Below are 288,358 nucleotides of genomic sequence, written 5' to 3' on the forward strand. Positions count from 1 at the left end.
CGGACAACATGTCTGTGGTGTCCTACATAAATCGCCAGGGCGGCATCAGATCCGAGAAACTGTACAGGCTGGCAGAACGCCTCCTAGTATGGGCTCAGTGCAACCTGCGCTCGCTCAGAGCAGCGCACGTGCCAGGGATCATGAATATAGGACCAGACAGACTGTCCAGGAACAATGTTCCGGCAGGCGAATGGTCCCTACACCCACAGACAGTCCAACTGCTGTGGAAGAAATTCGGCAGAGCGAAAGTGGACCTGTTTGCGTCTCAAGAAAACGCTCACTGTCAAGAATTTTTCTCCAAGAGCAGGAGCGCGCTGTCCTATGTGTGGCCCCGCCGCCCGCTCTATGCTTTTCCCCCCGTCTCTCTCCTGCCTCAGGTGATAGAACGGATCAGGGAAGAAGGATGCTCAGTACTGCTGGTAGCACCGTTCTGGAAAAACCAACCTTGGTTCCCAGCCGTGATGCAGTTAGCAAGTACTGCCCCGTGGCCAGTACCAGTGAGGAGAGATCTCCTCTCACAGGCCCGCGGCTCGATCTGGCATCCTCACCCGGAACTATGGTCCCTTCATGTCTGGGCCATCAACGGGTACATGTTGGACTCCCTAAAGGAGTATTAAACACGATCACGCAGGCTAGAGCTCCGTCTACAAGACGACTCTATTCTTCGAAATGGTCAGTGTTTTTGGGCTGGTGCACAGCCCGTGGTGTGTCACCCACAAACTGTGATGTGACGGAGGTGCTTTCCTTCCTACAAGAGCTGTTGGATGGGGGCAGGGCCCCCTCCACGCTCAAAGTTTATGTGGCGGCTATAGCAGCGTTCTCAGAAACAACGCTTGGTCAGTCAATAGGAAGGAACGATTTAGTCATCCGCTTCCTTAGAGGAGCTAAGAGACTGAATCCTCCCAGACCTCCCTCAGTCCCCGTATGGGACCTTTCTACGGTTCTGGAAGCCATGAAAGGTGCGCCATTTGAGCCTTTGCAGTCAATCGATTTAAAACACCTGTCTTTCAAAACAGTGTTTTTGCTGGCTCTCGCTTCAGTGAAGCGCATAGGGGATCTGCACGCGCTCTCTGTGAGCGCGGCGTGCATGGAGTTTGGGCCCAATGACTCAAAAGTTATACTCAAACCTATGCACGGTTATGTTCCAAAATCCCTCAACACACCGTTTAGGGCGCAGATTATCTCTCTGTCAGCCCTACCGGTCCCTGATGAGGAAAGAGACGCGAGCCTCCTTTGCCCAGTCAGGGCATTACGAGCTTATGTGTCTCGCTCGTCTGTTTTCAGACAGACGGAACAGCTCTTTGTTTCGTTTAGCGGACGTTCTAAGGGACTAGCCGCGTCGAAACAGAGCCTATCCAGATGGATAGTTGATGCTATAGCGCTGGCATACGCCTCCAAGGGCATGCAGTGCCCTTTGGGTGTCAGAGCGCATTCCACGAGAGGCATGGCCTCTTCGTGGGCCTGGTCAAGTGGGATTGCCTTGCAAGATATTTGTATGGCGGCAGGCTGGGCCTCCCCGTCTACATTTATAAGGTTTTATAACCTAGAGGTTCCCGCCCTGCAGGCCAGGCTGCTGTCGGTCTAAACTACCAGTATTATCTGACCTGATGCGTTCAGCTCAGAATGCTGCGTTTGCTGAGCACAGCTCGATGTTCGACAGTTTAAAGCTGGGCAAACTGTGTAAGACCCACATTTTTTCCCATCAGTTCAGGCCGTACCCCGCCCTGTCTGTATGATGAAATTCGCGTCCCTTCGACGCTACTTTATGTGGAAAAGTGAGGCTGCACCCCTCCTTCTTCCCGGACTCTCTGTGAGTTCACTGAGTGATTGTGCACTATATGTACCCCGGGCTTTCGCCCTTGGGTCTTTGGTGTCAGATCTCAGCATGCACGGCGTTTTACATTGGGTCCCCTAGCGTAAGATATCTTACGCAGTACGAGAGACCTCTCGTAAGAGAACGTACTCGGTTACTAACGTAACCTCGGTTCTCTCTAGAAGAGGGAACGAGTACTGCGTATCTTGCCGTGCATGCACACGCTCTGGTTGCTTCGATGATGAAAAACCAGATAATAGCTGCCTGCGAGCGATATTTATAGGCCTAGACCACGCCCATTTCGGCGGGACGTGACGCAGCGGGCGCGAAGTGCCCTGATTGGGTCTGGCGTCACGCCAGGCCTCGCTCGATAGGCTGCTGCAGTTGCCGCAGAGCAGCCAATAGGCGCGCGAGCTGTCTCGCCTATGTCTGCATTGCTGCTGCAACGCGTTTTGCATTATTACAAAATTAAGGATAATTTTTGGCTTCAATATCTCGCGGAAAAGGATTTTCCCCTAGCGTAAGATATCTTACGCAGTACTCGTTCCCTCTTCTAGAGAGAACCGAGGTTACGTTAGTAACCGAGTACGTTCTCGGCGGGGTACATGCACAGAGCGTCCGATTGCCTGGTTCTCACAACTCTGAAAACGTCAGATCAAATTTTCAAATAGGCACTATCTTTATAAATAAACCAAAGATTTGAGCTTTAAACAACTACATTCTCGCCCGAAATACTCTTAAAACTACATTTCGTGACACAATTACAGCAGTATTTTTAAATTACGCGGGGTTTCTCCTCTGCTATTGACGCTTGCTGGTTGGTGTGAGATGCATTCTGGGATACCTGGCTGTCTCAAGTCCGCACAAGTCACCTCTAGATGCATCCTCGATAAAACGGGCGGATCAAGAACACATCCGGGGATTTGAACTGGACTTGGCTAGATGAGAACTTTGAATTGGAACAGTACTTGGGCAGCGACTGATGACGTTTCACAAGTCCACAAGAACACAAGTACAGACAAAAACGCATTTTGAGAAACGGCTAATGAAAACTTCCAGGCAGGTGTGTTGGAGCTAAACTCTTCAGGAAGAGGAACAAACACCTCTGAGCTATAGCCATTAATTATATCTCAGTTCATTTTCTGTGAAACTACATAGCCTTCAAGTTACAAGCTTATCTTGTAGAATAAAAGAGCTTAGGTTTTTTCAATGAAAAAATATCTTTAAAGGGATAGTTCAGCCGAAATGAAAATTCTGTCAACATTTACACACCCTCAAGCTGTTCCAAACCTGTATGAGTTTCTTTCTTCTGTTGAACACAAAATAAGATATTTTAAAGAATGTTGGTAACCAGAAAGTTGACGGTGGCCATTGATTTCCATTGTAGGAAATAAATACCATGGAAGTCAATGGCTACCATCAACTGTCTGGTTACCAACATTCTTCACTCTATCTACTTTTGTGTGTAGCAGAAGAAAGAAAATCTTCATCTGCCTTCACTCCTATAAAAGGAGCAATGTGCTCTGCATGCAAGCACTGATGGATGCAAGACATGGGCTATGTTTGCAATGTAACATTCTTGCTCATGTTCATGTCTCCTGCACTTCAAGAAATCTGTTAAATGACGTTAGAACTTTATTCAGGAAATTCCTAATAAACTTTACTAAAGCAAGGTGCATTTTTTAAGAATGTTGAAAAATAGATGTTTTATTCAAACACTTTAATAACTTTTTTAATCTATCTAATTACAGTGAGTAACAACACAAATTAAACCCAAATAAGCACGCAAAAAAAAAGGAACAGAGAAATAAGGTAGATTCACCATTGTTTGAAACTGTGCTAGAGAAGTCATGTAAGTATGTCAGGTGCTTCAACAAATAAGACTTTGGTATAGGATGCACCTATGTTTTCTCTGTAATGAGAAACCATTAGACTACTGAGAAGTGCACATGCAAAACCAAAATCGGCGTTTACCAATCAGTGGCCAATTTCACTTCAATAAATGTTTTTCAACCGTTTTTCAACAGACTTGCTAAAATCATGAAGGCCCACCCCTAAACCAAGCCCCCAGTGGATTAGAGCAAATCGGGTAAAGTGGTTGAAAATGCCCATTGTGGTTTGAAAACGCCCCACTGATTGAGAAACACCCACTAGTGTTCTGCTGATCCAACACACTTTAAACATTGAAATTTCTATCTCAACCAAAATCAATTTTGGAAGGTCGACAAAATCAAGATCAAAACTCAACATTGTATCAATGTTACCATGCTGTCTGGGTAACCCCACCCCCAGCCCCCGACGTAAGCATGACGTGGTAAAAGAACGGTTCTAGTCCAGCAAAGAGTTGGTGCCGCTTTGGAACCAATTTTCCTGGCCGAGAACCGGTTCTTTGGCTGTCGAAACACAAACAACTGGTTCGCAAGTAGGCACCATGCCTTGGTGGAAAAGGGGTAGATGTCCTGCCCTGCGGCTCTGCAATAAAGATTCTGTGACTCGATCTCGGATCTTGCTTGTGCCGAGGCAGCATGTAGATTACGGGTCTGCATCTCTGCAATAAGAATCTAGTGGTTCAGATCTTGCGTTTTCCGAGGCAACATGTAGATCATGGGTCCGAAATACCAGCCCGTTCTCATCCTAGGGCGTCATATATTGACGCTTTTGACATTTCGTCTACATCGAACGCACATGGCACCCTTTAGCGTCAATATGAGACGCAGATAGAAATGGGCCAGAAGGCGCCTCCTAGCGGTCTAACCCTACACTACACCTAAACCTACCCATAACCGAACAAAGCTCTGTGCGTGTCATATTGACGCTAAAGGGTGCCATGTACGTTCGATGTAGACGAAATGTCAAAAGCGTCAGTATTATGACGCCCAAGGATGAGAATGCGTTGGAAATACACAAGGAACTGAGCAGATGGGAATTTCCCTTTCTATCTTTCTCTTATGATTGTGTGCAAACTAATGATGTGTTTGAAGACTATTATTTATGGTTCTTTTTGTGTTTGAGATTATAATATGAATTTAATTTTGAGAAATTAAATGAAATATTTGTCTGGCTTTGAAAGTAGTATGTATGAAAATAATATATTCAACCTTTCACCCAGACCAAGTTCTCTATCTGAGTTCTCTATCTAATTGATTTCTGGCTGCATTTAATTGTGAAGAAATTAAATGTTAAATACTCATCTGAGTTGATGTCTGTATTAACACACTGTATTCAGCCTTTCACCTAGACTGTTTTGTCTGGCTGATATTTGGCTGCATTTAATTTTTGAGAAAATTAAATACGTACTTATCTGATCTCTGAGGAGTTAGATGTCGGTATTAATATACTAATCAGCTTTTCATCCAGACCGTGTTTACTTGTCTGGTTGATCTTTGGCTGCGTTTAATTCTGAAGAAATAAATGGTGAAATTCCTGGGGGGAAAAGAATAACACCTCATTATACGGTGCCCATCTCCCTTCGGTGCCCTCAGGGGCCGTTCTGCCAACCCCATCATCTTGTATGCTACGGGGTGCAATGGTCTCACCCCTGGGTCTGGGATGTTCACCCCTCTGATGAGGGTCTCGGAGCAGTCAGTTCGGTTGGCCGCTCGAGGAACACCTAGACCAGTCTTGAGAGACTGGTTCTCTTAGTAGATTTTTTTGGCAGCGTGGGAACTCCTGCCAAATATATCTCAACAGTAGCAGAGCGTCTGCTCCCGAGCCCCCACTAAAGGACTGGGGTTTGGGCTGGCGCTCTCAACCGCAGCCTTTAAGGGGTAAGACGGATCTGAGGACCGTCATTATTTCCAAAAAGGCTGTGGGGAAAATGTCCTGACGCCCGAGGGGTCAGGCCAACGAGGGCAGTCTCCCGAAGTGAAGCAGTTAACACTTCATTATTCTGTGCCCTCAGGGGACCGTTATGCTAACCCCGCCACCTCGTGTGTTCTGGAGGGTCCCAGAGCGGTCAGTTCAGTCGTTCCCTGTCGGTTCGCCATTACAGGGCGTCGTGCTGATTGCGCAACAAAAAAACAGAAGCCAGTCTCGAGAGGCTGGTACCTCTAGTAGAATTTTTGGCAGCATGGAAGCTACTGCCAAATGTTTCTCGTTGGGTCCTGCAGACCATAGAAAAGGATTATCAAATATAGTTCGGGTCTCGCCTGCCCAGGTTTATGGGGGTCCTATTCACCATGATGGGCCCAGAGCAGGTTCTGCTAATGGAACAAGAAGTGAAAACCCTGCTGGAGAAAGAGGCCATAGAACATGTAACCCCCTCCAACAGGAAAACCGGGTTCTACAGTCGGTATTTCATAGTTCCAGACAAGGATGGGGGGTTGCGTCCCATTTTGGATCTGCGAGTGATGAACAAGTTCTAAATGTTAACCTTGAGACAAATCATGCCAAAGATCAGATACGAGGACTAGTTTGTCACTTCCATATATCCATCCATCCATATGACAGGAAGTTCCTGAGGTTTACTTTCAGGGGCAAGTGAGACCAATATCGAGTTATTCCATTCGGCCTAGCACTATCACCCCGCACTTTCATGAAATGTGTAGATGCAGCTCTGGTGCCTCTGCTTCTGCAGGGTATTCGCACCATGAACTACATCGACGATTGGCTACATCTGGCTCAGTCGCATCAGTTGGTGGTTCGGCATCGAGATGTCGTTCACGCCCACATGAAAGAGTTGGGGTTACGGCTAAACGCCAAAAAGAGTGTGCTTTCTCCACTACAGAGGACCACTTTTCTAGGCGTGGTTTGGGACTCAGTGTCGATGCAGGCATACCTCTCATCTGCACGCATAGAGTACATCCTGTCGGCTGTGAAAAGAATAAAGCTAGGCCAGTCACTCACTGTGAAACCGTTTCATGAGACATGAGTACATGAGACCCTTGCAGTGGTGGCTCAGGACCAAAGGGTTTTCCCCAAGGGGCAACCCCTTTCGCATGATCAGGGTCACGCGGCGATGCTTAACTGCCCTAGTAATGTGGAAGAAGCCTTGGTTCTTATCCCAGGGTCCTGTGCTGGGAGCTCATTGTCGTCACTTAACGCTTACGACGGATGCTTCCCTCACATGCTGGGAAGAAGTCATGGATTGTCGCTCGGTGCCTGTGGACGGGTCACCATCTCACCTGGCACTTACCTGGTTCCTCTTCATAGTCGTAACCGAGGCATTTTGTTGAGCATAAAAGACTTCTGAAAAACTGTATTCTAATATAATAATTTTATACAAATTATAACACAAAAAGCACATTATATTATAATAGGTGAATTTTATTCAGAGATTATATATCATTAATATGTCAATAATTGTATTACTAATAACATTTTTATAATATAATATGTAAACAAGACATAGGCCACACTATAAATATAAGGTGGGCCAGGTGGCAACACAGGGTGAAAAAACATTATTGATAAAAAGACTTAATGTCTAACTTAATACTTGTTCAAAACAATCACTTTAGCAAAGTTGTACTATTTTCAGTTTATTTTTGATAAATAAAATAATTAATTTACCATCTGAATCTAACCATGTCATGTCAAATAATGTCAATTATTGTGCCTTTCGACCCAACATGGCCTTTTACCCCAAAGACCATACTTTTACATATTCTCACGTTATAGAAAAACTGTTGCTTTAATTACCTTGAACAAACCTGAAAATCATTAACAAGGCATTTGTCTCAAAATACAGACATTCATTTTATTGATTTTATCGACACATTTTACAGAACAATATTAATCAAATTAGCACAGAATCAACTTTGCGTTGCTGTCATGTCAAGGATCAGCCAAATTTCCAAATTTTCATCAACTAACCATTCAGAAATGTCCTGTTGCATTCTACATGTTGTCACTTCTTCTTGGGTCTCTCCATCTTTACCCGACTCTGGTTTGAACATAAAGGGCTCAACGTTTTTTACATTTTCAGTGCGTGTCTGTGTGAGGTAATCAAAGATGCTAACACATGAGCTTTTGAAACTCCACCCATGTGGCGGGAGCAGCAGCAGATTGTTTGCATTTAAAGGGACACACACAAAAACGGCTCATTTTTTAACATGCTATCAAAAAATATCTGTGAGGAATTCACATACACACTCTAGGGACATCAAAGCATTATTTCGCTGAGCTGAATGTGTTTGCCATCTAGTGGTTTAAAAGAAAATAAAGTTAAATGCACCTATTACCCTGGTGTGCCTTTAGCCCCATTGTACCCTATATACATTTTATATACAGTATATTTTTCTAAAAACAATATTTTGTAAGCCCTGGTTTACATTTACATTTGCATTTCTTCATTTAGCAGACGCTTTTATCCAAAGCGACTTACAAATGAGAACAATAGAAGCAGTTAAACTAATAATAGGACAACAATATGCAAGTGCAATGACCCTTCTCAGTTGAATCTAACACAGTACATGTTTGTTTTTTTTTTTGTTTTTTTATATATATTTTTTTTATAAATAGAATGGAAGAGAAATTGTTAGTATTACTGGATCAAGTGCTGCCGAAAAAGATGCGTATTCGGACGTTTCTTGAAAAAGGCTATGGACTACAGCTCTGGTTGAGTTAGGCAGGTCATTCCACCATCAGGGAACAGACCAGGTAAAGGTCAGAGAAAGAGATTTTGTGCCTCTTTGAGATGGCACCACAAGACTACGTTCTTTTGCAGAGCGCAAGTTTAGTCTGAAGTAATGAGTTTGGGTAAAACGGAGCAGAGCCAGTGGTTGTTCTGTAGGCAAATGTTAGTGACTTGAATTTGCTGCAGCAACTGGCAACCACAGCAATTTTGTGAGGAGAGGAGTGACGTATGCTCTCTTCGGCTCGTTAACCCTTTCGCACGTACGATCACACCGGTGTGATCAGTCTAGGCTGGTCCCTGGAGCGTACGATCACACTGGTGTGATTAGAATGGTCAGTGCATCACGTGATCAACTGCTAAATTCAAATGTGCTTTCGCGCGTTGGCTGGCGCTGAGCCAGAGACAGGCGCGCTAGAGCTGTCATATATCACAACTTTTCAGTGTTTTCAACCACATAATGTTTATTTTAGGTTTCAGACATATAAGTACTTAAAAAACAATACATTTAGAGTTTGTAAAATACACACTGATGTCAAAGGAAGAGGCAATAATAATCCTTTTCATTAAAATTAGTTTTATTCATATCAGATACACATTGTGTAAGTAACTTTAAAGTTTACTCTATTCTTCTCCCAGTTCACCTGCCACTTACTTTTATGTATTTCGGGAGAAGTGGATGAATTCACGTGTTGTAAATACAACAGATCCGATTCTCTGCGGCACAAACTAAGATGGCGGCGCCCATCGCGCATACAGCTCAACTAACGCGATTGTTATAAAGGTGTTTAAACAACAAAACACTTCCACTTGCATATATTTGACAATTGGAATATCAGATATTTCATGCCATATCAAACAAATTTGTGAATATTTTGAATAAAAAAGGAAAAATGACATAAAAGCAGATCCTCATTCATTCAGCTCTGTTGTTGCTGCGGTGTGTCACATGACAAGCAATGACGCGTCACCATGGAAACTATAAAGTGACGCATTCTAAATAACAGTCGCCTTGAAAAACTCACGCTGGGGGGTCAGCCAGAATATTTTAAACTTACGTGTGAAAGGGTTAAAGACCGATCATTTTTGAACAGTTGCAGAGGTTTGACAGTGGAAGCTGGAAGAACAGCCAGGAGAGCATTACAATAGTCCAGTCTGGATAGAACAAGCGCTTGGGCAAGGAGTTGTGTAGCATGCTCTGATAGGAAGAGCCTGATCCTCCTAATGTTGTACAAGGCAAATCTGCAGGACAGTTCTAGCAATGTGGTCTGTGGAGTTCAATTGCAACTCCTAGGTTCCTGGCTGACCTTGATGGAGTTATGGATGACGAACCTAGCTGAATGGAGAAGTTGTGATAAATTGTTGGGTTGGCCAGAAATGTCTGTCAGGCAGGCTGAGATGTGTGCAGCTACCGTCGGATCATCAGGCTGGAATGAGAGGTAGAGTTGTGTGTCATCAGCGTAGCAGTGATAGGAAAAGCCATGTTTCTGAATCACAGATCCTAGTGATGTCATGTAGATGGAAGATAAGTGGTCTAAGCACTGAGCCCTGGGGCACTCCAGTAGCTAGATGTTGGGTCTTAGACACCTCACTCCTCCACGACACCCTAAAGGACCTACCTGAGAGGTAAGACTTGAACCATTGGAGTGCGGTTCCCGAGATGCCCTTCATCTTTAGGATTGACAGGAGGATCTGGTGGTTAAATGTGTCAAAGGCAGCAGACAGATCCAAAAGGATGAGAACTGAGGATTTGGAAGCTGCTCTTGCCAGTCTCAGAGCTTAAATTACTGAGAGCAGGGCAGTCTCAGTTGAGTGTCCGCTTTTGAAACCAGACTGGCTGTTGTCCAGGATGTTGTTCTGTGTAAGAAAGGAAGAGATCTGGTTGAAAACAACTCATTCAAGTGTTTTGCAATTTCTGTAAGTGGTCTGTAAGTTTCCAGATGTGCTGGATTTAGCGTGGATTTCTTAAGCAGTGGGTTTACCCGAGCCTGCTTATATGCTGTGGGAAAAGTACTAGTGTGAAGAGAGGTGTTGATGATGTGCGTGAGTTCGGGTACAACTGAGGAAGAATTGGCTTGAAGTAGATTAGTGGGAATAGGATCAAGCGGACAGGTAATAGGGCGATTGGAAAAAAGGAGTTTGGAGACTTCTGCTTCTGAAAGCAGAGAGAAGGAGGGTAGAATGTGTGTGTTAGCTGGTAACGTGTGTGTCAGTTTGTGGATTGGTAAATTGGCCGCTGATGGTGGTTGTTTTATTTATGAAGAATGTGGCAATATCGTCAGCTGTTAGGGTTGGGTTTAAAGGTTAAATATGTATACAGTCTCTCTGACTTACACAGGGGAAAAAAAAGCTGCTTACAGACAGACAAGTGCGTCATGTAATGTTTGACTCTCACTGCACGAGTTCTCCTCCCTCCCCATCCTCCTGCTCAGGAGTACATTCAGTAATGTTTTGTTATTCCCTTCGGAGCAGTGAGCGAGAGAATATGTCATTGTTCATCGTTAAATGACACTTGACTTTTGCCACAATGTAGTTTGCCTCATCTACTTTATTAATATTTTGTCGCCGCCCTTCTTTCATATTGCCTTTTTGTCAAGCACAGCAATGGACAACCGCATTCCTGGAAATGAGTTATGCAAATAGAACTCTGCAACACACTGATACGTGGACGGCACCGTAAGCACATCCGATGCGTGTAGCAATAAAGAGCGGCTGACAAAGAGAAGGGTCAGTCGTGGAAGGCCGACTGACGTATACTGCCTGAGGCAAAAGAGAAAATGCGAGTGAATCATGGCTCTCACCCGATCCTCCCCTAAAGATGGTAATCTACTGTAAATCAATGAGCACCCATACCGACTACACGTCTCCACGCTGACATAGCTTAATTACTGGCCAGGTCCGGCCTTAAATCACACCAAATGAGATAAAATAAATAATGGCCGGTTTAAGTGTCGCTGTCCAGGGGTCTCTGTCAAAATCGGCAAGTGCAAATGAGTTGCAAATTTATGGAGATACAACAAGCTCTGGAGGAACATCCTGCATTCGAGTTGACAAATTGAAAATGGGGGAATGCCCAGGAACCATGTTTCTTGCTGCCAAATAAGACAGTTAATCTGCACAGACTCTCTCAGGCTGCTTAATTCCCTATAAAACCATATTTTTTTGCACTCACACTCTGAGTTTAATTTCGAGATCTCAGATGACAGCCAATACAACAGGCTGTGTTTTCCCTCTGCAGGCCGTTCAGTCAATGTGCAATAAAAAGGGTATGTATGAACGAGAATACTCTCTCTGTCTCACTGGGATGTCTTAATGTAAAGTGGAATATGGACTATTTCCTGGGAGAAGTGAAGATTTTAAGTTCACGTCCATACCCTCCTCTTCACATCTGGTGTGCATAGGAGCGATTACAGAGAATTTGTAAAACGCTCTCAAACCCGCATTCCACCATGATAGAACGCCTGTTGACAACTCGATTTAGATTTTTTGCTCCAATGGATGCTGAGCATAAAGTTTGTCAAGCAGGCTGCAAACTCAATTTGCAGAAATCTTCATTGATTTTTTTTTTTTTTTCACACATTGGGAAATGATTTGTGGGCACTTCAGTTGCTTTAAAAAAGGAGAACAGATATTGTTTTTCAAGGAGTTGCACCAGAGCTGAGAGCTTTATTGGGTCATAGTGCTGTCTCTCTAGTGCGCATTTAAGGGAGTGAACCTGTACGATAATAAAACATCGCTGGTACTCCCATTTCGGACTATCACCGGTGAAGTTACACTCTCTTGAAGACTTCAAGCTGAACATTTACTCACAGTCTTGACAGTAGTGGAGAGTGGGGTAAGCTGTGCTTCTTTTTTACTTAATTTATCCTGTAATGAAGAAAAACTGAGAAAGAGAAACTAATACATAGATATATACTGGATATATACTACCTTTGAAAAGTTTGGCTTGGTAATAATTTTTGTTTTTTTAAAGAAGCCTCTTATGGTCTCACTAAGGTTGCATTCATTTGATAAAAATAAACAGTAAAAACAGAAATTATATGAAAACTGAAAATAACTGTTTTCTATGTTTATATATTTTGAAATGTAATTTATTCCTGTGAGTGTAAAGCTGAATTTTCATCATCATTACTCCAGTCTTCATTGTCACATGATCCTTTAGAAATCATTCTAATATGCTGAGTTTATACTAAAGAAAAATTTCAGATTTTTATCAACATTGAAAACAGTTGTGCTGCTTAATATTTTGTGGAAACCATGACACTTTTATCAGGATGCTTGATGTACAGAATATTCAAAAGAACAGCATTTATTTGAAATACATTTTGTAGCGAAGTTAAAGTCTTTACTGTGACTTTTGTTGAATTTATGCATTCTTGTCATTCTTGCTAATTCTTTAAAAAAAAAAAATTTATGAACATACACATTGTTTATACAAGACAAATATTAACACTCAAATTTAATTAAATAATTGATTACGCATTGTCCTATTCAAAAGGATTAGTTTACTTCATATTGCTCACATCTTCTTACATATTCTTAAAAATATTAAACCAGTCAGGAAAAAGTTTAATATTCAGAATATTTTAACATGGTAATCTATCTATCGATCTATGGATCGTTCCTTCTTCAATACACAACTTTTTAGGAAAATACATGACAACTGTGTTAAAATGGATTTCCTGGATTTGGATCTAAAGCATACTAATCACAATCGATTTGTAAAGTACACAGTTTACCCACTGACAAATATTACCTTGCTCTCCCCTACCTGTAATGAGAAGTTATGTGTATATGCTGTGATTGACATTGACACTTGAACACATGGACTCTGGAGTAGCGGTGTTTAAAAAATAATTTGTGGTAGCTTAAGTGACAAAGGGAACTTGTTAAGGGATACAATGATTCATATTCCTCCTGAAGACAGAAGGACCGAACAGCTGTTTCCTCTAAGGAGGCTAGAGCCAGGAGCCCCATGTGGAATTGCCCGGCTTTTTGTAGGCTTAATCACAAACAGTAAGGACCAGTAATCCATTGTCAGCGGACAAATGACCCCAGCCCCAGAGAAGTGCAATTACAGCTGTGCCGATCGCTACTCTTCTCACCCAAAACACTTGACCTGAATTTAAAAATGCAGTCATTGCTCTCCACTCACTATTCTTTTCATGCCAACTTTCCAACGGCCCGTCATACATAACAACAATGAAACACTTTCTGTGGAGTATTATCCAGCAGACACAAATAAAGTGAACCAAAAGTCCTTTCATCTGCCCTGTGGGTCATTAAAAGCGCCTAAGGAAATGCCTCTGCCGTGCCCTCGTTTATCCCTTAATCCGCTTTAATTAATTCCCTTTCATTTACCTTGGTTAGCAGGAATCAATAGCACAGGTTGCACTTAATTTGACAAATGTTCTTTCTCTTAATCCCACAGTGCCTTAATGGATTTTTTGGGGGTCTTTCTTAAAGTGTGCTGCGTTCATAATGAGTTGGGTCATTGATCTAGCCAATCTTCCAAAAATCTGCAAGCCCCTCAATTTACTGCTATGGGCATAATCATAGGGATGGTAGGGACACGAATTTCAGAAAACCCAAAACCAACACTGCACTATATCGTGCCAAAAGAGCCTATGAGCGGGTCTGCCACAGACGACAGGAACAAATTAAATGTAATGTAATAAATACTGTTTTTAAAGACAAAATTTAAGGGAGATATATAGGTAATATGAATCATATTTAATATCGTGGTGCAGACAAAGCAATGTAAAAGGAGAATTGTGATTTGAGGAAATATTGTTATTTTGACTGCAGACATCCACGCAATGGCATTTTCTTAACACCAACAATTTGAATATGATCATCAAGGTCCTGTGACTCACTGCTTTAAGTTATACTCACTGCTTTAAGTCACTAAAAATGATAATCTCTGGTTTGTCTTCTGCCTCCTTGCAATATGCCTCTATCGACTTTCCAGTCAAACTTACACCCTTAGGCCTCATCTTAAGAACAAAGAAGCCCCTTTGCCTTAAATGCACCTGTTTCACGTACTAATACAACAGTTTCATGGCCGTGGGTGAACAGATCAAATGTGTGGGATGTGGTGCCTTGAAAGTCAAGAGTATTTTTATTTATTTTTTTTAAACACTGAAATTATAGTAATAGTAATATGATGTTGTCCTATCATTATTATCTGTTTTCTTATATGAAAAAAAAAAAACTGGATAAATTATTATAAAGTTCAAAAGTTTGGGGTCGATAAGATTTTTTTTTTTTTAGGTTTCTGAAAGAAGTCTCTTATGCTCACCATGGCTGCAATTGTTTGATAAAATATATAAAAACAGTAATATTGTGAAATGGTGTTACAATAAAATAACTGTTTTATCTTTTAATCTATTTTTTTAAGTGTAATTTATTCCTGTGATTGAAAAGCTGAATTTCAGCAGTCATTACTCCAGTAAATTTCTTATTATTATCGATTTTCTTATTATTCAATGTTATGTTATTGAATAATAATGTTATTAAATCAATGTTTAAAACAGTGCTGCTTAATTTTTTTGTGGAAACAGTGACACATTTTAAGGATTATTTGGTGAATAGAACTTATTTGAAATAGACATTATAAATGTCTTTAAATTGATCAAAATGCATAATGAATCCTTGCTAAATAAAAAGTTAATTTCTTTCAAAATAAACCTTACTTTTGAATGGTAGTGTGTGTGTATTGCCAGCTTGTGTGACATCCTCATCCTCTAAAACATGAAAAAAACTGAAAGTGAAAGAAAGCACAAATAATCCACAATAAATACAGGTTAATAAACCTAATGTGTAGATTCTTTACAAGTTAATAAAGAGGTGCAAAACATGTTGTTTGGCTCTTGACATAACTTGCCATTTCATAACAAGAGAAAAAAAAGCATTTTTTGTGTGTACGTTTCACATAGAAGGAAACCTTTGGTTGTACATGCTCAGTGCTTACAGTTATTCATGGTTTTCTCAAAACTTAAAAAGCCAGTCCCAAAGGTTTCAATTAGGAAAGCGTGAGGCATCCTAGTGTATTCAGTAGTAAAGACTGATCTCCTGAGTGTTGGATAAGGGCACCGCTGCTAGTTGCTCTCTCTCTCTCTAACACGGGTTAATTGGGTTCGTCTCAGCTTTTGCCAAAGAGAACAAAAAGGGAGCAGGAAAAATCCCCTTATTGTGAGCTGAAGTTGTTATCCAAGTGTGGAATTCAAATGTGTATTTGTCAGTTCCAGATGCATGCCTTAATATTCCATGTAGGTTCAAAGCAGTGTCAGATACTCAACCCTGAAAGTAGAACTGCTTGTTGAAGGCCATTTCGACCATTTTTGGACTTCATTATTTCTCTGTGCGAGTACACAGAGGCAAGGGCTTAGCTGAGCAGAGACCCTTAAGGAATGGCACTTTGAAATCTTCTTGAAAAACTTTAAGACATTACTCTATGCGGTTTTTAAGTATCGGCCCCTTTCCGATCTTGTTTTGTCGCAACATTTTACAGGTCTCAGGGAGTCTATCCAGAAGCATTTGATGTATTCTAGGAACTTGCTTAAGCATAGTAATCCATGTGATCCAGCCTGACAAATTACCATTGTTTGATGTAAAAACAACTACAGTATGTGGACCACCAATTTGAAGTTATTTCCTGCTACAAACAATCCAAAGCAAAAACAGATGGATGGGCAGAAATGAAAAGAGACCTTTCATATGTAATATAGTGTCCTGAAGCCTGAAATGATTGGGTGTGCTCAAATCATCAAATCTGTATAAAGCATTCAACAGGCACTCTCCAAATGATTTCAAAGTGTAATCTGAAATAAATCAAGTCTTTGAGCAATGGAAATCCAGATTTGTCACTTTGCAATGATGGTTCATATTACAGCTAGTTGCACCTCATCCTCAGCCCACCTGTTCATGGCACACAGACACATTCAACAACCCGGTAACCAAACAGAAAATTGCATCTGATGCAAATTCTAATCAAATTTTATAAGACTTTCTTGTGTTTGGAACACAAAACGAGTTATTTAGCAGAATGCCCACACTACTCCATACAATAAAACTGAACAGTGCCACTTTCACTCTATATAAGAGCAGCTTTGACATTCTGCTGAATATCTTCCTTTGTGTTTCACAGAAGACAAAGTCATACAGGTTCGTAATGACATGACGTTGATTAAATGATGGCCACTTACACACTGTAAAGTTTCAAGAGTGACAAGCGTATTTAAATAACAATCATTCCTGAAATTGTGATGATAGACAGCGTGGTGACCATTGCCACATTCTGGCGTCTTACGTGTTTGGTATCTGCTAGTTTTGTCCAAATTAATACAGCGAACACAGACTCATTATTTTCTGCAATTTTAACTAAACCACTGTCTAAAGGGACGTCATGTCAGCCATTTGCAACGCTTCGCAGAGCTCGCACTTTAAGAGTTGCCATGTCTATTTATTTAAAACTTTTTTGAGCATGTCGTTTGAATGTGGCTCATAAAGTGATCCGTTTATGGAGTTAATAAAGTAGGCAGGTGCAGGTCATGATATTTTGGTCTTGTTTGCAATATAAAGCATTTGGATTTCTCTATGGGCTTGCTCTTGTTCGCTGGTTTTTCTAGGAAGATCTGGCAACACAAATGAGTCAATGCTCGTACCTCTTACAGAGAAGACTTTGCCTCTACCCTGTGATTTTCTTGCAACGCACTCATACAGAAGAGAGATACATTTCTGGTGTGCGTTTAAATATGTAATTAACAACTTGTTCAGTTCAGTTCCATACACACTGTAGAATTTCTGTAAATGCGGCTGTCACTGCCTGAGTTAATGCAGTTGTCACTACTGTAATTTCACTGGAGTAAGCACCAAAAAGTGAACCAAGAAGTGGCAACCAAATTTAGCTGCAGTGTGTGCGTGGCCGATGACAGAATTTCAGTTTTTTTGGTGAACTATGGTATCCCATTACTAGAGATACTTGCAAAAGCCACTCAAAAAGAGACAACATTCTAAATGGCATTGTATTAGCGGAAACCTAAAAACATCTCCTTAAAGAAGTGTTGATTTACCTTGAGGTGACGTGTGAAATGACACTGGCACTATTATGCATGGTGTTTACCATCAGAAGACAACTCTGAGCGATGGTAGCTATTTTGGTGATGTGATAGAGTGATGATTATTCAAGCCGAATCCCTCATTAGATAGACGAACCACCAATGTAAAGCATACTACAAAACCTAATAATCACACTAAAAATCACCGCGGTAGAAAACAATGCACGTTAAAACAGAAGTCAAATGCAAATCAGAGGAACAACATCTCGACAGGTAGATTACTGCATGGGGCACGGGAAACAAACATCCGCTTTCGCAACCAAAGGAATGACTTGACTTCCATCTTTAATGCATTCTCTTGATTAGTATGGGGCAGAGGCTGTTAGGGTTTTTGGCAGGAGCTGAATTAAATGTAGATGGGAGGGTGTGGAGATGCTCCAGTCTGAATAACTGCAGATGCCAAAAAGAGGCAGCCAGAGAGGGAGGCATATAATCTAAGTCATTATCAGACCTAAATGGACAGAATGTGCAACCATCTCAAACGAACAAAGTGATTTCACAGATCGCTGGTGCCCTTTTCTGGGGATGGCAAATAAATGGCGCCACTATATATTTTTCCCCCCACTGTGTAAGTTCTCCGTAGTGCAGTTATACAGAGAGCAGTGACCTCCCATCAGGGCGACCCAATCATCTCACACCGCACCTAAATGGAGTTCACTGATGGAGGCTGTGCTGATGAAATACTGAGTATAGCTTTCTTTATCAATAAAGGGATCGTCCTGTAGGGTGATGGTATTGGTGATAATGGGATGTGCGTCTAGTCCTCAGTGCATCAACAAACTCGGCTGAGGATATAATGTCTTTAAATGAGGTCAGGTTGTGAGGTTATGGGAATAGTTCACATGAAAATGATATTTCTGTCATCATGTAGTTTCCCAACCTGCATTACCTTCTGTATTCTGTGGAACGCAAAAGGAGAATGTTTTAATAATGTGCTGTTTGCTCTTTTCCACGCAGCTAGAATCATCATTTTAAAAAAGGATGCAAAAACACCATGAAAGCATAATAAAATTAGTGATTCGTGCAATTGATTCCGTTTTTTTCTGAAGACACACAGCAACCTTGTATGAGGAGTCAACCTGAAATCATAAGTAAAAAGTTATTTACTCATAATCAATCCCTCCAGTGGAGTCTTTGTCCGAAATCATATACTCTCTATTTTGAATAATTACTTCACAAACGCTAAGAAAGTATGTTCCACAGTATATAGTATGAATGTGTGAAGTATGAATGCAATCCAGACGTACTATATTCGCCATGTTGTCATTCTCATGTGACATACAGCATCAGTTGTGTCACTTCACAGCCATTCACAAATCCTTTCCCGTGGCCTCATGGGATAGTAAAGTGTCCATATACAGTGCTGGTCAGAATTATTTGCCCCTTTGGTAAATATGATCAAAGATGGCTGTAAAAAATAAATCTGCATTGTTTATCTTTTTGATATTTTATTTAAAAGAATTGAAAGTGGGGGGAAAATCACATTATGAAATAAACGTTTTCTCCAAAACACATTGGGAACAATTATTTGCCCCTTTTTATTAAATACTTTTTGCAACCTCCTTTTTCCAAGATAACAGCTCTGAATTTTCTCCTATAATGCCTGATTTTGGATAACACCTGACAAGAGATCAGAGACCATTCCTCCATACAGAATCTCTCCAGATCCTTCAGATTCCCAGATCCCTGTTGGCGCTTCTTCTCTTCAGTTCAGCCCACTCATTTTATATAGGGTTCAGGTCAGGGACTGGGATGGCCATTGCAGATGCTTGGTTTTGTGCTCAGTGACCCATTTTTGTTTTGATTTTGATGTTTGTTTTTGGATCACTGTCCTGTTGGAAGATCCAAACATGGCCCGTTATATAATTTCTAGCACAGGCTGTCAGGTTTAGATTTTTTATCTGTTGGTATTTGATCGAATCCATGATGCCATGTATGTCACGATCCATCACACGGGAAACAGAGAGAAGATCCAAAAGCAGTATAATTTATTAAGGGAAATCCGTGCATCATAATCCAGTCCAGGCAGGGGTCAAAACCAAAGAAGAAATCCAAAACATAAAACAATCCAAAAACAGGCAAAAAGGCAGAACACGGAAGTGGTGTGATAAAAGACAAGGACTCCGTGACAAACACTGAAACAGACAGGGTATATATACACAAGTGCTGACAAGGTGACGAGAAACAGCAATCAGTGACAATGAACAATCAGTGACAGACAGGATCATGGGAATTGTAGTGAAAATGCATAGGCACCGTGAAAACTGAGGACCTCTAGTGTTTAACCCAGGGAACCACCAGACACTGTGACAATGTATCTGAACAAGATGTCCAGGACCTCTGGCAGAAAATTAGGCCCACAGCGTTAAAGATACAGCAGAGTGTTTCATTTTACACATGGGGTACTTTTATATCCCTGTATGAACCAAACCCATAAGTGTTTGCTGCCAAAAAGCTCTTTTTTTTTATTTTATTTTTTTTATTTTTTTATCTGTCCTTGATTTGTTTGTTTTCTATGTCCTGGAGCCAAAAATAATTTATGTATGTGTACTGTAATATAGAGTGTTCAAATAAATTGGTTATATCTTCATCAATAATTGAAATTAAAACCTGAAAGTTTCATATTAAGGAACCCTTTGTTCACACACATGTAAGACATATAATTTTCCAGTTAAAAGTACAAGCTGTAATTGTGGTTAGGGTGATTTGGACCTGAGAAAATAGAGTTAGGAAGTACATGTTTCTGTTTGATAACATAAAATCAAAGAAACAGAGATATTGATACACGGATGTCTGAAGCCATTTCTAGTGGTAGTGTAAAATAAACATCATACCAGCCCACCTTATTATAAAGCATTAATAAGTATTCACAGTAATATTTAATTCAGATGATTATATTATCACAGATATGAATGTTGATGAGAACAAATTAAATTTTCCTACTACACCACATCTAATCTGCCGTGATTAAGCTTTATTAAAATGAGCACAGGCAATCATATATAATTCTTTTTTGAGGGCAAATTAAATATTTTCCTTTGTAATTAAATGGGCAATATATTTTGCCTTATGCTTCAAATTGGTAACGTCATTCGAAACGTTTGTTCACAGTTAATGATGATGTTGGGTCACTGCTTCATGTAGCTTGAAGTGTATAAAGGGTTGTGCGGTCATTCGCTTTGCTATGTAGCAACGTTTGTGTTTCTTTGCACTAAGTATTGATTTTTTTTTTCTGACATCATTTTTTAAAGTGGTTTCTGATCCCCTTTTGTCTTTAGAGCCTCATGTCTCAAAGCTTTCAGAAACTGCCAAATGCTTTGAACTTTTTTCTAGGTAGAGTCTGACATGTCTGCAACGGCAAAACAAAATGTCCATGTAGAAATCCGCACCTTCAACAGATGCTTCTAACAGAGGATGATGAATACAGTTGTGAAATGTTGTTCCTCTCATTGATTGGGTCCCAACATATCTCAACCCGAGCTCCATCTTCAAGAATGAATTAAAGACGCATCTCTTTCGCCAACATTTGACTCAATAATACAAACACTTACTATTTTATATTATTTATTTTTATTTTTTTTATCCTTGCTACGCTGGTCTAGATGAGACTGGTCACAACATTTGTATATTGTTGCCCAATTGTTGACATGACTGTTTCTATTGCTCTCTTCATTTGTAAGTCGCTTTGGATAAAAGCGTCTGCTAAATTATTAAATGTAATGTAATGTATCGTTTTCCAGGAGTAACGAATGCATGTAGCTTTTTTTTGTCTAAAAATCAAATGTAACAGAAAGTCAAAAATAAAAAAGGTTAAATTAGCAAAAATGCATTTGATGAGTAAGAAAGACAAACCACTCTGGAACTGCAGGAAAAAATGTTGATTGGCTGATATTATATTGTATTGTACTGTATTATATTGTATTGTACTGTATTGTATTGTATTGTATTGTATTGTATTGTATTGTATTGTATTGTATTGTACTTTATACTACAGGGCCGTTGAATGCTTGAATCTGATTGGTTGACGAACGTTCTAAGGTGTGCATTATTTTCAGGGAAACGCACGGCTAAAGTAGTTCCAGGCAGGTCTTGACCGCATTACAGTTCCATATCACTTCGCGTAGTCAACTGTAATAACGGAAAATCGGATACAAATCATAACAAGAAAAAGCATTTAGCCCCATGCGCTTGATCTGCAATTTTCAATGTCTAGCTTCACAATCAATAGAAACATGCAGTTTAATTTGAATAAATAAACTATAAAGTCCTATCTATAATCAATAGAAAATTAAACTGAATATAGGCTAAATAAATGGATAGTCCTGCAGCACGGATTTTTATTGCAGATCATTTAACAAATAAATAATTATTGATAGGCCTACTTGTTAAAAGGGCTTTGGGTTTCATTTATTTGGCTAGTCTACTGTCATCTGTCAATCATAGAAAGAAAAAAAGAATTAACGAATTCATTAAAACGAATTGAATTAATTAATAAATAATAATTTTGACGCACATGCTTTTCTGTCTCATTATTGCAACATCTCTCTCTAATAACTGCATTAATAACTGCATAAAGCCGGGAACACACTTTAAGGCCGGTTATGAATGTAATTTGATACTTATATGACTGATCATGCCCAAACGCGTGTTCAGCGCGTTCAGTCTGTTCAAAGTCGGTGTTTAAAATCTGCTGCAGTCGATGAAAACAGTCAGAGAATGTGTCAGCTAGTCGTGTGTCCCCAGCATTAGTCTGCTATCAGCGGCTCAAACCTCCGTTACTAACTCTGAAATGACGTTTTGGAATTAGCAACGGAGGCATGGGATTAGATGCGTAAGAAATTAGTCCTACATACAAGAGCGTTTTAATGACAAAAACTTTACAAACGTCTTGAAATACATAATCTGAACAATGTTTCGAGGTGTGGTAACTGTAGTATAAGCGGAATAATTGACTTCAGGCCGTTGAATTATTAGAAAAATAATGCACACCCGAGGTGTAACGGCCACTCCGCTTCGCGTCGTGACCGCATTACCACCTCGGGTGTGCATTATTTTTCTAATAATTCAACGGCCTGTCGTCAATTATTCCTTACGTATTGTATTGTATTGTTTTGTATAAAAGTCCATTTCTATGAAATCTTGTTGAGAGTTTTATTTCAAAATTCGTCTTTATTTCTCACAATTATGAGTTTATAACATACATTTCTGACTTTTTTAGAAATGAATTATGAGATAAAAATGTGCAATTACCTTTTTATATTTTTATTCCATGGCAGGGACAAGTTTTCAGGAACAAGTTACCTTACATCTACCATAATATGTTATAATATTAAATGTTAGCAATTTAAAAAAATAAAAGTGTATTTATTTATGAATCCATGGCTAATTTTGAATAAAGATCAATGGAGAGATACTTTTTTTTTTTTTTTTTTTTTTTTACACATAATGGCTGTTCTGCCATATAGACCTTATGTAGCCTCTTCGTTGTGTTCCGTCTGGTTTGAAGATAAGATCTTACAGACTTATGAACGAACCTCTCGTTTTAAAATCTTCCCGAACTACTGACATTAGTTATGACATCCGCATCGAACATTACAATGCTCATGATAACTTTCATTAACGATACAATAAGTAAATCCACTTCCCTTTCAGTCGGCCACGTTCAACGTCATATCTCTGGCGTATATATGTCTATAGGGCTGACTGCCAAAGCTAACCAGCCAAAACTTAAGTGAGAAGTATTGAGAAGTCTCTTAAAAAGAGCAGGAAGTTGATCAACGTGCCATAAATGCCCAGTGAAGTAAAGTCTGAAGTTCAACAACGGCATCATTAAACATCTGCAGCATGCGGTGAGTCATTCCTGCTGAGCATTTAAAGAGCAGACTAATGCCTTGCAAATGAGTAGGTAAGTCTAATGATAAAAAATGGGTTCCCTTTCGTTGTCACTCCGAGTTACGTCGGATGACGACGAATGGGGTTTCGCTTAGAAATCCTATCATCTTCGAGTATTAAAACACGAGCCAATGGCAAAGAAATGCCATGGGTCTGCGGAATTTGCATAGCGTAACTCCGCCCCACCCTGGGGGTATATAAGGAAGTACGCTGCAACATGCAGATATGTTTTCGCTTCGGAGCCAAGTTGATCTACTTCACTCCACAGCCAAATCCTGAGTTCATCTCTTTATCTCTTCGAGACGAGCCTCTCTCCAGGTGTTGGTGTGACAGCGAGTTCCAGCGAGTGCACATTCCCTGCTGATCTGTGCAGTGATTTGCCAGAGTTTGTGTGTTCTCTCCCTGGTCGCTTCAACACTCTGCGGAGAAATCTCCTTTCACAAAAGAGCATTGCACGCGGCACGTCTTTTTAAAGATGCCTCGCCCGTGCACTTCTGGTTGCGGTCTATTTGTATCTGACTCTGATGGGCACAATCGCTGTCTTGTGTGTCTGGGTGTCGATCACGCCAAGGCAGCGTTTGTGGATGAGTCATGTTCCCACTGCGGGAACATGCCCATCGCACGGTTGAGATCGAGACTCAATGATCTTAATGTGAGAGTCCCCTCATCCGCACCCCGATCTACTGGTCCCGAGAGGGCTGGTACTTCGGCTGGCGGCCAGGGTGATCTGAGGGTTACAGTGTGGAACAAAGCGCCGACTATTCCACGCTCCACACTTCCCTCTGTTCCCGTGCAACCCGCGAGTGTCCGCGTGGAAACCGCTGTACAGTCCTCTGACTTGCCGCGAGTTTCATTCGGCGCTCCAGAGGAAGACTCAATGTCGATCGCTGCATCACAAGGTGGGCAGGAGTCCTCGGGAAGTGAGGATTCGGCTGTGCTGCCACCCTCGGGTGTCCCAGCATTGTCCGAGTCTGATCCCGAGATGACGGCCATGCTTTCCCGGGCAGCCGCGGCGATCGGTCTTGAGTGGTCCCCGCCACCTGGGCCGGTTCGTTCGCGGCTGGACGATTGGTTTTTGGGTGCGGCTGCTGATCCGCGTCGGCGGCCAACCCCAATGCCTTTTTTCCCGGATGTGCATGAGGAGGTCACGAGGTCCTGGAAGGCACCATTGTCTTCCCGTGATCGCTCGGCGACCGCCTCCGCCTTGCCTCCCCTTGATCAGGCGGCCGCCAAAGGGTACACTGGGGTTCCCCAGGTTGAACGCTCTGTTGCGATGCAGTTGTGTCCTCAGAGTGCTTCTTCCCGCGGGGACCCAAAGCACCCCTCCAAGGCCTGTAGGTTCTCCTCCACCCTTGTGGCGAAGGCCTACAGAGCTGCGGGGCTGGCGGCCTCCTCACTGCATGCCATGGCGACTCTGCAGGTCTACCAGGCCCAGATGTTGCGTGACATGCACGAGGGGAGGTCTGACCCAGCACTCTTTGATGAGTTGCGTGCCGCCACCGACCTTGCTCTCCGAGCGACGAAGGTGACCGCACGCTCGCTGGGTCAGGTGATGGCCACTTCGGTGGTCCAGGAGCGACACCTATGGCTAAACCTGGCTGATATGCGGGAGGCCGAGCGGACCCGGTTCCTCGACACCCCCATATCCCAGGCTGGCCTGTTCGGCGGTGCAGTCGAGGACTTCGCCCAGCAGTTCTCGACTGCCCAGAAGCAGACTGAGGCTTTAAAACACGTCCTGCCCCGGCGGCCCGCTGCTCCGGCGGCGCAGCCGTCGGCACAGGTGCCTCAGCCCGCTCGCCGCCGAGGGCGCCCTCCTACGGTTCCCCCCCCTCCCGATCGGCCCCAGCAGTCCGCTGCTTCCGGGTCGCGTCGGAGAGGAAGCCGTAGGAAGGCGCCACAGCCCTCTCCCGCCCCGTGCCCCGCTAAACGCCAGGCTAAGCGGCGCTCCTGAGACGGGCTGCTCAGAGATGGCGTTGAGTTCTGTTCAGGAGCCGGTTGCAGGGCCGCTCCTTCCCCCGGTGGAGGGCCGGGGGAGAATCCTTGGTTTTCCCATTCCCGCTGCTCGTCCCACGACGGGCAGCACCCTAAAATGGTTAAAGAAAGAACTCACTACCCCATCTCTGAGCACACGGAGTGTGCGGATGAGAGCACGCGCCGCCCACGGGCCACGCTCCTCTCGTCCCCCTCTGTCGCCAGACCCCTGCCAGAGCACGCCCCTGTGGGACGCTGGTCCTCCCCTGGCCTCCTCTGGCAGGACGCGGCTAATGACCGTGCCCCCGCACTGGGCCGCTATGCCACCCACGCCTGGGCCGGTCATTCCGCCTCGCTGCACCCCCGACGGAACGTCTGTGGTTCGTATGACCCCGCTGGTGCACTTTCTGGAAGCCTGGCTAGAGCTTCCCAGATTGTCCCGCTGGGTCGCGAGAACCATCAGGCTCGGCTACGCGATTCAGTTCGCGCGATCTCCTCCCCGCTACAGCGGAGTCCGCTTCACTATGGTCGGTGGCAATGCCCCTGTCATGAGAGCGGAGGTCGCCACCCTACTGGCGAAGGGTGCGATCGAGATTGTCCCTCCAGCCGAAATGAGGTCCGGCTTCTACAGCCCTTACTTCATTGTTCCGAAGAAATCGGGTGGGTTACGACCGATCCTGGACCTGCGCGTCCTGAACCGCTCCCTCCACAGGCTGCCGTTCAAGATGCTCACGGCCAAACGCATTTTCGAGTGTGTGCGGCCACAGGATTGGTTTGCAGCGATCGACCTGAAGGACGCCTACTTCCATGTCTCCATTTTACCTCGACACAGACCGTTTCTACGGTTTGCTTTCGAGGGACGGGCATACCAGTACGCGGTTCTCCCTTTCGGGCTAGCCCTGTCTCCTCGCGTCTTTATGAAGGTCGTCGAGGCAGCCCTTGTTCCCCTCCGGGAACACGGGGTTCGCATCCTGAACTATCTCGACGACTGGCTGATCCTAGCTCACTCTCGAGACCAGGTTTGCGAACACAGGGATCTTGTGCTCCGGCACCTAGCTCGTCTGGGCCTTCGGGTCAACTGGGAGAAGAGCAAACTCTGCCCAGTGCAGGGGATCTCTTTTCTCGGTATGGAAATCGACTCGGTCGCCATGTGCGCGCAGCTTACGAGCGAGCGCGCGCAGTCACTGCTGACTTGTCTTCGCCAGTTCGAGGGCAAGAGTGCGGTCCCACTGAAACTTTTTCAGAGGCTCCTGGGGCATATGGCATCCGCAGCCGCAGTAACGCCGCTCGGATTGCTTCATATGAGACCGCTTCAGCTTTGGCTTCGCGATCGAGTCCCGAGGTGGGCATGGCAACACGGCAAGCTCCGGGTCCCAGTGACTCCGGCCTGCCGTCAGACCTTCACCCCGTGGTCGAACCTCAGCTTTCTACGGGCCGGAGTGCCCTTAGAACGAGTTTCCCGGCATGTTGTTGTCACAACAGATGCCTCCACCACGGGCTGGGGCGCCATGTGCAATGGTCATGCTGCCGCGGGCTCCTGGACAGGACCCCAGCGCCTTTGGCATGTCAATTGCCTCGAGTTGCTGGCTGTACGTCTCGCCCTGCACCGTTTCCATGCGTTGCTCAGGGGTCAGCACGTACTAGTCCGATCAGACAATACCGCAACAGTAGCGTACATCAACCATCAAGGTGGTCTACGCTCCCGCCGTATGTCGCAACTCGCCCGCCACCTCCTTATATGGAGTCAGAAGCATCTGAGGTCGCTTCGAGCCATTTATATCCCGGGACACCTGAACCAGGCGGCCGACGAGCTGTCTCGAGTTCAGCCTCTCGCTGGAGAATGGCGACTCCATCCCCGGTCGGTTCAGCTGATTTGGGATCAGTTCGGCGACGCACAGGTAGACCTGTTTGCCTCCCACGACTCGTCCCATTGCGACCTGTTTTATTCCCTGACCGAGGGCACGCTCGGCACGGATGCACTGGCGCACAGCTGGCCGAGGGACCTACGCAAGTATGCGTTTCCCCCAGTGAGCCTTCTTGCGCGGACCCTGCGCAAGATCAGGGAGGACAAGGAGCAGGTTATATTGGTTGCCCCATACTGGCCCAGCCACACCTGGTTCTCAGAACTCATACTCCTTGCGACAGCACCTCCCTGGCCAATTCCTCTGAGGAAGGACCTCCTTTCTCAGGGACGGGGCACCCTTTGGCACCCTCGTCCCGGTCTTTGGAACCTCCACGTGTGGCTTCTGGACGGGACGAGGCAGGTTTGAGTACCCTACCACCAGCGGTGGTGGCTACCATCACTTCCGCTAGAGCATCGTCCACGAGACATGTCTATGCGTTGAAGTGGAACCTCTTCGTCAACTGGTGTTCTTCTAAACAGCAAGAACCCACGAAATGCCCGATCAGTGTCGTGCTTTCCTTCCTGCAAGAAGGGTTGGAGCGAAGGCTGTCTCCCTCCACCCTGAAAGTGTATGTTGCCGCCATTGCCGCACATCACGATGCAGTTGAAGGTAAGTCTCTGGGGAAGCATGACCTGATCATCAGGTTCCTGAGGGGAGCGAGGAGACTAAATCCTCCTCGCCCTCCCCTCGTACCCTCTTGGGACCTCGCAGTGGTTCTGACTGCCCTGCAGAGGGCTCCATTTGAGCCTTTGCAATCAGTGGAGCTTAAGTTCCTGTCAATGAAGACAGCGCTCCTGGTTGCATTGGCCTCCATCAAGAGGGTAGGGGACCTGCAGGCATTTTCGGTTGATGAAGCGTGCCTGGAATTCGGGCCGGCTAACTCTCACGTGATCCTGAGACCCCGGCTTGGATATGTGCCCAAGGTTCCTACCACACCCTTTCGAGATCAGGTAGTGAACCTGCAAGCGCTGCCCTTGGAGGAGGCAGACCCAGCCTTGGCACTGCTCTGTCCAGTACGCGCCCTTCGTGCTTACGTAGACAGAACGCAGTGTTTCAGGACCTCAGACCAGCTCTTTGTCTGTCATGGTGGGAAGCTGAAGGGAAAGGCTCTCTCCAAACAAAGGTTGTCTCACTGGATAGTGGACGCCATTGCTTTGGCTTACCAGCAGCAAGGTCGACCGTGCCCCCTTGGTGTGACGGCCCACTCCACTCGGAGTGTGGCATCCTCTTGGGCTCTAGCGCATGGCGCCTCGCTAACAGACATCTGCAGAGCTGCAGGCTGGGCGACACCTAACACATTTGCGAGATTTTACAATCTCCGAGTAGAGCCAGTTTCTTCTCATGTACTCGCTTCAACTAGCCGGTACTAGATTCTGCTCAGGTGTCTTCGCTTGCTCGCCATTCCTCTCCACGGACGGGATACGTGCGATATTTCCTCAGGTGAGCCTCATAAGCCCTGAGTCTCCTCCAGCACTGATGACGTCAACGCCAGAGTTATGCCACGGGCAGCTTTCGCGCTTGGCTAGGTGCCACCATGTGCATGGTTCCCTTCGGGCGACCCCCACATGTGTATTCCACTGTAAGCCTCTTTGAGCATGTGTCTTTCCCTTGGCAAGCCGCCTTGCCACCCCTGGGGTTGAAATATTCCACCTGCGGCTGGACACCCCAGTATTACTCCGTATGCAGCCCTTCGGGGTCATATGTGTATTCCAAGTCCCCCCCTTCGGGTTGGGCATGATTGCATATTTCCACTGGATATGCTTCCCAGTGTACCTTGGTATTCCTGTGTTAAGTAGGACTCCTTCGTCCGTGCTAGTCTCACGACAGGGAGCTCAGACTTACGCAGGGCACTGGAAGACAGTCGAGAGGTGGCGTGATTATACGGGAACCCCATTCGTCGTCATCCGACGTAACTCGGAGTGACAACGAAAGGGAACGTCTCGGTTACGTATGTAACCCTCGTTCCCTGAGTAGGGAACGGAGACGTTACGTCTCCCTGCCACTTCCGCTGTACCGCTGGAACGCCTGAGTTCAGTCTCGGCTCCTCAGCGAAGACATATCTGCATGTTGCAGCGTACTTCCTTATATACCCCCAGGGTGGGGCGGAGTTACGCTATGCAAATTCCGCAGACCCATGGCATTTCTTTGCCATTGGCTCGTGTTTTAATACTCGAAGATGATAGGATTTCTAAGCGAAACCCCATTCGTCGTCATCCGACGTAACGTCTCCGTTCCCTACTCAGGGAACGAGGGTTACATACGTAACCGAGACGTTTTTCTATAAGAAATGATCCAAGGCACATGTTCGCCTTCTTTTTCCACCGCTGAGTGTCTCTTCAGTCCTCATTTTCCTGCAGCTTTACTGGAAATGATTGGATTAGCCATACACATTTCATCTCCAGCGTGTTCACATTCCACCGCAATTAGTCATTCTGAACAGACAGGCAGCAGAATAAAGCCACTGAGCCACAGTCATCACAGCCACTCTTATCACACGAGTCACACCAGTTAGAAGAAATTTACAGGGCTGGAGGTCCTGCTTAGCCTCAGACTAAATGGAAGACAAAAGGTTTTAGTTGTCATGACAATTAGATGGAGTCTCAGAGCTGAGTAGGTTTTGATTGCCTGAAGTTATTAGCTGGCGGTAATTAAGTTTGCATTATTCTCTCCCAACAGCAGTTTTGCTTCAACAGTAGTCTGTCCTCTGCAAGCACGGCCAATGCATGTACCAAATCTCCTCTACATATTGGCACAAAATTATATATATATATATATTTTTCCTTTGACCCTTTTCATCCTGGAAAAATGGGAACTTTGAATAAATTCACCAATAAACAGTTGATGTGAAGAAAGCTAGACGGAAAAGGTCCAGTCATGTCCTGAAACAGAAAATGTTTGACACTCATTGACCATAAAACTACTTTGATATTTTATGTTTGTTTTGTCATGTCTGTACCAGAATAGTGCACTTGCTGTTCCCCAGTGTGCATACTGGAAAATATAGAAAATATGTTGTAGTGTCTGTCCCCTTTTCTGTTAGGAGCATGTGTGACGATGACGGTATTTTCATTTTTGAGTGAACTATCCGTCTAGGCCTGAAGATTTATGCTGGTGTTGAAAATAAATCAGAGTGCTTCAGTGGAGTCCAGTTGTACTTTCAATGTTGTAGTTTAAGCAGTTACATTTTCTGTAAAAATTGAAACATTCAAGTACGTGTTACATTTGTGCTTGTGAATTTGTGATTCCTTAAATGCTACATGAAAAAGCCAGTACATGCATTTTTCTTACCCTTTTGGCATATTGTTTTGTTTTTCTTGTCATAAGCATAAATCTAGCAAAATAAAGTGAAGCTAATGCTTTAAACATGAAAAAAAAAAAAATCCAAATGAGGTTACGATTAAGATACGATTAAGGCAAAACACCCCATGTGAATTGGATTATTTATTTATTTTTAATTTATGAATAGATATTACCACTCCCCCAGTTGATTGATTAAGAATTGCACACAAAAAAAAATGTATTACAAGTTTTCAGGAATGTTATGTTTAAATATGCAAATGTGGATTTATCTGATTAAATTTGCACTAATTTGCATAATTTTTACAGAACAGAAATCTGAACATCGACTAGAGCCAGGTTAAAATTTTTTTTTTTTTAACCTGTACTATATATATATATAGTACCAGTCAAAAGTTTGGAAACGTTACTATTTTTTATGTTTTTGAAAGAAGTCTCTTATGCTCATCAAGCCTGCAGTTAAAAACAAAACAAACAAAAAAACAGTAATATTATGAAATATTATTACAATTTAAAATAATGGTTCTCTTTTTTAATATACTTTAAAATGTAATTTATTTTTGTGATGCAAAGCTGAATTTTCATCAGCAAGTACTCCAGTCTTTGGTGTCTTATGATCCTTCAGAAATCATTCTAATATGTGACCCTGGACCACAAAATCAGTCTTATGTGTATTTTTTTTTAAATTGAGATTTCTACATCATCTGAAAGCTGAATACATAATCTTTCCATTGATATTAGGTTTGTTAGGATATGACAATATTTGGCCAAGATACAACTATTTGAAAATCTGGAAACTGAGGGTGCAGAAAAATCGAAATATTGAGAAAATCGCCTTTAAAGTTGTCCATTTCTATAGGCGATTGTGCTGCATCCACTCACAAAAATATTTTTTATATATATTTAAGGTGGGAAATTTACTAAATATCTTCATGGATCATGATCTTTACTTAATATCCTGATGATTTTTGGCATAAAAGAAAAATCGATAATTTTTACCCATACAATGTTTTGTTGGCTATTGCCACAAATATACCCGTGCTACTTAAGACTGGTTTTGTGATCCAGGGTCACATATGATGATTTATGATCAATGTTGGAAACAGTTGTGCTGCTTAATATTTTTTTTATAACCTGAGATACTTTTTTCAGGATTATTTGATGAATAAAAAGTTAAAAAGAACTGTATTTATTTCGAATAGAAATCTTTTGTAACAATATACACTACCGTTCAAAAGTTTGGGAACAATAACTTTTTTTTTTTTTTTAAGAAATTAGTACTTTAATTCAACAAGGATGCGTTAAATTGATAAAAGGTGATGGTAACGATTTATATTGTTAGAAATGTTTTTATTTTGAATAAATGCTGTTTTAATGAATAAATGCTGTTAACGTTTTACTCATCAATGAATACTGAAAAAAGTATTCCAAAAAATATATTAAACAGCACAACTGTTTCCATCATTGATAATAACTGAGTATCAAATCATCATATTAGAATGATTTCTGAAGGATCATAAGACACCAAAGACTGGAGTACTTGCTGATGAAAATTCAGATTTGCATCACAAAAATAAATTACATTTTAAAATATATTAAAAAAGAGAACCATTATTTTAAATTGTAATAATATTTCATAATATTACTGGTTTTTTTGTTTGGTTGTTTTTTTTTTTTTTTTAACTGCAGGCTTGATGAGCATAAGAGACTTATTTCAAAAACATTAAAAATAGTAATGTTTCCAAATTCCTGACTGGTACTGTATATATATATATATATATATATATTTTTTTTTTTTTTTTTTTTTGCCATGTTTTTAGGAATGAAATAAAATCAGGTGAATGCTATTTGAACAAACCCCTCTGTAAAAACCTTAGAAAGGAATAAAACTGGAAAGGTGCAGAAGAGATTTCTGGCTCAGATTGAGAAAAAAACTAGATAGAATAAAGTGATAAACAGATGAAGTGCTATAGTCAAATAGCCCAAATTCTCCAAACTGACCTGCAGTGTCTTGCCTTAATTAGATATTTTCTCTGAAAACAAGTCTTAAGATTTAATGATTTTTTTTCATATAAATGTATATTGTGTCTTCCTTTGTTTAGATAGTTTTACTAACAAATTAGGCAAAATGTGTACTAGATTTTTTTTAAACACACACAAGCATAAAAAAAATCCATAAAACTTTTCATAAAACTAAACTAAATGCTTCTGATGATGAAAATAAATTAGAGTGCTTCTTGTTTTGAGTATAAATCTTGCAAAATCTAGTTAAGTTATGCTTAAAAATGGAAAAATATGCCTGTGAAAATGTGTACTAGATTTTTTAAAACACACACAAGCATAAAATAATCCATAAAACTTTTCATAAAACTAAACTAAATACTTCTGATGATGAAAATAAATAAGAGTGCTTCTTGTTTTGAGTATAAATCTTGCTAAATCTACTTAAGTTATGCTTAAAAATGGAAAAATATGCCAGTGGGGTAGGAAAAATAAACTACTCTCCAATATGTCGTTCTAAACCTATAAGACATTTGTTCATCTTCGGAACACAAATTAAGATCTTTATAATAAAATCTGAGAGCTTTCTGTCCCTACATAGACGGCTACTCAACTGATACTTTGACGCTTCAAAAAGTTTATAAAGAGATCGTAAAACTAATCCATATGAATTGAGTGGTTTAGTTAAAAAAATTCTGAAGAGATTATCTGATCGCTTTATATGATGAACAGATCAACTCACACATCAGTTGTGGTAAAAGCATGTTTGCTTGGCGTGTGACATCCAATGAGATTCATTCTCTCGTGTTACGCATGCATGTTTGAGCTTCTACAAGAACCAGTAGCCGCGTTTCCACTGTCGGGCCAGGGCCGGGCTAGGGCTAACAGCGAGCCGAGCCGGGCCAGTGGCCTCGGGCCTCAAGCACCGGGCTTGCGTTTCCACTGCCGGGCCATTAGCCCTGCAGCGCTGCCCTAAACCCCGCCCTTAACACGCCTTCCTGGATCAAACGTCATACAACCCCACCCATTTCAGCTGGAATTATGATGTTCATTCAGGCAGGAAGTTAGAAAACTTAGATTTTAAGAAGATAGCATGTATTAACTCACCGTCCGCGGCTGCCATAGTGTCCCGACTTGTCTCTCCACTAACAGATGGACGGTGACCCAGCACACCGTCCATCAAGTCGAACCATGGAAAGTTCCTTCTCTGGGCACCGCTTTGTCCATTGTGCGTTTTAATCGCCTTGTAATGCGCCCGCAACTTTTTAATTTTTTCCCGAACTTGAAGCGTTGTTCACTGAATGCTTAGCTTAGCAAGTTCAGCAACGATGTATTTTATAACGTCCTCGTTTCTGCACAGAGGAAGCTCCCGAAAAAAAAGTTGCTTTATTTTATGATAGTCCGGTATAAAGAGACGAGACGTAGGCTACTGACAGATAAAATAAAAACATGACTGTGATAGCCTTTATGATTGGTCGGATTTCTTCAAGCGTATGTTTTTTTTACTATGCGTATCTTCAAGCGTTTACTATGTTTACTATGGTAACGGTTAGCGCGCATAGTCTTTTGCATCACAAACACAAGGCATTCAAACATGAACGCGAGTTAAATTATTTTAAAAGTCTTTAATGCTGACAGAATCATCCGGCGCTGCCGTCTCCCGACTCAGGTATACACCGCCTCTGTTCGTTACCACTCCTCTAGCCCGAGCTGGCCCGCTCTGGCCCAAGGTATTCGACGGGCCAGAAATCCTGGCCGCTGGCCCTGAGTAAGCCCCGATCAAGCCCCGGAAGTGACAGTGGAAACGCGACTGGCCCTGGCACGCACTAGCACGGCCCGGCCCTGGCCCGACAGTGGAAACGCGGCTAATGATATTCCTTCTCTCATGTTACGCATGCATGTTTGAGCTTCTACAAGAACCAATGAGGTTCATTCTCTCATGTTATGCATGCATGTTTGAGCTTCTACAAGAACCAACGAGGTTCATTCTCGTGTTACGCAGCAGGTTTGAGTTTCCGCAAGAAGTTTGTTCTCGTGCATCAAGCAGGTTCGGTTGAGCTTCTGTTTATGTTCGCTTAACAATGTTTACATGTGAATAAAAGCCTAAATTAAATCTGTTCATCGTATAAAGTGATCAAGTCCCTTAAAGGAGTCATCGGATGCCCATTTTCCACAAGTTGGTATGATTCTTTGCGGTCTTCGTGTAAAGTTTGTAACATACTTTGGTTAAAATTCTTGAGTAAAACAACACCCTTTTACCTCCTCAAAAACAGCTCTGTTCACAGCGACCCGTTTCGAAGCATGTCTCTTTAAATGATAATGAGCAACTGCTCACCCCACTCCTCTCTCTTCCATGGGGCGTGTCGACACTGACAGCATACAAATGGCAGAGGGCCAAAATATGCTAATACAGGTCAGTACGTCAGTGGTCGTGGGCGGAGCATGAGCAATATGATTAGGCTTTTTGAGGATTAAAAAAAAAGGAGTGAATGTTTTTTATTTATTTATTATTATTATTATTGTTGTATGGTGGTTGTGTCCACACACTGCAAAGACACATTTATATGCAACACCATATAAAAGTGAATTTTGCATCTGATGACCCCTTTAAAAATATTTTAACTAAACCACTCAGTTCATATGGAATAGTTTTACGATCTCTTTATAAACTTTTTGAAGTGTCAAAGTTTCAGCTGTGTAGCTGTCTATGGAGGTGAAAGATCAAGTTTTACGGGTTTGGAACGACATGAGGGTGAATAAATTCACATTTTTGGGTGAACTATCCCTTGAATACCTGAACATACTAACAAAGGAAGAGTTTTCTGGTGCAGCAGACAAAATAATACAAAAATAAAACTATTTTTAATGTGTTACGGGATATTGTAATGCATTACTTTAAAAAGTAACCATCCCCAACACATTTCTTACACATGACATTTTTGCTACAATAAAAAATGACATACAGTATATCAAGCTTTAAAACACAAAGAGCATGAGATACTGAATGTTTGGAACCACATTTCTGCTTAAAATCTTCTTTTTCCAAATTTCTATATTCTCTATTCATGCCAATGAAGGCAGCAGAACAAACCTTGCTCTCAAGGACACCGCGACTCAGAAAGACAGCACTTGTCTGCACTTGTAACAACAGCCACCTCCAAAGTCTGCCTTTCCCTGAAGCAGCAGCGAGCAAGGTGGTTTCTCAGGGATACTTTGTGCTTTCACAATCACAAGACGGGGCAACTTTGACTGGAGAGCTTCCCAGTCACTTGCTCGCCTCTAGGAGAGCATCAGCCCCCAGGTAGAGTCGGTGGGAACAGAATGTGTCAGTGCCTAGATCATACTAATGCAAGCCACCTTATGTCTTCTCATTCCACCAAGGGCACAAAGCAGTGCTAGTCTGCAGCATACAAAAGAGCATTGCAGGAAAACAGAATAACTCCTCTGGTGCAAATCACACCAAGATGACACATCGGTGGCTCCACACACTTGTACCAATACAGGGACTCAAGTTTCCTTCAATCAAAAGCACAATTCCAAACCTGGATATACGGCAGTTAATTCACTGAGACAAAACGTCAACAGGTGACCCCAAAACACCTCATTGTTAACGTCTATCTGAAAAGCATGCTTTGAAGTGCCCCAGATGGTGCTCTGTGTTATTATTCATGCTTGTTGTTTGGGTAGACGCATGACCTGTAGCTACTGCACAGAACTGCTTTGCGGTGAGTGTCAACAATAAACATGTGAGCGTTTGCTTTGCAACTTCAAAGCTGCTGAAAGTCTCAGTGCACCCCCCATCCCCCTCCATCCCCCTAAAGAGTTCATTTGAATTTCGCCTGCTTCTCTTTTTGAACTGCAACACAACAACAAGCTTACCAGCGCTCTATATTTGTATTGCTGAGGTTTTGTTCTGGGGGGAAAAAGAACAATTGTTGCAAACCCTAGTTATTGGGATTATTATTATTATTTATTTATTTATTTTTTGCAGAATTTTCCATTTAATTTTTTTCTTAATTGATGCATAATTTTAAAAAGAGCATGCTCAGCATGGGTTAATTTGCTGTATATAATTATTTGCATTATGTGTGTTGTTCTCTCTTCTATTTTACAGACATTACAGACCGTGCTTTTGAGCATTACAGGACTTTGTTCCTGCGGCTAACTGCCTATGCTCATTTTGTCAATGGGATAATAGTTACCGCATATGAAAGACCAACAGCGGCACTCCAACATGTTTATGGCACCGAAGGATCAAGGATCACACTGACAAGCTGAATTTCGGCAGCAGAACACAACGTGACCTGTTCATTTCATGGTTTGAAACCAGTAGCTCTCACCAGCCTGCTGTTCCCCTTTTGTTTCAGAGCTCTTTGCCGGCGAAATAACAGCTTTCCTTGAACAAAGCTGACAAACTCTGCTTATGGTCGGCTGGTGTGAATGTAAATCTATTTTCACAGACACATTCTGACTGCGGGGAATCAAGAGTTCATTGGAACAAACTCTGAGATTCAGAGCAGAGGTGGCAGAAAAGGGCCAAACGGATTACCCTGCTTACCCTAGACTGCTCCAATGTCTTGTTAGCACTAATGAAACCGATTTCAAAGGTCACACTAGCCGCACACATCATCTGTTCTCTCCAAATACTGTAAGTACACTTTAGTCTCTGAATTTCAAACCTGCTGTTTGATCAACTATTACCAAATGACTGAGTGACAAGAGGAAATGACAGGAAGTGGCTTGTTTCCTCAGAGTAGCTGTAAGAAGGGGAGGTCAAATATCCAATTTCACTCCGTTGGTTTTTCCTCACAGAAAGTAAATATACATGGTGAAATTGCTCCTGATGTGTTCAGCAGAGATTGTATTGGAAGAGGAATATAGTGTTTCCAGAAGAAAAGAAAAAAATCAATTCAATTAAAGAATTAATTCAAGTCACGCTGGCTATATAGGCTGTAAAATTGTATGCATGGACTACAACTTTCCCCTTCTTGATTGATCTAACAATTATATTTGTATGGCTCAGAAACAGTGGGAATGTAATAAGCTTTCTTCTAATATCGCTGGAATGACCCTTCACGCTAGATGAGCGTTTTGAAACACTCAAATCCACGGCACAGCTGGGAGAATGGACTTTATGATATAAAATACAGTGACTCGTCTTCCATAAACAGAGCATATCTTTGTGTCAGTGCACTAATAACTTTTGGCAATGCGCTCATGCTATGTAATGGGCTGGGGAAGAAATGATTAAGTGCATTCTCTTTCATTTCTACTAACTCCGCCTCTCCAAACTACCAAGTTGAATGAGCCCGATGATTTATAATTGATGACAGCCCACTGTCTATGGGTTTTCATTATTATTACAATGAAGCTAGTCTTCCAGCTCTCCTTGATTGTCTTCAGATCCCACAGAGGCCGGATGTACAGTATAGCAGCAGACTGCACTGCCCTCTCTTTAACACTTCTGCAAGTGAGTCCCAAAATTCTTCTTCCCATTTGCCATCTTTATCCAATCATTATCATTAAAGTTATATCAGAAATTAATATTTCAGAGACTTACGTAAATGCTCTCTGACTGATGCGGGAAAAAGTCGAAGGAGCGTATTGAAAGGCACCAGACAGAACCATGGAAACCTTTGAATTTCATTACCCGAGATGGGAAGTGCAGTGTCTTGGCTTTCATTATAATACATGCTGCGTCGAGTGAGTCGAGTAGCACCAGGCAATTCAGTTAAGAAGGCATCCCAGGGTTTTCTGGGAGAGGCCTAATGTCACTCCAGATATATCTTCCCAGTACAGATGGAGGACTTCATCCCTTCCACTGATCCATTGGCAAGGCTTTTGAAGCAACCTCAGCATGGGTCTTCCTTGCATTTTGCATAGGCAGATTACTTCCTTATCATCATCTCTAAACCAAACCCTTAAATGAAGAAAAAAGACGGCACATTTAAGGCACTTCAGCATAAACAGATATGTGACTGCCGATTTTAAACAGCAATTACACCCAAAGGACTGGCAAGAAAAGCGCATCCTTAATACTTGTGGCATGTGATAATTGTGCAGGACATTAGCAGAGCGCGCTTTCTCTCTGTGGCAAGGACGAGATAAGTAGCCCTGCCGTGGTGTACTGTCAGCAGGGTAAGTGTGAATGATGACCACAGCGGCGCTCGGCTTAGGAACATCTCCTTCACCCCTGGCTCTGTCCCCTCCGCTGAGCTCTGAGATACCAGAGCACTGGCCTCATTTGGATGCTGGCTTCCTTTTCAACTCCCCGTACCATTGCTCACCACAAAAGCAGCACAGATCCAATGACAGCATGTCGCCACACGTGCAGTTTTTTTTATTTTGAACGACAAAGCACTACACCATCTGCAGAAATACTCCCACCGTTACCCATATGTGGAAGTTTAGGACCTTACATAGGTCAAACACGCCACATATTTTAACTCATGCAACTTGTTTTTTACTCTGTTACTGTCACGGTTTGGGTTTTGTTTTCTTGTTCTTGTCAGTGTCATGTTTCTGTGTCTTGTCATGTGATTCCCTGTTTGTCATGTGATCCTGTCATGTGTTTTGTCATTGGTTAATCGTCTGGTTCATTGTTCACAGGTGTCCCTTGTCTTGTAATTAATCTGTGTATTTAAGCCCTCATGTTTGCCCTGTGCCTTTGTTGAGTATTGTATTAATGTTTCAAGTTATGAATGTTTCTTGTCCAGGTTCTTGTTCTTGTTCTTGTTTTGAGTTACCAGTTTCCAGCCTTTGTTTTATGTTTGATAATTAAAGTTGCATTTGGGTTCTCTACATCTCACCCTCAGTGGATTTCGTTACAGTTACGCTGTTTATTCAAGCACATGTGCTAGCCTTGCAAAAGAAACTACATTTTGTCAAAATTGAGCTATGAGTGAAGTCATGTCATTTTCTCACCCTCATGTTGATCAAACCTGTATGACTCTTTTTCTTCTGTGGCACAGTAAAAAATAAATAATAATAAAAGATCTGTCGCTACTTCAGTTTCATTGCAACTTTATGGTAACACACAATGGATTTGGGTGCAGGGAAAGAAAACCAAAACCTTAAGTGCCTTGATAGAAAGAAAAAAAAATATATATATGAGTACTTTGCATTTATTAATGGCAAAGTAAATTCACACAGGAGCAGTATTGCGTTTTACAGGTGAAGGAAGACACTGCGATCTTTACGAGTAAAGGAGCGCAGGGTCTTGAAGAACACACAGAGAAACTCTGGTAATTATTACATACTCCACCTCCTCATTTAAAACCAGTCCCCTCTGAATAGAGCTGTAGACTATGATCTGTCTTGTGATCAACTATGTTCAGATTTGGATAAAACCTGGAACAAATATTGACATCAAATCTTTGAAGGCATTTTTTCAGTTCCAGTGTTGGCAAAGTCACTGTATTTTGCCTTTGTCAAGCAGGACAGATGTCTTATTAGAAGTGATTTGAAAGTTAGGCTTCATGAACTCAAGAAGGGCTCAGGCTCTCGCTGCCCGTAATTTGATCCAATTAAAAAGCTTTGATGAGGAAGCCTCCTTCAACTGTCATTGAGGCAAGATAATGGTTTGGATTTCTGTTTATGGCTCAGCTATTCATTTATGGCAAGCAGGGGCAAATCATATTTAACGGTCTCTTAAACTGAACTTTTTTTAGGGGGGAGGGGTAGAAGCATTATATTTATTAACTTTTCCCCACCAAACTCATGGACAGCATTAGCCACAACACTATAATGAAGCACTTCCTCCCCAAAACAATCAATGAGTATACGGGAGACAGATGGACTGTTTCACAACATGATCACACCTATCTCAGCAGCTCAAATTAGACCCATCACACTTAGTCCTCCTATGTGGACGTGTCTCCGGCAACAAAGCATGTCTAATTCGGAAAGGGAAAAAAAAGAGAGCAAAATGTTTAAATGAGCCGGAAAATGTAATGCATCTGCCCAAGCCTCTTTGATGGGAGTCCATTGACTCTGATGAATGCAGGATTTATGTGGCCATTTATGTATGCTGTGTTACGGCTGAAGGAGCATGGCCCTGTTCTATTACATGAGTTAACACTTCTGCGGAGATCACCTGAGACCTGCCTGACGTTTCCCTTCCCCCGTGCTCACTCCTACTCCTCTGCTCTGGAGTGCTGAATGCCTGATTTCTCCCTGACAAGATGATCACATTATCCATGGCAATTTAAATCAGATAGACACTGGCAGGTTAAGGATTATCAGACAATGCAGTGGAGGAAGGCCTTACGCTAACACCATATTCTAATATGGGTGACAAAAAGACACTTAAACCTTGAGCAGAGAGGTACTTTTAAACAAGTAATATGTTTTAGGTGGAAAACGTTTGAAAGAAGTTTAACGAGGTAGTTTCATTCAGCTACTATAATTGTATATGAAAATGCTGGGAATACAGAATCATATATTAAAGAGAAGAAGCACCTTGGGGGACAAGCATGATCAGAGTGACAGACTGAACAAGTTCAGATTCACTGTGTGCGAAAGAGTGGAAGGTTTAACTAGGCTTCAAAGTCAAGGTTTACTATGAAAATACTGTGCACTGACAGTCTCTAGTTTCAGCTCCTGCTGGTCACAACAGGTATAGATTTTAAATTATGCAACACTCATACATAACACAATCACTGATGGGCTTTAGAGTGCTACAAGTCCACTTTTTCAGCAGTCTGGGTTCCAGAATAATTTTTCCCATTCATTTTCACACAGGGATTTTTAAAAGTCTTTGTTAAAGATTTATAATGAACCAATGCAACCAGCTACATGGTGTACATTACAAACTTTGATTTGAAGCAACAACAACAACAAAAAAGTATTTAAAAAATTAAGTTGAAATAATGTGGACTTAAGGCTTGACAGAAGCATACAGAAGCCATATCACCCTGTAGCCCAAGGTTGCCCACTGAAGCTAAGCAGGGCTGAGCCTGGTTAGTATCTGGATGGGAGACCTCCTGAGAAAACCAGGTTGCTGCTGGAAGAGGTGTTAGTGAGGCCTGCAGGGGGTGCTCACCCTGTAGTCTGTGTGGGTCCTAACACCCCAGTATAGTGACAGGGACACTATACTGTCAAAGAGCACCGTCCTTCAGATGAGACGTTAAACTGAGGTCCTGACTCTCTGTGGTCATTAAAAATCCAAGGATGTCCTTCGAAAAAGAGTAGGGGTATAACCCCAGCATCCTGGCCAAATTTGCCTCTGTCCATCATGGCCTCCTGATCATCCTCATATACTGATTGGCTTCATCACTCTCTCCTCTCCACCATTAAGCTCATGTGTGGTGTGCGTTCTGGCGCAATATGGCTGCCGTCGCATCATCCAAGTGGATGCTGCACATTGCTGCTCCTGACCTCCTGAGAAAACCAGGTTGCTGCTGGAAGAGGTGTTAGTGAGGCCTGCAGGGGGTGCTCACCCTGTAGTCTGTGTGGGTCCTAACACCCCAGTATAGTGACAGGGACACTATACTGTCAAAGAGCACCGTCCTTCAGATGAGACGTTAAACCGAGGTCCTGACTCTCTGTGGTCATTAAAAATCCCAGGATGTCCTTCGAAAAAGAGTAGGGGTATAACCCATACTGACGGGTCTTGACCATACGGCAACATACGACGAAAAGGGTACCCCTTTAACGTCCATGTGTGACGATTCGGGTTATGGGTAGGTTTAGGTATGTGTTAGGGTACCGCTAGGAGGCGCTGCTGGTGCGCTTATGTCTGCGTCTCATATTGACGTTATAGGGGTACCCTTTTCGTCGTATGTTGCCGTATGGTCAAGACCCGTCAGTATGTGACGTTTTGGGGTGAGACCGGGCTGCCCCAGCATCCTGGCCAAATTTGCCCCTTGGCCTCTGTCCATCATGGCCTCCTGATCATCCTCATATACTGATTGGCTTCATCACTCTCTCCTCTCCACCAGTAAGCTGGTGTGTGGTGTGCGTTCTGGCGCAATATGGCTGCCGTCGCATCATCCAAGTGGATGCTGCACATTGCTGCTCCATTGAGGAGATTCTCCCTTCCATGTAATAGCGCTTTGAGTACCTAGAAAAGCGCTATATAAATGTAAAGAATTATTATTATTATTATTATTATTATTATTATTAATATTATACACCATCAGTTAACAACCTTGTAGCACAGGTCTGTCATTAACAGTTTAAACAGTTTCTTAAAAAATTTCCATATGGAGAAAATGAATGGGATTTTTACTTTTGGAACCCGACTGTTTCACTCTATAGGCATTTGGTTTGAAGTTAAAAACCTCAAATCACCATTCCAGCTAAATTAAATCTTCAGAATTCAGAACAGATGTTCTCCTGTGTGTGTCAGATTCAAATGTTTGGTTTTAAGGTTTAATTTGTTAACTTTAAGGTCTCATTTGTTAACATTAGTTAATGCATTAACTATCATGAACTAACATTGAGCATTTTACAACATTTAACATTGTTCATGTTAGTTCACAGTGCATTTACAAATGTTAACAGACAGAACTTTTGCTTTTCCTTCAATGCTTTCAGAATATTTTCTTAAAAAAAAAAATATTTGTTTCTGTATTTTTAAAACTTAGAGAGGTTAAAATGTATTTTAACACTGTTCCTGAACATTATAACCTCAATGTTTTTCTGTGCGCTGCACATTTTACGGAGAATAGCTTCCAGATGAGAGTACAATGCTGGCTATACGCACAAAAGCTTCTCCTGAAAGATGTAGTCGGGACAATCTGTTGTTTATAGATCACAACTTGTAAGTATGTCTTTGTGTTTTCTATTAACAATTCCAATTCTAAGCTTTATTTAGCTAACCAATCACAGCACATTTCATATTTCAGAAGGAGGGGCTTCTTCGAAAACTATGCATGGGGAGAGAGGAGCTGTAATAATGTGAAAAATGATGTTGTTGTTTTTTTTAACAATCAAGCATGAAAATATATTCTACACCATAAAAACAAAATAAAGACTTCGTAAAAAGGCATAGGACCCCTTTAATGACCGTACATTCATTGAACAAAAATAATTATTTTATTTGTCAAAATAAACAGAAAATACTACAAACTTTGCTAAAGTGATTATTTTGAACAAGTATTAATGTAGACATTATGCAAAACATTATTTCAGCTCAAGTATAAATAATGTGTGCCTTTTACCCCGTGTGTGGGGTAAAAGGCCTACCCTGCCACCTCATTTATTCGACTTTTTAAACAAAATAAACCACTTTTATGATTTGTTTTTGCACAAAATCTGTTGCTCCATCAATGTTCAATAAAACCGTACTGTATATGAAGAGTTCAGATGCAAAAGCCTCTAAATGCCATCTGAAATTTTCTTATAGAATGATCATTTTTATCAAGCTCGTATATTTAAATTCAATAATTTCACTTAAATGGCAATGAAGATTACCTATTAATTGTCATTTAAGTGAAATTACTGAACTTAAATACACAAGCTTTATAAAAATGATCATTCTATAAGAAAATTTCAGATGGCATTTAGAGGCTTTTGCATCTGAACTCTTCATATATATATTTTTCTGCAATCATACACTATGGGAGTAGTGAAAAGCACATTTTTCTTAAGATGTGCCTTTAGCCCTGTTGGACCCTATCTGATTGATTTTTAGGTGTTTTTGGCAACACAGAAAATAACAGAACAAGTAGGCCTACTAAAATCCTTATTCATCAAACATTTGTTTGTTTTTCTTTTTCCACAGCAGTGAAACTTAACATTGACTTGTGTTTATTTTAAATCTAAGCAAGACAAATTAATAAATGTAAATGATGTGCAGAGGTTTTAAGATTTCTTTACGTTTTTCTATTTTCAGAGGTCGCAAAAAAAGTCTGTGCTTGTAATGCAAACGGGGAAACATTTGTATCCCCTTAGCGGTCACCCCCCTTTTTTGAGAATGGACATTAAAATGCACTATTCAAGCTTAAATGGTTGTAATTCAAGAATGCTTTGGAGTATAGACCCAAGGTCTTGTTTTGGTCTTGTTTTAAAGGGGGGGAAATGCAGATTATTACTGAGGTGAAAGCACTTCAAAAAATGTAAGTATGAAAAAGTTATGGAAGTTTAAATATACATTAAATAAAATATAATTTATTTAATATTTTTCTTTTATATAAAATATATATTTTACAAAATATGTTTTACAAAAAAATTACTATAAAATCAACGCCATATATCTAACCAAGTTGTGTTCCAAATTTGAAGTTGATATCACAAAAATTGAAGTTCCCATGAGATTTTGTTTAGGCGTATTACCAAAAATAGCCACCGGGTGTCATTGAATTCCATTGAATTTAACTGTATGCATTCTACCATAACAAATTAATAAATTTCTGTCCAAATATCACTTCTGTCACAAAATATGCAACCTTGAGACTCAGACCTTTCTGACAATATGGGTTTTGTCAAGATTAGAAAATATTTTGATCATAAATTATGAAACATGACGACGCCCAAAAGGGGAGGAGCCTGGTAAAATAATTTAGAGTACCGTTTCTATGGTAACACAATGTCCAATTTCAAAACAGTTTTCACAGGATGAATTCTGAGATCGTAAGCTTTCAAATGATACCTAATTTATGATAACTACTAAAATATGTGATGTAATAAAAAAGGCAATAAAAAAGATAATATTATATTTTAGAGGATAATATGTATATTATACTTTTTAGAGGATAATATTATTTTATATTTTTTTTTTATTGACAAATACTAGATTAAATGTTTTATTATGAACTTTTAGCATGAAAACCAAAGTTTAAATTATTAAAAGTGTGTGCGTCGACTTTTTGTGACAAACGCCAGAAACGCCTGTTATGATGTAGATTTTTTGAGGTGCACTCTTGTCATAAATTCATCTATTACTGTTCCTGCATAAATTGTAACAAAAAACAATGCTGAAATATCTATTAAGGAGTCTTAGACCTTTCCAACGATATATAGTTTGTCATGACTAGATTAGGATTTAATAGTAATATAGTGAAGTAAATTTAGGTTGCCCGTATACGGGCAGGTGACAGTTAAGGGGTATTAGTTCACCCAAAAATGAAATAAAAATCTGTTATTAATTAACCTACTGACCCTTGTGTCATTCCACATCCGTAAGAACTTTGTTCATGTTTGGAACACAAATGAAGATTTTTTTATAAAATCTGAGAGGTTTCTGTCCCTCTATGGAGATCCAACTCAGTCTCACGGCAGTTCGTGAAATGGTCTCGTAATTTAATCTATTGATTCGTGACACGGACACGTTTATTTCGTTATTTTCGTAATACCAGCACGTTTTTTAAACTAATGTATTTCAATGGGAAGCATCTTTCGTGATCACAGCACGACTCTTTCTGCCTGTTGGGCTGCAGCAGAGAAGCTTTTTAATCAACATTTATTCACGAGATCTTATCATGGTTTATGTATTTTTTTTTTTATGTTATTATTTCGGTCTTATTGCCAGGGAAGCTGGATTGATTTGCTGTTTATTGATGTTTAAATATATTGATAAAAATATATTTTATCTGTAGGAAATCGCGCTGAAGAAGTCTCGTTACGAACACATCGCGATATTTGGCATCAGTTCACCTGTGTCAGATGTTGGTAAATACGCTGTCCTAATAATGTGTGATATAATGTCTTTTCTGTTTGTCGATATTAATCAGATTAGCTTACATTCAGTCACTGCATTATATCTGTCATCTCCACGGAGGCTTTGCGTTTCATTGCTTTCTAATTCAAAACAGGGTGATTAAACACTGCCTGTCACGTGATGTGCAATAGGCCTATTGACCTTCAATCAGTTAATCATATTCATATCAGATTAAAAGTAGTACAATTAGTTCCAAAGTTGTATTTGTAGTAGAAGCACAGTAAAAACAACACTTACCATGCTTTTACCACATTAACATTAGTCTTACTGTGATAAGTTTAGTAAAAAAGACCGTAATCACAAAACTTACCATGCTTTTACCACACTATTGGTAGTTTTAATGTGATACTTATTGTAAATGCACAGTAACCACAACACTTACCATGCTTTTACCAAAAGACCAAAAGGACCTTTCAGATTCAGTCAGCACATTATTGTTTGAGGAGAAGTAAACGGAGGAGATGGAAAGCTGCAGGGGCAAATATTCGCAATGGTATCGTATGTGTTGGTTTTAACCCTAAATCAAACATTTTATCAAGCATGTGTTGTTTCTTAAACCTTTTCTCACAAAACCCATAGCCCATCAGTACGAACATAGTCTGAAAGTCTTAATAATTCACAAGATTTAACAAGTTGTCAAATTCGTACGATACTCGTATACATATTTGCATACTCGTACATAATCTTGCAGCTTTTACTCCTAGTGCTGTCATTGGCTACTGCCTCAATTCCTGTACATATTTATCGCGGTATTTGTAAATCAGTTGCGCCCCTTCTTGGAAAGTAGTTGGATGTCCCACACACTGTCTGAAAGTTGATATTAATTGCATTGTATTTATTACAATTATTACAAATTGGTCCCCGTCTGTTTATGTTCCAGTGACACATGATGTTTTCCACACCTCATAACCTACCTCTGTTTGCAAGAGTGGAAAAGCTTATCTGACTTGTCACATGACACCAGATTATCGATCATTTTATCATAATCAGATCAGTTACACTGCTGATAACTGTCCCGTTTGCATGTAAATCATTTTCATATGATTATTGCTTGCTATTAAAGACATACTTTTATTCATAGAAAAGCCCACATACTGTATCAGCGAACTTATAACATAAAAATGATTTTAACATTTAATTATGCAACACTCTTTACAGAAAAAATATCCTAATGTTAATGTGGTAAAAGCATGGTAAGTGTTCTTTTTACTGTGCTTCTACTACAAATACAACTTTGGAACTAATTGTACTACTTTAAACCTGATATGAATATGATTAACTGATTGAAGGTCAATAGGCCTCTTGCACATCACGTGACAGGCAGTGTTTAATCACCCTGTTTTGAATTAGAAAGCAATGAAACGCAAAGCCTCCGTGGAGATGACAGATATAATGCAGTGACTGAATGTGAGCTAATCTGATTAATATCGACAAACAGAAAAGACATTATATCACACATTATTAGGACAGCGTATTTACTACTTACCAACATCTGACACAGGTGAACTGATGCCAAATATCGCGATGTGTTCGGAACGAGACTTCTTCAGCGCGATTTCCTAATGATAAAATATAATTTTAAAAATATCAATAAACAGCAAAGCAATCCAGCTTCCCTGGCAATAAGACCGAAATAATAACATTAAAAAAATACATAAACCATGATAAGATCTCGTGAATAAATGTTGATTAAACAGCTTCTCTGCTGCAGCCCGACAGGCAGAAAGAGTCGTGCTGTGATCACGAAAGATGCTTCCCATTGAAATACATTAGTTTAAAAAACGTGCTGGTATTACGAAAATAACGAAATAAACGTGTTCGTGTCACGAATCAATAGATTCAATTACGTGACCATTTCACGAACTGCCGTGAGACTGGGTTGAGAGATCCAACATTGCACATTCAAGGTCCAGAACGGTATGCACGCTAAGCACTCGCGTTGCTTCATAAAATTGAGGTTAAACCACTGGAGTCATGGAGTACTTTAACGATGTCTTTCCTATTGTTCTGGGCCTAGAAAGCAGTAGTTGCGTTGGATCTCTATGGAAGGACAGAAAGCTCTTGGATTTCGTAAAAATATCTTCATTTGTGTTCCGAAGATGAACGAAGGTCTTACGGATGTGGAACGACACAAGGGTGAGTAATTAATGACAGAATTAAATTTTTTGGGTGAACTAACCCCTTAAGTAGAGGTAACTAGCAAACTAGGAAGTTACCTAGATCCCAAAGATTTCCAAATGACATCCTTAGTGAAAACTGTGATGTATTACTGTATTAAGATTCATTGTGGTTTTGATTTTGACATGCCATTGCTAAAAATGCTCATCATTGATTCCATTGATTCCCAGTCCAACCATTGACAGAGAGTATTGAATCTCCATGACTTAATTTCTACGATGAAATAATGTTGAAAGAGCATTGTCAATTTGAGAGAGGTTTTCTCGTGATAGTAGTGGAATCTCAAGTAGACCGAGAGTCAACCAGACCAGGACTTCAGCTCATCAGACAGAGGCCTGCAGTTCTATAATAGGGCTCAAAGAAACAGAAGACATCCAGCCTGAGCTCTGACCTCAAACACACCACCAGCCCAGGAACCCCCGTCCATCGCAGGCCGTGGGAACAGATTGCTTCAATTACCTCAATCCTCACGTACTGAAATCCCCCCTGATACCGAGTGCATCCATGCACTATAGAAAGGGATTTGGGAAGCAACATGTGGCACCAGAACACTGTGGGCCAACACTTTCCTACACCATTCTGTTTGAACCGAGATGTCTCCGATCTAGCATCCCCCAACTCTCAGATTTTCCTTAGATCAAACGTCTGAACATAAGCACCGATTTGTGTGGTTGGGACATCCTCTCAAATGTATATTGAAATCGATTCACCAAGATCTGTACATCACCTATACATCTTCACCTACATCACATGGTCAGTTCATTCAAGGTTTTACGGTCAAAGAGAAATTCAAGGATTTAACTCCTAGTTTAAATGGAGAACAAGGAAAAATACTGACTTTGTTATCTGTATTGTTTGGATGCGTTTCTTCATGTAATAAGATATGCTTATTTGTTTGTTGCTATTTTGTATGACGTTAGGTGTGTTAAATCGTTGATGCATCTTTATTAATTTGTAATTGATTTGATGTATGTTTGTTTCAAGGTTTATTTACATGGTGTTTTGTTTTTGTTTTATACAAGCTCTTACGATGATTCATGATGTCTCACGGCAAATCCATGATGGCGGATGTTTAATTAAAGTTTATTATGAATCGTCAGTCGAAGAGTCCACCTTTTTTTTTTTTAAGCCAGGGAGCTACACATAAATCTGAATTTGCTAAATAGATTTGCTCTTATTTTCAACTTCATAGGCATGGAATGGACTGCTAAAAGATAAGTATGGATATCTTAAAGCCTCAAGATGTTGACTTTTACATTTTTGTAACCTCCAATTGGATTTAAACACATACACACTGAAATGCATTTATTTTTATGGAAAATAAAATAAGCAGGACCTTTAGTTTTATCTGGACATTTGTAATGAAGTCATCATATGTGTACTACTTGGACATTTTAATTAAATGTGCCTTTTGTTCAAATTCTGGGTATACTCTACCATTCAAAAGCTTGGGGTCAGTCCTTTTTTATTGATACTTTTATTCTTTTACTTTTATTCATTAAGGATGCATTAACATTTCTATTCCTAATAAATGTGTTTTTTTGTTTTTTTTTTGCTTTCTATTCAATCATTTGCAATATATATCCTCCTGGGACCCAGGACTTTTGTCCACTGTAGTGGACATTATATCTTAGTGAATTTCTCTGACACCATACATGTCACATGTCACAACCTGGGTGTCCTGTAAAAAGCACATTCAGGACTTTTTAGAGATGCCAAATGTTTGGAGGTTTCACCATGAAAACAACTTCTCCTTGGTCTTTAAAAATGTCTGACATTAATTTAGTGATCAAATGTAGCATTCTTATGGAAATTTGATAATATATTGTAATTATAATTTAAACCGGACTACTTTTCAAATTGTATTTCATAAACCAACATCTCATGAAAACGTTATGGGGTTTATATATTTTTATATAAAATACAAGTAAATAATAATAATAATTCATTACATTTATATAGCGCTTTTCTCGGCACTCAAAGCGCTTTACGGGGGGAATCTCCTCAACCACCACCAATATGGTGGTAACAAGTAAATGAACGCATTATCTTTATAGTTAAAGATGGATTTAAAAATGTCCCTTCTAATGTTAAAACCAACCCTACACCCTTGATTCCTCTACTTTGAACCATTACATAAGCATATCCTGATAGTAAGCAGCAGCATAGAGAATCACGGCACTAATTGCAGGGCACAGTTGAGAAATTGACTAATTGATCAAGGCCCTTAGAGGCTGGATTTCTTATGGCAACAGTGCAGGGAAGGTGGAGGAGTCTTGTCATTGACGGTTCGCAGTGCATCTCACAGAGAACAAGAGATCTCAATGGGCTCTTTTGTTCAGCAGGGGGACGCATCATCCACACCTTTCCCCAGCCCCTTACATCTCCCTCTAAATCAGCATTAGAAAGGTTAGCCCAGTGCTGATAGCTTGCCATAGATGATACAGTGTATATGTCAGAGAGCTTCTCTGGATGAAGGCATAGCTCCCTGTACACCACAGATGCGCATGGAAGATGTATGACTGTGCTTTAATGAAGGCAAGAAGGGAGAGTCAGCCACTAAGGAAGCGTTTCTATTGTACAGGTAGGGCAGTTATCGTGTCCCTGAGTGTGTGACGGCATTCTGATGCCTGAGGACAAGCTGGGATGGTACACAAAGTTCAGGAAACCAATTCTGCCATTAGCACAGTCAAACCGGGTGTGAAATAGGAACATGGAGTTCATCCACTGTGGAATTGAATCGGTTTTAATGCGGCATTACTGTACAGAAAAACATTCGACAAGCCAAATTCACTTCACAACGAACAAGAATTATTAATCAGTATAATACTATTATTTGCGCCTTTGCCGGAATTGGATTGATGTTGTAATAAAAGAAGACAGTCATTTGCGATTTAACTGCTTCCTCTCCTATTTATCGGGGTGGGGGGGGATTGGGGGGGGGGCACTGACACAGATTCTTAAGTATTCGCTGTAATTCTCCTGGTGCCTGTTGCCTAATTTCCATTGTTTCTCTGAGAAGGTGCGCAAGAGTTCCTTTGATAAGTGTCTTTGATGTGCTTGCAAAGACAGAATGGAGTCATCTTTCTTTTTGAGATGTGCTGTCGTCGAGGTTTAAAGACAATAGTCTTTGGCACGTACTGAGACGGCGGCTGTAGATCCAGATGATAGTAACTGTCCAAGTAGAGCATTGTAAAGCACTGCTGTTTTGTTTTCAGTAGCTGTCGAAAGTAAAAGACATTGTCTGCATTCAGAATAGCTGGAGGGGTTTGATCGTGACAGTTTTCAGACTCATGTTCCAGTTTAACAGTATATCGACAATGGGAGAAATGACAAGGTTCATGCATCATCAAAAACCAGTTCACTTGAGATGACGTGGCTGGTGAGGCATTACTTTTATGGAGTGTATAAATGTGCAGTGAATGTTGTTTATACCGGTCTTATTTTAGTACCATTGATATAGCCTACTATTGCAGTTTTTGTTCATATTTTGAATTCGGTTTTATTTTGTTTTTACATTTACATTTATGCATTTGGCAGATGGTTTTATCCAAAGCAACTTACATTGCATTTCAAGGTACACATTTTTCTTATTAGTTCTTGCTTTCCCTGGGAATCAAACCCATTACAATGGCGTTGCAAGCACCAACGCTCTACTGTTGGAGCTACAAGAAACACAATGACACAATCATCTGGATGTATAAACCAGTGTTATTTCTGTTCACTAAAATTAAAACCATGAAAACATTTTCATTATTAGAAATAACTTAAACGCTGACTGAAATAAAATAATATAGTTTTAAAAATTAGTTTTGGTAGTTTTGTGTAATTTCTATAATTTCTTTTAAAAAATATGACTATATCATTTTGATTAAGTTTTTATTTTTTTATTTTTTTATTTTAGTATTTCAGTTTAGACTAAACAAAACATTGAAATTTTGTCAAGATAAAATAAAACTGTTTTATTTTATTTCAGTCAATGTATTTCAAGTAATGAAAATGTTTTCATGGTTTTAATTTTAGTGAACGGAAATGACACTGGTTTATACATCCAGATGATTATTCTCTTGAATGCATTTTTAACATTTTAAAGTTCGATCTTTAAAACTTTTTTAAACACGTTAAATAACTGTAAATATGTTAAATAATACATTTAAATCATCTTATTAATTAAGCCCAATAAAATCTACATATTAATTCCATGAATGTAATATGAACCTAAAGGGATTTGAAAATATCTAAAGATTTTCTTACATAAAATGCTTACATTTTAGATGTCAATATGTTAATAGTGTATGTTTCGCAAACGTATTTGAAAAATGTATGTGTGCTAAAACCACACTCTACATACGAATACCAATTAGCAATAAGGGGATCACGCACACACTCTAAACTGGTCTGATCCATGAGCTAGCTGACATTTAAGACCATTTCTCTTGTTTCCAAGAGAAAAATAGTTCAGTTTAAACTTAAGCAATTTCATCATTTTAGATCTTAAAACACACTATTAGCATGAAAGAAAGAATAAATCTGTCACACCAGTGATGTCAAAGAATCAATCAGCTAAACTATTCCATTGACTGACAGCACACAGTGCCCATGGGAACTATCCTCGGCAGATAATAGAAAACAATTAAATGCCAGAGCTGTGAGGTTGAAGGTATAAGAAGCTTATGGGGAAATTTGATCCTTCAGCCAGTTCACTTATAGTTTTTCAGCTTCATTTCTGACTTTCCCTTATTCCCATAGCCCGAAACACAATGGTATTTGTAGAAGTAGAAAAGTTTGACTGCTTGCAGTGGACTTCAAGCATAAAGACATCCAATGCCCGGGAATGTTATAGTTCAGAATAAATGATCTATCGGTACAATGCTTCTGGGATTCAAAACACTAGTACACAAGCAGTTATGGTTGTTAAAAAAAGATTGAAGTGTCAAATGTATGTGTCTGTCCCTGTGCAAAGCTCAAGGTATTTACATTTGTAGCATATACATTAGCATATAATTACCACAAAATTAACATACTACATTTATAAAACTACTAAATATAATTATATGTATGGTTAAAATCATTATAAATTAATCACTTTCACCTTCAGACTTGTTATAATCTAATCCCAAAAAACTGTTAGTTTTAGTTTTATTGTGATTCTATACTATAGAATGCAAATGATCCAATTCAAAACTTGCCCCAGAAAAATGTATCTACTATTTTGAGTTTTATTTAAGCAATCAAAACTGCAACTGTTTGTCAGTTCATGAATAGCAAGAACAGTGGAGCAGTTTACTACTAAATAAGATGGAATTTGTATATTGGCAAAACCTAGATTGGGCAATTTGCTTATATGGAATGGAATTGATTGCAATTTTTCCCCAGTCTATTTTAACTTTAAAGGCCCATACACAACAAGGAACACAACTATAATGATAATTATAACTACATTTTATGAGAACAGTGAAGTCTACACTAAAGCTGTGATAACAACACAGAGGAATGAAATCATTGGAATCACTTTCAGAACCCTTTTTGGTAACACTTTCTAAGACCATGCTTATAATTAATTTTAGCTCCATTTATACTTATTTATAAGTAAGTATTACTATACTGTAAATATATTTATAAAGACTCATTAAGACCTATATTATTTGTAGTTACAATTATATTATTTTTTATCATTTCTTATAAGTCATGCATTTGATTTTTCAATGTGTATGCTCATAATCCATTATACACAGTTCCAGAGATACTTGTTTGCTATACCAATTAGTTATTAATAAAGTATTTAATAGCTAATGTTTGCATTATCATTAATGGTCATTTTGATTTGTTAAAATCCATATCTCCTCAGCATTTTGCTTATAGCAGTTTGAAATTACTTAAAAGCAATATATTGTTACATTGTTTTGCTAGTATGTAACATTTAAAAAGATTTTTAAAAATGCAACTGTTTGTATTAATGATTTCCTTTTTTCTTTTCTTTTTTTCATGTCCCCTTAGGGGTTCTGTACAAACCATTTAAGTTTGAAAAACCAATACTTATGTGATCTGTGAAATTATACTTAAGGCAATCAGTTTCTTCAAAAACACTGCTCAACTGAGTTAGCCTACCTTCACTTGTTGGGGTTTAGCTTCCCCATTGTAGAAAGAGAATCAGTGAATAAGTACTACAATACTCATCAATATCATCTACTTTTTTTTGACATCATACAATTTTAAAACATGTTTGAATGAAAGTTACACATTGAACATTACAGTTCCGCACAACACAAAGCCTGTAATATGATTGAAACAACTAAACCACTGTGTGCAATCAATCAATCAAATCAATCAATCAACCAACCATGCTAATCCTTGTTCTAGATATACTCAAATGAGAACATGATACAGAGAGGCGTACTTGGGCGTACGACACTATGAGCAGCATTCAAATGATCTAGTGGGATTCAGCGCCATTATTCCGCAGTCTACTGACACATGAGTCAAGCACAACTAATAAGATTCAACTGCGCTTGGGGTCCAAACGAGACTCGGCTTCATCCGGCAGAACTCATGACAGCCGGAATTGCACCTACGTACACAATAACTTCGCACGACTGAAGAGGTTTTCAGAAACACTGAGTAGAATAAGTGGCCTAGAACAGTGTTTGCTGTAAAACTTGACTGTTCTGTCACAGGGAATCTTCCTCATGTGGCCGTGATGTGACCAGGCAGCTGGCAGCGGCAGAAAGCGAGGCAGGTCACAGGTGCCAGAAGAATTATCAATCTCTCACTCCCACGGCAAACAAGCACAAACGCTTCCCCTCCCACGTGCAGCCTGAAGACGGGAAAGGCATCCACCTAGGGCATGTGATTCTTGTGCTGAAGAGTGAAGGTAACTGCTGACCCAGTTGGAAAATGGGCATTTGTCCCAAGGTCATACGCCCACACACCCAAAAGGTTTTGTTTGTTCGCAAACTGCCACAAGCCATCTTTTGCAGCCCTTATGCCAGGTGTTCACTAGAAAGGGAGTTCTCTGTGAGGGAATGTAGGCAATGCTGGCTCAGTCGGAGTTACATAACAAAGCCTCGTGGGACATATGCGCGTATAATGAATGTTGCCGTTATTTGTGAATTCTGTTGAACTGAAGTGGAGCAAAGGTGTGACGCACTACGCTAATACCCTCTGGTAATAATGTCTCTGTTAAAGTCACTGTAAGATCAAAATTAGCAATTCTTATTTTCTATGTAATTTTGCAGTTTTTATTGCACATCATTATTTTAACTTCATGTAATCTTTCACCAGAATAACTTACCTCTCCGTCTTGCATCTCTTCTCTGATGATGTGTTTACTGGCGTGAGGGCGGGACAACCTGTCACTCACATGACATCACAGCAATAGCAAACCACACAAATCCAATCAATTCCCCATGGACAAAATCAAGTCCCGCCCTACAGTTTTTTTTTTTTTTTGTTCACTCAGATATACGCTACAAAAGGGAAAAAAGTCAATAGCAACTTCCGATTCATGCCGACTTTAACAGTCACATGTCGTTTTTACTATGTTATATTATGTTACATCTATCGCAGCTTAATGTGCAGAGAAAACTACAGTATAAAGACTCGTTCACAAGGAAGGGACAGAACGCCCTAAGCATGCTCATTTTAACGAGAGATGGCAACTAAAGTTTAGAAAAGTTTATGCAAATTTAAAACGTTCAGCAAATGTGGAGCGACTTGATGTAGCAGACCGAAGTAAAGACAGTAAGTGGAGGTCATGTGATCAGTCTGCTGTCAGATTTTGTAGTCGATTTCATGTAGCCTACAGTATATGTTCTGATCAAGTAAAAAAAGATGCATGGAAAACATGATAGATTTTGTTGCGTAATCGTGCTAACCATTTTGCGTTCACGACAGATAGATGGACACAATAGCAAAGAACAAATAATGCTGTATATTTTTTTTGTGATATAATGTGCAGTGCATTATATACAACCATTTTGATGATTTGGAAATACATGGAATGACATGTTGTGTCATGTTGTGTCAATTGTAGTGATGTTGTTCTAAGATAGAAGATGTTCATTTTCAGGTCACTACACATATCCTAGGCAATTTTATTTTGCCATGTTTTGTCAGAATTTCTCTAAGTTATTCTACTGAAAGAGGCTTATTGAACCTCACATGCCATTTTGGATTTTTACTTAGCAAAGCTAGTATAAATCAGTGGGTGATGTTCACCGTCACTAGATTCAGTGTGACAAGAAATTAAATAGTTGAAAATAGACTTCATACATGTAAAGATGATAAGGACCCACAAGCCATGAGCATGTGGGTAAAATGGGAGATCATTTTCCATTCTGCTCACATTTGCTAATGCAGTGCTGAGCCACAGGGTCTGGTGGCATAGCTGCCACACTACTGCCCTCTCCTGGTCACTTGTGTGTATCGTGTTGAGTTGCACCAAACTCCATTAACAGTTTTGTCCTAAATCCACCCTTTGAAAAAAAGAGAAAAAATCAGAACAGCTTTGTTTTTGTTTCTCATTATTGATATCATATTGCATTCCACAGCAAAGAATCAGTTCATTTACCACAATGAAAATGAAAGCAGATCATTACATTTCCACCAAAATTGAAAACAGGAAAAATAACTGACTTATTAGAAACAAGCTATAGCCTATTGTAATAACTCCTTGTTCTCACTGCTAGGAAATAACAGTGCATGTAGCTGTGCTGCTGAAGACAATTAATTTCTAGAGAGAGCATATATTAGGTCCCATAACTGGCTGGTACATCATGATATAATAAGAGTTCAAAGCTTAAAACTCATTCTAACCACAATAGGGGCAAGTAACAGCTCGGTGATGCCCTATAGGCTACTCAGTTCTACTGTTCACACCAACACAAAAGTTCAGTCCGATTTTCACATTCAATTTGTCACAATTTAATATGCATTTTCATTCTCTGACAGCAGGTGGCGCTTACAAAAAAAGCAAAAATACCTTGTTTTCCCCCGGTACACAAATCAAATTTGAGAATTAATTCAAACCGTATTATTTACCATAGACTGTAAAAAATAAATTAAAAAAAAGGTATATTTTCAAATACCGCCACCTACTGTCAGAGAGTGAATTATAGTTTTAATTTTGCCCCTCGGCATTCAGATATTTGCACTCACTATGGTGTTTATCAAACAACACCAAATACAAGAGGAGAGACAAAACAGAGCCCTTCCCTCTGATATTCAGTCGCTTAGCAAAAATACTGTTCTTGAACGCCACCAAGTCGTAGTAACAGCGGTCTGTCCATGTGACCTAAATCGTGAAATGTTAAGTTGGCCAGCTTTATTTGCAGTGCAATGGAAAATAAAATAGAACAACTCTACTTAAAAAAAAAAAAGACACATCAACAACCGTTCATTCAAATGAAAATGTTTATCGCCCCGAATTTTCACACCAAACATTCGTCTTGGTGTGAACAGGCCTTAAGTCACCCATTAAAGCTTACTGACCCTCACAAGAGACCTGGACTCCATACAGAGAGCACTCTGTCACTGCAACACACCATCCAAGCTCTCTTAAACCATTCCTTCCCCCCAGTGTCTCATGGGATTTCCCCTGCTGTTACTCTGAGTGTGAATGAAATCCCCCTGTTGCTCTGCCATTAGGACTGGCCACAGTCCAGTAACTCTGACTCAGTGGCTATTCATGACTTTCTCTATGCAGTCAGCAACTGCTACAGATACAACCTGTCAAACTATCACTCTCAATCTCCACGTTTATTCAGAGTCGAATCATCTGAATCATTGTCCTTCTCTGAAGTAGCCTATTTCAAAACCTGAAACATCTGATATGACACTGAGACTTAAATAGAACTGAGAACCCAAGTCTCCTGAACAGTGAAAACATTTACCACTTGGAAATGTCCTAGATCTTCCCTTATTATGCATGAGTCTCCTCTATGTCCTGCGTGTGTCCCTCTCACGATGGCGAGTCAAATGTCGCTTATATTCCATGCATCTTGATTCAAAGGAGACGTTCCGATGGGAGCGCGGGTGGTTGGGGTTTATTCCATAGGTCTATCCAGAAACAGCTGTTTTACCTCTAATTAAAGGAATGTAGCAGGTGTCACCTGCACCCCAGCAGTGTGGGGGCACACCTGGTTGAATTAATTTGATCCAAAGTGATTCAGACAGGGCTGCCTGAGCTCCGGTGTGGCATTCAGACACTCAACACACATTAGGCTGCTGAAACTGAGCACCTGCTTAGCTGGATTTGCAAAAGTGCCCCATGCAACAGCAAAAAAGAGGCCTCAATCCTAACACACTGACCCTTGGGACACAGTTTAGTGAGGTATGGGGGAGGAGAAGCCTGTTTATACCAAGGAGGTCTGGAGAAATCTATCTGTTAGCATTCCTATTTATCTCAATGGTAGTTGCATTAACAACAGGAGACCCGCATGGCATTTGTTCATGGCCATTCATTTCGTTTACGTCTTATATTTGGTTCAGTGACTTAAGAAAAAAAAATCTCGTGTAAAAACAATGTGTTCATTTTGGTTCAGAAATTTTAAAATACTTTGAAAACTTTCAAATTAATGTCATGTGATGTAACCAACAGTAATCATAGAAATTCACATTTCAGCATACATGTGAGAGAAAACGTAACTATGTTACAAGGTGGCAATTTTGCATGAATTCGTACAATGTGAATCATAAGAACATACAATTTTTAGAAAAAAAAGTAAGCATGAAGGTCCCCCTCTAAACATAAAATACGAATACACAGGTCAGATTTCACAAAACTTAAACATTGGAATGCGCCGAAATGCAAAACCAAAACCACCTGAAGGCAAGCCTGCAACTTTAGCCGAAAAAAGTGTAACGATTGCTAACGCGGTACACAGGGAAGGAGACAAGAGTCTGTTTTTTTAATGGATGTCAATGGAGGAGAGGCTTCACTATGCTGAATAAACCGCTTTTGAGAGGAAGTAGCTTATCATTTAATAAATCGACATCCCATCGGGTAATCTTCAACATGTTTGCTCTTAAAAATTAGTTCTGGATTGATCTATTTTTAGAGTTTACACACACAAAAAAAATTCTGTTTTATAAGACAAGTCACGTAAAATTGCGCAACAGGTGTGATTCGGTTTACGGCACTTTTCATTCATTTCTATGGTATCCGCAAACAGTGATTGACTGTCGCACAAACTCTGAATGAAATTCAGTGACGTCAAGGCTTTATATCAAGGCACACATTATCCATGTTAGTCGTTATGTTTTTTTCCAATGGTAAAGCCACGGACCCTCGTATCTCGCAGAAATAAGACCATCTGGCAAAACTTCTTTACATGAGCTTGCATTTCCGGTCTCCAGCATTTTCCATGGAAAAACTACTTTTTGCCCCATAATTATAATTACAACATCTACCAACATGGGCTAACTGCTAATGCTACCCAACAAATCTTGATTTATCCACCTTATTTTTAACGCAAGCGCGGGCGTCTTCCGCTTATCTGTCATGCTGCTTGATGTTGTTAACTGGTATTTGTTATCATACTATTTTAATTTATTCTCATAATAATAAACAGACTGGTTTGTAGCACAAATGGCTGCATAAATTGGGTCAACCGGAACCGGAAACACTTTCCATAACGCACAATTTACTTGGTACATTGTAAGAAGAATGGCATCTACGTTAATATTAGTCTGTCTGTCTCATCCTTATCCTGAGGTTATCGTAGTCAGCCGGATCCGGTCTGTAGATGGTGGGCCTGCGCCAAGACACAACCACAACACAGCCGTGTGAATGTCATGAATGAATCATAATCACAACGTTGTTTGTTCATTGGCCAGAGGAGAACTGCCACTGTTTGCATCATTTTCCTGTAATCACTATAAAGCTGCTTTGAAACAATCTGTATTGTATAAAGCACTATATAAAAAAAGATGACGACTTGACTTGACAAATAGTTTGATCATTTACTGCACTTTGCTATTCTTCTATTCTTTGTTATACATTTTTCACGTTCTCAGGAAATGAGTTTGTAGAAAAGAAAATAGGCCTTGCATTGGAATTTTATCTACTGTTGTTAAGAAGACGAGGTTCATGAATGCTGTTTACTCATTTAAAGCTTTCCTTTTTGTGATTTCACAGTGCGTTTAACTTTAGGACCTTCATTTGTCACCTCCGCAGGGCATCTCCCATGTCCATTATAGGAACAACCGTAGAAGTTTGCAACCCTTAACCTTTAATAGTTTTTACGCATTCATAAATTGCCTTCAAGATGCACAGGGGCACTGCAGTGGTCATTATTTACATTGACAGGCTGCAATGTGGAAGGAGCACAGGGATGCATTCCAACATAGTGGGATGGATTCCATCAAACATTAAAAAAAATAAAAAAAGAACCAGTAAGCATACTGACCTTCTTTTGTAGAGGACTAGACAATCGAGGGACAAAAAAATGAAAAAGAAAAAGTCAATTCTGGCACGTGATTAGGATTATCGATATCCTGGTGTTGTTTTTTGTCATTGTGACAAACAATGTTTTTTGTTTTTGTGTGCACTTTGGTGTTAACATCTGCCAGGTATGTACGCTATGTCAATTTGTCTGAAATGCAGCCTGAGGAAATGCTGTGCATTCTAGTGCACTGGTTTCTTTTGTGCCACAATAATGCATTAATTTCATGAGTCAACAGGCTATGACTGGCGGCTTATGTAGAACTAAACAGTGTTTAATTGGATTCTGATCCGCGGCAACACAACTGCAGGGCTGTTTGCCTTTTTTCCTCTTTCGCTTTTTTTCCGAAGCACCTAGAGCATAATGGAGGCGATTACTTCCCCACTCGGGTGGCTTGGTGACTTGGTATTGTGAGCCCCTGGGAAGGTGCTGTTTACGGTCACACTTCACATTGCCCTGATGCCCTGGAAAAGAGCCTGGCAGCAGGGCCAATGCTGCTAATGCTGTCAGTTGCTGCATTGGCACAGCCGAGGCCAAATAGGTGTCATGCCGGGATTAACCTTAAATTGATTACGACCACAAAGATCATCTCCTGGCTGACTGACATGCTTAGGACACAGTTCATTTCACAACCCATGAGTGAAATCTCAGGACTACCTTATAAACATCAGGCAAAAGCAAAGCATGTGTTTTTTCACTAAATAAACCCAAGTATAATTAATCATTAAATGGACTCATTTAAAAAATAATAAACTCCAATAGTTACATATACCTATTACCTAGATTTGAATAAATACTAAAACAATAAGTCACATGTCAGGGAGGGATCATACAACTTCAGATGCAGTTTTCAGAAGACTCAACATCCAAATAAAAACTGCTTTAAAAGCATGGCAATGTTTACAATGCTGCTTTATTTTATATGAATTTAATATATCACAAAAATATTATGATACATCACCATGCCTTACACAGAAAATGCAATATGTTTTGAGTTCCTCCTTTGTTCTCTGCAACTATCCACAACGGTAACAATGCTTTTATGCTTTTATGCTTTTATGACTAAGGTTAAGGTCAGGAACAATATATACAAATACATTATATAAGACACAATCCCCACATTCTCTCGATTGCTTGTGTACCTCACACACATGTCTACAAAATCCAGTGCAGCAATATTTCATACATATATAAAAGTGATAAATTAGAACAGACTTGCTACATAATCCCTGAATTTATAACAGCACACTTGTATTGTTCGGTCGCACTACATGCTGAATAAAGCAATGATAATGTCTCCATTAATGCCCTCTTCAAGCCTATTGCAAAAACCTCTTTTATGAAATATTCTCATCTTCAGACTTTTTTTGGAGCCAACCACACCACTCCAGGAGGCTGAACTCTGGCCTGGCCTGCCGGATGAGGCTAAGGCATGAGGAAGGTGAAGTGCTGAAATGTGCTTGGGAAAACAGCCAGCAGGTGATGTGAGTGTTGACAGCCTACGGACGGGCATCATCATCAGGCCCTCGACCTTCAACACATCCCCTCCTCGTCCCCTTCCTCCCCGCAGCGTGAGCCACATTTGAATAATACATTCTCCTCTCCAGCAGAGACAATCCAGCCTCCTCCTATAACCAGGGCTAAACAAGTGTCTGTTCCACAGTGCGACACATGTTTACTACAGACCCCAACACTAAGCACAAATGAGGTCACATGGGTCGGCAATTGAATTGTTTTGCAATGCATTTTTTCTTAGAAATGCTGCCCATGACCATTTCATCACTCACCGTTGCCACATGCTGCACACTTCCTCATAAATATGAATGTCGACACATTATTTTTGTAATCTGGCAGAAATATGTACACTGGAAATCTAAACTTGCACAAGAGGTTGACAAACGATAAGAATGTCTAAAGTGTAAATGTAAAAAACTCAGGCATATTAAAATCTAAATGTTTTTTTATACCTGCTTTTGTCTTTTATCGTGGTTATCTCATATAATTGCGATTAATAGTGGTTATTCGATCTAATCGCAATTTTTTTAGATAACCGTGATAATTGTACAGTTTAAATTTCAAGCACATTTTGCCAAAGATTATTAAAAAAGACTGTTGTTACTAACAACTCTTAATAATCTTTGGCAAAATTGCTAGAGTACAGCACCACTTGTTAGAGTAAATAAAGATAGTCTAACACAAAGTATACAAAGATAGGTTTAATCAGACTGCATTATATTATTATATTATATGAATTTTTACAGCATTTAAGTAAATATTACCTATTTTATTATAATTTGTATTATTATATTATATGATTCCAAGTAAAAAATACTTATGGTTTATATTTTAAGTGACATGAACAAAACTGAATCAAACATTAAACACAATTACTTGTATAACAATTAATCATCATCATAAAGCATGTGTGATTGTGACAGGCCTATACCATGTTTTTGGACATACACTGTTACAAATATTTTCATTTAATTTATAATTTAATGTTTTTATACAGTGTTTCTTACGTTCACCAAGACTGCATTTATTTTATCAAAAAATACAGTAAAAACAGTTATATTGTGAAATATATTACTGCCATTTATTTTAAATGGCAGTAATAGTAAGAGTTTTTATCATATAATCATGTTTTCTATGTTAATATATTTTAAAAGTTTGATTTATTCCTTTGATCAAAGCTGTATTTTCAGCATCATTATACTCCAGTCTTCAGTGTCACATGATATTTCAGAAATCATTCTAAAATGCTGATTTGACGGTCAAGAAACATTTCTTGTTATTATCAATGTTAAAAAGCAATTGTGCTGCAAAACATTTTTGTGGAAACCGTGATACATATTTTTCAGGATTCTTTGATGAAAGTTCTAAAAAACAGCATTTCTTTTGAAATAGAAATATTCTTTGAATTAGAAATATGCCTTTACTGTTTTGATCAATTCGTTTTTTTGTTTTTTTTTTAAGCACGTACTGATCCAAATCTTTTGAATGGTATAGTGTATACTGTTCAAAAGTTTGGAATCACTATGTGCATTAGATGTTTTTTATGTTTTTATTCATTACTTAAATGTAATATATATATATATATATATATATATATATATATATATATATATATATATATATATATATATATATATATATATATATATATATATATATATATATATACAATATTTGTGTTTTACTGTAAAAAAAATGCTGTTCTTCTTTCTTTCTATCAATGAATCATCCATACTAAAACTTGGGATTCATCAATCCATTTTAACATGATTTTTTTAATCGTTTGCCATCCATTAATTAAGTTATTTTTCCATCTACCCTGCCTTTTCTTAGATGCGACATGGCTTTTTGTTTTAAACTCTGTCTAAAGAGCCAGTGTCTCAGAATGTCCTCTGATAAAGTTGAAGCTGGTGTTTAGTGTGTGTGCTGGTCCAGCTGAGCACCAGTGAGTGATCTGTTTCGCAAGCTAGAGATTCTTATTTACTCATTCTTGTTGTGTATCTAGGCCAACCACATTTCTTGTGGTTAGATCAAGATTGCTTTCTTCTTTCTTTTCGTCTTCTTCTCTCAACAGAACAATAGACTGATGAGCTTCAATACGAAATTGTATATCAAATATGCAAAGTATTTGAAAGTTTTTGCAGTTTAATGAATTGAAATAAATAGGTCCGGTGTTGTCTTACTCTTTATGCCTTTGTATTAACAACTTACAACTTTGAGTAAAAAAATGCTTGAGAAATTTAAGGTAATCAGTTTCCACATATTTGTCTAGTAATGTGAACAAGCTTGTTAAGTAAGCCTAAACTGTTATGTTTGAGGTCAGTGGACTTAAATCTTTAAGTTGACTTAACTAAGTACTAAACTTGCAAAATGAGTAAACAATAGGACTCAAGTGGTAGTAAGTTTAATGATGAGATCATTTACTTAAACATTTTTAAGGAGATCGGTTTGCATGTTTGTGAGATTGAGATTGTGACAAATTAGATTTTACAGGTCATTTTTAAAACCAAAATTTGACAAAAAAAAAAACGGTTTCACTTTATTTTGATGGTCCCTTTAACACATTCTGTTGTCTCTAAGTAACTGCACCTACATGTCTACTAACTCTCATTAGAGTATTAGTAGAGTATGAGTAGACTAGTAGGGTTAGGGTTAGAATAAGTTGACATGTAGTTGCAAAGTTACTTATAGTCAGTAGAGTGTCTGTTGGAGGACCATCACAATAAAGAGTTTGCAGATAGATATTCCACTAATACTCTAGTGAGAGTTAGTTGACATGTAGTTGCAAAGTTACTTACGGTTAACTGAATGTTCTAAAGGGACCATCCAAATAAAGTGTTACCAAAAAAACTACATCACCAGCTGAAACAAGTCATTCTATTGTTATTTCCATACTTCATTAAACCACATTTTCATCTGTGCTAATAATAAAGAATGAACCAAATTAGCACATTAGAATGATTAGACTGAAAATGTTTTCTAACCTGGAGTAATGGATGCTGTAAAACGGATTGTGCCATCACAGTTAAAATTTGAATTTTAAAATAGCCTACATGAAGATATAATTTTAAAATACAGTATAGGCCTATATAAAAAATGTTATTTCAAACTGTATTAATAATTTACAATGATTAATTAAAAATTATTACTATTTTGACTATTGACAATTAAATGAAAATGTCTGATTCTAAATGTAACTGTACCATATATAAAAAAGCATTTTTATAGGGGACTTGCTGCATTTTTAAATTAATGTGAATTGTTGAGTTTCTCGGCCTTACGTTTTCAATGCATACATAACAAACAGACACACACCCATACACAAAAGGTAACCACTGCAGTGTTCACCACTATTAAAATCTCATGTAAAACCTCACTGTGCCCCTCTAAACACACTCCTTCACAGATCATCTAGCTGTGCAAACATCTGATTCTTCAACAGCTGGCTCTTTTCCACAGAACAGTCTGCTCAATGGCCATGGGAGAAATCAGGGGAAAATTAAAAACCAAACAAATGCTGTCATTTAAGTAGCACACAAAATGGATTATCGCATCAAAGAGTGTCCTTTCCAATTCTAGCGGTCAATATTTGCTCCATATTACACTTCTGCTGCAATGCTGATCTAAAAGAGACAGCTGTATTACATGTCCACCATCCAATCCACTGGCCTAGTTTGAAAACATGCCTGTTGATTCAGCAGCAGAAGGTTACGTGGACACAGAGGTAATAATTATAGTTTTTGTTATATTGTGCTGCAACTTTTTTTTTTCCTGGGAAATTTCAATATTTATTGAGGCTTATGGTTTCAGATCATTGTTTAGCCCTTCAACAGTGCATCTCATGAAAGCTGTAACAACGAATTAATTATTTAATAGATTTTTGTAGTTTACATAATACAACACCGGGTTAACAAAAGGTCATGACTGAGATACCTAGTAAATGCCCATTTTGCATATGGAAAACAGACCTCAGATAAATAAACAATAGTTCTTCTTACAAAAAGAAATATAGGCTATTAGATATCTCTTTCTCGTGCATTGAATACGTTGCATGTACTGGAAACAACCTGGCTGTTAAAAGTGGCACTTGGTGTTTTATGCCCCCAACGGCGCCTTCCAGGCAGCGAGGGGATGGGTATAGGTTTAAGGTTGAGGGTAGGGTTAGCTGCCTCTAAGGAGCCATTGGGGGCCTAAAACACCATCGAGCGTTAAAAGTTGCAATTAGGATTTGCCTGTAGCCTACCAACAGTGAAATAAATGTTAGTCTGCCCCGACCCAGATTCCACTCCAAAGTATATTTTAGAATGAGCTCATCCCCAAAATGGCTTAATTATCATAGAGAAGAAGAAAGTCAAGTTATATTTTTTCTTTACCATTTGGGTTGATTACATCCTGAGCAAATGGTCATCATAAATTGTAGAATGGGAATGGGTGTGGGACACAGAGAACCATCTCAGAAAATGGGGTGTCACAACTTCATTAACATACAGACCACAGCTTTTACAAAAGGAGCAATTTCATTTACGTTAAGAGTGGGAAACTGTAACAGGATAAAAAGTTTGAGATTTGGATGTTCATGGGTTCATTCTGACGCCGGTGAACTCACGTGCTTCATGTACTTTGCCACTGCTATATGCTGCAATAAAACTTAATCTTTGAGATCTTCAATGTCCTCATCGTTTTTTCTTACATTAGCGAGCCACCCAGAGAGGGATTTTTTTTTTCAAGTGGGAAAGATAAGAAAAAGCTGTTTTGTCCGACGTACTGTGACCGTTTCATCTCTAAACTTTTTTGCGTTGTGAAATTTAAAGCCCAAAGGATTGTGGCCATGGTTAAGAAGCTTGAGATAGTGTGACTGTTTTGTTCATTTGCTGTTTTTGCTTCATACAAAGTAACTAGGAGGAGAGTGGATGAGTTAGAGGCTGAAAATGATCGACTCAGTATTAACAAAAAGTGCCTGTGGCTACCTGGCTAGTGAAACAATATGGAACGAAGAAAAGGTCAGGATGCAGAATGAGATCGCACTTCTTAGAACTAACAATAGCATGCTTAAATAATCCGTGGAAACATTGTTCAACAAATTCGAGGAAGCGAAGACTGCTTGTCAGTTGATGATAAAGAATGGCACAACTGAGAAAAACACCAGTAAGACAGGTGTCACGTTGTGTAACCCAGTTCCAGAAATGCCAGTTTTGCAGGAAGATAGCACTGAGGGTTGGGGAAAAGATTCTCAGTCATTCAGTAGCCAATACTCTGACTGAAGAGTCAGATTTCCCATGGCACCAGTCCATACTACTATGACTATGTGTGCTAGTGAAAGAGGGGAAGAACCAATGACCTCTACCATAGTCAGAGGATTTAATCCAACTAGAGGCTGTGATCAAGAACATTGCCAAACAAGATCCATTAGACCAGGGGTGCCCAACCCATAGACATGTATAGAAAGGCTAGATAGCTTACCGGCGCTGAGAGCCAATGGGACCCGACGACGTCACACGGCGGCCATCTTAGGACAGGACCGCTCGTCCAGTTATAACATTAAAGTCTATTGTGCATGTAGTGCTGAAATAACTATATTTTGCTCAATTTTCAACCGATTTTCAAACAGCTTGGTGTGTCATAAACGTCAGGGATGCGGCTATTTAACTGCATACTTGTGAAAAATTATAGCCACAAACGGCATCAGCACAAATCATAGCCACGTTAATAAGGTTTGTAATAAACCAAACCGTTTGTAAATCCGTCAAGAATTCAGCAAGTTACGAGCATTTTAGTTGGCGTATGTCACTCACCTTCCGTCCACAGCAGCAGGGAGCAGCAGCGCAGTCTCCTGACCTAAGATGGCCGCCAAGTGACGACACAGCTGACTCCGCCTTGAGCCATCTAGCCTTTCTATACATGTCTATGGCCCAACCCCTGTCCTGCACAGTTCATCTCCAACCCTAATCAAACACACCTGCCTTTAATTTTCAAGCGATCCTGAAGACGTTAATTGGTTGCTTCAGGTGTGCTTGATTAGGGTTGGAGATAAACACTTTGTCTGGAGCCTTAACTCAGAAAGTAAAGGACAGAACTGCTAATAAGTCAGAGAGGAAAAAGGCACTGCTTGAAGTCTTCGGTGTAATGTCAGTTAATTGAGATGCAATATCTGAGATGCACATGAGGAAAGGGGAGCATCCAGCAGCGTTTTCTGAATGATTATTGGAGACGTTTAAAACTTTCAGTGGCAATCCTGATATCACTAAGAATCATGTCGGTTTCATGTCTACCTTGATTAACAAATATGATCCACTCACCCGGTCTGACTGTGACAATGCTTGTGACACCTCTCTCTGAATACAATGACATTATTGCTAAAATGACACAGTTTTACAACAATAATGTTAATGCAAATAGTCAAATCAAAGCTGATAAATCTAGACATCACTTGCTGCCTTTGGTGGGAGAGAATGTTCTAAATTATCTAATGGTTTCTTTCCATCATAGACTGTCACAGACTGACTGTGACACAGGACTTTTATTTTGAAGGGATTGGGCATGGGTTTGTGCACACAACAAATTGTTTCCACCATTACACAGAAAAGTACACCAAAAACACTTTATACAATAAGGGTTTATTTCATTTCATTCAGTTACCAAGTTAGCTTTAAGCATTTCAAACAGCTGCACATACCTTCTGGTGCACCCCTCACTTGCCAAACCAGTACACATGCAAGGAAAGTAGCCATATTTAAACTAGCATGTGCTCATGTAAGATTACTCCATCTGGTTCTGACCTCATGGGGGAGGGAGGGAACCTATTATCTATGTTTTCTTCTTATGTTTTGTCTTTATTGTTTTGAGCCCTTTAAATTGTACTAGAAATAAATTATGTATGATTTAGAGTTGAAATGTCATGACAGTTTGTTTGTTTATGTCTTGTCACCTCTTTGTAACTAATAGGTTTCTCCCTAAAATGGTATTTTCCAAAAATAGGAGGAGCTAAGGCCTATAAAAGAGGTAGCCATTTTAGGGGAGAGGGCAAGTGTGGAGAGGTTGAATCTCGTTTTTGTGGGCCTGTACATTGGCATAGCCAACATGCATTTGTGTATTCGTCCCCTTGGAATTATATTGTTCTATCTGACATTTTTGTCAAAATTTAGTTATTCACATATTATTATTCTGTGACCACTTCTTTACATTATGTGATGTCGTTTTTAAGTTATGTACATTTTGGAACTTTTTATTTAGAAAATAAAAAGGTTCTTTCTACACAGTCGAATGGAATGCAAAAATGTTAAAGCTCAATATCTCAAAACTGCTCAGAACGCAGATAGAACCTTATAATTCCAAGGGGACATATTGTCAACAATTTTGATTTATTTTCTTTGGTATTATAATTTTTGATAATCTGTTTTTTTCTATTACTTGACTATTACCATTGGATATTGATATTTTTGCACCTTTTGGAATTAAAACCACTCTGGACTGTGCTATTTCTGCCTTTGTCACGTCATTTACACCTCTGGCAGCTGGTACATAGACCAAGGAGATTTGCAAGAGTAAATTCAGAAGGTGTTATTCTTTGCTATGGAAAAGCTGGTCACATTGCTAGACATTGTCAAGACAATGAGAGACCTCTTCAAAGCTTTGTCTGTCATACATGTGGAAAGGATGGTCACATTGCCAGGCATTGTTTGGGGAAAAGAAGGGAAGATCAGGAAGTTGTGTGTTTTGCATCTGGGAAGATGGGACACAAGGCAAGACAGTGTCAATATTCACACAAAAGAAAGATGGGCTATAGTGATTTGCTTAAGAAAATAAGCAGTTTAGAAACCCAGTTGGCAATGCTGAATGGAAATAAAGAAGCCATTCACACCTTGCCAGACACAGATGCTGATGCAAAGTAGAATTGTTTTATGATAGTAGCACATTTTAGAAAAAAAAAGTTTACTTATTAAAAGGGGGGTGATTATGATTTATAAAAAATAAAAATAAATATTAGCATTGATATGTAGTTGTAATTTATAATAAATGTTTTAATGGCATTATTTTTAGAATATGTTTTTTTTTTAAATGACCGATGTTTTGAGATGAAACTTCTGTGACTTTGATGTTTAAATGTGAAAAGATTATTGTGGGGGAAAGGGGGCCAACCTCTTCTGATTATTGTTTCAGATATAAGCATCGAGATGTTTGTCTGAAATGTGTAACCTCCTGAGGAAAGATGATCTGGTCGTTTGAAGGATGAGAAGGAACCAGTGGATCCAGGGGATTTTCTCAAGAAAAAGAACAGAGTGATCCATGACCTAGAAATGCAGAGATTTCTAGACAAAGATCCAGAACTCCAGGCTTAAAAGATCTAGAAACCCTTAGACCCACTATGGGATGGCTGGAACTGATGGAGAGGCACATACTCGAACAACACCAGTGACTGTTTATTCTAGAAGGACTTGCGGTCCAAATGGAAAAGAATGGACAATGAAAAGAGAAACAAGAGGAGATCAAACAACTTCAGAAACTATGGACAGCAGTCTTTCCACCTAGATGGGAAACAAGTGGGCAAAGGACAGACCCACACTAAGAAATGCACAAAGACACAGGCTTACTGCACATGAATAGACAAATATATGCATACTCATTTGCAGTAGATATATTATTGTCTATTGGATGCACACATGTGGATAAAGGATGTCCACAGTGAGAAAATTGACACAATACGACAAATTTAAAATGCACGTACACACACAGACATTATATTGTCAGTTGATTTTTTAGTTATCCCCCCAAAAAAACAATGTGCTAATATCACTGATGCACATTGTGAGAGCCCAATTATTCCTAATTATTTGCCAGTGCATTATGTTATGTGTTCTGGGTTCATTTTGCCGCCGGTGAACCCAAGGTGCTTTGTGTACTTTGCCACTGCTATGCTGCAATAAAACTTAATCTTTAAGATCTTCAACGTCCTCATCATTTTTTCTTACAGTGACAATATAATTCATTTAATCTGCCAATCATCCTTTATAATCATGCAACAAATGAATTGTCCATTTACTGTCTAGAATCGTTTGAACCTGTAGGCATACTGGAGCAGTCATGTAAACCATGGTGTAAACAATGAAGGCCACAGGTTTCCTCCAAATTTGGGGCAATAATGGAAGCAGGTTATTCAACAGGGATCCCGAAAAGACAAAAACATCATTAAATCAACTAATAATTAAACCATTCAGAACTTAAAGATGTCACCGATGTGAGGCGTTCATGAACACAGCTTCATGAATCTTTTGTTTCAGTTTTGTTTCAGTTCAACTTCCGAATCAGTTGTGGTTCGGAGCGCGTATATTAGGCCCTGTCCCAAATGGCACCCTAAAAACTCACGGTCTTCCTACGAGTCTGCACTTCCACACATAACGCTGCTTTTACTGTAAAGTGTTCATGTAGGAGTCAGGCGTGATGCACAACCTTTAGATTGTTGATATTTATTAAAATAAATATGAACTTGCGTGGAAGCGAAACATTATGAACACTACATGTACACTTTACAGTTGGTTTTATGACTGTAAGTCATTCTCTTCAAATGCTACTGAAGTTAGAAATGTGTATACCAATGTCATATGTAACTTTAGAGAAAATAGTTAATCTCTTAATTATCTGTTTAGCTGAGCCATCCATATACAAACAAAACAAGTAGCATATGGCATTATTAAGCCAAATAGGACAACTGGATCAACATATTTTGTTAGTTCTGGAATATATATATATATATATATAATTTTTTTTTTAATTTTTTTTTATTATTATTATTAACCCCTGATCTGACAACACCGCAATGAGTTACCTGAGTGAAACCAGTATTTCCATAATTACGATAATTATCGTATTTGTACTGTAATCATTTTGACCTCTGTACTATGTAAGATCAATAATGAAAAAAAATATATATAAATCCCATAATGTATGATAATTTCAGAATTTTGTGACACTCCAAATAATGGTCGTTGTAATCATAGGACTTCTATACACAGATCTAGCAGTGGATCCAACATCCACCGTCATGATTGTGAGGAGAACGTGAACATGGTGTTATGCACGTCTTCCATCTCATCTCACGTTTACGTCTTCTCGGCCAATCATCATGGAGAATGACCCTCTCTGACGAGCATAAATTAACGTTCCTGCCGCTACCGTCAGTAGTTTCCAAATTGAGTTCGATAGTTTAGCAATAAAGTAATTTGCAGGTCGTGTCAAAAAGTTGTTGGTCTAGATAAATTGCTGTATTCTATACGTTTGACTCTTGTACGATCATTTTTGAGCTTCTGGTACAATACTTGGGCATTTCCAATCTGAAACACTGTGCGGAACGTTGTTTGTCTTCTGTGTTTCTAGCCGGACATTAAACCAAGCACACTGCATGCACGGAAACTTTCGTTTTATTACCTCTCGTTTTCACATAAATTACACATTTCTCACGTAATTCACGCTATTTGTAAACATTTTAAGCGCTGTTAATTGTTTGTTGTGACAAATATGACATGTAATATATACCATGAGCAGTAGCCTAACGTTAGTTGTTTCTCTCCCTAGCTGTTACAGCAAGTTAACTATTTTTATGGTCGCTTTTCACCAGATCATCCATTAGAAATCAATTACAGGTGATCTGCAAAATTGACTTCTGCTCATGGCTTCAATCTGGCTTGGTGTTCGCGCTGTTTTGCCTTCGACAGTGTCTGAATTCCCTCTTAAATTTAGTGAAAAGATTGAATCCAGTGTGTTGAATGTTCTCGAGCTGGCCAGAGATCAGCTGTACAGTGCACCAGATTGCCCAGCTTCAGCTGAAAGAGCCCAAGTCATTCTAGATTATTCCTGGGAGAAGCTTAACACTGGAACATGGAGAGATGTGGACAAGGAGTGGAGGAGAGTTTACTCTTACGGCTGCTTATTCAAAGTCTTAAGTTTGTGTCATACTAATCCATCACAATACAACATCCAGGAGGCCATTAAGACATGTGACATGAGTTTGTTAATGGGAGCAGCTATCATGGACAACATTCTGCAAAGACTTGTTGGTATCTTAAGAATGAAAATGAAGAGTCCAAACAAAGAGAGGAGTGAAGAACCCTGTTCAAAGGTGAAGTCATCTTTCCTGAAGGGAAATAATTTGTGACAGCTTGTTTACAGATAGTACATGTTTTGTTTTTACTTGCTTTCCCACTGTGAATGGTTTCTTAAAATTGGTTGATTTACTCAAGTATGATATGTTTCTGGACAGTGTTGTTTTAGTATGTATTAATGCTTTGAATTAGCTTTCATTTTCAGCTTATTTTTTGTAAATTTTATGTGCTTTCTCTTTTTTATATTTTTGTTTAGCTTTGAATTTTATTTTACAGTTTTAGTAGTTGTAGCCTATGTAGTACTTCAACTTCAACTTGTTTTATTTCAGTTAGTTTCCAAGGCAATATTTATAATTTTCATTGAATTTCTTTTTTTAATGTATTTTTTCTCATTTAATATTAATATTTTATTTTATTCTAGCTTTAATTTCAATTAACGAGAATTTAATAAAAAAAAAGAAAAAAGTTTTAGAGTTATTAACACTGTTCCTGGATCAACTTTTTAAAATTGCAAACCAATCAGAAATGTTTTGCCATGAATGTTATCATTTTCCAACAAAAGCATTTATGAAGTTATGGCAGTCTTGGAGTTACTTGTATAGTTATAATAACTTGTATCAAATTTCAGCTATTATTGAAAATTTTGATTTTCAATATGATAAAATGTGTGAATTTCTTTTTTTTCTTTTTTTAAACATTAAATTTTAACATGAATGATACATTCACAATCACAATCACAATATATTATTTAACTTCTAAAATTGAAATACTGGCCCAACCAGGCAAGCAAAAGAGGAATTTGTTTCCCTCTGATGTTTTAGATAGGTTTTGGTCTGTAATTGTTTAATAATAATAAAGAATATTCCAGAACTAACAAAAGCTGTTGATCCAGGATGTGTTCTCTTTGGCTAAATCGTCATGCTACTTTGGAAACCTTGTTCTAATGCTTTGTAATTCATTGGCTTGTATCAGTGTTACATTATTCAGCCATACACTATTCACTTATAAAGCTTCTCTAAAACAGAAGATGAAACAGGACTGTGTGTCCGAGCCTGTAATAAACCCTGCTCAAGAAGTGCCACGGATTCAGTGCCCATCCCTGGAGCGCTTCAGAACAGATTTCCTGGATCCTCAACGGCCTGTGATTATAGAGGGAATTACTGACCACTGGCCTGCCTTCACAGAGCATCCATGGAGGTACTGATAAAATATGCATTTTTAGATTTGATCCTTTAAAACATCTGTGCACTACCATACTGTTCTCTCTTTTTCTAAGCATAGACTACTTAAGAACTGTCGCTGGCTGCCGGACGGTACCTATTGAAGTGGGATCCAAGTACACTGATGAAGAGTGGTCACAAAAGCTCATTACAGTGAATGACTTCATAGACCGCTACATTATAGGGACCGTAAGGAAAATTTCATTGTAAGAGACATTTGTAAAATATATTTTTGCCTAGAGAAGCTGTAAAGTTGTCTGTCATTATTATTTTTGGTTATTTTCTCATAGGCGGAGAATGGAGTGGGATATCTGGCTCAGCATCAGTTGTTTGATCAGGTCGGTTGCAATTCTATTTGGTGGCGCTAGATGAGTAGAAACTAGATGCTTCACCTTTACCTTTCTCATAATAAAGTGCCACTGTTGTGCTATTTCAAAGGTTTATTTTATTTTGGAGGTCTCCAATGTTAGGTTTACATGCATATGAGGTCAAAAACACTTTCGTTTTACGGTAATATAAATTACAGCATCACCTCTTTTCTCAGAGTGTCTTAAAAGGTTCGATAAAGGATTCAGTTCCTTTCCGAGAGGCTGCTCTGATTGGTTAGATGGCCCAGTCTGTTGCGATTGGTCTACCGCTTACAGCGAGTGTCGGAAACAAAACGGTCATTAGCATATCTGAATCTCAGTTCCGGAGGCTTCCTCAGTGCTTGATGCACAGTGAGTGCTTCTCATTTCTTATTTGTGCATCCTTGCTTCCTTTAGCCCCACCTCCTTAGGATGCAAGGGAAGTATACACATGTCTATCCTCTCTCATGACTCCTCAGGAAGCTTCCTCATTCTTCATTCCTCGTGGTGGAGATTTGAGATGTCCTAAATATCCAAAAATCACTAGAACAATGTTATATATTTTGTTGATTTGTGTACATACACTACCCCAAATGTTTCTAAGAATGTTTAAATCCAAAGAAATAAGCCGTTTTAACCAGGACACGGGCTGGAGGACGTAGGAGCGAATAAACGAGGAAGCATCAATTTGAGTATTGAGAAGCACCCCTTGATACAATCAGTTATGATGGTGTTGGTTTTACCGCATTAATTCATGTCGACAATACAAAACAAACTCTTCCAGGCCTCAGCTACAACTACAGTGTTTGAGGGCGGGGCAAAGTAGACGTTGTTGGTGAGCAGAAAATGAAGACCATAGGCTGGCATTATGTTAATTTGTTACAATCCTACGTAGGTTTCACGCAGCAAAATGGAATTACAGACGACTCTTTTCAAGCATTACATGAAAGGTAAAATCCAAAGAAAGCACAATAGGGGCACTGTAATATTAGAAGTGAACGTCTCCGGTTACTCTCATAACCTCGGTTCCCTGAGATGAGGTAGTTTTTGGAGGAAGGGGTTTTCCCTGTAAGAGTTTACAAACGCAATGTCGAAGTGAACCGAATCGAAAGGGAACTCTGTAATTTTAGGTTGTTCTATGCCAGTCTTCTCGGACTTGGACATTTACTAAAAGATGTAGCATCATGCAAAAGCAATAGCAGTAACTTTAGCTGTTATTCATTCTGATAGGTTCCAGAGCTAAAAGAAGATATTCGTATCCCAGACTATTGTTGTCTTGGAGAAGGAGATGAGGATGACATAACAATTAATGCCTGGTTTGGGCCTGGAGGGACTGTGTCTCCTCTCCATCAGGATCCTCAACAGAATTTTTTGGCACAGGTAAACACGAGACAAATGGTTCATTTGGCATTTGAAATGGAAGGCTTTTGATTCGCTCTGTTTCATTGCATTCGGCTTTTGTTTTTGTATGTCAGGTGGTTGGAAGGAAATACATCCGGCTCTACAGCCCAGATGAAACAAAAAATCTCTATCCACACCAGTCGCAGTTACTGCACAACACCAGTCAGGTAGAAGATCTACTTTATGACAGCTGAAGTTTCTTGTACATAGCCCTAGTTTCAATTACCTAGCCGGTAATTTCAATAACGACAACTCTTGGAATAGTTTTAGCATGTTATTGAATATGGCAATGTTAATGTATCGGGTCTTGGCAGACCAGGTCTGCAACACTGCTGTTGATTATTGCTGTTGCAGAGCAAGTATGGACTTGCCACTGCTAAAAGATACAAATGTGAAAAGATACACTTATGTGAGCAGCATGTAAGATATGCTGCTGCATGAATAGACAAATACATAAATACTGTAGCAGGTGGAGCTGGGGGAGGTGGGGGGTCTAAGAGTAAATCTGATTGTGCGCTGCAAGACTAGCAAACAGCAAACAATGAACCAGACTATTTAAAAAGAGAAGGTTATCTCATTGGCTGCAGGATCAGCAGTGGCCAATCAGCTCGTTCCATGCGGTAATGATGTAATTGCGGGCAGATTGCATTTGAAGGACCTATCAGCTTGCACCCTCTAGAGTTTCATGACTGAACTAGATACTTATATATATGAAAAGATAAAACATGAGCTTTTTTGCTTTACCACATCCAGGTGGAGGTGGAGAATCCAGACCTGGTGAAGTTCCCAGACTTCTCTAGAGCCTCATATCAGGAGTGTGTTCTCAGGCCCGGAGATGTGCTCTTCATCCCTCTCCAGCACTGGCATTATGTGCGCTCTCTTGAGCTCAGCTTTTCTGTCAGTTTTTGGTGGTCCTGATTTGTACAGAATAAATTGGCATGCTCCGTGTTTGTTGTCTAGTCTTGTATTGTCTTTATTTGTATAAATGCAAAATATATAATCACTTTTGGGAGGAATGTGAACTGTTAATCATTTCAATTTTATCACTTACATTTAAATATTAACATTACAAAAAGCATTACTTTTTAAGCATTTGGCTTCTTTATTTATTTATTTTTCAAAGTGAGAGTCCCTGCAGTTCCTTAAAGTCTGAAATTCAGTTTGATGAAATGTAAGGCCATAAAGGCTTGGTATCACAAACAGGGTTTAGATTAAGCCAGGATTAGGCCTTATCTCAATTAGGACATTTAAGTAGCTTTTATAAACGTACCTTAGAAAAAAACATAACTGGTGTGCATCTTGAGACAAAACAATGGCACTGATGTATTTTAAGATATTCCAGTGCAAATTGCTTTCAGTTAAATCAGCTTAAACATGCATTTTAGTCTGGGACTATCTTAAGCCTTGTCTGTGAAACCGGGGGGAAAAGTCTCATGTCCTTAATGGTATAAGAAAAATCTTAATTACACAGGGTTTCTGCAGGTTTTATGAAGGTAAATTTAAGACTTTTTTAAAGACATTTTTAGACCAAGTAAAAAAAAAATTAGGTGAAAAAAATACATCAATATGTTCTCTAAATGTAAATGTCTAGGGAGAATGGCAATAAATTGTATTAGCAGCACTTACTAAATACAGTTTCCTACAGCTGTCCATTAGGCTACTTTTTAATTCGTTTGACAAAAAAAGTAGCTTGAATCGCTCTGCTCTCAACTACTAGAATATGGAAATAACTTTTACTGTACCTTCTGACTATTGCAAAAAAAAATTCTTCCTCAGTATTTTTTTTTTTTTTTTCAAGAACAAATTTCTAAACATTCCTAAAAATCTACTTAATTCAAATGAAAGTTTTCAGAACTCTGGCAGATATTTGTTTTTGTTTTAAGCATAAACTCAATTTTGTTCGATTTTTCCAGACTCATTTTTCCAGTTGCATTTGAAGTACATGTATTGATTTCAAGGTGTTTGGATATTTGTATTGGAAAGACAAAAATACTGAGAAAGATAAAAAAAATTTGCAATGCATGCAATATTTAATGAATAAAGGTCAACATTTAAGACCTTTTTAAGGGTTAAGATTATAATGTAAAAATATATTTCAATTATATTCACTTATAATATATTAAATTATATAATTATAATTTAAATACATTTCGAATTTTAACTCATCCCTTTTGTTAAAAATGGTTTAACGGCTGAAATGTGAGGTTTAGCATTTTATACAATTTTGTGTTTGTCAAAACCTACACTGTAAAAAAAAATTACATCCCCAAGTCAGAAATTTCTAGTGACTGATCACATCTAAATTTTTCAATTAGTCTGACGTATTATTTCTCATTGAGCCAATGTTAACAGACTATTGCAACAAGAACTGCACTTGGGCCAATTTAAAAATTTAGATGTGACCAGTCACTAGAAAATTTTGACTTGGAGAGGTTAGAATTTTTTTACAGTGTATATATTTTAACTGTAAAGTTGTTTAAATTGTAGTTTTGCTGTTATTTTACGGTTTAATGTTACCATAGACATTGCCCTCTCCCCTCTCAGTGCAGGTGTTAAAATAGGTCATAGAAAGCCTTCATTTTGATTTAAAAACCCTGCTGATATTTTGTCAAGCAATATATTTTATCAGTACATGCAATTCTGTATGATTTGAACTACTGGTCTTGATTTTCGTTCTGTTCGGTTCAGTGGCCACAGGAAGTAATACTAAATTGAATGGTTAACCACATTCAGAACTTTGCAAATAACTTGAAATTTATTTTATTTTTAGATTTCATATATTGAGCAATTTAATGTTTGAAAAACGTTCCTTCTAAAAGGGGTATCTGATTGAAAGAACAAAATGCTTCTCAAAAAACTATCTTAGCAACCATACAAAATGTGCTAAAATGCTACAGCTACAGCAAACATTTCCATATAAGAGCAAAGAAAGAAACATAAGTTTATTTGCATAAACAATTTGATATTGAATTTAAATTCTAACAACAACAAAAAAAGTGGAATTGAGAACTTATTCAATAACAATACTTTAATAATAGAAAATGCATGTAAAAAAAATCTTAGACTCTTAAGAGAAAGCACTTGAAATATCCCCATAACAGCTGCAGCGATGGATCGGCAGGATTTGAGATTATGACCTTCTCGACCGCCGGGACGTTGTGGGTGCAGTGTTCTCTCTGGATGATGAAGGTAGATTTTGCGAGCTCTGTGACTGGAAACGCTGCATTTCTGCAAATAAGAAAGAAAGACATAAAAACGTTGATATCTAAAACCTTCTGAAGTAAACAACTCTGCCGTTATAACATAAGATTGATGGAGCAATTGGGTTGATTTACCCAACATTTTTAATTCTGTCATCATTTACTCATCCTCAAGTTGTTCCAAACATGTATGAGTTTCTTTCTTCTGTTGAACACAAAAGAAGATATTTTGAAGAATGCCATAGTACATAGTATTTTTTTCATACTATGGAAGTCAATGGGGTCCATCAACTGTCATCAGCATTCTTCAAAATGTTCATTTTCTTTTGTGTTCAACAGAAGAAAGAAATTCATACAGGTTTGGAACAGCTTGAATTTAGATTTTTGGGTGAACTATCACTTTAATAACAACAGCTCACCTGGAATCTCGTGAGGCCAGAAATCATTGCATGATGGGCAATGAGGGTCACTGCGTGCTCTGAAATATCTAGCAGCACACGGGAGGTGCACCTTGATTCCACATGCTGGGTTTTCACACATTTGGCACTGAAAATAAAAGAAAACATTTTGTTTGCAGTTCCCCATGTCTGAAAATGGCATAAAAGTCAGCCAACTCAAGTCAATTCTATGGAAATACAATTTCAATACATAACTAACAGTAAATAAATAAAAACTCAGTTATTAAGCAAGATAAACATGAGGTATTCCCTTAAAAATTAGTTCTAAAGCCTGGATTTCGTCAATAAATAAAAGTTCATGACCTTTACTCGTATGTGTATGTCTATACCTGCAGGGCAATGTTGTGGCACACATGACACACTTTGATGAGATCCTGGTAGATTGTGCGCATATACTGTTCCATCTCCACAACGCAGCGGACACTAAGAGTGTATTCACCGTCTTTCTAAAGTAGCATAACAAAATAACAAAAACAGTAATTGCTTTTGAGGGTAGTGAGTTATTTATAATACTTAATCAAATATATCTGAAAATGTATACCTCATTTAACCATTTGTCCTGGACAAATTTGTTTAAGACAAGCTCGGTTTCTTTTTTCTTCAGTTTCTTTGTCCGGAGGCTGTCTGCACAATTTAAAATATCAGTGGAGGAAGCAGAGCCGCTCTCAGAGTCCACAATCAGATCCATCTAACAGAAGAAACAACGGCAGGAGATATTTTTTTTATTTATTTTTTTTAAATACAACCAACCTGTTTTAGTAATAGGATTGGTTATAGGATTTTTTTTCATGTCATAATTATTCAACCCCCAAACGCTAAATTACTTGCTAGTATGGTTGTGTTAAAACACAACTAAGCCTTTGGGAACTCTTTAACAACACTTCGGCTTCATTCACACTGGAAGCCTTAGCGCTCAATTCTGATTTATTGCTCAGATCCATTTTTTTTTTTTTGGGGCTGTTCAAATTCTTTTAATTGTGGCCAATATCAGATTCGCGTGTGAACAGTTCAGAATCCTGAACTGACCCGCATGTGCAAAAGAACGATAACAAAGATAGCATGCAGCACAGAATTACACCAAAGTAAACATGGACGTTTCTGAAGTCAGCATTTAAGCAATCAATTAAAGGCTGATGAATTTGTTTGCAGGCGATGATGAGGAGACAGACAGCATATTTTTTCCGTACAGTTTTGCTTGTATAGAGCTTTCACTGTAATACTTCCGAGTATAACAGCTCACCGTCCCTCCACTGACTAACGCTGCTGTCTTCCATGTTCACAGAGTGACCAAAGAACTACGGTATGTAGTAAAATCTTTGAAGTGACAAATAAGTGACGTAAAAGTCACAAGAATTTCGATATGACTGTTCAGACTGAGGTTTAATTGCAAAACATCAGACTTGCATCTGATTTGGGACCACATATGGAAGTGGCCCAAATCAGAATCGAAAAGACCAGATTCCATGTGGTTTGTGCTGTTCACACTGATATAATAATCAAAAATAAAAAAAGATCCAAGTCGCATATGAGCAAACATTTGGGCCACTTTTGTCTGCATTCTGAACGTAGCCTTAGGGGCTGTTTTACACGACACAAAAACTGAAACTTTTTATGCGTTTTGCCATTCATTTACATGACAACAGCATTTTAGGGACCTAAAAATGCAAATTTTTTAAATCAGATTTCAAAGTGCAAGTTTTTGAAAACGATACTGTTATCATCTCCATGTAAACACGAATTTGTGAAAACGATGAAACCATGCACATGTGTATTAAGTGTTCAGTCTATCAGCGCGTAGTGTTTCTTTACAAAGACACATTGCCAACTACTGGTCTGGCAGCATAATGCAGCAATTTTAGTCTTTTTCGCAGATCCGTATGAATGGTGATTGTTTTGACAACGTTAGCGTCTGTAGGTAAAAAAAACGCAAAGGAAAAGCTTTTCCATTTTTAGTACATTGTTGTTGTGTAAACGTACCATTAATTAGCTTTAGTTATGTTTTAGTTAGTTATGTATTAACCAATGCATGTGCTGAATTTAAGTAGCAAATATAGCCAAGACAAAAGAGCTCTCACAAAAGAAGTAGTCTTGTTACATCAAAAAGGCTATGGCTACAAGAACATTTCCAAGACACTAAAAGTTCCTATTGGCAGTATTGTTTGAAAGTTTAAAATGCATGGTACCATAGCAAACCTTCCAGGGCCCAATTTCATCATGTCCAACCCACCATGATGACTACAGACCGGTAGCGCTCACTTGACGTTTGAGAGACTAGTCCTTCACTACATCAGGACTAGTGTGACAACTCAAATGGACCCCTTACAGTTTACATATCAGCCCAACATCAGTGTTGATGATGCCCTCATTTATATTCTGCAGAGGGCTTATACACATCTGGACACACATTGTGTGTCTGTTGTTGTCTCTAGCTGTCTAGTGTGTGAGCGTTGTTTTGTATGTGGTTTTTATGTTCTGCAGAGCAGGAACCTTCTGAAAATCTGTTTTATACTGAGCCAGGCCCGATCTTTTCCTGTTTTAAAAATATAAATAAAAAATAAAAATAAAAAGATGCATCTGTGAGGTTCACATTTTTTGACTTCTCAAGTGCCTTTAATACCATTCAGCCTGGACTGCTAGGGGAGAAGATGGGAAGGATGAAGGTGGTTCCATCACTGGTCCTGTGGTGTTTGGACTACCTATCCCTCTGACCACCGTATGTACGCCTGCAGAACAGTGTCTCAAGCACTGTTCTTAGCAGCACAGGGGTGCCACAAGGAACTATGCTGGCTCCGTTCCTGTTTACCATCTACACAGCGGATTTTCAATATAACACCGACAGATGCTTCTTGCAGAAATTCTCAGATGACACCACAGTTGTTGGCCTTATAAGAGGAGGTGATGAGGAGGAGTACAGAGGAACACTCAACAACTTTGTGCAATGGAGTGTGGATAATCATCTCCATCTGAATACCACAAAAACTAAGGAGATGGTTGTGGACTTCAGGAGGGGGAGGAGGAGGATCCAACCAACACCTATTACCATCGGGGGCACTGAGGTGGAGCTGGTGGCCAATCACAAGTACCTTGGTGTGCAGCTTGACAGTAAGCTGGACTGGAAGAGCCATATGGAGGCGGTGTACCGCAAGGGGCAAAGCCGACTTTACTTTTTAAGGAGGCTAATGTCGTTTAATATTTGTCAACCCTTGCTCTGCAGTGTCTATCAAACAGTGGTGGCCAGTGCTCTGTTTTTTGCTGTGGCCTGTTGGGGACACGGCGTCCGCACAACAGACAGGAACAGAGTGGACAAGCTCATCAAGAAGGCCGGCTCGGTGGTCGGGGCTGAACTAGAGACGGTTCAGCAAGTGGCAGGGGCGAGAACATTGAATAAACTAAGATCAATACTGACCAACCCTGCACACCCAATCCACCACCTGAAGGTGATAAACAGTAGCTCCTTCAGTCAAAGACTGATGGCACCAATGTGCAAGTCGGAGTGGTATAGAGAGAATAAATCCCTCCGCTCCGCTTCCGGCTCATGGGACCTTATTTCGGAAAAAATATGTATGGTAGTCAATGGCGAGAGACAACTTATATTTTTATTCCGTCTGAACTGTGCCCTGAATTACACATATGATGTTTGTCAATTTAAAAGATGATTATGAAAGTCAAGAAAGTCGCAGTTTGCCATAAAACAGAAGAGTAACATTTAGTTTTATGTGAAAATCGCTCAATGAACTACATCTCTCGTCTCGCACTACGTACGTCACAAGATCCGTTGCTCGTATGTGTGCAGTCTGGTACAAAACACTCAGGCATGACGGCGTAACGTTACGATTATAACGTAAGACTATAGAAAAAAATGACAGACATTAGCTTCAGTAAAGTTAGCTTCATTCATTGAGAGAAAAGGTATGACGTCACATGTGCGCCTTTTGGGTTTGTAGTCTTTGTAATTACGTATTTTCACAGTCTTATACCACAACAGTTTTACATCAAACTGCGACTTTCTTGACTTTAAAATGCATCTTTTAAATTGACAAACATCATATGTGTAATTCAGGACACAATTCAAACGAGATCAAAATATTTGTTGTCTCTCGCCATTGACTACCATACAATATTTTTCCAAAATAAGGTCCCATGGTGGTCCACCAGAAGGGGAGGGACTTAGGCTATCTACAGGAAGTCCTTCATACCAGCTGCTATACGACTTTATAATGCACAAATATAACGCTCTCGGTTACTAACGTAACCTCGGTTCTCTCTAGATGAGGGAACGAGTGTTGCGTAAGCTAGCTTACGCTACGGGAAAAACCCTTTTCTCGAGAATACTGAAGCCAAAAAATTATCCTTAATTTTTGCATTAGTTTAAAACGCATTGCTGCATAAGCAGACCTAGGCAGAGCGGCTCGCGTGCCTATTGGTTGCTCAGCAGCAACTGCTGCAACCTATCCAGGACCTGCTCGTGACGAAGCACCAATGAGGGCGCGGGCGCCCGTGCGCGTCATGTCCCGCCAGAATGGGCGTGGCTACAGGCTATAAAAGCAGGCCCGTGAGGTTGTTCTCTGGTTTTTCAATCTGAAGCGAACCAGAAGTAGCACAAGCACGGCAGGGTTACGCAACACTCGTTCCCTCATCTAGAGAGAACCGAGGTTACGTTAGTAACCGAGAGCGTTCTCTTACGAGAGTACTCTCGTGTTGCGTAAGCTAGCTTACGCTACGGGAACCCAATGTAAAACGCCGTGCGTGCTAGAGAAGGTCCACATGCACGTTCCCAAGGGCATGTGCCCGGGGACAAACGTAAGTGGTAATATCTGGGCCGATGAGGGTTGGGCCCAGGGAGAGATAACCATTCCAGAGTGTGGGAATGGGTGCTTAATACAATAGAACAGCCAGGTACATCCGTGGGCTGAACTAAGAATGATAACACTGCCTGTCAGCCACCTGAACCCGAAGGACAGGTGAAAAAAGATCACAGACAGGAAGACCTGGTCTGTCGATCTGGAGCCTGTGTATAACACAAACCACACACAGTCTGTGTCGATCTGCAGCGAGAGCGAACAGAGCTAGTATGTTAGACTGACAACAGTTTAGCCTGTAGGGCAGGCACCTCCAGGTTATAAAACCTGATAAATGTAGACGGAGAGGCCCAGCCCGCCGACGTACAAATATCATGGAGCGAGACTCCGCGAGACCACGCCCACGACGAGGCCATGCCTCTGGTGGAGTGCGCTCTGACGCCCAGAGGGCAATGAAGGTTCTTAGACCTATAAGCCATAGCGATAGCGTCAACTATCCATCTGGACAGGCTCTGTTTCGATGTGGCTAAGCCCTTAGTGCGGCCACCGAACGAAACGAAGAGCTGCTCTGACTGCCTGAAAGCATCAGACCGTTCGACATATATTCTCAGCGCCCTGACGGGGCAGAGAAAATTCACATCGTCCTCACCCTCAGATCTCGGAAGAGCTGACAGTGAAATGATTTGTGATCTGAACGGAGTGGAAAACACTTTGGGGACATAACCGTGCCTCGGTTTAAGGATGACTTTAGAGTCATTAGGCCCAAACTCCAAGCACGAAGCACTCACAGAGAGCGCGTGAAGGTCACCCACTCGCTTAACTGAAGCGAGAGCCATGAGAAAAGCGGTCTTCAGTGAAAGATACCGCAAATCCACGGACTGGAGGGGTTCAAAGGGTTCGCCCTTCATGGCTTCCAGGACCAAGGAGAGGTCCCAGGCTGGAACCAGAGGGGGCTGAGGAGGATTTAACCTCCTAGCTCCTCTTAGGAACCTAACAATGAGGTCGTCTCTACCCAGTGACCGGCCATGCAAAGGTTTTGTAAACGCCGCAATGGCCGCCACATACACTTTGAGCGTGGAGGGGGACCTGCCCTCGTCCAAAAGCTCTTGCAGAAAGGAGAGAACCTCTGCAACGCTACAGCGCTGTGGGTCTAAGTTTCGGGCCGAGCACCAGCCGGAAAACACTGACCATTTAGAGGCGTAGAGCCTTCTCGTAGAGGGTGCTCTAGCCTGAGTAATTGTGTTCAACACTGCCGCTGGGAGGTCAGCGGGTACCCGTTGATGGCCCATGCATGCAGGGCCCATAAGTTGGGGCGCGGGTGCCAGATCGCGCCCCTGGCCTGGGAGAGGAGATCTTTCCTCACCGGAATCGGCCACGGGGTCGTGCTCGTCAGTTGCATCAGCTCTGAGAACCACACTTGATTCCTCCAGAGCGGCGCCACGAGGAGCACAGAGCATTTGCTCTCCCTGATGCGCTTGATTACCTGTGGTAACATCGCGATCGGGGGAAACGCATAGAGCAGACGGCTGGGCCAGTCGTGGGCCAGCGCATCTCTCTGTTTCGTGAAGAATACTGGGCAGTGCGCGTTCTCCGTCGACGCAAAGAGGTCGACCTCCGCTCTGCCGAAGATGTCCCATAGTAACTGATGTCCCGAACGCGGCCAGCGGACCATGCTCGCAGCGGGACCCGCGTCTTCAGCCAGTGCTGCAGCGGGCGCATGAAAAGCAAGCCCAGCTGAAGCACTGCCGAGGCCGAAGCCATAAGACCCAGCATCCTCTGAAAACGTTTGAGAGGAAAAATGCTGCCGGTCCTGAAAGCTGCAGCTGAGCGCTGAATCTGCAGCGCGCGCTGTGACGTCAGCCGCGCTGTCATTGACACAGAGTCTAAGTCTGTTCCCAGAAAAGAGATTCTCTGGCTGGGAGACAGTAAACTCTTGGTCCAGTTGATTTGGAGACCCAAATCCCGTAAATGGTCGAGTAATAGAGCCCTGTGCGCTATTAACTCTGACTCTGACTGGGCTAGAATAAGCCAGTCGTCCAGATAGTTCAGTATTCGCATCCCCCGTTGTCTCAGGGGAGCGAGCGCTGCATCCATGCACTTCGTGAATGTACGGGGTGCTAAGGACAGACCGAACGGCAGGACGGTGTACTGATAGCTCAGCCCCTCGAAGGCGAATCGCAAGAAAGGCCTGTGATGGGGCGCTATTTGAATCTGAAAATATGCGTCTTTCAGATCCACAGAGATAAACCAGTCCCTCGGGCGAATTTGCGCGAGAATCTGACTGGTCGTGAGCATTTTGAACGATCTCTGCATAAGGGCTCTGTTCAGCCGTCTGAGATCTAGGATGGGTCTGAGACCGCCATCCTTCTTTGGAACGAGGAAATATCTGCTGTAAAAACCTGCCTCGCTCAGTGTGTGAGGGACGGCTTCTACGGCTCGTTTCTCTAACAGTTTCGCAATCTCGGCGCGAAGTAGGTGTGCTACTTCGTTGTTCACCGTGGTTTCGACCCTGGCTCGAAAGCGAGGGGGTCTGCGAGCGAACTGTAGTGAATAGCCTCGTTCTACCGTGTTCAGTACCCATTCTGACACGCCCGGCAGCTCCCTCCATGCCTTTATGTGAAAAACTAGAGGGAGAATAACGCGCGGGCTGTTGTCGCTGTGTGTGTGTGGCACATATCTCACAGCGCCTGAGAGAGAGCGCGCGCTTCGCACACACATAACACAGCTCGTGTCTGGTAGAGGGTGATTTACACACGGGACACGTTTTGTGTTTATTGACGGGGGCTCTGAATGAGTGCTTATCACAGAGCAGCCCGTGTTTGTGTGTAGGGATGAGCGCTGTACAGCGGGCACCTTTCCCACATTCAAAACACACACGGCGTGAGCCGAGTTTATGGATATGGGCCGTGAATGAGTGTGAGTCACTGAGTCGGCCGTGTTTGTATGTAGGCGCGAACACTGTGGAGTGGGCACATGACCTACATTTATAACACCATCGGCGTGAGCCGGATAAACAGACAGAAAGCTCTTTCTGTGATTTATTTGGGCGGCCGTAAAAACGGCCTTTGGGTACAGGCGAGCGTGTTGTGTAACGGGCTCGTTGGCTGTGAAATACACATCTCCAGTCACCTCTGCTGAGGGAACTGTGAGAGCGAGGCGCGCTGATTTTGATGGCGGTCCGGCCGCAGCGGGACTCGACCATCTTCGTCTTCCTAACGCGGTCAGGAAGACTTTGAGGGCTCTGCCTTCAGCACAATCTTGGACCGGGGTCCCCGAGGGGGAGGCGGTCTGTGGCGGCTGGAAGAGCGTGAGCGCTGGAAATCCCTCGGCTGACGCCGCTGTGAGGCTGACGGCGGGGGAGGCTGTGGCGCTGATTTCCGGTTGGGCGGCTGCTTAGAGCGACCCGTAGCGGAACTGGAGCGCTTCGGCAAGAAATGCCGCATAGCCTGGGAGGTTTTCTGAACCTCGGAGTACCGTTCCGAAAACCCCTTGACAGCCGGGCCGAAGAGACCGGATGGCGCCACGGGCGCGTCGAGGAAAGTGGCTCTGTCGGACTCCTTCATGTCGGACAGCGTTAACCACAAGTGTCTCTCGGTGACAGTGAGAGACGCCATATTCCTCCCGATGGCCTGAGCAGCGGACTTAGTGGCTCGTAGCGCTAAGTCGGTCGCGCTCCTGAGGTCATTAAAATTCTCAGGGTTCGGGCCTGCCTCGTCCATTTTACGGAGAAGGTCGGCCTGATACACCTGAAGCACGGCCATCGTGTGAAGTGCGGACGCGGCTTGACCGGCGGCGGTGTAGGCGCGACCGATCAAAGCCGAAGTAGTCCTGCAGGCTTTGGAAGGCAGTGAAGGATGAGACTGCCATCCGGCGGAAGGCGGGCAGAGGTGCGTGGCTACCGGTTCCTCGACCGGAGGAATGCAGAGGTAGCCCTTGTCTTTCGCGCCGTCTACTAGAGAGAGCGTCGAAGAGACAGTAGAACGCAGCCTGGCAGAAAATGGCGCCTTCCAGCTCTTAGTGAGCTCCTCGTGGAGCTCCGGAAGAAAGGGGGCAGGCCTCGTGTGAGGCGTCGAGCGGCGGCCTGGCAGAAAGCAACCGTCCAGCCTGCTGGGTGCAGGCTCGTCAGGAAGCGACCAATCGAGGCTGAGGTCCTCCACGGCCTTGGTAAGCAGGCGAAGAAGCTCGGCGTCGAACGTAGACCGCACACCGCTCGATTCCTGAAGAGAAGGGGCGGGGTCCGGAATGGAGCCCGACCAGCCTTCGCAGTCAGAAGCCAGGATAGAGCAGCTGTCCCCTTCTGCGTCATCTCCCCCCGACTCGATATCCACAGCGGGCGGCTGGCCGGCCGTGATAGAGGTGGGGGATGCAGAGAGCGATGCACACGGGGAGAGATCCGGCATGCAAGCGCTCGCGGCAGATGCCTCCGGTGTTCTCTGTGAACGGCGCTTTTTACGGCGCGGCCCAGAAGAGAGAAGCGGAGGGGCGGGATCCACGCTGAAAGATGCTAGGCGAGCCCGCAGGGTCGCCATAGACATCACTTCACATTCCGGGCAGCCGCCCAGGGAAAGCGCGTGGTCCGCGTGTGTCTGTCCCAGGCAGGAAACGCACTTTTTGAAAAGAGGCATTTGCAACAACGCCTCGCTCTTTTAGATGCAAGCGTGTGTAACGTAACACGCGGTAATGAAAAAGGATATTCGGCGCCGGATAGCGCAGCAGGAACGGCAGAGGAAGCGGCGAGATGGCCGGCTTGAAGCTCGTCCCGCTGAAGGCTCTTCGACGGCGCAGCTTCTCCGGAGAACAGCGAGGTGAGTGTCCACTTGAGCTGTCAACTCCGCTGAAGAGTTGAAAAATCAGAGAACAACCTCACGGGCCTGCTTTTATAGCCTGTAGCCACGCCCATTCTGGCGGGACATGACGCGCACTGGCGCCCGCGCCCTCATTGGTGCTTCGTCACGAGCAGGTCCTGGATAGGTTTCAGCAGTTGCTGCTGAGCAACCAATAGGCGCGCGAGCCGCTCTGCCTAGGTCTGCTTATGCAGCAATGCGTTTTAAACTAATGCAAAAATTAAGGATAATTTTTTGGCTTCAGTATTCTCGAGAAAAGGGTTTTTCCCGTAGCGTAAGCTAGCTTACGCAACACGAGAGTACTCTCGTAAGAGAACTTCCTTTTATTTAGATTGTTGTATTTTAACTTAACTTATGGATATGTTCTGAGTGAATGTATGGTGTTGGGTTTGTCCGTGCTGCCGTGACACTGTAATTTCCTGCAAAGTATTAATAAAAGGATCTATCTATCTATCAATAAGACGAAATAAATAAGGAGTAAGAGGTTTGAAACCCTTGGCTTACTGCTAAAGACTTGATAGATAGAATGATTTAAGAAGGAAAAAACATTTCAATGCAGAATATAAGAACACAAAACAAGCATTGACCTCAAGCCCGGACACCTCAACGAATGCCACTGTTGACCAAGAGAACATAACAGGATAACTTAAATATGTTAAAAGGAATTTAGATGGACCTGTGGAGTTCTGGAAGAATGTTTTATGGAATGATGAGACTAAACTGGAACTTTTTGGGCCTATGGGTCAGCAGTATGCCTGGCACAAAAAAAAAGGTATGACTTATGACCACAGTATGTTTGGCACAAAAAAAGGCATGACTTATGACCAGAAGAACACCATCCAAAGGGTCAAACATGGTCAGTTTTGTTGCTGTACTGCTTTGCTGCTGCAGGAAGTGAAAATCTTGACCATGTGACCCGTGTCATGGATTCTTTGAAGTATCAGGCCATTTTGGCAAAGATTATGATGCCTTCAGTACATAAACTGCAGCTTTTGCACACAAAGAATGGCCTAAGATTCCAGTAGAGAGGGTTGAATGCCTGTAAGCACTTACAGGCAACCTTTATTAAACATTTATATAAAGAGTAAAGGATTCTCTAAAAAATGTGACTTTTGGGGGGACTTCAAAAGTTGAATAATTTTGCATATGCATGTAACAACTTTATTTTCTTAGAATCACTCAAATGTGTAATAATATACTTTATATGATGGTTTTCTGATGCCTCCGTTGGAGTGTTTTCATATACATAACGAATGTCTGTCTGTGTCTGTGTCTGTGTGTGTGTGTGTGTGTGTGTGTGTGTGTGTGTGTGTGTGTGTGTGTGTGTGTGTGTGTGTGTGTGTGTGTGTGTGTGTATCAAATTTCTTTTTTTGTGAATAAACGTACCGTTTTTCTGAATAATTCCAGTTCATTATCTGCATAATCAGACGCCATTCTTGTTATGTCTGTCTCGGTCATGTTTACCTGAATAACAGATGAAAAGTATTTGTCATTTCTGTTTTGACTTAAACTTGAGTTTTGACATTTATAGTATACATATTTTTTTATAGTATATTAAAACACTAATATCATTATTAATAACATCAAACACATAAATTAAGAAGATGTGTATGTCGATTAGATTCAACCAACCAAGGCATAATACTCCAGTCCATTTTCTTCAGACATGCCTTTCCTGATGTACATGAACAAGGGCTGAAGCTGAGCATTGATGACATTAATGAAATCATCTAATCGGTCTGCCACATAGTGCGCTAGAAATGCAAGAAAGATGCAAAATTCAAAGAGGACACTCAGTGTTTGTGCGTGTGCATGTGACTGCGTGCGCACTCATTGGGATAATTGTAAATGCACAAACACAGACAGAAAAGACATGCCATCATGGAAATAAGATAAATAACATATTACTTAAGGACTATTTAGTTTGTTTAATAAAATAACAAATTGTAATCTGGCGCTATAAAGAAAATCAAATCAAATTGACTTGACCTGCAGGGGTGGGGGGCGAGCCATTAGGGAGGGGGGGGGGGGGTGCCCCCCTTATATAATGGTAGGGGAAACACTGACACTTATATACAACTGACATTCAATGTCCAGGGGCCTGTTTCAGAAAGGAGGTTAAGTGAAAACTCTGAGTATGTTAACCCTGAAATGAGGGAAACTCTGAGTTTTCTGTTTCAGAATGGGAGGTATGTTAAACCTGAGAAAGCAGAGTAAGTCAAGCCTGTTTCTGAAAGAGAGGTAACTTATACTCAGAGTCAGTTACCATGGTAACTTACTCTGTGAACCTAACCTGGTCGGGAGCAGGTTTTCTTCGGTAAACCCAGAGTTTATTTCGGTCTCCTCCCCTTTTTTAAAGAGGAAGTGGTGTTTAAACACCTCATTCATTCTTTCAGTACATTTTTATTAATAAAAATAATAAATAAAATATTGCTATTTTTACTGCTGTTTTTTATTTTATTTTATTTTTATAAGATGACGTCTATATAACTCCTTAACTGGCAAATGAAAATACAGTAGTAGATTAGAATTACATAATGTAGTTCTAAACAAATTCTACAGAATTAAACTGTGGCATTTACGGGGGGGGGGGGGGGGGGGGGGGGAGAGAGATAAGAACACCTGTTTATACTTGGATATAAACTTAGATTCTATAGGCTACTCCACATAAATATGTGAAAAAAATCTGAATGTGTAGATTGTGTGATGTGTAGACACATAATATTAACATTACCTCTCTGTGGCAGCAGAAACTCTTTATCCCCATGTGATGAGCATTTGGTTGAGTACACTTTATAACACTATTTATCATAATTTCTGGTGTATTGAGTAGGCTACTTACAACTGCCTGGGGTTCTGTTGGGACAGGAGGCTCCAAAAGACAGATATTACCATCAGAATATGTTGGGACCAACAAAAAACCCAACCCAAAGTAAAATAAATGGAAAATAGCCTATATAAAAAATGACACATGTAAACCTCTTACATTTTATGAAGGCCCTTGGATCTTCGGGAGTGACTGGCTCTGAAGTCCCTCCAGGAATTCCCTCAGCCAAAAATGCTGCTGCACTGCTTGACACTGGATGCTATTTAGTTATTTATGTCAAATGTAAAGTCAGGTAGCCTACACCCATGATATGCTCAAGCCTTACCTAATTGAATTATGTTTTTATATTTCATTTTCAGCTGCTGCCATGTTCTTTTAATGCCTGCAGGATTGCCCCTACATGAAAATTAAAATTAGGTTGAATAACATACTGTTCTTTCACCTCTGATAATATAACAGTTGGGTAAGTACTTGTATTACTAACTACAAATGACATCTTCAACAGTGTAATTAGATTAATGTCTACTTATTACTAATTACTAAATCCCATATCAACCTCAACCACTTGAACAATATAGGAGAGACAAGAAACTGCACTTTTAATGCTTTCAAATAAACAATATAAAATTGCATGAATTATTCTTGAATTGACCAAAGTGTGTAGAGGGAGAAGGTTACATAAAAAATATACCTTTTAAAAATGTATGTTAAATATACAGAATTGTTCTATAGTCTAATGCATTTACATCAGATTTTACTTTAAATTACAGAAGAATTAAGAGTAATCCCTTTAATTAAATTGCAGTATTTAGATTACTTGGTAATTAATTACACCCAACACTGTATAACTAATTAAAATGTAAAGGTGAGAAACGTGCAGACCTGTTTTTGTCTGGCGCTGTTGCCATGGTGACTCATAATATCTGTGCTCCATTGATAATGGCTTTTTATAGTTGTGGTGCACGCGCTTAACTCAGAGTAGGTCAACTCAGAGTTGATTGAACTAACTCATTTCAGCTGTTCTGTAACCGAAAACTCAGAGTTTCCCATCTCAGGGTAAGTCAACTCAGAGTTCAAGTTTTAACTCAGAGTTGGTTGAACCTCCTTTCTGAAACAGGCCCCAGGTGTGACACGCATAAACATCAACAAAAGCATAATCTTGCCTTTAGTGCAGAATAAAAATGAAATAATAAACAAATGATCCAACAGAATTTGTATACATTTTCTTCATACCTCCATGGGTCTCACAGCAGTGTTTGTGTAGTGCTTCAGCCTGAGATGCACTGATGATGCCATTGCTCATCATGGTCTGCAAGAAGCGCCTGTGACTGTCTGCCATTGGTCGGGACATTCTGCTTCATATCCTCTTGAGCTGAAAAACACATCTTGATAAACACAATTTCTCAAACCTGCAAATACTGCCCAAGCAAACATGAGTTAAGTTAGGTAATATGATTAAAAATGACTGTTGGAGAACCCTTATGTATTACCAAGACAATACTTAACAAGTTCAACTAAACAATAGGTCAAATATGATGATGGTCCCACGGTAATGGGACAAAGGCAGTCATTTTAAGATCTCTTTGACTCAGATGGTACTTCATCTTTAGGTCTCACCATTATTCTGTTCTAATAGCATATGTTAAAGTTTATAGATGTCCGTCTATTCATAACAACAGTCTTACGACCAATTATTTGGTGTTGGTGTGAGCAAGGATTTGTGGTAATATACATTAATATACATGTCTTACAAGCACGAAATGTACAAAAATACTGCAAGCTACGAACGAAGATGCGCGACATGCTGCATCAAATCAAGCGTCCGTTTGTCCGGGCATTCAAAACCCGACATCGTAGTCTGACCGAGACAGATTTACATTAAACAGTTATTGTTGTAGACTAGAGTGTTGATCTGCTCTTCACATACCTGTTTTCAAAGTTGTGCCGCCGAACTAACTGTCAATTTCGTGCAACATTCGCGCGGTCCCACTAGAAACAATACTTCCGATCACGTGACTTGGGTTCCTTCGCAGTGTACACTGTATCCTGCACACTAAACAGGGAAAAATTCGTTCAAGTCAAGTCAAGTCAAGTCACCTTCATTTATATAGCGCTTTAAACAATATAGATTGTTTCAAAGCAGCCTTACACATGATATTATGAAATTCCAGTAACAGAGGTTGTTTTGGCTTTATATCAGCTCTAGAATGAAGTTATTGTCCAGCTAAAGTTAGTTTTGATTGATTAACTTCCGTCGCAACGATCATTAACTTAATCATTAACTAACACACCGTTCTAACAGAAAACAGTTTTTTGTAATGAAGCTTTCAATATTTAGCAAACAATGGTAAGCATGACCATTTAAGGACATGTTGTTTGTTTAAATTAAACTAGGCTATAATAGTACATGCCATAGGTGCACTATTCAAAGTGTAAAAAAAATAAAATAATCTGTGTGCTGTAGGATTTTGCAATCATCGTTGTTTTAACCCTGAAAATCATCTTTCGAAATATGTCTATACACATTTAAAACAATATAACAATGAAGATTGTTGTTGATGGACACTAATTGGAATAGTGGAAAAGTGCACTGAGAATGTTCATGGCAAGGCTGTTTCACACAACTGAAAAGCACTATTTTCAGGTGAATTAATATTAATCGGACAAATGATATTCTAGCAGAAAGGCAACTAAAATAGGATCCTGTGCATCAAAACTGACTGTTTCAATATGCATTTGACTCGTTTTGAACAAAAGATGGCACATTCACCAAGTAAAGTTGCAAACAACACCATGCAAACAAATCTACATTTACAATCTACAAAACAACATTTGTTTGCAATACCATGCAAACAAATCTTCAAACACAACGTTTAGCCTACTAATCAGAAGGTGGCATAAAATCCTTGAACAAATGGAATAAGAGCCACGGTATGATCCAAAACAGAAACAGATAAAAGCCAAAGCACAATGTGTTTTGTCATCATAAGGTTATGACATTATAAAGTAGCCCAGACAGCAACATATGTCCGCCCAGATCCGGGTCAAATCTGGTACACGTGGATTCCATGCGTACCAGACATGGGCCGGATCTGGGCCGACACTGTTGCTGTCTGGGAGGCTACCTGGTTGGTACTTGGTAGGCCTGCTTTTTATTTTATTTAAAAAAAATGTATGTGATTATATCAAAACCATGTAAGGCATTCAAAGCAAACACAACTACGTTTTAAAAAAGTTTTGTGTTTGCTGGGATATTGCCTGCAGGCCATGTTGTATTGTTAAACTTGTGACAAATCTGTCAATGACTATTCATATAGTTCACTATGGCCATTGTATCTGAAAGCAAAATAATGTCATGCCGTTTGCAACCACATGGCGTCACTATTGCCAGTGAGTGGGCGGATTAAGGGGTCTGCCAGCGTTGGAAGGTACGACCTGTCTATGGGTACGACGGCTAAATCACACACAATACAACCATAAGCTACCAATAATGTTTCTGTTTGAAAAGACTGGATGGTATAACACGGATTTCGAGAAATGAAAAGGGCCAATTATTTTAGTGGCCACCCAAGTAGGCTATGAGCACCAGGAACATTAAAAATTTAAAAAATAAACTATGTCTGCCCCCCTGAATCTGTGTTGAAGAGAGGTAAACAAATCAATAAATAAAAAAACGATACAGGAACTGAAAATAATTGCATGTTTCTCTGAAATGCAGTCTCATTTTGTGCTTCCTTTTTTGTGAGCCTTGCATAATAATTTCCTTTGTGTTTGGCTAACGTTACCTAATAAATAACACGTTACAACGAAGACTAATCGTGTTATCTGACGGGCGTTCTGTTTGTTTTCCGTGTAATTCTGGTGTGCCTATCCGCGTGCTTGAGCAGACTAGAGATCAGTGTGAGCGCGCGTTTCTCAGTCGGGATTCGGGAACAGCTCGATCGCGCGCAGGGCTGGGGTCAGTGGAACAGCAGACCTGCTGCGTGTGTTCCAGGAAAGTTCGAAACGCCCTTTTGGCAAGTTCCACTTCCATGTTAGGTGGGCGAAGAGGGAAGCTTATGGTAGACGGTCAGGGTATTACACGGTTTAAACTGCTCGTCGTGTGTTTTTATGCGTCTGTGACTGACAAACGTTTAATTTGTCTACAGAGTGGTGAGTAAATTCGTTTTCTTTTATTTTTACTCTGCGGACGCAACAACGAACTGTCATATAGTTACAGTCAAAAGGTATGAGAAAACTATATTTTGTGTGGATATCATATTTTAACATGTTATCTTGTTATAGGCTATGTAATAGTTTAAAGATGTAGCTATGACATTATATTTCTGCTTATAGGAAGTACAGGATGTTTTCCACATTTCTTCTTTGTCAGATCATCCTCACACTCATCTGCCAAACACTTTGTTACGGTAAATGTTTCTTTCGCTAAGAATATGCTCTTGCTCTATTTGTGATTTTGTTACTTTAAGATATAATATCCCCATGTGTATCTATCTGCTCTTCTGTGTGTGTGTGTGTGTGTGTGTGTGTGTGTGTGTGTGTGTGTGTGCGTGCGTCACTCTCACAATCGTTTCCAAATGTTTAGCTCTATACACTTGTTTTTTTTTAAGTTAGTGGCTTTCCCTTCTGCTCAGTATTTAATCGTTGATTCATTAATTTATTTAAAACATGTTGATGACAAGCTGATGTGGATGTTTTTACAACAAATTAAACAAGAACATGCTGATTCAGATGACACCCCTTTTGTGTTTTTTTATGCAGTGTTTTACTGTCGAAACAACTTTTACTTTAACAAAACAACATCTACCGTGTTCATTTGTGATAGTGACTTATTTTATTTCCCATCTCTAAAATCTCTGTAGAACCCACAGAGAAGGACTTGAAGTGTTTCAATGACTATGACACAGAAATGAAGTGCAGTTTATGGTTTGATGGCCTCATAAGTTGCTCTGGATACAAACTCAACATCACACAGACTGTAGTAGATACGTATGTATTTGTTCAATTCCTCTGTAAAATTATTTACTGTTCATTTAGCAATCAACTAACACTATTAACTCAAATTGCAGGTTCAAAAAATATACATGCATCTTTGAGAGAAGTCATCTCAGTGCCAACTGTGAATGCAAAATGAAAGTCCAAGGGTTTGTTTTAACAGAGATATTCTCTACTACACTTCTGAACGGACCAAATGTTTTATTAAGCACAACATTCACGACAATGGAATTCAGTGAGTATATTTGTTGTCTGTATGTTCTTGTTAGGCTTTTTCCATTACTTTTAAATATTCTGAAAAGAAAAAGGTGTTATCTGGCCTTATCTGACACATTTACAAATATGTGATTTTCATTTCCTGCAGTCAAACCGAAAACTCCAGTCTTATCAGTGCAGAAGACTGAAAATGGAAATTTTTATGTAACTTGGGATGACAAGTATGAGAAAGGATCTTTTTCAGAAAGTTTGGAAATACATCTGACCTATAGGACTGAAGGAGGAGATGAAACCGTGAGGAAGATATTTAATTCATGCATATTCACATATAGATGTATCATAAAGAAATAAAATAAACACTTTGTCCATACAGATTTCCAAGAATGTGTCAAACTCCCTGGGATTCTTTGAGATTGTGGGCATAAATCTCCAGCCAAACACCAACTACATTCTGACAGCAAGAATGAGCACAAGCTATAATGACCACAAGATATTGAGTGACCAGAGCGCACCAGTTGAGTTCACCAGCTGTAAGTCAATGTGTTTTGTTCTCAGAGTTATTACTGCGTGTGTTTTAATGCTCTTTAATAATCCTGATCAATCTATGTGTGCTCCACAGCCTCATCTCCAAATGAATTACTCAGAACAATGGTTCCGCCTCTATGTGTTGTTTTAATCATCATCATTTGTACTATCTTCATCTGTATTTTGAGGTGAGATCTCAATGTCTTGCCATCATTCTACATTTTGCATGTTTGCTATTCCTTTGTGCATCCTTGACAAATTTAGTTCTGACACACTTTACTTCCTCGTTACAGGATGAAGATGAATTGGTGGGACAAGATCTCCAAGCCAAAAATAAACGCTGATCTTGGAGTAGAGAAGGTTGGAGAAAGATATGCAATTTGTTTGGTAAACTATTTATTTTATTTTGAAATAGTTTTCTATATGCTCAACCCCTTGTTTGTTTTTGTTTTTTCATTCTTGTTTAATAGGGTCATATTTTGCCTCCTTCCATTATGAACTTCTCCTCAGTCCATGTAGAGATTCCAAAACTGGACTTTAATGAGGAAAAGAACTTGTAAGTTTTCCCCAAAACTTCAGAAACACATGACAGACTAGCATCGCTCTAATTCTGATTAATAATGCCTCAACATGTTTGTCTCTCTACAGGATCTCCGCATCATCATTTGATACAAACAATGAGAAAAGTTCCCATAGTGTTGAGTCAGCGGCAGATGATTATGGCCAGGCTGGTTTTGACTCTGGTAATGACGAGGAGAATTGCAGTCTGATCAACGTCTCATTACGTGTTGAACGTGCCCTGGAGGAGGATTTCAAATCCTTTACCAAAAACACACCCAGCAATCAGCAAGTCGAGAGTGATGAGACCAGTTCCTCAAGAGAACGCAACCGTGCAAACCGAGATTCGGGCAACTGCTCTGGCTCATCGGTTTTCAGCAACATGTCGTATTTGGGATCGGCCAATGATGATGATTCTTCCTTCCTGGATGACAAGTGCTGGGATCATTCCTGTCAATCTGACAAGAAGGACATTTTTAGTGCTGATGTCAGCAAGAGCCAGTTTAACGTTCCCACTAATGATGCTTTGGAAGACGGATATCAGCCCTTCAACAGTGTTGTGAACCAGGGAAATGATGCAGATGTTTGTTTAAACCTTTCAGATGATGTTGATTCTGATGAAAAGTTCAATGTGAAAAATCTCATCACTAGTAAAAATCCACTATATCCTTCTCTGTTTGTTCATGATGGCGTCACACCAAGTGATGGTGGGTATCAGGCTTTTGAAGACTTAACAAAGAGCACAGAAGGACAGTGGAGCACGAGCATCAGAACTGAACAAGCACTTAATGAATGTGGAGCGCTGAAATTCCCCCAAAGCACCGGCCAAGATCCCACATCATCAGAGCAGCAAAGTTTGTGGCCAGCTTCTTTGCATTTTCCACCCATTATTGAAATAGACACTTCATATCAGTCTTTTTAGCTGCGCTGTACATAACTGAAGCACTGAATTATTTTTAGATGTAACATACAAAGTTACAAAGCAACAGTTAGAAAGAAATATGACCAGTATACAATCTATGCAAATGTTCATTGTTTATGTAGACTCAAAGCCAAGACCTTGCATTTTGGTTTCACTGTTTTTACATGAAGACTTTGAACAGTGCCTTAAATGGTTACTTTTTTAAAATCATTGGTCACAATTTCACACACCATGTTAAATGCGACACTGAGTCACATTTGCAAATGCAGATTTTAAAAGCATGATAAGTAGGCCAAGACGGTTCTTAGCATTCTGTGCTGTTGAAACAAATGATAGATATTTGCTTATTCATATCTACAGTTGCAATGAATCATTCCTCTGAAAGTGTCACCAGTAATAGGAAACTTTAGGTTTAATAACTAAATGTTTGCATATAATTTTGGACATAGAAACAATAAGAAGCATTGTGCCTTAAATACTCTAGGAATACACAATGTGTTACTTTTCTTGTCATTCACATGTTTGTTTTCTATTATTTGACATTTTCTCATTTCAAATTTTAAAGACATTTCTAAGCCTATATTTGATTCTGTGAAATAACTTGTATTTTTATTTTGTGCATTGTTTTTTCTACAAACAAGATTCAGTCTGTATGATATATTTAGATGACACTGTTATGTGTTTGGTTCTTAATCTTCAACAGGAAAATACTTTACTTAGCTTGGACATTTCATAAAGACTTATCAGCCTGTTAAACTATGCTGTCAAACAAATGATAGATATGTGCCTAAAACCTTTCATTATTTTTTGTATGTTGTCTGTAAATCTGCCAACACCATGGTGTTCTACCATACAAACTAAAAGCACTCTAAAAATTCTCAATAAGAGCAATGCAAATACACTGCTATGTTTATACTTCAATAAAGTAAAACCCCAGAATGGTACAACAGAGTCTGGGAAATACTTGAGTCTGTCAGTTGTGAATTTTATCAGGTTTTGTCAGGGCTTTTGTTTTATGCTACCTGTGTAAACAGGAAGCTACATCAATTTTTCCATGGAAAACACGTCATACACTTAAGTGCATGTCGAGACATTTACACATTCTAATAAAGGCTGCTTCACTGAAGTTTGTCTAAACATGGGACACCTTGGTTCTTGTAAAGCAGGTTCACTGAAGTATGTCTAAACATGGGAAACCTTTGTTCTCTTAAAGCAGGCATAAAGTATGAATATAATTAGGCTATGTATAACAAAATGAAAGCTAAAGGTCCAGAAGTATGTAACTACTGAAAGTTGTCTTGAGATGAAATACAATTGTGCACTTTTGGCACGTAAAATTAATACATCGTTTTTCTTGTCAAGCAAAAGCAAAAAAAAATGTAGATTAGTCATTTGGACAATTGCAGCGCCATCTGCTGGTCGTTAACGTGCATCATATTTTATAACACACGACGTAAATGACATCAGACAATTTTACAGAATGTGTATGTAAAAAAGGCTATAGTTTGTTGTCAAACCTAACCTCTCTTTATAATTTCTCCCTCTGTATTTGAGGCCCACACACACAGCACCTTACCTGAGCCAATCAGCGTCCAGAAACTTTGACCATGTGACCTCCCCCGCCCTCACAGAGACAGTATTACAATGCAGCGGGAGTCGGAGATTGACGCTGAAGTTACATCAGTATAAACTGTTTTACATACCGCATTTCGGACGAAGTGTTGTGCGTGAATGCAAAAGTAAGTTTGTAATCCTTGATTATACACTGGATGAGTACTGCATTCGCTCTTGGAAACAAGTTATTGTCCCCGTGATGTAACGTTATATCATAGATATGTGTGTGTGTTCCCCCTCGTGTATTCATGCCACTCTAGCTCGTATGTTTGTATACATAACTTTATTATTATCCGGATTAGAGTTATACTTCTTTTACTATTACATGTTATGTTATTGTTTGAAGCAGAGTTTGCTGTATATTTTCTACATTTAATGGGAGAACTGTTGTGGAAAATTCGCCACGCGCATGCGCACTCATAATCCAGTCAGAGCAGCGCTATACCATCTTCACAGCATAACAAGGTGTCAGATTACATCTGTGTTGAATATAATATAGGAGTTACAGCCTATCTTACATTTGCTTTCAGTTTGTTTTATAATAATGTGCATTTTTAATTATTGATGTTAAAATATACTACATTATTGCTCATGTTTAATTGTTATAATTTATCATTGTTATTATTATGTATATTCATGTTTATTTGACTGTTTATTTTATAGAAAACCACACAAACACAACCATACAAGCCAGTCTGTTGAGTGGTGACAATAAATGGGTTATTCCCAGAAAAGTGCATCTCCGTTTGGTCTCTAATCGGACAGTCTTTGGTGGGTCAGCACCCTGAGCTGGCAACTTGTCGTATAAGTGCTACCAATCAGAAGCATTTTTTCATGGTCCTTCGAGCCGGATTCTGGACTTACCAAAGAGATAGAAGATGTCACTATATGAAGAGGATGAGCCAACTGTGCGAGTCAGGAGGAGGACAGTCCTTCCCGCACGTTACGATGAGTACGATCTCACTGGCTTTACCCTCTCTAAGCCTGTTCCAGAACCCATGTCACCACTCACTCATCCAGTCAGACTGGCAGAGAAAGGCGCAACTGGATTCACTCCAGTGCTACCAGGTTATGAAGATGACAATCCGTCACAGTGGTCCGATGATGAGCGCGAATCTGCATCAGACATCATACGGGAAGAGAATAAGGATCTCCGCAAAGTCCTACAAAGGATACAGCAGGAAAGGGACACAGTCCAGAGCAAAAATGACCAATATGCAAAGGAGCTTTCTCAGCTCAAGCAGCAAATGAAGCACAAATTCAGATGGAGCATCAACTTCCTGGAAGTCAGCCCCTTTCATCTGACACCCCTACGAGGCAGTATGGCTCCAGTTCTCCTGTGCCTGCACCACGTGTCCGCCCACAGGCACGTTCTGAGGAAACTAGCTTCAGACCTGTACCAGCTCCGCGCATAAAACTGCAAAAGGAGCTTCAGACCGAGGACAAGTTTCAAAGTCCTCCACATCACCCAACTCCAGCATCTGCTTACAACAGAGAACAGAGCTCTTCTTACCACTATATGCCACAAGGGGTTCAGAGATTAGAGGCACATTCCTCCCACAGACAAGAACACTCAAATTCTCCATATTGGGTCTCTCAAGACACCGCAAGACATCCACAAATGCCATGCCGGTCAATTACTCCATCACCTCCCCCTGAACGAGAACTGATGTATAGAGGTCCAACCCCCACAATTCCTGACTTTATACATCCTAACCCAAGAGAGTTCTCACGACTGAAAATTGCTCTGGAAAATATCCTCCCGGCTAATGCGACAGAAAGGTTCAAATTCCAGATACTGATGGATCATCTGAAATTAGAGGAGGCTCTGCTAATTGCTGACTCGTACTGCCATTCGCAACACCCTTACACAAGGACGATGGCTGCTTTAGATCAACAGTATGGTCAGCCACATCAACTAGCTCTACAACGGATTGCAGAGTTAATGGATGGCACAAATATAGCTAGTGGAGACCAGAAGGCCTTTAGACTTTTCGCTCTCAAGGTCCGTTCCCTGGTTGGCATGCTGGAACAATTAGGCAAAAAGGGAACTTTCGAATTACAGTGTGGGTCACATGTGTCTCGGCTGCTTGGGAAGCTTCCACATGACCTCAGATCGGGGTTTCGGAGGTTTGCACATCCACATCATGTGCCCATCCCTACACTTCTGGATTTTGCAGAATGGCTGGAGTTTGAAATCCAAGTTCAAGAGGACACTACAAGGTTTTCAAGTAATCAACGAAGAGGGCCCTTACCACGAACAAGAGAGACTTTCAGAGACTTTAAGCCAGCCGCTAAAAGCACCACAATCTTACTGAACACAGAGAAGGAGAATTCTGAGTCTATGCCATCTGCTTCACCACCTAAGACTTCTCTGAGACCCTACTGCACCTACTGTGACAACAGTAAGCACTCCCTCAACAACTGCACCAACTTCAAGCTACTTACTAAAGACCAGAAACGAAGCTGGGTCAAAGACAACAATAGATGTTGGCGCTGTGGTAGAACTCATAAGTCAGCAGAATGTAACCTAAAAATGCGATGCAAACAGTGCAACAGTCGACACCTTATGGCTCTGCATGACATCAGTGCTTGGAAGCCAGAGAATCCAAAGCCTGTTCACGATGAAACTGCTGATACCAACACCTGTCTGCTCAACACTATGAATGAGATTCTCCTGATTCATAAGCCACCCACCAGCCGGAAAGTTCTTCTTAAAATCACCAAAGTGATTCTCAGAAATGGAAAAAGGAGAATGGATGCATACGCAATCCAGGATGATGGATCTGAGAGAACTATCCTCCTCCACAATGCCGCTCAGCAGTTGGGCCTCAAAGGTCAGCCTGAAGACCTACCCCTTCGAACAGTCAGGCAGGAGTTTCAAGTTCTCAAGGGTGCAGCCGTCTCATTTACAATCTCCCCAATGGCTCAGCCCACCAAACGGTATCGCATCAAAGGTGCCTTTACTGCTCAACAGCTAAGTTTAGCTGAGCACTCACATCCCGTGAATAATCTGAGAAAGAGATATCAACACCTTAAAGGGCTTCCACTATATGATTTTGACGCAGTCTGTCCCGTGCTGCTCATTGGTTCTGATTATCCCCATCTGATCACTCCCGTAGAACCAGTAAGACTAGGCCCTCCAGGGGGACCAGCGGCTATAAAGACACGTCTTGGCTGGACACTACAGGGCCCAGTCCAACACTTTCGGCAGGAGATGACTGAACAGCACTGTCTCTTCACTTCGGTTTCATTCCCAGAATCAGATCTCTATAAGCAAGTGGAGAAATTATGGCAGATGGACATACTGCCCTGGCGCAACGAAAAGATTTGCATCAGATCCAGACTGGACCAGGAGGCGGTGGACCTCTTGGAAAGGAAGACAATCAGGATTGAGGTGGATGGTATCGAGCGTTACGCAACCCCTCTCTTGCGTGTCAAGAACATGCCTGAACTCAGAGCACCCAAAGAGGCAGTCTTATCACAGCTGAGGGCCACTGAAAAGAGACTGGCAAAGAATCCAGAGCAAGCAGCCGCTTATACTGCTGAGATTTCAAAACTGGAACAATCAGGTTATGTTAGTAAATTGCCACCGAATGTTGAGCCAGATCCTTCCAGCTGCTGGTACATCCCGCATCATATGGTGCACCACAATGGGAAAAACAGGATAGTTTTCAACTGCTCGTTCCAATATCACGGACAAAACTTGAATGAGCTTCTGCTCCCAGGACCAGTGTTGGGACCATCGCTACTTGCTGTGCTACTCAGATTTAGGGAACATTCAGTAGCAGTCAGCAGCGACATCAAGGGGATGTTCCACCAAATTCGACTACTTCCAGAAGACAAACCACTCTTGCGTTTCCTCTGGAGAGATCTGAATATACAGGAACAACCCAGTGTGTACGAATGGCAAGTCCTCCCATTCGGCACTACCTGCAGCCCCTGCTGTGCCGTATTTGCACTCCAGAAACATGTCCTTGATCATAGCCTGCCTGGAGATGATGTCTGCAATTCAGTACTGAAATCCTTTTATGTAGACAACTGCCTACAAAGTTTCACTTCAGCAGAAGAAGCAAAGTGTTTCGTTGACAAAATAAGGAACCTGCTGGCAGATGGAGGCTTCGAGCTGAGGCAGTGGTCCAGCAATGCCCCTTTAACTATAAGTCACCTGCCTCACAATGCAATTTCGGACAGTGCAGAACTCTGGATTTCACAAGGCCGAACAGACACCCATGAGTCTACATTGGGGCTCCTCTGGAACCATCAGTCTGATACAATCTCCTACAAATACCGTGCCAAAGACAGTAGTGAGACTACCATGCGTAACATATATAGAATCCTAGCCAGCCAGTACGACCCGTTGGGTTACCTCATCCCCTACACCACTCGCGCCAAGATCCTCGTTCAACGATTGTGGGACAAAAAACGGGATTGGGATGATCCAAACTTGCCCACAGATCTGCTACAAACCTGGACCGAATGGGAGGAGGAGCTACCAGCCCTACAGAATATCGTTCTTCCTCGGTGTTACAGTAGCCCCACCAAAGACACAAAAACGAGCCTAAGAGATATACATGTTTTCTGTGATGCCTCCGAACGTGCCTATGGCTCTGTGGCATATCTGCGAACAGAGGATCAACATGGGCAAACAGAGGTAGCTTTCTTAACAGCAAGATCACGTGTAGCACCAAAGAAACAACAATCTGTTCCCCGACTGGAACTGTGCGCTGCACTGACAGGAGCTCAACTTGCCAAAGTACTCAACAATGAGTTAAACCTGCCCATACGCCAAACGATCTTGTGGACCGATTCCACTACGGTCCTCACATGGTTACAATCGGACTCTTGCCGATTCAAAGTATTTGTTGGGACTCGGGTGGCAGAAATTCAGGACCTTACAGAACAACACAGCTGGCGATATGTACCCTCCGCTAACAATCCGGCCGATGACATCACTCGGGGAATGAGTCTGCGCGAGATTGGCCCGGAAAAACGCTGGTGCCAAGGACCGCCTTTCTTGAAAGATCCAGCCAACCTGTGGCCCGTTTGCCCCAGTCCAGTTGATATAGATGATAATGAACTTCGCAAGATTGGGTCCAGTACTCTAGTCTGCTTCACCTCCTCTGAATTCAGTCAGTTTAAGTCTTTCGAGGAGCTAATCGAGTCCACGGCTCTTCAAGAGGCCAAAAATGGTGAGGCTACAGCCAATGACTACAGAAGTGCCGAGATCAGTGTTTTGCAGCAAGCACAGCAAGAATGCTTTTCATCAGACTTAGAACAACTAAGGACAGGTAAACCACTTTCATGGAACAGTCGACTAGTCGCACTGGCCCCAGAACTTGATGGAGAAACCAAATTAATCAGAGTTGGCGGACGTTTACGGCATAGTCCCTACCTTGACCCTGACAACATGCACCCTATAGTATTGGATCCAAAGCACCCCATCACGAAACTTATCATCCAAAGTTATGACTCCAAACTTTGTCATCCAGGTCCTGAGAGGGTGTTCGCTGAACTCCGCCGTAAATATTGGGTTCTACGGGGTAGAGAGGCCATCAAGCATCTGCAGCGAGAGTGTGTGCAGTGCCAAAAATGGAGAAAAAAACCAGAGGTACCTAAAATGGCGGACCTCCCCCCAGCAAGACTACGTTTGTTCAAGCCCACCTTTTACTCCACTGGTGTGGACTGCTTTGGCCCCTATACCGTTAAAGTGGGTCGACGCAGCGAGAAAAAATGGGGAATAATATTCAAATGCCTCACTACCAGAGCAGTATACATCGACATCCTCCATAGTCTGGAAGCCGACTCCTTCCTTATGGCTCTCAGACGATTCACGGCTAGACGAGGGAAACCCCATGAGCTCTTGTCAGATCAAGGCACAAACTTCAGAGGAGGTGAAAGGGAGTTAAAGGAAGCTTTTACAGCTCTTGCTCCAGATCTGCAGAGACAATTGGCTAAACAACAAATTGAATTCCATTTCAACCCTCCTAGCTCACCCCACTTTGGAGGTTGTTGGGAGCGAGAAATTCGCTCCTTGAAAAACGCACTAATGGTGACTCTTGGAACTCAATCAGTGACTTTTGAGGTCCTTCAAACTGTGTTGGTGGAAATTGAAGGAATCTTGAACTCCAAACCACTGGGCTATACATCATCTGATGTTTCTGATCCTGACCCCATTACCCCAAATTGTCTCCTAATGGGGCGGCCAGACGCTTCACTCCCCCTGACAGTATATCCCCAGTCTGAGCTGATCAGCCGACGGCGATGGCGTCACAGCCAGATCCTTGCGGACCAATTCTGGAGACATTACCTCAAATTCTACCTCCCGGGTCTTCAGAGTCGTCAAAAGTGGCGAAAGGACACTCCAGACATCCAGGTTGGCACTACGGTGTTGATTATCGACCCTCAACTACCCAGAGCTCTCTGGCCTGTGGGAAAGGTGTCAGAAGTATTCCCTGGAGCTGACACCAGAGTGAGGACAGCCAAGGTTCAGGTGGGAGAAAAAACATACACTCGGCCAGTTGCACGCCTTATACAATTACCTGCTATTCCTGATTAAAGTAATTGTAACCGACAGTAGAATAAAAGCCTTTTGAATGTGTACATATTTCCTTACGGAAATCTGGGGGCGGCTGTAAAAAAGGCTATAGTTTGTTGTCAAACCTAACCTCTCTTTATAATTTCTCCCTCTGTATTTGAGGCCCACACACACAGCACCTTACCTGAGCCAATCAGCGTCCAGAAACTTTGACCATGTGACCTCCCCCGCCCTCACAGAGACAGTATTACAATGCAGCGGGAGTCGGAGATTGACGCTGAAGTTACATCAGTATAAACTGTTTTACATACCGCATTTCGGACGAAGTGTTGTGCGTGAATGCAAAAGTAAGTTTGTAATCCTTGATTATACACTGGATGAGTACTGCATTCGCTCTTGGAAACAAGTTATTGTCCCCGTGATGTAACGTTATATCATAGATATGTGTGTGTGTTCCCCCTCGTGTATTCATGCCACTCTAGCTCGTATGTTTGTATACATAACTTTATTATTATCCGGATTAGAGTTATACTTCTTTTACTATTACATGTTATGTTATTGTTTGAAGCAGAGTTTGCTGTATATTTTCTACATTTAATGGGAGAACTGTTGTGGAAAATTCGCCACGCGCATGCGCACTCATAATCCAGTCAGAGCAGCGCTATACCATCTTCACAGCATAACAAGGTGTCAGATTACATCTGTGTTGAATATAATATAGGAGTTACAGCCTATCTTACATTTGCTTTCAGTTTGTTTTATAATAATGTGCATTTTTAATTATTGATGTTAAAATATACTACATTATTGCTCATGTTTAATTGTTATAATTTATCATTGTTATTATTATGTATATTCATGTTTATTTGACTGTTTATTTGATAGAAAACCACACAAACACAACCATACAAGCCAGTCTGTTGAGTGGTGACAATAAATGGGTTATTCCCAGAAAAGTGCATCTCCGTTTGGTCTCTAATCGGACAGTCTTTGGTGGGTCAGCACCCTGAGCTGGCAACTTGTCGTATAAGTGCTACCAATCAGAAGCATTTTTTCAGTGTATAATTGTGTATATGTGTGTAAATCTGCCTACACCATGATACCATGTAAACTAAAGCATTCAAAACATTCTCAATAAAATACACTGTTATGTTTATACTTATTCTCTAAAGTAAAACCTCAGAATGACGAAACAGAATCTGGGTAATAAATACAGAGGAATTTGAACAGGTTTTGTCGGGGCTTTTGTTTTATGCTACCTGTGTTAATCAGGAAGCTACACAATTTTTTTCCATAGAAAACACGTCATACACCTAAGTGCATGTCGAGACATTTACACGTTCTAACAAAGGCTGCTTCACTGAAGTATGTCTAAACATGGGAAACCTTTCTCTTAAAGCAGTAGGCATAAAGTATGAATAGAATTAGGTTATGTATAACAATATAGAGCTAACGGTCCAGAAGTATGGACCTTCTTGAGATGAAATACGGTTGAGCACATTTGGCTCGCAAAATGTATATATAGTTGTTATTGTCAAGCAAAAGCAAAATATTGTAGATTATTCATTCGGACAATTACAGCGCCATCTGCTGGTCGTTAACGTGCATCATCTTTTACGACACGACCTAAAATGGTATCAGACATTTCTACAGAATGTGAGTGTATAATTAATTTAAGTGTGAATGGGACTTATAGTTCTGTTTAAGCAATTCGATATCTTCAACAACAAAATAATATCATAAGCAGAAAGTATAGATTAGTCAGTGGTCCATTGCAGCGCCATCAGCTGGGCGTTTACGTGAAGTTCAAAAACAGGCTCATTTTCCATGACATCATGATCAACTGAAATGACAGCAGACATTTTAGCCTTGTTAAAGGGATAGTTCACCCAAAAATGAAAATTCTGTCATCATTTACTCACCCTCAAGTTGTTTCAAACCTGTATGAATTTCTTTTTTCTGCTGAACACAAAAGAAGATATTTTGAAAAATGTCGGTAACCAAACAGTTGATGGACCCCATTGACTTCCATAGTATTTTTTTTTTCCTACTATGGAAGTCATTGGGGTCCATCAACTGTTTGGTTACCGACATTTAGGCTAGTATAGGATAGCGAAGACTATGTTTTTCCCCTCTCACATCTCACAGACTACAATAAATATAGCCTTCCAGGAATACATTCCCAAAACGTATCATAAAACTGGAGCAAATCAATCAGTCTTTTTTATATGATCAGTGTTACGAGAGCATTTCTGTACAATGATTCAATATCCTAAAGCTTATAGGCCTATGTTGAACAGTCAAACATATAAGACATAATGGTTTTTTTGCTTATTGGCCTCAACATTTTTGTAATCAATGCCCCCTACATGGAATTCGTAAGATGGCCGCTTGAACACTTTGGGTGAGCAATCCAGTCATTTATATAGTATATATATCAGTGGTATAATTTCTCTCTTTTGCCTTGTTGGCTGTCAGCGTTGCTGGGCAACTCATTGAGCTGTCAAGCTAATCAGGCCAACCACACCTGGCTTGGGCCTGTTTTAATAAGGAGAATCAACCAACTCTGTGTTAAAACTTGAACTCTGAGTTGACTTACCCTGAGATGGGAAACTCTGAGTTTTCAGTTTCAGAACAGCTGAAATGAGTTAGTTCAATCAACTCTAAGTTGACTGACTCTGAGTTAAGCGCCTGCACCACAACTCTAAAAAGCTATTATCAATAGAGCACAGATATTATATCCTATAGCACTCACAGCAGTGACCTGTAAGATTATGGAGAGGATGGTAACTAACAGATTGGTATATTTTTTAGAAACTAGAGGACAATTTGTTGATATTCAGAATGGTTTTAGAAATGGAAGATCTACAATGGAGTCAGTTGCAGTTTTGGATCAAGATATTAAAAGGGCATTTAGCAATAAGGAAATAGTAGTGAGTGTATTTCTGGATATTGAGAAGGCTTATGATTCTTTGTGGAAGGAGGGATTGATGATTAAAATTTTTGACATGGGAGTTAGGGGACGAATGTTTAATTGGATAAAGGAATTTTTAATGAAAAGAACAATTCAAGTAAAGGTTGGTAGTGTTAGTTCAAAGACTGTGGACATAGAGAATGGAACCCCACAGGGAAGTGTAATAAGTTCAGTTTTATTTAATATAATGATTAATGATATCTTTGGTAAAATAGAGAGAGGATTCGAGTTATCTTTATTTGCAGATGACGGGGCCGTTTGGAAAAGAGGGCGTAATGTAGAGTTTGTTTTAAAACAGATACAAAGAGTGAAAGTGAAAGTGAAAGTGACGGCCAAGTATGGTAACCCATACTTGGAATTTGACCTCTGCATTTAACCCATCCAAGTTAATGCACACACATTAGGAGCAGAGTAGTGAGTAGTTAACACACACACACTGCAAACGTGGATACACACACCCAGAGCAGCGGGCAGCCTTTGTGTGGCGCCCGGGGAGCGATCAGGGGTTAGGTGCCTTGCTCATGGGCACCTCAGTCATTTCCCACCGGTTCTGGAATCGAACCAGCAACCTTTGGGTCACCAGATCAACTCCCTAACCACTAGGCCATGACTGCCAAAAAAAGATCGTCGTGCTGCGATGGGAGTATGTATAGTGTTAGTATCTGTAGAGGAATGGGGAAATACATGGGGCTTCAAAATCTCTGCTTCTAAGACTAAATATATGATATTTGGTTTTAAAAGAAAGTTACCTAAAATAGGGCTATATATGTATGGGTCTCCATTGGAGAAGGTAAAGGTTTAAAATTTTTGGGTTTTTGGTTTGAAGAGCGTATGACTTGGGCTGTGCATGTAGGTAAAATTGTGTTAAAGTGTGAAAAAGTTTTGAATGTGATGAGAAGTCTGGCTGGGTATGGATGGGGGGCTAATAGGGAGACAATGATGCTAATTTTTCAGGCTATGATCAGATCTGCTCTTGATTATGGGTGCTTTGTATATGGATCTGCTTCCAAAACTGTTCTGGCTAGGTTGGATGTGGTGCAGGCAAGAGCTTTGAGGCTTTGCTGTGGGGCCTTCAGAACTACCCCAGTACCTGCCCTGCTCATTGAAATGGGAGAACTGCCCTTATGGTTAAGACGCATTAAGCTAGGGTTACAGTACTGGGTAAAACTTAGTGGGTGTAATCATACCTTCCCAGCAAGGTGTCTGTTGCAAGAGGTTGCTGGAGATAATAGATACAATAATTTTTTTGTCATAATAAATAAGTGGGCAGGGAAGATGAGCATGGATCAGGGAGGTATTGTAGAACACACAAATTGGTTACCTATGCCCTATTGGCTGCTGCCTGAAATGTGTGTTGAGTTTGGTTTTCTTCAGGAAAAAAATAAATGTGAGGTGGCACCAAAAATAGAGGAATATCTTAATTCAATCAGTGAGAGTACCATGATTATTTTTACAGATGGATCTAGAGATCTAGTTAGTGGGAAAGCTGGATTTGGGGTAGCCTATATGTGGAACAGTTAGGGTTGGAAATTGGTCGACGTATTTCTAATGGAAGTTCTGTTCTTACTGCTGAGTTAATGGCAATTTTATGGGCTCTATGGTGGATTGAGGAAGTAAAACCTAGAGAAGTCATTATTTGCTCTGATTCTGCAGCTACTCTAGAAAATGTAAAAGTAGGAAAATCGAAAGCTCGTCCTGACATTGTATATGACATCTTGAATGTGTTTTTTAGAATTAGGTTTGATTGTAATATCAGTTTTTGCTGGGTTCCCGGGCATGCTGGGGTGAGGGGGAATGTGCGGGTGGATAAAATAGCAAAGGAGAGCTTAGGAAGAGAAGTAGATGTCCATGTATTATTAGGGAGGGTGGAACTGAGGGAACAAATTAAAGAGGGTTTAATAAATGAATGGCAGAGAGGGTGGGAAAAGGAAATTAGGGGTAGACACTACTTTTCCATACAACCTAAAGTTAGGAAAAGACGTTCATTTAACATTTTGTCACGTAGGGACTCAATTAAAATGTGTAGATTGAGGTTGGGGCACTGTGGGTTAAATTATTCTTTGTGCATTGTAGGAAAGCATGTTTCTGGCTTGTGTGAATGTGGGAGTCTTGAGACAGTAGGGCATGTTTTCCTAGAATGCAGAAAGTATAGGGCAGAAAGGAATATATTCTTTATTAAACTGACAGGACTTGGAGTTAAGGCTTCTTCTCTTTTCTCTTTGTTTGGTCACAGTGATGAGCATAAACTGATCTCCAAGGCAGTTCTTCAGTTCTTGCATGATACAGGATTGTATGTAAGAATTTAAGTCAAACTTTGACCTGTGGAGGGCAGTAATACGCTCAGCAGCGTCTACACTGCCGGAATCCTATAAGAAGAAGAAGAAGCACAGATATTATGAGTCACCATGGCAACAGTGGCAGAAAAAAAAGAGGTCTGCATATTTCTCACCAGCAGAACTGGATGAGCTTCTGCAAGCGTATGGAGAGCACGAACACATTATAAAAAAATAAAAAAAGATGCGACACAGCTGCAGCGGCGAAGGACAGAGAGTTAGCTTTGAAGAAAATAGCTGCTCGAGTAAATGCTGTAATTTAATTAAAGGGATTACTCTTAATTCTTCTGTAATTTAAAGTTAAATCTGAGGTAATTGCATTAAATGCTGCATAGACTATAGAACAATTCAGAGGCTCGCAAAACGGGGGGCGGACCTGTACCACATCCTCTGACAAATGCAGAGGAGATGGCCCTGAGCCTGAATGCTGGAAGGCCAATGGCTGAGGGAATTCCTGGAGGGACTTTATCAGAAGTGGAAGAAATTTTATATGTTCTATATGTGTAATTTTCTTATATTCATAGTAATAAGATTAATGTAGTAAAATGACACGAGGATTGGATGCAGAGTCCCATGATTCTCTGCTACATTGATGGAACAAAGAACTGTTATTAACTCTTGTGAATGTAAGTACGTGTATGACCATGTATACGTGACTTGACAAAAAGTAATGTATGGCTAAGACAAAGAGCCTTCACTCAATGGTAGTATAGGATGCAACAATATGTTAGTTGTACATATTTAGTCATACCCCCCACTCTTTGACATACTCTGCAGGCACTTTGTAATGACTGTATGACTACTGACCTTTCCTTGCAAGGGAATAAATAATCTTTAAAGACAATTGACCCATGTTTGTCTCTTATTCAGTATTAGAAAATTGTTTGCCACCACACAGAGCCATTCACTCCCGAAGATTCAAGTGCCTTCATAAATGCCTGCAGCATCACATCTTGACAGTGCAAAGAATGAGACATTTTACAGTATTGTGATGTAGTCTTTGACCATTAGAAACAGTAGGCTGTCAGTGTACCTGCACATTAATACTGTGAATGGACCTCCTGTTGACATAGTCAGCTTCATTTTCAGAAGGTGCAATGATGGGAATATGTGTGCCATCAATGCATCCAACCACACTGGGAAATCCTAAAAGGAATTCTAAATATTAGGTTACTTCCAGGGGTCGCAGCAAGATGTTCTTAACTGAACGTCATTTATCAGGTTAGCCTAATTTAAACCGATTTCTACACCACTGACCTGCAATCCTGTGAAACTCCTCTTTGATGGCTCTCACAGGTTTGTGCCCAGGAAACAACACAAAAATTCTCAGAAAACGCTTATGAGTGAGGCACACTTTCCTTATCGCTCTGCATACAGTAGCCTTACTAATGTGTTCTGCATCCCCGATGTTATACAGAAAACCACCATTTGCATAGAAACGTAAAGCAACGCAAAGTTTCCGCTCAGATGTAAGAGCACGGCCACGATGGCTGATGTTACTGATGTAAGGATGGATGAGATTATGGATGTATTTAATTGACTGTAAAGAAAAACGGTACTGCTCAAATAAAAATGCATAGGTATATGACAAAAAATCCACTCTGGGCCTCAAAATCCTCTCCTGACGTAAATGTAACTCCCTACGAATTAATGCAGCCTCTTCATCTACAGGATCGTCCATAAAAGGACATGCCATTTCATTCACTTTGATGCTCTTTGCGTGACGAATAAATGATGTGCGTGACGACCAAAAGAATAAATGAGGTGTTTAAACACAGCTTCCTCTTTAAAAAAAGGGGAGGAGACCGAAATAATCTCTGGGTTTACCGAAGAAAACCTGCTCCAGACCAGGTTAGGTTCACAGCGTAAGTTACCATGGTAACTGACTCTGAATATAAGTTACCTCTCTTTCAGAAATGGGCTTGACTTAACCTGCTTTCTTGGGTTTGACATACCTCCCATTCTGAAATGGGAAAACCCAGAGTTTCCCTCATTTCAGGGTTAACATACTCTGACTCAGTTTTCACTTAACCTCCTTATTGAAACAGGCCCCTGGTACTCATTTAGTTCTCCCTATTCTACCCTTGTGTTTGTGGTCATTCTTTGTCAGATCGTTGTGGCTCATGTCTGTCCCTTTGCTGTCCAGTGTTCTAGTTTCTGTTCCTGTGTGTTTGCCTTTCATTTGTGATTACCGGTTTTACTGCTGTCCCTGGATTTGTCTCTGGCTCTACTGACCAGCAGTCAGATCCATGTTGCCAGTCGTGGCCAAATGTGGTTAGAGAGCAAGACTAACCCGAAGGTTGCGGGTTTGATTCTCAACACAGGAAATGAACAAGGTGCCCTTGAGCATACCTGTCAACATTTGGGTACCAAAATACGGGAGACCTGGGGGGGGTTCAGTTTAACCACATGCGGTTTCATGTCATCTATACATTACACACCCCATCGCCAAATCATAGAAAAATTCAGTTAAGACAGTTGTATTCATCTTAACAATACACAACAAATCAGAAAAACAGATTTCTAAAATAAGGTATAGGCCACAAATCTGTGAGTACAGTTTGCAAAACTGAACAGTGGCCAGTTGCATAAACTGTTAAAGGGGTGGTTGAATATGATTTCACTTTTCTAACTTTAGTTAGTGTGTAATGTTGCTGTTTGAGTATAAACAACATCTGCAAAGTTGCGACGCTCAAAGTTCAAAGCAAAGTGAGATATTTGCTTTTAAAGAAATCGCTTTTTAAGGACTACAACAAACGGCTGGTAGAGACTACACCACATTCCTCCCGGGTTAGTGACATCGTTAACCCTAAAATGTACATAAACCCCGCCCCCGGGACACGATTTATAGAATATCAAGACAGAATATGCTAATCAATGACTAGAAGATAACTACACATGACTGGTATCTGGAAAACCTTGGAACGGGTTGATTATTCATATAACGACGTTTGGGCCATACAAATTACGGGAGTTTCATGGGAGAAATAACAAAACGGGAGGGGGGCGGGAGATGGGTGTGAAATACGGGAGACTCCCGGGGAAAACGGGAGTGTTGAATATTATGAATATTAAATGCTAAATGTCCCCAATTAAGCAAGCCAAAAGCCAGAGGCGACAAAGGCAAAAGTGGCATGGAACCAAAACTCCATCAGCTGACAGAATGAAAAAAAAAAAAACTTGGGAGAAACCAGGCTAAGTCGGGGGGCCAGTTCTCCTCTGGCCAACGAACAAACTGTGTGTGATTAGGATTCAGGCACCATTACAGGTCAGAAGTCAGATTGGATCAGAAAATTCAGAATATTATCCAGCTCCATCTGGCTGAAGGTCAAAGTCATCACTGCGGTATGGAGACGAGTTTGAGGATCAGTGCCGAAAGCTGTCGTGTCGATGAGGCCTTCACATGGGATTGTCTAGTTGACACAATCTCTGCTGACACTTCATGGCTGCATTGTGGTCGTGTCTAGGTGCAGGTCCACCATCTGATCTGGATATGGCCCGGATCCGGCTGACTACATCAAGCGTTGTGGTTGTGTCTAGGCGCAGGTCCACCATCTGATCTGGATACGGCCCAGATCCGGCTGACTACATCACGCATTGTGGTCGTTTCTAGACGCAGGTCCACCATGTGATCAGGATACGGCCCGGATTCAGCTGATTACATCATGCGTTGTGGTCGTTTCTAGGCGTAGGTCCACCATCTGACCTGGAGATGGCCCGGATTCAGCTGATTACATCACGTGTTGTGGTCCTGTCTAGGCGCAGGTCCACCATCGGATCAGGATACGGCCCGGATTCAGCTAATTACATCATGCGTTGTGGTCGTTTCTAGGCGCAGGTCCACCATCTGATCTGGATACGGCCCGGATTCAGCTGATTACATCACGCGTTGTGGTCGTGTCTAGGCGCAGGTCCACCATCGGATCTTGATACGGCCCGGATTCAGCAGATTACATCACGCGTTGTGGTCGTTTCTAGACGCAGGTCCACCATCTGATCTGGATACGGCCCGGATTAACTGTTCAACCAACAACCCAGAGATAAAAATAGCCAACTTATGAATTTGCTTAAAAAAAGACAATGCAAATTAATATCCCTTGTGAAAATAAACTATGGTTTTACTACAAAAACAACAACAAAAAAAACATGATTATTTTAGTTAAACCATGGTAATCACAAATTAACCATGGTTTAGCTACATTAAAGGTGCAATAGGTGATCTGGAAATGCTAACTTTAGCCTGCTAGCATTGAAATCATACGATCCCACACTCCCTGCAAAGGGAAAATAGACCTAAACTAAACTAAAAGCGGGCGGAGCCCCTAGAGGTGAAAGTCTTGACAGTGAGTCACCTGAGGAAGAGCTAAAGCATTGCGTGTTCAGTAAAGCTCAGGCCGCCATCTAGACAAAATCCATGATGCACTCGCCGTCCAAAGCCCGGCCTCCTCCAAAACACATGAATGCACACAGACCAGAAGTGAGATGACTAGAGACAACGTTATTGGATTACATCATGTGTCATTCAACGGTGAGAAAACATTACGGTACAGTGAGTAACAGTACTACAATAATGAACGTAAACAACTGTTTACCTAGCTGCCATTCTAGCTCTGTCTGCACAGCGTACATGAACGCACTGCTGACAAATGATGTCTGCGTGAAAAGGCTGCGCAGTGGTATGCAAACACGTGTTGACTGACAGGGAACACATAATTTCATTCGGACCGAATGCCATGGGCGCCAGAACCATTGTATATGGGTGGGACAAGACCCACCCAGTTTTTAAGACCAATGATATTGGACCCACTCACTTTTACCGTCTCTAATTCAGTGCATATGTCTGTTCACTTTTCAGAGCGCCGTCAGTCAAACCCATTCCACTTGAGGAATGCTCTAATAAATTAAACTCCATTCCGCGTTTTAGCAACAGCGTTGATTTCCACGCTGTTGCTCAAATCCATTCCACTTGGCTCATTCAGAGTCCCACCAAATCCTTACTTTTCAGGCTAGACGAGCGAGCCAATGCGCATGTGCTGTCTTAAGCGTGAGTCTCAGGTTCCTATGGAAACCGGTGTGGTGAAAAGATGATTCCCAGCGAAGTGATGAGTCCCAGCTCATTTCCCATAAAAAACTTCGATAACACATATGATACAAGCATAAATCTGTTTAAGAATTAATTATGACATGACTTGTAATTAAAAACAATTATATTATGCCTTATTGCTTAATAACAATTAACAATGTCGCAAAACATGCATACAAATGCAATTTATTTTACTTTAACTATATAAATAATCAGGATAAAAATAAAAGATTATTACATGAATTAAAGTTTGACTGATTACAATAAGAATCGCGAGAAAAGCTTTAGATCAGGCATACTACTGGGGTCTTAAGCTGGGACTCAACAGTTCACCACACCGGAGCTTCTAACCAATTAGCAATCTTTTACTTAGAAGGCAGGACAGTTTCTCCGAGGGGACTGTTTTTTTATTTATTTTTTTTATTTTCAAAGTGATAAACTTTGTTTTTTGTAAAAAAAAATATATATATATATATATATATATATATATATATATATATACATATATACATTCAGTGTGATACATGACCTTTTTTTCAAACAGTGTTTTGGAACTGACACTAATTGTTGAAGTGAAAGTTTCTTTCTAATTGATAAATTACCATAAAAGGGTGATTGATTATGATTTCATTTTTCTAACTTTAGTTAGTGTGTAATGTTGCTGTTTAAAGCAGCACTCAGTAGCTTCGGGACTTCTTCGCTGTATTCTCGCTTTTTGCTCGCAGGTTTCTCTCTAGAGCTCCCCCCACAGCTTCGGAATAGATATTTGACAACACTGTCGTAAAAACTCGTTGGTGATTCTCAGACACCAGAGGCTATAGATCAACGACATCAAAGCAGATGGGACGTTCTTTAAAACGTCTTCTTCATTCGGGTTCGGACAGCGTGAGGGAGCGCAATAATGACAGCATTTTAGCAGATTTCTTTTGGCCGTAAAGCAATTGTTTACATCGCGAGACCTGATATCACGCGAGACTTCCTGACGCAGTTGCAAAGTTGCAAGTGCGTATTTTCCGCTCACGGGCACCAGGGGGGTGCGAAACGACCACCATTCAACCCGAAATAAGTAATATAACCATTCCAATGACTCCGAAGCTGTTCAGTTAAGGTAAAAAAAGTTACTTAGTTCACCTTTAAGCATAAACAACATCTGCAAAGTTACAATGCTCAAAGTTCAAAGAAAAGGGAGGTATTTTCTTTTAAAGAAAAAGCTTTTTAAGGACTACAACAAACGGCTGGTTGGGACTACACAACATTCCTCCCGGGTTAGTGACATCACAAACCCTAAAATTTACATAAACCCCGCCCCCGGGAATGCGATTTATAGATTATCATGACATAATGTGCTAATCAACGACTAGAAGCTAACTACACATAAGCTACATAAATTCACCAACTAACCATTCAGAAATGTCCTATTGCACTCTATAGACCTTATGTAGCCCCGACCCTTTTCAGCGCTGCGCTCGTTGACTTCTGACTTCCAGTCTGTATTTTTACAGCGATCTTGCATATTTTTGAGTGAACGGCTCGTTTTAAAATCTTCCCGGTTGTTGAGAAATCGGCTTTAAACATTACAATCCTCATGATAACCTTTGTTAACTTTACATTAATTATATCCACTTCAAAAGCGAATTACTCCTGGACAGCAATGCCATAGAAATATACAGAGCGACTGCAAAAACGGAAGTTTAAAGATAATATTCTAAAGATGGCGGCCCTCGTTTCTATGGCACATATAAGGTCTATATGTTGTCACTTCTTCTTGAGTCTCTCCATCTTTCTGACTTTTTTGGAATTCAGTGCATGTCTGCGTGAGATAAAAGGACACAAGCTGTTGAAGCTCCGCCCCCTGTTACATTTTGTGAAAAGGGCATTATACCACCCCTTTAAGTACTCAACAGTTTGTGGTCTCTGTTGTTGTATTTTTTGCTTCACAATGCACCACACATTTTCAATAGGAGACAGGTCTGGACTGCAGGCAGGCCAGTCTAGTACCTGAACTCATACTATGAAGCCACACTGTTGTAACATGTGCAGAATGAATCTTGGCATTGGCTTGCTGAAATAAGCAGGGATGTCGCTTAAAAAGACGTTACCTTGATGGCAGCATTATGCTAATTTTTTTCTCATGCTATAGCCAGTGTCAAAAGTGTCAAAACGCATATTATAAAAACGGACCCTTCCAATTCTTGATTATTATTGGCTGAGCTGTGTTCGATGCCATTGTAATATACTTTATAACCACACAGTTGAGAACCGTAATAAAATGAGACGACGCGCAGCCAGCAAAGTTGCAGTGGAAAAAAACTCACAAGTTCGAGCTGCAAATACGCACGGGGACAGCGAGGATCAGCTTCAAGAGAGAGTGAGACAAAGAAATCTATCATGTAGCTTATCACATAATACGAAGTTTAAAACATTTAAATAGACATATCAAGTAGTAATTAATGTAAATGAATCTTTGTTGATTATAGGCTATTAGAGCTGGTTTGGTTGCTGAGAGACAGAGATGGAAATTAACGTGCCGTTTGATTTGTGATCGTGCTGTGCTTATTCCATTCATTCGTGTATCATATTGTACAAGGCTTAAATCATTTAAATATACATACAATAATATACGATATCATATCTTAGAACATGTATATGATGTAGTAGTCTATTTGAGTTGATATTACTCTTGCCAAGCTCTAATTTCTGAGAGATGCACACATAGACGGATTTGCGGTCGTTTCATTTTTACTCTCACTCATTCACTTCACTCATTATTGCATAGGGATTTTAAATATGTATTTGGCTTTGGGAACACACCCTTATCTACTCCAGACAAAAAAAAAAATTGGAGGATGACCCACCCGCATTTTTTTTTTTTTTTGCTTCCGACGCCCATGCCGGATGCAATGATCGAATTAACATTTTGGTCCTACGCCTTTCACGGACGATATATATGATAAAAATAAATGTATAGCCTACCACTTAACTTAGTGATCGGATATGATGAGACTTTCAACCACCATACCAAAAAAAATGTGTAGAGAATCACCTACTGCACCTTTAACCATGGTAGATGTAAAACTGTGGGATACAAATGGTAGGCCTAATCAATCCGCCAATACACCATTACATTACATTACATATTTAGCACACTTTTATTTATTCACCTGCTTAGTTTCTAAGCAGGTAAAGCAGTGAGCTTACTAACTGTTTAACTAACTGTATTTGGATACTAGGAGCGAAATAGACCTAAACTAAACTAAAAGCGGGCGGAGCCCCTAGAGGCGAAAGTCTTGTCAGTGAGTCACCTGAGGAAGAGCGAAAGCATTGCGTGTTCAGTAAAGCTCAGGCCGCCATCTAGACAAGATCCATGATGCAGTTGCGATTATGAAAGTATATTGAAAACTATCATGCGTAGGATTTCTGGCAATTGTATGTGTTCGTGAGTGAAACCGTATTAGTCTACTAAGTAGTTTACTTTGCAACGGGGCAACAGACTGTGAGATATACGGTATGAAAGCGTAAGAGATCGTTTTTTTTTTTTTTTTTTTTTTTTTGATCTCGCAAGACTGGACATGTATGAGAAGATAATTGTGTTATGACGGACACAATGTTTACTTCAGGTCTTCTTCTGAGTCAGATCGTCCTCACACTGCTCTGCCAGACACTTTGTTATGGTAGGCTATAAGCTTTTCATTTTTGTATAGAACTAGTTTATAGCAGTCTAATTCTAAAACTTATGTTCTTGTAAAGTTATCTTTGTGAGAACCAGTTTGTTAGACCATCGAGGTGATGACAAAGCGAGTCGTTTGTCCGACTCCCCACTTCCTAACAGGCATTTGTATATGATGAGTATAGTATCAAAATGATTAACACGTGTAAGCTAGGGTGACCATATTTTAGTTTTCAGAAAATAGGACGGGGGCGTGGTTGATGGGCGGGGCATGATTTTTGGGGAGGCGTGGTTAAGGGGTGGGGGCGTGGTTTGGGGAGAATGCATCAAAAAATACAAATGCATTCACAACCTTGCAACTATGTTATACTTTAATACTTAAAGTAATACATCCTTTCCATTCAATGTTTGGCACGCAACAATAGAATACTATATATATATATATATAAAAAGTTTAGCTTTTAACTCCTTTTACATGACACTATTTCTTTTCATGGCCATAGCAGGTTAAAAATCTACTACTAAAATAAAAAATAAAAAATCTACTATACTATTTCAGTAAAAAAACTATTTCAATCCTCCTGATGTTCTCTTAGCCCAGGGGTGGGGAACCTTTTTCCTATCAAGGGCCATTTACAAATTTTTTAACATTCTTTAAGGGCCATTGTAATGAGCAGGGGCGTTTCTAGGTTTTAAAAACACCAGGGGCTGAGCCTGAAACATCAGGGGCTGGGTAATATGATAACATGATTCGATACAGAGAAAAATGTATATTGTAGGCCTATATGCAGGGGGCAGACTGGTTAAAAAATTCAGTCCTGGCACTGTTGCCACACCAGCCCATATTACCACACAGACACACAGAAAATGTTGATTTCTCGGACCTACATATGTGCATTTTAAGGTGTTTGAAGGCCAACATTTTTTGATAACAATAGCTTTAAAAGCATGTCAGTGGGCAGTAGCATAGATTATTTGTCAAGCAGATAACAGATTCTTAAACATGAGAATGAGGATAAATGTTGAAATGAATGATCCACACTAGAAAATGGAAATGCAAAATGTTTCTGCTTATTGTTGACAATACACAATCACATATTGCAAACAGGAATGGCCTTAAATGAGAAATCTTTCAAGGATTATTTTACATAGATGTAAACTTTTTAGCATTAAAGATTGGTTTCAGCAACTTGTTTCTTTCTTGAGTTAATCAATGTTTTTGGCACTATTAAATCAGTTCAATTAAATTTCAATTGTTCACTCATAAAGACAGTCACTTGTCGCCACCTACTGGCTTAATGATGCAAGATGTGCAAACACAGACAAGCGGAGTGATAGAAACTGTGAAAAGGCTGATGCTAGTGAAATATTCGAACACATTCGAGGACCTTATACAGTATATAGGCTACATAGAGTTCAATAGGAATACATTGTAATAATGTTAATAAAGCAGACTAAATCACACAACTGCGCAGCAATATTTAAGCTCATTATACAAAGGAAATAATACAGATCTAGACAAATTGGTTTGCTTATAGTTAAAAGAATGTCATGAACGATCATTTAGGCTAGATGTAGGCCTATTTTTCACATTTTTGGTCATTTAGTCAGTTTTGATGACTTTGCAATATTGATCAAATGTTAGAATATTAATAATGAAAATTGAGTAGGGCTACGCCAAAATGTGTAACATTTATGTAGCCTACAAAGGAATACAAAAGCCCCAACATAGAGTTTTGACGCAGCTTTAATCTCCCTTTTGGTTATTTCAATACTTAATTGACGACGTTACATGCTGGTAGTTTATTTTGCGTGATACAGGGCGCGCCGCATTTGCGTGATTGAAGAGTGCGCGCCGCGAGCAAACGGCTGGCACGACGTAACGTAAGTAAGTTAGTTTTTCTGAGTTTTACTGACATATAGCCTGACAACATCTGGTGTGACTGAAGACTGTGCGGCAGTGCTGACTGCGTTATTTTTTTTTAAACCGATGCGGCGCGCTCACCCCCGAAGTTCATCCGTGAGAAACTTGAAACCGGTGCTTGAACTTGAACTCAGGTGACTCATTAACACTCGCGCTACTGGCCTCGCCCTGCTCTCACGGCTCGTGGACTCGTGCTGCTTGCCACTTTGCCTATTTTGTGTTTTCTATCACAGGAAAAGTAATTGCTGAGATTTTTGTTTCTGAAGTTTTTTTTTTTTTGGTTTTTTTTGGGGAGGAATTGACTCGCGGGCCGCATCAAACTGTTTTGCGGGCCGGTTACGGCCCGGGGGCCGGACGTTCCCCACCCCTGTCTTAGCCTATACTTTCTTTATGTGCGCTTTTAGGTCGCTAGCACCTTTATTTGACACGTACGTGCCAGCTTTGCAGTTCATGCATTCTGCTTTACACGGATCCCGACCGAAACGAAAACACGGGAATTTTCTCTGTAAATCATCTGTGAATTTACATTTGGGCTTTTTCTTTTTTTACGCTGTTAGCTACTTACATCTTACCTCGCACTTGACCGTAAACTGAAAGCGTAAAGCGTCACGTTGCTAAAATTCTGTGAACGTAAAGTCCGCCTACTTTGATTTGATTGGTCATTTCAAATATTCTGACATGGACAAGCAGTGACAGACCAATGACAATGAGGCTGCGATGAACAGACAGACACACACACACACACACACACACACACACACACACACAGAGAGAGGCCTCTGTATTCTGACGTGCTCTCTGCTTGCCGCTGCGGATTGAAGAACGCGCTGCCGCTGATTATAACAAGACGGGGCGAAGCCGGAGCCGGTTTCATTTGTTTTGTGTGCTAAGCGTGTGCTAAGCGCTTGTGCGCAAGCGTGTATTTAAAGAACACTCTTAATGGCCCAATGAAAAATAATGAAAACCAGGACATTTTCATCACTTTTTAAAAAACAGACAGGACGGCCAGGACAGGACGTGAAAACAGGACATGTCCTGGGAAAACAGGACGTTTGGTCACCCTAGTGTAAGCACAATTATCAATGAACTTGATACATGTTGCAGATATGTTTTATCCATGCCTTTCAACTTGCGTGTGCAAAATTCAAAATTGAATGAATGTGCAGCAATTTGTAGCCTACAAATAGAGACATTTTTGTGAATACAAACGTTTTCTTTTGTGTTAGTGTATCGTGATTTGCGCATGCAACAAAAAAGATGTGTAGCCTACATGTGTGGATCAGGTGACACGCGTGCATTCATTGACGTCTTTTCTGAGTCGATCTCATTTGATTCATTTGGATTTTGAGACTTTCTTTTCGCTGTTTTTAAGCATTTCACAACCCACACACAAACAACTACAAATGAATAGGCCTGGTGCTAATTATTAATGTGTGCACAACTACCCATCTATTTGACAAATTCACAAATGTGCGTCACTACATTTAAACTAATAAAATACAACTTGTGTGTGCAAAATCCAAAATCACATGAATGTGCAGCATTTTGTACAAATAGCAGCGTAATCAAGCGTTCTTCCCCATTTAAAGGAGACATATCATGCTTTTAAATTGTTCCTTTTTACATATAAATCATACATTTGTAGTCTATATAAAGCGGAACTGCAATGCTTGGGTCTGAATTCCTCATTATTATAGCTCCACAGGCCCCTTTTCTACCCCTTTTCTGATGTGCGTCTGAGAGCAACTCGTTTTGGTGCGGTCTCAAATGCAATTGAGACACTTCATACTCCGCCCCCTCTCCAGGTTGTAGCGGTGACACTCGGTTCAACTCCACCCCGTTCGGCCATTTTTGTAGTTTGATAGCAGAGATACGATTATCTAGCGGCACAGAAACGTTTTATTCACACGTTATTAACAAAATGTCAACAACGGAAGACTTGTCCAGCCAGCCTTACATGTTCGAGCCAGAGTCGGAGCCGGAGCGAGATGAAAATGAAGACGACGAACCTGCAGAACAACGTCTTCATGTGGATGTATCGCAATGGTGTGTTACTGTATTTACACATGAAACTTTGGTCTTCCGACCTTTTACCACCGTGTCGATTTATTTTGATTAATATGTGCGAGGGAGAGAGAGCAAGACAGCGTTTAGTTTGGAGACGGTGAAGTCTTGTTTACACTTTCGCCTGGCTCCGAAGAGAGAGAGTGCGCGTGCGACCGGGTCTCTCTCTCTGCTCGTTCTTTCAGTTAAACATGCGCCCTGTCACAAGCGCGGCAGTTCATCTACATTAGACGGTGTAATGAAGCGTGTGGGTTACTGCATCCAACAACCGAACATTTTAACTTACCCTCTCGTAACTTCTGCATCCTTTAGGTTGGACTACAAAATTGCAGCGAGAAATAAAAATGGCGGATTGCTCGAAGTGGTGGGCCGGAAGTCGATGTCCTTATTTGGCAGTTTCGCTGAAAATACTGTGACGTAATAGTTAAAAAAATGTCATAGAGAACAGAAAAATCGGAACAGGTTGAAAAATATGACCAAAACAGAATATAAAGATATCAACGAAGCACCTGAAGAGAATAATTTCAACTTTTCTGTACTTCTAAACACTCCAAATATACAACAAAATGCATTTAAGGGCTAAAAAAGTGGATTTAGCATGATATGTCCCCTTTAAGACGCCTAATGAGAGTGATATTGAAGCACCAAATTTAGTACACAATATAGGCCTACCTTATTAATAAAGCATACTTTATAGAGGCAAACAGATTGCATCAGATTATGAACAACACCCATAGAAAACCATTATAAAAAGCTTAACGTACAATAGCGCGTTGCATGTTCAATAAGGTGTATTGGCTACTGAGTTTAAATATCACCGTCTTACTGCATTGACGTTAAGCTTTTTCTTTATAATATGCTCTATGGCAGTACAACTATATAGCCTGCAGACAAGAGCCTATATGAACGACGTTTCACGTTAATGGCATTTTCCTTCCTGTTAAAAAAAAACCCGTGAAATTTCGCAGTTGCGTTCATATTAGGCTATAGGCTTATTTTTTATCTGACTACACATTGTAAACAGTATACAAGCTTTGGAATTTGAAAATGTCTGTTTTTAAATGTTAAAAGTCGATTTTCGCAGGACATTTGTTTTCCCTTGACCCTTTCCATTGTTATATAGTCTTACTATGGCACGATGCGTTTTAACAATATGCAACCATTGTATATCGACATGAAATATTAATTGAAAATCACCTAGACCCTAGTACGTGTGTATAGCTGCATATTTATACACTAGAATGCGTTGACGCGCTAACCAAAGCTCATGATGCACAAGGGAACGTCTGCCAATTCCACTAACTACGTTAAAACTTAGAATTTGTTTTAATTCAAATGACTTTTAATATTTAAAAACAGACATTTTCAAATTCCAAAGCTCGTGGAAGGTTCCTGTAAGACTGACTTACAAGTAAAATTTGGACAATACTTCCCTTCATGTATGTAGCCTGTATTTTGCAGAAAAATACTGTAATTCACCAAAAGGTTTTTTTTCATGTTCAAAATGGTTGTAGTATCTTCCTAGTGACTAGACTGGCTTACTACAGGTGAAATTGTCCCAATACCTCCCTTCATGTAGCCTATTTACAGTAAACAATTATTTTTTCATACAAAAATTACTGTAATTAAAGGTTGTATCAGTGATTTCAGGCCCCAATTTTTTTTTTATCACATTCATCTAATCTTTCCTAACGATCCGCTAGCTGCCCGCCCCATAAGCATGCAGTCAAAAAAACGTGTCTCTGTAGGCAGCCTAGGCTCTGAGATCTGCACACAAAAACAATTGGTTTCACCAACCACTCAAAACCAAAATAAATAGTGTTCCAACCAATCACCGACAGGGGGAGGGTGTTGTGAGGTTTTGAGCCAGCTTCTTTTTCAGCTCCGACTTCGCGTGCAGCCGTGCACGAGCACAAAACCTCACAACACCCTCCCCCTGTCGGTGATTGGTCCCCCTTATTTGTTTTGGTTTTGAGTGGTTGGTGAAACCAATTGTTTTTGTGTGCCTAGGCTGCCTACAGAGACGCGTTTTTTTGACGACATGCTTATGGGGCGGGCAGCTAGCGGATCGTTAGGAAAGATTAGATGAATGTGATAATTTTTTGGGGGGCCTGAAATCACTGATACAACCTTTAACCGAACGGGTTTTGGGTGACTTACTACAGGTGAATAATGCAAAATCTCACCTGACTATCACTAGGAACGTACTACAACCTTTGGAACATGAATAGAAAAACAATATACAGTAATTGTACTGTTCAATCAAGATGTTGGCTGGACATACAGTAGGCTAAGTCAGTCTGCCCACTAGGTATTTACTATAACCTTGAAAGTATGTTCATTTGAAGGAATGACTGGACGTTTATATTTTTTTGACTGTGAGTGGAATTTGCAGATGGTCCCTTTAGAAAATGCAGCGAATATCAAACCTAAAACTTACTTCACTGCGCTCTCGGACCGGTTGCTCTCCCATACACATGCAAAGTTAAACGCAACTGCTGAATTTCATGTTAAGCTTTTTCTTTTTAACAGGCTCAGGAAGGAAAATGCCATTAACGTGAAATGTCGAGCGTCGCGTTCATATAGCCTAGGCTCTTGTCTGTAGGCTATATAGTTTTCCTGCCATAGAGCATATTATAAAGAAAAAGCTTAGAGTCAATGCAGTAAGACGGTGATATTTAAACTCAGTAGCCAATACACATTGAACATGCAATGCGCTATTGTACGTTAAGCGTTTTATAATGGTTTTCTATGGGTGTTGTTCATAATCTGATGTAATCTGTTTGCCTCTATAAAGTATGCTTTATTAATAAGGTAGGCCTATTGTGTACTAAATTTGGTGCTTCAATGTCACTCTCATTAAGCGTCTTAAATGGGGAAGAACGCTTGATTACGCTGCCATTGTCGGTTTAAGCAGAATACTGTCATCTAGTGGTAGCAGGTTTTCTCAGACATCTGTGTGTGGATCGTGCAAGGCTAAACCGGTGAAATGAAGGTCTCAAAATCCAAATGAATCAAATAGGATTGACTCAGAAACGAGTCAATGAATGCACGCGTGTCACCTCATCCACAAATACACATCTTACTTGTTGCATGCACAAATTCTGGCCTACATTAATACAAAATCGAGGTTTTGTATTAACAACTAGCCTATGTCTCTATTTGTACAAAATGCTGCACATTCATGTGATTTTGGATTTTGCACACACAAGTTGTATTGTATTAGTTTAAATGTTGTGACGCACATTTGTGAATTTGTCAAATAGATGGGTAGTTGTGCACACATTAATAATTAGCACCAGGCCTATTCATTTGTAGTTGTTTGTGTGTGGGTTGTGAAATGCTTAAAAACAGCGAAAAGAAAGTCTCAAAATCCAAATGATTAAAATGAGATCGACTCAGAAAAGACGTCAATGAATGCATGCGTGTCACCTGATCCACACATGTACACATCTTCTTTGTTGCATGCCTGTCAATGCATGCGCAAATTATGATACACTAATACAAAAGAAAACATTTGAATTCACAAAAATTTCTCTATTTGTACAAATTGCTGCACGTTCATTCAATTTTGAATTTTGCACACGCAAGTTGAAAGGCATGGATAAAACATTTCTGCAACATGTATCAAGTTCATTGATAATTTTGCTTGCACGTGTTAATCATTTTGATACTATATTCATCCCATATTTAAAGGGCTGTTTGAGGGATTAGACTTGGGGCCAGTTGCAAATGTAGCCATTACTGTGTCTTAAGAACTAGTATGACCAACTAGCAGTTAGTTAGGGGTAGCCTAATCAGGTTTAGGTATCAAATTAGACTAATCTACTTTTTTTATGTAACTGACATCAAACAGTTATACTGGCTTAAAGAAACAGAAATGTGATGACTAACTTGTAAGACTTCTCTTAGCGGTTTATGCAACAGTCCTAGGGTTAAGGTTAGAATGAGTTTAAGCACTTAGTTGTGATGGTTAGGGTTAAGGGGCTTGGGATTGGGTTAGCCTATTTGATTGTCCTCACAAAGATAGGCATAAAACGTTTGTGTTTGTTAGTCACTATCACAATTGTGTCTAATCTATAGCTAGGCCTATATAGGCTACACTGTAATTTTCCTCTCCTCAGAATCATTTGGCACATTCATCCTTTTTATTTCCCATCTCTAAAAATCTCTGTAGAACCCACAGAGAAGGACTTGAAGTGTTTCAATGACTATGAGACAGAAATGAAGTGCAGTTTATGGTTTGACGGCCTCATAAGTTGCTCTGGATACAAACTCAACATCACACAGACTGTAGTAGATACGTATGTATTTGTTTAATTCCTCTGTAACTATAACTAAAATTATTTACTGTTCATTTAGCAATCAACTGACACTATTAACTCTTATATTACAGGTTAGAAAAATATACATGCATCTTTGAGAGAAGTCATCTCAGTGCCAACTGTGAATGCAAAATGAAAGTCCAAGGGTTTGTTTTAACAGAGATATTCTCTACTACACTTCTGAACGGACCAAATGTTTTATTAAGCAAAACATTTGTGACAATGGACTTCAGTGAGTATATTTGTTGTTTATATGTTCTTGTTAGGCTTTTTCCATTACTTTTAAATATTCTGAAATTAAAAAGAAAAAGGTGTTATCTGGCCTTATCTGACACATTTACAAATATATGATTTTCATTTCCTGCAGTCAAACCAAAAACTCCAGTCTTATCAGTGCAGAAGACTGAAAAGGAAAATTTTTATGTAACTTGGGATGACAAGTATGAGAAAGGATCTTTTTCAGAAAGTTTGGAAATACATCTGACCTATAGGACTGAAGGAGGAGATGAAACTGTAAGGAAGATGATATATAGATGATATTAAATTAATTCATGCATATTCACATATAGATGTATCATAAATAAATAAAATAAACACTTTGTCCATACAGATTTCCAAGAATGTGTCAAACTCCCTGGGATTCTTTGAGATTGTGGGCATAAATCTCCAGCCAAACACCAACTACATTCTGACAGCAAGAATGAGCACAAGCTATAATGACCACAAGATATTGAGTGACCAGAGCGCACCAGTTGAGTTCACCAGCTGTAAGTCAATGTGTTTTGTTCTCAGAGTTATTACTGCGTGTGTTTTAATACTCTTTAATAATCCTGATCAATCTATGTGTGCTCCACAGTCTCATCTCCAAATGAATTACTCAGAACAATGGTTCCGCCTCTATGTGTTGTTTTAATAATCTTCATTTGTACTATCTTCATCTGTATTTTGAGGTGAGATCTCAATGTCTTGCCATCATTCTACATTTTGCATGTTTGCTATTCCTTTGTGCATCCTTGACAAATTTAGTTCTGACACACTTTACTTCCTCGTTACAGGATGAAGATGAATTGGTGGGACAAGATCTCCAAGCCAAAAATAAACGCTGATCTTGGAGTAGAGAAGGTTGGAGAAAGATATGCAATTTGTTTGGTTAACTATTTATTTTATTTTGAAATAGTTTTCTATATGCTCAACCCCTTGTTTTTTTTTCATTCTTGTTTAATAGGGTCATATTTTGCCTCCTTCTATTATGAACTTCACCTCAGTCCATGTTGAGATTCCAAAACTGGACTTAGAGGAGGAAAAGAACTTGTAAGTTTTCCCAAAAACTTCAGAAACACATGACAGACTAGCATCGCTCTAATTCTGATTAATAATGCCTCAACATGTTTGTCTCTCTACAGGATCTCCGCATCATCATTTGATACAAACAATGAGAAAAGTTCCCATTGTGTTGAGTCAGCGGCAGATGATTATGGCCAGGCTGGTTTTGACTCTGGTAATGACAAGGAGAATTGCAGTCAGATGAAGTTCTTTTTAGGTGTCAAACGTGCCCTGGAGGAGGATTTTAAATCCTTTACTATAAACACACCCAGCTATCAGCAAGTCAAGAGTGATGATACCAGTTCCTCAAGAAAACGCAACCGTGCAAACCGAGATTCGGGCAACTACACTAACTCATCGGTTTTCAGCAAAACGGATATCGAATCGGCCAATGATGATGATTCTTCCGTCCTGGGTCACAAGTGCTGGGATCATTCCTGTCAATCTGACAAGAGGGACATTTTAAGCTTTAAAAACTCTATTAGTGCTGATGTCAGCAAGAGCCAGTTTAACGTTCCCACAAATTATGCTTTGGAAGACGGATATCAGCCCTTCAACAGTGTTGTGAAGCAGGGAAATTATGCGGATGTTTGTTTAAACCTTTCAGATGATGTTGATTCTGATGAAAAGTTCAATGTGAAAAATCTCATCACTAGTAAAAATCCACATCAGCCTTCTCTGTTTGTTCATGATGGCAGCGTCACACCAAGTGATGGTGGGTATCAGGCTTCTGAAGACTTAACAAAGAGTACAGAAGGACAGTGGAGCACGAGCATCAGAACTGAACAAGCACTTAATGAATGTGGAGCGCTGAAATTCCCCCAAAACACCGGCCAAGATCCCACATCATCAGAGCAGCAAAGTTTGTGGCCAGCTTCTTTGCATTTTCCACCCATTATTGAAATAGACACTTCATATCAGTCTTTTTAGCTGCGCTGTACATAACTAAAACATTTATATATTTTATGTAATTTGTAGTTCTTCCACATGAATCACCAATGAAACTATGACCAGTAATAACTAGCTTTAATTTCCAATTCTTTGTTAAGACTCCAAAATGTTGAATTCAAGTTAAACTTTCAACAATAAGAGGTTGCACAGTGTCTCAAGTGCTTGAAGAGGTTATGTATTACCATTTTGACATGATTTTGAATGATTTTATTGTTTGACGCACAATGTCTTTGACATTAGCAAATGTTAATCAATGTACATTTTAAACTCAATATATTATTAATGCCATTTGTCTATAAAAGGAAATTGTATTTTTCCATTGTTTTATTTTTGCTACAAAAACAAAAATATAAAGTACATATTACATTTAGGTGTGGATTACACTCTAATCTGTCATTGATTACTTTTAACCAGCAACCCAGGTGCATCAAAACTTCAGAAAATGAAAGAAAAAAGAAGTATTGGACATAACCAAAATATCTAATTGTACCTACTTTTTTTTTCTCACAAAGTGAAAGGCTTCATCTTCACAATACTTTTTCTCAGGCAGAGTTAACAAGCATGTCTCAATTCATAATAATGATGTGAGATTCAGTGGTGTAGTAATAATTACTAAATTATGAGTATTGAAACTAAAATGTTGACACAAATAAATAAAGACTTATAGGTAATATAAATACACTACAATCTAATGGTCAGTGAATATGTCCAAGTAAATAGAAAGAAAGAAATACACATGAACACATTTAGTTTTTCTTTATTGAAATGTTAAAAACATCAAATAAGCCAAAAAGGTTAGAAGGTTCTTGATTGTCAATTGACAAAATTCAAAAATCAGACATTTGTCTGATTGAGACTGAATCTAAAACAAATCCTTTCAATATGACACATACATTATTTCATATCTACAATCTAATGAAATGTAGGCTGATTGGCTAGTGTGTAGTAAAGACATGAAGTAATGTCATCCAAACATACACATTTTGTGAAACAAACATTAAAACATAAAATACAGCCGAACTACAAGACACATGTAAAGATAACATACATTACTTTATAAACACAATATTGGTTTACAACAAACAGCACATTGGTGTCGTAAGAAGACACGTGTGAAGAAAACTTGTGTCTTTAAGACCAATGTGTAGAGATTCTTGTTTAAACCGGTTCTGTCTGTCTTGTGACAAAGTCTTCAGGTCAACGGTCACATAACTATGGGTAATACTTTCATCATCTGAACCAGCTTATCTGGTATGGTTTCCTGGTTACGACTGCACAGTTAAAGTTAAAAAGTTTCACAATAAAGAAGAACAGAGTGTATATACAGTGTAAAATAATTTTAGAGAATAAATTGGACTGACATGTTATTAGCTCATGTCATACAGCAGGACCATGAGAGAAATGCTTAACTAAACTGAAATGATACAGCTCCTCTTTGTGTGGCATTTCATATCATATATCTATCTTAAAAGGTGCGCTCATTATTTTTTCCTCATTACGTTTTTGTTTTACACATAATACACATCACCTCATGAGGGCGGCAAAGCTGAAATTGCATGACCAGTTGAATACTAGTTTTATCTAGAAACAGAAACAAAACCTTACTGAGTGTGCCTTTAACGTTATCTCATTTGAAGTATAATTTTACCATAATACAATTCCATTACAGATTTGGGATATCGCAATGCAATTCCAACAAACAATATTTATCAAAGAATGTACATAGAGAAATTAAAAGTAATAATATTAATTACATATGTATTTTAAGGTCCCAAAAAAAGAAAGAAAAAAAAGGCACCTTCTCATAAATCCCAAGTAGTGCTTTATACTAATTATTCAATCTTAATTACAACAAACAAATAGTGCAAGTAATACAAATGCTTACTGAAATGTGTCCTGGTTGAGGCTCCAATCTAATACTCCTGTGTATCAGCTGACATATTCTGCATCCTCTCCACCATGAAAAAACACAGCGTTCCTATGAAGCCCATGATGACCATAACGAGAAGCTGCCACGTCAGCAGTATATAACCACTGTAGAAGAACGCCACAGCTGCAAAAATAGACTGAGAGAGAAACATCGAATTCACCTTATTGAATGCATTTTATTTATTTAAATTAAATTTGCATTATAAATGAATAAGGCATATAGCCGCCTAAATTAAGGGATAAATAGATTTTAAATCAAGTGCAATCCCCCATTTTAATGTCTAAATACTAATCAGATATTCTTCTGACGTAAACCAGCAGTACTCAAATGCTAAAAATACCATGTGTTATCATCAGACTACCATACAATCATATCAAGTACCATCTTCCATGCAAGTAGAATGACGGCTATGCATTAGTCTAATGATTAGATGCACAAAAATACATACAGTAGATGCACAAACATATGTGTGTGTAAATTTGATTTGATTCATGTTTTTACATTTTTTTTTTTATATATAAATTCACACACACAGCTTTGGAGTTGGTAAGATTTTTAAATGTTTTTGAAAGAATGTTCACCAAGGTTGAATTTATTTGATCAAAAATACAGTAAAAACAGAAAATTTTTTCATTATTATAACAATATTATAAAAACTGTTTTCTATGAAGATCCCTTGATCTTCTGTAATTCGTTCCTGTGATGTCAAAGCTGAATTTTCAGCATTATTACTCCAGTCTTCAGAGTCACATGATCCTTCAGAAATCATTCTAATATGCTGATTTGATGCTCAAGAAACATTTTGTATTATTATCAATGTTAAAAACAGCTGTGATAAAAAAAAATTCTGGATACTTTGACGAAAAAAAGAAGAAAAAAAAGCAGCATTTATTTGAAATATACTTTACTGTCATTTTTTTATCAATTTAATGTGTCCTTGCTGAATAAAACGATTAATTTCTTAAAAAAAAAAAAAAAAAGTCATACTGACCCCAGATTTTTGAAAGACAGTGTATTTGCATAGTTGCCCCATATGGTACGCCACATTACTATGCAAAACTGCAAACTGGCCTGTGTCTTCTTTGATTCAATAGCAGACTTGATATGAATCTTAGGCCCTGTTTACACCTGGTATTAAGATTCGTTTTGGTCGATCGGATCACATGTAGATGAGGGAGACACATTCCTGTTGACAGCCGTTGTTTTAATCCATCTCTTTTGTCCACTTTCAACCACTTCTGTCCTGCTTTCTTTGAGGGAAGGGTCTATGGGCGGTAAATCTATGGGCTTTTTCAGATCTTTTAATCTAATGGACAAAATAAGCTCGCCCATTTTACATATGAACGCATCCGGACACAACGGAAAAACATACGGAGAGCATACAAAACCGCCCACAACGCTGTGAGTGTGTTAGAAATCAGGAATGGTGAGAGAACATTGTGCTTGGTAAGCTTTTTGTCTCACAACTAAACTTGGGTGTACAACCGACAAAGTTTAAATCCCGTCTGGCTAGTGCGCTTCCCATAATGTTTACGCATTAGGTCAGTTGGCGGAGTGTAGGCGGTCTTTTGTGGCTGTTCTAACACATTCGACCACATGAGCGTTTGCAATCCGAATGTGTTTTCGACTACATCTGGAAGAGGTCGAAAGTGGACAACCTCAAAATGTTTTACACCTGTATTTAGCCTCGTACTCTTCTGATCCGATCGATCAAAATTCATCTGATCAAAATTCATCTTAATACTGTGTAAACAGCGTTGAATAAATGCAGAATGTCTTTACCTGTATGAATTTAAATATAGCAAAGGCTGGTGCACTCTGCTCGGCATACGCCCGTCCCAGAATGCTGTAGAGTTGAGTGTTGAAACAGCTGTCCCCAAGACCCAGCAAGAAGCTGCACAGCAGGGCTATGGACACGCTACAAGAGTGAATAAAGTTCACCATCAACTATGCAACACTGCACTATTTACGAAACAAAATGTAGCTCAGCAGACAATCTAAAGCAGCTTAAATTGCATTCATGGTATCCATTTTTATCAGTTCATTCATTCTGTGGGAATCAAACCCATGACCTTGGCATTTCTTTGTTTTGTAGATTTCATTTATATACATTCTTCCCCCCCAAAAAAGTTCAGCGCAAACTTTGCCCCGCAGCCAATTCTTAAGAGTTCATTGGTCATGTCAATCACAGTGCTGATTGCCTTCACAATGCTACACCAAATGCTAGTAGTTCTCAAACTTTTTTGGTCATGTCCCCCTTTAAACTTGTTAAAAAGTCTGGGTCCCCCACCCCACCTAACCTCACCTCTGACTACCAAATAATTTCACTAAAAATGAAAAGTAAAGATTTTCTTTAAACCCCCTGGTGCAGTAAACATAATTATTTTATTTTTTATTTATTTTTACCACATCGTAATGGTACGAAACTTAGTAAAGGTTTTCACACTTCCTATGTTAACTTTATGGACATGATTTGAAAAGGTTAAATAGTCCTGGAAAAAATAAATCACACTTGTACTGTTCGCGGTCAAAATTATCACGCCACTTATTTTACATATTGTTATACCTTGGCGCCAGATATGGCTTATGCTGTGAGCTTGTTTGAAAAACCACAGGAGCATCATCTGGTATGTTGAGGAATATCAGGTAGAAAGCCACAAAGTGCACAACCATCCCTAAGAAGACAACTGAAGTGCGCCTGAAACGGTTATTTTTCAATACAAGTCCAAACAATCCTCCTCCTGCAGACAAAAGACAACATCTAATCAAGCTTCAGTCTTATAAAAGTATCTGCCTAGCTTGCCATTGGATAACGTCTCAGTTACATATGTAACCCTCGTTCCCTGAGAGAAGGAACGGAGACGTCTCGTCGTGACCGACGATTTTGGGATCTCGCTCAGAGGACCGATCTACTTAGAGTGTAACTAAACGAGCCAATTTCACATTGGCATGCAATCATTGCATTCAGCTGCTCTGCCTCGTCAGCGCGGGTATAAATGAGCAGCTGGTGCATGATGCAATCAGTTTTTCGCTGAGGAGTTGAGCCGAGTTGGTGACCCAGGCCCCAGCGATGGTACAGCGCCCGTGGCGACGGGATGAGACGTCTCCGTTCCCTCTCTCAGGGAACGAGGGTTACATATGTAACCGAGATGTTCCCTATCGTTCGGTCACTCTCGACGATTTTGGGATCCCTACCAAGCGCCCTGGGCAAGACTCCTAAACCCTCTTACCCTTCTTGGCATTGAGACAGGGCTTACCCAGAGAGTGTCCGTCACTACTGTTCCGAATAATCCCTTTATAGTAACAATATTGGATAACGCTGGGAAAGTATGCCCCCCTTCTTTTACAAAGGAGGGAACGCTGCGGAATCCACACCCTACTAGTGGAAGATACCGTATGGTCTAACCTTGTGAGGGCTGTGCAATACGGAGTCCCTGAGTGGCACTCACCATCCGGAGGATAACAACACTGGCAGGGACGGCAGGGCGGACTCTGCCAGGGGAGACACAGGCTTCATTAAGAGCTTGCCGTGGAACACGCATATGGAAACCCGCTGAAGGTCACACATATGGTCATCCAGGCCTAGAGCTGGTTTCGAAGATACATCAGTCGTAGGCCTGGCACCGGACGCTCCGCAACGCCATAGGGATGATCGGAGGACTCACAGGATCTACTGAGGAATCTCTGGAGAATTCTAGCGCACTTGTGGGCACAGCAAGCCGACACGAAGGCTATAAAACCTAGTGAACGTGTTGGGTGTCGCCCAGCCCACAGCTCTACAGATGTCCGTCAGCAAGGCGCCCTGTGCCAGAGCCCTGGCGGATGCAACACTTCTGGTAGAGTGAGCTCGCAACCTGAGAGGACAGGGCACACCTTGTGCTTGGTAAGCCAAGGTGATGGCATCCACTATCCAGTGGGCCATCCTCTGCTTGGAGACAGCCTTCCCCTTCTGCTGGCCTCCGAAACAGACAAAGAGCTGGTCTGAGGTCCTGAAGCTTTGTGTCCTCCTCCGGGGGCAGCGCTTGCAGGTTCACCACCTGGTCCCTGAAAGGAGTGGTGGGAACCTTGGGCACATATCCAGGCCAGGGTCTCAATACCACGTTGGTGTCACCCGGCCCGAATTACAGGTACGATTCGCCGACCGAAAATGCTTGCAGCTCCCCTACCCTCTTGATGGAGGCCAATGACAGCAGAAGCAAAGTCTTCATAGTTAGAAGCTTTAAGTCAACTGACTGAAAAGGCTCAAATGGGACGAGCTGAAGTGCTTTTAGTACTAGCGTAAGGTCCCAAGAGGGTATGGAGGGAGGTCGAGGAGGATTTAACCTTCTTGCCCCCCTAAGGAACCTGACGACCAGGTCATGCTTCCCAACCAATTTACCCAGTATGGGGTCATGGTATGCAGATATTGCAGCAACATAAACTTTGAGGGTGGAGGGGGACAGCCTCCGCTCAAACCCTTGCTGCAGGAAGGAAAGCACGGCTCTGATCAAACATTTCCGGGGGTCTTCTTGGTGAGAAGAACACCACTCGATGAACAGGTTCCACTTCAGCGTATAAGCTCTTCTCGTAGACGGTGCTCAGGCCGAAGTGATGGTGTTAAGTACCTCTTGGGGTAAGTCACCTAGAACCTCTGCGTCCCATCCAGGGGCCAGACCTGGAGTTTCCAGAGGTCTGGGCACGGGTGCCAGAGGGTGCCCCGTCTCTGAGAAAGCAGGTCCTTCCTCAGAGGAATCGGCCAAGGAGGGGCTGTCGCGAGGAGCATTAGTTCTGGGAACCAGGTCCTGCTGGGTCAGTATGGAGCTACTAGCAGGACCTGCTCCTCGTCCTCCCTGACCTTGCACAATGTCTGTGCGAGAAGGCTCACTGGGGGAAACGCATATTTGTACAGGCCCCGGGGCCAGCTGTGTGCCAGAGCGTCCTTGCCGAGAGTTGCCTTGGTCAGGGAATAGAACCACTGGCAGTGGGTGGTCTCTGGGGAGGCAAACAGGTCTACCTGTGCCTCTCCGAAACTACGCCAAATCAGCTGAACCGCTTGGGGATGAAGTCTCCATTCTCCTGGAAGTGCTGCACGTGATAGCTCGTCGGCTATGGTGTTGAGTGCACCAGGAATGTGAATGGCACAAAGCGACCTCAGATGCTTCTGATTCCAGAGGAGGAGGTGGCGGGCGAAAAATGTTTCAGTGGAACCGCGATTTTGCCCTTGAAAGTGTTCAGGCAGTTCAGCACCGACTGGACACGCTCGTCTGTGAGAAGCGCTGTCTGTTCGACCGAGTTCAACTCCATACCAAGAAAAGAGATCCTCTGCACTGGCAAGAGTTTGCTCTTTTCCCGGTTGACCTGAAGACCCAGCTGGCTGAGGTGACTGAGCACCAGGTCCCTGTGTTCGCACAAATAAGCTCGGGACTGTGCTAGTATGAGCCAGTCGTCGAGGTAGTTGAAGATGCGAATGCCCTGCTCTCTCAGAGGAACAAGGGCCGCCTCCGTGACCTTGGTGAAGACACAAGGCGACAGGGACAGCCCGAAGGGTAGGACCTTGTACCTGTATGCAGAAATATTCTGTGTCGCGGGAGGATGGAGACATGGCAAGGCAAGGCAAGTTTATTTATATAGCACTTTTTATACACAATGGCAATTCAAAGTGCTTTACATAGAAAAAAATAAAATACAGTACAGTACAGTACAAACAGTCGGACGAACAGTGGCACAGTGCTCATTCAGTAAATGCATAGCTAAACAGATGTGTTTTGAGTCTGGATTTGAATGTGACCACTGTAGGAGCACATCTGATCTCTTCTGGGAGCTGGTTCCAGCTGTGGCTGGCATAACAGCTAAAAGAGGACTCGCCATGCTTAGAGTGAACCCTTGGTATTTCTAGCTGATATGATCCTAATGATCTGAGTGATCTGTTGGGTTTATATTCAGTGAGCATATATGCAATGTATTGAGGTCCTAGGCCATTGAATGATTTATATTCCAGTAATAATACTTTAAAATCAATCCTGAATCTAACTGGGAGCCAGTGTAAAGACCTGAGGACTGGTGTGATATGTTCATATTTCCTGGTTCTGCTCAGAATCCTAGCGGCAGCGTTCTGTATGAGCTGCAACTGTCTTAACGTCTTTTTGGGAAGGCCAGTGAGAAGTCCATAACAATAATCCACCCTGCTGGTGATGAACGCATGAAGTCTTGTCTGGAAACAAAGCATCTAATTCTTGCAGTATTTTTTAGATGATAGTATGCTGATTTAGTTATTGCTTTGACGTGACTACTGAAACTAAGGTCTGACTCTAGTGTCACACCAAGATTCCTGACTTGATTTTTAGTTGTTTGACCCCTAGAGTGAAGGTATGCGTTCACCTTGAGAACTTCATCTTTGTTTTCAAATGCAATGACTTCAGTTTTGTCTTTGTTTAACTGAAGAAAGTTTTGGCACATCCAACTGTTGACTTCATCAATGCATTGGCACAGGGAGTCAATGGGGCTGTAATCGTTAGGCGATAGGGCTAAGTACAGCTGTGTGTCGTCTGCATAGCTGTGGTAAGCAATTTGGTTCTTTCTCATTATTTGGCTCATTGGGAGCATATACAGGTTGAACAGGAGTGGCACAAGAATCGAGCCTTGAGGGACTCCGCATGTCATGGATGTCCACTCAGACTTATGGTCTCCTATACTCACATAATAACCTCTCCCATCTAAGTATGACCTGAACCATTTTAGGACTATCCCAGAAAGCCCCACCCAGTTTTCCAGCCTGTCAAGAAGTATGTTATGATCGACAGTGTCAAATGCAGCACTGAGGTCGAGTAGTACCAGCACTGATAATTTGCCTGAATCAGTATTTAACCCCCTGAGGTCGGCTATCGCGCCGGCGCGATAGGCTCGTTTTTTTTCAGATCAGTGCAAAAGAGACTCAAAATACTCTGTTGATTTTGATCTTACATGCTTGTGTTGTACATAATTCAAAACTGTTAAATGTCTTCTTTTATTTGTGTACACTCATAATAAAAAGAAAATGTTGTGTTTTTCGTAAAACAAAGAAAATAAACATGATGCGCGTTCTGCTGTCTCTCTCAATGTGAAACTCATTCTGAAACGCGACAGAAAATGACCTGTAACTCAGCAAATGTTTGTCACATAGACTTGAAACGCATGTCTATACAACGCTTGGAGTCTCTACTTTTAAAGTATGTAAATTATTTAAAAAACAAATATTCTCTGTTTAAGTAATCCGTATGAAAGCAGCGGCATGTACAGTTTCTCAAACGCGTCCTAATTAACTCTGTGACCACGCCCACGCGCGCACGAGCGATTGACATGCTAATGATCCACGCGGACGAACGCAGACCTGTAAACGCCCTCATTACCTCAAAACAAAGAATCAGAGACTTCGGTAACTTACTCTGCTTTTCATCGAGTTTGGAAGACTGTGTTTGTGCTGTGCTCTGCTGTTTCACTTGGATTTACCTCAGAAGAATTAGAAGAACATGATTTGAAGACAAGAAAGATGTAAGGTAAGAAATTCTTAATTATTAGTTTATGTTATTGTTGCATAAACTTCACATAAACTTGAACTGTTGCTAGATATAAGGTGAATATTATAATATTTAATGTTTACTATAATGTGTTTGTGGATATCTGCTCAAACGTAGATATGTATAATATGGTAACCATAATGTTTCAAATTTTGGAGCGCGCCGTGCGTTTCATGTATCATATTTTGGAGCACGCTCTGCGTTGAATGTTTCATATTTTGGAGCGCGCTCTGCGTTTGAATGTATCATATTTTGAAGCGCGCTCTGCGTTTGAATGTATCATATTTTGAAGCGCGCTCTGCGTTTGAATGTATCATATTTTGGAGCGCGCTCTGCGTTTGAATGCATCATATTTTGGAGCGCGCTGTGGGTTTGAAAAGCAAAACGCACCAAATAAAGGCTTCATGTGTTTACTCTAATCTCATTTCATATCATCATAACGAATGGAAACATTTGAAGTAACGTTTTTCTCTAACGTAGTTGTTACTGAAATATTTTTGAAGATTTATAGGCTGCTTAGGCTATTGTTATTATTATTTTATGCAGCACTGCGCGTAGCCTATGCCTACAAGGCACAACAAACCTGGTGTTCATTATACATTATTGGAAACATTTGTGTGTGTATTCTGTGAATTTTAAAAAGCAATTTTAACCAGAAAAATATAAATCTATTCCCAAAATCGTGCAGCCCTATAGTTGATAGCCCTCTTGATATCAGTATGTGCAAGGTTGGTGTTTTTTTTTGTTTTGTTTTTTTGTTTTTACAGGGACCAGATGCCCCATGGATGAGTCCTGTTGACTTCAACATTCACATGAGTCTCTGTACATGAACATGGTAAAGTGAAAATCAAACACCTTGGAAATGAAAGGTATGTACAATGTTTTTAGGAATGGCACAACGGTTTCTGTCTTTGGATCATTGTTTACAATAATGTGCTTTTTTGTCATTTGTTGTGTATCTTTGGATTATGTTGTGTTGTATATAAATCCAAACAATCTAAAAGCCATTCTTTTTTAAATCTCCTCATTCTTTGTACAAGGTTGCTCAGAATGATAGGGCCTGATAGCTCCTAATAGGGCATTAGGGGAGTGTCTTTCATTTTTCTCAGGTGTGAAAGCCATACATATTAATGATGTGATCACGCCTATTCGCATAAAGCTTTCTTACAGAAAACACGTCTTACAAATTTTAAATCAATATATTGTCTTATCTGAATGAGCAGTCAGGATGATTTTCACATAGTGGTTTCACAAACCACGCATAAATGTCAATATCTCAAAACTACAAACTTTTACATACATGCTGCTGATATATTATTGTAGCAGAGTTTGTGCTAAATACAGTGTAATCAGACTTTAGCCATGAAAATGTCACAAGTAACAGAAATAAGCACAAATGTCAGAGCATGTCAGAACACCTCCAGGGCCCAGAAAACAGCTCAGACCCCAGAGGGTTAAGCAAATATCGTTTATTATCTTTCGAGCATAAGAATTTGTTCAGCTGATTGAAGACAACTTTTTCAATGATCTTGCCTATGAAAGGAAGATTTGAGATAGGTCTATAGTTGCTTAATATGGTCTTATCCAGATTGCTCTTTTTCAGGAGGGGTTTGACAACTGCAGTTTTCAACTGCAGTTTTACATGGAAGTACGCGTCCTTCAGGTCTATCGCTACAAACCAATCTTGGGGACGGATGCATTCGAAAATGCGTTTCTGCGTCAGCATTTTGAACGGTAGCTTGTGTAAGGCCTGATTCAAAACTCGCAGGTCCAAGATCGGCCGTAACCCACCGCCTTTCTTGGGTACAATGCAGTAAGGGCTGTAGAACCCTGTCTTCATATCGGCTGGAGGAACCGGCTCTATCGCATCCTTCGCCAGTAGGACCGCGATTTCCGCTCTCAGGACAGGGGCATTGTCTGAGGTTACTGATGTGAACCGAATACCCCTGAACCTGGGGGGACGCCGGGCGAATTGAATCTCATAGCTGAGCCTGATGGTCCGAATGAGCCAGCGAGACGGCCTGGGGAGTGCTAGCCAGGCTCGCAGAGACCGTACAAGCGGGACCAAAAGGAGCAGTCCTCTCCACCTATGGGTCGCCCGTCTCAGGGCCTCTTACCCTTTAAAAGGTGCCGTAAGTAAAAGGTGCCGTCCATGACCTAGTGATCTCCTCATGCACCTTGGGGAAGAATGGCACCGGGACAGGACGCTGAGAACCAGCGCGAGCTGGCCCGAGAAACCAATCATCCAACCGAGATGGTTCGGGACACAGTGGAGGGTTCCACACGAGCCCGACACTCTCGGCGGCCTGAGATAGCATAGCCATCATCTCTTGGTCCGACTCGGGCAACACTGCCACACCCGAAGGGGACAGCGCAGCCGAGTCATCATCCCCGGAGAGAGAGGGCTCGCCCTCCGATGCTGCGATCGACATCTGATCGTCAGGCGGGGCGCCGAAGGATACGACTGGTGCAGACCTCCAAGGTGGCCCAGCCCGTTCTTCCGACGGCCCAGCTGGTTGCGGAACAGGGGAGTGAGGGGGTCCCGGGGGTGGTGGCCCCGCGGAGCCGGTCCTCACTGTCACCCTCAGATCTCCCAAGTTACGGCCCGAAGTAGCCCTCCGAGGAGGGTTAGATCGAGGCAGAGGCGAGGGGGCTCCCATACCTTTGAGGAGTGAGAGCCGCGATCGGAGCGGATGGAGCGGAGCGGATCGGATGGTTATGTTCCCGCAGTGAGAACATGACTCATCCACGAACGCTGACATTGCATGCCGAATGCCCAAACATACAATGCAGAGTCCGTGACCATCACCTGTCATCAGGAAACGACCGCATCCAGAAACGCACGGTGTGTTTGCCATTTTTGTACAAACGCGCACACACCGTGAAGCTCTTTTAGAGAACTGCTCTCTTGTCTGTGCTGAAGCACGCAGGGAAAACGCCCTCTCGCGTCACCAACGGGTAAGGGGAAGCCCGCAGTGCGCTACCGTTACCAGCTGTTAAAAAAGCTATGGTTTCAAAATGTGCTGGATCGGTTGAGGTAAGTCGCTGCCGTGCCGTGTCGCCAACACTCCAAAAGAGCAGGTAAAAAAATAATTTCTTTACAGTTCTGTAGATCTTCTTTGTTGGCAGAAGCTCAACTCCGAAGCGAAAAGCTGATTGCATCATGCACCAGCTGCTCATTTATAGCCGCGCTGATGAGGCAGAGCAGCTGAATGCAATGATTGCATGCCAATGTGAAATTGGCTCGTTCGGTAGAAAGTAGATCGGTCCTCTGAGCGAGATCCCAAAATCGTCGGTCACGACAAGACGTCGAGAGTGACCGAACGATAGGGAACCAGAATACCAAAATGCAATGGTAATCAAAGTAGATGTTTCTTCATACTGAAAGTGGCTTACCAATTATTTCTCCAATTCCCACCACAATGCCTGAAATGCCGATTAAGCCTTTTGCTGCATCGCCAAACTGTGTCGTAGCTCCAATGCAGGTTCCATAAACGCCACTGTAAAATGACAGCTCCAAACCTTCAATGAGACAACAGGAATCAAAACATTTTTTCATCATTCTCAAATGCTCAAGTTCTCAAATTAATGGATGTTTCCTTTAGTGATGTATTTACCACTGTATGCCATGCAGAAACTTAATAACAGTATGGTTTTTGTTTTGAAGAGTTCCACAATAGTCTCTAAAAGAAAACAGACAACAACAAAAAACTGATGAACCACATCAAAAATAGCCCAATTCTTTGAATAATTATTTAATGAAATAATTTTATAACAAATAGGGAATTAAGGAAATTAAGCCATATGAACTTACTAAACTCTGTTTTAGCTTCCGTCACAGCAGATGTTGCTCTTTGTGTATATCTAAAATAACATAACACAACAAAATGTTTTCAATGAAAAAGCAAAACAATCAGTATCACCATCGTTTTTTCGTGTGTGTTTTGTCTATTGTTTCCGTTTATAGCTGAGGTTATCATGGAGACACATCATTTCCAGTTATTACTACAAATGAAAAAAATATATATATATTTTTTTTTGTTAAAATGAGGAATATCATAATATGTACCATATTATTGTGGTGGGTACATTAAAAATATCAGCAGAGCAAGTATTCATCTTAATATCTGGTCAGAATTATTATTTAGGATCTGTGAGAGATCATTCATAATTACGGTTCACTCAATGAAAGAGTGAACTTACATTAATCTTGCTGATAACAGAGACTGTCCCTCTTCTTCAGACAGAGCCTCTTCCAGCTGACAGACCTTCCTCAAGGCAAGAAAACTTAGTGTCCCGAGTGCTGAGATAACCAGCAGAGCCGTAAACATGATCTTTCTGTCTTTATCTGCGATAAAGTGATAGAAACAAAAACAAAATTGTATAAACATTTTTTTTCAATCATTTTGAAATATTGTCATTTGAGAGCAAGTAAATAGACAGGATATATTGTGTTTAGTAGTGATTAAATAAGTGCTGATTAAACAAATAAAATAGTGAACACAATCAAATATGATGTTACCTGAAATTTCAGTTTTTCCATTCCAATCAAAATAAACGTATAGATTGCCAAACAACATACTGGAAAGAAAACACACATTTTCATATAGGTAATCCAATTTCATATTCATAATACAATTGGTATTACTGATTTGGTTAGTATGTTTGCATAACTCCTCCAATATGGCTTCCTTTCTTCAGTTAACACAAAAGGCAGTGGCGTGCACAGACCTCCACAGAACAGGGATGAAATTGGGAATCCTAAAAGATTCCTCTGATCCTAGGCCAGTCTTTGATCACTAGTTTAACATGTCCGATTAATGACCATTGATATCAAATTTGACCTCAGATGAAATTCTGGCAGTATCAGAAGATTTGACGCACGGTCCAGACTTCTCCTACGATAACCAAATCAAAAACCAATACAGGCACAGAACCTGATGACGCAATTAGTGAGACAACAACAAACCAACACTTGCTCCACACACACCCCTTCGTTTTTTTTTTTTTTCAGTTTTCTTTTCAAGAAAAGCTATGATCAAAATTAACGCTAGAGATTGTTTTTGTTTGCTCGCCACCATTTCAATCCCCACTGAACATGTCACGGCTTGATGATGTAAAACCACAGACCGGTTTTCTTGCGTGTGTCTGACTCTGTTTTTAACGCGTCTTGACTGCAGTACAGTCTGGCATTAATGACGACTGAGATCCATCAGCATGACATGGCTTATACAGCAGGGATCAAGTTTATTGTATAATTTGCCAAGCCACATTATTTTTAATTTGTTGTGTCTGTGTTGTTAGTAGATTACCCACACCTGATTATCATCATCAACTCTCCAAATTTGTGCTGCTCCTGGAGATTGCGTAGGTCATAATGGAAATGAGCTGCATCTGTGTTCTTTAATTTGTAGAACTTTACATTCCCATCAACGCTTTAATGTGATTGCGGTTTCACGATAATTTGCCCCGTTTAATGAATCTGGCCTTTAATATTCCATATTAACTGTTTACATTTACATTTATTCATTTAGCTGACGCTTTTATCCAAAGCGACTTACAATTGCTATATATTTCAGAGGTCGCACGCCTCTGGAGCAACTAGGGGTTAAGTGTCTTGCTCAGGGACACATTGGTGTCTCACAGTGGATTCGAACCCGGGTCTCTCACACCAAAGGCATGTGTCTTATCCATTGTGCCTGGTGGTGGCACAACTGTTGATAATCACAGCTGATTAAGGGTAATAAGTGGGAAGTATAATTTTTGGACAACTGTGAATCAGATTTAGCTCTCTGTAAACGTTTGCTGCTATCTCTTCTGGTACCTGCACTGCAGTAAAGCCCAAAACAATCCTGTGTTCCTGTTGATGGTGGAAGCATCCGAGTTCTCCACTAGAAAGTGCCCTTGGGCTGTCCAAAGCACTGTGGATAGAAAAAGGGCAGGTTGCATTATATTAAATTGGATTATATTTAAATGAATTGAGAGCTAATATGAGCCGTTTTGCACTACTTAATTATAAATATCCTCTTAACAAATTAATGATTAAAACCTTTAACTATCATTTAAACCATCACCTTTGATTCATTTTGACAGATAATGATTGATTGACCAGTATTATGAAAAAAATGCAAGTATACTTCCTTTTATGACAGAAATGGCCTCTACCTTTGCTTGGGCATTATAAAATGTAGACTCTCTTCTGCTGTAGAAGTATGTACTGTACATAAAAGACTAACCAGACAGGCTGAGAAAATGAATGCTAGGTTGACGCATAAAGACGTTCCAGTCAATCATCAGCTTTTTGCCAAAACCATTTATTTATTTTATAATCATATATATATGAAATACACAATGTTTGTGATTGTGTGTTTTAAATATCTACTTACTAGCTGCTCCAATGCCAATTACCACTGATGTAAAATAAAAGGACCATGTGGATGGAATGATGAATACAGCTATATAACCACTGAAAAACACACAGAAGTAAACAATACAGACAACTGTTGCACACTGACTTCATAATGTATAGTCACAAAAATATATTTGATACTTGCCTATAAAGAATTCCACTGAAGAACATTGTAAACTGTGGTCCAATTATTGCAACGATAGTGGGAGCTAACACATTACAGATGGAAAAAACTCCATATATTATTCCAAGGCTGTGAAAAGAAAAAAGGGTAAGATTTTAGGTTTCATCAGAGTTTATTTTGCTCTTAAATTAAGTTCTTAATGTTTTGTGCAGCCAGCATCTTCTGCTTCTGACATTGGAAAATGTGTGACTTTTTAGCCTCTACTCTTATAATAAATCATAACTAGGCTAAACCTTAAATGCTGCATTTGATCTCTCATGCATTTGTTAGTAAAAATTACAAACTCCAGCCGTGTTCAACTCACTAACATTGAAAATATTTATGTCATGCCGCCAACCTACAGTGACTTTTTCAACCACTTTGAATGTATCCGGTGTAGACAGTGTAGAATTCAGTGAGCTTGTGCTTCAGAGATTCTTCTCTTAATTTCTGTTTATTACCTGTTCATTTCTATTTATTAGTCTGTTTATACACTGCAAAGTTTCTGGATTGACAATCGTATTTAAATGCACAATTGAATCAGAAACTGCGATGATTGACAGTGATAACCAATGGATGAGACAAAAAGGGACAAAAATTGTTTAAGTAGTACTTAATTCAACAGTTTTTGCGAATTTGATACCGAGAACTACGAAATTTTACTGGTATTGATACAGATTACTGATATTTTGGTACAGTGAAAACCGTCAAATTAGACTGAAACAAAGATGCTTTACAGTGAATTGTATTATATTTAAGCTATATGTCCATCATAAATAAATAAAAATAAATAAAAAAAGATGAAGGACTGGGGGAATAAATCTTACCTGTGATACCCACTTCCAGTGAAGTTGGTGCTATTTAAGCTTTTCACCACTGTTTGCTAAAAGGAAATAAAAAAACAAATAAATGTCTTGCGGTTCACCTAAACAGTCTAAATAGTATACAAATGAATTTAAACATTGTATTTTTTTTATATTTAATGTAGTCTGTCTGTCAATCAATATGAAGTCTGTCACGTTTTGAGTTTATTTGTTGATGTTAGAGTTGTAGAGTAGAGTTTGTTTTTGTCGGTTGTTCATCTTCTAGTCTTTTAATTGGTTCATTTCTCCTCTGTTTTTTTCCATTTGTTTCCATGGTTACTGATTGAGTTAGTTCTGTTCAGGTGTGTATAGTTGATTTACCCTCTCTTGTTTGTGGTGTATTTAAGCCCAGTATTGAGTCATGTTCAGTTGTCTGTCGTCATCTGTGTGCTGTTGCTATTTCCTGGTTGTTCCGTTCTTGTTTTTGAATTCCTGAGTATTTCTGTTCATTTGAGTTAGTTATTAATAAAGACTGCTGCACTGAGATCCAGGTTCATCTCTGCTGCGACCAGGACAGCGACAAAGTTTAAAATAGTTGTAGGCTACATGAAGCATCATTGTGAATATTTTAAAGATGGTTCATTTTACACAAGAACTTTCAACACATTTGGAATATTTCTTGAATCTCAAATGTGTAAGGTATCCTTTTTCATGTTACATAGAGTTCGTAGGTTTTTCTGTGTGGAGTGACTGTGGTTAACATAAGTCCACCTTGACATTTGAATGAGTTCCTTCCATTAGTTATGCAGGATAATTCATTGACTGATGGGGGAAATCAAAAACACGAGATGCGCCTGACCCGGATTTACCTCAACAATGGACTGATAGTTTTCAGTTTTATTGAATGTCATTTTTTCACAATATAAAATACTGAAATAAACCTGAAAACTTGCCTTACAAAAATTATTAGGCTACTGCAGTACAACTGTGTGAATAAAATGATTGTCTGAAGGACATTTTATTTTCATAAAAAAACTAGTAGGCCCTATGTGCTTTCTTTTAGTAGACACTATTGCTAAACTATATTTTAAGGTTAAAATTTCCGTACAGAAAAAGTTAAGTTTTAACACAGCATGTCTTTGTAGGATCATACATCTTAAACTATAGTTCATATCATGCAGTATGAATGCAAGATAACTTACTTCGATATTACCACAAGTGGTGAAAGCTGTAAAAATGAACAAAAATCCTATTCCCAAAACAACAACATTATATGTCCTAATGTCCGCCATCCTCGCCTCATTTAAATCCTCGTGTAAGATGAGTCCAGAGTTTCAGTCAGTGATTCTTGGTCCATGTGAATAAAAACAACATCCAGGAAAACAAACTGTTATGGGGAAAAAACAGAAGTTGAGTACTTGGTAATCTACTGCATGTTACAGTATTATTGCATTATATCTATAATAGTTAAACGGTTGCGAATACAAGTTCGTGGTCACAGAAGTGCACGCGCCTCGTGACCCTCAAGAATGAGATGAAAGTCGCTGGAATGCAAAATCCATGTGATAGTTTCCGTGGCAACTACTTTACAATGATTTGCTATAATATATTAGCCTACATATGTAAGTGAATACCGAACTGTTGCTTCAAGATGACATAATACATTTTCGTTGCTAACTTGATACATTTTCAGTTTAATGTATCATTTAGGGCGACCAGTTATTCTAGGTTAGCTAACGTTACAGCATTGTGCTAGTTACACAGTCTGTTAATAACACTGTATCATTGCAATAACTTACCCGAATTCACAGACTGTAAACTTTACTGTAAACACGTAGTTGCTGCTGCAACTCTTGTGAATAGAATGTTCACCAATAATGAAATTATTAGTTCCGTTGACTTGTTTACATGTTTCTTTCAAAGGTTGTAGATTGTGTAAACGCTGAGAGATTGCCAAACCCTCAAGGTAAGGTAGGTTAAGTTTACGCGTCGATCATCAGTAGATCTAAAAGCACTATCCACACAGCGCATGTCAATCACGATTATTTGGAAATCATCGAACGTTAACAGGCTACGTCACATCTGGAATAGTAGTTATTATTTTCTATTTTTTTCACTTCAACCTTTAGAGACAACAAAATAAAATAAAATAAAAATTATATTCAAAGAGGGTTACAATACATGAAAATCGAAGATTACAGAATAACACCATAGAGGAGTCCTACATTAAGCATCTTATTCGACATCATTCTTTCTTTAAAAAATAAAATAAATAAAAATAATAATATATATTATATGTGTGTGTGTGTGTGTGTGTGTGTGTGTGTGTGTGTGTGTGTGTGTGTGTGTGTGTGTGTGTGTGTGTGTGTGTGTAAAAGCTTGCAAGACCATCCCGCTAGTGCAACGCGCTTTGCTCTCTTTTTTATCGCCTTTTATCTTATCATATATATTTAAGTAATCATCATAAATTCGGTATCATTCGAAAGCTTACGAACTCAAAATTCATCCTGTGAAACCCGTTTTAAAATTGGACGTTGCGTTACTATGGAAATAGTACTCTACTTATTTTAGCGGGCTCCTCCCCTGGCGGTGTCAGGTTTCATATTACAAAATTTATTTTAACTACTTTAATTTAACAGAAATGAATAAATTTGCTAGAGGAGAATTCATTAAAAATTGACACACGATGGCTATTTTTGGTACAGCACCTAAACAAAATCTCCTAGGAACTTCAATTATTGTGTTATCATCTTCAAATTTGAGAGTTTATATATATATATATATATATATATATATATATATATATATATATATATATATATATATATATATTATAGCCTGTATAAAATTAAACAAATATTTAGTACAGTACAGGATGTACAGTACATTTATACTTCCATAACTTTTTCATGCTTTCATTTTTTGAAGTGATTTCACTTCAGCAATAATCTTCTGCGGTCTATATTCCAACCATTTAAGTTTGGATGGTGCATTTTTACGTCTATTCTCAAAAAGGAGAGTGACAGTTAAGGGGTCAGTGTGAAAAAGGAAAACATATAAACATTTTTTAAAAAGCCTAATTGTTTCTTCAAAATGATAACAAAAGGAAAAATTGGGTGAAATACTGTCATTAACATTTGAAAGTTTATTTTACTGGATAACAGTTATGAATAATTAACAAAACAAAAAAACATATTAAACTTTGTTTGGTCAGAAGAAACTGTTTGTCGAATATGCCAAAACTGTCACTGAATTTATGAATCCAAAAAACCTGCTCCAAACTAGTTTGATCAACTAGCAGTTATATTACTTATACGTTATATATATAACATTTGTGTACAGTCGCTTTTAATACTAGTCTAAGCAGTTTATGCAACCGGCCACAGATTTTAAAATCGCAAAGTCACTACGGGAAGCTGCAGAGCTCATTCACTGACAGCACGCTCTTTCCCAGAAGCCTTTCCTCATATTGTACACAATCATCATGGCGGCGCAGGATGGTAGGTAGCATGAAAATGTACTTAAATGCCATTTCCCCTGTCTTTGCGGTGTTGTTTATAAGCGTATAACATCAGTTACAGTCATTTGGAACTTGTATTACACTGAATGGTTGTTGCTTTAACTTGTCAGGGTTAAATAATAGCTAGATATTCTGTGATTAGCCCAAACAGCCATCTCGAAAACTTCGGCTGTGTCACAAAATCTAGTCCTCTATCTACCTAGATGGCATTCTGGGGGAGAATTGAGCGCGCTTGAAACGTTTCTAGAACGTTCGATCATGAGAATCACGGGAACGTTTGCATCGTTTAAACAAAGGTTTCAATCGAGCCCATTTCAATTAGGCACCAAAGATGATGGCTATATAGGCAGCTCACTGACTTTTGAGACACAGTCTTGATATGAGCTTGCGAGTATTAGCACAGCGGGCTGGCTAAGTTACCGATGAGTCAGTTGTGTACGATTACAACACACTTAGCTCCGTCATGGTAACGGTTATTGGTCTTAGTTCAACAGTTGGGTTCAAATAACGAGGGGGGAATTTACTAGATGTTTCTGCGACTTTGTTTGGACTGGAGTCTGGATAGTCAGTTAGCTTTAAAAACTATCTATGCTAGAGATAATTTATAAGTATTACATCTAAACTGGCATCTGTGGCAGAGGGTAGGAATCTAGCATAAATTAATCCGGCTAATAATTGTGAGATTTGGATAGTTACCTAGATTTCACATTAGTGTTATAAATATTAGCTGTTTTATGTATGTATGTCCCAGGAGGATTTGTTTGGTTTATTTTTATACTGTTTGAATTGTCATTGTCAATAACTTGTCATGGTCGTATCAGTAATCTACTGTTAAACAGTAATTTCCTGATCAATGTGAATAAAAAACAACTTTTGATTGATAACCTCTCGTGTAATTTTTCCCACAGGAAGTGAGGTAGAAGGAATGGAGGCTGAGGTCACGCAGAAGGTACCAGAAGTGTTGTGTGAAGCTGCGGGACATGGAGATGCAGCAGGGACTGAACAAGCATCTCTTACCGATGGTGAAAGCACATCAACTCAGACCGCTGCTGTGAGCAATGGAGAGGAAAGTGATGAGGGGAAAGAGATGGTGGAAGTGAAAATCATTTGGAACAAAAACAAATATGATCTTAAAATTCCTTTAGACGGCACCGGTGCTAAGCTGAAAGAGAAGATTCACACTCTCACTGGTAATGTAACTCTCTTATCATGAAAGTTGTGGGTTTTACAGCATATATATTTTAAAGTCGGAATGAAACAGAAGTTGCCACAGTCTTTTCCTACTTATTGTGAGGTATATCTGAGTGAAATGGCTTCTCGAATGGGAAAAAGTGAAGGGCGGGACTTGATTGTGCCCGTGGGGAATTGATTGGATGGTTGTGGTTTGCTGTTGGTTGATCTCATATGAGTGACAGGTTGCTCACGCCAGTAAATACATCATCAGAGGAGAGAAGAGATGACGCTGCATGAGGCAGGGAAAGTTTTGATTAAAGATTATGAGGGCACATGAATAAAAAAAAGATGTGCAAGCATAAATCATTTATAATAACTTGTGAACTACTAATGAAACATTTAGACAGAGTTTACTGTATTTATCGTTAAAAATGTAATTTAAATTTATAATTTGATGTAAAGATTATGATCAACTGCTTGAAATCAGTTTAAAAGTACAATTATAAAATGTGACTCCCATCTCCATCTCTGTTCTTCCAATATGGAAGAGCAGCCTACAAGTTTCCAGTATACATGCACAGAATGATGTAAAACTCTATTTTGTTTTTAAATGTGGAAAATAGAGAACATGTCAATAAAATGCTTCATGGTAAGAAAATGGTATATGTTATATTATGGAACCAACATAGTAAACCAGGATCTGATTTTGAAATTAAATACCTTATACAATTAAATTGTTTTGTTTTTTTGTATCATCATTAGGTCTTCCACCTGCTATGCAGAAAGTGATGTACAAAGGACTGCTACCAGAGGACAAGACGCTTCGAGAAATCAAAGTTACAAATGGTGCAAAGATTATGGTGGTTGGATCTACAATAAATGATGTACTAGCTGTAAATACACCAAAAGAAGTTATTCAGCAAGAGGTTAAAGCTGAGGAAAACAAAAAGGAGCCATTGTGCAGGCAAAAGGTGGGAAACTTGTTTACATACTATGAAGTTTAGAAGTTAAATTACAATGGTATATTACTTGGAATGCTTATCATTATACTGATGTGCTAATGGTTTATAAATGTACTTGTGGATACTTTTTTCTCAGCAACATAGAAAAGTTTTGGACAAAGGAAAACCAGACGATGTCATGCCATCAATAAAAGGAACTAAGGTAAGCACAACCTGTGAAACATAAAATATAATTAGACTGTACAAGATTACGGCACACATGCCATACTAAATTAATTATATGTCTAAACCTTAAGAACATTGTAATGCAATACATTTTAATCTGCTGTATGTGCTCACAAACGTAATCTCCACTTGTGGTCTCAGACTTTTGGACCCCACTATATGTGATATTTCATATGCCATTTGTATGGGATTGGACAATAAAACTGAAACACCAGATTTTCAGACCACAATAATTTATTAGTATGGTGTAGTAGGGCCTCCTTCTGACTACATCATCAATTCATCTGGGGAATGACAGATACAAGTCCTGCACAGTGGCCAGAAAGATTTTGAGCCATTCCTCTTCCAGAACAGCGGCCAGGTCACTATTTGACGCTGGCGGATGAAAACGTTTTCTGATTTGCTCCTCCAAAATACTCAAAAGTGGCTAAAAAATATTTAGATCTGGTGACTGTGCAGGCCATGGGAGATGTTCAACTTCACTTTCATGTTCATCAAACCATTCTGTCACAAGTCTTGCTGTGTGAATTGGTGCATTAACATGCTGACACACGACATACCCCTTCAGGGTACAATGTTTGAACCATTTGGTGCACATGGTCCTCCAGAATGGTTTGGTAGTGCTTGACAGGGGTTTTAGACCCATCGTCCACCCCTGTGCAACAGTCTGGCTGTTAAGCCTCTTTGGGGCTACTCTACACCGTAACGCCCGTGGATGTGGGAGAGACAGTGAAGGTCGACTCAGGGAACAGTACATGTTTCACATTGTCCACAGCCCAAGATTTGCACTGTTGGCACTAATTAAACTGGCATTTGGCATTGGCGCGAGTGACCAAAGGTTTGGCTATTGCAGCCCGACCGTAAACATCGACTCTGTGGAGCTTCCCGATGAACAGTTTTGGTGCAAACAGGAGAGTCGGGTTGCACATTTGCATACTGTTGGACGTGGTTCATCCTGCATGGTGGTATGCCGACATTACCCTGGATACCAAAGCTCATGATACATATATTGGCATAAAATTAATTGTTCAACCCCTGTATGTGTTCTAATGTAAATTATGTCAGTTTAGTTATCATGTCCGCAACTGTAAAGCTATTTTTAAGGACACAGAATAAGTTTCTTGTGCGTGCTAATGACATCAGTGTGTTCTCTTATTTGTCAAACAGGAGCGTCTGCCAACAGTGCCTTTATCGGGAATGTACAACAAATCTGGCGGAAAAGTACGACTCACTTTCAAACTGGAACAGGATCAGTTGTGGATCGGAACAAAAGGTGATTTTATCTTTTGATTAAAATGTATTTGTGATGCTTGCTTTATGCTGATCATGATGATTTCTGGCCTGCAGAAAGAACAGAAAAAATCCCGATGGGTTCCATCAAAAATGTTGTGACTGAGCCAATAGAGGGTCACGAGGACTATCACATGATGGTATGTTTATCACAATATTTCCTACAGACTATGCATTATATCACTATATCGGTCTTTTTTTTTTTTTTTTTACCTGAATTTTTTAACTTTATAATACTAGTGATAATTGAATGAATTTTACATATACAGTGCCTTGCGAAGTATTCACACCCCTTCATTTTTTTCTTCTTCACATTTTGTTATGTTGCTGCATTGTTAAACTACTTTAAGTTACCTCTTTTTTTTTTCACATCAGTCTACTCTACACTCCATACACCATAATGACAAAGCAAAAAACTGATTATTGACAACTTTTCAAATTTAATACAAACAAAAAGAAAAATAATTACATTGCGTAAATATTCTTACCCTTATCTGGGACACTTGAAATTTAACTCAGGAGTATTCCACTTTCACTTGTAGATGAATGGGTATGATTTGGAAAGCCACACACCTCTCAATAGAAGGTCTAACAGCTCAAAATGTGTGTAAAGAGTGGTGACCAAGAAGCTGATGGTCACTCTGGTTAAGCATGATCATGATCATATGTGGAGATGGGAATAATTTTCAGAAGGACAAACATCACTCCACTTATCACTCCACTTATCTAAGCTTTATGGCAGAGTGGCCAGACTCACGCCTCTCCTCAGTGAAGACACATGAAAACCCACTTGGAATTTGCAAAAGAGCACCTAAAGGACTCTCAGACTTGAGAGACAAGATTCCCTGGTCTGATGAATCTCAGTTCCAAGCATCATGTATGGAGGAAACCAGGCACTGCTCATCACTTTCACAATACCATCCCTACAATAAAGTGTGACAAACGCAGCATCATGCTGTGGGGGTGTTTTTCAGGGGCAGGGACTGGGAGACTCATCAGGGTAGAAGGAAAACTCAACGCAGCAAAATATAGAGAGAGCCTTAATGAAAACCTAGTCCTGAGCATTCAGAACCTCAAACAGGGCAGAAGGTTAACCTTCCAACAGGACAATGACTTTAAGCTCACAGCTAATGCAAGAGTGGCTTATGGACAACTCTGTGAATGCCCTTGAGTGGCCCAGCCAGAGCCTGGGCTTGAACCCATTCGAACATCTCTGGAGAAACCTGAAAATGGCTGTCCAACCTTGACAGAGCTTGAGAGAATCTGAGGGGAAGAATGGCAGAAAATCACCAAATGCAGATGTGCAAAGCTTGTCGCATCATACCCAAAAAGACTCGAGGCAGTAAAGGTGCTTCAACAAAGTACTGAGTTAAGGGTACAAATACTTATGCAATGTACTTATTTCAGTTTTTCATTTTTAATAAATGTACATATTTCAGTTTTTCATTTTTAATAAATGTACAAAGTTATCACAAAATATCTATATTTTTTGCTTGTTATTATAGTGTAGATTGATGTAAAAAAATAAAAAGGGGTGTGAATACTTTCGCAAGGCACTATATATATATATATATATATATATAAAACATTTTTTTGTTTGTTTTTCACCATAGGCATTTCAGCTGGGTCCAACAGAAGCCTCACAATATTGGGTCTACTGGGTGCCTGCACAGTTTGTTGATGCAATCAAAGACACAGTTCTCGGAAAATGGCAGTATTTTTAACGTGCCTCTATAGACACTGAAGAATTGGGATTCAGAGCAAAAGATTGAAAACAAGATTAACTGGAGCCAACACAATAATCTGAAGAACTGATTTTTCTGAAGTATATCCAGAGCAAACCGAAGGATTGCTGTTGGACAAAATATTTTGGGGGTTTTAAGTGCACTAAGTGTCAGCATCCCGTTTTTCAAACTGTTTCATCACTAGTTTTTTTTTTTTTTTTTTTTTTAAGAGCAATCTCAAGCATAAACAGAAAATTGTACAGAACTTGCATATACATTTCTCGTAGTTATTCTGAAAGAAATAAAAATTATTTAAGGAAAATTATCAATGCAGTAGAAAGATTTTATCTAGTGTATTCCTCGGTTTACCGTACAACTCGAGCAAACTTGCCAAAGTCGACATTTCACAAAGTTGTTGATTTTACAATCAGCTTTTATCATTGCACAGATTATAGTTTACATGTAAAACAGCAGTGGTGTAATGCTCAAATATGTAATTCATCCGGGTTAAAAGAATATTGTTCCATTTCATGTGGTTTAAAAAATCCTTAGTTTTCCTCAAGACTTGTATTAACACATGGAGAGCTCATCTCATTTTATATTGAAAGCAGGAACCTTGTTGCAGAATTACAACCCTAAAGCCAAGAGTACATATGCTCTGCCTCTGTGCTTTCGACACAATAATCCTTTGAAGAAGGCAATATCTTTTTAATATTTCAAATCAGATGTAACATTAGGGAGAACAGTGTTGATATGCCCTTAATACACAATCATATAACCAAGTTGCTAATGAGTGACTATTTTGATCATGCATGTTGTTGTTGTTTTTTCAAACGGTGCTAACCAAATACAAACATTTTTATTTCAATAAAGCCCAAAGGAAGGAATCATTTCAGTGAACTCTGAATACTGACATTTTATTTAAACAAATCTAAACTCAATGTGTCAGCTCACAGTTAACATTCCTCCTAAATCACACATTTTAGCATATACGTGTTTAGTTCAAGCTAGGAAGCTACATAATTTAAAGTAACCAATTATTTTTCATATTTAGAAAGAATACAGCTGCCTGTAGTTGAGCATTTCGGTATGTGAATGGGTAACTGAGGGGTAAAGTGTGCCAGTCTCAACTAATAGTGATGAATGGGAATATGAGTACTGTTACAAAATGTGAAAAATAGTTTCACTGCGTACATTTTTTTATATATATATATTGAACCATTACACTGCTGGTTAGCAAATATATGAAGTAAAAAGACTTTGGAATGGGATTCTGCTTTAATAAGTACTTTAATCTCTTTCATGTTCCTATATTTATTTGAAATGCAAAAATGGCATGTTCTCCCTTTTTTAAAGTCTTATTTCTATAACCCCATTTTATAGACAAGCCTTCTAATTTCAGTTGATAACAGACATCTAGAAATATAATTAGGCATATTTAGTTTTACTTCAATACGTTATTTCTCCTTCACAGCTCACTTTGTTGTGGCAATTTTTGTGTTGCCTCAAATCTTAAAAGCTCTCATTTTATTGAGAGGTCCTAATTAAACGCATTTCTCAGATGTATTATTTCAATTGCTATTAAATAAATTGAATATGCATTTTGCTACTTGGTTTTAGAGGTCCTATTGCTTTTCAAAAATCTGCTGTCGTCATGCATCACAGGTGTAGATCTTCGTTTAAGAAAAAGAGACTGACTTAAATATGCTTTTGGTATGTAGCAGTTGTATAATAACTGAATTATTGATTGTTTAACCTTACTTAATCTATTAACCTTAAACCTGAGCTTCAAACAAGCATAATGAGGAGTGTTGGGGCTTACGCATTACAAGTAACACGAGTTACGTAATCAGATTACTTTTTTCAAGTAATGAGTAAACTACCATGTTACTTTTAAAATTCCAACATACTGTAAGGCCCGCCCCATCGGCCCAACGACGGTTTCCTATAGAGTGGGTGAAGGTTTCTTCCACGTTCGGTCTTTTCAGCGTGGCAAAGTGGTTTAATTCCATTTTACTTTTATTTGACTCCTTTTTATCATGACCTTAAATTTAGGTTAGAATGCCAATTCATTATTGATCATTTCTATGATAATTTATCTAGACATCGGATTATTCTATTTAACACTTTACTCTTGTTCTCGTTCATTTGGGTGCCAAAGTCGCACAGGGTCCTCGCACCGGCCGTTCATTTTTATTTTTAACAATGGCAATTTGCTGTAATCAAGGTCAGATCTGGTTGGTTTACACCTTTTGGGGACAGAAGGTAATTTGCATGAAAGACCAATTGGCAGATGATCTGCCCTCCAAAGAAAGCAAAATATCTCTAACCCTTAAAACCCTCATTACCTTTTAGTGTACTTCTGTGGGAATGAGACCTTTGCATCAGTCGCAGTGAGACATTTCAAATGATACCAAACATGTATAGTGTTGTATGATAACTGTTCACATTAAATCATATATAGATTTTTGGGTGAATTTTAAATGATCTCAGCATGTGGAGGGAAGAGGGGGTCAAGGGAAAGAGATATAGATTAAGACGACACTGAGGAGAGACTTGCATCTCGGAAGGGGATGCTAATTCTGCAAGAGAGAGTTCAGATGTTAATTTCCAGAAACGTCCTTTGTCTTCTCTGTGAGTAGTCGTTCCTTAACCAGACGGCCCGGCATTTTCCAGTTTCTCCAGTCTTACAATATAATAACAAAATATCTGAGTTGCTTCTTTAAATAAGTAACGCAAGTTACTTTGTTTTCCCATTTATTGACTGACACCTCTCCTGCCCCCATGTTGAGAGAAATTGTGAGTATTGCTGCCTTCACGTGCTATCAGAATTATCGTAAATACTAGTTTCCCAGTTAAAAAATTGGTCAAAAATGGTCAAAGTCAAAATATGAATGCGATGAGCTTGTAATCATGACTTCAGAAGTGGGAAGTAGGAAATGTTAAATATTGATGATTATGAGCCTTTGGTTCACTCTTGATCCATAGTGAGATTGATTGTGTGCAATTTGAACAAGTTCGGCCAGTGTCTACTGTTGTTAAGATTGTGTCAATCCATCACCTTGCTGGTCTTTCCCTTCGTCTTGATTTATCTGTCTTTCTAATCACGATGTCCTTCTCCAGTGATTGTTCCATCTTAATCGTGTGACCAAAGTAGGCATGGCATCATTTGATCATCCGTGATTGTGGTGACATAGCTGGATTGATTTTTTTTTTTTTTTTTTTTGCACGAATTTGTTTGTTATTCTCGCTGTCCATGGAATTGACAGGATTCTTCTCTAGCATGTCTTCTGTCTCCTTTTTTTACTGTCCAGCTCTCACATCCATTAAAAAACCCAGAAAATATCCGGCTGTTTGTGAGTCGGATTTTCGTTTTTAGGGATTTGTCTTAAGACTTGAACATCTTCTGACTTTATTGTAGACTTTCTACATAGCCATTGAATACTTTTCCAAAGTGATTCTTCTTTTAATTTCTTGAGTTGTTGTTGCATCCGAATTGACCGTAGATTAAAGTCTTTGACCACTTGTATTTCATCACCATCCAGTTCAAATAAATAGTGGTCATATTTGTCCATCATCAGTATTTTGGTTTTCTTCACATTAAACACGAGTCCTTTATTCTGGCTTTCCCTTTTGACGTTCCTTAGTAGAGAACTAAATTAAATAATGCAAATTGACTTTATGCATTTAATCTCACTTTATTAATCAATGTCTTTGCTGCTGACCTTCAATGATCCAATTCAACCACACTAATAAGCAAAAATTACTTTAGATAAACATCACATTTGTTTACTGAAGTAAAGGGGGTCGCGCAGCACCATGTCTTTAAAATTCGAACACATTATTTTCTATGAGTGTACACACACCTTCAGCGCCATTCGGTGTCTGTCCACGGCGCCCAGCTATGGCTCAGGACCCTGTTTAAAATCGTACATGAAGTCAGTATGTTAACGTACATACTGACTTCACCCTGTAGTGCAAGATACATTTAGTTATACATTTATTTACAGAAATCGGCTGGGTGGACGAAATTTGCTTATGTTATTGGATTTTCAGGTGAGATTCTCAATTCAGTTAACGTATGCCCTGAGGTAAAGTGTTCAGACTGTAGACTCAGCAACGATTGTATTTAATTGTACAGTACAATCATAACATAGTATACAGACATTATCTTAATTTCATAATGTCCTTAAACATAATATTACTGGCCATAAACTGAGAAGTGCTCGTCTGGTGTGTGATGCCTCGAGTTGTCCTATTAACCTATTAACGCGACGCTACACTGCACTTTTCGACCAGTACTGAGGGGTACTCGGCATACATTTATCTATGCGCATCTTTTGTTTTTTTTATGTATGTGCCCTTTTTAAACAAGTTAACTTCCCCTCCCTCTTGCAACAACATTTCTTGGCCCTGTCCCAAATGGCACACTTCATATGGACTTGGGGGTCTTGTTGCCGCCGTGTGTCCGTTTTAGGGTGCTTGCCAGCGCCTCCTTTGTGGCCAATATCCACCCTCGATGCGCACTTTTGCCAGGCCTGCACTGAAGCGAGCTACCTGACAGTCAAAGCGGGGTTACATCACGAAAGTGTGGACTTGGAGGAAGATCGCTAGGGCTTAGGGTTCCATTTGGGACAGGGCCTTTCTTTTCTCCGAAGATGTGTTTACTGACGCGAGGGTGGGACAACCTGTCCACTCACATGACATCACAGCAACAGCAAACCACAGCCATCCAATTAATTCCCAATGGAGAAAATCAAGCCCCAACCTACACTTTTTCTTGTTCGAGAAGCCGTTTCACTCTATGTATGTCAACTTAACTAAAGTTCATTCTATTATCTATTTTGTTTGTTTTTCAAGATATAAAAGCACTGCACCAGCTTTAAAAATACTCATAATTCTCCCCATGCGATCTAGTGAGCATGTGTAAAAAATACCCACAGGTGGGTGTTTTTAAATTCTAAACAAAATGTTTTTTTAATCTTACTGAAGTTGGTTGAAAATAGGATATATATTTTTTAACCGTGTTCAATACAGTGTATTTCAACCGTATAAGTAATACAGTGATTTGAATCATAACTGTTGCTACAACAGAGCGACTTGCAAAGGAGGTTCATCATAAGCAATTTGTCATTTATTTTACTTTTTTTTTCTTTTTTCTTTTTTACTTTTAAAACTGAAAAGGAACCGTTCATACTTGCCAGATGCAAATTCATCACTGTCATCTACAAACAGTCAGCTCAAGTTGTCCGCAACCTATTTTTTAAATAACAGTTTCTAAATGTAAGTTGTGCAGTTTTATGAAAACACTGTTGCTGTGTAATGGTAAGGAATGTTCAATCTGTGAGTGGTAGTACAAGTTTATCTTCATAGAATGATCCAAATGAACCGTAACCATGTGTCACCCGCCCATACCTTAAACATGCATCACAAGATGCACCTGTTTCTTACATAGATCACTATCTTGTTTTTAACCACAGCATCCACAGCCCTGCTGTGTTGGAAAAATAAATTACATAATTTCTGAAAAAATCTTGTTTGACAGTAACTGTGTGCAGCCATAATTACAGGGATGTTTTTGTCATGTTGCCATACCTTTACACAAAAACAGGCGGTTGGCGATGTCACTTTGTAAAGAAACACTACCCACCTTTAGACTAAACATGTAATACACATGCATATGACATATTTTTTTCACAAATTTCACAATATCGTTTTCAAAAACTTTGAAACTGTTTGCAAAAGTTTGCGTTTTAGGCCCCCAAAATGCAGTCGTCATGTAAATGAATGGGAATAACGCATAATATTTTCTTCGTTTGTAGTTGAAGAATAGTTAGGAACTCACCACACCTTAAAATGAGTACAAATGAGGTGCGTAGACAAAAATTCCAAGTAGAGATGCATCAAAAAAGCAAGATAAAATCAATGCTTTACTGAAGAAAGGGCAAACGTTGCGGTCACGTGACCTTTATCAGTGCCAAGCTTACAATAAGTGCAGGAGAGTAAGCAAGAGCCCTTCAGTAAAGCATTTTATTTTTCTCAGGGGGGGTGGTAGACCCCCAGAAACTACTAGTATCCCGGAGCAGGCGTGTTACGGATATGTGGTGTAAAATGTTTAGTAATCAAAAAGCATGTCTAATAAATTTAAATCATGAAACTTATACAATTATTAAACTTATAGAACTTTTTTTTTTTTATTCAATGAAATGTTTTATAGTTTTTTTTTTACACAAATTCGGTGTTGTTGTTGTTTTTTTCCTGGTAATTAAATGAAGACATACAACATTAATTTAATTTCTTTTAAATCATATGAAATTAAACAAACTTTTTGTCAAACAACGTGCTGCACAATGATGAGCTTTACTGTTAAAATTAAAACATGGAAGAAAATGTATTATTCCTCAAAAAATAAAGTTTTGATGATAATTTATTTGTATTAGTGTTAGTATTATTATTACATTGAGGCGTATATAAATTCTACTGTACAACAGTAATATATTTCTGTCAAGTTAAACTGAACTTTTATTTTGACGGGTGCCCATAAAGACCTTTGAGTTTCTGTGTTTATGACATGACGATTGTTTCTCAAATCAAGCAGTTAAATGCTCACGAAGTGACTTTCAAGGCGGATCTAGAGTCTGGATATGAAGTCCATGCATTCATGTCCTCATATTAGGCAAAAAAACAGTGCGAGCGTGCTTCAGTGTGTGTGTGTGTGAGAGAGAGAGAGAGAGAGTGAGGTAAATGAAACGTACTCAGTTACTAACGTAACCTCGGTTCTCTCTAGAAGAGGGAACGAGTACTTGCGTAAGTATCTTACGCTAGGGGAAAACCTCTTTTCCTCGAGATATTGAAGCCAAAAATTATCCTTAATTTTGCAATAATGTTAAACGCATTGCAGCAGCATGCAGACATGGGCGAGACAGCTCGCGCGCCCATTGGCTGCTCTGCGGCAACTGCACCACCCTATCGATAGAGGCCCCTCATGACGTCAGAACCAATGAGGGTGCTTCGCGCCCATTACGTCATGTCCCGCCGAAAGCGGGTGGGGCTAGGGCTATAAATACGGCCCAGAGAGGCTGGTTTGGTCAGTTTTTTCATCGCTGAAGCGAATCAGAACGTGACGCATGCACGGCAAGATACGCAAGTACTCGTTCCCTCTTTTAGAGAGAACCGAGGTTATGTTAGTAACCGAGTACGTTCTCTTACGAGAGGTTCTCTCGTACTTGCGTAAGTATCTTACGCTAGGGGAACACAGTGTAAAACGCCGTGCGTGTTTGAGACATAACACTAAAGTCCCAAGGGCAGGTGCCCGGGGCTCATATAGTGCCTAATCACAAGGGACTCACAGAGAATCCGGGAAGAGGGGCTAGAATAGCATCATTCCTGTAATATAGAGCTCTGATAAGAGCATATTATATCAAGTGTTCAGCACAGCCAGGGCGAACTCGGCCTGGACTGATAAATATGGGGGACTTACGCACTGCCCACAGAAGTATACAGACGATCAGTGATCGACGCTCTAGCAGTTTCAGCATCCTGAGCCGATAGCATCGGGCGGGCAATACTGAAAAATTAAACCGAGAGCAACCTAGCTTGTAAAGCGGGAACCTCGAGGTTATAAAACCTTATAAATGTAGACGGGGAGGCCCAGCCTGCCGCCATACAGATATCTTGCAAGGCAATCCCACTGGACCAAGCCCACGACGAGGCCATGCCTCTTGTGGAGTGCGCTTTGACACCTATCGGGCATTGCAGGCCCTTGGATGTGTAAGCTAGCGCTATAGCATCAACTATCCATCTGGATAGACTCTGTTTTGATGCAGCTAGTCCCTTAGAACGTCCGCTGAACAAAACAAAGAGCTGCTCCGTCTGTCTGAAAACAGATGAGCGAGACACATAGGCTCTTAACGCCCTGACCGGGCAAAGGAAGCCTGCGTCCCCTTCCTCTTCAGATACCGGCAGGGCCTACAGGGAGATAACCTGTGCCCTAAACGGTGTATTGAGGGATTTAGGAACATATCCGTGCTTTGGTTTGAGTATGACTCTCGAGTCGTTAGGCCCAAACTCCATACACGTCGCGCTCACTTAGAGCGCTTGCAAATCCCCTATGCGCTTCACTGAAGCGAGAGCCAGAAGAAACACTGTTTTGAAAGACAAGAGTTTCAGGTCTATTGACTGTATTGGCTCGAATGGGGCACCTTTCATGGCTTCCAGAACCGTGGAAAGGTCCCAAACGGGAACTGAGGGAGGTCTGGGAGGGTTCAGCCTCTTAGCTCCTCTAAGGAAGCGAATGACCAGATCGTTCCTTCCTAATGACTGGCCAAGCGGTGGTTCAGCGAAAGCTGCTATGGCCGCCACATAAACTTTGAGCATGGATGGGGTTCTTCCCTTGTCCAGAAGCTCTTGTAAAAAGGAGAGAACCTCCGGCACCCCACAGCGTGAGGGTGAAGTGCCACTCGCTGTACACCAGCTAGTGAACACAGACCATTTTGAGGAATAGAGCCGCCTCGTAGATGGAGCTCTAGCCTGTGTGATCGTGTTTAACACTCCCGCTGGGAGGTTAACGGGTACCCATTGATGGCCCACACATGTAGGGACCAAAGCTCCGGGTAAGGATGCCAGATCGAGCCGTTTGCCTGCGAGAGGAGATCCCTCCTCACCGGTATCGGCCACGGGGCGGTACTCGTCAGCTGCATCAGGACTGGAAACCAGACTTGGTTTGTCCAAAAATGGGGCGACGAGTAGCACCGGGCATCCGCTCTCCCTGATTCGCTCTAACACCTGGGGTAGGAGCGTGACAGGGGGAAACGCATAGAGCGGGCAGTGGGGCCAGACGTGAGCCAGCGCATCCCTGCTCTTGGAGAAAAATTCCTGACAATGAGCGTTCTCTTGAGACGCAAATAGGTCTATTTCAGACGGCCATTCAGATGGCCGGGCACATGCGCTGCCCTGAGCGAGCGCAGATTGTGCTGAGCCCAGACCAGGAGGCGTTCCGTCAGCCTGTGAAGGATTCTGGATCTGATACCTCCTTGGTGATTTATATAAGCCACCACTGACATGTTGTCCGAACGGACCAAGACGTGGTGTCTTTTTATCTGGGGACAAAAGCGCCTCAGCGCGTTGTCGACTGCCATCATTTCCAGGCAGTTTATATGCAGAAGCTTCTCCCGTTCCGACCACTGGCCGAATAACGGTCTGCCCTCGAGCAGCACTCCCCATCCCGAGGTTGAGGCGTCCGTAGACACCACCTTCACACTCGAGGAAGTCCCCAGGCTTACTCCTGACCGGTACCAGTCGGTCACTGTCCAAGGTTTCAGAGCTGCGACGCATTTCTGATCGACCTTGAGGCGCGCGAGACCGGAGGTCCAAGCTCTGCGCGGCGCGCGCGCTTTCAACCAATACTGCAGCGGGCGCATGCGAAGCAGACCCAGCTGAAGCACTGAGGATGCTGAAGCCATGAGACCCAGCATCCTTTGAAACTTTTTGAGCGGGACTAAAGCGGCGTGGCGAAAAATCTCTGTCATGCGCTGAATACTTAGTCTGCGCTGCGGCGACAGCTGTGCTGTCATAGACGGCAAGTCCAGATCTGTGCCCAGAAAAGATATTTTCTGACTGGGAGACAGCGAACTCTTCGCCCAATTGACTGTGAGACCTAAATTCTCGAGGTGATCGAGTAATATGGTCCTGTGTTCTATGAGCTCCGACTGTGATCGAGCTAGAACCAGCCAATCGTCCAAATAATTCAGCACTCGTATGCCTCGGAGCCTGAGGGGTGCGAGCGCTGCATCCATGCACATCGTGAATGCGCAAGGTGCCAGGGATAGGCCAAATGGCAGGACTGTGTACTGATATGCCTGACCCTCGAAGGCGAATCTCAAAAATCGCCTGTGACGTGACGCTATTTGTATTTGAAAATAAGCGTCTTTCAGATCTATCGACATGAACCAGTCCCCTTGGCAAATTTGCGAGAGGATTTTCTTGGTCGCGAGCATTCTGAACCGTTGTTTCAGAAGTGCTTTGTTTAGTCGTCTTAGATCTAGAATGGGTCTGAGACCCCCGTCTTTTTTGGGTACCAGAAAATATCTGCTGTACATGCCCCCTTCGCTCTGAGCTTGTGATAAGGGTTCTATAGCCCCTTTGCTCAGTAACTTCGCTATTTCGGCTCGAAGTAGGTGTGCTACTTCCTTTTTCACCGTAGTATCGAATCGCGCCGCTTTTGCGTTGCGGGCGTCGACCGAACTGTAGCGAATAGTCTCTTTCTATAATGTCTAGCACCCACTTCGAAACCCCGGGTAGCCTTGCCCATGCGTTTGCACGAATGGCTAGGGGTTGAATGCGAAGCGCGCTCTGGTCGCTCAGCGACAGAGGGGCTTCAGTGTGCTGCAACATAAGCGTCGTGCTTATGACATTTGAGGCAGGGGGCGCGCTGATAACAGCTTAGATTGCCCGCGCTCGACTCCTCTGCGGTGGTCAACCGAGAGGGGGAGGGCTGGGCGAGTCCCGTAAGACCTGTCATGTCTATGTGTGAATGTGGGCGTGGGATAGCGGGCACATTTACAACACTGAGAGCATTGTCCGCCTGAGCAGAGCAGTCTCGGAGAAGGATGCCAGGTGAGTCCGCAGAGTCACCATAGGCAGTAACTAGCTCGCAGTGAGGGCAGTCGCTGTCAGCGAGCGCGAGAGCTGCGCGTCCTCAGGAAAGGGGCGTCTTGAAAAAGACGCCCGGCTCTTTTAGTGCAATGAGAGTGTGTGTCGCGGCGGCGAACACACACATACACAAAACACAGTAGCAGAGAAAAGGATATGTACGCCGGAAAGCATGAGCAGGAACGGCGACTGAAGGCGGCGAGTTGTCGACCGGCAGCTTCAGATGCAGAACTAATCGAAGTAGGGCCCACGTCACTCCTCTGTTCATCTCTCTGCACTGGCTACCTCTAGCTGCTCGCATCAAGTTAAAGGCACTGACGCTTGCTTACAGAACTATCACAGGCTCAGCTCCCTCCTACTTTCACTCACTCCTACGAGTCTACATCCCTACCAGACACCTACGATCGGTCAACGAGCGACGTCTCGTGGTTCCATCACAGAAAGCCACAAAATCACTTTCCAGAACATTCTCATTTACAGTTCCATGCTGGTGGAACGCTCTCCCCACCCTCATCCGGAATGCAGAATCCCTGACAACATTCAAAAAACAGCTGAAAACCAATCTCTTCCGTGAGCACTTAACCTTATAGAAAAAAAAAAAAAAAAAAAAAAAAAAAAAAAAAAAAAAAAAAATCCTTTCCCTTTGAAACATCACTTATCAGGCTTATGCTACTCTGAATAATACCTGAACTTCGTATTTTGAGCACTTCCTGCGTTGTTGTTGCTTTTGCCTCTTTATGATGACTCGCTGAACTTAGTCCTAATTTGTAAGTCGCTTTGGATAAGGGCGTCTGCTAAATGACTAAATGTAAATGTAAATGTAATCCCGCTAAGTGCTTGAATCAGACGGCGCGGCTTCCTCTCAGGATCCAGCGATGCGTAGGCTCGCTGAAGAGATGAAAAACTGACCAAACCACCCTCTCTGGGCCGTATTAATAGCCCTAGCCCCACCCGCTTTCGGCGGGACATGACGTAATGGGCGCGAAGCACCCTCATTGGTTCTGACGTCATGAGGGGCCTCTATCAATAGGCTGGTGCAGTTGCCGCAGAGCAGCCAATGGGCGCGCGAGCTGTCTCGCCCATGTCTGCATGCTGCTGCAATGCGTTTTACATTATTGCAAAATTAAGGATTATTTTTGGCTTCAATATCTCGAGGAAAAGAGGTTTTCCCCTAGCGTAAGATACTTACGCAAGACGTATTTAAATAGTCTTTTTGCGGTTTAATATTCACACACACACTAGTCTAGATCGTGATTTTATTTCAGGTTTACTGTACTGCTTTTTATTTAGTCATCAAAAAAATTACAAATTTCGCGAAATTCCGCGTTAGCCTACAGTAAATTCCGTTCCCTTTCGAGAAAGGTTCACTCGTATTTCATCGCTAGATGCTATGGGAAAACTCCTTTTGTCGAGAATATGCTGCACAGCCAGCACAGTGCAGAGCTGTATAGCATGTTAATTGGCTGGGCTGCGGGAACTGCACGAACCTATGGCGAAGCGGCGAGGACGCGCAAACCTATCAGGGCGCTTCCTGCCTCACGCGTGGCAAAAACCTCCAAAATGGGCGTGGCTACTTAAGCAACGACGACTCACCTCTTTGCTGATCTTCTCCTGCTTGAAAGCCTTCTCACCATCGAACAAGCCCAGCAGCGGAACACAGCGAATCTTCAGCAGCAGTTCAGCGGACGGCGGCATCCTGCTCAGCGCTTCTGACTTGACGCCGTCATCTGCTGATTCGCCGTTTCCCTTCGGCCATCCGGCGATGTATCCTTTTACTAGCAAAACCGTTAAAATTTTATGCTAATGTTGTTTTTTGGGCTAAAGTATGGCTTTAATGTAAGTGTTTAAAACAATCAAATAACTAGCCTACATATGCACTGTAAAAAAATGTGCTGTAAAATGACAGTAATCTACTGGCAGCTGTGGTTGCCAGCAATGTTCTGTTAATTTACAGCCCTTTACAGTTAATTTACAGCTCTCCTTTTTTACAGAATGTTACCGTAAAAATACCATGGAAGGTAACTCATCATTTGGGAAACCGATTGCTTCAAACAGTTTGAGTTCAAAAACGACACTCGGTTACTAACGTAACCTCGGTTCTCTCTAGAGAGGGAACGAGTGTTGCGTAAGTTTAGCTTACGCTACGGGAAAACTCCTTTTCTCGAGAATATTGAAGCAAAAAATTATCCTTAATTTTTAATAATTTAAAACGCATTTGCTGCAGCAGGCAGACATAGGCGAGGCAGCTCGCGCGCCCATTGGCTGCTCTGCGGCAACTGCTGCAACCTATCAGTGCGTCTGGCATGACTCCAGCGACAATGGGAAGCCTTCCCTGCGCTACGTCATGACCCGCCAAAATGGGTGTGGCCTAAGCCTATAAATACCCATCGCTTAGGTTGCACTATGATTTCAGTCGACTGGAAGCGAACCATAACGGAGCACAAGCACGGCAGGTTACACAAAACTCGTTCCCTCTCTAGAGAGAACCGAGGTTATGTTAGAAACCGAGTGTCGTTCTCTTACGAGAGTACTCTCGTGTTGCATAAGTTTAGCTTACGCTACGGGAACCCCATGTAAAACGCTGTGGGTGCTAGATTCCAACACTAATGTCCCATGGGCAGTATACCCGGGGCTCATGTAAAAGTGGAATAGTCGCATAAGCGGCAGAACGGGGAGGGACGACTGTGTGTTATAGGATAGGTGCTTACACATATATACAGTTAAGGCAATACATCAACCTTGAAACTGCATAGGCCCACAGGACGCTGCAAACATATCAACGGTCTGAGTAAACTAAGTTGGTCAGACGCGTTAATGTAGCATAATTAGACTGAGAACAGCCTAGCCTGTAAGGCGGGCACTTCCAGGTTATAGAACCTTACAAATGTAGACAGGGAGGCCCAGCCTGCCACCATACAAATGTCTTGAAGTGAGACCCCACTTGTCCAAGCCCACGACGAGGCCATGCCTCTAGTCGAGTGGGCCCTGACACCCAAAGGGCAATCCAAGCCCTTGGATGCATAAGCCGACGCAATAGCGTCTACTATCCATCTAGACAGGGTCTGTTTCGAGATGGCTAGCCCTTTAGCGCGGCCACCGAAGGAAACAAAAAGCTGCTCCGTCTGCCGGAAAGGCAGCAGAACGTTCCACATAAATGATTAAAGCCCTTACTGGGCAGAGAAAATTAACCCCAACCTCGCTGTCGGACGCAGGGAGGGCTGACAGGGAAATGACTAAAACGCAAGCACCTTCGAGATGTATCCATGCCTTGGTTTGACCTTAGAGTCATTAGGCCCAAATTCCAGACACGTAGCACTCACTGAGAGCGCGTGTAGGTCGCCCACCCGTTTTACTGAGGCCAATGCCAGCAGAAAAGCGGGTTTGAAGGATAGGTATTTCATCTCTACCGCATGTAATGGTTCAAATGGGCCGCCTTTCATGACCTCTAGGACCGTAGAAAGGTCCCACATTGGAACCGAAGGGGCCCGAGGAGGATTCAGCCTCCTAGCTCCCCTGAGGAAACGGATTATGAGGTCATTCTTTCCCAGCGACTGGCCATTTACACGCTTTGTAAATGTTGCTATAGCCGCCACATACACCTTGAGCGTGGATGGGGTTCTTCCGCTGTCCAACAGCTCTTGCAAGAAAGAAAGTACCTCCGTTACCTCACAATCTTGCGGGTCCAATTCATGAGCTGAACACCATTCAGGGAACACTGACCATTTAGACGCGTAGAGCCGTCTAGTAGACTGAGCTCTAGCCTGTGCGATCGTGTTCCTCACTCCCTCCGGGAGGTGAAATGGTAATAATTGATCGCCCACCCATGCAGGGCCCACAGTTCGGGGTAAGGGTGCCAAACTACGCCCCCGGCCTGAGACAGTAGGTCCTTCCTTAGCGGAATCGGCCATGGGGCTGTGCTCCCCAGCTCCATCAACTCTGGGAACCACACTTGATTCTCCCAGAGCGGGGCTATCAGTATTATCGAGCATTTGCACTCCCTGATTCGCTTGATTACCTGTGGCAACAAGGCCACCGGGGGAAACGCATAGAGAGGACGTCTGGGCCAGTCTAGGACCAGCGCGTCCCTTTCTTTTGAAAAGAATACTGGGCAATGAGCTTTGGCCTGCGACGCGAACAGGTCTACCTCTGCTCTGCCGAAGATGTCCCAGATGTTTCGCACCACCAGGGGATGCAAGGACCATTCCCCTGGGGGAAGCTTGGCACTGGACAACATGTGTGGGCCCACGTTCAGGACGCCCGGCACATTCGCTGCTCTCAGCGAGCACAGATTGTGCTGGGCCCATATGAGGAGGCGTTTTGCTCTCGCAAGAAGGCTCCGGGACCTGAGACCGCCCTGGCGATTTATATAAGACACCACTGACATGTTGTCTGTTCTGACTAGAACGTGGTGGTTCTTTAACATAGGGAGGAAAAACCGAAGGGCGTTCTCGACCGCTTTCATCTCTAGACAGTTTATGTGTAGACACTTTTCTGCGTCTGACCACAGGCCCATTGACAGGCCGGCCTCCCTTCGTAAAGGGCGCCCCAACCCGTGTTGGAGGCATCTGTGGAGACTACTTTGATCTTTGAGGCTATGCCCAGGTTCACGCCGGACTGGTACAAGTCGGCCCTCGTCCATGGTTTCAGCACTGCTGCGCATGTCCGATTCACCGTGAGACGAAGCGAACCTGATGCCCATGCTCGCGCTGGAACGCGCCACTTCAGCCATAGCTGATAAGGGCGCATGTATAGCAGACCCAGCCGCAGCACCGTCGAGGCTGAGGCCATAAGACCCATCATCCTCTGAAACACTCTGAGGGGAAGATACCTCCCTACTATGAATGTCGCTGCTAGGTGCTGGATTACTGCTGTCTACCGCCCCTTTCCTTAGCAAATTCGCTATCTCGGTGCGGAGTAGATGTGCTACTCCCTGATTCACCGAAGTTTCGACCCGGGCTGTAAAGCGCGGCGGTCTGCGAGCGAATGCGAGCGAATTGTAGCGAATAGCCCCGTTTCACTATCTCTAGCACCCATTTTGAGACCCCTGGAATCGATTCCCACGCTTTCGCGTGAATATCCAGGGGTGGAATGAAATCTGGGCTCCGGTCGCTGATATTCAGGGACTCGGGGACCCGGCCATGATGACGTACTTCGTTCACCAGGCTCACATTCAATGGGGCAGTCGGCACTTCGTGCAGCGGCTTTGTAACTAACATTCCGGTCGCAGAAATGGGAAGGTGTTGCGTTACAGACGAGGCTGTGTGAGCTCGCGGCACAAGGTGCTTTTCGGAAAGTGTGTGCGTTGTGATTTACACCTGAAACACTGCCAGCGTGAGCTGGGTTCATACACTGGGGCATTATGTGTGTGCATAACACAGATACAGTCGTGTTCATAGGTAGGGGTGAAGCCACTCCCAAGCCACGCCTACCGGTAAGAGCGTGCAGTTGAAAACAACAAGAAAACGAGTCTCCGTGAGTTTGCCCGGGATTTCGAGATCACCCAAAATGTCCGGGATTCAGCTTTTGCATTCTACAGTCGCCATTCATTATGTTTACTGTGGTGAGCAGGACGAGACTGAGGGGCGCGGGAGAACGGCGCGAGGCCGGTGGCGTGATCACTGAGACGCACCGGTCTCATATCTCTCACGGAGGAGCGGGAATTTTCTGAGCAATGTTAAAACGCACATCAACCGATCACTTGTTTAGCGTTCATGTAAACACTACATTCAGATTCACCAATCGGAATGAATTCAGTTAGATTGAAACAAAAGGTGTGCATGTAAATAATGAATGGCGACTGCAGAAAGCAAAAGCCGAATCCCGGACATTTTGGACGATCTCGACGGCCGGACATGTCCGGGAAAAAGAGGATGGTAACCCCTACTAGTCAGCTTTCTCCTACTACTCAGCTTTCTCCACAGAAAAAGAGCCTGTTGGCTTACCTTCCAAAGAAAGACGGCTTTCCAGACAAAAAATACATAAATCTCTCATCTCAGGGGGATATGAGGGTGGAAAGCACGGTAATTCGAAAATACTACAGGTTTTCTACTAATACAAAGCTTAATGCTAAATCCTGAAGTATCCCTTTAACTAAAATCTTTGCAGTTCATATTTAGTGAACAATAGCACACATGTATGTGCTAAAGTACTTAGCAAGGAGATTGTCACTGCATCAGCAACAGTTAAGTAGCAGTACTGCTTTTAAATAAAACAACAGGCAGCATAACATCAGTATTTCTCTGCTCATCTTTGACTGAAGTACAGGCTCTACTCTCCAGCACAATGGTGACCCACAAAACTAATGAATTAAACTGATCTCTCCTGTATCATCTTGTGCAAAAACACATACACTCACCTAAAGGATTATTAGGAACACCATACTAATACTGTGTTTGACCCCCTTTCGCCTTCAGAACTGCCTTAATGCATACGTGGCATTGATTCAACAAGGTGCTGAAAGCATTCTTTAGAAATGTTGGCCCATATTGATAGGATAGCATCTTGCAGTTGATGGAGATTTGTGGGATGCACATCCAGGGCACGAAGCTCCCGTTCCACCACATCCCCAAAGATGCTCTATTGGGTTGAGATCTGGTGACTGTGGGGGCCATTTTAGTACAGTGAACTCATTGTCATGTTCAAGAAACCAATTTGAAATGATTCAAGCTTTGTGACATGGTGCATTATCCTGCTGGAAGTAGCCATCAGAGGATGGGTACATGGTGGTCATAAAGGGATGGACATGGTCAGAAACAATGCTCAGGTTGGCCGTGGCATTTAAACGATGCCCAATTGGCACTAAGGGGCCTAAAGTGTGCCAAGAAAACATCCCCCACACCATTACACCACCACCACCAGCCTGCACAGTGGTAACAAGGCATGATGGATCCATGTTCTCATTCTGTTTACGCCAAATTCTGACTCTACCATCTGAATGTCTCAACAGAAATCGAGACTCATCAGACCAGGCAACATTTTTCCAGTCTTCAACTGTCCAATTTTGGGGAGCTCGTGCAAATTGTAGCCTCTTTTTCCTATTTGTAGTGGAGATGAGTGGTACCCGGTGGGGTCTTCTGCTGTTGTAGCCCATCCGCCTCAAGGTTGTGCGTGTTGTGGCTTCACAAATGCTTTGCTGCATACCTCGGTTGTAACGAGTGGTTATTTCAGTCAAAGTTGCTCTTCTATCAGCTTGAATCAGTCGGCCCATTCTCCTCTGACCTCTAGCATCAACAAGGCATTTTCGCCCACAGGACTGCCGCATACTGGATGTTTTTCCCTTTTCACACCATTCTTTGTAAACCCTAGAAATGGTTGTGCGTGAAAATCCCAGTAACTGAGCAGATTGTGAAATACTCAGCCCGACCCGCCTGGCACCAACAACCATGCCACGCTCAAAATTGCTTAAATAACCTTTCTTTCCCATTCTGACATTCAGTTTGGAGTTCAGGAGATTGTCTTGACCAGGACCACACCCCTAAATGCATTGAAGCAACTTCCATGTGATTGGTTGATTAGATAATTGCATTAATGAGAAATTGAACAGGTGTTCCTAATAATCCTTTAGGTGAGTGTATAACACTTCAGTTTAATATTTACTCTCCTTATTAGTTATTGACATCACATAACTTTTTTTCTATGAACTTTTACTAATATTTCAGTGAAATGAACTTCTTTTGTTTAATAAATCTGACTGTTACATTTTACAGTATATTACTGTTTTTCCTTGATTTTACGGTAATCTACTGGCAGCTGGGTTGCCAGTAAATTGCTTTTTTTCTCCAGTTTTATGCCGTAAATTAATTTACAGTTGATTACGGTTAAATTATTATTATTATTATTATTATTAACACATTTAACCCTTTTAACCCCACTGCAAAATCTTCTGTTTTAAATGAACACTTGCGTGTCCACGCTACAGAGTGTTGGAGTAACACTGAAGCAGTGTTAAAGTTAATGATATAATTCAGTGATTGATTAACTGATGATTGAGCATTAGGGATGAACACCTGGGGCCCTATTTTAACGATCTGAAATGCAAGTGACTTTGTGGGCGGATCTCGGGCGCTGTTGCTATTATACCTGCGGGATAAATGACTCTTGTGCCCAATGCAAATCTAAAATGGGTTGGTCTAAAGTAGCTACATTACTCATAGGTTTGGTTTGGGCGTAATGTGAAATAAACCAATCAGTGCATCATCTCACATTCCCTTTAAGAGCAGGCGCGCTTGTTCCATGGCGGCTTGCAATTATAACGGCGGATTTGCCAGGCGCACGCCACGCCAGGAGCAGTTCACAGCCGAGGAGACCGACGTTCTCGTCAGGGCCGTAAAAGACAGAGAGGTGACATTGTATGGGGATGGGAGAAACCCACCCAAATAAGCTTCGGTTAAACAGGCGTATACAAATTTGGGTAAATGTGTAAGCTAGATTTATGCCTATTTTTTTACATCTTCATGGACACCACAATGATTTCCCTCGTGTGGAATATTTTTCCTTATAAATATGTATGGTTAGCAAAAATGTCAACTGCTGCGTCTGTGTAGATGAGAGAAGCAAAATGTATGCGCGTTGTGCACGTGTACGCTACATTATGGCCAAGCATGCGCCCTTAAAATAGCATCTGAACGCGGAATTGTTTTCTGGAACTGCAAAATAGCACCAGGGAACGTTTGCGCCGGAACACGCCGCCTTTTTTCGCTGAACCGCCCCGGAGCACAAGTTCATTCCCTAATTTACTGACGTGCGTCTGTGGAGGGAAAAGTCTGCTTTGCGTCGGGTGCAAAATAGGAATGATACATGCGTTGGTGTACAAAGTCAATTGCGCTGGGTGCAAGATAGGGCCCCTGATGTTAACAAGCAGAATCACTGAAGGACAGAGGAACAACAAGAAGATAAAAACGCGAAACACAAGAACTACAACTGACTTCAGCCACAGAAGACATTAAATCTCTCAAGATCTCAGCAAAGGAGGATTAAACAACTCCAAAAAAATTGCTTTACCAGCTTCACTTATTACTAACCAGATTGACTATTTATTTATATGTCTATTATTCATACATCTACAGAAATTCCTATTGAGAATTAACAGAGGTTTAGATGTTGTTTTGTTTCATTTGATGTTACCATGATGGTGATCAGTGACTGCTTTAGTTGGGCTCTTGACCCTTGACTTTAACATTAGTTTTTCTTTGGCTGCAGCAACTTTGTGTTTTTGAGACACATTTGTTGTGGCAGAAACAAAATCAACAAAACTGAGATCAGTTGTTGCTGATTATGATGTCATCACATAATGTTTGGATCACCAATCTCATCCCGTGTCTAATCCCTTATCAAAAATGTGTTGTTTTAATACAGCTTAAATTTGTATTACTACACGGTGAAACTACAGCAAAAGATCAAGCAGTGCTGTGCGATCATTTATGAAGGATTCTTTAAACTCATCATTCTCTAAAAAAATTTGATCTATGGCTTCAGATAGACACACACAGACATCAAGAATCAGCCAATGAATCTCAACAATGGTGACAATCAACAAAAAAGATAACATCAAATCTGACAAAACACGCTACTAAAAGTCAACACAAAACCAACAGCAAAAATAAAAGCAAAAAATACAAATTAAAGAAAATAACCAGACAATTCAACTGCATAATTTATTCATTCTGCAATGCATGCTGGGAGTCATGGATGATTTTTTTGTACTATGCTGGTACCCAACATGCATTGCAGCATGAAACTTTTGATTGTCACCGATTCTTGATTTCTGTGTGTCTGGCTGATCTAGAAGTTCAAAATGTTCTGAACATAAACCTCTTAAAGGGATAGTTCACTTTGAAATAAAATTTTGGTATGTTTTAGCTTACCTCAAGGGCATCCAAGATGTAGGTGTCTTTTTTTTCCGCAGTAGTTTCAATTTTGATATTTTTAGGTCAAACCGTTCTTGTCTGTCAGTCATATAATGCAGGTCGATGGTCACCACCTCAAAGAGCATGCACAGAGTCCAAATTAAAACAATTCCCCATCGTAAGTACACATTGATGGCCTAAGACACGAAACGAGCGGTTTGTGTGAGAAAACGAACAGTATTTATATAGTTTTTACCTCTTGTACACAGCCACGTCCAAGTGATCTGAGAGCGCGGGCGGGTATAGATATATACACTAGATGTCGCCTTGGCTACGGTTTCGTTCCAATGAACTGCAGTCGCCAAGGCGACTTCTATTGTATATATCTATACCCGCCCACGCTCTCAGATCACTTGGACGTGGCTGTGTACAAGAGGTAACAACGATATAAATACTGTTCGTTTTCTCACACAAACCGCTCGTTTCGTGTCTTAGGCCATCAATGTGTACTTACGATGGGGAATTGTTTAATTTGGACGACGGGGAATTGTTTTAATTTGGACTCTGTGCATGCTCTTTGAGGTGGTGACCATCGACCTGCATTATATGACTGACAGACAAGAACGGTTTGACCTAAAAATATCAAAATTGAAACTACTGCGGAAAAAAAGACACCTATCCCTTTAAAATCCTTCATATTTTCTGGATGTCAAATCACAGTGATACAATAATCAAAAATAACAAAACATCATCCATATAAATAAATTAGAAAATAAATGAGATCAGTGAATCGGACCACTAGATGATGATTGTGACCATTAACAAACAGTCATTGTCATCTGATCCTGTTTTCTTTCAGCTTTTTTACCAGAGCAAATGTATTTTAAAGACACAGCTATCGCAACCAAAGAAAAACTTATGTTCAAGGGTCCAGAGCCCAACTAAAGCAAACACTGATCACTGATCACCATCATGGTAACATCAAATGAAAATAAAATGACATCTAAACCTCTGTCACCTTTTAATAATAAGTTCTTTAGACGTCTGACAGAAATAAAGTCAAGCTGGTTATTAATAAGTGAAGCTGGTAATTCTGTATCCTCCTCTGCTGAGACCTTCAGAGATTTAATGTATTTTATCTTCAGTTGATTTAATCTTTTTTTCTGTTCTTCCTGTTCCTCTTTCCTTCAGTGATTCTGCTTGTTAACAGCAGGTGTTCATCTGTGTCTGAATTAACTTAGAAAATTAACTGAATTAACTGAAATTGTTCGCTCAGTCAAGTGGACTATATTAATGAACTAATGTAGGGAATAGTGAATGAGCGTGTGATTTTGAACACATCCTCTGAGTGTCAACTTTGAGCGTTGTTAATTCACAGTATATTCCTGTAGGCTACTTTCTCGAAAACGACAAATATCACCCATTTTTGCATTTTTCTACAGTATATTAATGTTTTAATGGAATACAGCATGTTACCGTAAAAATGTGGCTGTTTTTTTACAGCAATTTTTTACAGTAGTCTAGCAATAATAAAACATTTTTCAAAACCAAAGAATGACTTTCTTTCTCATTAGAAAAATGTCTAGGCTGATGGGACCCCCTGATGCCAAATATGCTTATAATACACTTGTTTTTAAAACTTGTTTTAATACTCTTGTTATGTCTTTTGTGTCATGTATTTCAGGCAATCAAAACACGATTTGTTCGTGTTCTTGAGGATAAAGATGCTCTACTGGCTGCTGCGACCTACTCAAGTTCAAGTTACGTTGGCTGCGTGACCAGGAGAGGAAGGACCTGGTAAAATCAAGTCTAGTTGCAGAATGCAGAAAATATGTGCCAGAGCAGGATCAGCACCCTGGGGAAACCCCAACAACTCAGCGCCAGCCATCTAGCAAAGAAGATTAATTATTTTGCTTTGATGGGAGTGAGGAGGATGCCTATGTTTATAGCATTATTGGTGATAGCCAATTGTATCCAAAGGCAAGTCCTCTAAAGTTAATGGAATCTGTTCACAAATATCCATCATGCGGTATGGTGAACTGGTTGCTTCACAGTCTCATATCTCGGATACTGTGTAGATATGATAGCTTCTCGCTTTCCGAAAGCCTGTGATTATAGTAAAAACTGTTGAAAAATGACTTTAAGTTATGACTACAAAGGTATATCTTAATTATAGTTTCAAATACTTATTGAAATTGTTCCAAAAGAGAGAGCAGTGGGAGATGGCGATCTGCAGGTACCAACCGATGGCTACCAACTACAGTACCAACTGCAAAGCCCCAACTTTTTTTGTTGTTAATTTGCTTTGTTTTATTTACTTCAAAAGTAATGCTATTTTCAATTCCTTCAGGTTCAGGATAGGTGCAGTAAAAGGTTAAAATAAACCCCATTTCAGGCTGCTATTAGTATAATAAAAACGTTGTCAAATGAGCTTTTTTTGGCTGTTTTTGACCATAGATGGTCAAGATGTTGTAAAATATAACAAATACCAATTTCCCTGGGTCAGAATTGTATAGAAAAATGTGTCCATTTGTCTCTGTGAGTTGTTTACATCAAAAGTTATGCCACTTTATATCATATTTAGATTTTTCAGGTTTGGTGCAAAGGGTTACAAATAAAGCATTTTGGATATTATTTCAGCTTGGTACCCAATTTAATCTTAAAATAGACACTTGAATGAAAAAGAAATAACAGGTTGTGAAAAAAAAATCACCCTCTGCGCTTGAGAAAACGAAAATATAGTTGATCCTCTACACATCTTTGGCCATTTTTTTGCTATTTTTGTCCAGAAATGGGGTCAATATGTTGTCAAATGTCAAAAATAACCATTCCATTAAATTCCTGGGGTCAGAATTGTATGGGAAAATTTGTTCATTTTTGTCTCTGTATGTTGTTTACTTCAAATGTTATGCCACTTTCTACATCTGGCAGATTCTGAAAATAGACACTTTAAGGATTTTAAAAAATCAGGTGGCATAAAAAAAGCCGGGGGGTGAGCGCGGACCCCTATTTCCATCTAGACTATATGGGGGTTTTTTTGTGTTTTGTTTTTTGTTAAGACTGCAGATCTATTGTGATCCCTACTGACTATATGGCACTGCTACTTTTGTATTTTTAGAACGATTGTAGCCAAATATCTGTCACCAGAACTATTAACCTAATACAAACACTAAACATTGGCTTTACAACAGTAGCCAAATCAAACACAAAACCTTGTTTAGCATTCCTGTAGATAAACAAGCATGTAGATAAACAATACATAAAAGCTATAATAAAAGAATAATTTACACTGATCACATAAACGACAACAACCACAAACATTCCAAGTTCGCTGCGCTGGTGATATTAAACAGAAGTTTGTATGTGTTTGTCGGATAAGTATGAATTAGCATTTAAAGGTGAACTAAGTAACTTTTTTTACCTTAACTGAACAGCTTCGGAGTCATTGGAATGGTTATATTACTTATTTCGGGTTGAATGGTGGTCGTTTCGCACCCCCCTGGTGCCCGTGAGCGGAAAATACGCACTTGCAACTTTGAGCCGGCGGGCCGCCGGCCACTGCGTCAGGAAGTCTCGCGTGATATCAGGTCTCGCGATGTAAACAATTGCTTTACGGCCAAAAGAAATCTGCTAAAATGCTGTCATTATTGCGCTCCCTCACGCTGTCCGAACCCGAATGAAGAAGACGTTTTAAAGAATGTCCCATCTGCTTTGATGTCGTTAATCTATAGCCTCTGGTGTCTGAGAATCACCAACGAGTTTTTACAACAGTGTTGTCAAATATCTATTCCGAAGCTGTGGGGGGAGCTCTAGAGAGAAACCTGCGAGCAAAAAGCGAGAATACAGCGAAGAAATCCCGAAGCTACTGAGTGCTGCTTTAACAAACTGGTTTGTGGAGCCAAACAGCGCTGTTCTTTGTTTACTTCCTTGCTACAACGTACAATTAACAATACAAACTATTATAGGAAAACACATCAATGAAAAAATCATACTTGCAGGTTGTGGCTCGTAAACAACAGCTTCTGTTTTTAAAGTTGGAACTGCTCCATCTTTCAGGACAAGCCGTTGTGCGAATTTATTTATTTGTTGTTTATTTGAATAGGGACAGATACAAAAAACATAGATTATTACATAAAGAACAATCCGATGCCTGTATCACAGTGTTTATAGCTATGGCTAATTCGCAACACCTGTCCCTAGAATCTTGCATTTAACTCGCGTAGATTGAGGAAGCTTTCCTCCAGAAAATGTGCAGCACAGAGAGCGACATTTGGATTATAATTATGAGGGACCGAGTTAAAAATAAATTGTAACTATTGCTCCCTAACTCCACCGTCCTTAGGAAGACTGGACAAAGTGGACCTGGAGTCTGGGTGAAAATAACAGCGTTTTGACGGCATGGCGGCAACGACACTCTACTACCACAACAACTCTTCTCCAAAGCAACATAAAATGACCTCGCCCCCTATATGTATTGTGTTCCCAGAGGAGGAGTTTATGTAAATGTTGGGGTTAGTGATGTCACCAACCCTGGAGGAATGTTTTGTAGTCCCTACCGGCCGTTTGCTGTAGTCCTTAGAAATGGATTTCTTTAAAAGCAAATATCTCCCTTTGTATTGAACTTTGAACGTTGTAACTTTGCAGATGTTGTTTATGCTCAAACAGCAACATTACACACTAGCTAAAGTTAAAAAAGTTAAATCACATTCAACCACCCCTTTAATAAAGAGAGTATCACTTAAATATAATGCAGCCACTCCATCTAGTGCCCCGGTGGAAAGACTCTTTAGCCTTGGGAACCTTATTCTCTCTCCAAAGAGGAATAGGCTCTCAGACCAAAAGTTTCAGAAGCTTCTCCTCTTGAGGTACAATAACTGGTTTGAGAGCTAGCAATGTTGTGGCTACTGGTGAGAGGTGAGACTTGTTAGCACATTTTAATGATTGAGAATCTCATCTCTTTGCCATATGCTCCAACGTACTCTCTAGAAGAGGGAACGAGTATTGCGTAAGTTGCTTACGCTACGGGTAAAGTCATCTTTTCTCAAGATATTGAAGCCAAAAATTATCCTTAATTTTGTATTTATTGTCAATGCGTTGCAGCAGCTAGCAGACCTAGAGCGGGCTAACTAGCGCGCTCATTGGCTGCTCTGCGGCAACTGCAGCAGCCTACCACTGAGCCCTGTGTGACGTCACGCCCAAAGCACCCCCACACGTCATAGCCCGCCAGAATGGGCATGGCTTAGCGTATAAAAGGACAAGCTCGGGAGCTGCTTACCTGGTTTTCATCGACTGAAGCGAGACCAGCTCAAGGCGCGAGCACGGCAGGTTACGCAATACTCGTTCCCTCTTCCAGAGAGAACCGAGGTTACGTTAGTAACCGAGTACATTCTCTTACGAGAGGTTCTCTCGTATTGCGTAAGTTGCTTACGCTACGGGAACCCCTTGTCAACGCCGTGCGTGCCAAGCATCATCCACATATAGTCCCAGGGGCACATTATTAGTGGGAATAAGACGGCCAACTTGAGTGTGGGGCCAGTACATGTACATAAGCACGCAGTGTCATGTGGCAGGGAATACAGAACGGCACGGTCCATACTGAAATGGGAATATCTACCCTTATAGTGCAGCTCAACCAGGGGAGCTAGGATTAATGTGAGAGTAGTCTGCGCGCAAACGAATCTGAGCAGAACATACTCGTAACTTAGACTGACAAAAGTCTAGCCTGCAGGGCAGGAACTTCTAGGTTATAAAACCTAACAAATGTAGAGGGGGAGGCCAAGCCTGCCGCCATACAAATGTCGTGAATAGAAATCCCGCTGGACCAAGCCCACGAAGAGGCCATGCCTCTAGTGGAATGAGCCCTGACAACCAAGGAGCACTGCAGGTCTTTAGACCCATATGCTGCCGCGATAGCGTCCACAATCCACCTGGACAGACTCTGTTTCGAGGTGGCGAGGCCCCTGGCACGCCCACTGAACGAAATGAAGAGCTGCTCCGAGCGCCTGAAGGCGGTGGAGCGCGTGACGTAAACCCTTAACGCCCTAACAGGGCAAAGGAGGTTAACATCAACTTCGCTACCGGATCCCGGTAGGGCCGATAATGTAATATCCTGCGCTCTGAAGGGAGTGCCAAGCACTTTGGGGACATAACCATGTCTCTGCTTGAGGATGACTTTAGAGTCATTAGGTCCAAACTCGAGACACGCGGCGTTAACAGATAACGCGTGTAAGTCACCCACACGCTGGACTGATGACAGGGCTATCAGAAAAGCGGTTTTGGGCGGAGGGCGGACAAAGGTGCGCTGCTACCGCCTCTTCCACGGGGGGGATAGACTTGTATCCTTTCTCGCTGGCGCCGTCCACTTGGGAGAGCGTCGAGGAGACGGAGGAGTGAAGTCTCGCAGAGAATGGTGCTCATTTTGTGAGCTCATTGTGGAGCTCTGGCAGGAAGGGCGCTGACCTGGAGGCAGGCGCATGGCGGCGGCCAGGTAAAAAGCACCCGTCGAGCCTGTTGGGCGCGGGCTTCTCAGGCGGGGACCATTCGAGGCCGAGTTGGCTGACGGCCTTGGTGAGGAGGCGAATGAGTTTAGCATCCACGCTGGCCCGAGTTCCACCGGACTCCTGGAGCGAAGTCGCAGGGTCCGGAAAAGACCCAGACCAGTCTTCACTTCCTGAAGCCAGGAGGGAACAGCTGTCGCCAACGGCGTCTCCATCCGCTTCATCTCCCGAAGCGGCAACAGTGAGGGCGGTGGCCTGCATCTGTGCGTCCGGAAGGGATCGCGGAGAAGGAGATAGCGAGGCTCGAGGGGAAGGTACTGGTGAGCGCTCGTAGGCCATGGCAGGCTCCGGTGGCCTCTGGGAGCGGCGCTTCTTACTGCGCATTCCAACAGAGGCAGGCGGAGGTGCAGCTTCAGCGTCAAACATGCCAAGTCGAGCCCACAGGGTCGACATTGTCATATCGTTGCAGTGGACGCAGCCGCCTGAAGACAGGGTGAGGGCTGCATGGTCTCGGCCCAGGCAGAGAGCGCAGATCACATGGCGGTCTCCGTTGCTGAGCGGGGCTCTGCAAGAGCCACAGGAAATGCGAGGCATTTTAATAATAATGCCTCGCGCTCTTTTAGAAGAAGAGAGAGTGTGTGTCGCAGCGCGAACACACACTGCAGAAAAGGATATTGACGCCGGATAGCGTAGCAGGCACGGATGGCTGAAGGCGGCGAGAAATCGTCCGGCTTCCTCAGGCGCTGTCCTAGGCTTGCTCTGTCGCTTGTTTCAACGGCGGCAGCTTCTTCTCAAGGATCCATCGATGCGGAGAGCGTCGCTGAAGAGATGAAAATCAGGTAAGCAGCTCCCGAGCCCGTCCTTTTATACACTAAGCCACGCCCATTCTGGTGGGCTATGATGCGTGGGGGCGCAAAGCGCAGGCCTCAGTGGTAGGCTGCTGCAGTTGCTGCAGAGCAGCCAATGAGCGTGCTAGTTAGCCCGCTCTAGGTCTGCTAGCTGCAACGCGTTGTCAATAAATACAAAATTAAGGATAATTTTTGGCTTCAATATCTCAAGAAAAGAGGACTTTACCCGTAGCGTAAGCAACTTACGCAATACGAGAGAACCTCTCGTTAGAGAACCATTTTGTTAAGCTTTTGTTGCACCTCAAGGCACCTTTGTTTTCTCTTTTAATTAGTGTTAATACTGTAGGCCAATCACTTATTTCATTGGGCCTAATGTGGTAAAAAAAAAAAAAAAACACTGTTAAATGACTGACACAGTTGTTATTTCGTTTCAAGTCTTAAAAGGGACTTTTGTACTACTGCTTGATTTGAAGGCCTGTTGTCCTGTTGATTACAATAAATAAGTCAAAAAATTTTGTTTGACTGTTCAGTACTGTTCATATTTGCATTTAAAAAGCAGACATAAAAGTAACTTAAAAGTTATTTTCCCCAGTAACTAATTACTTTTGATATACAGTAATTGGTAAAGTAATTCAGTTACTTTTAAAAGAAGTAACTAGTAACTCTAACTAATTACTAATTTTCAGTAACTTGCCCAACACTGCACATGACAAAAACATGTCACATGTCATTCTTTCACAAGACAAAACAATGGGAGGGGAAACACTGGCATGTAGTGTTTCTTTACAAAGTGACTTTGCCAATTACTGGCCTGAATAATACAGCGTTTTTAATGTGAACTTGTGAACTGGGATTGTTTTGACAATGTTTCCGTCTGTACGCGAAAAACACAAAGGATTTTTTTTTTTTTTTTTTTTGCTTTAGAACATTGTTATCATGTAAACATACCCTAAGATTGCTGTGTTTATATATTTTTTTATTAATAATGCCAGAACAATTTAGGATTTCAGTTCATTTAATTAAATTTCCTTTAAATGAGCCATTGGGCAGCCAGAAACAAGGTTTTTTTTAATACTGTGATTGGACATACCATTCAAAAGTTTGGGATCAGTAAGATTTATATACTTTATTTCGGCAAGGATGGATTCAGTTAATCAAAAGTGACAGAAACGACTTTTACATTGTTAGACTTTTACATTGTTTACATTGTATTTAACCAGCTTCGGCTTTTAACAAAGAACAATAAAGAAAAGGAACACACAATGTGTTTATTACTACAGGGGAGCATGAAGAGAAATATCTGATGTATTAGTAAAACGATATTTTTTTCACTAGCCATTTGTTCGAAAGAAAAAATGCAATGGAAACAATGCAAACAATTACACAACAAGATATCTCGCACATCCAAATATTAGCACCATATTTTATTTTGCAGTAAATGAAGTTAGTCTCTTATGTTTTTCCTTACACCAAACTGTTTCCTGATGCATTGCAGACTACAGGGTCACAATTAAGCTTGCTTCAGAGCTGAAGTGCATCTTTATATATTAAGTGTACTGCCGAATATTTTTTAATATATTTGTAATTACACATTTGCAATAATAAAGTATAAAATTTAGTACATTTAGAATTTATTAACTTTAAATGTAATATGGAATAACACTCAAATTATAATCAAGTAGGCCATACTTTACATGTACTTAAGTGTGTTAGTCAGCACATCATAATAAGTGCGCTTCTTTAAAGCACGACAAAAGACTTAAGACTCCAACGTAAAACTTTTAATTTATCATTTCAAAGTTCACTTTTTAAAAGCGAAAGAAAAGTGAAACAGTCATGAAGGCGTAAGTGGCCTTTTATTTCATTAATATTACATCATCTGCAATTACAGTTTTTTTGTTTTTTACTTTTAAGATTTGAAGCACACTACAAGTGCACATTATAGAAATACTGGCATTTAAAAATTAAAAATAAATGTAAAAAATCTCAAGAATCCAGAATTTTCAGATGGCAGTCAAACAGGGATCTTGAACGAAGTCAAACATCAAGTTGAACAGGTTTTGATTGCCTTAAGTATTTTTTTTCTGTGCAAAAGTGCACTTCTCAAGTGAAACTGAATCTAGTCACAGACCCAGATCAATTCACTTTACTTTCTACTTGTCATGTTTGTGTGATTCACTACATGAATACCTTAGCTACTACAGTACAAGGAGATAAAGCATTTGAGAAAAAATGTATTCTCCACCGAATGATTATTGGGAGAGCGGGGCACAACCTAACACTTTTTGACTTTCTCAGTTTGTGTAAATCCACTTGGGGTTCAGATAATTTATTTTTCCCACATTAATTTCCCACATGTCTAGAACAATTATGTGGTTTTGTTTCAGTGTATGCTTTTTTTTTTATTTAACCCGAAAGAATGGACGTGAAAGGTGGGGCACGTTGTAACATGATCATAAAACAGATTAAAATGTTATCTGATCTAATAAAAAAAAATATACATAACAAACTAAAATATTTTGTCAATAAATAATTATTAACCTTTTCATATTAAATAATGGTTTTTAATTTTTTATAATTAAAAACAAATACATTTTTTACTTTGACAACAATCACACCACAAAACACAGCTATACAGCATAGTTCAAAACATAATAATAATTAATCATTTCTGAACATTGACTCTCAGTCTTTATTCACCTTTTTCTCAAGGTTTCTCAATAGAATTCATAAAAGTATAGAATAGAATAGCATAGTTATAATAGGTCACCTGCGCATCTGGGATTTAAAGTGTCTTCTGCTGGTTAGATAAGCATTAAAGAACTATCGCAACTGTTAAATATCAGATACAGTAAGATTCAAATAATATCAGGTTTGTCTAATTTTAAATAACCAGAAAACAGAGATGAAAAATTAACCTCAGTAAGAAATTTTGCCATGGTTAAATAAATGTTCAGTGATATCTTGGAAAGATGTTTTTTTTTTTTTTGGCACAACTTTTTCTCTATAGTGTTGATATGGCAACTAGTAAATACACTAAGTTTCATCATGCTAGCATGTGTGGAAAGTTTTAAACCATATATGTCACCTCTGTTGCCCTGCGTTAGTTTGTGCCCCGCTCACCCCTAGACACATGATTACTGAATTAGCCATCTTTTTATCATTCGTACGAATTCGTACGAATTGGTCGTGAGATAGCGTTTTGGCAGGTCTGTAAATTAATAGTAGTAGTTTCTAAAAGTTACAGTTTCTTTTCCTCAAGGGCTTCGTGTTAATGCTCCGCACGTATGGTATCATTTTTTTTGAACTGGGCCACTGATACTCAATGCAGCAGTGATTCCTGACATTTCTAAGATGATTTGGTGGTTTGATGTTACCTATAATTACTGATTTTGTTTGTCACTCTGAAAAGAAGTCTTTCTGCACAAGTGCACATCTATTGTGTTGAAAGAATCTGGAAAATCCATTGCCGGATTAGTTTTTTTAATGACACTTTTTTTTACCCCTGGTTTCACAAAAAAGGTTTCCGCATATTCACAGACTTCAACTGAAAGCAATCTGCACTATCAAATCTTAAAGTAGGTCTGGTTTTTTTTTTTTTTTTTTTTTTTTTTTTTTTTTTTTTGCACCTTTATTAAACCTAAATGTCCTAATTGAGCCAAGGCCTAATTATATCCTCTAAGCCCTGTCTGTGAAACCAGGGGCTGTTGCATAAACTGCTAAGAATAGTCTTAAAAGCTAGTCATCAAATGTTTTTTTAATTTTAATTTTTTATAGACTGTTCATAACTTTTTGAAATCAGTTACATAGATTGGTCTAATTTGATACCAAAAAGTAAGACTGCCTGCCCCTTGGCAAACTATTATTTGGTTAGATCTTAAGACACACTCTTAACATAATGGCTATATGTTTATGCAATATTATTCATTTTGGTCCTTAACCAAAAATTCCATCACAGATTGTTTGAATAATCATATAATTTTTTAATAGTTTCACTGATATGTTCACACTAGTTTGTTACAATGCTGTCATTTATGTTTGATTAACATAATTTCACTTAGTACAACTGAACCAAACAACCAAAGCAATGTTCTTAGAAATAATCTTGTGCAAGAGGATGTTGTAAAAACAACAATGCCAGACATTTCAGCTAACATATCAACACGTCTCCTCCATGGGTTCTAAAAGCAACAGTTAAACTATTGTTTAAGTCTGTTGTATAGTTTAAGTGGGTTGCACTTGCAGCTGAAAGCAGGTTAGACAATCTAAACCGGTTTAGTCTGTTGATGGTATGAACTATTGATGGTTGTTGTACAGTAAATGGTGCCTGCCTCATTGTAACACATCCAGACTTGTGTCAACAAGTGTGAAGTCAAATAAAACTGCTTATAAATACACATTCAATAGAGAACTTCATGTAATTATGCACGGTTAAACACTAGGCTACTGATGCCCAGCAGGGTTCGGTTGTTTTATTAGCTACTGTAAATGTCTGGGATTGACCTGTTTAGAATTTCCGTGTTGAAGTAGATCACCTCAAAAGGCATTACACTGCATGTTAATGTTTTAAATAGATTATTAATGTTTTAAACAGAAGGGTCTACCAGCGAAACATTTACAATTCTGTCGGCAATGTCCAAACCAGAATCGTATGTTATGTTTATTTAAAACTTTATAACAAGGTTCCATTAGTTAACATGAACTAACAAGGAAAAATGCTTAATCTCAGTCCATGCTAATTTCAACATTTTCTCATTCATTAATATAATCAAAAAGTCTGTTATTATTATGTTATGGTCCTGGTGTAATTTGAACTAACAATGAACATTTTATTTTTAATTAATTAACATTAACAAAAAGTAATACATTCTGTTATAAATGTATTGCTTATTGATAGTTAATGTTACACTTAACATGAGCACTTAACCTCATAATAAAATAAAACAAATACAAAATGAAAAAAAAAAAATCCTTTTCCTTTAATCCTCCCTTATCGGGCTTATGCTACTCTGAACAATGCCTGAACTTCGTATTTTGAGCACTTCTTGCGTTGTTTTTGCCTCTTCACGATGACTCGCTTAATTTAGTCCTAAATTGTAAGTCGCTTTGGACAAAAGCGTCTGCTAAATGACTAAATGTAAATGTTACACTGTAAAAAAATGCTGAGTTGTTTCAACCCATGTTTGGGTCAAATATCTAGGTTAATTTAAACCAACGGTTCCGTTTGTCCATATTTGAACCCAAACATGGCTTAAAACAACCCAGCATTTTAATGCATCAAAAAATTTAACTAATGTGACCTTATTGTAAAGTGTTGCAATTTCATAAAAGGACACTGCACATTTATTGACATGAGCACTGTATTCCATCATTACGTGTCAACAGTGTAATAATAGACCTAATTACAACTGTAATCAAGCAATATAAGTACAGTGTAAAAGATGTCACAATAAGTGGATTTTATACATTTGAACGTTTGTACATGTAGTTAAAGACGCCGATTAAAGGGGTCTGTTTAATTTCCAAAGAAAAATATATATGCTGTAAATAATTTATGAATCTCAGTTCAAATTTAAAAGAAACTTGCTTATTTTTTGTTGATTTGATAGCAAAGGAATGTAATCATGTATCTTGTTTTGCCCATTTCGAGAAGTAGCCTAGTTGTTGGTCTTGTTTTGGATTTGCTGACGTGGGTAAGTTGACCCACACCCCTTTGATACCTCAGTTAATAGTGGAACTGCTAGGCTGCTGACTGACACACACGCAGAGAGACTCCTGTCAAAGGTAAGTGCTTTTGTCCTCCTCGCATTCCTGTTTTTGATGTTTGAAAAAACACAAATTAAAAAATAAATATATATATATATATATATATATATATATATATATATATATATATATATATATAATATTTAGAATAAAGAAGAAGATAATTATTCATCACATTGATCATTAATGCAATTTTTTCCCATGCAAGTTCAGTTTGTTTGAAATAATGCCATTTGTTACATTGTATTTGTTTTAGATCAGGGGTGTCTGTGTGAAAATGGCAAACTTTCAGCTTTCTGTGCTGTTTGCTTTAGGTAAGAGGAGCTGTTTTTTACTGATCTTAATCACCCAGTGCGAGAAATTTTTTTTTTTTAAATATATATTTAAAGAGACATGTTCATGAGTCACACTTTCTCTTTTGTAGGATTTGTCACACTGATAAACGGACAGGTATTTAGCACTTTCTGCACAGCATTATTTTGTGGATGCTGCTTGTTAAATGTTAGAATCAATTAAAAAAAAATGTATCCTTGGTAAATATTCATTCAATCATTTTCCAAGTTTTGCTTTATTGAAATTATAAATGAGTGTTCTTGCACACTAACTTTGAAAGAAAGAAAACGAGCTTGATTGCGGTGATGATGAATCATTTACCATTAACAATGAACAGTTTTATGGATATTTTTTTCTTTTTTCTACTTCTTCAGTGTGAGGTGAACTTTCAAAATGGTGCGTTTTGAATAATTTTTGCCACAAAACTGAATATTCCAGTTTACTCTTTTCTTTCATACATTCATTGTTTTTGTTTTTTGTTTTTACAGGCACAGTTTCTAATAATGGTTCAGCGTGCTCTTCAGTGAGTTTTTACCTTTTGATGCAATATGATGTGTGGGCAATATTAAGTTTCCATATTATGTGAATCATTCCTCACTTGTTTCCCCATTCCTCTTTCAGTTCTCAAATTCAGTGCTCAACAATGTCCTCACCTGTTCAGGGATAGGCCTACAACTTTCAGGCTTATCGCAGGGGAATCTCACTAATCTCAAAGCATTTACTGACTCAGCCTTTGATTTGTACACATTGCTGGTACAGTAAACCTGAATATCAACATATTTCAAACATATTAAAACTGCTCGTTAAAATTAAGTCATCTATTTAATTTTTTAATCATCCAAACAGAGATCTAGACTTAATGTTAGTCTTGTGGTGAGCTCCATCAATAACATCAGGATGAATGGGACAATAGTGGGAGCACTGAGTAATGTGGATTTTGCCAGGCTCTGGTTCCAAGTGAAGCTCAGTCCATACCTGTCATCACTGTCCAGAGAGACTCTCTCCTGCCTGAGTCAAAGCAGCAACCTCACCTGCCTGAGCTTCCAAGCACTGTTTGTATATCCCTAGGCTACATAAATCATGCTAATATTCTCAGATATTTTAGCTAATTGTTGAAGAAGAAAATCAACTTAATTTACATTTTACAGGGTACAGGATCTAAGCTCTCAAATCGGCCCTGAAAGAGAAAGGATGGTGTATCAGAACTTCATAAAACCTTTTCTGGCAAGAATTACATCTGACGGTAGGCCTGCTGTATTTTGTGCAATAATATATATTTTTTTTAGATGTCAGCTAGGCTACAGTTAAAAGAGGAGGTTCTTTGCTGACTTTGATTTTTTTTCTAAAGCTGGCTGTGTGTCAAGTGCAAAGAACACCAGCGAATGGTTAATAAAGAACTTCCAAAAATTCTCTACTAGCGCAAGTCTGGGAGATTTCAGAGCTCTGAAAACGGATTTTAATGGGGTAAGTAGATCAAACCGAGCAGTTGAATCATAGCTCCTGTTTGTATATTACAAGTGAAAGTTATTGACTTTTTATTAATTTATTTCTATGTACTGTATATTTTATTGCAATGTTGTAACTATTGTTTTTGTTTTTTTTTAAACCTGTACTATGGACCTTCCATTTTGAGTCCTGAATAAAGTTATTATTATTATATTATTATAGCATTAAAGCCTGTTCACTCCAATGACAATAATTATAACGGTAAAGATAGGGCCCTATTTTAATGATCTAAGCGCATGTCCGAATCCACTTTTGCTTTTTAAATAACATATATATAATATTGCGCCATTGACTTTAGACCAGGTTAGACCAGTCTATTCTGTTGCCTCAAAATAGCAATGTGCCAACAATGTGCCAGAACACACCTCGTTTTATGACAAGCACGCCCATGGGGGCACAAATGGGCACAAATGCATTTGCTATTTAAACAGCGTGGCGCTGGACGTGAAAATGATAACTGCGTTGGGCTGAAACTAGAAAGAAACACTTGCGTCGCACTTGGCGCTGCACTGCGCCGGGTGCAAAAATAGGACCCAAATAGTTTTAAAAATAGTTCCAAAATTCAAAAGAATAGTGCAGTCCACACCACAACTATAACTATAACGGCACAGTGGTAGAATATATATTTAGAATCTCTTTCACAACTATTTATTTTTCCAGCTGAGGAACGAGAAAAACATGAACAGCCAATCAGAATCCTTCCTGCATCAACGAGCTCGAGCATTTTAAAGTCCCCCCTGTAGTCAATAATTATGACCGCCGCTAGCGTAGCTAGCCGGTCATATAGGGATTGTCCGTTTTTTTTTTCCGTCACCTTACTGAATTTTTCGTCAACGATACCAGGGACACCGAAGCACCGGGGAACATGAAATTTGGTGGGCATGTAGCCCCACTAGACTTCTAAGGAAAAATTTCGTTTGGTCTCTGGGGGCCACTCCCCCCCCGCGCTGGGCCCCCCCAAACCCAAAAAAATGCCGTTTTTCCTAAATAACTACCTGAACCGTGGCACCGAGGATGAAGACATTTTTATGGTATGTTGGTCTACTAGACTTTTACGGAAAAATTTCGTTTGGTCCCCGGGGGCCACTTCCCCCCCCGCGCTGGGGCCCCATAAATTTTTCGTCAACGATACCAGGGACACCGAAGCACCGGGGAACATGAAATTTGGTGGGCATGTAGCCCCACTAGACTTCTACGGAAAAATCCCCCCCCCCCCCCCCCCCCCCCCCTACCTGAAATAACTACCTGAACCGTGGCACCGAGGATGAAGAAATTTTTATGGCACATCAACCTAGCCCATAATCACTCATTTGTGATTTGCGCCCCTCCCATAAAAAATGAAAATGCAATATTATTCTGCTTTAATCGCCCCTATCTTCAGTGGAGATGTTCAGAACTGCACCATATTTCATGTGTATGATTAACTTGACAACCTCTGGGGGTATCCTCTGCTAAGTTTTGTAGAATTTCATCCATGGGGGGGTATAAAATAAATTCATTTATGTGCACATTTAGTGACTGTACACTCATCGGCCTGTAGATGGTGCTGTTGAGCGAAGGGTTGCTGGTTTAGGATGATGATACTGTCACACACACACATGCAGGAATACAAACAAACGCAAGCATGCACACACACTGACATCCACACGCACAGACACACACCCATACACACACATACAAATCCACATGCACAGACACACACACACACAAACACACACGCGCACACATGTACGCACACATACATACACGCACAGACACACACACACACACACACACACACACACAGACACACACATACACAAATACACACACACACACACACACACACACACACACACAGACAGACATGCACATACTATTACTTTTTTTAGGTATATACATAAACACGCAATACAGCCAAATTACTCCACGTCATTTATTTTTGTGGAAAGCCAGTGCAGGCCTGAGCGGCGGTCATATTTTGTACCGCGATGCGGTACATCTAGTTTGAAGAAGTTTAGTCAGAAATAGAAAAAGAGGAGGAAGAGAGAATTATACAGGGTCGCCTACACAAGTCGGTGTATCAGAAAGATAATACGTTTTTATGTATCGCTCTCTTCAACGTCAGACCAGTTGCAACAAATTTTGTGACGAAGAGAACGCGTTTTTGAGATTGTCTTTGTTTCACTGCAGTTTTAAGAAGAAAATACTCAGCAATGGTGTTGACTTATGAATTTGAACATGGTTTCTTAAAGCATATTAAAAACACCACATAGACATATAGACAACATTAAAAACTTGATTTTCGCCACAGGGGATTTTAAAGAGGCAGATAACATTTAGACATTTATAATAAACTGAATGTTATCATCCTTTGGTGTGGAAGCTAATATAGTCGTCATTATAGTTATTGTTCTCGGTGTGAACGGGCCTTTACTGTTGAGGTCATTAATTTGAATCTTTGTGTTTCTTTGCAGTTGGATGTCCTAGAGAATCTCAGTCCAGAGCAGAAAGCTGAGCTGATCTTTCAGTTGAATACAACTGATGCCATCAATAAAGCCTTCCAGACTTTCCTGCAGCCGCTCACGGGCATAACATTTAACATTTCCGGTGTAAGAGTTTTGTATATGATAATGATTAAGTCCAATGATGAAACATGAATGAAGAAGATGATGCTAATTCTTGTCATATCTGTGTGCAGAACCTCTCAGACATCAAGGTAAATTTGAGACCACTGGGAAGATTCATCAGCTCATGTGTGACCATTGCTCAGACAGTAAGTGTGTGTGTGTGTGTGAGTGTGAGTGTGTGTGATATGAAATAGTATAAGCCTATTTAGGCCGGGATGTCAGTACTTAAATTTTTGAACATATGAATAGTTTGAAATGCCGAATGATTAATCAAATTATCTGTATTTATAAAGATTTGCTATTAAATAATCCCAAATGAATAATTCAAAGACATTACATTATTGTGGCAGATGAAAACAAGGAATAGACGTTAAAAAAGCTAGAAATTGGCTTTAGAGTCAATGTAATACATATACATAGCCTAATCCTATTAATTGCCTCTCTTAATTTTTCTTGTGCCAGGAGCATCACATTTTTAAAATGCCTTTAACTTAATTGCCTTAATATATGCATAAGCCTGTTTGACAGATTTTCTGGGTTTGTTCTCTTTCAGACAGATAGCAATATCAGAAACATAACGGAAAAGCTTCTGGTGAACTGGACCCTGAGCTATGACGCTAGCCAAACCTTAGTTACTTTTAACACCACCAACATCACTGACTGGTTCCAGAATGTGGTTATTCCTGTGGTGAAGAAATATCTGCCAGCTGACCAGACTTTACCTGAGAATCGCAAACCAGACATATTCAACGTTGTTTTGTGAGTAGCACTTCTGTCTGCATTATAAAATTAGAGCACTCAGAAGAAACAGGAGGTAAAAATGTAAAATTTTGCCTTTTTTTTTTTAAAGGCAACAAAGCGCAAAAAGTATTTTTAATCCTTATTTTTGTCTTGTTTTCCATTAAAACAAAAAGCAAATCTTATTAAAACATGATAAATTAATTTCACAAGGAAAATTGTACAAGATGCTAAGACAACTGTTTTCAGAGAATCTGGAATTAAAGCTAACTTTTGGCCCTCAGCTAAATAAACCGGCATTTAATAAATATATTCTCTGATAACAAGTTTGACTATTTTTCCCAATATCTCTAAGGATTATTTCATATCTGGAAAACAAGACAAACATTTACTGGAAAACAAAACTAAATGACTAATTAAGAAAAGGATTGCAGTGTATATATCGGATTGCCACTAGTACATAATGTACTTCAATTAAAAACATATGTTCCTCACAGCATGTCTGACTTGTTTTAACTAATGCTGTGCTCTTTATACATTTTTCAGTACTCCAGAATCTCAAACTGCAGATCCTGTCAACATTTGTAAAGTCACCAGCAATAATAGTTCCTGTCTTGTAAGTCTTTCATAAACCACAAGTTTTCATTCTTATGCATAGTTAACCACACCCTGATCAGGTCCAACAATGTCACACGTCTAGAGAATGTGAAAGATAAAACTACCACACAATGTTGTTTTGTTTGGAACACCTAGTACAAGATGCAAATATCTCAAACAGATTTACAGCACAGATATCAGCTGACTGCAGTTTTGGTATAAAGCTATACTTTCTGGTCATTTGCAGATATTGCAGACTGGAGATAGTCTGGCGAAAGCGATTACTTGTGTTGCTCAATCAAATCTGAGCTTCACTGAGGAAAACCTGCGACTTCTGATCACTAATCTCTCCATACCACTGCAGACACAGATGGAGCAATCCGTAAGGATACAAATAAAAATGAGGGGGAAAAAAATTGTGTGTGTTATATTCAACTGTCTTTTTTGACAAGACGTTTATTTTTTATTCAGGTACCAAGCTCATCTCAGAGCAACCTCACAGCCTTGTTTGCAGAACTTCCAGCTGAAAGCTTCACATCTGGAAATCTTGCTGATGTGGAGTTCATGAGATTCTGGTTCCAAATCAAGATGAAGCCTCTGCTGCCCAGAATTTCAAGAGAATTCTTGTCTTGCCTCGCCACCCGTAGCTTCAGCTGTCAGGCCTACAACGCCCTGTATGTTCCTCACATTCCGTTCAGCTGATATCTGAAAACTGTTCATTATCTAATCACAAACCAGACGATATTTGAGATTGACAGACTCACATCCTGCTTGAGATTGAATTCACTTTCTGGTTGTATGCGGATCCAGAAACACTATGGAAGCCCGTTTCCGCCATAGTTGAGTAAAAAAAATATATAATTCTGTAAGACATAATAATGAGAAACGTTTTCATAATTATGATTTAGTATTTAATTATATTCTTTCTCGTAATTATAACTTAACATCTCGTAATAATGAGAAACTTTCTCTCATTATAATGACTTCTACGCATGCGCAAAGCAGTGGAGCAGAAGGGAGTGCCACGCTAGCGACATCCGCTGGTCAAAGCCGTGTAAATGCATCATTCACAGCAAACATTGCACGCGCTGCAGTGAATAACATTAATGATAAATGATCTGTATATGAGACCGGCTTCCATACTAGATAGTATTTTATTCATTTGTAATATTCATTTGTATTTTTGTGATGAACAAGCAGCAACCATAGGCAGCAACACTGAAGGGTGATCCATGGATTTCAAATAGATGGAGTGCACTTATGTGTAAATGTCCCCAAAGTCATAAACATCTTAAAGGTGATTTCTGTATTGATATCTTCCAGATGAACCTGCACATCTAATGTCCGACCTAGGCGCATCCGCAAAATGCGTGTTATATTAACACATATACCCATATATTTTATGAAGATGTTACACTTAAACTTAACGAATGAATGTAATATTCCAACTTTAATCTAATAGTTTTGTAAATTCATGTAACACAATTTACATCGATGTGCACAATCAGGCGTACTTCGTTACCATGGTAACCGTCCTGCTTCTGCATTCCACTTTCACATCTTTTCGTGCGCATGGAAAAGTATGGAAGATATACTGATGGTTTTTTATTGATGTTATTTAATGATACTACAGATTGCACTTCGTAGATCACACTGACATTAATGAAAACAACTGTTTTGCAGAGCGTGCCATGTTTTTTGTGATGCATTTACACGGCTTTGACCAGCGGATGTCGCTAGCGTGGCACTCCCTTCTGCTCCACTGCTTTGCGCATGCGTAGAAGTGCGACAAAATAAGTCCTTACCCTATGGTCCTTACGAGTTTAAGTCATTATTACGAGAAAGTTACTCATTATTATGAGATGTTCAAGTCATTATTACGAGAAAGATTCTCATTATTATGAGATACTAACTCATAATTATGAGAAAGTTAATTATCTTTTCTAAAGTTATTATATAAGTTAAGTCTCATTATAAGGACTTAAAAAATATTTTTATTTTATTTTATTTTTTTACTCAACCGTGGTGGAAACGGGCTTCTATAATATACAAAAATTCAAAATTATTAATAATCATATAAAACCTAATAAAAATAAATAAAAAAAAGATAATAGTAATAGTGACAATAGAAATTATTATTAAATTAACCTATTATAAACAAGGTATTGTTTGATTTTTGCCTTCTAAAATATCTTGTTACTATTTCGGTGTGGCTAAAATTTAGTCAGTTTGTGAGTGAACTGTCTGAGTGAATCAAACTGAATCACGATTTCATTCATTTGCAAATCTGGCAACACTACTCATTATAAACAGCTGATGGAAAACACACATGACATAATTGTATCAATGAAAATTATTCTCAAGTCAGTGAACGGTAATCTCCATTGACATAATATTTTATTGTGGCACCGCAGTATTTCACTGGGACTTGTAAAAAGGATCTAGTGATGCCCCTGAGAAATGTGCTTGTCAAAAATAATTTTGTAATTGCTATCCTCTTACATCCTCTGTTTTATTTCTGCAGTTTTGTGGGGCTAAATAATAGTTTAGGACTGATGAACAATGCAACACAGAGATGGATCCTCAACGACTTCATTGTTCCTTTCCTGTCACAACGTCAAAACACAAGTAGATGTTATTTATCATTCAATTTAACAGACACATTAAGAGTATTGTTAGACTCTTCATAATTTAATTTGACACATAAAACTTTACAGGACTCCATATAAATGACCAGTAATGACCACCATTTTCACGTTGCCGTTTCAGGTGTCGATTGCACGTTGCCATTTTACAACAGTTCGGACTTCATCCAGCAAAACTTTGGCGGTTTCTTTCCGTTTGCACAGCTTCAAGTCATTTCAAAATTGAACCGCAATTTTTCAGCTGTGAGTCAAACGTTTTTGCTGTTAAGTGATGATTCGAGTAAAGACTGACTGAACTCATACATAAAAGCTTTGTAAATGTGTGCCAGTGAAGCTTGTGTCTCATGTCGTCTGCAGGTGGACGTGCTTCCTTTACTCACACCGGCGCAACTGGATGAACTGGTGTTCAGTCCTCCCGCTTCACCAGCAGAACGAACAAACATCCTCACAAAAGTCTTTGACTTCCTTCTTCAAACCCCTAACAGAGACAAACTAAACAACTTCCTCCCCTCTCTTCAGACTCAGGCCAGAAAGGTGCACAATGCCACAATTTAGATGGAACCTGTGTAGAAATACTTCATTTAATAATAATGATATTAATTATTATTATGTATTACTTTTTAAAAAAATATTTAAAACAAAATTATTATTACTATTATCGATGTTGTTGTTTGTTTATGTATCAACTTTATTATCCATTTTGTTCCTGTCCAACAATGCAATGTTTTCTCTTTTGTCTCTTTTGCAGGCAAACTTCAGTTGTGAAAACTACAAAATCTTGTAAGTGGCTTTTAAAAATCAGAACAAATAGCGATCTGGATGTATAAGTATTGATTAAGATCACGTTTGTTTTGTCTTTTCTCTGTGAATCAGCTTTGACAAGATGGATCAGACATTACAATCAGTCCCTTCTAACCAGTCTGAAGCCCTGCTGACGATCAGAGACTCAGTGATGATGATTCCTCCCGATGGTGAGGCAGAATCGAGCAATAACACTTGCTCATAAATACGTTGATCACATCAAAATAATTGAATGCAAAATTCCGCCCGATATTAAAGTGTGAATTGTGTTTTATTTCCGTCCAGAGTGCATTGAGAGACCGAGTCAAGTAAGTTACATTAAAAGATACATTTCATGTTCAGTAGATTGTGTCTGTTTTTATGTTTCAATGAAAATTTTTTTTTATAATTGTAATGCAACATTTGTTCTCACTCTTGCAGTGCACAACAACTCCTGTAAATGGTAAGTGACTGATTATATCCTACTTGATTTGAGATGTCAGTGATGTTTCTAAAACTTAAAGTCTTTGTTGTCTTGTCCTTTTCCAGAGTCTTCCCTCTGTGCAAGTGTCAACAGGTGAGCTTTTCTGTCTGCACTCAAATGAGTTAAAGCACTGAGGACACAATGGTCTGTAATACATGTTGCATGCTCTTCTGGTTTGCAGCTCTGCTTTGGATCATTTCTTGAACGTAACGGCTCCGAATGCAACAGGCCCACAGAATCTTTGCAACTTCACTGTGTTGCAGTTTGCCTGTCTATCAAAGGTAATATTACACAAGAGAAAAACACTTTGCTTTTTTTTAGTCATTGATTTAGTTTTAATAAAAGCTCATTTGTGTCATCAGTTGTCACAGTTAAACTCTCAACAAGTGGCCGTCGTGTTGGCTTGCAAACAGCCCAGCAATGTGGGAAAAGAGACCTGGAAGCTTTTCTTCAATAAAACCAGCGCAAACCTTGATGATGCACTGCTAAAATTTTCCAACATGGTAAGAAGCCTGTTTTTAATATCACACCACTGGACAAATTCTTGGGGCCAGGAAGATTTTATAATGTTTTGCAAAGAAGTCTCTTATGCTCACCATTATACTTATCATTATTACTCGTCTTCAGTGTCACATGATCCTTAAGAAATCATACTGATTTGATGCTTAAAAACAAAACATTATTAATGTTGAAAACTGATGTGCTGCTTAATATTTTTGTGGAAATTGTGATTAATTAGCATCCGTTTGACATAGAAATATTTTGTAACATTATAAATGTATTTACTGTCACTTTTGCTCAATTTAATGTGTCCTTGTTGAATAAAAGAAAAAAAAAAGAAAAAAAAAAATCTTACTTACCCCAGACTTTTGAAATGCAGTATATATATAAAATATAAAAAGAAAGTTACCAAAAAACAACAAATAAAAGTCTGAATTAATTTTAAACTAAATAAAAAAACACTTACCAACCCCATATTACATTATGTTATGTTATATTATGTTATATCATATTTAATGTGATATCTAAAATGTGTTTATTTTCCAGACTCCGAGTCCCAGCAATGTGTCTTTGTCTGATGTTCTGGATGTGCTTGTTGACGTCCGGGTCGATCGCTTTAGTCCTCAGAGACTGAGAGATCCTGTCTTCATTCGCTCATGGTTTCAGGGGCGACTAAAGCCCTTCTTACCATCAGTATCTCAAAGAGTCCTGTCCTGTCTCAGCAGCAAAAACCTCACCTGTGAAAGTTACCGCACAATGTAAGTTGGTCTTAGTTACATTGTACGAAGTGACAATGTAATTTTCAGACACTAAGATAAAAAATGAAATACGGTGTTTGTTATCTTTCAGCACTGAGGCTTTTGTGAATGCTCCTCTTCGAGATGGACAAGACGTGTGCAATCCACTGCAACCTAATGCCACTCAAAGACAGGATCTGGTCTACAAAGAGTTCATGAAAGCTTTCCTCTCTCGCAATGACACTGATGGTTGGTTTGGAATATTTTAACCCTCTTTGAATTCAACATAAAAGTATGCAAACGTTCACAATATGAAATAATTTGCACAAATATTGTGTCATGCCCCATTTAAAAGATCAAGTGCCAATGCCAAATACCACTCACTCCGTGAGCGAGACAATTTACAAATTTTGGATTCACATTAAACTAATATAATGAATCACAATGAAAATGTTCTTGTGGCTCTTTCAGATCCCAGGTGCCTTACAAATTCAACCAACAGTACGCAGTGGATCAACAGAAACTTTGGGCCGTTCGTTCAGTCGGCTCCCCTAACGGACCTTGTGGAACTGAACAGAAACTTCTCAGCGGTGAGTGTTAAATGTTGCAATTCATGCAAAATACCTATGAAAAAACAACAACCATTGTGACAGTCAATTTGTTTGTCAATTTAGGTGGATGTTCTACCTCTTTTGGGTCTGAAACAACTAGTTGAGTTTTCAGTCACTCCTGGTGCACTTAAGGATCCTCCAAGTGTCACCAATGTCACGCAGCTTGTTAAGGATTGCCAGCTCTCCACTTTCTTTGACCTCCTTTCCCAGAAAGTGAAGGTGTGAAAATGATGTTCATACTAATACAACTTTTTTTAAAAGTACTAAAAAAACTTTTTAAAGAGTAACTATACTAATGGTGCAATGATATTATTGTCTCCTGTCCAGGACGCCCGACTCACACCAGATGTAAATGCAGCACTGATAAAACAGATATTTGACAGAGCCAACCTGTCTAATATAAATGTCACTAATCAGGAAGTTCTAGTCTGGTTCCAGGACAGACTAAAACCTCTGTTAGCCAACCTTTCAGAAAGCCTTGTGTCTCCGTTTTTTTCCATCCTCAGCACAAGGGACTGCAATATCACTCAATCCGCGTAAGAACAAAAGATCTGTACATTGCATTTATGTAAGTATACATTGGAACACGTTGAAAGAAAACATTATACACTGTTTATTTTCCATTTACAGACTGAGGCTGTTAAACCTAGAATCTTCAATACCCACAAATACCAAAAATGCGATCTACAACAGCATTCTTCAGTCCTTCAGAGGTATTTCTTCATTAAACATCACATAAAAGTCATTGAGTGATGATACAACTAAAAAAATAAACAAAAAAAAGAATAAACTTAGTAATTTTATAAATATATAAACAGTACATTTTATACTTATAAAATGTAATAAATAATATTTAGAAATGATTTTATTTATTTTATCAGTATCTTGTTTTAGTCACTTAACATCGGATAAGATACAACAATTTATGTTTTTTTTCTTTTTCTTGCAGGGCCACAGCCTCTGAGGTGCTACAGCAACAACAGCTTTATCACGTTCCTAAACGAAAGCCTGTTCGGCTTTGGGCCGCTTCCAAATCTGACCACCTTCCTCTCTCTGATACCACAACCTCGGATATCTGCGGTACGCTCCATATCAACTCTACAGTTCTGATGCTCAGTGTAGATGATGTAACTGTAACTGGTGTTTAATTCATGTATTTCAGCTCGTAAACTCTATATCTCCTTCGGAGCTGGGAACATACCTCAGACAGCTGGAAGTGGCGAACAATGATTCACAAATCTGTGTCATCTTTAACAACTTTGTCAGAACCCCTGAGTTCTTGGACACCGTGAGTTTTGCTTTATTTGCACATAATACAATGTTCAAAACACATTTATGTAGAGACACTTACATATAGTAATATTACAGTTCAACGTTTTAATCATCGTGCTTTCTTATTTTATTTTTTTGCAGGAAGATGTTCCAGATAATCTTAAAAGCGCCATCCTTCCCTGTGTCTGGCCTCTGGCACTGAAAAGTGACAATCAGACGGAAATTGATTTGTGGTTTGACCGTAGATTGAGGCTCTACTTGAAGTTCCTGAACAACAATACACTAGCGTCAAAAGACACACTGAATGCATCTTGCCTGTCATACAGGAAACTGTAAGTGCAAATGGCTACAGTCAAATTTGTTTGCTCGGAAGTTTAAATGCAAAGTCTTTTGTAACTTTTAAAGTGCTTTCTCTGTTCTTCTAGGGTCAATGTTTTAGGCAACAATTTCACCTTTAATGGTTCTCTGATTTCCCGTGCAGATGTGTACACCACCATTAAGACCTATCTGAAAGCAGGTGAATTAGTCTTTTTTTTCTCTTCAAAAATGTACTCCTATATATTAAAGAAATTAATACTTTTATTCACCAAAGATCAAAAGTGACAACAAAGACATTTATAATATTACAAAAGATTTTTATTTCAAACAAATGAATAACTCTATTCATTAAAAAATCTTGGGCAAATATATGATGGTTTCCACAAAAAATATTAAACAGCACAACAGTTTTTAACATTGATAATATAAAATGTTTCTTGAGCAGCAAATCTTCATATTAGAATGATTTTTGAAGGATCATGTGACACTGAAGATGAGTAATGAGTAATGATGCTGAAAATAAATTATGCTGGAAAAAATTCCTTTTAAAAAATGTATTAAAATAGTAAACTGTTATTGAGTTGTAATAATATTTAACAATATAACTTTTTTTCTTACTGAGATATATGTATATAATGAAAAATAACAAAATGTTAATTTTCTTGCATTTATTACATTTCAGACACTGCTCCAAAATGCTACAACCAATCTGACGCAACACTTAACTCAACTGCGTGGTTTGTAAACCACATTGGTATATTTATAACTTTTCTGAGTCTGGACGATCTCTACTCTTTCGGTTCTGAGAGCACGGTATGAACTATATCCACTTGTTTGCATAGATAAACCATCAATACACTTGATTTATCATCAGACCATGTTTTGTGTGACATTATACTGGTGAAAGCGAATTAATACATATTGCTTATTCCTGTCCCATTTTGTTGTTTACAGATACAAATCTTCACCGTGAACCCTGAAAACTTAAAACTTTTCGATCAAAAGACACTTCCAAAGAATGTGCTCAGCCGCTACACTGAACTCCTTTTTCGGCAAAACCCCAGCTTTAGTTTGTTTGAGTAAGTTTGAACTGAGACCAGATCAAAATCTCAGAGCGTTCTCTGAGTTCAGTTGTTGTCAAAGCATTAACTTTGTTCTCTGTGCTCTAGCTTGCCTTTAGTTTTGCAGTGCGATGCCCCAGTATCAACCTTTACAGCACTAAACGAGAATCAAACTCTTACTATTCTTGCAAACTTTAAGTCATCTTGCTCCAATGTGGATCCTGCAGTAAGTATTCCATTATAACCCAAAGTCAAGTCATTTCTTCATGTAACTTTGTTGTAACTGGCTGATATTCCTTATACACGTCTTCAGATATCTACAGCCCTTGCGGGAAACATCAAAACCATTGATGCTAATGCTATTAGCAATTTGGGAAATGAAGTCGTTGGCTTAACAACTGCACAATTAAACTCTGCATCTCCAGCGGTTCTTCTCAATGGGCTCTCAACACTGAGCAATGTGTCTGGATGGAGCTTTGGACAAGCCCAGACAATCATAAAAGTGCTTCTCAGTGGAACATTTCAGGTATTATTTAAGTCTTCAATGGAAGTAACTTTCCTTAAAAGTTGTTGAAATTACCTCTTCATCAGAACCTCAAAATCCTACAAAAGAAATAACTTTTTGTACTTTCTACAGTTCACCAATTCCAGCAGCTTGCTGAATATTGGATCCCTGATTGGTGGGATCCCTTCAACAATACTGACATTGATTGTTCCGGCACAAATTCTCGAAACATCTAAAAACATAGAATTTATAAGAAACATACTGAGTGCCCCAGATATTGTTCAGAAGACCTTTGTGACCCAGGTATGCGAACAACATTCATGCGTATTTAGAGACATTTCGAGTGCAAACCATATAAAGTTGGGTCTTAAACGTCTTTTCTATCTCTAGATAATCAAAGTGGGTTCGACACCATCTGACCTAGTGACAAACATTCCCGATGATATGGCTGTTCAGATTCCAAGAAACTTTGTGAATATTCCCTCCAATTTAAATGTAACAGTCGTGAAAATGTTTAACAAAAAAAAATGGAAACCTGAACAGGTACTGTAACTTACAAAAATAAAAACATCCATTATATAGTTTTTACATGTAGATTATTTTTCTGCTAATGGCATGTTTTTATTTATAGGCAGTTCTGTTCTTTGATACTGTTGCAAATGCTTTTGAACAAACTGATGAGTAAGGATCTTTGCAAACTTTTTTTAAACTGGTTTATGCAAAAATACATTGAGTATGCATTGAAAGTAACAATGGTAAATGCATGACTTTTTTCTACAGACTGTCGGTGGACGTTTTGCAAGGATTTACATGCTCCCGTGTACAGACACTTTCCCCAAATAAAACCAAAGGCCTGATCAAAGCCTGCCGACGGAGATCAGGCAGACCTAAGGTGGTGCTGAGCGAGACTCAGGTGAGAGCTGACAAAAACTGGTATTCAAAAATGTGTTCAGTTGAGCTTAAAGTCAAAACGTGAACAAATTAACATGATTTGTTGCTAATTGTTTTCCTAGCTGACTTGCATGTACAACATTATTAGAAAGGACTCAGTTGTGGATTTTACCAGCTATCCTCCTGATATGTTGCTGTACTACAAGTAAGTTCTATCTGTAATTTTATTAATGTTCAGAAATTGTTCAATGAACTATTCTGTTAAAGTTGTCTGTTGTCCTCCTCAGTTATGAAACAATCAACAAAACCTTCTGCAAGGCATATTTCGCTGAGGTCGGAGCAGCAGATCTCTCGATCTTTTCAAGCACACTGAGTGGAAGAAGGGACATCTTGTGGAGAAATGCTGTAAATTGCTTTGTAAGTATCGTCCAATGATATTGATTATTTAAGGCCCAGACACACCAAACTGACATCAGAGAACTAGCAATGACGAAACCCGACTGCGGTGTCGCCTGCATATAGGCCAAAATATTGTGCTTGAACACACTGCAAACTAGCATGTTGAGAGGAGCAGATGGCAGTAGTTATTCCAAAAAGCCAAATCGTCACTTCGGTTTTTCTTTTCTTGTGCACTGGTTCACTAAGCTAAACAGCCAATCAGAGCGATTTCTCTCACCAAAGGGCTCAGCCGCAGATTTAACATATGCTCAGTTAGCCGAAAAGCCACCAACACTGTTGTGTAATTGTCCAAATTGTGTGTAAAATGCACTGCAAAAATCAGCTCAACGACGGCCCGACGATGTCCGATTGTCGGCTTGGTGTGTCACGGCCTGAAGATATTATGATTTAATATTTTTATTAAAAATGTACATATTGTACAATTCAGGGCATTAATGGAACAAGCATCCAGAAACAGGATTTAGCAGTGCTGGGCAACTTGGCATGTGCTGCGAATAGTGACTTCATTAAAAACTCAGACCCAGAAATCCTTGAGAACTTGAAGAACTGCAATACTCTCTCAACTGAGCAAATATCAGCCATGGAAGCTGTTCTTATGAAGGGAACTTCAAAATATGGGCAAGTTATCTTGATATTAAAGGATTTGGAGTCAACTTATCATGCAGAGAATCTTTTTTTTTTTTTGTCCTGATTCTGTTCATTAGTAAAACAAAGTGCACTGGTTATGACTGTCTGGTAATGAAAGATTATGATTGTATTATTTAGACCATCAAGCAGCTGGAATCAGAAAACGCTTAGTGATCTGGGAATTCTGCCCTTGTACTTCTCACAAGCGTTTTGGGGATCATTCACACAGGTACATTACATATGAAAATCATACACAGTTGAGCTTCACTGTAAAACTAAATTTGTTAAGTAAAACCTGGATTGCGTTTTACAAGACAATACAGTTTTAGCCAAAATTGTACATTTATTTCAATGTTACCTGTCATTTCTTTGTAATTATTATTGGTGAATTTTACTAGCAATTTCTGAGTGAAACTGTTTCAAAGTAAAACCTACACCAGATTTCAGTAAACACTGACTAAACCTGTAATATTTAAATGTCCCTCTTGTTTTAAACAGAGAGATTTGAGCAAGTTCCTCAAAACCTTCTTAAAATTTGTGCGTGTACGAAACACACCAAAACCACAACTGAAAAGTCTGTTTAGAGCAATCATTGTAACCGGAAGAGCCAGAAGATCAGGTATGCCATATTTATCTCAGAGATTTTTTTTATATATATATTCTCATATTTTTACAATTAAACAATGTTGTCCTGAGTGTGCAAGTGTGATCCATATCCACCTAGTTTTTCAATGTGAAAGTAATCTATTTCAGATTTATTAGCTGCTATATGTAAATAACTAGAAGAATAACGAAGTGCAGTAAACAGTAAAACTATTTACCATTGGTTACGTGATTTGTGATTGAAACCAGTTTATGATTTCAATAATAAGTTCAAATAAACTTTTAACAAACACCAGTTTGCATTATCATGACGGAGTGTTTTTGATCGGATTCAAGTTCAAGTTGCAAATGGCGCCCGCTCTTATGTTAAAAATAAAGTGGATAGAGTATGGAAGCTTGTTTCCCCCATGGAAAAAAATTAAAGTTAATTACGACCTTTTATCTCACAATTATGACTTTGTTTCTTGTAATTGCAAGTTTATATCTCACAATTCTCATTCTATAAACTCGCAATCGCAGAGAAAAGTTAAAATATTGTGAGATAAAATGTCACAATTACCTTTTTTATTTTTTATTCCGTGGTGGAAACGAGCTTCCATAATAGAGTAACTTTTAACCACAAAATTTCCTAAATCATTTGTTCACTTGTGTTTCAAGTGGGTGACTGTACCAAGGGCTTCATCACTAGTACTAGCATCAGCGATGACGCCTTCCCCTTTGGATATGATGCGTCGCAGTTCAGCAACTGTCTGAATGCTACTGTAGTGAGGGACAACCTCGCTAGCCTGTGTGAAAAGATTGAGGATAGCGCCTTCCAGAGAATCATTCTGGACAAACTCAATGAGGTAATATGTCATATATTAAGATCTGATCAAATCATCCAGGACATCCAGGACAGTTTTAATGTATATGCATTGCTCTTGTCCATCAGATATCACCAAATGGCCTTTCAGAGGATCAGGTCCTGGTGCTGAAGTCAGTGTCCAGGAGCGCAACAGCAAATGATATAAGCAAGTGGAACATCACTAAAATCGACACACTGGCTGCGCTGATGAATTCCAATGATGGCGAATGGACCCCTGAACTGGTGAAGATTTTGACATGAATTTTCTGATGAATCTTACTTCTTTTACAGATGCCAACTATTTGGTTTTGTATCTTTGGTTTGTTTTCTATCTTTCAGAGCAAACAAATCATTACCAAATACCTAAGCGCTAACAATAATCTGACTGCCACTGAGCTGAATGTAGTGAAAGGACCAAATCTCTGCTCTCTGAATGTCAACACATTGTCAACAATATCGCCTGACAGCATACGGTAAAGACTTAAGCCAGATATAGTACTCTGAAATGTTGATTATTGTTGATTATATATATATATATATGCACACACACACACACACACACACACACACACACACACACACACACACACACACACACACACACACACACACACACACACACACACACACACACACACACACACACACACACACACACACACACACACACACACACATGCTATTTTTCAAAAGTTTGGGGTCTGTAAGATTTTTTCATGTTTTTGAAAGAAGTCTCTTATGGTCACCTAGCAGCAATTATTTGATCAAAATATAGCTATATAACAGCAATATTGTGAAATATTAAATACAATTCAAAATACATTTGATTGAATTTTAAAATGTAATGTATTCCTGAATTTTCTGCATGATTCCTCCCATCTTCAGCGTCACATGATGCATCAGAAATCATTATAATATCCAGAAACATTTCTTATTATTATCAATGTTGAAAACGGTTAACTACAGCTGATTAATATTTTTTGCGGAAACCAATTAGCATTTTTTCAGGATTGTTTGGTGAATAAAATTCAGCAAAGATTTCTTCGAAATAGAAATGTATTTTAACATTAAAAATGTCTGTACTGTCACATTTTATGAATTGAATGCATCCTTGCTGAACCCCACATTTTTTTAATGGTATTGTGTGTGTGTATATATATTTTTCCTGACAATACATAGTTATATATTTGTATTGCATTTTATGCTTAATCACAAGATTTCTCTGTGTCATCCTCAATAACAGCCTGACCGATGCTTTGGATGTGTCTCAATGTTCATCTGACAACAAGAAGGCCCTCTTCACCATTGCTAACAGAGCATTTCCCATACCTGTAAACCAGAGTGAAATTCTGTCCATTTTCCAGTTAATGGATCCCTTTCTTGGTAAGTGAGCGCTATACTTGTCAAATCAAGCCCACCGAATGCACATGCACCTTGACGAATCATCATGCCACTTTTAAAATACCAGCTCTGGTGTGCACACAGATTGACAAACAATCAGTTCACTTTACGCTTTTCTTGTTTTCTTGTAGGTGGTGCAGATCTAGCTTACATTAAGAATCTGACAAAATATAATGTCAGCATGAGCCTGTCCACTTTCAGAAATCTGGATGCAAACGTGATCTCGGTGAGCAAAGAAAATCATTTTATATTTGTAAAATCTCAACCTCTATGTTTTCATCATGTATACACATCACAACGTCCACTTGTTTTATGTTACAGAGCCTCAGTGTGTCAGAGGTCGTGGGTCTTCTTGGTAACAATTTGCAGGATCTGAAAACATTTGAAAATGAAACGGCCGTGCGGACCTGGATCTCACTGCAGTCCCAGTCGGAGCTGGACAAACTGGGTATCGGTCTGACTGGAGGGAAAGCAGACCTAACAACTGTGGTCACGACTGTCACACCTACCACTGCTACCACTAAGATTACTTCAGGTGCTCCAGGTGAGGTGTCAAAAAATAATCTTAAACCCTGCCATCATTTACTCACCCTCATGTCGTTCCAAAAACTACAATATTTTGTATGAAAACTGAATTTTGACTGAACAAAACCAGACGGAAATGTTTATAATACGTGAATAAAATCAAATCTGTTCATCATATAAAGTGACCATGTCTCTTATAAACCGCTCCATTCGTATGGATTCGTTTTAAGATCAGATGTCTTTATGAACGTTTTGAAGTATCAGAGTTTAGGGTGAATAGACTTTCAATCTCTCAGATTTCATTGAAAGATGAACATAAGTCTTATTGTTTTGGAATCACATGAGGGGGAGTAATTAATGACAGAATTTTCCTTTTTGACTGAACTAACCCGACAAGTTTTCAAATGTATTATTATAAGTGATAATCATTTTAACCTATTATACATACAACCTATTATAAATCATAACTTTATGTTGTTGTTTTTCAAGGAATTGGACGCAGTGGATGGTCAGTTTCTCTCAGCATACTTGTACTCATTTTTACCATCATCAAAGTGGAGATTATGCACTGACCCCAAATCAGCCACAGTCATTTTACCAAATAATGCAACTATGAGACTCTCCAGTGGACTAAATATATAAATATATAGAATTATTACAATCTAGTCTATTTAATCTGTTTAAAATCACAATTTTTTTTGGCTTGTCATTTGCCTTATTCTATAATTCATCCTATTCATAATTGTCCTATATATATATATTGTAATTGACATATATGGAAAGAGGAATGTTTTACTAATAGTCCAAGCAAAGGATATACAACATTTTGATTGAAATACGTATACAACTCTTACACAATAAAGCTTCTATATTTAAGTGCTTCAAATATTTAGAATCGTGATATGAATGCCTTTACTTTAGCATCATAAAACAATGTAATGTTCTATGACTGGTGCCTATTTATTTATGATAATGTCAAATGTAATCATTCTGAAATGAATAAATGGTACTCTATGATGAACAAAATTACAGCTATTCGGTTGTATTCTTTCTTCGTAAGTTAGCTTACATTTTATATATATATATATAATGAGAGAGAGAGATTTTGAAGTTAGGAATAAAGATACTTACACACGTATGATTACACACACATTGCTGACTGAGTATTAACTGTTTACATGAAGGTTCCAAAAATTAAGTGAAGAAAAAACTACAGTAATCTACAGTAACCTTTTTATTGATTACATGATCACGTTATTCTAACAAAGGGTAGTACATTTTTCATAATTTACTGCCATGACATTCATATAAAGCCTATGTTTATATATGTTCAGAAGGTTTTCCAGGTTTGTGGAATCGCACACACAGACCAGAAGTCATGTGCTGATCAATGAAAACTGAGATCCACACAGTATGTGATCACTGGAACACATTAATTATGAATTATCACTCAGTGAGTCATTTAACCACTTATTACTGTCTTTGAAAGGCTATTGTCTTTAAAACACATTAAAATGTACAAATTCACACCATTTCATATTTACATGATATGCAGGGATACCTCCACTTGTTTTGTCATCTGAACCTCTTTGACCTAATATTTGTTCTTGAAGTACCCCCTGAGATTTTAAGGTAAAAGTTTAGATCAATAATAATAAATAAGTAAATAATAAATAATAATAAAATTAAGTTCACAGTTCTCTGATGTCAGTAAATGGTCATATGACATGCAAGCAAACATAAATTATTTCAGATTTTCCTATCTGATTATCCAATTCAAAACAATTTGATAAACGAGGTCAACGTAATCAAAAGGTATTCCGATTATATTACTTAAAAGCCAGGGCCCGTATCCCTAAAGATTCTGAGAATCCTCTCAGAGAGCTCCTAACTTAACCTAAAAATTCCTTGCCAGGAGTTTTAGCTTAGAAGTGATTCCAGAACATTTTCAGTGAACTCTGAGCAAGGAATGGATGGAAAATCCTATCTTAGTGAGGAGGTGTGGTTGACCCCGTTGCTAGGTATGAGTCATCATTTCAAAAGCCGTAATTGGTTGATCCTACAAGTTTGATGAAAATGAACTTTTGGTGATAATGAGCAAAGGATGTACCCTCAAATCAATAAACATAATTATACACTCTAATCTTATGCAGACTGTAATTGTAAATAATATTTCACATTCAAGAAAATATCTGGAAAATGAATAGTAAGCTGTAGGGGTTATAGCCTAACATTAGAATCTAAAATATGTGAAAACTTAAGCTCATTACACCCTGTTCAAATAATGATTCATGTCTTATTTGCTCATATTAATATCCTAGCTGGCATATTTTGTACTTTCACTCCCATATGGACCCCATTGAAAACAAGATGGCCTATCTCAAGGGGCTGTCCTTAATGAAGTAGAAATTGCAACGTTACAACTCAGTGTGGTCTTAACGAGGGTAACACAGCTCAGCTTTTATCAATGTCTGTGATTGCTGGCTGGTCTATTTATGAAGGCTTGTTAACAAATATCCTACAAACACAGAAAATGGAGAAAAAAAGGTTTTGTGCAGCTGCTTAGGGGAACTCCTAAGCCACTAAAAGTCCTCTTCCCTGCTCTTAGCAGATCTCGCCTTAGGAGCCCTTTTAAGCGCTAGGAATCTTGAGGAATAGCTTTTATATTAACTGGGATTTTCGTGTCACTTTTAGGGGAAGTTCTTAGAAAACGTCATGACTCTGAGAATTTTCTTAGAATTTGGCCGCTAGGAGCCACTTTTTGCACAAAAATTCTTTAGGGATACGGGCCCTGGTTTCACAGACAGGTCTTAGATTAAACCAGGACTGGCCTTAGTTCAATTAGGATGGTTAAGTAGTTTTTAAAAGCGTGCCTTAAAACACATTATTGTGTGCATCTTGAGACAAAACAATGGCACTGACATATTTTAAGACATGTCAGTCAGTGCAAGTTACTTTCAGTTAAAACAACTCAAACATGCGAGTTGTCTGGGACTAGTCCCAGGCCTTGTCTGTGAATCCGGGGGTAAAATGTAATGTAATGGACTAAGTTACTTACTCAAATAATTGTAATGTAATCTGGAATCAGTAATCTACCCAGCAATATAATACATCAATGTTACTGTACATAATAACAACAATACATAGTTATACGTTTTTGTTACATTTCTGTTACACTTATTCTACTAATACTCTGAGCCTTTATTTTGAAATAAAGTCGTCACGTCACGTCCGGTTCATTTAAAATAAAAATAGCGCGCTTTTCACCAGCGGCAGCAAGGATAAAAGATGATGGGAGCAAGCGTTCTCTGTGCAGAAAAAACTCGAAGTCCTCCAGTGAAAGTGTTATCCAGCCAGCTGCGTGAAGGGAAAGAGTGCCAAACATCCAGCGGGAGGTCAGAGTATGTTATTCGACGATTGGGAGCGGGTGAGCGGAGCTCGTTACAGGTGTCAATGGTCTGGATGCAGGGGACAGTGCTGGAGGTGCAGCCCGATCACAACACGGTGCTCATTCTGGACGAGACAGGAAACTTCCTCGTCAGCGGCATCAACAGCGTGCCGAAAGGAAAACCCTGCCTAAATCCTGGTAAGTCGCTTTTCAAAAATGTTTAAGTCCATCTTTAGAATAACGTTATTGTCTTTGAACTTCCTTTTTTGCGGTCGCTCTGTATATTTCTATGGCAGGACGCAGGAGTAATTAGCTTTTGAAGTGGATTTACTTAATGTAAAGTTAACTAAAGTTATCATGAGGATTGCAATGTTTAAAGCAGATGTCTTAACAAATGTCAGTAACGTTAGACCGGTAAGATTTTAAAACGAGCCGTTCATTCAAAATACGCAAGATCGCTGTGAAAATACAGACCGGAAGTCAAAAGACAACAAGCGCAGCGCTGAAAAGGGGCGGGGCTACATAAGGTCTGTAATATTATTAGTTAGATGGACTTCCTTTTTTCTGATATTCATCTTTTCGCTGAGCCTGTGGAATGATGAATATCAGGGAAAAAAAGGAAGTCTAACTAAATATGTGTTGCTAAATATGTGTTATTTGTTGCTTAATATTTTTTTGGAACCTATGATACTTTTTTTCAGGATGAATTGATGAATAAAAAGTTAAAGAGAACAGCATGCATTCTAGAAATCTTTTCTAACAATATAAATCTTGACTTTTAAAAAAAATCATTTTAACCCATCCTTGCTAGTTGCTACATAAAAGTATTAATTTCTTTCAAAAAAGAAAAGAGAAAAATGACTGTCCCCAAACTTTTGAATGATTTGTGCATATTGTTACAAAACATAAATAAATTGTTCTTAAAAAAAACAACAACAAAAAACAAACATATATATATATATATATATATATATATATATATATATATATATATATATATATATATATATATACATACAGTACAGGCCAAAAGTTTGGAAACATTACTATTTTTTATGTTTTTGAAAGAAGTTTCTTCTGCTCATCAAGCCTGCATTTATTTGATCAAAAATACAGAAAAAATATATAATATTGTGATATATTACAATTTAAAATAATTGGTTTTCAATTTATTATACTTTAAATTATCACTTATTTCTGTGGTGCAAAGCTGAATTTTCAGGATCATTACTCCAGTCTATCACATGATCCTTTAGAAATCATTCTAATATTCTGATTTATTATGAGTGTTGGAAACAGTTCTGCTGCCTAATATATTTGATGAATAAAAGGTTCAAAAGAACTGCATTTATTCAAAATAAAAAAATATTTTCTAATAATATAAATCTTCTTTACTATCACTTTTTACCAATTGAACACATCCTTGCTGAATAAAAGTATTGCTTTATTTCAAAAAAAGAAAGAAAAAAATTACTGACCCCAAATTACTGACCAATAGTGTATATTGTTGTTGTTACAAAAGATTTCTATTTTAAATTTGCTTCTTTTTTTAAAACTTTATTCATCAAAGTATCCTAAAAAAGTATCACAGGTTATGAAAAAATATTAAGCAGCAGAACTTTGATAATGAATCATCATATTAGAATGATTTCTAAAGGATCATGTGATAGACTGGATGTCACATGTGACAATGAAGACTGGAGTAATGATCCTGAAAATCCAGCTTTGCATCACAGGAATAAATTATATTTTAATTAAGTATATTAAAATAGAGAACCATTATTATTAAATTGTAATATTTCACAACATTGTTTTTTTTTCTGTATTTTTGATCAATTTAGCTTTGAGCATAAGACCTTTTTCAAAAACATAAAAAAAGTGATGTTTCCAGTACTGTACATATAAAGTGAATATAAAATATAAGGTGCGAACCCAGTTTGTGTTCTTATACACTATTCTATGTCATTTTATAGAAATAGTGTGAGTAGTGTTTTCACACTGAAAAAGTGCACTTCATTGGACACTTCATGTCACAGACTTCCTACGATCTAGAGAGGGCGAGGAGGACATTAGACTCTAACAAAATAACCGAATAAAAATTATACACTAGAGGGATGAGTTCATAGTGCATAGTCAGTCATTTGGCCCACAACAATACTGTTAGTGTCACTTTGTGCTTATTTACTTGCCCTGTATTACTCGTGAATATTAATTGGGTTACATCAGCGAACATGCCACAAAGAAGATCCTTTTCACCATTGAGGCATTTTTATTTTTGCATTTGCAGTGTTATCAGACTATCTTTCCTATGAAAACAAATAGATTGTTTCTGTCCGCAGGTAAATACGTCATGGTTATGGGTGTCATCCAGTCTCACAATCCAGAGCCAGTGTTGCGTGCTGTGAAGATGGCAGATCTTTCTGAAAATGCGTTGATTCACCGGAAAAACTGGATCTATGAAGTAGAAGAACTCCAGCAGATTTTGCCCTAAATCTTGTTTCACTGATGTGTTTTCTTTGTGCAGCGCTGTGCTCTCACAGTATTTGCTAGGCAAACTAAGGGAGCAAATAGAAGTCACAAAACATGTACACAACAGGCGTTTTAAGTGAGAAAGCATAGATGTATTTATTTATATACATGTGATATTTTTCTATGTTAGTTTGATTAACTGAGCATAATTGTACTGTAATTATGCACGAATCACATACAGAGATTACTTAACAATTGTGACATTAATACAATTGTAAAAAAAAGATTACATTTATTTTTCAATTAAATCAGTTTACAAAGAAAAGTATTTTTAGGTGTGCGTTTATATTTGAATACATGTCAGTGTCGATACCCAGATATTGAAACGCCACTTGCTAAATAATTGATTCACTGTAACCTTTTTTCCTTTATAAATACACAGTAGGTGTGTTTCACGACCACTTCAGAGTCTCCTGTGGGATCCTAAAACGCTGCTGCAGTTCGGACAGTAGTGTGTCACATCCTTCAGGTTGTCTACACAGAAGGGAATCAGGCAGCAGCCGTAGATACATCTACAACACAAGAGACACGAGCAGAACAATCAGGGGGATGTCCTTGTGCTAAAGACCAAAACTGGATATCATGCAATGCTTTATCTTACCCAAAAATGGCCAGGCCCGCACAAGAGAGCCAGACTAACGCTCCTGATGTATGCTCTAAACGGGTTATCACGTTCTGTTGGCATACTGGACAGTTTGCCTGCACTGGAACATCCCCGAAAACCAGACCAGGCTGAACGTACACGGTCTGAACCGATACTGACGGACAACAAGAAGAATGCTTAGAAATACTGTGCTGTGTATGTTTATTATTATTCAAAGTGAAAGATTTCTTATACACTAACAGTTCAAATATCAAGGGCTTACTAAAAAATAGATGTACTGGGAACAGTGTGAGAGAGAAAAAAAAGAAGAAAAAAAAACACCTTAACATGATCAGTAACGGGAAGGCTAGTGAAAATGCCTCAGGTATTGATCATGGCCGTGTCCGAAAGCAGAAAAATGCTGGAAATGTTGGAAAGGACGCGTTCCAAGGTAGGTCCCAATCCAATGTTAGCTTCACTTCCTGTCTCCTGAGATCCCTTCATCTGATCATAGATGTATCCTTTGCTCCCTATGATATCCCACAATACTGTGCTTTACATTCTGTGACAGTTAAGATAAAAATAAAGATCTGAAAGTTGGTTGGTGGTCAGTTTGTGTAAACTTTTTCCACTTTTGTTGTTATTTCTAGCTAGAAATTACTACCATAGTAGTAATTAAATATTCATTAAGTTTTCACCAAAGGTCTATCTGTTTAGTTGTAGATCATTAAACTGTTGCACTGCCTCAGAAGTCTGTCCGAGATCAGTTTCTTGAGGTGTTTTCGTGCGCAAACACTGCCTGCAAAGTCGATCGAGACAAGTCACTGCCTAAGCTTTTGGACGCAGCCGATGTATGTGTGCTTTTATTGGTTTTAACTCTGTTAGGAAAATGTTTAATGAAAGATATATTTGTCCTATTGAAAAAATAAGGATTTTAAATATAATCATGTGAAAGGAAATTAATATATATATATATTAATGAAGAGTTCAGATGCAAAAGCCTCTAAGTGCCATCTGAAATTTTCTAGAATGATCTTTTTTTTTATCAAGCTCGTATATTTAAGTAATTTCACTTAAATGACAATAGGTAATTTTCATTGCCATTTAAAGGTATAGCGGAGGATCTTTCCAAATTTTAGATAAGACCCGCCCTCTCCACTTTTTGAAAAGTTTGATTGATTCACCAGAATGATTGACAATTAGGAGGACCAATAGTTTAGACTACCCACCAGGAAGTAAAACATCCTCCGCTATACCTTTAAGTGAAATTACTGAACTTAAATATACGAGCTTGATAAAAATGATCATTCTGGAAGAAAATTACAGATGGCACTTAGAGGCTTTTGCATCTGAACTCTTCATATATATATATATATATATATATATGATGATCAAATATATAAAAAGTAAAAAAAAATATTAAAAGATTTTACATTAAATATAATTTCCTATGCAAGATATTTTTATTTAAATTATAAAGAAATATAAATATTTAAAAGAAATTATCAACATATTTTTTTTATTATTATTGTGGGTTCAGCAGGACAAGCACAAATCTCGGTTGGTATTTCAGAAAGCAAGGTTTACCCTTAACTCTCAGTTAATTAACCCAAACCTTGCTCACTCAAGGTAAGCAGGTTCAAAAACCGGTGTCTGAAGTAAGGTCAGTCAACCCGGAGTATGAAACTCGGAGTTAATGGTGACCACACAAAGACATTCTCAACCGAGTGCCATATCCAGGAGTCTCCATGAAAACAGACCCTAAAAAGGCAGCTATGTCTGAAATCGCCCCCTATTCGAAGGAAAAGCCATTTGTTGTGGTGTCCGAAACCATAGTGGACATTATTGAGTTGAAAGAGTGAAAGCCATTACCAACAGGGGCGGTGACAGGTTGACCTTGTTGGGGTGGTGTTGGATACATCTGGCCGTAGCCTTGTGGTGGATATGGAGGCACAGGTGCCTTCTGGTCAGCCGGAGCATAGGGCCCTGCTGGGTACATTGGGTTTGATCCCAGTGCCTCATCATATGATGGAGGAGGCGGGTATCCCACAAGTGTTCCTGTCTCCATTGGGGGTGCGCTGGCCATCGCCTCGACTGCTGGTTCAAATTCAAATCAACAAAAGCGTTTTAGTAAATATAAGAACAGTGGTTATTGTACTGTCTCGTTATTCAGAGTATTGCACAATTCCTGAAGGATCAGCGCAAGCTTCACTTTTCTGAGAATACAAGTAATCTAAAAAAAACTAAGCTACAAATGGTAATAAAGTTGTGAGAGTTGTAACATCAAAACGATAAAGCGACGATCGGTCAGAAGACAGAAACACTTACTTGAAAGGAATAACGTTACACACTTACTGTTTGTTTCGTTTTCTTGTGAACAGACTCGCGAGCGATAAAGGAAACGTTTCCTGTTTGTTAGTTCTGTTACGTAGCCTACTTGCTGTATTTCCGCAATACAGATGGGTGGGCTGAGCTCTGTTTAAGACCACACTGGAAAGTGTCGATTATATTATATGCGTCATGTGAAGTCTATCTTTACAGTATAGGTAAAGACAAGTAGCAATTGGGGATTTTTACAAAAGCGAGATGTTTCGACCTTCCCTCAAGTTCCGTATTTGGTCACATGAGTTACAGGCAGCGAGTCCCTCGAGACTGCTGGTTAGTGTTAACCTGTTAACTCGGTTCAGTAGCTACTCACTACTTTATTTATTTGTGCTCGTATATCTTTACCTTGGGGGGAAATATAGGAGCTTCTCTTGGTTAAATGCCTTGATAAGAATGATATAGCTTTTGGTTTGGCTGGCATTGTTTCCATTATTTCTATTTCTATCCATCTATTTACATATTTATTTGCATTTGCATGAATATATAAATGTATGAAGTGTCAGTAGTACATATTGATACAAATAAAAAGTGCATATCCTTTCTTTGAAAGACACGGAATTAAAAAAGTAAAACATTGTGCATTTAATTATATTTGTAGGTAATGTAAGAATACAATTTATTTTATTTTTATTATATATATTTTATTATATGTCATTTTTATATATATATATATATATATATATATATATATATATATATAATATATATATATATATATATATATATATATATATATATATAAACTAAAACTTTTATTTATATATGCATATGTGTGTGTGTGTGTGTGTGTGTGTGTGTAAACACCCATATATTTAGATATAGATGTGTCTGCACACACACACACACACACACACACACACACACACACACACACACACACACACACACACACACAGGCTATTATATATATATATATATATATATATATATATATATATATATATATATATGCATGTATATATAAACAAAATAGTTTGTGTTAGATTTGATTAATCACGATTAATCGATTTGACAGCACTATTTTATTTTTTACATTATGGTGTCTCTATATGTTGTGTTGTATTTTGCTTTTTCTATTTTTATCTTTCTCCCCCAAAGGACTTCGAGAGATAGTGCACATGTTATTCTGTAAAAATTACCCTCCTGCAGAAGAGAGTATACGTGCAAAACATGATATAGGCTAGTGCATGTCTGTAGGTGGAAAGGTGTAGAAAGATGCAATGTTTCATGTTCACAAATACATATTTTACTGTCTATGTACATAAGTTAGTCTCTTTCCATTTATCTGTGAATGCAAAACGAATATCACCCCCAATGGAAGTCCTTCTGTACTGCATACTGAGCACCATTAGATTTGATTGGATATTTGCCTTTTTGCAGCCGTGATCTCATTTCCTGCACAGTGACAAGCTGTGTGCATTTATTTATTTATATATCTGCTCGGACTGGATATGTAAGCGAGTGGATTTAGATGTTGCTGTATATAACATAACATCTGGATCACTGGACGCGGACTGTGTTTTTGTATCTGTCAGCGCGCGCGAGCGTGAACTATCGTGATTGCACGAAATGTTTCGCAAAACGCACATAAGTGTTATTCTTTGATAAAAATCGGCCTAGTATAGGTAAGATTGACTTTAAATTACCTTCTGTTCTTCTTTTTATATCTCTAATTGTACTTGATAAAAGCTGTCCATTACGTCTAGGGCTTGTTTAGATCGCGTAAAATCGCTGTTTTGTGGCAAATGTGTATTTTTTTCCGTTCAAAAGCATTGTTTGGGCAAAAACAATTAAACAACGGCGGCAGCGATAATTGCTGCTGTCATTTTTTGTTGATATAACGTTAGCTCTGTGCTGCATGAATGTTGTATGTTGCTTCAGTTAGTGCGACCGGAAAGGCCTCGTGCCACTCTTATTAATTCAAGCTCGAGCGCATTTAACACTGGCGCGTGGGCAAAATGGAAAGTCTTCGCCAAGATGCTCGTGGCAAATGCGTTGCGTAACCTGTGGCTTTAAGGAACCATGACGTTTAATTAACTGTGACGCAGGTAAAGTTGAAAAATGAAATGTTTGTCGCATATCTCAAGAAGCAGAACATTTTCAGGAAGTTTCTTGGAACATGTGATAATTGTACACTAAAAAACAAACAAAAGTGGCAGCTGTGGTAGGCTATCCGGAATGTTTCTGTAAAAATACAGTAAAAATGTAAACACATTTACAGAACAGCCTGTACATTTTACAATTTAAAACAAAAGATAGGCTAACATGTTTTGACTGGAAAATCTTACAGCTCTTTTTTGCTGAATTAAGGTACTAAAATCTGTTTTATACCTTTAATCGCTAGTCCTCAAGCTATGATAAACACTTAATCATGGAAGTTGCACAGTGTCTTGTCATGTATAGCCTGCCCTACATATACAAAACACCATCATGGTAACTCAAATGACTCCCATAATGCAAACCCATAATGCACATAATTTTATTTATTTTTTTTAACTAAGAAGAAGCATTATTATAATTATTAAACATAATTATTATTTTTAAATTTTTAAACACAAATGTGTCACACAGGGAATTCTGGAAATGTCAGTTTACGGCTTTTCACTGCAAATAATTAGATGATTTGTTCTTTTTTTACTTCCAAAAATGGCAAGTAGGTATAGCTGCAGACCCGAGATCTCCAAAATGAGAAGATCTGAAGAAGAAATGGGGAGAAGCCACACCCCGATTTGGAGATCTCCAGGCTGCAGCTCTACCCTTCTCAAAAATGTCACAGTTAACAGTATTTTACTGTGAAATGAAATGTAATGTAAGATCTAATAGTTTTGCCCCAAATGTAGTAAGGGAACTTACCACCAACCAGGTTTTTACTGTAGCATTTTTAGACTTTTACAGCTAAAATTACAATGTTTTAAAATTTTTACAGTGAAGAATCATCCTGAGTTTGTCAGTCATCGTTTGTCTTTCAGATGTAGGAGGAGCGATCAGCCAAACCTACACGAACCCTGCAGAACTGCCTCTGGTGGACTTGTGAAGGCCAGCAACTGAATTTCCCTCGACTGACAGGATGTCTATCATGGATCATAGCCCCACCACTGGGGTCGTCACCATTATTGTCATACTCATCGCCGTCGCCGCACTGGGGGCTTTAATTCTTGCCTGTTGGTGCTACTTGCGGCTGCAGCGCATCGGTCAGTCTGAAGATGAGGAAAGCATCGTCGGAGAAGGCGAAACCAAGGAGCCCTTCCTGCTGGTCCAGTATTCGGCCAGAGGCCCGCGGGTGGAGCACAAGACCAAGCTCACTCCTAATGGCACCGAGAGCCACACCTAGTTCCCCTCATCTGCCTTCGCATTGCATACTATGTAGTGGGTCCAGTTTTTAGACTCCGTCAGTCTCGAAGAATTTCAACCCTTACAATATCACTCAACACTGAAATGAAACCACTCCGTGTTTTAAACAAGCTGATAAACGAAGGCAAACCTAGTGCATGCAGTTGTCTAGTTGCTTTGACTGTTGATTTGTTCGCCCCATTTTGTGGTGGTAGAGCCCTGTTATAATGTGAAATCAACGACTGTAAGCGTTTTGTGCAATGCTGTTCATTTGTAAAGCTGTAGCCGAGTTCTGAAGCTAAATCAAGATTCATTCGTTTTCTTTAGTTGTATTTTTACTGTACCATTTCATCCAGAGCTGGCTCTGGTGTTAGGAAATTCAACACATTTCAATGGACTGATGTCTAAGCTTTAAATGTTTTTGTTTTTTTCTTGAGGAAAATATTTCAGAATTCCATTAGAAATGCTTTATTGAATTGCAATAAAAAAAAAAGGAATGTCGTTTTTTCATTACAAATAAGCACTTCAGGATACCATGACTTGCCAAATTATGTAAATTGACTTTTAAAAGCTCTTACATTATATCGTGTCATGTTTAGGATCATGATTTCATTAGCTCTTTTTATCTTTCATGTGATTTTATATCAGCTGGTTCCGGTCTAAATCTGCTAGGAAACCACTAAAAGAACAAAAAGCCAATGACTGAGGTCTTTTTATTCTTGTTGAATACTGTCGTGACCCCAGAGGCGTTCGGGTTTTTTTTTTTGTGGTTGAGCACATTTCTACAAAGCGAAAGGGTCATTTGAAAGTGTAAATATCATTTTTATAGATGACTGGATGCGCAGCTGGATACTGAAAAGTCATTGTCTTGAGTTTTTGATCTGTTTCTTCACAGTATTATTTAATTCCAAATATGTTTGTGATAACGTCATGTTTGCCGTTTGTACATGTAAGATGAAAGTGAGACAAATGATTTATTTTTATACAATATTCATGCAAATGTCAGTCAGGCATTTAGAAAGAAAGATGAAGCCTGAAAAAGCAGCGCTACTATGATTTAATTGATGTTACTAATATCAAATCTTTAGGGTTCTGTCACACATTTGAAGTCGACCGATTTTTTTTTCTGAATTGTGTGCTGTTCAATATACAGAAAAAACAAGGACAGTACATGCATGTTCATTTAATTTGAGAAAAAGAAGCTACTTCGTATATTGCTTATGTCACTCCAGCCTGTGTGTCTGTCCAGTGTTTGACTGTACTGAACAATAAACCACCTGTTACTGGGGAAATGTCTGCTTGTGAGTTTGTTTTAAATGTAAATCTTTTCTCTTGTGATATTTTGCATGAGTGATGAGCATTTATGTGTGGTTTTCTTTTAACATCAAAAGTTAATTTCCCTTGTTTTAATTGTATATATTAGTCATACTAGTCAAAAACACTTCCTGTTTTTGGTGCAAGACCAACAAAAAAGCAGAAGGCAAACCGCATTTCAGCCCAGAACTGGAAAGAAATAGGCCCACCACACATGACATTGTGCATTAGTATACTCTATTCATTATTGTCTTAAGTGTAGTTGAGAAATAGTTTTTACCATCAGCTCAGTGTTTTATCTGAAAAGACAAACAAATAAAATATCTTATCCCATTCTTTTTTTTTAAACTATTTTTAAAAGAGGTCTCTTCTGCCCACCAGGACTGCATTTATTTAATCTGAAATACAGTAAAACAGTAACGTCAAATTACGTTAACACTGTAAATCCGATTAAGTTGGCAAAACTCAAATAATTTGAAGTAATCAGTTACATTTCTTTTTTAAATTAAGAAATTTAACTTTTAAGTATAGCATAATTTGCATGCTTTCATTTTGTATGCAGATATTTCAAGTTAAAGCAATTATAATGTATGAGTAAGCTAATTCATACCCAGTTTGAGACTATCATGTAGTGGAAAACTTAGCTTGTTGTAATCAGCTATTAAATGCTATCTTGCTAGTAGGTAACACAATGTGTGAACAGTATCAGTATAATATAACACAAACTGTACAACGATTTAAAACACTTATGTTCGCAAACTACGGTCATGTTCCACTCGTCACCATGATGGTAACCCCCAAAAAAACCCAACATAACAGAAAGTCTTCTAAACTAGCATAACAAAACATTAAACACAACTAAATCTTCCACTTAATATTAATCTGGCACACACAAAAAAAAAACATTATATAACACTTAATTTTAGCATTTACTCTCCCTTTTGAGTGTCATAGCAAAGCATGCTGGGAAATAGAAACCCCAGCCAAGTTTCAGTTCAATTTAAAGGAACACTCCGACTTTTTGGGACTTTAGCTTATTCTCCGTATCCCCCAGAGTTAGATAAGTCCACGCATACCCTTCTCATCTCGAGTTACTGCACGCACGGAGACGAAAATGGTATGTATGGACTATCTAACTATGGGGACACGGAGAATAAGCTAAAGTCCCAAAAGTCGGCGTGTTCCTTAAAACAAGTTAATAAAACTTGACTTACTTAAAATGTGTCAGTTTTGTGAACTCAAAAGAAAAAGAAAGTTCTAAAATACTCATAAAAGTTAATTTGATTGAACACATTTGTATAATATGACTTGTCTCTACTCAAACCAATTAATTATTTTGAGCTTTAGGGTTTACAGTGAATTTAAAATAACTGTTCCATTTGAATATAGTGTTAAAACGTGATGGATTTGTGATGGATTTTTTCATCTTTTATTCTATCCACATATTCCTGTGATGCAAAGCTGAATTTTCAGCATCATTACTCCAGTCTTCAGTGTCACATGATCCTTCAGAAATCATTCTAACATGATGATTTGCTGCTCAAGAAACATTTCTAACTAGTTGTAATGCTTAATAATACGGAAATCTCAAGAATTGTTTTTCAGGATTCTTCAAAAGAACAGCATTTATTCGAAATAGAAATCTTTTGTAACACTGTAATGTCACATTTGAACAAATTAATGCATCCTTGCTGAATCAAAGTATTAATTCATTTTAAAAAGTTTACTAGCATCTAGCAGTTTCATTAGCACAAAAGCAAGCAGTTCAATTCAAATATATATATATATGAAATAATTATTACAGAAATACACAGCAGATCCAACCCCATAACCCATCAGGTGCAGCTGGCAGGATATCGCCTATTCATGATCTCCCCCTAGTGGCTAAAACATGTCTTGACAGTCACGTACAGTCCTTCCCCTTTTCGATTAATACATTGATGTGGTATGACTTCCTTCACCGTTTTGCTTTCAGGAACTACGGACGCTGAAAAGATGAAGACTTTATTGTGTTTATGTCGGTCCATATAATACCAACAGGCATTAACACAGCAAGCAGACAACACAGTAATTTGGTGCGGATGTAGAATAACAGAGATACAGGACCGAACATTCCAAAACAAATAATAAAAAAGGCGAGATTTTGTCACAGAAACATTCAAAGGGATTCTCAGAGGGCTTCTCTCACTATATGCCATGCCTATACTGCACTTCTGCTTTGGGTTTCATTAACAAAATCCAGTTCCTGAAAGGTGATCCGCTGTGTGCTATTTAATAAGAGAAACACAAAAAAGGCGATGGTGCGTTTACTTAACCGGTGATAAAAGCAACAAAGCCGTGATTACTCAGAACACAAGGCCAGCTCTGTGCTTTCCGTGAAAATCCAGAAGGAGGATGTCCTCCCTTCTCCACGGACTCGCCTGATTCAATACTGAACTCAAGACATCATAGTTCCAGAACACCCGGCATCAACAGATTCAGATTCATTAAAACATTACTTAATATCTTTAAGCAGAAAACTATATTTGCCAAAGTCATTATCATTTGGTGCTATCAAGTGATCTTTTCTGGCTTTGGCGAGTTTCATCAAAAGGAATTCTCTTCTGTCCATCCATTCCTTCAGCTCTTCATCTCCATGTGCCAGTTTACAAAGCTCTTCCTCTGTGCAGGTGCCCTTGAGGAACCTGGAGGGATGGAAGCCAATCTATTAGGGACAACAGTTAACCGTTACCGTGATCTGAGTGGTGTCACACATTAGCGTTAGGCTCACCGCTCGCAAACTTTGAAGGTGCCCGTGGGGAAGCGATACTGCCAGCAGTTCTGATCGTCCTCAGAGTTGAACACTCGCTCTTTGTGCTTCTCGGAGGTGATATGCTGCTGCCACTGCTTATCACTATTGCAGTTCTTCCCACACAACCAACAATGGTTGCCAGCCTGACGAGACAGCATTTAGAGGTTACGAGGATAGCATTCATGAAGAAAGGTTTGTATGAAGAAATGAGTTCAGTTATTTTTCATGAAGGAAATGTGCACTGAATTACTACAGATGTCACCGTTTTCACAAATGAGCTTTTTGTAGTTTACACAGAGACGATAATGGGATCGTTTTCAAAAGTTTGCATTTTCAGGCCCCCAAAACACCATTATGTAAAAGAACAGCCAAAAAGCATAAGATTTCCTGTTTTTAGTAGAAAACGGTGTCGTGTAAACGGGCCCTAAATATCCTCAATAACTGACTGCAAATTGGCATTCAGATCAGCCTCCATTCAGTTAGCAACACCCAACTTCCTATGATCCATTCCCGATGGACAAAAAAGAACCTGCCCTACATTTTTTTTCCCCCATTCCAGAAGCCTTTTTACTCGGATATACGTCACAACGGAAGAAAAGACTAATCGCTTTCAAGCCCCAGAAAGATAGTAAAGACAACATAAAAGAACTCCAGTGGTTTAACCTCAATTTTATGAAGCTAAGAGTGTGCTTTGTTTAAAAAAAAAAAAAAAAAAAATTCTTCAACGCACATGTTGACGCGAGAGCGGACGTTGTTGCATGAACAACACACATACGTCATGGTGCTCTCAGGAACACGTTGGAGATTCATATTTTGTAAATAAAGTGATAAATGACTTTTTTTTGCGCAAACAATGCATTGCATCATAAAATTAAATTTAAACCACGTGTGTCACATTATGGATTACTTTAATGATGTCTTTACTACCTTTTTGGGGCTTGGAAGTTGTAGTTATGTAGACTGTCAATTCATTAAAAAGACCTTCATTTGTGTTTTGAAAATGAACGAAAGTCTTACGGATTTGGAGCGACATATGAGGGTAATGAGACAGAATTTTCATTTTAACCACTTTAATAAATTTTTTTTAAGTCTGTATGCTTTAATTTGTCCAAATAGGTAAAGGATTTGCTCATGAATATTAATTGCATTGTGACAATTGGCCAGTAGGCTGCAAAACAGATGCTGTGGTGAAGAGTGTGTGTGCTAATCAGTTGGTGGCTTAATAAATATTCATGAATCATGCTAAGTTACGAGACACAGCCGCTCCCATTAGGCTACCAAGCAATATGATGCAACTAATATTCATTCACAATACCTTACCAAATAAATTTCACATGAGGTGTACATACGTGTACATGAGGTGTTTAGTGTTCAAAAACAGCTAGAGGAGCACAATGGACTGGAACAGATTGCAGGGGTTGGGACGCAATTTTTAAAAGTTTGAAAAAACTATTTTTGACCTGACACGGCAAACTGTGGTCCAAGAAGGTGAAAACAGAGAGAGACAGCAGAGCAGACAAAGTATAACAGAGCCCTGAGTGTATGTGCTGTTCTTGACAGCCAGTGTCTTGTGTACAGGACACTCTTAAGATGGACCAAGGTTGTGTCAGACAGAGGTGTGATAATGTTTCCATACCACGTCCTCAGCGTAGTCCGTGGGCATGTGAATCTGTTTGCCGTTCTCTCGGGTTGCAATGTTCGTGCTCTCCTCGCTCCAGCCCGGCTTCTGAGACTGCAGCCACATTTCATACAGCTGCTCCATGTCTGCAACTGCATACACACGATCATTATAAGAGATGCATGTCTGTCAACACTGGGCGATAATATGAGTCAATCTATCATATCAAGACCACAATTCAAAAGTTAGGGGTCAGTAGAACTGTTTTCAGCATTGATGATAAATGTTTTTTGAGCATCAGATCATCCTATTAGAATGATTGAATTCTGATGATTTCTGAAGGATCATGTGATACTAAAGACTGGAGAAATGATGCTAAAAATGTATCTTTGATCAAAGGATTAAATTACATTTAAAAAAATAGTACAATAAAAAATGGTTATTTTAAATTGTAATATTTCACAATCTTACCGTTTTACATATGCAGGTATGAAAGCATATGAATAAGCTTACAGTTATTTGGCTAATGATTAACACTGGCCTGACTGACATCTGCAGAACAGGGAAGTTGTTTGAGAGAAAGTTATTTAAAAGGTACACTATGCAACTTTTTGTTCAAAATGAACAGAACTTAAATAATGAATCAATACATCAATCCTTCCAAAACTTGTTTTCGTCTTTCCCTCATTAACTGTGGTAAGCTTATTATAGGTGTTTATATTTTAGATCTGTTAATGGTTTTCACAGGAAATTGCGTACATACAATCACAACCTGTGTGTGTCTCGTCATGTCCGTAAATAGAGAAGAGTTGCTCAAGCTACTGTGACGTGTGTATGGTGTGGGAGTGGCAGATGTTAGTTGTCATGAGCAAGAAAGGTTGACATGAAGCAGCTAAATCTCAAACCTCTGGGAAATCACCCGTTTTAAGTAAACACAGAACAGTGGAGAATGAGAACGCGACAGAGCTCGTAATAAAACAAAAATGAACATCACCTTGGCTTTTCTGAGATGGCCTGAACTGAGGGATTTGAAATGTTGTAAAAGCGATGCGAAGATGGTGTTGTTACTCAACAGGTGAATAAGGTATTTAAATGAACTGTTATATTGCCATATGTATCTCTCTAACAGAGTTCATTGTAAAGCATTATCTATTGTAAAGGATCATTTCATTATGGTTGTTGTAGCGCTGTGCTGGAATATATTTTCCAGAAGGTACCATGAACATTAATGGGTAAAGCTACAGTAACGTCTTCAGCTAGAGTCATCTTGAGATCCTTTCCATCTAAACTGGTTATATCTCTTAAAAGGTGCCGCAGATGATTCTCTGCAGAATAATTTGTTGTTATGCGGGTTGAAAGTCTCCTCATATCCTGATGGCAACCACTCTGTTAAGCGGTCTAAATGCATTTTTATAAAGGTATGTCGTCTGGAAGGTGTAGGATCATAGAATGTTCGTTCAATCGTTGCGTTAGGTCCGAACGGTCCTATAGCATGTGTTCCCTCTCGGTCAATGTGTGTTTGCATACCACTGCGCAGGCTGTTCACGCAGACATAAGTCATCAGAGTGTTCACGTACGAGAATGGCAGGCAAACAGCAACAACCTAACTTTCCTTCTGAACTGACAACAAGCGGCACTGGCAAAGGATCTGCCATCTATCTCTCTTCATCAGTGCCAAGCAGACTCTCATCGCGGAAACCCCGGCATGCAAGAAATATATTATTACACACTGACAAGTTTTGCTTGCTAAACAAACCGAAAACTTGCTGCATCTAAATCCGTTTTTAAGAATTTGTTTACGATACTACCAAAACTGTTATTCTGCAAAATGCATGCAGTTTTATTTCTTAACCGATATAGGGCCAAAAGTTACATAGTGTACCTTTAAACCAAGGGTTCTCAACTCTGGCCCTCAAGGTCCACTCTCCTGCAGTTTTGCTCCTTGATAAAACTCACCTGCCTGTAACTTTCTAGTAATCCTGAAGACCTTGATCAGTTTGTTCAGGTTTGTTTAATTTGAAGAAAACTTTGCAGGAAAGTGGATCTCAAGTGCCAGAGCTGAGAAACCAACTTTAAATAAACAAATGGTACATACAACATAATGTAGCCACATAATGACTTCGATACGATACCTGGCTAAAATATCCCGATACCAATACTGAATCAATACCACGACAAAAAACTAAAACACAGTAAAAGTAACTGAATAACAGAACTTAAAATTCTTAAAAAATGTAAAACTCACTTGACCAGCATGTTCCTGCCCTGCTTTTTGACCATTCCCTCTCCTTTATTTAAAAAGAATTACATGCCACAGTGTGAACGCATCTCCTTACAGAGATGTTTGCAATTATCACATTATCATGTCATCAATCACATTCGCTAACCTTTCACAGTTCTGAACAGGTTGGGAAAGGGTTGGGTGAAATGACAAATCTTTTTTCATGATTTTACAAGTCATTTACTTAATTTCACATTTATAATTATATCATTTTATAAATCACAATATAGTATAATATTATAGTATAATTTTAGTTTATCTTCGCTTTTAAAACTAAGTAAAGAAGCAAATAAACAATAAGAACAAATACAACATTAGAAAGATACAAATGAAATAGTGCTTTAAATTTTTCAGGTTAGGCTACGGTCTATATAAAATCAAGAACGAAATTAAATCAAATGTGACAAAAGAAAAGCACTTCAATGCTGCAGGTAAATGCCACAATGGCAAAGAGCACTCGCGGTTTCTAATTCATCTTTAATATTATGCATTTTATGTACTGATTCAATTTATATTTCGACTTTTCCATCCAAAATGTTTGTTTGTAGCAGCAAAGAAACCGAATTTGTTGTCTACATCATGGAGTAACATCCATGAATGTCACTCACAAACATTACTAGGCAACCAGTAGAGGGAAAGCCCACTAGCGACCTCACCGCCAGCCACTGGAGACATGCAGCAACAGTTGCTTGTAGTGTGTAACTTGCTTTGTCACGCTGTGATTGATCACGCCCGGTGTGAATAGCTCCATACGGATCTATAGTTTCGATTCAGGAGTGTCATCGCAACGTAAAGTTGCGTTGCTTAATTGCGTTCAGTAAGAAAGGCCCTTAAGCCCGGCTGACCCTGAAGTAACATCACACGTTCCACGCCTTGTTTTCTCATACATGCATTTTTTGGGTTTTCTAAGGCGTCAATAACTTGAATCCATCATGCGCTGCACGGATACATTTTACTCCCTGCCGGAAGTGGAAGCAGAACACGGCACACTAGCCCTGACTCCGGCACACTAGCCCTGACTCCTGCTGTCACGCATCGACGCAAAATCAATCAATACGACTCTTCTTAGAATGCTGTCATTCTTAAAGTACTCGTAACTAATGAAATGTAGAATCGTACCATTTTTTTAATAGCAGGGTCTCGCAATTATCTTTCTACTACAGGTATAGTGTTCAACACTACCACTCTCCATGTATTGGTTGTCATCATCTGGAAATAATGACCAATGAAGCTAAACTAAAACAAAAATAATTCCTATATAAGTGTGTCCCTAGCACTCAAACACACAATGCACTTACTATTGTTTTCTTTCATGAAGGTCCATAGATCTCTTTCTTCTGTGCTGTGAGCAAATGTGCAGTTTCCAATGTACTGGCACTTTTTTCCTGCAGCCACATGCAAGCAAATCTAAAAACATGCAGAGACAGTGACAATTTATGAACCATCCATTTGTGCGCATATTGAAGAAAAATGGACTTTAACATGAAAAAACAATATAACACTTACTTCAAACTGAGCAGGAACAGGTTTTTTTGTTGGGAGAGGTCGAACTGTGGTCCACTTTTTCCGTTCAACAGAACTAACCAGAACCACTCGTCTCTCTTTAGACCAACTAGTTAACATAAAGTCATGAGTTAACATACATGGGCATAATAGGCCCCCTTTAATATTCTGCCATTTTTCAGCCTTGATTTTGTTTTTGGGCTTTACTAGAATGGCCAAATGTTTTGGACTGCGTTTCTCAAAAGCATTGTGAGCCAAGTTGATCGTAGAGACCATTGGTGGCAATGGTTCTACAATGTACTTAGGCTTACAATGCTTTTGGGAAACACGGCCCTGTTAAATTCCCGTCTCTATTACGCCCCTCCTTCTGAAAAGGACAATGTGCTCTGATTGGTCAGCTGGACCAGTGTGTTGTGATTGGTTGAAACTCAACACTTCAATCAAGGCGTAAATGCGTTTTCATCTCCCATTATTAGCATTAACTCTTTTGCTTAAGTCAAAAACCACCTCAAGCAGAGTAAAAAAAATAAAAAATTGTGTGAATTAAGGGATTTGAAACAGGAAATGTGTTAAAGAATGTACAAGCTATTTTTTCACATGAAATGAAAGTGTATGGTGATTCATGTTCTTCTGTTCTCTTTCATTACATGGAAAAGAGCAGTACATTAAACATTTCTCCTTTTGTGCTCCACAAAAGAAAGTTGAGTGGGTTTGATACAAAATTCAAGTGAATGACGATAGAATTTCCATTTTTGGATGAACGTATGAGCAGGACTCACGTATGCCTGGCCTTGGCACTGCAGTACTTCTTGTTTTTGTCCGGCTCACTGACTTGGCCGTTCCTCCAACACTGAGCACATACAAACTGCATCTTCAGGTTAACAGGCCCAAATCTGCGCAGGGCTGGTGGGAGCTCCTACGGAATTGCCACAAGCACAATATAAGAAATCTCTCACAGAAACATGGGTATATACGCATTCTATTAGTACACATGTATAAATTCTACCTGGGCTTGAACAGCAGCATCCATATTCCAATATTTCTGTGACTCCTGAACAATACCTTCATGTGAGATACCTGAAACAGATCAAAACAATACAACAGTTAGAGTTTCCCATCAATCTTGATGTCTGATAATTCATGAGACTTAAGTAGCTGCTCACCTCGTTCACTCTGCATCATCCATACTTTGAGCTCGATGAGGCTGTGGGCGTAAAAGCAGGAATCCTCACGCTGGCAGCCATATCGTACCTCATGCCTACACAGATCCATCTGGCAAAGAGGGATGTATGGACGAACTTTGGAGTACCTTACGGTTTTGTCCCTTAAATAGTGTACAAGGCACCTAAAAAAATAAAATAAAATAAAAAAAAGGGTGTTAGTGTCAAATTTCTATACAAGTAATAAAAGATCTCACCTAGGGCCAGGCAATATAGACTACAACGAAAATGTCTTCGTTTCCTGGCTCTCTGGAACACTTGGGTTTGATTGGTCAACTGCAGCATCTTTGGGTAAAATGTTTTTGTATAATGACCACTAAAACTGTTGTTTAAAAGTGTGTAAAAAAAATATTGAAAAGAAATAAATCAATTGTTAATATTTTTATTTTAATATTATGTTAATTTGTAGTATATTATATAAGTACTTATTATTTATACTACAATAGTGATTTTAACAGTTGCTATTTTCATCATATATATATATATATATATAAAAATACAATTAAAAACATAATAAAAAGCATTGATTTTTTTTTTTACTAAAACATTTCAAAACATGCGAAACACTAGGTTTTCGGAGTTATGATGAATCTGTGATTCATGCTGATTCACTGAGAAAGTTTGAAAAAAAAAGGATTAAACTTTTGAACTCTACTGATGTTTAAATCATAGACAATTAAATCTGTCATGGCATGGTGGGTGTGAAGTTGACCTACAGTCAAGAGTTCAGGAAGATTAACGGGCAAATAAAAGGTACAGAATGTTGGTTCATTTTTACCAACAAAATAATATGAAATATATATAAACACTGAATATATCGCCCAGCCCTGATCAGATGCATTCATTATTTTCAGACCAACTGCATTCACTGCAAAGCATGAATCTGCACATTTAGTGTCTGTACATGTCTTCACAAGAAGAGATGCTTACTTCTTTTCCTCAAACGCATGCTTTGTCACTGGGTGAGAGCATAGACCGGGGTTGTCCTTATTGGTTTTGCTGATTATTCTGGGTTTGTGATCAAAGCATACCTACAGACCAAGTCACACATGTTATTTTTACAGCTCCTTCAAAGTTTAAACCAATGCAAATTTCAGCAATGATGAAAAACAAACACTGAAACCGAAAATCCATTCTTTTGAAAACCGGTCATTCCAGTTCAATGATGAAATGAGAGGGTGTGTTAAAAGACAGACAGTCAGCTGCTGAAAAAAATATCTCCAACAAGAACGGCCGAACTCAAACATAACAAACGTAATTAATTTTGGTCAGCTTCCTTTCAGGTGTATCATGGATTAGTCAGTAATTACAGCTGCAATGAGCAAGCCGTTCGAACAATGGCACACTTTACCTCACAGAGGAACATAAATATCCCATGGTGCTCCTGTAGGATTTTGGGCACTGTCACATTGATCTTAGGTCTATATCCATAAGGATCACACAGATTATCCCTGCAGATGAAGCCTTTGCGTTCTAGTGTCCACACATCAATTTCTTCTTGGCAATAAGCAAAGGTACAGTGGCCAAGATACCGGCATTCTTGTCCTATCGCCACATCTATAAAGAACATTTTGAGGATAGTTAGTAAAAAATGAAATCTGCAAAATGGCAAGATAAGGCCACAAATGAGAACAGTGCAGGCACCTTTGCAAATATAATAAGGCCCCATGTACTGGTTTTTAGTGGGTCTCGGGCGAATAAGCTTCCACGTTGGAAGTTCTGCATGTTTGGTTCTACCCAAAAGCAAATCTTTTTTGCATTTGTGGTCCTCTGGAAGGTAAGCATAATCCAGCACTCCAGGTCCTGTGAATACAGTCATAAAAAAAACCTTATGCAAAACGTCATTGTTTGCATATTTGCATGCGAGCACTGCAAACGCTGCCTAGCAACACTTCCTGCATGACTGACGCTTACCGGTTTTAATGTAGCATGAGGAACAGGCTTGTTTAAAATCATGTGTATCAGCAAGTGGGTTCTTGGCAAGGTCTAACTGCGGTGGATAATCCTGCGCGAATGTCCCATCGGATGTACTGAAACCCATCCCAATGGGTGGAATGGTTGGCACTGACATGTCGCTATTGCCCAGCTGAAAGAGCAAATAATGGAGATTAACCAAAGAGAACCAAAGAGCTGAATATTCAGGAAAATATTGAAATAAATGAACTCTTACCGACATAAAATGATGCTGGCTAAAGACTTTATCTGGTCCATAAGGATTAAAAAAATAAAAACAGGAAAAGAAAATCAGAAATTATAAGTAAAAACAAACAAAGAAATAATAGTTTCAGCAGACACTGACAGCAGGGTCCAAAATTAACACTTGTCAGGACACCAAATAGAGGTTAACTATGGGCTTTAATGGTTAAATAAAATAGCACTTTACTAGGATCTGCAAATATTGTGTTATTAAAGTTTCAGTGAATGACAATGACCCGCAGTGTTCATCACAAATAAACTAGGAAAAGTGCTCAGTAATAATGCCACTGTCATGGAGTGCTGCAGTGATGATGTATTTTTATAGGCCAATCCGGACGTGAACATCAAGTGACAGTCAAGGATTTTCCCACTGGCTTTTGCATTACAGAAAATAAACTGACCAACAAAAGTTTGATTCTTGCACATTTGTTCATCAGAAATAATCTTCAGAAATGAACAACTTTTACGAATTTGAAATCTAAATACAATCGCTTAAAGTAAAAAACTATAAACTAACTAGGCTACACCACGGTCGCATGATTTAGCTTCCAACAACTCTTTCAATCTCAAGTCAATAATTTGAAAGTTTAAGTTAGAATTGGTTTGAGCGCGATTATAATCCCAACGAGGCTGTAAAAGCGGACTAGTGAGCAGATGAGTTCACCTGCTCGGTGTGATGATGTTTTCTGTCCGACAAGGCGACAAATCCATGTAGTCCCATTTAGACACTTGTTAGCAACCGCCTCTTTCAAGACACATAAAAGCTTAGTAAAATCTCGAGTGAGGTATTACTAATGAACTTTTATGTTGTAGAAAAAGCCATGGCAGTATTTTGAGCTTCAACAGACCTTATTTCAGGCATTTAGCCAAACCCCATTTTGTTTGGAACAAAAATGCCAACTCATTCGTGGGTTTTAGGACTCATTCCTGCAGCACTCTATAATGACAGTTTACACAGTTTATTTGATGGTGAGAAATAATTGAGGCTGGCAAATTATCTTAATTCACTCAGCATTTGCAGGCTAGGTAAAACTGTAATATTTTACCCCTTTTTTTAAATTGAGAAAGCAGAGCAACACACCTGTCTGAGAATCTGAAATCGACAAACTATCCAATGAATCCAGCGCTGAGGAAAATGTATCCAGACCAAGAGAATACGATGAAATTGGCTTGTGGTACGGAGCGGGCAAATTTATTGTGCACTGTGGAGCCATACTCAAAAACGGATGGCCCAGATGAGAAGGCATGAGTAAAGGACTCCGTAATGAACTACTGACGGAAATACTGGTCGGTAAAGGAATAGGTCCGTCCACTGTAGGAATATCCTGGGTAGGGAGAAAAAGGCAAACATCAACATGACTTCTCACATGCACTCAAAACTTGTGTTGAGCAAAAATGCGTTACTCTGTCTTACCAAAGAATTAGAAGGACTTGCTCTGTCCAACAGCTCATCCAGATCATCCCCAATAATATCTGTATCATAGTCCAAGCGGGTGTCTTGTAATACATAAGAGTCATTGGGCCTGGTTCCATTAACCAGAGGCATATGTAATGGCATGGAAACAGGCTCTGGGTGATGGGTCTCAACCGGGACTAGTGGTGGTGAGATGACACCGACGAGAGGCTTAGACTCGACTTCTTCCTTCTCATTTACAGTAGAACACACTGGCATATTGACTGGTACTGGGCAATCCATACCCTGCATAGACTGGCCCACTTCTATGGAGACAAGGAGACAGTGACGAGCTGACTGCAACTGATTAAAAAATTTATGATATACACTTCCGTTTGGTGTTTGTAAGATGTTTTTGAAATAAGTCTCTTTTGCTCACCAAGGCTGCATTTATTTGATCAAATATGCAACAGTGATATTTTTTGAAGAACATTATTACAAATTAAAATAAATGTTTTTAATATACCTTAAAATGCAATTTATTCCTGTGATGGCACTTTTTTGTAAAAGTGTTTTCTTCCACACTTTTGTAGAAACAGTGATTAAAAAAAGAGCAGCATTTATTTGAAACCTAAATCTTTTGTTACACTATAAAGTCTGTCACTTTTGATCAATTGAATGCATCCTTTGCTGAATAAAAGTATTAACTTCTTTAAAAAACAAATCTTACTGACCCCAAACTTTTTAATGGCAGTATATGACATACACTGACTTACCCATTTCAATATCCTCCACCGAGGCAGAGTTTTGAGAATGCTGTTAGGAAACAAAGCAGCTCAGTAGGTTTGCTGAAATGTATCATTTTAAAAACACACATGCACATTCAGCATCTTACCTTATCATTAACCGCACCAGATAGACTTGCACCAGGCAAAACATTTAAGGCAGGCTGATAAAAAATAAATTAAAAAAAGACTGGTCAGGGCCAAATATTTACAGATTATGAGCTTTAATGTTTTTCACCATAATTCTAACCAATTAAATTATTTCCCCCCTAATTAGCAAGAAAGTAGACACGCATCAGATTATTTTGGTTCCTATTTTTCCCCCTGCATTCGGAAAAAAATATATTTTACCTTGTGTCTCACATAAGCCTTACGGATTTTCAATCCCAACATTTTGGCAAGCTCCTGGGTCATTTCAATCACATGAGTGTCCTGTAAAGCAAATGAAACATGAGGAACCAAGTAATGCAAAAACTACTTGATTAAAACCTCAATGTAAAGTGCTCTGACCTGAGGCACTGCCATAGAGCATTTAGCAACCGCCTCATAAGCCTCTTGATGTCTTCCCATTTCCTTCAGACATCGAGCTTTCCGGTAAAGTGCTTTGTAGTTGCTTTCATTGAGTTGAAGAGCTTTTTCAGAGTCCTCTAGGGCTTGATCGTGCAGTCCCTGTATCAATAACCACAAACACATTACAGGCAATTAAAAAAAACAACTGGGACAATTAACTTTGCAGCATAAGCAGTTGTCAAACACTAATGGAAATAATACACTGTTTGTATTCTACCATTAAAAATTTTTACTATTATATACTAATGAAATAGAGCTGCATGATTCATCGTTAAAAGATCGCGATCTCGATTCAAACAACCCCGCGATCTTACTCCGAAATGCCAACGATTCAGCGATATCTATTAGATCTTTGACAAGCGAACATTCAAATCTGCATTGACCTGCCGCTGATCAAGAATACAGTTACGTATAGGTATGAAACAGCTTTACAAAAAAAAAAAACACAGGATATAAACACTGATGTCTACGGTAACGATCAAAAAGACTAAATCACCTTTTGAAAGTAACTTGATGCGTTTAAATAAAGAATGTATCAATTACATCGTTACAATTACGTCATTAAACGCGACAACTGACTGTTAAATTTGCCATTGAATCAAAAGATTCCTACAAAAATGCTTAAGTATTTATGAGCGATTCATTCAAACCGATTTATTTGGAAACAGTGATACTTTTTCCCATGATCCTTTCATGATTAGGAGAAAGTTCAATAGAACAGATATTATTTGAAACAGAAATCTTTAGTAACTTCATGAATGACTACAGTCACTATCAAACAATTGAATGCATCCTTGCTAATTAAAGTTGTATATCTGTATACATGCAAGCGAACGCATATTCTTACAATGTTCAAGTAGGACGCAGCACGGTTCGCATGAAGCTTCTCCTTTATCTCTTGAGGGATGAGGATGTCCTCTGATTCAGCATACTCTGCTATGTTTAAGGCCTCTGTGTATAATTCAACAGATCGTGCCCATTCGCCTTCAAGGAACACATCATTTGCCTCGCCATACAGATTCCTCACCAAACTCTGAATGAATACCTAAAGGAATGAATCGATGCTTAATATAAACATCTAATGCACAACTGCAATCAGTGCTGGATTGACTGTGAATGAGACACACATACCTCATACTGCTCCTGGGAACCAGGAAAAGGCAGGGTAGATCTACAATTAAACAGAAGATAAGGAAAACATTGAGACTATAAAAACACAGGTGCAAGGAACATGAGCAATGATAGATTTACTGAGGGGGAAAAAAAACAAGTCATTATGAATCCGTGAGGGTTAGAGGTGTCATAAATCTGTGTAATTTGCATTCCATAAATTGTTTGAACTGCAACCAAATTCTTCAGAAATAAACATCAGTGGATGAAGTCTTTTTCAAACTATTTCTCTCGCTTTTCCTCCATAACAAAAACTGAAGTCTTTTTCTTCATGATCAAAGCTCTCTTATGTTCACAGGTTTATACTAATAGTTAAAAGCAGAACACTTACTGAATGAATTGTAGGCCTTTCTGAATGTCCTGCCACCGGCTGCTTCGGTCCTGGCATGTGGCTGACATCTTCCCATACGCATGTAGGAGTTGACTATGGTCAGCACCTACGGTTTTAGACAGAGATTACTCAGATACATTGATTTAATTGATGCATTGAAATATATCTTATAGTGCAACAGTACAGTAATGGAAAAGCATTTCCATTCTGTTCTCTGTTAAGAGCCACTAGTCTCACCCCAGCACATTATTGTTGCCTTTCTTTTATTAGCGCAAATTGATTCTTTAGAACAGTTTGTTTCAAATAACTGATTCAGCAATTGAACAATGGCTTACAAACAAGACATACAACATGCTCTTTAAAAGGCATTTTAGAGGTATTATTAATGTGCATGTTCCAATAGATATAGGCCTACACAACACACATTGTTGTTTACCAACAATGGAATAGTTCACCAAAATATGAAAATCATCCCATCATTTATCACTGGCTTCCGGCAATGGCCGTACAGGCATTCACGAGAGAGTCGAGTCCCGGTAACCTCTGGCCCGACATATGACGTAGCTCCTCTTATATCGCAATCCTCCAACATTTTTCTTTAAAACATCTTGTTTTTGACTTCTAATTCGTGACCAGCATTTTGTTAAGTGCTATCCTCTGCGCTTGTCAATCCTCATCCAAGCTTAAGCTATGTCTACATCCTACGTCGGGTCAGAGGTCACTCTTACGCCAGAACTCGACTCTCTCGTGAATGCACATACAGCCGTTGCCGGAAGCCAGTGATTATAGTATATCAAGTTTTAAATATGGATATTTTTCTAACAAAAAACCCATCGCTTTGCTTTAGAAGGCATTTATTAACCAACTGGAGCAATATGAATTAATTTTATGATGGATGATGCACTTTTTGAAGCTTCAATACTCAGTATTCAAACACTACTCAAAAGCCATTACAAAGCTGGGAAGAGCCAGAATATTATTTAATATAAATCTTATTGTGTCATAAAGAAGTCATAAACACCTAGGATGGCTCAAGGTGGAGTAAACTAGGGGATAAAAGGCCTATTCATTTTTGGGTGAACTAACTATAGTGTACTTATAATACAAACAATGCTAAAATTACATATAAGGGCGATTACTGAAATGTTCTCGGCCTATGACCCACGGATATAATTTACAGTTCAAAGATTTGTCGATTGTTGACTCGGTTCAGTCCGGTTATGCAAACGGATTCATTCAAAACACCTTAAAGTTACTCGAAAGGAAACACAGTGAGGAATTCAGTATAAAACGTAACATAGGCTACTTCTTGAATCTTAACCCACTTGGCGGAAGACAATGGGGATTCACAGAAAACTGGCGTCTGATATTGGTTGATTTAACCACATTGAAACTTCTCGCATAGGTCATAAAAGTCTCATTACAAAACTCTCGCAATAAAGAAACGCTGGCTGTGTCTCAAAGCCAAGCGAGCCGCCTAACTTCACCGCGGTCCATAAAGGAATCGACGCCTTTGACGTCCAAATGTACAGTCTAGATAGGCAGCCCACTCGGTATTGAAACACAGCCATTGTATGACCAAATTTTTTCCCAAACTGAAAATTCCAATGGGTATTTTTGCTGTAAACCAGGCACCGAAGCTCTGACCTGTTTTTCCCGTAAAGTCAGGAACACGTAGATCTTGTGTGCTAGCCAAACGGTTGGTCGTTCAAACTCTTGTGTTAAGAGTCGCTAGGTAAACTAGCATGATAGCATTTTACCGCGCACCTCTGCCCACTCACTCGGCTGAACAGCGGCCGCCCCAGTATATGTATGTAGGCGAACAAACCTATTTATTACTACTTTAACAACACTCACCTTAAGTAGACAAATGACCAGCAGGAAAGAGACTGTTCCATACAATCGCTAATGTTTTCATGTGTTCGTCAATCCTGCCTCTTCTTTGGGCAACGTGATCTTCGTGACGTCTTGTTCACTTTTTCGGTTAGTAGTTGAAGATGGTTACAGCGCCCTCTTTCGGACACACTCGGAAACAGCCGGCGTGATCTCCATTCTCCACCTGCGTTCATTTTCATCTACCCATGACATGCTAACTAGAAAAATTGTATTTTGAACATTTATTTAATCTGCTATTAAGTAACTATGTTATTTACCGGACTACATTTACAGGAAATAACTTTTTTTTTTTAATCTGTCTTCTTTGCACGTGATTTAGTACGATAACACAGACAAAACGTTCTCGATATTTAAAAATGTGCAGCGCCAAGGTTGCTAATGAAGACTAGCTACGTAAGGAAATAAGTATGAAATAAGGTTAATGTTTAAAAAAAAAAAAGAAAGGAAAGGAAACAAGCCCAGATAAATAAAGGCAGGCCTATTCAAATGCCTATAATAAGCGCTAATTTTGTTTGGCTACTTATAAATAAATAAATGCAAGGACGTGGAATATCAATTTGAATTATTTAATTGGATTTAAATTATTTTGTGAGAAGAAAGAGGGCATGATGACTGATAATAGTCTTCATGCAGTTAGTTAGGGCGAATGAAGGGAAAGTGGGTCGTTTAAGTTTGATTGTACTGTGCTCAATGTGTTGGTTTATACTTTCAGAGCATGACAATGGTCTTTAATTATAGAGACACTATTTCTTTAAATGATAAAATAGTTTTGGTTGATGCAATATGTCACTGGTGGGTGTGGCTACATGGTTAAAGGTAGAAAATCCTCTGACATAAGATTTTTTTTTTTTATTATTATTATAAGGTTGCTCACTAAATGTAAACAAATATTATTGTTACAGTTCCTGGTTTGTTTGTTACTACAGTTAACATAGAATCAAATGCAAAGAATAAAATGTTTAAATGGGTGGTTGATTATGATTTCACTTTTTAAACTTTAGTTAGTGTGTAATGTTGCTGTTTGAGCATAAACAGCATCTGCAAAGTTACAACGCTCAAAGTTCAAAGCAAAGGGAGATATTTGCTTTTAAAGAAATTGCTTTTTAAGGACTACAACAAACGACTACACAACATTCCTCCCAGGTTAGTGACATCACCAACCCTAACATTTACATAAACCCCGCCCCCGGAACACAATTTATAGATTATCAAGACAGAATATGCTAATCAATGACTAGAAGATAACTACACATACATCAATTCATCAACTAACCATTCATCAACCTCCTGTTGCATTACATATTGTCACATCTTCTTGAGTCTCTCCATAATTGTCTGAAACCGGTTTGAACATAAAAGACTAAACGTTTTAGAAATTTTCAGTGCATGTCTGTGTAAGTGCAAGCTCTTGAAGCTCCGCCCCCTGTGCGGGGAGCAGCAGCTCATTTGCATTTAAAGGAACAGACACAAAACGGTGCGTTTTTGCTCACCCTCAAAAAGTGACAATTTTAACACGTATATAAAAAATATCTGTGGGGTATTTTGAGCTAAAACTTCACATACACACTCTGAGGACATCAGAGACTTATTTTACATCTTGTGAAAAGGGCATTATACCACCCCTTTAAAAATGTGTTAGTTTTCCCCACTTTGGCTAGGAAAAATAAGACGAGGTATGTTCAATCTGTGGAGTGAAGAAAGGATGAGAGGAGCAAAATATAGACGCAGAATATGACACTTTAAGTTCATTTAAAGTGTTTAGAGAAAACTGACAGAAAAAAAAGTTTTACAATATGGTTACCATTTTAAATGTTCCTCTAATTGAAATTTTGTTAGCCTATTTGTTGATACATGTGTTGTAGTCCCATTTTATGTTGTAGAGTGTGTTGTAGAGTTAATTTTCATCCATATTCTGATATTCAGATTTCATTAATTTTAATGTCAACACAACGTGTTCTATCAGTTGCTTTGCATTTTACACATGCATTGAGTGAACTGATGAATTTCACTCATCTAGGCTATATGCTTTTGGGTTTGTTAAATATTTTGTGGAATATGTTTTTTGATAATACGTGTTAATGAAACAATTTTGTCCGATACTTGCAGGCTCGCAGTTTTATCTGTAATATCACCTCAATTTCCTAGTCTGTTAGTTGAGAGGTAATTTTTGCATATTTGGTACTTTATTGGGTATTTGTTCATTCTTATTTGGGGTCAATAATTGTTCCCTTTATATTAGGTATGTCCTGGATCCCTGCCTATCTTCTGATCTTACCCCTTTTTTCAATTTTTTTCTATTATGTTAAATTGTACAACTGTGTTCTGGAATGTTTGGAATTTTGTAATATGTGGTGAAACCTATAAATAAAGTGAGAGAGAGAAAAAAGAATATTCCATTGCCTATAGCTATACTACTACTAAAGTACACAACGTGCAAAATTCAGTTGAGTTAAAGAGTTAAAATTGAGTTTAAGTTAAAGAGTTCAGATTTGTTTAATTTATCCAGATTTGTGGCCTGAATCAGTTTATGAATAGATCGTTTACAGATGGAGAAGGTAAATATAGCCTTGTGCTGCTGCTGGCGTGTTCGATCATGATTCCAGTTGGCAGCTCATCCAGCTCAAGCTGTTTGTATGGAAAAGCCAACCAGCCATCATAGGGCGGTCCCGACTGAGCTGAACACCCAACCAGTCATCAGACAGAGGGGGCACATTATCCAACAGTCTCAGACTTTAACTTTCGACTTAATTTGAACCCTGAGGAAACATCAGCCTCCAGCAGAGAGAGAGAGAGAGAGAGAGAGAGAGAGAGAGAGACAGAGAGGATTACAGTAGGAGTGATGTCCTGAGATTACTCAGCATCTAAAATAAGCCCAGCACTGAGGAAGTCTGTTTATCCGAGACTGAAGAACAGAGACTGGACTATTACCTGACTGTGAGCACAATGACTGCGCTGTATCACACATTCCTGCTCTTTACAGGTGAGGCTGCTCACATCTCATTTAACCATTCCTTCTCACACTGCTTTCTTCTTATATAATCTACATTTAGTCATTTAGCTAATCAAAGAAATGAGATTAGGGTGGACTGCCAGGACACATGTAGTGTGTGTGTGTGTGTGTGTGTGTGTGTGTGTGTGTGTGTGTGTGTGTGTGTGTGTGTGTGTGTGTGTGTGTGTGTGTGTGTGTGTGTGTGTGTGTGTGTGTGTGTGTGTGTGATGCCCCCTTAAAAACAATGTGCATTTACTATTAATCTATAACATATTTAGAAATAAGTTTTCCCTGTGCAGGATGATGATGCATAAACATTTGCTTATTTAGTTGTTATAGAACAAAATGTTAAATTATTCCAAAAGGCCATCTTTCCCCATAACTGGGGTAAGAAGCCTCTACTGGCCAAACTTTTACAGAATGTATGACTTTTGATATAATTCTTATTAAACTTTTGGTTACACTTTATTTTAAGGTGTCATTGTTACAGTGTAATTATATATTTAAGTACTGAGTAATATTAAGCAACTACAATTATATATTATATTAATTTATAATAGCCTACAGACTTTTTATTTCTATATATTATTGAGAATAAAATTACTGAGCAAATGCATTTAATAGCTATTTTTAAAATGCATAAAAGTTTTTTTTGTTTTTGTTTGTTTGTTTGTTTTTTTACCGTAAAATGACTTTTAAGATACCAAGTATGAATAAGTTTAAGATTTATTTATTTATGCAGAGTGGACAAAACAGATCATTTAAAAAAATATTCTTATGACTGAGAGCGAAACACTGGTCATTTAGACTTAAGAAATCCCTCACAACTGGAATCTAACACTTAATCGGTGGAATCTGACACTGCATTGGTGAAAAATGGCCCTATTCTTTCCTTGGGAAACTCTAGACAATAAAGTACATGAATTTAAACTTTTAACACTTAGTTTGTTTATAATTAATAAATTACTATCAATGTAAAATATTTCGGATGGTATCATAACAAATAGCATTATATGTGAGAATATGGCAATATATTTTAAAAGGATACAGCATCATGTTAAAAGTGTTTTAAAGTAATTGGATAAAAGTGACTGCTAAATGAATACATGTATAAGAAATTTGGTGTATGTAGAAAATCGGTTACATTATAATGAATACCTGCCGGGCTAAATTCCCCCTTTTGCTCTTTTCAGTCAGTATGGCTTCCCTGCAGCCGCAGAGGTCTCCAAGGAGTAAAAGGGGTCTGCTGGAACTAGCTGGGGTTATCAAGTGCAGCACGGGACGATCAGCTTTATCCTATGTGATGTACGGATGTTACTGCGGTATTGGGGGTGAAGGGTGGCCCAGAGACAGAGCAGACTGGTAAGACGCCTACAAACATCAGTGTAATTCTGTGTAATGCCAGCAACAAATAAGCTGTGATTGCAAGCACTTCTCTTTGCAATGGTTGGATTTGCTCAGTCTTTTTTAAAATTTACTCCATGCATCTTGGTCACAGCGTGTCCCTTTCTGTGGCATTTTCCATCTGGAAAAAGAAATACTCCCAGCTCTCCCACACACAAAATAACTGTTTCCCTTAACCTCAGTTTAGGATGCAGAGACCAATTTCGCTGCTCCCAGAGAAAGAGCTCTTCGGAAGTAGACAGCGAGATGAAAAAGAATAAACAAACCTGCTAATATTATTGCACCACATTCCACAGCGGTATTGTTTAAACTAGTCTTACAGAGTCAGCAGTTTATCTGGCCGACATACTCAGCGGCTCTCTGTGTATGAGATCACGTTGTATTTCTGCAAGTCTACTTGAATTATACGTTACATAATGAAGAAACAATTCAAAACCAGACAGAACTGGGCTTGGTCCTCTGTGTCGTTTCATTAAAGGTAACCTCAAGGGCATGTGTTCTTCTCTATAGGTGTTGTCACAAGCATGACTGCTGTTATGGGGATGCGGAATTCGCGGGCTGTCAAACGAAAACGGACAGGTATCAGTGGACGTGCGATGACAAGCAGGCTGACTGTGGTATGATGTGCTATTTAGATCTTAAACACCATATTTACATTCTTTTACACTGTAAAAATTATATGATCAATAAGTTATGACAACATGTTTTTACATTGCTTTAACTCACCAAAAAAGTTAAGCAATTTTAAACTTTTACAAGATTCAACTCATTTTTTAAAGTCAGTTTATTGTAATTTAAGTTGAAATGACTTAAACAATCAAGTTGATTCTACTTAAAAATGTAAGGCAGCGACTTTTTTTTTACAGTGTAGAATCACTTTTTACATTATAAGATGGGATCTAAATGAGAAATAAAACAAGTCAGTAAAGAGGAAACTGGGTAGGAATTTTTTTGTTTGTTTGGTCTTTTCCTTCAGCTTGAGGAAGTAGTAGTAATACAGGGTGTGTATTATAGCAGACGGGACACTTCAGGCTAAAAAGACTAACCAAACCACGGGATATTTTAAGATCTTGTTCTTGCAGTAAACACCATAATGTGCAATAGGCAACACTCATGAGATTTACAGTACATTGCTTAAGAGCTATAAAAGTTATGGTTTTAATTTGTGGCTAAAATATGGATTTGTTAATTTGTGGCTCTATATGCAAACTACTCATTTTACACAGCCGACAATTTACATTTATGTGTCTTCAACGCAGACGCGCTTAATGACAGATGTGCGAAAATCCTCTGCCGATGTGACAGGGAAGCGGCCAGATGCCTCAGGAGGGCACCGTTCAACCAAAAGTACGCTATGTGGCCGGATTTCCTCTGTGGATGTGTTCATCCCACCTGCAACATTTACTAATGTCAGGACCTAATTTAGTTTAAAAAAAAGAATCTTGTAGAGCTTGTATTGTATGTTTGTTGAATATTATTTTGAATGTATATTGTTAAAATGATTTCCATTTTCTACATATATATGTATTTTATATTTGCATACTTTCAAAAGTGAATGGATTAAAGTATGTGCAAAATATTCACAATTTTGCTCATCCTTTATATATAGCCAAATTACAGTCATGACATCAGAGTGTTTTCTGAATGGCACTTCACCATTTTGGCCTGTAGGGGCGACCGGGGCTAGTTGTCACACTTGCCTATAATATTTCTCAGGATAGGTTTAGTTTAGACAAATGTGTCACAAACAATAAGTACCGTTCTGTTAGGACCTCCTCATGCAGACCCCACAATACACTAAACAGCTTCAATACACACGACAGGTTTTGCATTTCCTGAGAAACAATGTCCCTTTGATGTTGCAATTGTATAGACCCTTTTTGTTCACACCTTTACAGACAGAAGCAGTTGATTGCATCTGTGGCAGATTCAGTGTAATTAAATCTGATATTCACTTTTACATTACGCATTTTGCAGACAATTTTTATCCAAAGCGACTTTAACGAACAGAACGTTGAGGAGCCAACTATATTTTATATACTCAATGCAGGTTTATTTGACGACTGGATTAGGAAGAAAGCTAGAGAAGAGTAGAAATGCTTAGAAGATTGTGTGTGTGTGTGTGTGTGTGTGTGTGTGTGTGTCTGGGCGTAGCTTGCGGGGGCTATAGCGACTGAAAGATGCTACTAGTTTTACAAATAAATGATATTTTCAACTTGAAAGTAAATATGCCTTTAATGTATACATTTTGAATTGTTATTTTGTAAATAAATGAATAAATCCAATCAAACTTACGTCTCCACAATCTCATTAGAGTTAGAAGTTATCACATGATGAATCTTCATTTTGGCGGTAAAAGCCCAACAGATGTCTGTTTAAAGCAGAGGGTGAGCGCGTCATCCGATGGATCTGGTTGCGTGCAACTCCACGCGCTTGCTGCTCTCTGTAGTCTGTAAATCACTTCAACATTAGGCTATATGGAGTTACATGGAGTGTGAATATGTAGGTTTACTATAGAAAAGCTAAAATGTTGACTGACAGGCACTCCATGGTGACGCGATTTAACCTGCAAAAACGTCCCGAGTTCTTAAAATAAAAATCAGTCTACTGGCGTTCACAACCTATAGGAAGTCGAGGAAGGTCTCGTTTTTTAAAGTTTCGTCAAAACAGCTTTGTCATTGACAACAAAAAAAGCAATGAATACATGGGAATTAATGGTTTTTTAGAAAAATTCAACAGCAAAACAACTATGTTGAAGTCTAAAATGAGCCACGTTTTGGTAAATTACATAATACCATCAAATAAGCTATGCATGAGATCTAATGATATTTTTTATAAATTAGCATGGGTCTCTTAAATGTATATCTTTTTTAAATGTGAAAAAGGTAAACAACACAGGTAATTTCCGCTGAAATCATTTTATTTTTAACAGTAAATTGACACTATTGTCTTTAGTGTGCCATAGCAACACCATGACTCTGTAGGGCAGGCTATTTCATTAAATAGAAAGTTGAACAAATATTTCATTAAAAAATACAATTAAAATGAACAGATCATGTTGTGTGTGTTTCTGTGCATTAGTGTTTTTTGTGTGCATGTATGTGTATGCTTGTCAAACATTTGCATTTGACTAAACATTTGACAAAAAAACAAAAAAAAACACTAACATTTCCTGTAGCACTAGCACCCCTCATTCTATCATTTCATCTCTGGTTGTACTGACATCTTACTTTCTTTCCCTTTCTCTTCTCTCTTGTCTCTGTTTCCTTTCTTTGCTTGTCATTCAGCCATACTGTCTATGCAATTCTTATTTTTAAAGATATCTAGACATATAAACCTATTTTCACCCCCAATTTCTGTGTAACTTCTGTGTAAAAGTGTGTGTGTTTATGCAGCCCATTTTAGCTGAAAATAGTGACCCATTTTAGCTTAACATGTATGCCATTTCTACCTAAAATTACCCTTTTCACAAAAATCTAAGTTTCTTTTTTAAATTAAACTTTTTTATTTGAAAGAGAATGTCAAAACAGTGGTCATAAACCTTTTCTTTGTTGGTAAGCTTACTTATAATTACTTATAATTACCTTATAGCGAATGAAATGAATGAAATTTACTATGTCAGGCTCACTTACCTTACAATTTCTCTGACAAGCTTGATGTAACACTCTGCCCTGCATGCCTTAAAAACTCAGACCAATTAAAACTATTGTTACATGTCAACAAGTGTTGAAGCAACAATGCAAGATCAGTGATTGGCTGTAAAAAAAATAAAGAGATGACGCTACAACCTTATTTGGCCCATTTTACCTGATAGCCCATTTTAGCTGCACTTCACCCAAAAAACTCAGCAAAAAATGGAACAAACAAATGTTGTACATATAAACGTTACAGCTATAGCTCTGATCTTCCCTGTAGTGTATTTCATAAATGAATGAATAAATAATATCACAGATTTTATATTGATTGTGCAGGATTTTTATACAGATAACACTTAATTCAGTGGTTCTCAGCCATGGGACTGGGGCCCAATAGGGGTCCTCTGCAAACTGCCAAAGGGGACATAATATGATTTAAAATGGACAAAGCAATCATTAAAACTAAGCCAAAGCCACACAAAATTTCAGTTGAACAACTTTTTTTTCCTTTGAAGAACTTGGATTTTGGTCTCGAAAAACCTGGATAAGTGAGGTGTGATTTCTAAACCTGGAAAAGTCATGCATTTTTCTAGTTATCCCAAGCCCTAAAATACTTTATCAGGTAGAACTTGTGACTAATATATATATATACATTTTGTAAATCATGAACAACTGGAAAAGTCATTCGGCCTTAAAGAATATTGTTCTGAACCCTTTGACTTAACTTTTAAATGTAACTTATGCCATATGCTTGACCTCAATATGTTCAACCTCTCATTACATTGTAAGTCATAGAAAAGGGGAACATATTTAGCATTTATACACAGTATATGTCTAAGAGAACTTCTATGTAATGTTAAAGAGTTATGGCACTGATCCACCATACATAGGCCTAGAACAAGATGAATGGATCATGCTGGAGCTCAAATATGACCATAGCTGGTCTGGTGTGCAAAGTTTCTTTTACCTAAAATGAATGTGTTAATATCCAGGGAATGATAAGAATTCTCAAGCTGGCAAAGCTTGTGTTGTCTTTTAGGCCAAAGAGGAAATCCAGCTCCCCACCCTTTGTCCTTAAAAGTCTCCTCATAAATGGTTTGCGTCCTTTGCTTATCCTCGCTCTCATTCCCAGCATTACACAGAAATGACATCAAGTTCATTAATAGAGCTTGTTGTCTTTTATGTGAGTGTAGAGCTGAATGAAACTAGAGCAGTGGAGGGAATCATAGGCCTTGACTGATGGCTATTGGTTGCATGAAACTTACCTCTAGGTGGCACTATAGCATCAGTTTTCATTTACACACAAACCACAGACAACAAAAGGATTTTGGTCCTTTTCACTTTATTGTTTTATCGTTATCAGCGCCATTACAAAATTTACACCATAATAGGCCTAATCAATATTTTAATTATATTATATACATACAATACATTGCTTTTTAAATGAGATTCCAGTCAAGCCCGGACTATATAGCCTATAAGTCGTTTTTCATGCATGCGCTTAATGCTAATAAAGAATATTGTCTTTTAAAGATACCTCTGACTCATAGGCTATGCATTTTGGTCTAAACAATACTTGCTCCGACGTAAACCCAGCTGTACAAAATATTAATGAAGATTAATATTAAGTGCTTCTTCATAGTGATTCCACTGTCTGCACAAAAGTAACTCAATTGTTGGCTCATGTGTAGATGAGGTAATTTAATAATACCAGCATGTGTCTTTTGTTTGTTGCGGTGCTTGTTAAGGGATTTAAATGGACATAACTGACCTTTGTATCCCATAGTTTAGTCCTTACATATGGCTCTCATGTAAAGTTCCTCACGGTCTGTTGTCAGGCAGGGTGAAGCTATCTGAAACAGGAGAAGATCTGCCCAACAGAGCCGGGGACTGAGACCTGAATATCTGGGGCAAGTTCCACAAACACTCACTCAATTGTGTCCTGCCATCAGCGGTTAATGAGCGATGAAGTTATGGAAGTCATATGCTTCTGCAGTCACATGGAAGGAGGGAAAGAAGAGGGGTTTTAATTTCACGTCTGCATGTCAGCTTGTTTGCTTCCTCTGAGAGCATCTTGAAATTGTAGACAAAGCTCTTACTTGTTTGAGTTTTTTTTTAACTCATTGAGCATGGGGTGTTCTTTATCTATCACTATAAAGTGGCTGCTGGAACCTGAAAAACAAAACTGTAACTTCAACTTTTGTATTTGTACAGGCCGTGTAAAGATGATACTAATGTTGGAAAGGGGTATCTAAACATGCTTGAACCATGATACATTTAACCACTTGTAAATCAATCATCTTTGCATAACTTTTTGTAGTCTGACACAATATAAGTCAATATATTGATAGATTTTACACAAATATCTCAAAAATACAGTGTCCTCAAAATGTTTAATAAAAAGAAACCGTCTTTTCTCTCAACTGTTCTTTTCTTTGCAGCATGCGGTGCCAAGTTGTATTTAGTGAATCTACACTATCATTCAAAAGTTTGGGGTCAGTAAGAATTTTTTAATGTTTAAAATAAATGTTAATATGTTTTATTTATTCCTGTGTGTGATGTCAAAACTGAATCTTCAGCATCAGTCTTCAGTGTCACATGATCCTTCAGATATCATTCTGTTGATTTCCTGCTCAAGAAACATTTCTTATTATTATCAATGTTGAAAACAGTTGAGCTGGATATTTTTGTGGAAACCATAATACATTTTTCCAGGATTCTTTGATGAAAAAAAAACAGCATTTTGAAATAGAAATCTTTTGTAATACGATGCTCTTTACTATCACTTTTGATCAATTGAATTGATCTTTGCTGAATAAAGGTAGCCTATTAAATTCTTTAAAAAAAATCTTTTGAACACATGAATTAAGCCAGTTCCCCTCAAATTCACACGGAATAACTAATTAACATCATAGAAATGTTGCACTTATGTCAAGTATCAAAATATAAAAAGAAAAAGTAGTCTACATTTTTAAACCCAACAAACTGCTAAAGCTAATGCAGTGAATTTCATTTTTAAATGTTGGGGGGCTTCTGTATATGTTCCCAGAACAACACACGGGAAAGGCCACAAGAAAAGATTACCATAAATTAGTACAATTGTGCAATTGTCCCATTCACCTGGATTAAATTTTCAGTTAACTAGAAAAAAGTAATCAGTTCATCAGTATCAGTATCAGAATCAGTAATCAAAAAAGTGAGGAATTAAGTAAATAAACCATGCGTAATTGAAAAAATCAACTTGACAATTCCACATAACTGATTGCATATCATAACAATGGGTTTCATCACTTTTTTTAAGTTAAGTCAACTGATCACTTTTTACATAGGCTAAATATTACAATCTGACCAGGAGAACAGGAAGGTCTCTGGTGGCTTCTTCTGAACTCTTGGAATCAAGAGATCACAAAGATTTTGTTAGTAATAATGTTTTCCAACAGATAATAAATGAAACATTTAGAAACATCCAGTATACAGAACATGGTGACCAACTTCTTTAAAATGGTAATAAAACGTTGTAATATTACCACAGTTTCACCAGGGGTGTAATTGCTTCTCTTCGAAAAGCACTGTGTAATTTAGTTCCCATGTGTAACCCAGTCTAGATGATCACCCTTCATAATAGCAAGCCATATAATTACTCTCAAGATTTAATGACCTGTACTCGAACAGCTCAAATTGTATCAGTGGGTTTATTTGGAGCTTGGCATTAGTATACTCTTTAAAAAAAAAAAAAAAAAAAAAAAACACGTAAAAAATTCAGCATTCCTCATATCCTTACAGAAAAAGAAAGCATTATGATCACATGATAAGGTTTACCAGGGCTTAATTGGTGTAACATGATAGCATATTGCTGTGGCTTTCACACCATGAGAGATGGATCTAATTGAAGTCTCTGGAGAACCCAGCTAGCATATGGAGCTCCTCTAACTGTTTCCCACCTGGCAACCGGCGGAAGGAAAGAATCTCTAGCTTTTTTTGGTCCCAGACCCTAAGCAACAGCCCAATGAGTATGGTGTGTGTATCAGCTGACCTGCAGTCTCATGACTTTAGTTAACATTTTCCTTTTTTTTTCCTGTGATTATTTGCCAGTAGCCAGTAAAGTCAACATTTCAATTATAATTGTATTTTTTTCATTGGTTTTCCATCCATTTGGTTCAAATTGCAAGTCTGTTAGGATGGTTTGTGTGAATGAACGTTTGTTTTGGTGTGTTGTTGGTCCAACATGATACTGCTAGTTCAGAGAAGCCAGTTAATTTACTAGATGAGCTTTTATTCAATTAATTGTTGCCTCTTTGCCACAAATGCAAATTCTTCACAAAAACACTAAAAAGATTGAGGTAGCTTGAGGTAATATGTATTACATATTTTGTACTACAATATTTAATGATTGTAAAAACAACTACACAGCGGAGAGAGTGGGGTAAGATGAGCCAGTGGGTAAGTTGACCCACCCCCTTTATCTTGGCAACTGTACACTTTTCTTGTCATGTGACCATATATTTTGGAACAACCAATAATTTCTGCCAGACGAAAAGGAGAAACACGTGCATGGGAGGACTGAAAGGTACCCATTTATTTTAAAAACTGTTTTTGGCTTGTCAAAGTAAAAATGTTAGCTGTTACATCAAAGGAAATTGTCCAGGTCTAAAAATATATATGATCCGTATTGGTGATTTAGCAATGCCAAGAACCTTTTGACTAAAATGTGTATTAGTTTCAGAGACATTTATTTGTTCATTCTAATTCAGTTTGTATTTAATTTTACTCTAGAAACACTGTTTTTGGGGAAGGTTGCAACTTTGGTGTTCAACATATTGTTTCAGAAATTCAAACAATTAAGGATATTGAAATTTCACCTTAATTTGGTTGATTTTATGTTTTTAAGTTAGCTTTAAGAAAATAAATATTATTTGTAAAAGGAAATTTGATTATTAAAGTTGTTTTTAAAATAGGTAAATTATAAAAATTTCACATGGGTTTGATTCAGATTCATTTAGATGGTCAGTTTATACTCTGGTAGAGCCACAGGAACACTTTTTTGTCATATTTTGTCATATGGCTTAAAAAGCCATATTTTTAGAACTTTTTGTCATACATTCTGATCATTTAATAAAACCTCCTGAAATTACCGTACTTTACATACTTTCATTGTACTTCTGCCTGCTTTCCTCTTATCTTGAGGACCATCAGGTAAAAAAAGGATCATCTTACCCCACTCTCCCCCTATCTTGTGTGTGGGCGATCTATTCCTATGGTATTTCATGATATACGAGTTATTTGAAGATATAATTAAATTATATAATTATAACTGATATATATTTTTTATGATTGTATATATATATACATACATACATACATACATACAAACATATATATTTCTCAGATCAGAAATGAAATTCTCAAAACTACTTGTTCCACCTCCACATCATCTAGTCACTTGTGCACATCATAAAAGCAGTTCCCTTTCAGTCGAGAACGTCAGACGTAGTCGACTGAATGGGATCACGCTAGGGAGCCTATCTTCTTTGAGCATGCTTGAATGAGTCAATGCGCGCAATGGCGACGTGAATAAATACGGAAGCGGATGCATACACCATCTGTCTTTCGCTTCGGAGACGATCGTTCTCTATGACGAAATCATAGAGGCATGTCGGTGCTTCTTCAGGAAGTCTCTCCCTGGCTGGTGTTTCTACAGCGTGAGCAGCGGTGGTCGCGAGCTCTTTGAGCACTCAGCTGCTGTTCTAACAGCATCACATTTCTGTTTGTGTTTGTTTGTCTGACGGCCGGTTGAGGGCGAGAAGAGTGATTGCTTCACTGGTACAGGCTGCACCTTCCCTGTCAGTGTTGCAGCGATCATTCTCCTGGGTGCTCCGGCACTGGTGAGAGGTTTCTCACTTCCTGAAAGAGCAACACGGGTGCGTTTGCGTCTTTTTCAATATGTAATTCCGCCCGTGCGTTTCTGGATGTGGTCGTTCCCTGTCCCCTTCTGACGGTCACGATTGCTGCGTCACGTGTTTGGGTGTTCAGCATGCTGAGGCAGCTTTTGTGGACGGTTCATGTTCCCATTGCGGGAATATGACTGTCTCGGTGTTGAGATTGAGACTCGCCTTCGTCCGCGAAGGTGCAGTCCCCATTACCACGCCCCACCCTAGGTTGCCGTGTGGGATGGGTGATCGGAGATCAGTGATGGAGTTTCCGCCCGGTAACCATTCCCTGTGGGCTCCTCACTCCTCCATCACACCGATACCGGTGGAGCCCCCTGCTGGTATCTCGGGGCCGGCCGTGCTGGTTCTCAGCCCGCCGCCCCAGTGCCCTTCTTTCCCGAAGTGCATGGAGAGCTTACTAGATCGTGGATGGCACCTTTTACTGCTGGAAGCGACCTGGAGAGTTCTTCCCCCCTCACTACCCTTGACAGAGGACCGGTGAAGGGTTATGAGGCCATTCCCCCAGTCGAGCAGTCTGTCGCGGCGCACCTGTGGCCGGTGGCCGCTGCGGACTGGGTGGTAGATCCTCGTTTCCCCCCTCAGGCCTGTGGTCGCTCGTCTGTTCTTACGGATAGAGTGTACAGAGCCTGTGGGCAAGCCGCTTCCTCTTTGCATGCCCTGGTGTTGCTTCAGGTCTACCAGGCCAAAGCACTCATGGACATGCACGAGGGTAGTCTAGGCCGTGCGCTCACCAGTGAGCTCCGCACCGCAACTGACTTGGCTATCCGGAGCACAAGCGTTGCGGCCTGTGCGAATGGCCTAGCGATGTCCACCCTGGTGGTCCAGGAGCGCCATAGTTGGCTCAACCTGGTTGAATTATCAGATGCGGACAAGGTTCGGTTCCTGGACTCCCCAATTTCCCAGGTTGGCCTGTTCGGTAACGCGGTGGAGAGCTGCACCCAACAGTTCTCTACCGCCCAGGCGCAGTCGGAGGCAATCCGACACATCCTGCCCCGGCAGCCCGCTGCTGCCATCACCCCGCCGCCGGTGGCAGCTCCTCCGCCTGCTCGTCACCGAGGGCGTCCCCCTGCCGCCGCTCCCACTCCCTCTGGCCTACGGCAGCAGCCTTCACCCAGGCCTCAGCGTAGAGCGAGCCGCAGGCAGGCCCGGGGGCGGAGGAACGGGCTCTTCAGACGGTTACCGTTCCGCCACTGGCTCACCAGAGTCCAGTGGTACCCCAATTGTCACAAGAGCGAATTCTTTGTTCCTGGGCCCCAAGAAGGTTAGACTGAGGTAGCAGTCTAACATGCTGTGGTCCAGACATGCTGTGGTCTCCACAGATGCCTCCAACACCGGCTGGGGTGCCACGTTCGACGGGCATGCAGTAGCGGGGATCTGGACGGGCCCCCAACTGCATTGGCACATCAACTGCCTCGAGTTGTTTTCAGTGCACCTTGCCTTGAGACGCCTCAAAACATCGCTGCTCGGCAAGCATGCACTGGTCCGTATGGAAAACACTGCGGCCGCTGCGTACATCAACCATCAAGGTGGTCTACGCTCCTGACGCATGTTGCAACTCGCCTGTCACCTCCTCCTATGGAGTCAGAAGCATCTGAGGTTGCTTCGTGCCACTCATATCTCTGGCCTGCTCAATCGTTCCGCTGATGCGCTCTCACGACAGCTTGTGGTCAGAGGAGAGTGGAGACTCCATCCCCAGATGGTCCAGCTGATCTGGGACCACTTCGGGGCCACACAGATAGATCTGTTTGCCTCTCCGGACTCGTCCCATTGCCAGTTGTTTTATTCCCTGACCGAAGGGACCCTCGGCAGGGATGCCCTGGCACACAGCTGGCCTCGGGCCCTCTGCAAGTATGCGTTTCCCCCCGTGAGTCTTCTTGCACAGACACTGTGCAAAGTCAGGGAGGAAGAGGAGCAGGTCTTGCTAGTCGCCCTCTACGAGGCACGCTTACGCCTTAAAGTGGAACCTATTCATTGAATGGTGTTCTTCTCATCGAGAAGACCCACGAAATTGCTCGATCCACGCCGTGCTTTCTTTCCTGCAAGAGGGGTTGGAGCGTGGGCTGTCTCCCTCCACCCTCAAAGTATATGTTGCCTCTATTGCCGCACATCACGATGCAGTAGATGGGAGATCCGTTGGAAAGCATGACCTGATCGTCAAGTTCCTGAGGGGTGCGAGGAGATTAAATCCCCCTCGTCCCCCCTCTATACCCTCTTGGGACTTGTCTCTGGTGTTAACTGCACTGCAGAGACCTCCCTTTGAGCCACTGCGGGCAGCTGAGTTAAAAGTTCTGTCTTTGAAAACAGTTCTCCTGCTCGCTTTGGCCTCCATCAAGAGGGTAGGGGACCTGCATGCATTTTCGTTTGACGAATCGTGCCTGGAGTTCAGATCAGCTCTTCATCTGTTATGGAGGCCAGCAGAAGAGAAAGGCTGTCTCAAAGCAGAGGTTGGCCCACTGGATAGTGGATGCCATAATCTTGGCGTATGAGTCCGTAGGTGTACCTTGTCCCCTCGGAGTGTAGCCGCCTCCTGGGCGTTGGTGCAAGGTGCCTCGCTTACAGATGTTTGTAGAGCTGCGGGCTGGGCGACACCTAACACGTTCGCTAGATTCTATAGCCTACGTGTCGAGCCGGTTTCTTCTCGTGTACTCTCTTCACATAGAAGCCAGCTAACTCCATAGCCCCGCTCGATGTGTCGGCTTGCTGCGCCATTCCCCTCCTATGGACTGGATACGTGCGCCATTTTGCTCCAGTTGAGTTCCCTTTCGGCAGAACCTGTTGAGCTCCTCCATACCCCCTGCGGCTTCGGACGTGGCGGAGCGTCTGATGCTAGGCCTACCACTCGTATGCATTGGTGGAACTTGTGTTAGGCTGGGTCCATATGTTGTGATCCCTACGGCGATCCCATATGTGTATTTTCCACGGTACGACTCCCTCCGGTGAGCCTGTGTCTTTCCCTTGGGAGAGTTTCTGCTGTCACTGTTTTGGTTGATCCTCCCCCCTGTTATAGGCTGGAGTCATCCCAGTGACATCCTATATGTTGTGCTGCCCGACATTTCGCCCAGCCCATATGTGTATATCCCACGTTTCCCCGCTTCAGGCTGGATGTGGCTTCCATAGCGTCCCTTCCTTCCATCGACGGCACACTTTCCCAGTGTTATCCAAGTCTACTGAGCGGGTCTTGCGGAACAGCAGTGACTTCCCTGGCCTAAGCCCTGTCCTATCACCACCTCAAGATGCGGGAGGTTCAGCTGGCTTTTGTCAAGGCACTGGAAGGTGGTAGCTCTAGTGGCATTTTCCAGGGTTAAGATCCCATTCAGTCGACGTCGACTACGTCTGACGTTCTCGACTGAAAGGGAACGTCCTGGTTGCGTATGCAACCCATACGTAGTCCCTTTGCCACAATAGTTGGACCACCGCTGACTCCGAGTTACGCTCGGCTCCACAGCGAAAAACGATGGTGTATGCATCCGCTTCCGTATTTATACCAGTCTCGCGGGGCGGAGCTCGTGATGCAAATTCATGTCGCCATTGCGCGCATTGGCTCGTTCAAGCATGCTCGAAGAAGATAGGCTCCCTAGCGTGATCCCATTCAGTCGACGTCAACTACGTCCTCCGTTCCCTCCTTCAGGAAATGGTGGGTTGCATACGCAACCAGGACGTTTCTCATTCTTTTGAACAAGTTGCGATTGCTTTGGTACATTCATGCAATTGATTATGTACAACTGTCTGCGGTGTCCTACATTATCAGTTGCTAATGCCATGTTGCTCAAAATATATTAAATAGTTCTCTGCGCAATAGTGTTACCACTCAAAACATCTAGTCATTAGTTCATCGTATAAGTCATTAAATTCAAAATGGTTGATCTAGTTGTCATAAACTGTCAAGCACATTTTCTACACAGACTTTTTGTAAATGTGCCATGAATTGATGAATTCAGGTGAATCTTGACTTTCACCAATGAAGAGAATGTAGATCAACCAATGAGAAACCAGTTCTCTGAAATAGCTCAGAGTTGCATCTCATAAACCTTCAATTGGCAAGCATATATACAGTGCTGCATGCAAAAGCAAAGTTCTGCCTAAGGGGTCTTTCCTGTGTTTGCCTTTCTAATGTTGTATTTTCGCCTTTGTGCTCCTATTTTTTTTTTTTTTCTATATTACAATAATATTGTAAGAATTTTTTTTTTTTTTTTTTGGTCAGACCACTAGTAAAAGTGTAACTGTGAATCCTATCCAGTCTCTTTCAATCAATAACTCACGTACAGTAGTGTGTAAATTTGTACTTTTGAAATGGATATATGGCATACAGAAGAAGCGCAGCTTTGTACATTTCAATACAGTAACTGTCATCAAAACTGTTGCCATAGTTTACATCAGGTAATACTAATTTTGACTATCTTATCCGTACACAATGACACAAGGACTTGTCATTCTGATGGCACTGACATGTTCATTGACACAGATATTTACTTTTGAGAGATGAACTAAAGATTTTGAGCAAGAGACTGGCTTTTGCAGGTAATCCATGGTGTTTTGCTTTTTGTACGAACTGTTTTGAGAAATGCACTTACTGTTTTGCAAATATCGAGGATAAGTGCAAGGTTTCTCTAAAGATATAAATGCACAATGCAATGTTTTGAACATTGGACTGTCTGTGTTAAAAATGAAAAGAAAAACTACATACAAAATGATTGTAAAAAAAACTGTAAATTAGAAAAAAAAAGTTTATTTATAAAGACCCTCAGACATTTTTCATTTATTACCAATATATGGCATTGTAGACAGACAGACAGACAGACAGACAGATAGATAGATAGACAGACAGATAGAAAGACAGACAGATAGCCTAGATAGATAGATAGATAGATAGACAGACAGACAGATAGACACAGATAGACAGACAGATAGATTGATAGATAGTCAGTCAGTCAGTCAGACAGACAGACAGACAGACAGACAGACAGACAGACAGATAGATAGATAGATAGATAGATAGACAGACAGATAAACAGACAGACAGACATTCAGACAGACAGACATTCAGATAGACAGACAGATAGATAGATAGATAGATAGATAGATAGATAGATAGATAGACAGACAGACAGACAGACATATAGACAGATAGACAGATAGATAGACATTCAGATAGACAGACAGATAGATCGATAGGTAGATAGATAAAAAGATAGACAGAAATTATAAGATATACTGTAGATAGATAGATGTAAAAATGACTTGGATCTGTGATTGATTCTTTCGTTTGATTTGACTGTTGAGAGTAATGTCTGGACTTGTAGCGTACAGTGAATCTTTTTTTTTAAAACAAGTGGCTGTTTCTCTGGGAGCATTGACTCAAGTCTTAACCTGTCTCATCTGTTTCAGTCTAAAAAGTCTTCTCTGGCCCTGTTATATAAACACGTAAATGAAAGACAGGGAAGCGCTACAACTGATCCATAACTGCCCTATATGTCTGTACAAATATTGCACACACTGTCATGTAATTTATGCGCATCTTGTCCTTCACTTTGAACCTTTAAATCCATTTGGTGGGCTGAAACACTGAGGATGTGACTCAGAAATAAAAGCCATGTGCACTGGCTTCCTTTCTCATTTCCCCTTGAAAAAGGCCCAAGACACAGCAGCCACAAGAGCACACAGGAAGTAAATCTTCAAGGACTACCACTTGGGAATCATCGCAGCGAGATTCCCCTGAAACCCGAAGACTTCCAACAGCTCCTCGCTGCGAACGCAGACAAGAAAAATGGCAGAGATGAGACAAACATGCTAGCAAATAAATATCAGATGACTGCCAGCCACCTTAATGCATGAAGCTAGGCTCAGCTTTTATTCAGAATAGACATTCATTCATTTGGTTTGGCTGTGAGGGGGTGGCATGTGGTTTTAGTTAAGAGCTGAACTGCTTGGACCGCTCGCTACAGCTTTGTCTAATGTGTGTGTGTCTCTCTCTTGCTTCTTGCTGACCCCATGACTCATGACAGCATGCTATGCTCCTCTCCAACACAACAGGAGCATTACAGATACTAAGAATGCAGACTAATGGTTTGCCACGCGGTAATACCCCTGCAGGAAGAGGATGCATGGATCATAAAATTCAAGTCTTGCAAGGCAACAGTCGACAATAGAGCCGGTCAGCATTTTCCTCACCACCCCCCTGATCTCTTTAATAGATCAAGGGAATCAAAACACCTCTCAGTAGATAACTTCACTTGTACTGCAGTTGACATGTACATCTTTATGTAATATAGTGAGGTGAGGAGCTCAATCGGGATGCCATTTTCACCACTGCATTTTGAAATGTCTTTAAAGGAACAGTCCAAGTTAAGCTCAATCATCAGCATTCAACAACCATCATTTTCTTTAAAAAAAGAGGCAAAAATGAAGGCACTTACAATGAAAGTCTAAATGAAGACATTTTTTTTTGTTGAGAATTTGAAAGCAGTAAATGACCTTGAAAAATGTAATGGTTATACTTTTTATAAAAGCACTTACTTGAATTATTCTGTTATAACTTGTATAGCTGTAAAGCTGTTTGAAAGATTTTTTTTTTTTTTTTAATAGATGGTAATGAAGCTATACAATTGGATACAACTTATTTACACAGAAGAAATTAATAAGCAATTGTTTCACTAATATTATGTTAATACTCAAATTGTTAATGTCTTGTGGCTTTTCTATTAAAACAGTATTTTAATGTTTTTGGCCCCATTCACTTAACCACTTATCCACTATAACACTGTGACAGAGATTTGTGCCTTTTAAGAAAAAAAAGGAACAAGTGGAAGTGAATTTTTGTGGTAAAATCAACATTATGCCACAAATGCTGTAGATTGTCCTGAACCTGGAATATTCCTTTAATATTTATATTGCAATAATGCTCCACTGTGAATAAAAACTCCTGCCATTGATTGTAGTGAAATCAGATGTCTGCAGCAGCAGTCAGAAGCCAGAAGCCAATTTGCTGTATCACAGGAGCATGTAGCCAGTGTGTGACGGGCTCGTGATAGCACAAAGGCAGTGTAGCCAGCCAAAGAGCATGATCCACTACTGAGCCCACTGGCAAATCAAAACAACAAAACCAGCATTGTCAGGTCTGTAATCTCTTTTAAATGCTCACCAGATGGCAAGGCAACTTTAATAGCTTGTTTGGTAAAAGATACACATTTTTGAAATGCTTCATACTGTTAATGGTTATGTTATCTCTGTTGTGGTGGCAAACTAACTTTTGGGCTTGCCATTAACAAACAAGACAATAAAAACAGAGACGATGTTTTAATATGGCCAACATTGTCGCTAAAAGCAGCAAAGCTATTCATTTAGCTACATTTCTCAGTAGTAAGATGGCAGCATTGCTATTTTCAAAATCAAGTTTTTCATAATGAAGCTAAGAAGCTTGATAACATCTTGATTTTCTTGATAACATTTCAGCAATAAAGACGTCTGTTCAGTATTTGCTTTGGGCTGTTTAGTGATGTCAGAAAACAGAGAACGCTTTCAAATCTTACCTATAAAGTTTTATTAGGCATAACATTTTTCTAATTCTAATTCTCTGTATCCACCTTATTTTTTAAAACAACTGAAAAAGAATGCCCACCTCTGCTTAGAGTTTAAGCGTTTAACAGATCTAATGCATTCATGGTTCTTGTCATCGGTCCAGATAATAAAAGACTCACCAGAGCCCTCCAACCAATGGCACCATGTCTCCAAGGCCACCTTGACTGAACTGCACCAACGCATCGACCTGAAGGGTCAGGGGCAACAACTTTTGAGGTTAGAAAAGGCAGCTTTGGCTGCACTGGACCAAATGAACGTCGTCTTGGTGGAGGTCATGGCAGTCAGAAGGAGAAAGTATCAATATGAAGGAGAAGGAGAAAATATCAATATGTCATCCAGGTAGACAAAAATGAACTGATTGACCATAGCCGCTTTTCCACTGTCGGGGGCGAACGGTTCTTAGAATGGTAAGGAACAGTTCCAGTTGTGTTTTCACTTGAGCCTGGTATGGCACGGCACGATTACAAACCATTCCCGGCCCGGAATTCTCAGCACGGTTAGCTAACTGTGCCAAACCGTGCTGGTAGAATCCGTGAAGTGACGTCGCCACTCAGGATTGGTCACTTGTCTGTTGCCTGGCTACCAGTTTCTCTGTAGCTGGTTAAACACGCTATTTGAGTGAAGTAAACAAAGCAATAATAAAATTAAAAGCAACAGCTGATCATTCTCCATAACTTGGTCACTCTTTAAATCTTATATCATCAGTAAACCGTTGCGTTACCAAGGCAACGACTGACACATTTGTATTACATTACAAAGAGCAGCCGCTTTCAGCCCCACAGTGGAAAATGAAACCGTAACCGTACCTGCTGGCCTGGATCAGCACGGAATGGAACGGTTTCGCAATTAGAACTGTTCGGCCCGACGGTGGAAAATCGGCACATGTCTCTCAGCATTTCATTAACTAGTGCCTGGAAGACTACAGGGGTGTTGGATAACCCAAACAGCCCAACCAAATATTCCAAATGCGCCCTGGTCGTATTAAACGCAGTCTTGCACTCATCCCCCTCCCGAATGCAGACCAAATTATAGGCGCTGTGAAGGTCCAACCTTGTGAAAAAAGAGACTCGCAGCAGACGCTCAAAGCCAAAGATGTCAATGGCAAAGGATAAGTATTCAGCCCCCGATAGTCTATTTAAGGCCGCAGGGAACCAACTATCTTTTCCCCGAAGAAGAACCCCAGATCTGCAGGGGAAGAGGAAGGGCAGATGAGTTTGGCTACCAGAGAATCAGAAAAATATTTTTCCATGTCCTCCCTCTCTGAAGTGGAGAGAGAATATGACCTGCCCTTCAGCGGAGACATACGTGGAAATAAGTCTATAGCACAGTCATAGGGACAGTGTGGAGTAAGAGAAGCAGCTATTGACTTACTGAACACCCTCTTCAGGTCAAGGTACTTCTTGGGCACGTCAGACAAGCCCAAAAGTTCATCCTGCAACACAGAACAAGACACAGGGGAACACACAGACTACAGATAAGAAGCATGACCATAATTGCTCCAGGATAACACAGTATTCTGAGACCAGTTTATGTGAGGAATATGGAGCATGAGCCAGGGATATCCAAGAACCACCAGGACAAGAGGAGAGTCAAGAGTCAAGCATAAACCGGACCGGTTCTGTATGATTGCCAGAGATGGTTAAACTCATAGACTCACGGCACAGTAAAATGGAATAGGGAGGGTAGTGATTGACTAAAATAGGTTGAATTAAAGGAATAATGGGGATCTTGAGTTGGCGAATTAATGTGAAGTCCCAAAAATGTCCTTTGGAAGAACTATAGTACAAACAAAGTCCATGAGCCTTTCGTCATTCCTTCTCCTTCTGGAAGAGCTGAGTTCTGCCCACCTGCATGGGTTCCAGATCTGAGTCGGGGCTGACCATAGCATTGGGGATGGCCTGAAAGTAGTCTGCAGTCTCTGGAGCGAATCCTTGCCTAGAACAACCCATGCAGGGCCATGTCCCACTGCGCTTCCTCGTTCCAGTTGCTCTCTGAAGCCAGTGTGCAAATCTCAATGGAATTATCCATCACAGATTGATTCCCTTTGCGTAGCTCTGCCAGCACGCTTCTCTACCGGAGACAGTGCGGTCAAAAACCATCTTGAGTTCCTCCGAGAGAGGAGCAGCACTGATGTTTCCGTTCACACACTCCTGTTACCCATTGACCCGCTCGACCAGCCAGCAGCGTAATAACGAGAGCCACTTTAGACTCCTCGGAGGGAAATGCAGATGGCTGGAGAGCAGAAAACAGAGAACACTTAGCCAGAAATGGTCGACACAAATGTGGCTCACCAGAATAGGCTGCTGGTGGTGGTAGTCGAGGTTTCGCTGTGATGAGCTGGGAGGTCTCCAGTGGGGGAAACTGACGGTGGGTTAGGTGAAGTGGGCAGGTTCACAGTCTTGGTCTTCAGTTGCTGGAACTGGGCAGACAACTCGGCAACCTGTGCTACCAAAGCCAGAACAGTTAGACCCGTTGCTATGATTAGTTCCTCTTGGCGTTCCATATGTAGAGAAACGATGACGAGGTAACAGGCTTTGGCAGCACAATGCAAACTGCAATGGACTGGAGAAGCAAACTGCAGACTGGTAGAGCCACAGAGAAATCCAGGAGCAGAGAAGGAAACAGGTAATCCAAAACACAAATGAGAAAAGCAAAACTGAAAACAACTGAAACAAACTTTGGGCAAACAAAGAAATGCCAGGACATGAGCAAACAATGATCTGGCAAGGAATGACTGGGAGTATATATATGTGATGAAGAATGACAAACCGGTGCGATTGATCTGATTAGCTCATCAGTGGCAACGGTGACAGCCAACCAGTCCAAAGAGGGAAACAAAATAAGACAAAATGAACAGATGCACCCATGAACCGTGACATATTCGGAATAATCAGCTAAATTACATCAAAGTGAAATTGAAAGACTTAAGCTGCAGATTGATCATTCTCAGATATAGATATCCTCCAGGGGATGTCTCATGCTCTCTGATGACATGCACCCTGTTTTCTGTTCATACTTTCTGCTGATTTCTAAATATAAATGTAGGGCAAGAAACGGTAAACATATTCCTCGTGCGTTGCGCAAGGGCAACTTGTCACGTGTGCTTTTTCTATATATCTTACCCTGCTGAGACCTGTGAGATTCATTGCTCGGGATGGTATTTCTACAAACCAGTTGGTGCACCAGCAGAACAATTATTGCACGTTCATATCTTGACGTTTAAGATATACCTATTAGCATTTACAAGCAGTGCAACAGTCATATTAGGTGTATATTTCCTACTTCTTATTGTTTGTTTGTTTTTATGAAGAAATATGCATGAATTACTTCTGTCATTATGTCGGCTGATTGAGGGCCTATCCAATGCACTTTATGAACTGTACATAAATGTTTTACAGTACCACTGTGAGCCATACTGATGATTTGGTTGTTTACATTAGTTTTTAAATAAATGTAATAATTGCATTCTCATCTCATCGTTTCGAGACAAGTTTATTTCCCAATGGATTCAGTTCATTTTGTTCAAACCTCTCAATGTATGATCTTCTGTTAACTAACAGATGTGACAAACCACACTCTAAAAAATGCTGAGTTGTTTCAACCCAACTTTGGGTCAAATATGGCAAAATTTTAAATTACATTTTTAACCCAACGTTTGGTTTTGTCCATATTTGACCCACAATTGGGTTAAAACAACCCACCATTTTTTAAGAGTGTATATTGAAAAAATTACAATTGTGTACATTTCTAAATAACATTCACTCTATATAGTCTATCACGTGGAATTATAATTTTTTTAATCCATTAAATTAAAAACCCTATAGTGCTGAACTAGACAGGTGATGTTTACAAATCATTTTTGGTATAACCCTGCAGCTTTGCCCCAAGAAAAAGAGTGAGAGATGTAGATTACAGAAGAGAGGAAAACATTTTGCTGCCTGTTTCCAAAGTAACAAGCATAATAAAAAAATCATAATAGAAATCATGGAATAACAGGCACAAGCTGTGAGTTCTCACATTATTCTCTAAACCAACACTTCTCAAGAGGTTCTTGTTTGAGCAAATGATACGATCTTTTAATGAGTTCACAGTCTTTTAAATTTAAGCTAATATAATGGCTTAGTTGATAATAAGATATAAATTGACTTTTCTACTTTTATCAAATAATTGAAACTGACAGTGGTGACAGATCCATGCAGAAACAATGACTTTACTGCTAACAAGCTTAACTTCTATTGGTGTACAATAAATAAAACAAGCACAAACATGGAGGGCGAGGGGGGAAACGCATATTTGCAAGAATTTTGACAGAATCTCCATTTTAAGTAGTGTGAAGGCTCTTTTTGTCAGGGCAAGATTCTACATGGGGTTTTTGACAACCCAAACCATTTCATGTAAGACTGTTAATGTGAACTGCCAACTCAGCACAAATGGCTCTCCAGTGCATTCTTTAAAACTGATTCAGAGGCCTTAATGACGTCAAAAGGAACAATGAGCAAGTGACTTTGCAAGAAATTTAACACTATGTTTAAGAGAGATTTCAAGATCTTTGACAGATTTTATTAGTTTAAATACACTCTTAAAAACAAAGGTTCTTTTTTGGGGGTATTTATGGTGACGTGAAGAATTTTGATCAATTATGGAACCTTACCATTAACGCAAAATGTCCTTAGTGAAAAAAAGGGGTTCTTTAGATTTTTTAAAATGTCCCACAAAGAAAAAAATAATTTGTTTTAGCACTAAAAGGTTCTTTGGGGAACCCAAAATGATTTCGCCATCACAGCGAAAATCCCCTTTTGGAATCGTTATTTCTAAGAGTATACTCTAAAAAGTAGCAGGAAATCATTTGTTGCTCTCACTGTTTTCTAATTTATATCATTCGACATTAACATACAGAAAATGTGTGCCGCTGAGGTCTATTACGGTTACAGACACCACAACTTTTGTCATGTGAAGAGAGTTCAGTGAGGAAGGATGGACTGTTGGCTCTGTGGGGTGTCAATAATTACTTTCCCATCTGAAAATCTCCCTTTCTCCTATTACCATGAGTTGAGCCGTAACAGAGCCACAGAACAGAGAAAGCACCACAGCTATTTCCAGCAGGACTTGTGCCCAATGCCCAGAGATTTTAAAGACGCGCAAGCCAAAATGCCTGGCAATGTAATGTTACTATATAGTGATTATGAACCATAAAGCATTTAATCCTAATAAAGATGACTAAAAATAGACACGGAGTATGTGAAAGTTTACTACTTAATATTCCCAAGTATTGCAGTTTGGCAAAGCGTAACAAAACTATCCCCTACTCACATGTGGCATTAGGCTCTTCACATTCTTGGAATCACATCCTGTTCCCTCAACTAGCAATAGACCCCTTGTTCTTATAATAACATGGCATGATATGTTTTGTGGTGCGCTAAAAGATCACTAAAGGGAGTTGCTTTTGCTTTTTCCACTTGTTTTTGATTTGACATGAAAATATTTGAGTTGTTGCTTCTTGTCATATAAATTCCCATATTATTTACATGAAGCATACCAGCATTACTCCTATCTATTCGTTCATTTTTGTCAACATTAGCTCTGGGCAGCGTCTCATAATTAAATCTTGATTGACATGAATGAATGCTGCGGAGTGTCAAACTCCTAGCCATTCATGAGCAGCATTATTAATAACGACAGGCAAATCATTTCCATAGAGATTTACTTGGGCTTTCGAAATTTCTTTGGTGCTTGACTGTTCTGTCTGTTTGAGCGACCCTCAGGGGACGGGCCCGTTCTATAAGTTTTAGCAAGAAGATCAAACTGTGCATGACAGAAAATGGAGACAGAAAATGAAACCAGATTGTTGCCACCATCAGCTGGATGACAGAACGCTTGAGTAGATGCAGCAGATGCTTAAGGCATTTAGAGAGCTGCCTTCGGTGCAGCTCCACATAATTGAGCACCAAACATAATATGGGATATTCCCAAATGAATGGAAGAGGTGGCTTTAGCAATGTCCATTTATGTATCATACATAAGTGTAGGTAGACACGTTCTGTGGCCACCAGTCGTTTGGAATACACAACTCTTTCTATGCCAAAACAAAATTAATCTGCAATAAAAGCAGACTATGCATTCACAACATATGCATGTAAACATCTCATTTCTAAATGGTGATCAGTGCAAGAGCAATAAGGATTTTTAGGGGCATTATGATGGTGAAACTGAAACACAAGTGCCCCCAAAAGCCCCTCATTCTCCCTGCGGCATTACATTGCAATTCCAGATCATATGCATTTGCAAACACACAGAGTTGATTTTGTGACTAAACATGTTTAAACAGAACTTTTATGCAATAAATCCATTTGCCTCACTTTCATCAGGCACAAACATGTCAATATGACAAAATGTAATTAAATTGAGAACCTGTAATTGATACAGTTGATGAAGAAATAACTTTAAGTTTAACTATTTACTATTACTTGTCACGCTGTGATAGTGTGTCCCAGAAGCGGGACTTTGCGGGCCAGTTGGATTGAGATCGATACTCATCTTGCCCTCAAAGTCCCGTCACTGAATTCACAATGCATCAATATATTCAAACATTAACAGTTAATAACACATACACCATATTAAACTAAGACTAATGCATTCATTTTCTCTATAACAACCTCTGAGCATCTAGTTGATGTGACAAATACTAACCTATCTTATAGCTGTATATTACTGCCATATGCATACTCATATCTGACTGATAACAATACATGTACTTCCTGAATGTAACAGTGAAACATGCTTTTTCAGTGACGCTGCTTTGAAACAAACTAGAAGCACTAAACTATTTAATTAAATTGAATATGACAAATGCCAAGCATGGTTATTAATTTGACATTTCCAGGCTTGTTTTTAAGACATTTGATCACAAATAACAAGCAAGTGACCTTCTTGAGTCATGGCTTCAATTGAAAAATGTTACACATATATGCAGTAATTACAGTGGCTACAAGAGCAATCGCATGAACTTCTGTTCTTTTCAAGCATATGGTTTGAAGAAAGCATTAAAAAGCTTTTTAAAACCCTATCCGACCTATTAAGAGCTTTTTGTTAGCAGACAACTGGGCGTCATTTGAGTCCCAGACAGTGTGTTCGACTCCCTGGAGAGTTCAGGTACTCTCTCAGACACAATCTGTCTGCCTCTGTCGGGAAGCAACATCCGCGAAAAGAAGCGACATGCACCTATAATGTCATGCGGTTGCTTAAAAAGATACAACATACAACATCTCTATCCGTCCCTTTTTAAATGCAAACCCAAATTCCCATTGTAACGGTTAGCAGCAGAATGTCTATTATGACATCATCAATGGAATTAATAAGTATTCTGCCCGATGCCCCATTTCCGATCACACCTGCCATTAAAAAAGACGCGCAAATGCATATTGATGCAATATCGCTTGAAACTTACCTCGAACGAATAAAGCACTGAGGGATTGAAAGAAACATCTGTCTGCTTTGAGTCAGATATTGTTTCTTTAAGTGCGCGCTATACGTGCTCCTGCTGGTGAGATGAGCAAGCGTCTAGAGGAGCAGACTGACTCTGTGCATGTTAAGATCTCTCTTGCTCGTGCATTGCTTCATGGTCACGCTACTATAAAGCAGGGGCCGTGGAGGGGGAGATGCCATTTTCAGCAACATACGCCAATTGTGCGCTAAATTCCGCGCGGACATTCTCGAGTCTAATGATCATCAATGGGTGGCAGTATGTAAAATCACTCACATGCGAGTGTCATGCTGCCCGATGCTTTTCTTTTGCTTTAAAGGGGAGCGGAGTGAAACACGTGGAACTGGATATGGAGCTGGCAGTTTCTGTTTTCCTAGAAGTCATTTCCAAATATAGAAACAAGGAAGGGACGTTATACCCCTGAGTTGTTATGACCGAGTTAACATCTTTTCGCTGTTTTGTCAGCTATAGCATCCATCCATTTAGTGTCATTTTGACCGTGATGTCACGTCAGTTAAACGGAAGAACTTGATTACATGTACGATGCAATTAAGCTTATATAGCTTGAATTGCCGTCTTGCTCTGCGCCGAACATCACAAATATATCAGACGTGATTCAAACGAACGTCTTTAAATACATGGAAATATGTGATTTATTAATCTGCAATCAAACCTGTAGGATTAGAGCACTGCTTTGTTGCTCTCTGCCGCCCTCTTTTGCCGACAATGCCGAGCTCGTGACAGTGATGACATTTCAGTGACGTCATACAACATACAACCGCGCTTCCGGGTTCCTCAGACAAGTGGTACTGATGATGATGTATAATATAAGCATTGTTGTTCATGTTAACGAGAATTATTAGGGATACTTGCTGTTTGTAATATTTTTATAATATTTTTATTTTATTCAGCATTTACATTTTTTTCTAACTTGTTACAGGTTGTTGAATAACGCAACATGCCTTCAGATAAATAACATATACAAGTAAATAAATAAATAAATGAAAGAAAGAAAATTTAACATACTCAACAGAACTACAATATGTAGTTTTGTTGTTTAATAAACATTTTACCGCATTATAAGAGTAGGCTATAGGCACTGGTCAGATTTAATAACAGCGCTTTTTATTTCAGGTTCAGCAACTGAACCATTTCACTCATCATTGACATTAGCCTATTCAGCCTACATGTATGCATTTTAGCAGACGCTTTTGTCCAAAGGGATTTACAGAAGAAGAACATAGCATTCATCAAAGAGCCAACAATCGTTATAGTTTTGTGTGTCGAATAAAAAAAATAAATTAAAAAAACTTAGGAAATGGATGGCTTCAGTCTGTCACATAATCACATTTCATTTCAAGCTTCATTTGAAGCTCTAAAACAAATTCTGCGAACAATCCGGAAGTGACGCCGCCGAGTTTGTTTATACACTGTGTGTAACGTCCTCTGTTGTTCACATTTGTTTTTTACTGTTGGAAATTACTATTGTTATGTTCATTGCTTGTAATGTAACTGGCAAAAACAAAAACAAAAAACAAAAAAAAAACCTTCATCTGTAGGGATGGCAGCAAATCTTGAGAAGGAACCTGCTCCATCCATCAATGTAACCGAAATTGTCAAGTGATCCAGTCAGAAGACATTGAATAGAAGACCTGGCCAGGGTTAGAGGGTTAGAGGGTTAGAGCTGAACTCTGACTGAACGGAGCAGCCCTTATAGTATAGACCCCAGTAGACAATTACTTCATATGCCCATGTCTTAGTGAGTTTCGTCGCCAGAGATCTTGAGGCAAACCAACAGTGATTTACAACATTTTGAGATATTTTATTCACCAAGCCCATACATTATGAGTCTATGTTGTTGGACTGTAATGGACTTAAAAGGCACGGACGGGGTTCGAACCCGCGATCTTCGGTTTACGAGACCGACGCCTTACCACTTGGCCACCGCGCCTGCGCTGTGATGCCATTGTTTTTCCGTATTTCAAAGCGAGATACATAGCATACATCTGTCGTTTCATTGAAAGATGCCCGCATCGTAAACAGCATTTAGCGTCTGTGTGTGCATTTTTCGTCAAAAAACACATAACTAATGTATGATTTAGTAAGACTATTTTAATGCGGTTTGTGTTTACCTATCGTATTAAATGAGTCCGTATAAAAAGTTAATTTCCGATCATCGTTCGAACCAATTCGCAAAGCGTTATTTAGTCTATCTAAGTCAGATCTCTGTGACATTGAAATTATATATAACAAACTTTTGAGGCGTGTAAGTATACAAATAATACACAGAAGCAGTATTTAGCACTTATTTACTTTTGGGAACACTGTTGATAGATGAGTCGGATGTATCAGTGAATCGTTGTTTTGAACAGCCTGAACCGATTCGCTGAAATGAATCAAACTTCTAAAGGCTGTAAACTCATCCAGATCATCCTCGTTACATCGGATTCGTTTCATCCACCAGGGGAGGCTGTTGAATCGTGGCTTTAGTTATGATATCAAGCAGGGAAGTTTGTTAGTGCACTGTCATGATCGCCATGATCATGATGTAAAATTGAGACCGCTGAGCTTTTGTTCACCTGATCATGATCCTGGAGAAAAAAAAACAAAAAAACATCTGCACAGATTAAACCTTAGACTTTGGACTGGATTGCTCCAAACAGGTTTGTGAGTTATTCCACATTTTTGGGAATAAAAAGTGTGTGTGTGTGTGTGTGTGTGTGTGTGTGTGTGTGTATGTATGTATGTATGTATATAATGATATTGCCTTCACATAAATTACATTTTGAAATATATTAAAATAGAAAAACAGTTCCACAATGGTACTGATTTTTTTTTTTACTGTATTTTTGATCCAGGTAATGCAGCATTGGTGAGCAAAAGAGACTTCTTTCAAAAACATCTGAATTATTCTAAACTTTTTGACCTGTAGCCTAGTGTATATATAACAACATTATAAGACATCCACTGGATTTAAAAAAATAAATAAAAATTTGTGGTGGACTTCACAATAATAACTTTCATTAATAACATTTAAACATTATTAATTCATTCTAATATAAATCCTATATGTTTTAAATATGAGTTTACAGACCCCTTGCACAAAAGCATTCAGCACAGTCCACAGCGTGGCTTTCAGACACATACAGTTCTTGAATGTAAGGTACTGCATGATCATTATTTGGCACACACTTAAGGTCCAGACCATTTCACACCAGTTTCAGTTTTGATATAATGTATTAGTATGAGAATATGCCTCTTTTCTTTTCTAAATGATCTCAGCAGTGAATTCAATGTTCTTTTCTATGAGGCAAAAAAATGGTGAAACGCAGATTTCGAAGAAGAGATTCTTTTGAAAGTATGTCATTTGCATTTTCCGTTCAGCTCAGTGAAGCTCATAAATGTGTATTAGAAATTTTTTTTTTTCCTCCCTAAATACAAGTGCATAAATCTATTCATCCAGTTCAGTGGATTGCATCAGTGTTTAGAATCTGAGAGAAGAGCTGCATTGGTTTTTGTGGTATTTGTCAAAAGGTTCTATGCTGGTCAATTTAATTTTGTTCCTGCTGAACTCATTATATACTTTGCGACCTCTATGTCAGAATCCATAAACAAACCCTCATAGTTTGTATTTATGTTGCTGCTTCTATGTGGTTGTCTGCACTGTGGTTCTTACACCTCTGCATGGAAGTGTAGGGTGAAAAATAAAATGGTTTTGAGTAGCACAGATGGTTTGGTCAGATGCACTCCTTATATCTCTCTGTCCTTTAATCTTCTCTTGTTTTGTGTGCGCTCTTTCATGGCAGGCCCGGGCTCCAATCCTACAGCCTGAGGGGAGGAATAAACAAGAGTCTCTGGGAGAGACAGCCAGAGGTGGGAGGGGGAGAGCAGTACACAGATGGGGGTGGGAATGCAAGAAGAGCTCATTTTTGTTGCTGAAACCTGAGCATGCTGAGCTCTTGACTGAGATTTCAGAGCGAATAGGAAAGGCACTGTACAGGCAAGGGCCATATTTTGAATAATGCTCTGTGAGTGTTATATTTTCAAAGCGCTGTGTGATATCTACCCATAATGTTCTCGCTGCTTTTGATGTATGTTAGTGTAGACAAAGAAGAAAAAGGTATCTATAATGATATTCATAGTTCTTACATTTCACACAGTTCATAATTTAATATGCACAATGTCATGATAGGACATGCATAATACAATGACAATGGTGATGGTTATATATATATGTGCATTCATATATGATCATCACCATTGTCATTGTATTATGCATGTCCTATCATGACATTGTGCATAGTTTGTGTGTGTGTGTGTGTGTGTATATATATATATATATATATATATATATATATATATATATATATATATATATATATTAAATGTATATATCCCAACTTATAAGATTTTTCTATTTATAGATTCACTCACTCACACACACACACACACACACACACACACACACACACACACACACACACACACACACACACACACACACACACACACACACACACACATATATATACACACTCAATTTATATACACACAATTTGAATATATATATATATGTGTGTGTGTGTGTGTGTGTGTGTGTGTGTGTATATATAATGTAAATTTAGTCTAATAAATAGTAAGCAGCTTATTCAGTCAAAATACACTTCTGCACTTTTTTTCTGTTTTTATTATAATTTTTGTGCTTTATTTGCATATTTTTCTTTCTAAAAAATACATAGAGCTAGTAACATTTTTCTAAACAACGTTTGTCTTTATTTTTTCTTGTAAAATGATGAATGTAAATTGAATGAGTAACTGTTAACAGGGATTTACTGTCAATTCAAATAGTTCTTAGTCACGGAGGCATCAAACTTCTAATTTTATAGTAATTTCGAGGATAACCATAATAAATAAATAAATTATGATATTAAAGATAACTAGAAGGCTGTCAACTTTGCAAATTTTAATTGACTTTGGTTATTTGGTTTCTTAATTTCATAATTGTTTGGTCAAAGTCACATTTATTTTGTGTGCTTATATATTACTAAAACATGCAGATTTGCAAATCAGAAACGACTTCTTTGTCATTTATGAGGTGGGATTTGATTCGTCAAGAACACCATGTCTTAGTTTCTGCCAGGAGTGAGTTTGAGTCAAAGGGGGATGGAGCGATCTTTGAGGTGTTGGATCTGATTGTTATGCAGAATTGATTCAGTCTTCTGAACACCTTTGCTCTCCATTGATCTTCAAATCAATGCAGCACTGCAAACGTATCACCATCCCTGAGTCTCAATATCCCTTAATGAGGCCTTTTTATTCATGCGATAGTCGACTAAAAAGTCTGTTCGTACCTTCTTTGTGAGAACAGGGAATTCTGAGAATGTCTTCCAGCTGTGAATTATGTTAGGTGAAGCAGTTCACTGTTTGAGGTGAGGAAAGCCTTTCTCTGTAGCTCTTTTGTAAGACAATTCTGATAGATGATCCTGAGGATAAAATGACAGACTGTCTGTCTTACAAAGGAAAATAGATTTCAGCATGTGACTTGCAGTCTTCACGGAGGATAAGTGTACCAGAACCCATGATTCTGTTGATTTATCATTGCCGGTTGTCAATTTTATAGGAATCTAGTGTCCTTTTGTTGTTGGAGTAGTTCAGTCGCTATGCTAATGTTCGCTCTATTTAAGAGGTGTCCCATTAAAGTGATATGAACTGTTATCTGCCCTTATTTTGCCAGCAAGAAACTGGATACTCTTTTGACACACCTTCAAAGCCTCAGGATATTTCACTCTGTTTTTGCTGACACTTTTAAGCCACTCCTCCTGACATTTCCAGTCTGTTTCAGTCCTTGAAATGGATACCTTACTATTATTTGACACTTTTCTGTGTTCTTATCTGTTTAATCTTGGGCGAAGATGTGCACTGACTACAATTATATGAATCATCTACATTTTTACTGTCAGAGATTGTGTTAATCACATGTTCCACAATCATTTTGTGTCAACAAGAGCGGCAGTAAAAATGGATGAATCTCTTGTATTATTCAGAAGAGAATTCTCTTCTGAATAATACATCAGTCTGCTCTGTAATGACCTATACATCTGACCTTAGCAATGGTATGGCTAGGTATTGTTTGTTTATGAGCCAAACAAAAGTATTTTGACTCTCCCCTGGTGGTTATGTTTTTTTATGCTGTATGCTCTGTGTGTGGGTATTGTGCAGTATTTTAATGATGTCTTGCACTAGTGCATTATGTGCCCTTTCGGTGCCGAAGGGAAAAAGAGAACAGTCTATCTTTCATCATCGGCAAAAGATATTTCCCAATGCATCATCTGCAGTATACTTTGATGAGAATATTTCCTCTTTTTACTAATAATCCCACTATTAATAATCATTTGAAGCTTGTTTGGTTTGTTATTTACCATTTACCATCCAGTACCTTACCTATAATAATTGGGCTACTTATTTTGGGAATGAAATGAAAAACAAATGTAGCTATCCTAGCAACACTGTTGCTTTTGGGCTAAAATAGCTCTTATTAATTGACTATAATAACTGTGATGACCTGGATAATCCTGACAAAAACAAATGTTATCCTCTGGGCTTTGAGATTTATTCAGTGTGCATAACAGATATTATCAAAATAATTGCAATTTTTAAAGTAGCATGATTAAATCGTATTTTCAGACACGTATTTTCAGACACATTTATTCAAAAAAGTCAATTTAAAGGTACAGTACCATTCAAAAGTTTGGGTCGGAAAGATTTTTTTAAATGTTTTTTGAAAAGTCTCTTGCCAAGGCTGTATTTGTTTGATCAAAAATACAGTAAAAACATTTTTATTACATTTTAATTTTAATTTATAAAAACCTATTATTACAATTGAAAAGAACGGTTGTCTGTTTTAATATAGGCTGTTTTAAAATGTAATTTATTCCTGCGATCAAAGCTGAATTTTCAGCTTCAGTCTTCAGTGTCACATGATCCTCCAGAAATCATTCTAATATGATGATTTGCTGCTCAAGAAACATTTTTAATCATCATCAATGCTAAAAACCAGTTGATGAATTGAATGCATCTTGAAAATAAAAGCATTAACTTCAAACATTTGAATTAGAACCACAGGACTTATTTATTCAAAGTTGCATTTATTATTCTAATTACATTTTTGTTCCTTTAGTAAAAGAAATGTATCTTTAAATGTCTAACTTAGTGCTATAGTGTTAAAAGGATCAGTACCTACAGTAGTTTTTTATTGATAAACAATGAGAACAACTCATTAAATATAATGTATCTGCGGTCTCCCTCAGTTCAGAAACCCCCCACCTGAGTCCCCCCCCCCGCCCCCCCAACGCATGAGGGGCCACTGAGACTAATGGCCAGCTGCTATTTTGCAGTGACTTTCTTTTCTCACTAGTCACATCGCTGTTCTTGAGCGTGCGGAATCAAAAGTGTCTTTTCAATAAGAGTCCACGGCTAGCCGACGCAAGCCCAAAGACAGCATGATGTGAAGTCCTGAAAACAAGACTAAGTGTGTGTGGTAAATTTGTTTGAGAGTGGTGGCGCCAATGCAAATGCAAGTGGCAGGCAATACCAAGGATCCTCGCCAGGATGGTTTGAATGGAAAATCGGTCATTGTGGGAAGGGTTTGCTGGGTCTGACCCTGGCTGCTACTAGACAAGCAAGTGTGAAATCCGAATGAAAGGTAAGCAGCTGATAACATTGCCCAACAAAGGCAATATCATCTTTCGCCTTCTCTACGTTTTCCTTTCCAGCACGCTCATCTGCCTACACCGATTTTGTTCGTCTCGTCTCGCTATGTATATTTGTGGCTTTTTCCCATTGTTGGTTTGTTGTTGTTTTCTTGCGATGAATGAAATGCTCCCAAACATCAAACAGCATTGGCGTTAAGGTTTGAAAAGGACCGCTACTCTGTGGTCTTTGTGCTTCCCTTTTCATCCGGCTTAGAATGGGCAGCATATCGGACAGCACTCGGCTTTGTTTTTTTTCTTTCAAAGCTTATTTAATTTTTGTAATCGCCACCCCAAGGTTCGTCACACTTTGTGATAATATCCAGTTCCATTTCTAATGTTTACTTTGCAATTAGGAGCAAATCACTCATGCCTGTGGGGTCTGTTGCCATAGTTACAATAGGGTTCTGAGGTCTATCATCTGGTCCTTGCTTCCACCAATCAGGTTGCAGAGCTGAAGCTGCAACATAAAGTAAAGATGCACATCTTTCAGCAACACAGTAGTAAGAAACAGAAAGAGATCCATGAGTATAAGAAAGTACTCTGGGGTTGGCGAGTAGGCGACTGCGCCCAGTCATGGCGGACCGCAGAAATCACAGCGGAGGAGACACCCAGCAGGAGAGGCAGGTGAGAGCATCAACCATTTTGAGACTTAACTCACATTATTGTTCTTGGAGTCGACTCTGTGAAATGTGTCAGAGATGGTGGTCAACGAGATTAGCATTCCCAGTCCAAATAAACGCTGGTCATCCTGGAGCTCGAAGGATAATAATAGTCTGGAAGGCGCAAATGAAAGCGAGAAAAAACGGCGCGGCCATAGTTTTCAATATGATTGTTGAAGCCTCTTCAGATCAATTTTTTCCCCAAAGCGCGATCAAAGAACTCCAGCTGGGCTGTTGTTCGCTTTTCGTATATATTTTTTCCGTTAATTTGTGGATGGGAGGAATCGTCGCGCAAACTTAATTTGATCGGTCCGAGAATGCATATGTCCATGTCTTTTGTGTTTTCATCTGTGCGTGTGTGTGTGTGTGTGTGTATGAAATTGGCCTAGATTAATCATAGCACTCTAAATCTCATTACTTGGAACATCTGAGGGAACGCTGTCTTTAAAGGGCTCTTTGGAGGGGGCTTTCAAATCGGGCCTTCATCAGATCAAAGGCCTTAGATCTGGGATGAATATTTGTCCTCAGCGGATATGTCTTGAGATAATCAAGCATGGTCAGAGGATCCATCATTGGGTGAAGCACAGCAGCAAGAGCTCCATGTTCTCGTTGATTCCCGTCCGTCAACCTGTCGATCCCACCATATGATTTTCAAAAGAAGACCCCTCAAAACAAACCGAGAGAGGGGGCTGGGTGGAAAACAAGAAGATAAAGAAAGATGGAGGGGTGGACCATCGCCAACTAAAGCCAGTTGTGCTTAAAGATGGCGGCCGGGGATGCTGCAGACTGCGTATAGCACGAGACTCCATCTGTTGAGACAATCAGGATGGTCTACATTGAAGAACAGCTCAAAAGTTGTTCTCGCTCACACTGAGGTAACTGTAAAGATGGCATGTGCATCAATTGTGTACCGTTGATAATGGCGGCAGTTTCTTCTTCCTCCACGTAGCGTTGTTTGTCGCTCTTTTCCCACTGTCTTTATTATTTACGTCTCTCTCGGCCCTCTTGCTTTCAAAGACGCTGCTTCAATTGTTGCGACCGCTTGCTGTGCATTTCTAGCTCGTAGTGTTGGTGATCGTAACAAGCTTTTAAGCTTCTCTGGCTGCGCATTTGTTAGCATTCACGATCTGAATCTTTCGCCCGTTTGTTGCTGTAGCCCCGTGTCATTAGCGCCACATTGTTCATCAACGAAGTAAGCTAAAGCGCCCCCGAATGTAGCATTTCGTGCATGTTTTCTTATGGGCACATTAATCAGTAGTTTGGTGTTAGACAAACCTCAAGCAACAACCTGTTAAATCCTCTGTGGCTAATCCACTCTTGGCCTTGTTAGCCACGATTTATTCAGCTATGACAAAAGATATCAGCAGGACTCCAGAGTGCATTCTGACAGTCTTTAGATACCACCTTTCTCCCAAGACTTGCGAGCGCTAAAAAGAGCAGCTTATCAATACACCAAAGACATTTTCCCTTTCTGATGTCCCAATCATTCAAATATAAATCAGCTTTTCTCAAACCAGACCCTCGTCGTCTTTGTTTCGCAGTGCTCCAAGCCCAACCATTTCAGGCATGTGCTTCTTTGTCTATTGTCGGTTGTATCTCGAAAATCTCAGTTTTTCCCTCATAATTCAAAGCCTTATTATTCCACTTTTTACAGAAGTGCTAAAAGGAGCCTTGAAGTAACTTATTTGAAGGAATAATTATCTTTTGTAGAAATGAGAAGAGCAGCACTCAGCTTTAACATCTAAATGGGCTATTGTCAACTGATCAGGCCCCTCAAAAGATAAGCCTATTTCAAGCACAGCCTACGAGGAGGGGTAAATTTGCACTGGCAGCTGTAACAAAAACCAACACAGAGGAATGCTAGCCAGAAATGGGGTTTCTTTCTCCTGTCAAGAGGACTTATATCATGACATCAGAATAATCATTCAATTTTATTTTTTTGCTCATGATACTTCTTGTTTGTTTCACCGTGTTTCCAATGCAAATTATGAAGTTAAAAGTGGCAAGTTACACAAATCAAACATCTGTCTGATTTCTGAAAAGGGCAAATTATTGCATATTGCTTGCGAGCTTCTTAATATAAACAGTGAAATTTAACAATGCTTCAAAATCATTTAAAGTTTCTACCGTGACAGACTTTACCTTTCATTTCATTGGCTGAAGTCTTTCATCACACAACTAGAAACTTTTAGACTGAAAAAAAGTGGTGTAGGATTTACTTTGAAACAATTTTCACTGAGAAATTTCTAGTTGATTTCATAAATAATTACAATGAAACGGCACATTGAATTAAACGTAAACGTTAAGACTGAAATTGTATTTTCTTGTAAAACCTACTCCAGTCATCTGTGATTTATTTGCAACTGCAAAAAACAACAACTTTTTTTACAACATAGTAAACAAAATAGGCATGGTCAATGTTTTGTGCTTTTGTGTTTGATGATAAATGAATATACAGTTTGCTGGAATCAAAATTGGTTCATAGCTAAAGGAGCACCTGCTGAACTCACTCCTTTTCTTCAAATCCTCATTCACCTAACATGGCTGTCATCACCTTTTTATTGAAGGCTTGAGTCGCACATTAGTCTGTGACAGCCACTGAAATGGTTACGCCGAGGCGGCGCACACAAGACCTGGTGACATGCAGCTGAGAGACTGGAATGTCTATTGTGTAGTTTATAGGCTTGTTGCGTTACAGTCATCGGTGTCATCAATGTCAGGAGCAATGAAATCAATGCTAATTATGAATACTGTACTTTATTTATTTGCATGTTTTTAAAGGTTAAAGCTGTAAGGGGAAGCAATACAGATCTATTAAACATTAATTTAAGCAAGTATGAGTTTGATAATGTTTTAAAGATCTATAAACAATTATTATAGTTATAAACAATTAGTTATGCAGATGTGTGTGTGGAGATATCGTGCAACAAGTAACTGATGGTGAAGATTATTTTAAAGGGTTAGTTCTCCCAAAAATTCTGTCATTAATTACTCATCCTCATGTCGTTCCAAATCCATAAGACATTCTTTCATCTTCAGGACACAAATGAGGATCTTTTTTATTAAATCTGAGAGCTCTCCGCTCCTCAATAGACAGTCTACACACTGTAAAAAAAAAAAAAGTTGCTGCCTTAAATTTTTAAGTACAATAAACTTGGATGTTTAAGTAATTTCAACTTAAATTACATTAAACTGACTTTTTTTTTTAAGTTGAATCTTATATAACTTATAAAAAAATTTGATGAGTTAAAGCAATGTAAAAACTCAGTAAAAAGCCCCAGAAAGGTAAAGATATCACTAAAGTAATCCATGTGGCTCCAGTGGTTTAACCTTAATTTTATGAAGTGATGCAAGTGCTTTGTTTGCAAACAAACAAACAAACATAATTTTCCACTTTATTTACAAAATATTAATCTCCAACGTGCATTCACGCAACAACGTTTTCTCTCGCGTCAACACAACACGCATGCCTCGTGGTGCTCTCGTGAACGTGCGTTTGAGATTAATATTTTGTTAATAAAGTGGTAAATTATGTTGTTTTGCGCAAACAAAGCACTTGTGTCGCCTCATAAAATTGAAGTTAAACCACTGGAGTCACATGGATTACTTTAATGATGTCTTTACCTTTCTGGGGCTTGAATGTGGTAGTTGCATAGACTATCAATGGAGGGACAGAAAACTCTCCGATTTCATCAAAAACATCTACATTTGTGTTCCGAAGATGAACGAACGACTTTCAGGTTTGGAACAACATTAGGGCGAGTAATTACAGAATTTTCATTTTTGGGTGAACTAACCCTTTAAATATATGTTTTATTTAAAAGATGAATGAGAGAAAAAGTAATTCGACAAGTGTAACGTCTGTGAAACTTCTGTGAGGGGGGTCCCTGCAGATACCCACTCCTCTGAGCCGATGGGGTGGTCACAAACATTAGGTTCATGGAAGAGCGCCGTGGGCTTGACTTAGCTTATCCTGCTTAGCCTGCCAGATGTGAGATGCCGCAAAAGGATGGGAGCCACCACATGTTTTAGTCAGAGGTGATTTAAAAATTAAAATGAATGACCTCGGGCAAAGAACTTATCTTTTTCCTGCCACATTTACTGTCATGCTTTATTTTCATATTCGGTACCTGCCCCCTTTTATGAGAATTTTAACACTGTAAATGTATGTCAATTGCATGAAATAGACTGTGCTGTTCTCTTCTATTTTCTATTCTGCATTTATAGACAGTCAAAGGTGAGGACTTAACTTGTGTCTTCCCTTCCCCAGTGTTATTGGAAAAATTTCCTCGGTCATGTCCTGGCTGTTAAAATTAGCAAAGTAATATTTACTCTCTCTTATATATATATATATATATATATATATATATATATATATATATATATATATATATATATATATATATGCTATAACTGTTCCAATATATTTTAGTGATATTGTTTATTGCAATATTTTTGCTCAAAGTTACAAATCAATGTGGCTAATCTCAGAAATACTGTAAAACAGGAAAGATGTAAACATAAAGCTGTTTTATGTTCTCATTTTAGTGCCCAGAGAGAGAACTGGGATTCATCACATTACAATAAGTCACATGTTGATGTAACAAACATTTGAACAAGAACGTTTATGATGTCATTGGCAATGCTAGAAAACATAATTACTTTTATGGGCCTGCTATCATGCCTTGTGTCACGTACCACAAAGTTTCAGAGTTGCGTTTATGGTGCGGGATGTCCTTGAAGCTGAACATTACTCTCGTTGGTATAGACAAGCAGAGTGACACAATAATCTCATTAGTTAGACCTGAAAACCTTTGGAATTTATGATTACCAGTGTTCAGCTGAAAGCAAAACTACTTTTTTTCTCATCTCATAATCTTACCAATAGATCATACCAACAGGTTTTTGGAAACTAAAGGAATGTACTTTAAAAAAATAAGCAATATCATGCTGAATATAATGTCATTGCTCCAAAAATATTGAAATTTTGTCTTTAATATCTTTGAAATCTACCTGCCAATTAAACGTATAACTTTAACAAGTTACATAAGCCAAACTGGAAGTATGAAAAAGCTGATGTTATAGTCACATTATAAAGCAGGGACAAATGATATGGAAATACATATTTTGATAATACATTTACATGATACATATTTTCAAGCATACAGTCGGCATCTAGTCATAGTTGGGGGCGTGGCGAGGGTGGAGTCGGCGTGGGGGAAAACACTGCGAGCATCGTGTGTATTTGAATGACGAAGATGTGATATTGCGAGTCATTGATGCCTGCCGACTGGCAACGGTGCATTGTAAAATTAACTGCAATAGGTTATGATAGCCCTTATTTAATTAAAAACTGGGTCAATGACCCAACCAAATGGCCGGAGGTGTCGTTTCCAGACATATTTTGTTATCTGGTTGAATCTCCAAGACATCGCGGCAGCTGTAGGGGTAACATTAGCCTATAACTCAATCAACTTATGTTGCATACTATAACTCCATAAAACCTTGTCACTTACCAATTGTACGTATGCTTCACTCCAAACTATTAATCCTTTTGTAAAACGGTGATCACTTAAAGTCCAACTGAAATCAAAATGGACTGTATTTACTTTGTTAGCGCATATTACTAGTCTTGTGGTGAACAATTAATCCGTGCAAGTTAAAACACACCAAAATTTTTTTTGGCTTCGTAATCTTTAATCAAAATCTGAAAATGCATTGGAGGACCTTCCCTGATGACGTAGGTTTGAGGACTTAAGGCCAATTTATACTTCTACGTCGGGTTCGCGTAGAAGGTACGGCGTAGCATACGCATTGACGTGTACCATACGTCGTACCCTTCGCCGTACCCTGACGCGCACCTCCTCAAAAATGTAACTACGCGTCGCGGCGACGCGGACCGCAAGATCTGTGATTGGTCGGCTGGATAGCATCGCGTTTCCTCCTACCCATTTCCGGAATGATCTTCTGCACTCTGCACCGCCCGCCCGCCATTTTTAAATTCCGAAGATCAGTGAAGAGCCATGGAAATAAACCAAGTGACCGAGAGATTGCTTGAAGAAGTGCGGAAATACAGCCATCTGTATGACTCCTTCAGTCGCCATTGCTCGTAGAAACCTAAACTCAAAACAGCCGCGAGGAATGTAAACACAGTGGAACTGGAACATTAAAACCCACCCGCGCCAACTAGCGTTTCGGCGGTGTAACTGCAGAGCAACACAGACATTCGCAGAAGTATAAATGCTCACGACGGCGTCGCCTACGTGCGTACCCTACGACGTACACTACGGCGTACACTCGACGCAGAAGTATAAATTGGCCTTTAATTTATTAATTATACTTCTGCGTCGGGTTCGCGTAGAAGGTACGGCGTAGCATACGCATTGACGTGTACCATACGTCGTACCCTTCGCCGTACCCTGACGCGCACCTCCTCAAAAATGTAACTACGCGTTGCGGCGACGCGGACCGCAAGATCTGTGATTGGTCGGCTGGATAGCATCGCGTTTCCTCCTACGCATTTCCGGAAGGATCTTCTGCACTCTGCACCGCCCGCCCGCCATTTTTAAATTCCGAAGATCAGTGAAGAGCCATGGAAATAGACCAAGTGACCGAGAGATTGCTTGAAGAAGTGCGGAAATACAGCCATCTGTATGACTCCTGTCCTTCAGTCGCCATTGCTCGTAGAAACCTAAACTCAAAACAGCCGCGAGGAATGTAAACACAGTGGAACTGGAACATTAAAACCCACCCGCGCCAACTAGCGTTTCGGCGGTGTAACTGCAGAGCAACACAGACATTCGCAGAAGTATAAATGCTCACGACGGCGTCGCCTACGTGCGTAGCCTACGACGTACACTACGGCGTACACTCGACGCAGAAGTATAAATTGGCCTTTAGGTTGGGAAACGCTTAACCACTCCCCTCAAATCGTTAGTCTGTAATGAGCGAGAGATGGAGAGGAGGAGCGCTGGAGTAAAACCCTGCCCTCTGTTCAATATTCCTTTTCACTGGGAAATACGTCACAGCACTGGAGAAAAGTCGTTTGCAACTTCCGGTTCACGCGGACTTTAAGAAGTTATAAAGTCCTCTAGTAACTTACAGACTGCAGTCTACTCCATAGGTTCACGGCTCGCGTCATGAGCCTTCAGATGATAACGCTAATGTGAATGAGACATCCCTTATGAAAAACAACTATAGGAATCTTGTAGTATTTTGGGACAAAATATTATAGTAATCTTATAGGAATACTATAGTATTTTGGGACATACTATAGAAGTAACCTACTATAGAGGTATTACAGAACATCACATAAGTATACACTACTATAGAAATCTTATAGGATTACTGTAGTTCTTTTTCGTAAGGGATGTAACGTTAGATAAAACTTGCCCACCACTGCCTAATACGAGTTTAACCCCCACTACTATATCACACAGGGATCTACTCACACAGTAATATTTAAAAATGGTCCTCATTTCCGGTTCTGTGTGTTTATTAGGAAGGATGTAGAACATCAATTCATAATTTGTTTGTTTATTGGCGGTACAGAAAACGACACAGCAACTCTTCGGCATGATTGCGCCGTGTATTTCAATGAGCGCCAAGGCAATGTTTTCCCCCACGGGCTAAATTCACATCACGTGACGGGGCGTTCCCAGACAACCGTCTGTATCTAT

The 288,358-nt window shown here is 39.6% G+C and overlaps 13 protein-coding genes and 3 long non-coding RNA genes across 20 annotated transcripts in view; 10 read left to right on the forward strand and 6 right to left on the reverse strand.

The window, feature by feature from the left end:
- Positions 1 to 4,443: 4,443 nt before the first annotated feature.
- LOC309514019 lies at positions 4,444 to 117,619 on the reverse strand. Its single transcript, XR_014211584.1, has 3 exons — positions 113,240 to 117,619; positions 67,797 to 68,286; positions 4,444 to 4,586 (listed from the first exon to the last, which is right to left on the reverse strand). It is a non-coding gene; the product is annotated as an uncharacterized lncRNA (long non-coding RNA).
- On the forward strand, positions 72,551 to 78,661 carry kdm8 (lysine (K)-specific demethylase 8). The gene is made up of 7 exons (XM_082189598.1): positions 72,551 to 73,480; positions 74,488 to 74,660; positions 74,740 to 74,872; positions 74,974 to 75,021; positions 76,261 to 76,410; positions 76,506 to 76,598; positions 77,185 to 78,661. Exons 1-7 carry the CDS (start codon positions 73,031 to 73,033, stop codon positions 77,347 to 77,349), a joined length of 1,212 nt encoding a protein of 403 aa, XP_082045724.1. The 5' UTR covers positions 72,551 to 73,030; the 3' UTR covers positions 77,350 to 78,661.
- On the reverse strand, positions 79,176 to 94,629 carry nsmce1 (NSE1 homolog, SMC5-SMC6 complex component). 2 transcript variants are annotated; one of them, XM_082189662.1, is made up of 8 exons: positions 94,487 to 94,629; positions 93,793 to 93,931; positions 91,365 to 91,486; positions 91,119 to 91,196; positions 80,631 to 80,777; positions 80,419 to 80,535; positions 80,051 to 80,177; positions 79,176 to 79,659 (listed from the first exon to the last, which is right to left on the reverse strand). In XM_082189662.1, the coding sequence occupies exons 2-8, from the start codon at positions 93,908 to 93,910 to the stop codon at positions 79,562 to 79,564; spliced, it is 807 nt and encodes a 268-aa protein (XP_082045788.1). In that variant the 5' UTR covers positions 93,911 to 93,931; positions 94,487 to 94,629; the 3' UTR covers positions 79,176 to 79,561. The 2 variants fall into 2 exon arrangements, with proteins under 2 accessions (XP_082045788.1, XP_082045789.1); XM_082189663.1 differs by lacking the exon at positions 94,487 to 94,629 and adding an exon at positions 94,311 to 94,479.
- On the forward strand, positions 96,399 to 100,738 carry il4r.1 (interleukin 4 receptor, tandem duplicate 1). Its single transcript, XM_082189455.1, has 10 exons — positions 96,399 to 96,785; positions 96,895 to 96,968; positions 97,422 to 97,548; positions 97,629 to 97,789; positions 97,919 to 98,064; positions 98,144 to 98,300; positions 98,390 to 98,483; positions 98,589 to 98,655; positions 98,766 to 98,851; positions 98,944 to 100,738. Exons 2-10 carry the CDS (start codon positions 96,905 to 96,907, stop codon positions 99,773 to 99,775), a joined length of 1,734 nt encoding a protein of 577 aa, XP_082045581.1. The 5' UTR covers positions 96,399 to 96,785; positions 96,895 to 96,904; the 3' UTR covers positions 99,776 to 100,738.
- Positions 100,436 to 102,173, reverse strand: LOC309513966. Its single transcript, XR_014211577.1, has 2 exons — positions 102,058 to 102,173; positions 100,436 to 101,528 (listed from the first exon to the last, which is right to left on the reverse strand). It is a non-coding gene; the product is annotated as an uncharacterized lncRNA (long non-coding RNA).
- On the forward strand, positions 102,653 to 109,085 carry LOC309513227 (uncharacterized protein). 2 transcript variants are annotated; one of them, XM_082188993.1, is made up of 2 exons: positions 102,653 to 108,614; positions 108,813 to 109,085. In XM_082188993.1, the coding sequence occupies exon 1, from the start codon at positions 102,654 to 102,656 to the stop codon at positions 107,946 to 107,948; it is 5,295 nt and encodes a 1,764-aa protein (XP_082045119.1). In that variant the 5' UTR covers position 102,653; the 3' UTR covers positions 107,949 to 108,614; positions 108,813 to 109,085. The 2 variants fall into 2 exon arrangements, with proteins under 2 accessions (XP_082045119.1, XP_082045120.1); XM_082188994.1 differs by having other exon boundaries at positions 102,653 to 108,274.
- A 4,007-nt stretch (positions 117,620 to 121,626) lies between the features above and the next one.
- Positions 121,627 to 132,954, forward strand: LOC309513543 (uncharacterized protein). Its single transcript, XM_082189450.1, has 9 exons — positions 121,627 to 121,988; positions 130,150 to 130,276; positions 130,369 to 130,529; positions 130,665 to 130,810; positions 130,908 to 131,064; positions 131,154 to 131,247; positions 131,353 to 131,419; positions 131,523 to 131,608; positions 131,701 to 132,954. Exons 1-9 carry the CDS (start codon positions 121,910 to 121,912, stop codon positions 132,548 to 132,550), a joined length of 1,767 nt encoding a protein of 588 aa, XP_082045576.1. The 5' UTR covers positions 121,627 to 121,909; the 3' UTR covers positions 132,551 to 132,954.
- A 358-nt stretch (positions 132,955 to 133,312) lies between these two features.
- Positions 133,313 to 151,419, reverse strand: LOC309513625 (UNC93-like protein MFSD11). Its single transcript, XM_082189555.1, has 14 exons — positions 151,208 to 151,419; positions 150,611 to 150,795; positions 149,433 to 149,488; positions 148,588 to 148,695; positions 148,420 to 148,499; positions 147,858 to 147,954; positions 146,556 to 146,614; positions 146,237 to 146,381; positions 145,848 to 145,897; positions 145,651 to 145,716; positions 145,430 to 145,555; positions 137,068 to 137,242; positions 136,284 to 136,419; positions 133,313 to 134,637 (listed from the first exon to the last, which is right to left on the reverse strand). The coding sequence occupies exons 2-14, from the start codon at positions 150,698 to 150,700 to the stop codon at positions 134,485 to 134,487; spliced, it is 1,341 nt and encodes a 446-aa protein (XP_082045681.1). The 5' UTR covers positions 150,701 to 150,795; positions 151,208 to 151,419; the 3' UTR covers positions 133,313 to 134,484.
- Positions 151,420 to 152,817: 1,398 nt separating this feature from the next.
- Positions 152,818 to 159,202, forward strand: ubfd1 (ubiquitin family domain containing 1). The gene is made up of 7 exons (XM_082167068.1): positions 152,818 to 152,908; positions 153,837 to 154,118; positions 154,864 to 155,072; positions 155,200 to 155,265; positions 156,456 to 156,561; positions 156,636 to 156,718; positions 158,192 to 159,202. Exons 1-7 carry the CDS (start codon positions 152,893 to 152,895, stop codon positions 158,300 to 158,302), a joined length of 873 nt encoding a protein of 290 aa, XP_082023194.1. The 5' UTR covers positions 152,818 to 152,892; the 3' UTR covers positions 158,303 to 159,202.
- Positions 159,203 to 192,609: 33,407 nt separating this feature from the next.
- Positions 192,610 to 212,981, forward strand: mslna (mesothelin a). The gene is made up of 51 exons (XM_082188987.1): positions 192,610 to 192,764; positions 192,863 to 192,994; positions 193,088 to 193,293; positions 193,390 to 193,484; positions 193,590 to 193,705; positions 196,204 to 196,338; positions 196,428 to 196,502; positions 196,910 to 197,115; positions 197,641 to 197,710; positions 197,939 to 198,073; positions 198,163 to 198,365; positions 200,216 to 200,319; positions 200,461 to 200,579; positions 200,694 to 200,870; positions 201,085 to 201,116; positions 201,210 to 201,307; positions 201,423 to 201,445; positions 201,558 to 201,579; positions 201,666 to 201,693; positions 201,782 to 201,881; positions 201,963 to 202,103; positions 202,648 to 202,859; positions 202,951 to 203,087; positions 203,310 to 203,428; positions 203,513 to 203,668; positions 203,777 to 203,985; positions 204,080 to 204,162; positions 204,399 to 204,529; positions 204,612 to 204,737; positions 204,863 to 205,053; positions 205,147 to 205,238; positions 205,722 to 205,852; positions 205,994 to 206,118; positions 206,209 to 206,326; positions 206,414 to 206,626; positions 206,738 to 206,908; positions 206,996 to 207,148; positions 207,237 to 207,286; positions 207,386 to 207,518; positions 207,619 to 207,701; positions 207,784 to 207,913; positions 208,383 to 208,573; positions 208,721 to 208,811; positions 209,081 to 209,201; positions 209,843 to 210,030; positions 210,117 to 210,272; positions 210,369 to 210,502; positions 211,273 to 211,412; positions 211,562 to 211,656; positions 211,752 to 211,974; positions 212,445 to 212,981. The coding sequence occupies exons 3-51, from the start codon at positions 193,139 to 193,141 to the stop codon at positions 212,525 to 212,527; spliced, it is 6,219 nt and encodes a 2,072-aa protein (XP_082045113.1). The 5' UTR covers positions 192,610 to 192,764; positions 192,863 to 192,994; positions 193,088 to 193,138; the 3' UTR covers positions 212,528 to 212,981.
- A 2,241-nt stretch (positions 212,982 to 215,222) lies between these two features.
- On the forward strand, positions 215,223 to 218,247 carry rmi2 (RecQ mediated genome instability 2). The gene is made up of 2 exons (XM_082189909.1): positions 215,223 to 215,541; positions 217,683 to 218,247. The coding sequence occupies exons 1-2, from the start codon at positions 215,244 to 215,246 to the stop codon at positions 217,832 to 217,834; spliced, it is 450 nt and encodes a 149-aa protein (XP_082046035.1). The 5' UTR covers positions 215,223 to 215,243; the 3' UTR covers positions 217,835 to 218,247.
- Positions 217,943 to 221,057, reverse strand: litaf (lipopolysaccharide-induced TNF factor). 2 transcript variants are annotated; one of them, XM_082189807.1, is made up of 4 exons: positions 220,811 to 221,057; positions 220,328 to 220,549; positions 218,474 to 218,630; positions 217,943 to 218,384 (listed from the first exon to the last, which is right to left on the reverse strand). In XM_082189807.1, exons 2-4 carry the CDS (start codon positions 220,539 to 220,541, stop codon positions 218,276 to 218,278), a joined length of 480 nt encoding a protein of 159 aa, XP_082045933.1. In that variant the 5' UTR covers positions 220,542 to 220,549; positions 220,811 to 221,057; the 3' UTR covers positions 217,943 to 218,275. The 2 variants fall into 2 exon arrangements, with proteins under 2 accessions (XP_082045933.1, XP_082045932.1); XM_082189806.1 differs by having other exon boundaries at positions 220,328 to 220,552; positions 220,811 to 221,056.
- A 1,162-nt stretch (positions 221,058 to 222,219) lies between these two features.
- snn (stannin) lies at positions 222,220 to 225,462 on the forward strand. 2 transcript variants are annotated; one of them, XM_082190014.1, is made up of 2 exons: positions 222,220 to 222,465; positions 223,810 to 225,462. In XM_082190014.1, the coding sequence occupies exon 2, from the start codon at positions 223,908 to 223,910 to the stop codon at positions 224,169 to 224,171; it is 264 nt and encodes an 87-aa protein (XP_082046140.1). In that variant the 5' UTR covers positions 222,220 to 222,465; positions 223,810 to 223,907; the 3' UTR covers positions 224,172 to 225,462. The 2 variants fall into 2 exon arrangements, with proteins under 2 accessions (XP_082046140.1, XP_082046141.1); XM_082190015.1 differs by lacking the exon at positions 222,220 to 222,465 and adding an exon at positions 222,472 to 222,888.
- Positions 225,463 to 227,078: 1,616 nt separating this feature from the next.
- Positions 227,079 to 243,343, reverse strand: zc3h7a (zinc finger CCCH-type containing 7A). Its single transcript, XM_082180147.1, has 23 exons — positions 243,200 to 243,343; positions 241,343 to 241,448; positions 240,973 to 241,012; positions 240,689 to 240,886; positions 239,782 to 239,940; positions 239,623 to 239,703; positions 239,382 to 239,435; positions 239,263 to 239,302; positions 238,508 to 238,812; positions 238,175 to 238,418; positions 237,068 to 237,099; positions 236,812 to 236,983; positions 236,542 to 236,700; positions 236,249 to 236,454; positions 235,828 to 235,928; positions 234,841 to 235,022; positions 234,684 to 234,754; positions 234,457 to 234,593; positions 233,681 to 233,786; positions 233,473 to 233,581; positions 229,912 to 230,045; positions 228,255 to 228,418; positions 227,079 to 228,168 (listed from the first exon to the last, which is right to left on the reverse strand). Exons 2-23 carry the CDS (start codon positions 241,408 to 241,410, stop codon positions 227,979 to 227,981), a joined length of 2,952 nt encoding a protein of 983 aa, XP_082036273.1. The 5' UTR covers positions 241,411 to 241,448; positions 243,200 to 243,343; the 3' UTR covers positions 227,079 to 227,978.
- A 380-nt stretch (positions 243,344 to 243,723) lies between these two features.
- Positions 243,724 to 250,036, forward strand: pla2g10 (phospholipase A2 group X). Its single transcript, XM_082189895.1, has 4 exons — positions 243,724 to 246,218; positions 247,421 to 247,589; positions 248,142 to 248,248; positions 248,891 to 250,036. Exons 1-4 carry the CDS (start codon positions 246,182 to 246,184, stop codon positions 249,037 to 249,039), a joined length of 462 nt encoding a protein of 153 aa, XP_082046021.1. The 5' UTR covers positions 243,724 to 246,181; the 3' UTR covers positions 249,040 to 250,036.
- Positions 250,037 to 287,031: 36,995 nt separating this feature from the next.
- Positions 287,032 to 288,358, forward strand: part of LOC309514045 — a 124,093-nt gene continuing 122,766 nt past the window's right edge. The window contains exon 1 of the long non-coding RNA XR_014211588.1: positions 287,032 to 287,532. This is a non-coding gene — a long non-coding RNA (uncharacterized lncRNA). The remainder of the gene's footprint in view (positions 287,533 to 288,358) is intronic.

The sequence above is a fragment of the Leuciscus leuciscus genome (genome assembly GCF_965113295.1).
Source record: "Leuciscus leuciscus genome assembly, chromosome: 1".
Taxonomy (NCBI): domain Eukaryota; kingdom Metazoa; phylum Chordata; class Actinopteri; order Cypriniformes; family Leuciscidae; genus Leuciscus; species Leuciscus leuciscus.

Bases quoted from the DNA above. Each gene is read 5' to 3' on its own strand.
- kdm8 (XM_082189598.1), top strand. From the start codon at position 73,031: ATGGCTTCAATCTGGCTTGGTGTTCGCGCTGTTTTGCCTTCGACAGTG. The intron at 76,411-76,505 runs GTAAACACGAGA...TTTGTATGTCAG, and splicing joins AACAGAATTTTTTGGCACAG to GTGGTTGGAAGGAAATACAT. The intron at 76,599-77,184 runs GTAGAAGATCTA...TACCACATCCAG, and splicing joins TACTGCACAACACCAGTCAG to GTGGAGGTGGAGAATCCAGA.
- nsmce1 (XM_082189662.1), bottom strand. From the start codon at position 93,910: ATGTCCCGACCAATGGCAGACAGTCACAGGCGCTTCTTGCAGACCATG. The intron at 80,778-91,118 runs GTACGTTTATTC...TTCTTCTGTTAG, and splicing joins TGGAATTATTCAGAAAAACG to ATGGATCTGATTGTGGACTC. The intron at 80,178-80,418 runs GTATAGACATAC...TTTTATTTTCAG, and splicing joins GCCACAACATTGCCCTGCAG to TGCCAAATGTGTGAAAACCC.
- il4r.1 (XM_082189455.1), top strand. From the start codon at position 96,905: ATGTTTTCCACATTTCTTCTTTGTCAGATCATCCTCACACTCATCTGC. The intron at 97,790-97,918 runs GTGAGTATATTT...CATTTCCTGCAG, and splicing joins ATTCACGACAATGGAATTCA to TCAAACCGAAAACTCCAGTC. The intron at 98,484-98,588 runs GTGAGATCTCAA...TCCTCGTTACAG, and splicing joins ATCTTCATCTGTATTTTGAG to GATGAAGATGAATTGGTGGG.
- LOC309513227 (XM_082188993.1), top strand. From the start codon at position 102,654: ATGGAGCATCAACTTCCTGGAAGTCAGCCCCTTTCATCTGACACCCCT.
- LOC309513543 (XM_082189450.1), top strand. From the start codon at position 121,910: ATGACGGACACAATGTTTACTTCAGGTCTTCTTCTGAGTCAGATCGTC. The intron at 121,989-130,149 runs GTAGGCTATAAG...AAATCTCTGTAG, and splicing joins CTGCCAGACACTTTGTTATG to AACCCACAGAGAAGGACTTG. The intron at 130,811-130,907 runs GTAAGGAAGATG...TTGTCCATACAG, and splicing joins CTGAAGGAGGAGATGAAACT to ATTTCCAAGAATGTGTCAAA.
- LOC309513625 (XM_082189555.1), bottom strand. From the start codon at position 150,700: ATGGCGGACATTAGGACATATAATGTTGTTGTTTTGGGAATAGGATTT. The intron at 148,500-148,587 runs GCAAGTATCAAA...TGTGTTTTTCAG, and splicing joins TTCAGTGGAATTCTTTATAG to TGGTTATATAGCTGTATTCA. The intron at 137,243-145,429 runs GTAAGCCACTTT...TTTTGTCTGCAG, and splicing joins GGGAATTGGAGAAATAATTG to GAGGAGGATTGTTTGGACTT.
- ubfd1 (XM_082167068.1), top strand. The intron at 155,266-156,455 runs GTAAGCACAACC...TTTGTCAAACAG, and splicing joins CATCAATAAAAGGAACTAAG to GAGCGTCTGCCAACAGTGCC. The intron at 156,562-156,635 runs GTGATTTTATCT...TCTGGCCTGCAG, and splicing joins GTTGTGGATCGGAACAAAAG to AAAGAACAGAAAAAATCCCG.
- mslna (XM_082188987.1), top strand. From the start codon at position 193,139: ATGAATGGGACAATAGTGGGAGCACTGAGTAATGTGGATTTTGCCAGG. The intron at 196,339-196,427 runs GTAAGAGTTTTG...ATCTGTGTGCAG, and splicing joins TAACATTTAACATTTCCGGT to AACCTCTCAGACATCAAGGT. The intron at 203,088-203,309 runs GTTGGTTTGGAA...TGGCTCTTTCAG, and splicing joins CTCTCGCAATGACACTGATG to ATCCCAGGTGCCTTACAAAT.
- rmi2 (XM_082189909.1), top strand. From the start codon at position 215,244: ATGATGGGAGCAAGCGTTCTCTGTGCAGAAAAAACTCGAAGTCCTCCA. The intron at 215,542-217,682 runs GTAAGTCGCTTT...TTCTGTCCGCAG, and splicing joins AAAACCCTGCCTAAATCCTG to GTAAATACGTCATGGTTATG.
- litaf (XM_082189807.1), bottom strand. From the start codon at position 220,541: ATGGCCAGCGCACCCCCAATGGAGACAGGAACACTTGTGGGATACCCG. The intron at 218,631-220,327 runs GTAATGGCTTTC...GTTGTCCGTCAG, and splicing joins ACCTGTCACCGCCCCTGTTG to TATCGGTTCAGACCGTGTAC. The intron at 218,385-218,473 runs GTAAGATAAAGC...CTTGTGTTGTAG, and splicing joins GCGGGCCTGGCCATTTTTGG to ATGTATCTACGGCTGCTGCC.
- snn (XM_082190014.1), top strand. From the start codon at position 223,908: ATGTCTATCATGGATCATAGCCCCACCACTGGGGTCGTCACCATTATT.
- zc3h7a (XM_082180147.1), bottom strand. From the start codon at position 241,410: ATGTCAGCCACATGCCAGGACCGAAGCAGCCGGTGGCAGGACATTCAG. The intron at 238,419-238,507 runs GTAAGACAGAGT...CTCCCTACCCAG, and splicing joins CAAGTCCTTCTAATTCTTTG to GATATTCCTACAGTGGACGG. The intron at 236,701-236,811 runs GTAAGCGTCAGT...CTGTATTCACAG, and splicing joins CTCATGCTACATTAAAACCG to GACCTGGAGTGCTGGATTAT.
- pla2g10 (XM_082189895.1), top strand. From the start codon at position 246,182: ATGACTGCGCTGTATCACACATTCCTGCTCTTTACAG. The intron at 246,219-247,420 runs GTGAGGCTGCTC...TGCTCTTTTCAG, and splicing joins CACATTCCTGCTCTTTACAG to TCAGTATGGCTTCCCTGCAG. The intron at 247,590-248,141 runs GTAAGACGCCTA...TCTTCTCTATAG, and splicing joins CCCAGAGACAGAGCAGACTG to GTGTTGTCACAAGCATGACT.